The 205,675-nt window shown below is 41.9% G+C and overlaps 1 protein-coding gene and 2 long non-coding RNA genes across 8 annotated transcripts; 2 read left to right on the forward strand and 1 right to left on the reverse strand.

Annotated features, from left to right (window-relative positions):
• The first annotated feature begins 226 nt into the window (after positions 1 to 226).
• Positions 227 to 195,602, forward strand: PRKCA (protein kinase C alpha). 6 transcript variants are annotated; one of them, XR_014508008.1, is made up of 19 exons: positions 227 to 603; positions 10,201 to 10,232; positions 83,114 to 83,196; positions 121,811 to 121,922; positions 127,074 to 127,202; positions 143,403 to 143,559; positions 143,673 to 143,807; positions 144,281 to 144,377; positions 166,600 to 166,623; positions 170,314 to 170,457; positions 171,454 to 171,627; positions 173,514 to 173,605; positions 175,269 to 175,331; positions 176,184 to 176,322; positions 178,559 to 178,639; positions 180,998 to 181,105; positions 184,331 to 184,471; positions 188,313 to 193,062; positions 193,106 to 195,602. XR_014508008.1 is itself a non-coding variant. In XM_083427514.1 (18 exons), exons 1-18 carry the CDS (start codon positions 431 to 433, stop codon positions 188,475 to 188,477), a joined length of 2,049 nt encoding a protein of 682 aa, XP_083283640.1. In that variant the 5' UTR covers positions 227 to 430; the 3' UTR covers positions 188,478 to 195,602. The 6 variants fall into 6 exon arrangements, 2 of the variants coding, with proteins under 2 accessions (XP_083283640.1, XP_083283641.1); XR_014508007.1 differs by having other exon boundaries at positions 183,485 to 184,471; positions 188,313 to 195,602; XR_014508010.1 differs by lacking the exon at positions 166,600 to 166,623.
• LOC310671851 lies at positions 93,781 to 98,572 on the forward strand. Its single transcript, XR_014508259.1, has 2 exons — positions 93,781 to 95,109; positions 95,350 to 98,572. It is a non-coding gene; the product is annotated as an uncharacterized lncRNA (long non-coding RNA).
• On the reverse strand, positions 156,468 to 168,683 carry LOC310671777. Its single transcript, XR_014508179.1, has 3 exons — positions 168,316 to 168,683; positions 167,968 to 168,084; positions 156,468 to 157,166 (listed from the first exon to the last, which is right to left on the reverse strand). It is a non-coding gene; the product is annotated as an uncharacterized lncRNA (long non-coding RNA).
• Positions 195,603 to 205,675: the final 10,073 nt, after the last annotated feature.

Raw genomic sequence — 205,675 nt, forward strand, 5'->3', positions numbered from 1 at the left:
CCTCCTCTTCCCTCCCCCCCCCCCGGAGTTGGGGGAGTCGCCCACACGCCGCCTTGTTGCCCTAGAGACGGGCTTCCCCGGCTCTCGCTCTGTCTCTCCGGCGCTCGCTGGCCCTCCCCCTTCTGGTGGCCCCTCCCCCCGCCGCAGGGGGTCCAGTGAGCGCGCGGGCGGGCGGAGCCGTCGGGGGCTGGCCCGGGGAAAGGGATCCTCCCCCCCCCCGCCTGCCTGCTGCGCGTGGCTCAGACGTCAGGAGGAGCCCGAGCGGGCAGGAGGCAGCGCCCATCTCCGCCGCTGCCAGAGTGTCGGCGGCTGCCGGACGGGGCAGAGGGAGAGAAGTGGGAGGGAAGGAGGCGCTTCCTGGCTGAGGCGAAGTCAAAAGTCGACGCGGCGCGGCAAGCGAGGAGCGAGCGGGGGGGCGGGGGCGCGCGCCATGGCCGACGTCTTCCCCAACCCGGAGCCCGGCGCGGGTCCCGACGCGGCGCGGGGCTTCGCCCGCAAAGGGGCCCTCCGGCAGAAGAACGTGCACGAGGTCCGCGACCACAAATTCATCGCGCGCTTCTTCAAGCAGCCCACCTTCTGCAGCCACTGCACCGACTTCATCTGGTAAGGAGCGAGCGCGGCCTCAACCCCCCACCCCACCCCAACCCCCCGCCCGAGAACCGGGCGCTGCGCTGCGGTGGCTGCAGAGGGGGAACTCCAGCGGCGCTCCCTCGCCGCCTTGCCTTTCCTTCAGCCGGGAGCCTCGCAGTCTTCCACTCCCGGAGAGGCAGGCGAGGCGGGCGGGCGGGTAGGCAGGCAGGCTGGCTCTCTCCCCGCGCCGCCTCAGCGCTGTTAGTCATCTCCTTCCCTTCAGCCGCTCGGCAGACTTCACAGGTGAAGGACTTGGGGCAGAAAGAGAGACACACACTCTCTCTCCACCGGCAGGAGGAAGCGCTTGAGGTTCGCCGTCTCTCCGGGGGCTCCGTCGGTTCGATGAGACCCCAGCTCACTCCTTCCCCGCTGACAGGAGCTCGTTTCCCCGCCCCATGCAGTCGCATGTACGGGAGGCGTCTCTCCTTCTTACTTTCCTCCTACGGAGAGGAGGGGAGGGAGGCACCACCCCTGTGTGGGGTGGTTCATGTGGCGCTGCATTTTTCATCGGGGCACACAAACACTTCTGGGCCAGGCTGACCCAATGGACTCAGTTTTCCTGCACTCCAACTTGCCAGGAAGGATCTTTCTACTCTAAGGCTCTTGGGAGATGTAGTGCAGCACCTTTTTCACGTGGAAAGAGAGCTGACTCCCTCCCACCCCACAAATATGTCAACCCATTTATGCACATCTGGAAAAAACCCCAACACCAGTCCTTCTGTCCATTTCACCGCTCCGCTGACCACATCTGGGGGGGGGGACTAGTGCCTTTAGATAGACCTTCTGTACCACACATGCATGCACACCCCATAAAAGCCCATTTGATTTCATACAGTAAAAGACTTCCACCCCCACCCAGTACCGTGCTCTCAGAACCAAAAACTTCTCCTACGACGCAACCCGTTTTGCTGGGATCCTGAAGTGACACTCTTTTTTAAAGGGAAGGCTCTGTAGCCCCCTCCTTCTCAGCTGCCACACTCTTGCGCTGAAGAGAGAGCCACACCAGCTGTATCTTTCAGAGGAAGCTGGTTGTATCCAGAACTCCGTTCATCACTCCCACTGATATGAAAGCAACTCCAATATGAGTCTTCCTGTGCAGACCAGCACACACACACACTCTCTTCCATCTACAATCCTCTTCTTGGTCCTTGAGCTGGCTTCCTTCTGAAACAGTCTCACCCTGTCCCCCTCTGGACACTTAAAATCCATTTGCACTGATGCAGATGCAGACCAGGCTCTACACCAGCGGTGATGGGAAATGGTTGGCTGCCAGCTTTTGTTAGAGAGCAACTCCCAGAAATCTCTGGCCATTGGCCATGCTGTTTGGAGTGACCCATCTTTTCCAAGTTGTTTGGGATGTGCAGATTTTTTCAACTCTAGCATGACAAGCTGCCGATTTTCTCACTCTGCATCTCACAAAGTTCCCTCTTCTGTGCAACTATTAGAGACACAGAAACCTTGTCCTCCGCATCTCCTTGTTGTTTCCATGAGTTTTTGTTCCTGGCACCTTCAGGTAGCACTTGGAATGGTGCCTGGTTGAGCTCTTAGAGGGCTGCTGCCAGTTAGTGCGGACAGTATTGCGCTAGATGGATCGCGAGTCTAACTGCGTAAGGCTGCTCTTTTTCTATTTCACTATTTCGTGTGAGATTCTTTCCCACTGTTGCACCATGATAAGTACTCTTCTGTCCTTCACCTCCCACCCCAGATCAGGAAGTGTGGTGTTAACTGGGGAGCAACACTGTCATAGATTGGATTGCACACTGTATAACTCTCCCAACATCACAGCAGAAACATCTGGAGTGAGATTTGTCATCCCCACGCTGAAAGTGTTATATGCAAACAACACCAACAACATCTGCTTAAGGGATCGTTCTAAATACCATTCAGCCACAGGGGGCAACTTCCGTAAGCACCTGCATGGTGTAGTGGTTAGAGTGTCAGACTAAGACCTGGGAGTTCAGGGTTCAAATCCCCACTTGGCTGTTAAGCTAACTGGAGTGATTTTGGGTCAGTCGCTGCCTCTCAGTGGGGATTAGTTGAGGAGAAGGAGAATTGTGTGCTCTGCATTGAGCTGCTTGGACAAAAAGATGGGATATACCGTATTTTTCTGTGTATAAGACTAGGTTTCCCCCCTAATTAGGGGGATGTCTTATGCACGGATATATCTCCCCCCCCCTTTTTCTTAAATCTGAGTCCCCCAAAATAGGGGGCATTTTATACCTGGGGGTGTCTTATAGAAGGAAAAAATGGTAAATGCAACAACAACAACAACAATAATACAAAACAGATGCAAGACACCCTCTTCCTCCATCACCCTCAATTGTCCTTTTTCTATGTCTCATCTTTGCAAAACGGCTTTTTGGAGTTTCATCTTTCCATACACAAAGTTTCTTTGTTGCACAGACCATAGATACAAGTTTTGTATCTTACCATAGGACATTGTAGGATGCTGCCTTGTACCGAGTTAGACCAATGGTCCATCTAGCCCAGTATTGTCCATGCTGTCTGATAGCAGTTCTCCAGGGCTTCAGGCAGATTTCTCTCCCAATCCTACCTGGGGATGCTGGGGATTGAAAAAATCTTATACATTATTGTACTCTGTACTGCACCAGCTTTATCTAGTGAGACTTCCAACTGCATTTCACTTGAGATAAAGAGAACCCTTCTTCAAATTTCTTAAACTCATGGATGGAAATTCCCTGTAGTGATGCTGTGGGCTGTCAGTTGCCTTGTGTATTGTTCTATTTGGCTGCTTTACCAACTTACTTAGGTAGAGGCTTAACTAACCAAGTTTCTGCCTCCCTGTCGTCTGCTGAAGTACAACTTGCTACCACCCTACTGCACCCTAAAGTTTACTGTACGTGCTTATCTCTTGTCTATCGTGTGCAATCAGTTTATTGACTTTAAAGGCATGCTCCATGGAGGATTCAGCCCTTGCAATCTAATTATTTTCTGTAGCTGATCTCTTGCCTGCCCTTTTGGCCAGTCTGCACTCAAGATGTTCAGATGGATCTCTCAATGTTTTTATTTTTATTTACTTAAAAGCGGCTGAAGTGAGTAGGGTGGGGAGAGATTTTGAATTAGGTCAGAGCAGTAGTGCTGGAGGATTTCAGCTCTTTCCCCATGCTGTTTTCCCCATGCTATCCCATCCTGAAGTAAAATTGAGGGGAAAGCACAGTTCCTGTATTATTTCCCTGAAGGGTAAAACAGCAGCTTTCCATATGTGTTGACTGTAGATCAGGGAAATAGTGTGTGGAAATATGATTTCCCCATGCCATGCCATTGGTCCAATCAAATTCACAGTCCTCCAAAGCAAAAATTTAAAATATCTGCAGATCTACTCATGGAGCTCCTATTATATGTAGTTTGGCTTTTGCTTACCTAGCTAACAAGGAAATTGTTGTACATAAATTTCACCCAGGGGAGTTATTTTCTGCTACAACCCTACTCTCTAGAAGTTTTACTTATTGTATGTTATGTTATATTCATTTTTCTACTACCTGTTGCAATCCAACCTGTGTCAATGTACAAGTTAAAATGATTTTAAAAAGCAACAGCACAGTAACATTGCAACATTAGAGGTGGCATCCAGCAAAGTACTTCTCCTAGCAGAAGGACTTTGGGCTGTGCCACAGAACTTCCCCTCTCTCCTTATATGCACCCTCCAAATTGGTCGCTGGTTTTCCTAACATTAAACTCCAGAAAAGGCTGGAATGCACAAGTAGGCTTTTAAGAAGTGCTAAAATATATTTGCAGTTGTCAGAACTCTGAGGGGAGGCGATTCTGTAAGAAGGGGGCTACCACTGAGAAGCACCTTCACGCTAGTTGCCCAACCCAGACGAACTATGCAGCTGAGCAGAATATTCAGATGGCAGTAGGGAGAGAGAGCCGCTCTTGCAGGTATCCTGGTTGGCAGACATCGAAACCTCGAACTTAGCCCTGTAGTTTATGGGCAGCCCATGCAGCTCCTTTAGTAGTGGTGTAATATGTGTGTGGTAGGATACTCCACTGAGTAACCTTGTTACACGGTTGCAGCATTCTGCAGCAGCCCTGGCTTTGGGACCAATCTCAAGCAAAGTCCCAGATGATGGAGCAGATTCACGCTATCCAGTCTAGAGGATTGTTCACAGCGGCCAGGCTATCCCGATCTGGAAACAGACATTGTAGGTGTACCTGCCAAAGGTGGCATTCACTTATAGCTACCACTGCCACCTGAGCTTCTGCAGATAAATACGAATCAAAGACTACACCCAAACTGTGCTATTACCTGTTTCTGGATGCAGGAGCCACGCATCTCCCCACAGGACCTCCCAATGCCAGGACTGAATTACAGTGGTACCTCTGGTTATGTACTTAATTCGTTCCGGAGGTCCGTTCTTAACCTCAAACTGTTCTTAACCTGAAGCACCACTTTAGCTAATGCGGCCTCCCACTGTTGCCGCGTGATTTCTGTTCTCATCCTGAAGCAAAGTTCTTAACCCGAGGTGCTATTTATGGGTTAGCGGAGTCTGTAACCTGAAGTGTATGTAACCCGAAGCGTATGTAACCCGAGGTACCACTGTACAATTTTTGGCCCTCATCTTAGCCTCTTCCTGTACCCATACACTTGTTCAGGAGCTGCCATAAGATTCCAGTGAACTCATAACAGATTGCATTCTCTTTAACCGCAGCATAAGTTGTCCTACCCATTGAATTCATTTAGTTTTTCTTTCTCCTATGTATATTCCCCTTTAAAAGGTAAAGGTACCCCTGCCCGTAAGGGCCAGTCTTGACAGACTCTAGGGTTGTGCGCCAATCTCACTCAAGAGGCCGGGGGCCAGCGCTGTCCGGAGACACTTCCGGGTCACGTGGCCAGCGTGACATCGCTGCTCTGGCGAGCCAGAGCCGAACACGGAACGCCGTTTACCTTCCCGCTAGTAAGCGGTCCCTATTTATCTACTTGCACCCGGGGGTGCTTTCGAACTGCTAGGTGGCAGACGCTGGGACCGAGCAACGGGAGCACACCCCGCCGTGGGGATTCGAACCGCCGAGCTTTCGATCGGCAAGCCCTAGGTGCTGAGGCTTTTACCCACAGCGCCACCCGCATCCCTATATTCCCCTTTAGCACTTGGGTTATGTCATGTACACCGTGCTTCCATGCAGCTGTTCCACTTAACCTTGATTCTGTAAGCACTTCGTGCATATAAGCGTTTGTGTGCATGCTGCCCTTTTTCTTACACAGCCCTGCCACTTTACAAACTCTTATGATTCTGCAGTTGCTTAGGATGAGATTGCTTGGATCTCTTGCACTGAGTTTGGTATTTCCCTTTTTTGTGTTTCCTCTGGTGGGCAAGGGGATTTGAAAATACTTTTGCAGATTGCACCTCTTAGATGTGCATACTCATAAATAAGATTTATGCACATAGCCGATATGGAGGAAACTAATAAAAACCACTCAGGAGCCACAAGGGGATAAAGCAGAGCTTTCTTTCCTCGAGACAATGTCAGGCTGTTACAATACCAGCTAGCTGAAGTGGTGTTGTACGTCGTTTGCATGCACATATCTGGCTGTGGTTTAGATTGAATGGTTGTGCACTTTTCCTCCATGGGCTCATCTTGAATGAAGAAAAACGAGTTGTCTTATTGTTGTCTTATTGTGAATTGCTTGCATCCAAATACATCCATTTTATTTGCATGCTGCAACTTATTTGTCCGAGAGCCCTTGGTATGGACTGGATACTCAGCCATTCCCATAGTATCAGCTATGAGAGAACCGTAGGACTTCCAGGTGTCAGGTCTATCCTCACAGGCAACCCTACCTTTTACGCACATTCAACATGTGTGTGACTGTGTGTACGCGCATCATGCCGAGCCAGAAGTGAATTTAAAAATGGCTAAAATGGCCCCAGAAGAGGCACGAAGAAGCCAGAAAAGGTGCAGGAACAGCACCTAACAATCCCATGAGCCTTCACAATTGCAATCCCAAGAGTCCTTGCAACAACGATTGAGGCCTGTGGAGAGTTTGAGTTTGAGGAAGGAGGTTGGGAGAGAGGGGTTTTGTTGGAGTTTTTGGAGTTCTTTTTTTTTAGCCGTTCTTTGAGATGGCACCTAAATGCACAGCATAGTCATGTTCTTTGGGGGATGACAAACAAACCCAAGAGGCAGCGAGTGGTGCCCATGCTGGAGGAGGAATTGGAAGTTGTGGACTGTTTAGCAGGCAGCACAAGCAGGTGTTATGTGGCATGCAAGTTTGGCAGGAAAGAATCCAGCTTAAGTGCCGTTAAGGTACAGGAGAAGAAAATCCGGGCATCGGAGGCGGCGAGTGCATGTACAACTACAACTGCCAAGGTCCCCAGCCATGTGCAGGATGAGGCCCTGTTGAAGCCACATGAAGCACTGAATCTGTGGCTAAAGGCCATGAACCGCCAGCATATCCCCATTGATGGCAGTACCTTGCGCAAGAAGACTCTCAGACTGTATGTGCACTTCAGGCAGCCTGAGAAGGAGTTCTGAGCTAGTTCTGGCTTGCTGACCCACTTCAAACAATGCTTCGATTTGAAGAACATTGGCATCTGTGTTGAAACTGCATCCATGGACCATGAGGCTGCCCAAAAATGTCCTGACCAACGGAAGAGACAGAAGCGCCAGCTGCCCATCATCATGTTCCTCCGCAAGACACCATCAGCTCCACCAATTGAGTCTCACCCACAGCCAAGCACTTTGGGGGTACCGGTTCGCCCTGCTTGTCATTGTTTGCAAATCGTCCTTCAGCAATGAGGAAGACTGAATGTCTCCATTGCTACCATTCCTACCTGGTCTGGTAGGGCTGCTGGTTTGTAAAAGGGTTTTTCTAGGGTTCCCAGAGATTCAGAGGGTGTTTGCAGGATGCTTCAATTATACGCAAGGTGACATGGAATGTAACCCCCCTGTAAATGGGGGGGGGGGGGTTGCCTGTACTTTGGAGGAAGCATTCTGCTTGTCAGATGATACATCGAATCCAGTGTTTGTTACTAAATATTTTTGTATTGCCTTGGTTAGGAAGAGCACAAGGGTAGCTTCCAGTGTCTCCCTTTAAAATGCACACAAGCAAAAGCTGCGAACTTTGTGTTGCATGTGCATTAAAGGAAAATGTATGGATTGTGAATGCATGAACCCTTAATACTTTAGATATTTTGTGTTTGTTTTGTGCTGTAGTATCAGACTTTGAGTACTAAGTGTTGTCTAAGAAGTGCCGAAACAAAAGTTTACTTGGCCTTGACATCCTGTCACAGGGGAAAGCCTGTTTCTAAACCTATGCCCACTTACAGTGGGGCTTATTTCCAAGTAAACATATATGTTTGCATTTGCAGCCCTTCATGATATTTATCCCAAGGCGGTTTACAATATAATTGAAATAAAACAATAATATACAATAAACAAGTTAAATGATGTGATTACATAATTAATGCAGCACACAGTTAAAATATCAGTTGAAGCAGTCAAGTTAAGAAGCATTCAATTCCAGTGTTTTAAAAGCATCCCAATACTATTTTGGAAGACAAACCCAATTAAAATGGATAGGATTGTCTTATGGGTCTACTGCATATCATTCCACTTCTGTGTACTTGTTGAGTAGTCCATCATATGGGCATGCAGAACTTTGGAGAGAGAAATGAGGAGGTGATAAAAATGATATAGCTGTTTACATTTTAAAAATAATGCCCAATTTACTTAATGTAATTAGAAGAGGAAAATAATTTTGGGGGGAAATGAAACAAAAAGAAGAGTAGAGTTATATAGATATAAAATAACTATAAACATTATAAATGTTTATAATGATAGCAAATACATTTTAAAACTGCATTGATAAAAGGCACTTAATCACAGGGTGCATTTGAATGGGGAAACATATCCTGTGGCTGGCAGGTGACAAGAAAAGTTGTGTTCTACTGCCTTTTCCAGCTAGGAAGGATTTTTAATATTCCTCAGAGACAGCATGCAGTAACCTTTTTCTGCTTCAGAGATAAAATATAGGTGCCTTTTTAATGAGAGTCTGGGAAACTTCAGAAAACCTGTGAATTGTAAATACAAAATTTGGGTAGCTGTTTTCTAAAGGGGCAGCACTGTTAACACCACGTTTTGGTCCCCTTCAATGAAGGATCAGGAAAAAGTCTGTACCACTCAACTTCAGTTTATTATTAATATATATAGAGAGAGAGGGAGGGAGAAATTGCAGCCTTAACCCTTTCCTGCTTTGCTTCTATGTTTTCAATACAGTAAGCCCGCAACTTACACAGGGGTTACATTCCAAGAATAGCACCTAAAGCCAAAATTGTGTATAGTCAAAACACATTGGGTGCAATGGAGGGTGGGATTGCCAAAGTATTTTTTTCTGTACACCTGCCTGCTTTCCATTCCATTTTATTTATTTGCCAAGTTCGTAAAACTGAATTAGCACCAGCTAAATGTGTGTAGGTTGCAAGTGTACTGCACTTATCTTTAACTGTGTTAAAAATCAATAAATCACAGATAAAGTAATCTGTTATGTGGCATCGCTTGATTACTCATATTATTTTATTTTATTTTATTTTATTTAGAAGTTAGTTCTGTCAAGTATAGAAACTTTTAAGAACACAAAAAAGGGATGCTCTGATTACGTATTAGTAACTTTCAGTTGCGTCAATTTAGCTGTTAATTTAGCATTATTGCTTATATTGCATTTGACCTCAACAATCCAGCTATCTTGAGACAGTTGCAGCAGTGTTTTGTAAAGGTGGCATGTATATATTAAAAAAAGTGGTTAAAATAAGCAACCGTCAATATCAGGACAGTTTTCACAAACAACATTGTTAAGCTTTGTTTGAATTCCTCTGTGTGTTTAATTTTATTCCCACAGATTTGTGCCTATAAACAAAGTAAATGTGTGTGTGTTTGAAGTCTCCACTTCACTGTGGAAAAAACTTATGTATGTGCCATCCTACAGTGTTGCAGGCTGCTCCTAGCAAGTAGATTTGAGTAGTATAAACTAAGTATCTGTATATAAACACCTACGAGGAAAGTATTTGTATATGAGCTCCTTAATGTAGGTCCACCCCCCCCCCCCCGAAATGCATGTTAGCAAAATAAATAACAGAGGTTCATGTGTTTTGTCAACCGGTAGAAATTCCGTCTGTCTTGCATCCTTAGATATAAGGCCAAGCTTTCTTTTTGTGAGGGTGTATGTGTTAGTTTTTCATTTAGATCCTCTTAAAAGAAGAAAAAGGCAGTAACCACAACAAAGGGGATAGGGGGACTATCAAGGCTGCATCCATCAAGAGCCATAATAGTATTAATGATATGAACCCTTACATTGTGAATATAATGCATAAATTGTATCAGCAGATATTCTTTGCAAGTTAATTGTTCAGAATTTTTTTTTGTTGAATGTAAAGAGGCTGAGAGCAGAACTCTGTACAGGTCTACTCATAAGTAAGCGCTATTAAACTCAGTGGGACTTACTCCACAGAAGTTAAGAAAACTTATTCCTTTGACAGGAAATAATATTGCTGTTGCATATTACGACGACAACAAAAAAAGCTAACTTTGTCTTTCTCTCTCTTTTTCCTTGCCTAGGGGATTTGGCAAACAAGGATTTCAGTGTCAAGGTAAGTAAGTAATAATGGCTTCCATTTCTGCTTTAATCATGAAATCTAGGTGAAATATACCTCAAGAAGGAATTAATTATGCTAGAAAGAAAGAAAAGCATTAAATTATCTAAAAGGATGTGTATTATTTAATCATTTATTATCTCATGAACTGTGAATCATGCACAGAAGAGTTTCATTTCAGCAGAGTTTCCTAAAATTAAATGTCATGTAATCTGCATATAGAGCACTCTTTAATTTTTCATGAAAAGAATCTTTGTGGTTTATTTTTGTAGAGAACATTTTTCTTGTCGGGAGCTGCTGTCTCTGTGTGGGTGTTCTGAATAGTGGATTCGCTCTCCATTGGGCTTCTTTTAATGCTCTAATCCATCTTTTCTCTCCCTTAGTAATTTACATGGGTTTCATGAATACATTTAGGTGGACCTTTGGTCTTTATTTTAATCTGTTTATTCAACTGAATGGAGTAAAATACAGTAAACATTTTTATTGTGAATGAACTTCAATGTCAATTGTTCAGTGTTAAAATCTTGAGACAGGAAGTAACTTTATTTACATGAATTGCCTTATTGGCCATAATATGGCTGTATTTTTGTTCAGTGCTTGTTTTCGCTAAACTGCAGGATATGTACAGAACGCGAAACTCACAAAGCTGCCTTATGTGAAATTAAACTATTGGTCTCCCTAGCCCAGCATAGTCTATGTTGAGACAGCAGCTCTCCAGTTACTCAAAAGAGATGCACAGCTCCCAGATATTCTTTTGATTGGATATGCCCAGGATTAAACTGGGAACGTCTGCATGGAAAAACCTACAACTGAAATTTGCCCTTTCCTCATATTCTTAGGTCCATAGCCTGATTTTCTAAGGTCTGTAGGTTGATCACCATTTCAGGTTATCCCACATGAATCAATATATTTCTCACTTCAGCAACCTCCCTCGTCATAACTCATCAGTGTTCTTGTTTGCTAATTGTATATGTTACGTTTTCCTACCATGGAGACGTTTGATTAAGTGAAAATAGCATTTGGTTTGATGATTTCATAGATTTTAGGGCAGCTGACAGTGGCAGCTGGTGAATTTTGGAGTTGATGTGACACTTGCAGGTTAACCCCCCCCCCAAAAAAAAAACCCTGTTGTCTTTTGATCTGCTCATACACCGTATAGGAGTCAGTAAACTTTTTCAGCAGGGGGCCAGTCCACTGACCCTCAGACCTGCGGGGGGCGGATGGACTATATTTTGAAAAAAATATATGAATGAATTCCTATGCCCCACAAATAACCCAGAGATGCATTTTAAATCAAAGGACACATTCTACCCATGTAAAAACATGCTGATTCCTCAACTGTCCGCAGGCCAGTTTAGAAGGCGATTGGGCCGGATCCAGCCCCCGGGCCTTAGTTTGTCTACCCATGCTGTATAGGCATGTTTTGCTAGCATGGCTGGGAGATACACATGAGTTAAGTGTGTTGTGGTGACTAAGATTTTTGTACAGTGAGCCAGGAATTTTTATTTGAGGAAGATGCTAAAGGGGGAATTAGCACATTGGCTACAAAAGACAAAAAGCGCACTTCTCCCTATGTTAAAGTTTCAAAAGCAGGCATGGTGTGGTGGCTGAGAGTATGAGCTGGGACAACTCTAGTCCACATTGTACCTCAGCCATGTATCCACTGGGTGACCTAACCCAGCAAACTATTTTTCACTCTCACCTCCCCTGTACCTGTTTCCAGGAGAGGGATGAAGAATACTTTAGAGATAATATACAGTGGTACCTCAGGTTAAGTACTTAATTCGTTCCGGAGGTCTGTTCTTAACCTGAAACTGTTCTTAACTGGAAGCACCACTTTAGCTAATGGGGCCTCCCGCTGCCGCTGTGCCGCCGGAGCATGATTTCTGTTCTCATCCTGAAGCAAAGTTCTTAACCTGAAGCACTATTTCTGGGTTAGTGGAGTCTGTAACCTGAAGCATATGTAACCTGAAGCATATGTAACCTGAAGCGTATGTAACCCGAGGTACCACAGTATGTGAATTCCTTCAACAACTGTATCAGTGCTGTGTAGTATTTTCTATATACAGTGGTACCTCAGGTTACATACGCTTCAGGTTACAGACTCTGCTAACCCAGAAATATTACCTTGGGTGAAGAACTTTGCTACAGGATGAGAACACAAATCGTGCAGCGGCGGCGGCGCAGCAGCAGGAGGCCCCATTAGCTAAAGTGGTGCTTCAGGTTAAGAACAGTTTCAGGTTAAGAACAGACCTCCGGAATGAATTAAGTTCTTAACTCAAAGTACCACTGTACTAGCCCAAAATTTGCAAAGATTAAGCTTCTACCCCACGCAGTGCCCTGTAATGAGAGCATACTGAAAGCCACATCTTCTAACCTGGTGTTCTTTAGTTTTTCCAGGGATACTAAAATGTGAATACATGCAGAGGCATAGGAAGGTCAGGTGGTACCCAGTGTGGAAAATTTATTGTTCCCCCCCCCCCCAATTGATTTTTTTTTTTTTTTTTTGCCTGCAAACTTGGTTTTACGTTATTTCATATTTTCTTACAAAGGAATGTGGATTATGGGCCCCTGATAACAAGTAGGCGACTGTGGACAGATACTTAAATCTATAGGATGGATTGTGTTTTGGCTCCACTGAATTGAAATTTCAGCCTTCACGACATATGAACACGGCCAAGTAAACAGTTATTTTCGTGGAGGAGGATCAAGATATTAACTGATATGCATGAAATTTCAGATATAGCTATATAATCCCTAGTGTAGTAAGATAAGACCTTTGGAGCAGGCATTTTCAAAAAAAAGTTTTTTATGAACCGCTCTAGTAGGGCAGTAATTGTTCCTTGATAATTTGTCACCCCACTCCATGATGGCACCCGGGGCTACCTGCCCCCCCGCCCCCTCTTCCTATACCCCTGAATACATGGCCTCCAACCTCCCTTCAAAGCATGGCGACCACAAGACCAGAGTCTGTGTGCTTGAAGCTGTCTTACCTTTTACAGACATACCTATAGGAAACTCAAGGGATGCAAGAATCTAGAGTGAAAAGCAAGCAGGAGCTATGGTTTTAAAAATTACAGTGGTACCTCGGTTTAAATACTTAATTCATTTCAGAGGTCCATTCTTAACCTGAAACTGTTCTTGACCTGAAGCACCACTTTAGCTAATGGGGCCTCCCGCTGCCGCCATGCCGCCGGAGCACGATTTCTGTTCTCATCCTGAACCAAAGTTCTTAACCTGAAGCACTATTTCTAGGTTAGCGGAGTGTATAACCTGAAGCGTATGTAACCTGAGGTACCACTGTACATAGTTGAGAGCCAGTGTGGTGTAGTGGTTAAGAGCATAGACTTGTAATCTGGTGAACCGGGTTCGTGTCTTCGCCACCTCCACATGCAGCTGCTGGGTGACCTTGGGCTAGTCACACTTCAGTCTCTCAGCCCCACTCACCTCACAGAGTGCTTGTTGTGGGGGAGGAAGGGAAAGGAGAATGTTAGCCGCTTTGAGACTCCTTCAGGTAGTGATAAAGCGGGATATCAAATCCAAACTCTTCTTCTAAAAATAAAAATTAAAAAATTACATAGTTTCTTCCTGTCTTGATGCTGGTTTTGCTGGAGGGGATTTATGCTGCTATATGGACTCTTCTCAAAATGGGCTATGGTGGCCTTCCAGAACTTGGTACCCTCCAGGTATTTCAGGCTGCAACTCCTTGTCACCCCTGACCTTTGCCCATGCTGGCTGGAGCCCAACAATACCAGGAGATTAACGGGTTACAGAAGGCTAGCCTTTATATGGTTTTAAGGTTGAGTTGTGGTGTGCCCTGCCCAGAAATGACCAAGGATTCCACCTTTGTATTGGTCTTAAAAACAACAACACACCCATCTATTTTTCTTGAACATCCTCAATTAAAATTTTGAATTTGAGTCTGTAATGGAGGAAAACTCTTGCGTTAATTACAGGGTTGGCTTGTGCTGACAATCTGCTGAGTTGTGGTTGTATTATAAAACTGAAATATAAAACTGCTAGCCATTAAGTTCATTCTCATAGCTGTCAACTTTTCCCTTTTCTTGTGAGGAATCCTATTTGGAATAAGGGAATTTCCCTTAAAAAAAGGGAAATGTTGGCAGCTATGTTCATTCTTCAGGTGTTTAATTTCAGAAAGATAGGTTGCTTTTGTATGTGTTAACTTTGCTGTTAACATTGACATGTGCAAATGTGTGCAAATGACCATTTAAAGATGCATGTGCCTCGATTTCTGTCATTCTCCATGATTCATAGTAGCTTGGAATATTCATGAAGACTTTCTGACAGCCTTCATGCTGGTCAATGAAGTAGCTATTTTAGGTAGCTAGAATATTCAGTTATAAGCTGTCTAGGTGTGGGTCACCTGTATTTGTTGTACATGTGACTGGCTAGAATTTTGAACTGAGGGGATATGGATGGCTGTGTCTTCGTGTTACTGATTGAATAGTATAATAGTGTTATGAGTTTGTGGGTACTAGACTCCTCTAAATTCTTGGATCCAGTAAATGTTAAAATATAAGCCAGGCCAGTTTCCTGGCCAGGAAATTGCCTGGGGTGTAGGCTGTTAGGGGAATGGAGGGTGATGAGTCATTAAGAAAGTCATTAAGAAAGCAAAGGCTGTGTGCCAGACTGCAAGTGGGTGGGGCCCCTCCTCCAGATCTGCAAAGGCAGAGTTTGAGGTAGAGTGTTCCGGGCTGACTGGGATGGAGGGGAAAGGTTTCAGTCTGGTAAAGGTGGCTGGAGAGAAGTACAAGGGTTGATTTCTGTTTGAAATAAACCATATATCATAAAGACACCACACTTTCAACTGTGCCTCATTTCCAAAGGGAACACAGACCCTGGGCACTGGGTCCCCTGGAATCTCACACTGCTCAGAGATAGGAGTGGCGTGTGATAATATTTTAATAGGTTTTTGTTTATCAAAATATTGTACTTGGCTTATACTCAGAACAATAAAATATTTTTTTTAATAAGAAATTTTATTAAATTTCAGTGAGTGGAATTCTGCTGACAGGATGCTGCTAGCTGAAAGGGGGAAGCTTTTTTTTGCCCTGCATCCCCCTCATTCTCCCTGACAAGTTGTGTTGGGAGACCCTCTAGAACAGTGGCAGTGGAGGAAGGCTGCAAGGGAAGAGGGAACTGGCAGGAATTGTCTGCCTTCTTCTGCCAGGGGGAGCTTCTACTGGACCGGAGGCCCACCTGTGAAGGTCCAAGTCATTGAGCTCAATCCAGAAGGTGAACTGATAAAGAGGAAGATACTGCTATGATGCTTAATTAGTCTGTAAAAGGAAAACAAAAAGAGATGTAGCTTGGTGGTGGTGAGTGAGTGAGAAAGAATGCTTTAAACACAGTAGGTGGAAGAAAGCTAATGAACATCTTGTTCAAACTCTTAAAAAAGGAGAGAGGAAAAGGTGGTTGTACAGCTACTTCAATACTATCCTAAATCCAAGCGCCTTCCAACAGTGATCCCCCCCCCTTGGGTGTCTTAACTGTCCAGTTCTAAAAATGCTTCTTGGTTAAATATACTTTGGATTGCAGCTCTGGTAAGGTCACTGTGAGGTGATACATTCGAAATAGTGTTAGTAGCAGATAAGAACTGACTTGCAAAGTCATGCATAATACAACTTGAGACAGTTCAAAGCTTTGGGTGGTGTTCAGCTAAGCTTTACTCTGAGGAGACCGCTTAAAATTAATGGACCTAACCTGGTCATGGTCATTAATTTCAGTGGATCTACTCTGATTAATACGTAGTTGAATACCACACATTTTCTTGGGGTGCACATTCTCTCCAGCCACTAGGTAAAGCTGCCATATTCAGTTTCCACTGATATTTTCCCCCAACCTGGTACGCTACCTAAGATTGATCTCTGCTTTGTGCATATATGCTGATATATATGGTGCTGTTTACTGCCACCAATAACTTCTGTAGTTTGTATGAGACTGAAGAGAGAGCTAGTGAACTACTGTACTGGGTTTTATATTTTTAAAAAGGGGAATCAGGCACTTCTTCATCTCAGTGTCCCTAGGTGTAACTCGAAACCTAATCTATTATGCCTGGTCCCTCTTCCCACTCCCTATTTTAAGAGAGATACTAGTACAAACTTTATGCCTTCAACACTCTGCCCCCTGGCCCTCCCACTTCCTGCTTTGCGTAACAAACAGGCCTGATGAACATTTCTGGAGAACTCAAAGACACTTGCTCCCTGTTTTGTGACAGTTTGGTTTTTCTAACGAAAGCATTGTATGGATTCTAGAAGGCATTTTTTGGGTACATTATCTCTGTAATCCTTGCAGTAATCTGGTAAAAGAGGTCAGCGTTGTTATCATCGTATTGCGGAGGGGGATGGAGGAACTGGGACAGAAAGAGAAATTGAGGGAACCATGCTTAAAGCTATCTGCAGTTCATGGCTCTTTGAACAGGGAACTTTGCAGCTCACACTTGCCCGCTAAAACTACATGAGCCGTACACGACATGCTGCCAACAATCAGTACAGGTTGGACTGAACAAATTAATTGTTTTGCTCCTTTCCTTCCCCCGTTCCCATTCCAACGAACTTGGCTTTCTTCAATGGTTTACTTGTCTGCTGCTTTTCTGTGGTAGGCTCCCTTCTGCAAAGCACTTCGTAACGATAGACTTCAATTTCAAGATAATTCACTAAGAATTCACAAGAGAGCCCAGCAAATTTAAATAGCCATAAAAACAACATTTCCAATAAGCCCCAAACATCTCATATTAATAGTCACTGTTACACTAAGATTAAACGATCGGCTAATAATTCATACTGAATCCTAACAATAAAAAATAAGGGGGGGGGGGAATCTGTACACCCGCCAAAATAGTGGGCAAGCTATGCAAAACTTAATATTGTGTCCATCAGGAACTTCTAAACAAGTCTATTGCTGCCCTAGGCAGGGTGGATTGGACCAGGGAGAAAAACTGGCCAGTGAGCTTTCCTGTTTCTGCTTTTCCTCACACTGGCAGCCCCGTTTTACTACCCCTCCAGAGCTGTAGACCTTTGTTGGGCCAAAGATGGCATTCAGGAGCTGCCAGCAAATCACTTCTACTTTGGACATAGCTATGATTATTTCTGGCTGGCCGGTCATGTTAGACATGGCACCCCACAGAGTACGATCATGAAGGTACTTTTAATTTTAGCTGTGTCTGTTAACAGCATAATTTCCTTTAGGCAGATTTCAATTGTCAACCCATAACACTTCTCTAGGTTCCCGGATTATAAAGGCATTACAACATTCTTTAGGTTTGTCTTCCAACAAGTGCAGTTTCTTGTGGAATAATGTTAGAGCAAACCATAAATTGTTAAGCAAGCTTCTAACAGACTTCTTTGATTAGGCAAGCGGCGGCGGGGGGTGGGCAGGGGAGGGAAGCTACATTTTGTCTGCCTTGAAAAGGAACAATCTTCTTAAAAATAATTAACCTTGCTTAGGTGAATGTTTCAATACCTGAGGGACTGAGGTTGAGCCCTGAGGCTGCGTGCTCTGAGCCTTTGTAGCTGGCCAGAAATATCCTCCTTCCCCTTCTCTGCACACTTTCTGTTGCATTATTATAGGCATAGGCAAACTCAGCCCTCCGGATGTTTTTGGCCTGCAACTCCCATGATCCCTAGCTAACAGGACCAGTGGTCAGGGATGATGGGAATTGTAGTCCCAAAACATCTGGAGGGCCAAGTTTGCCTATGTCTGCATTATTACCAGCCAATCTGCCAATTAATTAAGGAGTTTCTACAATATGAATATCCTTGAACCGCTACAGCTAAAACTGCACAGACTCTAGGAGCACCTCACATTCATACTGCTCTTTAAAAAACGAAACTGTGAACAGAATTCGGTTATAAGGTCATACTTTCAAGATCTAAAATGCTCTTAACTTGCAATAACTTAGGTACTTGAGAGTGACCTATAAATGCATGTCAAGTTTTCATCAGGCAGTTTGTATCTTCTTTTTCTTTTTCTTTCTGTGGTTTATTTGTCACTTTTGGGCATTCGAAACTGTCGGCCTCCTTTGGTCATAGTCTCCATTTGTGACATTTGCTTCTACCATGCAGTAAATGCTCAGTTTAAGAGCAGGGTGCATTTAAGAGTCCTTTGAAATTCTCACTTTCTTTATGCAAGTGTTAGGAACTGTTATATTACAGTTTCCTTGCTGGATAGGGTATATTTTCATCGGCTGGTATCCAAAGGCTGTGGATTTTGTGCAAGCCTAGGAAGGCATTTCTGAGGATAGGTGAAGCCCTCTGAAATGGTATGTACTGAGATGCAGCAGGATGAAACTGGGGGATAACTTAGCCCCCATTCTCATGTGTAATGAAGTTCTTGTTGCTCATGCATGGGATCTGGGCTATTGTGCTGTGGGCACAAATGCTTGTGGCAGGTATTTCCCTGTTTAATGTAACTGTATTGGTGGTCTTTCAGCTGTTGTAAACTAGTATCATTTATGTATACCCAGACTATTTGTTATTAGGGGAAACTTTTTTTTCTTTGGAAAGCTGAAGTTTCTCATTTGTTACGGAAAAAGAAAGAAAGACTCCAACCCTGTTTTTTTTGCACTGAAAGCATAAGTTTAAAATTAACACGCATTCTGGCAGTTTATTTTGCAGAGCAAGCAGGAGAACACACTGACTATGAAATTAATGGCATTTATTCTAATACAAATTATGTGAAGGCATGACAAGGAAATTACTGGAAATTAGACAAATCTGTCTGTCTGTCTATATATTCTCGAATATGAATGCTCCCTGTGTAAAGGAAATTAAGGGAAGATAAGCACCGTGCTTTGCTCCTTTTCATTAACTGTACAAACTATTTCTGTATGAAGCATTGGGCCTTCTTTCTCCTGGCTCTTCCTTTTGAAGAAATTATTTTCTTGAGGAGCAGCTTATAATTACTTCAGGGAAGGAGAGTGGAGCTCGTTGGAGAATTGAGAGGCCAGGAGGCATTCATAGCACGCGCTTCTCTGCTTGTAACCTAAATAGATAGTGGTGTTAATGGAATAACTGTTAGGAGCCTTGGTTCCATTAGAGCAAGCATTTTTCACCCACATTAATTATTACATAAACAGTGCTTTATGATGTGTTCAAACTTTCCTCAACATTTCAGTGCTTAGAATTGGTGATAACCAAGTAGGGTCTCCAACTACATTACTTAAAGTTTGTTTAAATGTGGTTTTGGTTCTTCATCTTCCATTTGCCAGCTTTCTGGGGGAAGAGTTGAATGATGGGAGCAGCCCTGTTGTCTTGCTGTTGTACACACTATAAGTCTGTGTGCATGGTTGTGCGTGCATGCTTTGGGGGAGCCCTTGATTTTTGCTTCACTGCCACGGCCAAAAAAGCCTGAATTTGAGTAGACACCAGTCTCAAAGCGAAGTAGTCATTTTTGTCCTAGACTGGAAGATCTGCATGCACTCAGAACGTTCATCAATGACTCTTCATCAAATGTTGAGAAGCTAGATGTGCACAACACTAGCACACATCTGTGGCAGCGACTGGGAACAGCAGTAAGCAGAATGTGAAAACTACGCATTCCTTGAAGCTTTTTTTTTTAAAAAAAATCAATCTGTTTTGTTTTGTTTTAAAAAGTCATTTAAATTATTTTAAGGTGACTTTTATGGGCAACTGCCTGCCTAAACAAGGAAAACAAAAGATTAAAAACAGTACAGAATGCAAAACATGAGCATACTGCATAGCAGCATTTAAGGTACAAGACACAGAATACACAACCAGAGAGAATGTAATTGAGCAAGACCATCTCCTAGCTAACAAGCTTCATAGCTGGAAGTCCCATTGAAAAATAAGTCTTCAGAGCCTTTCAAAAAGTCTGCAGCATAAAGATTTGTCATGGGCTCAGTGGGAGGGACTTCTGTAGCTGTGGGTTCAATACAGAGAAGGAGCTCTCCATGGTCGGCACCCATCCTGAAAGTTGAGTGTCTCTCTGTCTAGTCCTGTTGCAGTTCTAGTAGCAAGCACTATATATTTTTGTTTTACTATATTTGGAACGTGAGATCTTTTGAGAACGTTATAGAGACCATTTCAAATTGCTCCATGTAGCATTTCAGTCAGGTGCAACCAGAGGCTGAACTTCATGCTCCAGCACCGGGGGGGGGGGGGGGGCGGTTGGAGAGCAGGCGGGGCGGGGCAGGGCTGGTGCACATCCTGGGGGCCTGGTGTGCCACCTGCGGGGCCATGGCGCCAAGTGCGGGCGGGTGGGGCAGCTGCGATGGCGCTCCCCCCGCATTCCTCTTCCTCCGCCACTGTGGGCAGCAGCTCCTCAGTGGACTAAGACAGTTTCTACTGTGCCACAAACATTTTATTTTTATTTCACTTAGTTGAATTTGTGTAGAGAAGGTCGCTGAATTTGTCTTCACACAATTTGATTGCCATGCAGAAAGTTTCTGCAGAGAACAGTTTTGAAGTGGCCTTCATGTGGCAACTTTGATTTAGGAACTGGAACTAACAGAAGCAGTTTGTAGCTCAGGGAACAGCATATCCAACAAGACCTAGCCAGGGACTGGTTTTCTGAGCTTTTCCTATTTCAGATTAGTCAGCAAGGCTACAGTCTACCAAAGGGTAACTCCATTTAAAGAGATTTGGGATCTCTTTGCTTCTTTGTGTCCAACGAAGGAACACAATTGCTAAGAATATTTTGGTGCCTTTTTTGTCAGATAACAGTGCATATTATGCACTTTAATAGTTTAGGGAATTCTTGCCTAACTCACTTAATGGGTACACAAAAGATATTGCTGCAGCCATAACTTAATGTTCCCTTCTCTGCTTCAGGCTTAATGAGAAATGATGTTACTTATTAATTTTGAATGTTTTATTCCTTGATTGTATCTGCCTTCCCTTTGCCCTCCTCAGCCAAGCAGGAATTGCATTGCCAATAAAAGGCCTAAATCCGCTCACTTCCTTAAGGTTCGCTTGAGAATGACGGACACATTGCTCAGTTATGAAAAACACTTTATCATAAATACATCTTTGTGTCAAGCAGAACGAAAACCATTTGCTATTAACAATACTTCGTTCTGTGGATTGCTGTGCAAACTGACCTGTGTACAGGGCTTTTCTTCCACCACCTCTGCTTAAATTCATTTCAACCTCTCACTTTCACCAAATGGAATAAGTTTCTCAACTTACGTTTTCTAATGTGTTTCTAATGTAGCTCACCACCCTGAGATCTTTTGATAAAGGGCAATATATAAACTGAATAATAATAACAATAATAACTTGGAAGTGGTGTATAGAACCACTTAGGGCTACATAACTTGCTATTTTAATTTCCCACAATGCTCTTCCCTGATATTACATCCAGTATGTTTTTGTGGGACTTTAAAAAGATGGCTAGACCTAACTTGGAGCACTAACCTGGATTCCCCCCCCTTTTTTATATATATAATAGACACCTCATTCATGGTCACTCTTCTTATTTAACATTAGTAACTCCCATTTTAAATGTCCGGTTTTAAAATAAAGGGGCATATGTAGAAATAGAACAAATTAGGTAGCCTCATCTTGAAGAAATTCAGCAAGGCACCAAAGTCAGTCTAATGTGCTTCTAATACACAGCTTTTCACAGGAAGTTCCAGATGCTGCCAACTGCATAACCCATAAATATTAGCCTCTCCCTTTTTCCTTCTATTTAATTAGGGAAGCTGGACTATGTAGAGGGAAGTTTCAAACCCTAGTTCTGTTTGGGAAAACTTGCTGGATTATGTCAGCCAGGAAGTTGGATTTATTCATGTTTGTTTTTCTAACATTCAAAGGGCGGTGGATACCCCTACAAGTATTCTGAAAAGAAAACCTGGAATTACAATAAGGCAGAGCTTCCTACCTACATTAAAGCTGTCAGAGAGCTAGGGAGAACTTGATAATAATCAGTGGTATTATTTTGGTACAAGTTGTTGAGAGGTTTAGCACTACCAGCAAGAGAGGTGCTGTATCCTAATCTTCAGGTGCAGCTCACCCATCAGAATGAAGTTCACTTAGATGTGTTTAACATAGACACATGGTAATAGTCACTATTTTCAGAAGCTGCAGAAACAGGAGCCCTTTTGTACGTATAGAAGTTAAGGCAATTACTATGCGTGTTGATTCAGAAACCAAAATTAAACGACACTGTGCTATTTGTACGAGCATGTGGGTGAATTTAAGACAAGGAAATAGCTGCATTTAGAAAGCAAACACCATATTGAGACACCTCGGTAAAATGCCACATTCCCTCCCCCCCAAAGTTTTTGGGGAAGAATATGATTTACCTAACGTTTTAATTGGGGCAAAGCTTTCATTTTTAACAGGGCTTTGAACAATCTCTTTTCCCCCCAAGTTCTAAATCAACTGTGCATGTTACAGGCAACTTTGTAAAACATTTTGGATCATCTTTATAAGTAACAGGTTGCAGCCCATGCTTCAAACCTCTGCATTAACTATGTTGTAAGTTATCCAAGATGTTATTATTATTAATAATAATAAAAATAAAAATTATTTATACTTTGGTTTCCCCAGCCACTCTGGGCAGCTTCCAACCGAATATTAAAAACAATACAGCACCAGACATTAAAAACTTCCCTAAACAGGGCCGCCTTCAGTTGTCTTTTAAAAGTAAAATAGTTGTTTATTGCCTTGACATCTGCTGGGAGGGCATCTAACAAAGTTGCCTTTTACATATCCTTTGCAACTTTATGGGTGGCTCAATAAACATTCTGGGTTGTATGCAGCTAAATCATTGTATGCATGGAATGACTTCTGCGGACTCAGTGGAACTGCCTCCAATCTCCTGAATCAGATTTTAGGGTTGTGCAGGGATAGAGAGTGTGCAGTTTTCATCACTGTTGTGGGAACTATTCTGCATTCACAGTTATTTAGTCGGAGACAATCTTGTAACTTCCTGATTCTGGTAGCCACTTACAATCTTCTTGAAGATATTTGAAGATTAATAACCATGCTACTTTAAAAATGTATTAGAGGGCTGAGTTTGGTGCTCTTAGTCTACAGGGTACAGTAGTTTATTCATTTGCCAAACTGGAAAACTCTCAATCAATTAATTTCTGAATATATGCATCCAGGTGCATTTTTTTCTATTTCAGCTGTGTTGAAAAGGCCATCAAAATTAGTCAACATTATTTCAGAAGCTGGTACAGAAAACTCCTAGTCCTGGCTAAACTCCTGTGTGTTTGAAGAAGCTGTTTACAGTTTTCTAGCTAATGGGAACGATTTTCTGAAGGGCAAAATTAATTTACTTCTAATTTTACTATGCACCTTTTTTGGTTCTTTTAACTCTGAGTGTATGTACACATACACACACTTGTGTGTGTTCTGCTTTCAAACATAGACAGTAGAAATCTAGAACTCGCCTACTAGTGTCTGTTCCTCAGTACATAATCACTTGGGGAAGATTTGCATTGTTTGTTTATTCATTTGGGAACTTCAGAGGTTTACATCCACAGGGCAACAGAATGTAGAAAAGTTGAATCCAGAAGTCTTTCGCCTCTCTGTACAATGTATGAAAAGCTTTTGTGACACTTTTGGGTACCTAGATTACACCATGGGCATGCAAGCAACACAGATTGACTGCCTTAGTTCTTCGGCTCTCTCAGTACCTCAGTTTCAGGCAAGATCAATGAGGGCGTTTCAGAAAGTGATGGCAATTTGGGGTACTAGAAGCCCTTTTGCCACGATGTTTTGAAATTAAATTGCATATGACTAGGGCCTTCTGCCCAGGACATTATATGCTCAAGCTTGGAGTCACCAGACTCCTTTGATATAAGCTTTCTGTGAATAGGTGTTGTTGTTTTTTAAGTCATAGGTACTACATTGTCACCAATGCAGTACAGCCAGTTTGTACTCAGTTGAACAAAGAACTTTACATCTCATTTCTGAACGAGAAAGATTTTGGATATGAATTCTTGCTAAACATTTTATTTGTGATTCACTCAAATATTGTACTTGCAGAAAAATAGCATCCACTAACTTTGTGTTAAGTAGTTATTTTTAGCTGAAAGGTTATGAGCAAAGGCTAAGGCAGTGAACATCTGTGGATTCATAGTTCGTTCTTCCAGATACCAGAAATGGAATTGTCTTTATTAAACATGCAAGCATACTGAAAATAGGATAGCTTAACTCAGTTACAAAATCGTGTAAGTACTTGGTTGGAATGTTAAAATGACCACTACAGCTGTATTTTTAAGACAGCATTTTTAGGTCAAAGAGGCAATATGGAAACTGTCTGGTGTCCCCCCCCCCCCCAATTTGATTGTTCTTCTTTTCAAGACAACCATGAAAAACTGTTCTGGTAAATAATTTGTGCAGACAGCAGAAGAATTTGAAAGAATTGCAAGTAATGTTTGAGATTTCCAGCACATTGCGATACATATTTGCTTGGTAGTAAGTGCAGCTGAATTCAGTGGATATTACTTCTGAGTAAGTGTATATTAGCTTGCAGCATGAACTAAATTAAATACAGTGGTACCTCAGGTTACAGATGCTTCAGGTTACCCTATTTTGGGTTGTGCACCGCGCCAAACCCAGAAGTGCCGGAATGGGTTACTTCCAGGTTTCGGCGCTCGCGCATTCGCAGAAGCGCTGAATCGCAACCTGCATGTGCGAGTTGTGAATGCTGCGGGTTGCGAATGTGCCTCCCGCACGGATCACGTTCGCAACCCGAGGTTCCACTGTACTGCAAAAAGGGAATAGGGCATCTATTATGTAGTTTCACTTCTACATTTTACCTGGATTTTAAAATCACCAGGACTTTAAAAACAGAGTAGATAGCACTTTTCTGAAAGTTTCAAGAAAGTTATTCCTTTTGGAGACATTTTTTGTATTTACATCATGGAAAAATCACATCTGATGTTGTTGCCGTTCAATTTGTGATGCAGTAGATGTTTATGATATGTTTTTCTGCATGATTTATAGTACTACTGTAAATGGAAACATATGGCACATTCTTTGGCCTTCAAGGAATAATGTTTAATGTGTACATGACCACTAAAAGTTATGGAGAATTCTACCCTGAAGGTGTTTCCATAATTCATTTTTTTTAAAAAATTAAAACCTGTATGCAATCTATTTGATTTTGCTTGTTGGATCTGTTATCATTTGTGGGGTGGGGAAGGTCTAGTTTATTAACTCCAGCTTAATTATTTCAAAGTTAATACAATGGCTAATACCAACAACTCTATGGCAATGCAAATAGCCACATGGATCTACATGTGGGCTGGAGATTTCACACACTCTTCAGTGTAGGAGGAATGTGCATAGTGTGAAAGGCATTTCACCTCATAGAAGAAAATTAGGGACCACCTCCTTGCACAGAGCATCTCATAGAATTGTAGAGTTGGAAGGGACCCACAAGGGTCATCTAGTCCAACTCCCTGCAATGCAGGAATCTCAGCTAAAGTATCCTTGGCATGTGGCTATCCAACCTCTGCTACAAACCTCCAAGGAAGGAGAGTCCACAACCTCCCCAGGGAGACCGTTCCACTGTCAGAAAAGCTCTTTCTGTCAAGAAGGTTTCTTCCTGATGTTTAGTCAGAATCTCCTTTCTTGTAACTTGAAGCCACTGATTCGAGTCCTACCTTCCAGAGCAGGAGAAAACAAGCTTGTTCCCTCTTCCGTGTGACAACCCTTGAGTTATTTGAAGATAGCTATCATCAGTCTCTTCTTTTCCAGACTACACACACCCAGCTCCTTCAACTTTTCCTCGTAAGGCTTGGTTTCCATTACCAGTACATTTCCAAGCACAATTCAAAGTGTTGGCGCTGACCTTTAAAGCCCTAAATGGCCTTGGCCCAGTATTCCTGAAGGAGTGTTCCCACCCCCATCGTTCTGCCCGGACACTGAGGTCCAGCTCCAAGGGCCTTCTGGCAGTTCGTTCACTGCGAGAAGTGAAGTTACAGGGAACCAGGCAGAGGGCCTTCTCTGTAGTGGCGCCCACCCTGTGGAACGCCATCCAGTCAGATGTCAAAGAAATAAACAACATCTGAATGCAGCCCTGTTTAGGGAAGTTTTTAATGACTGATGTTTTAATGTGTTTTTAATCTCCTGTTGGAAGCTGCCCAGAGTGGCTGGGGAAACCCAGCCAGATTGGCGGGGTATAAGTAATAAATTATTATTATTATTATTATCTTGGTTGCCCTCCTAGACAACCAGCTTGATCACTCAATCAGTCCTCCTTCAATGCACATTGACTCAGCATAGTCATGGGAGCGTCCCAAAATGTGCAATATTAGTATGATATCTGTGACTGAATATAGATAGATAGATAGATAGATAGATAGATAGATAGATGATAGATAATAATAAAAAAAATAGTTTGAGATCACTTGCTTAACTTCTTCCAAGCTAAGTGAAGTCTTTTCTATTTCTTGTGATGATCCATTGCACCGTGCCCAATTCTTGACTCTACTACTGTAGTAAACATGCCCATTGGAACTGAGGACCAGCTAAACAGATGGAAACCTCCGCTGGATCCAGAAACCTTCCGTCAGTGGAGTGACGCAGCTACATACAGCCCGTTGTTTTGCTATTACAGCAAGTGATGTCTCTTGCCCCAGCGTCAGATGCTGTCAGTGATATAGTGGGAGAGAAATCGGTATGTTCCAAGTCTCAGGGTTATTCACTGGGCCATCTGTTTCCCATATATAACCAGAACATCTCTCACATTCTTATCCTGATACAGTATATCTCATTTATTATGAATGAAAGCTAATTGTCTGGTTAATGCAGGATTCCAGCCAATGCTTAAGTATGTGTACTGCTTTCAATCAAGTATTTGTTTCAGTAATTAAGTTTGTGGGGTTCCCATTGAGCGAGAAATGTAATCTCATGTATTTTAGATGCAACAGGCAACACTCATGAATTTTTCATAGCTGTTTCGCTGGTGTGACACATGGAAGGATAAGCTGCATGTTTGTCTAGAGCTATCCTTTGCTGTGGAACAGGACCTTAGTTTTCTTCCTCCTCCTCTTCTTCCTCTGGTCCATTGTGCCTATTTTCCCTTTCCTCACGTTATAAAGTGGGTGGAATCATGTCACTTTTACAATGGAAATATTTCATACAGTGTGAATCACACTGCTGTTTCAATATGCATTGACATTTATCTGTTTAATATAACAGGAACCCTTTAAGGTAGAACCAGTGACAGTATATCACATCTGACTCTAAACCACAGAAGTCAGGAATTGATTAGTCATCTGAAAGGGTTTTTGGCGTTTTCTCCTTCACTCACAGAACTTTACTTTAAAGAGTTGCTACTTTCAGATATGGTAGAGAATGTGCCAGCATATATGAAACTCATAATTCTTACAACCTAGCTTGACAAGAAGAGCATACAGCTTGGTAAATGCAGGCTAACCAAATGGTGTACAGGCTTTGCATCTATTATCTTGATGACCCAAGGGGAGAGACAACAACTAGTTGTATGATATTTTCACTGTGACTTTATTAACCTTGATGTCTACTTTGGCTCCATGACCAGCCTGGGGTAATTAGGTCATGCCAGTGGTGGGTGAGACCAGAGAAAATGGTGGATGAAGCAGTGGTAAATTTTATATTTGTACAGTAGGCTCATTTCTGCACTCACACACCTTACTTATCTTCTATTCAGGTAAGGAAGAGTCATTATCCGAATTCAAGGACATATTCCAGTCAGAGAAAAACATTCATGGTAGTTCTGGAGCAAGGCCTGTTGTGTGTGTGTGTGTGTTCATGTGTTCATTCTGGGCCTGCAGAGAATTCCAAGGCCAGACAGAGAGGCCCAGAGGACTGCATTTGACTCCAAAGCCTGAGGTTCCCCATTCTTGTTCCAAAGCACAAAGGGGCAAAGGCTTATCTGCCTCCCGCTTTGTCAGTATCTGGGCCTGAGCAGTTTGCACTGTCCCTGTGGCATATAGAATAATCATATAATTTAATAATTTATTATTTATACCCCACCCATCTGGCTGGGTTTCCCCAGCCACTCTGGGCGGCTTCCAAAAAAGATTAAAAATACATTAACACATCAGTCATTAAAAACTTCCCTAAACAGGGCTGCCTTCAGATGTCTTCTAAACGCCAGATCTAGGAGTCTTGGTTGACCACAAACTTGACATGAGCCAACAGTGTGACGCGGCAGCTAAAAAAGCCAATGCAATGCTGGGCTGCATCAATAGGAGTATAGCATCTAGATCAAGGGAAGTAATAGTGCCACTGTATTCTGCTCTGGTCAGACCTCACCTGGAGTACTGTGTCCAGTTCTGGGCACCGCAGTTCAAGAAGGACACTGACAAACTAGAACGTGTCCAGAGGAGGGCAACCAAAATGGTCAAAGGCCTGGAAACAATGCCTTATGAGGAACGGTAAGGGAGCTGGGCATGTTTAGCCTGGAGAAGAGGAGGTTAAGGGGTGATATGATAGCCATGTTCAAATATATAAAAGGATGTCATATAGAGGAGGGAGAAAGGTTGTTTTCTGCTGCTCCAGAGAAGTGGACACGGAGCAATGGATCCAAACTACAAGAAAGAAGATTCCACCTAAACATTAGGAAGAACTTCCTGACAGTAAGAGCTGTCCGACAGTGGAATTTGCTGCCAAGGAGTGTGGTGGAGTCTCCTTCTTTGGAGGTCTTTAAGCAGAGGCTTGACAACCATATGTCAGGAATGCTCTGATGGTGGTTCCTGCTTGGCAGGGGGTTGGACTCGATGGCCCTTGTGGTCTCTTCCAACTCTATGATTCTATGATTCTAGTTGTTTATTTCTTTGACATCTGATGGGAGGGCTTTCCACTTCCATGGTATACTAGCCAAATCATTGTTCACGTTATTGCGGAGGTCAGTGGCCTGTGTATATTTGTAGGGCTTCCACCCACAACTAATAATAGTGATCACAACTAATAACGGTGCTTCTGCAGATGGATCACCCTATGATGCTAAGATTAGGTCTCCTCCGAGTTTGCATGCCTTGGTTGAATGTAGTTTAAGTGGCATAGTGTATACACTGTCAAAGCGAATTCACCTCAAGCAGATAAGAGGTTCTTAGGATTATAGGTTGTTTCTGTTCAGTTGTGTTAGCAACAAATTATTTGCTTAAAATGTATCATACACAGAGGAGTAGCTCCGTTATTCTGTGTTGTTGTTTTTTGGCTGGTATGCAAATTGCCTATTTTCCTAAGACATTTCCATTATTTCTTAAGGAGGCTTATAAATGATGTGATTTCTCCTTTGGTTCATATTTTATATTCTATAAAATATGTGGCAGGGGATTGTGAAAATGCATATTATTACTGCCATTCACAAGCAATTAACTGGAGACTGTTGATACTACCAGTTTCATCCTGGCTCAGAGCAATTGCGTCTTCATTTAGAAGTGTAGCTTATTACCTGTGTAACAATGTACGCATGCCTTGGCTTGATTAAAGAGCTGATTTGTCTTAATCTAAATTTGGTAATACTTCTTTTTTGTTCCTCCCGTTAATTTTTTTTTAAATTGAAAATTACATATTTCTGCATGTATGCTGTAATCTTATGACTGCCTAATACTGTTGTTCTTTATATTCCTAGTAACCTGTTAGCAGTAGAAGCTACAAGCACTCCATACATGTCTAATAAGTTCCTAGTTCTTAATCTGTTCTGCTAAATGTTCCCCTAAAGTTTCTGAAAGGTATTTTTCACATGTTGCAGTTTTCTTAGAACACTCTCCTATTCCTAACAGATGTTGCCAGGATGAAGCACAGGGACATTTGCTACAAGTTCATGGGAGTGTTTCTGGAGACATCTTGGCCTTATAGTGACCTTTTAAAATGTACTGCATCTACCCAATTGGCTGAAGTTAATGTTGATTTTTTTCCTGTTCTGCCCATTTGCAATACTTTGACGGCAAAGATCTGTTCTGGAAATGTTTGCTAGCTTTTCACCATTGTGTGGTTCGATAAGAGGATAGTAGGACCCTTGTTCACTTTTGTTCTTTTTGGTTGTTGAGGGAGAGATACTGAAGTAGCTCTTCATTCAACTTTTCTGTGTTGAACAAGCCACACATGTTTAAGGGGAACCTTGTTAGTCTATGTCTATTTTAAGTGCAAGATGATATGTGCAATATTTATAGTTGTGTAGCACATGGAGGAGGGCTTGTGAATTTACTTTGGCAAAATATTCTCCCAGTCTCAATAATAGGTTTAAGTTCTGCTTGTGTAATTGGCAGCTTAGACGTTTAATTTCACTAGAAAACACAGTGTCGCAGGCTCCCAAATTCATTTTAAGGTTCCTTCTACCTCAGGGAGGTATGGTGCCCAGACAGGAGGTAGTCGCTTATTGAGTTCCCCACCCACTCCCTATGGCATCCCATTAGATTTGACCTGCGTCCCTTCTCTGCTCCTGGTCATTGGCAGCTGCTGGTGGCAAAATGTGGGGAAATAGCACAGGGAGGTCTGATCAAACATCACTGAGAGACATCAATGCTCCTGTTTCTGGTGGCAGTGTTCCCATATTCATAATTGGGTGCAGAATTCCCTCACTTATGAGGAACCTTGACTGAACAAAATTAAGGAACCATATTTGTAAAAAGGTAAAGGTAAAGGGACCCCTGACCATTAGGTCCAGTCGTGGCTGACTCTGGGGTTGCGGCGCTCATCTCGCTTTATTGTCCGAGGGAGCCGGTGTACAGCTTCCGGGTCATGTGGCTAGCATGACTAAGCCGCTTCTGGTGAACCAGAGCAGCACACGGAAACGCCGTTTACCTTCCCGCTGGAGTGGTATCTATTGATCTACTTGCACTTTAACGTGCTTTCGAACTGCTAGGTTGGCAGGAACTGGGACCGAGCAACGGGAGCTTATTTGAACTGCTGACCTTCTGATTGGCAAGTCCTAGGCTCTGTGGTTTAACCCACAGCGCCACCCGTGTCTGTGACTGAACAAAATTAAGGAACTATATTTGTACTTGTGCTTTAATAAGGAAGCAATGAAAACTTCGTTTCTAGCTTGCATCCTTTAAGATATCCGGTATGACTCCCAGGTAACCCGACCACTTTAGCACACCCAGCACCCAACCCTAGTTAAGTTCAGCTGCCAAAAGATCTACAGCCTTGTCTTAACTGCATCAGGTCATCGTAACCTGATGTTTGCACTCAGTGTCATTTCCTCACTTTCTCTGACCTACATTGTCACAATCTTCTTAGCATAAAAAAGTTAGCTAATTATAATGAAGCAGTACTAATCCTTCTTTTCCCTAGTGCCTTTGGAGTGATTCGTTAAAAAACACACACACAGTTGTACAAACTACTAATCTGCCAGACAGACGAATGATGTTGAGAAGTTTTAGTCTCCAAAGGCACTTAGCAGCCGGAAGAACTTCCTAAGCAGTCGTGTTGCGTTGCTTGTGCTGACCTGCATGCAGTTCACAGAACAAGTCAAAAGTCTTTCCTCCCTTCCTGGGGGGGTGGGGGGAGGCCTACAGCATTTCTCTTGATTTTCTTTATTGTCTTCTTCTTGTTGTTGTTTAGTCGTGTCCGACTCTTCGTGACCCCATGGACCAGAGCACGCCAGGCACTCCTGTCTTCCACTGCCTCCCGCAGCTTGGTCAAACTCATGTTGGTAGCTTTGAGAACACTGTCCAACCATCTCGTCCTCTGTCGTTCCCTTCTCCCTGTGCCCTCCGTCTTTCCCAACATCAGGGTCTTTTCCAGGGAATCTTCTCTTCTCATGAGGTGGCCAAAGTATTGGTGCCTCAGCTTCAGGATCTGTCCTTCCAGTGAGCACTCAGGGCTGATTTCCTTAAGAATGGACAGGTTTGATCTTCTTGCAGTCCATGGGACTCTCAAGAGTCTCCTCCAGCACCATAATTCAAAAGCATCAATTCTTCGGCGATCAGCCTTCTTTATGGTCCAGCTCTCACTTCCATACATCTTGTAGCCATCCTGAAAGCACACTGGTCCATAGGTCACAGTGTAACACACACACACACACACACACACACACACACAGTGTTAACACTGGGACAGGAAAATGCTGCATTCTTTGTAATGGCTATACCGTAATTACAATGATGGGTAAGGATTGCTTTGCGAAATGTTTTCTGATATTGAAAGCTAAGCACACTTTTTAGAATAAGTATGATAAAAGATGAGGCTGCCATTCTCTTAAATGATAGTTGAATGCACTTGATCGTCAGGTGGACAGTACAGGTTTCCCTTGTTTGATTTTTGCAAGTTTTCCTTCTCTAACACAGCTACTGTATTGAAATCTGTTGGGGTATTTTTGTGTTTGCATGATGCATTTCAATAATCTCTTGTAATCTTACGATAAACTGCTTAGTTTGAAAGAGAATATCATGCATCACCGAAGGCATGCTATTGTGGCCGTAAAGTCAGACTTATTTTGTAACATGCTTTCAAAGGATATGCTACAGCAGCTGTGTAGCTATCATTGCATTAACCTAATCAACCCTCCTCTGACAGAGGGGCATGTCCCAGATTATCATTTCTAAAACCTTGCCATTATCAACAATTCCACTGGGTCTGCACATTTGGAAAGATTTTAATCATTTTACAGCTTTGTGTTCTGACAACGCTTTCTCATTTATGTAATTGCTTTTTGTTCGATTCCCGCCCCCCTTTAGAAAGCCTTTCTTTAGACCTTGCTTCCAGTGTTGAGGTGGTATGTTCTCCCACAGCAGCCATAGCCTAACCAGAGAGGGTGGGTTGACCCTTTTACTGTACAGTGGTACCTGGGGTTAAAAACACCTCGGGTTACAAACACTTGGGGTTACAGACTCTGCTGACCCGGAAGTAGTACCTCAGGTTAAGAACTTTACCTCAGGATAAGAACAGAAATCATGGAGGCAGCAGGAGGCCCCATTAGCTAAAGGGGTACCTCAGGTTAAGAATGGTTTCAGGTTAAGAATGGACCTCTGGAACAAATTAAGTTTATAACCAGAGGTATAATAATGATAATGATAATGATAATGATAATGATAATGATAATGATAATGATAATGATAATAATTTATTATTTATACCCCACCCATCTGGCTGATTTTCCCCAGCCACTCTGGGCTGCTCCCATCGAGTTAAAAACAATACAGCATTAAATATTAAAAACTTCCCTAAACAGGCCTGCCTTCAGATGTCTTTTAAAAATAGGATAGCTGTTTATTTCCTTGACATCTGTTGGGATGGTGTTCCACAGGGCGGGCACCACTACCGAGAAGGTCCTCTGTCTGGTTCCCTGTAACCTCACTTCTCGCAATGAGGGAACCGCCAGAAGGCCCTCGGTGCTGGACCTCAGTGTCCGGGCAGAACAATGGGGGTGGAGACGCTCCTTCAGGTATACAGGGCCGAGGCCGTTTAGGGCTTTAAAGGTCAGCACCAACACTTTGAATTGTGCTCGGAAACATACTGGGAGCCAATGCAGAGGTACCACTGTAGTTGGTAATTATTAGTGAAACAAGCCAAAGAACCACTGACCATTCCTCCATGTCAGACTTTGGACCCATTACAAAAGGGGAGGGGGAACACACTATTGCTGGTGTTTAAACTTTGACCTTAATATCTCGCTACCATATCTTGATAATATATCTCCCCCATATCCAGGGTAGGAAGAATTTAATGTGGAATAAAGCAGAGATGCACCTGCCTCCTCTGTTCATGACCTCTTCAAAACAAATATTTCCTCCCTTATTATGACAGTCAAAACTTTACTGTTAACGTTTATTATTTATATATTATAACTCTGCTACCTTCCAATTGCTCTTTTGAGTTCGTTGGTTCTGTCTAGCAATAGCATTACAGAAGATGTTCACTGAATTGTGTGTTTAATTTGTATTAGTGCAGCCATCCACAAACATTATAATGCATAAAGACAAATATGGTGTGTGCAATTTTGGGAATTAAATTTCAGGTCCCCTTTCTAATTTAAATAACTTGGAAAACTATTTTTTATGAGTAAGATAGTTCTGTCTTACACATATTAATTCCCTTTTTTAAAAAAACAACAACAACAACAACTAAGTTTTGTACTCTTGTATACTTCCGGTTGGAGAAGAGTAGAAAGTGCAAATACCCATTTGGCAGCTGCCTGAATATGGGATTCCTGTCACCATTATAATTGCACCCTTCTTCCCATATCAGCACCAACAGGTATAGTGTTTTCTCTGCATTAACGCTTATCATGGTTGTCTTTTAACTTAGAATTTGAATCCAGAGTTAGGAGTTTGTTTGCCAACCCTGGTGAAAGGTAGTATAGTGTAGTATAACTCTAGTGTTGGCATCGTGCTACTGTGTGGTTAAACGTGTTGTTAATTTAAACACGGAAAACAGGTAGAGAAAAACGGGGCTCCACAGCGCCTTCTGGTGGCACAATGTTATATTGCATATGCAACACATATAAATCGCTTTTCCTTTACCCATCTAGCTGAGCCCACAGTTTGGCAGTTTCCCCTTATGCTCATTTGTGTGCTCTCTCTCTCTCTCTCTCTCTCTCTCTCACACACACACACACACACACACACGAGGCTGGGAACCTCAATGGCACCCTCTGGAGGCTTCATCCAGCTAGCGCCCCCCTCCCTCTGCTATGGCTCTGGGTTAATGGTGACAAAGAGTGAAATAGAACAAAGAATACAGGTAAAAGGGAAGGGTGAATGTCTATTCTCTCAGCATGCTCTTGATCTGTTATCATGCTTGGTTGGTTCCTAGTACAGTGGTACCTCGGGTTAAGTACTTAATTCATTCCGGAGGTCCGTTCTTAACCTGAAACTGTTCTTAACCTGAAGCACCACTTTAGCTAACGGGGCCTCCTGCTGCTGCCGTGCCGCCAGAGCACGATTTCTGTTCTTATCCTGAAGCAACGTTCTTAACCTCAAGCACTATTTCTGGGTAAGCGGAGTGTGTAACCTGAAGCGTATGTAACCCGAGGTACCACTGTATTGTGTCTGCTTCAGGCTCAAGTACCCTTTTGCAATTATATTGGCCTACATTGCAAATGGGTTGTAAGAATGAACCGAGATCTATGTGAACCGCTTTGAAAACCCTCTGAGTGGTTTATAAATGCTAACATCATTCTTTGACACAGTGCATCAGACCATAGTATGAAGCAGGGCATTTTTTGAAAAAAAGAAAAATAGTTTAAATGTTTTAATTAATCCTAGTAGTCAGGCTTGTGTTAAAAGAGTTATATTTTCAAACCAATGTGTTGTTGTTTTTGAAGTTACGCAATGCTTTTGAAATCATATTGTGATTTCAACAGACTTCAGGTGCAACTGTGCGAGGGTGACTCGAGGCCGACCTGTTAAGCGGGAAAGCAGAAACGTATTGCTAGATAGTTCGTTATTGTTGGGATAAAAGGTGTGGTTCATGCTTAGTTACACAGTAAGACAACAGGTGAAGTAGCTTCCTATGTGTCAACCTCTGCTGACTTTTCAGGTGAAGAACCTGAAAATCCTGCCACGTTTCTTCAGTAAGAGTGCCAATGTGCTCACAGAATTTCATTGTTAGGTTTTGCTTGGAATTATGTTTGTCCCCAACCACGTTTTCCTTATTTACATGCTCAGTAGTTGCTGCACCCTCCGCTCCGAGGGTGAGGTTCTTAATGAGCAGAGGAATGTTTCAACCAGTGCAACTTCCATGAGCGGTGAAACAAGCACAGTTAATGAGAGTGCTTATTTAAACTGTTGGTTGAATGAATGTGTGCCTCTAAACCAGTGTGCTAAAAAGGTAAAGGGTAAAGGGACCCCTGACCATTAGGTCCAGTCGTGGATGACTCTGGGGTTGCGGCGCTCATCTCGCTTTATTGGCCGAGGGAGCCGGCGTACAGGTTCCGGGTCATGTGGCCAGCATGACTAAGCCGCTTCTGGCGAACCAGAGCAGCACACGGAAACGCAGTTTACCTTCCCACTGGAGCAGTACCTATTTATCTACTTGCACTTTGACGTGCTTTCGAACTACTAGGTGGGCAGGAGCAGGAACCGAGCAACGGGAGCTCACCCCGTTGCGGGGATTCGAACCGCTGACCTTCTGATCAGCAAGCCCTAGGCTCTGTGGTTTAACCCACAGCGCCACCCGCGTCCCATAAACCAGTGCTAGGCCAGAGCTTTTTGGTGCTTATCTGAAAAGTGTTCCTAGGGATACCTTGCAACCCTTACAGAAGATTGTAAATCACAGCTTTCCCTAGCAATTACTTTGAGCTACTGGCTAGTACTTGGATTGGAAGCTATTCCTACAGTTAGATGCCTCCTGTGCCCTCCCTTTGTTTTAACTTTATGTAATAGTTGCACAGGCTTCTAATTCAGAGGCAGCGCTGCAGTCTGCGTTAATGACTGAAGTGGGAAAGGAAGAGATGTATGGCTCCCCCCCCCCCATTTAAATCCAGCTGCAATTTGCACTGCAGCAGGAGAAAGGAAGTAGCACACATCCTTTAAAGAACTAAATAAAAGCATAAGATTGTTAAAATCACAGAGGATTGTTGCAGAGAAAAATGTCTTACACTGGTTGGCATTTCGTTTGGAAGGGTGAGGGACTGCTTCTTCCAAAGCTTTTCGTTTTTAAAGAAATTACTTAAGAATGCTGAAAATGTCACAGAACGGCATAGATGTTGGCTGCGCACATGTGTTTCCCTTTGAACAATTCATGCCACACAGTTAATATTCAGAAGTGCCTGAGACGCTCGTGAAACTGCAATCCACATAGCAGTTGCAACATAAGGAATGTGCAATTTTATTTCCTGAGTATTTGAAAATGAGGAAGCCTGGAGCAGAAACATACCCTTAAGGGTATTCTGAGTTTTCTGTTACACATGGGTGGTAAGTCAGCTTTTTTTTCTAAAAAAAAAAAAAAAAGCTAAACACTGATGAACTGGAAAGGCCCAAACAGGTTGCTGAAGTTTGTACAAATGACATCATTAAGTTTCTGGTTCGCATATCTTGCATGTCTAAGAGGAATAGACCAATCTCATGACACACAAAGTATTCGTTTGAGTTGACTCGAAATCTAGGGATGATCTGCAGTAGAAACTGACTGCAGAGAGTTAAAGGATTGATTGGATGATGTAATAATACTTTTGTTTCCAGGAGTAGCGGCCCCATTCTACCCTCCCAAACTAAACATTATCATGTTAGCCTTAGCTGAAAGGGGAGAATTCTTCAAGCACATACTGTTTCAATCACACACACAATCATAATCCCTGTTTAGGTAAGCTTTTAATGTTTGATGCATTACTGTATTTTAATATTTTGTTGGAAGCCGCCCAGAGTTGCTGGGGAAGCCCAGCCAGATGAGTGGGGTATAAATAAATAATAATAATAATAATAATAATAATAATAATAATAATTATTATTATTATTACTATTATTATTAGAAAGTGTGCAAGGTTGATTGAGGACCACTGACATCCCATCATTTCCACATTCCTGCAGTTGTTACTGATCCTAAGTTGTTACTGATCCTCAGCAACCCCCCATACTGTGTGTGTGTGTGTGTGTGTTGTTGTTGCAGGGTACCAATCTCTGAGTGTCGTGAGGTTCCAGGGGCTTGCCCAGGGTTCGTGGTTCCTTTTAGAAATGAGGCACAGCATAGACTGTGTTGTCTTTATGATATGTTGCTTATTTACACATATATACACAGCCTGAGCCTACGATGGATGGGTTCACAGCATTAATACCCCAGGAGGGACTTATTTCTCCCATAGCTGCAGTCTTTGGTTCAGTCAGAAATCAGCTTTTTCCTCTGCCTTTCCGGTCTGCAGATTCTTCCACAGCAAACTCTGCTCTCAAACTCCAGCTTTGTCCTAGTAACTTATCTTAGAGGAGGAGCCCCACCCCTTTATCCTCTGGCACAAAGCCCCCTCTCCTTTGCTCTCTTAATGGCCCATCACTGTGTTCTTCTTAATTACTCATCATCCAGGCTGGCCTGCCTGGCTATTCCAGCAATTGAATCCATGCTGGATCCAAGAATTAGAAGGGAGCACCAGACATTCAGTCTAACCCCTTCCCAAAAAATCCCTCATATAATATGTGTATACACACAGAGAGACACACACACTCAACAAGAAGTAGGAAGGCAGGAAATTGGTTAAATATCATAACCAAGGATTCTCTTCAGTCTGCCCCTGATTCGACAAAATAATAGGTCTCCTGTCAGCATAGTTTGAATGACCTTGGGGGGTGTGTGTCTTCGTATATATGTTTGGCATTCTAATTGAGCCACCTTAAGTTCACGTTTTCTTGGCATCATTGTCACTGTGAATAATTGTAATCAAGGTAGACCTCTTGACACCCACCCATGCAGCAGAATGAGTAAAACAGCCCTTGCTATGAGGAATGTATAATCTGTGAGATAATTATAAGCAACACAACAAGACCTTTTAGGCCTATGAAAATGTAGGCTGTTTTCTCATCCATCTTCTAGCTATCTTTCTGGCTGCAATCCATCCCACTTTGGTTACTCTACCCATTGCTATACAGCTTGCTTTTTATTCTCTTCCCCTGAGCTGATGGCATATTTTTGATGCAGTTCCAGTTCCCATTATTATAAATGCATTTAAATAAAGGACAGAAATAAGCTTTAATAATCTGGATATTTTTTTTGACTTGCATACAAGACCCACTGGCTAGATTCAGAAGTATATATTGCTTTGAGAAGTAACACTGGTATTTTCTAGAATTATGTGGGCTCTAGAGATGTATTTTTATTTTAAAGCAAGCGGAAGGTTCTCATTTTACAATTCATTCTACAATTCCATGGCTTACTTCATTATGCAAATGTTGCACCACAGAAGTACTGTGGGAGGGCACTCCAGAGTCCCGTGAAGCCCACGTACAGAGTTGTAGAGTGTGAGACAAACAGCAATATTTCCAAAGCTTTCTTGTATGTGGTTATCATTGTGTTATAAACAACAACATAAACTGCAAAGGTGCCGTCTATCTTTGAACTTAGCAAAGGTTGCAAGAGAGACGATCTGCCTTTGTGACTTGTTACATTCCTTTTCTCTTGTAATACTGTATTTAACCTCAAGAGCTATTAACTATAACACCCCTCTGAGAAATGGTATTTTAACGTATAGTTTGCCATCCTGTAGGTACCTGGAAAAGCTGCATAAAGTTGATTTTGGTATTCCAAATCGCTTCTAAGGATATCTACGTTTCTGATGTCCAAATATGATACTGCTGATTTTTCCTCTCACATTGGAGGATGTAAGCTTCTACTTCCTGTGTTTGCTTTTAAAGTGTAATTTGAAATGAAAGACTTGAGTATTTTTTCCTTCTGCATGTTTGCTTCCTATACTTGTTCCAGGGTTCTGGTTGGAAAGGACCTAAAGCTCATAAGATCATCTAGTACTATGGTTCTTTTGTTTCAAACTGCATCTTCCTAACCTTGGCTTGAACTGCCACTCAACATGACAATACAAAACAGGGACTCCCGAGTTTTTCAGGCCCAGGGGCACATTTTGAAATTAAAACAGCATCACGGGCATCACAAAATACCCATTTCACAAAAGAAAAACTGGTAATGGTCATAATCCAAACACCTCCAAACAAAACCAGTCAAAACATAGTCAAAACAAAAAAGCAGTCCCACCCCCCAAACCCAGACAATGGTCTTCCCAACCAAATACCCAAGAAACCCAATATATCTCATTTTAAAAAGAATAAAAATAAGGAAGGGTACTGGCCCTTGGTGGGGACCAAAATCTGAAGAGTTAAGTGCTCTTTGTTTCCCAATGGGATAGGAGTGCTTTTCAGAAGTGAGCTGAGCTTGCATCTAGGCTCAAAGCTCACTTGATCCATTGGCTCTTCACATGACTTTTAATGGGAGGAAGAGGTGGACTCAGTGCGAGCAGTACATCTTACCCAAGCTTCCACCAAGACCTGGAACCAACACTGTATGACACTCCAAGCTCATTCATTCATTCATTCATTCATAAATAAATAAATAAATACAGGGAGAGGACCATAACTTTCACATCCTTTGCCTACAAAAGTCTCAGGTTTAGTTTCCACCTAGAAAAGACACTGACTAGCTCAGTGGGAAATTTGGAGGTTCTCTTTTAGTTAACTCAACCAGCCCATCTGTATTCAGTGGTACCTTGGTTCCCGAACGGCTTAGTTGACGAAGAAATTGGTTCCTGAACGCCACAAACCCGGTTCCGGTTTGTGAACGTTTTTTGGAAGCCGAATGTCTGTTTCGGCTGTCGGCATTGTTTCCGGGGCCAATCAGCCAATCTGAAGCCATGCCTTGGTTTTTGAACATTTTGGAAGTTGAACGGACTTCTAGAACGAATTGAGTTCAAGAACCAAGGTACCACTGTATTGGCAAGGTCGTGTGTGGTTTAATGTCAGAGAATATGGGTGTAATGTGTCTGCTTACTGAGAGCTGTTGGAGTGTCATCTCTTCCTTGTATAAACACATTCAGCTGATCTGGCTCATGTCAGAGGTGTTAGGACTGGAAAGGCACCCTTAAAGCTGATATAATTTCCTCTGTCTTCCTTTCATCCATTTGGTTTAAAGCAATAGTTAAGGCGGTGTGACATGTGTCTTCCTATAGAGAAGTGCATTTTTGGTGGGGCTGGTACAAACAAATAGTTTCTCTTTCTGTGTTCATTCAGGCTGAACTATACTTATTTATAAACCTGCCCTTTATTTCAGAAAAATACTGTCCTGCTGCAGTTTAGTTATTCCTATTCCAGTGTTCTATTCCTAACACTGAAGGCTAAGAATGTGTCTGCATTTTCAGACATAAAGCCATTTTTTGCCTTTCAGGGCTAGCAAGTTGCAACCATCTTCTTCAGTGCTTTTGTAGCATATCAGGAACCCACTGATAAACTGTCACACTTTCTATAAGCACAAGTGCTTCTGTGATGAGTATTAGGGGCTGCCAGATAATAATTTATGGACTGGCCACATGATTATGTGTAAACTCTCTCCTGCACCATAGTTCAGTATTATTTATGACCATAGCCAAGCTCTAGTTAATGGTGCTGCTATTTTCTGGAGGGGAGCACAAGCACTGTTAAATTACAGGAGAGTGTGACATGGGAATTTCACACTTGCAAGTATAGAAGCCCAAGGGGAAACCTGGAAGACGAGTGTGCCCCTCATCACCTGGTTGATTTGTGCTCATTTCTGTTTGCATTGTTCTGCAAACTGTTATTATGACAACATTTTGATTGGTCTGTGTTTTGAGCTTACACCCTGTGATGTCTTGATGTGGATGTTTGTGGGCAAAATTTAATGTCATTCAGACCTGGTCTACGTAACAACAACAAAACCAGTCTTATTTCAAGTAATAGTTTTCCAAATACAGTTCAAGTTCCCATCTTTAGCATGATGCCCAAATTAAATGTGGAACCTGTCTTCCTCTCTGCTCCCTAAAAACCTGGTGTTACTTTACAGTATGTTTGAATTAAAGGAGAACTTAATTGGACTTAATAAGATTTGGCAGGGAATGATGTAGTTCTGCACAAGTGGTACTGTAACTGAAGCAGTCCGGCTGCTGCTTGCCCAGAGTGCTGTGACTTAGTAAGCAGACTCATATAGAGAATTTGTAAAAGAATGCCTAGGGAAAACCCCCAGCATTACTGTACTTGATTGGATTAACTGCAGTTCACCCAAATAAAATTGGAGCCTACCTTTGTATTTAAAAGGAAATAAGGAGTAAGGTTTCCTATATAAAACCTTTTAAAAGGCTCCCCTGTATTGAATTGACTAAATATTCAAAGGACTATGTAGTTAAGAAGCTAGCAGTGTAATCAACAGCCCTGCTTTTTTGTGGAATGTGGCAAGTTTTACAGAGGGTTTTCTGTAGAAGTGGAAAACCAGGATAAATTGTAAGAAGTTGCTGGTTTTGCAGTCCTCTGTGGAAGCAATATTACTGAAGTCTTAATTAGAATTTAGTGTCTGGTTTTGTTTTGTTTTAAAAGGGGGGATTTGCATTAACTGCTTGGGAGAATTTGACTTCTTATAGAGGCAAAATTTGGACAAGACTATTTAGAGTGAATCTAATAGATAAAATTTTCATGCTTAATTCTGTGCTCTGTGTATGTTCTGGAGAAACAAAATATTTTAAAGATGTGCTTGGAGTCAGAAAATGAGGCTTTCCAGTTTTGGTTTCTTGAAACCTGAATGTATTAAAGACCTAGGACTTGCAAGGATTTCTGAAGCATTCATGTTGTTTGCTTTCAGATTTGGACACCAGCTCATTACTCAGATCTCTTTAATGGCAAGGGCTACTTGGAAATAGCATAATTGGATTTCCTGCTTAATGGTATTAACCACTGCCTTGGCTTTGATGACCTCCTAATGCCTTTCTGATTAAGATACTGTTAACTGAAAAAGAGTGAGAGTCTTAAGTGAGATTTGGCATGGAAGCAAAAAACCCACTTGCCATGTAAACTAAACTGGATTCTAAAGTTAAGAAATTCTTCTCTTACATATATTTTATTTATTGTTTGTCCTTCAAGATCACTTTTCAGTAAATGGTCCCAGGGTCAATTACTCAAAACTGCTGATGCTGATTCAAGAGGTTATTGTGGTTGGTGGTGTTGAAAGCTGCTGAGAGGTGAAGGTGAACCATCAAGGTGGCTCTTTCCCTATCCCTCTTCTGACAAAGGTCATCAACTAGGCGCAGTGGTGGCCTAACTTGACCCTCCAGCTGTTTTTGGACTACAACTCCCATCATCCCTAGCTAACAGGACCAGTGGCCAGGGATGATGGGAACTGTAGTCCCAAAACAGCTGGAGGGCCAAGTTTGGCCACCGCCAAACTAGGATTACCAAGGCTGTTTCAGTGCCATATCTGGGTTTGCAGCCGGGTCCAGATCATTTGCTTCTTTCAAACAGGCCTGTAATTGCATCACCAATTAAGTATAGTACTTAAATATTTCTGTTGGCATATCTGCTTCACTGAATTTCAGTCCACACATTTCATTATAATTGCAAAGTTTATGCTCAACTTGGGAGGGGGGGGGGAGAAACAGCAGCATATTGACAGAAATATACATCGTTCTTGTAACTCATTCCAACTCCTTCAACTGCAAGCACTCTGCTTAAATCCACTTTGTTTGGGCCCCTGCTTTGTACTTAAGAAGCAAGAATAAGCAGAAATGAGCGTTAGGCTACAATACTAATGTTTGTGGTGGGTTCAGGGGATGTGGGCTAAAGTGTTTGGATGATGATTCAAGCCCTGATGCCTGAAGAATTTTGGCTGAACGGTAGAGGCTTACCCAACTACATGAGGTCACATGCGTGCTTTAGCATTCTCCTTCAAGTTGTCAACCTATGATAACTATTACTATTATTATTATTATTATTATTATTATTATTATTAACAAGGGTTCCTGATTAGACCTTCAGTTTGGTCATAATGCTTTGAATCCAGACAACCTCACATTGTTCTTACCAGGTTGCATTTGCTCTTAACTTCGACAGTCATTTATTTCAGTCAAGCTTATTCAGAAACTCTTCCTGATGGACAAATTAATGGGACTTCTAAGGAGGCACCAGGCAAAAACTTTCCTCTGTAACCAGACTTTTGGCCTTTAACTATCTGCACCCTTTTAGAAGCGGGTGGGATGTTTTTAAATGTATTTCTTTTTCCTCTTGGTTTTAATGTATCTATGTGGGTTTTTTTGTTTCGGTCTGTCTGTTTGTTTGGCTGCAAGTTGCTTTGAGTTGCCCTGGGCAAGATGAAGCGACTAACAAATTAAACATAAATACATAAATAAAGGTTGTATGTTTGTATTCAAACTGTATTGGCTCGAAATTTGAAGTGCTAAGGAGTTGTCATGGTGCTTTACTACTGAGTGTCATCGGCTCTTGCAACTCCTGATCGCTCGTGCTAAGTCACTGAAAGCAATAGCGATCATTACCTATTTTACTCTATAGGCATTTTGTTCACCCAGTTATTCATTCAGCAGAATTTAATTACGTGAAAGATAGGAAGGATTTATTATTTAATACGTTTCTTGCTTTTGCCTTATTGGCAAGTCTTTCCTGCTGCCGCCAAAATGTGCATATAAATGGATTGATTTTAGATAACAAAATTTCAAGAAACAAATGGCTGATTATTTAACGTAGAAGATTATTTTGCTGGTCATACATTTTAGCTCTAAATAAAGATGCAATATAGTTGTAGCATATTAATTTCAATTAAGGTCATGTAATTTGTTTTATAGTTCTATTTTGAGGATCATAAGTTGATCTTGTGCTGTCCTGGTATATTTTCTTTAAAAAATATATCAAAATTGCATTACTTTTAAGCAGTGCATTGATTTCTGTTGCAGTTGCTTTCCTGTTGCTTCTAGGCCATAGCTTATAAGAGCCAGTTAATATTTCAGAAGCTTTGTGTGGGTGGAATATATGCAGTATCTAATGATGATTTCCCCTTTCGGTTATTCCTAATAGTATAATGCTAGGCAGTATTAAGAATATATAGATGGTGCATTTTTGATATCAGAAATCATTAAGTTGATTTGTTTTCAAAATCACACTGTATTTTAAAATTCAGTCTTGTCTTCTTCTTCTTCTTCTTCTTCTTCTTCTTCTTCTTCTTCTTCTTCTTCTTCTTCCTGGCATTGGAGCCCAGCTGTATTCTTCTCAGAATGGCTCAGCCATGGCAAGTTCAACATCCACTAAAGGAAAGGTGAGATAGAGAGGCTTTCTAGGAGACTTAAATGTTTCCATACCAAAAAAAGGTTTTATACCTTTTATACCAGCCTCACAGAATTTACATTTGGCCTCTGTAGCTGGATGTGATCAGATAACCTGACAGTTAGGGTGTATGTTTTAAAAATAATTATTTTGAGGTAATGAACTCAAAGCTAATGCTTTTAATCTTATGTATGCAAAATCCTGGCCTTAATGTAGAAAGTGTGTGTATACTGTGTAGATGACAGAACATGACAGGTGGACTAATTTATTTATTTTCTTTCAGTGCAAAGTGACTGAGCAAGATCTAGCTTTTATTAGGGGGCTGTATGTAGCCTGTGTGCCAGCCCGGCACTACCAAAATATAGCGTAATCTCAAATATTTGCCAAGGGGGAAAGGCAGGAGCTGGCTGGAGTGGCATGAACTGGCAATCCTGAATTCTTGTGCAGGATTCAGAAAGGTTGACTTGGAGGCTCTGGGCAGCTGTAAAGTCTAGAGCTACTTACCATGTGGATTGCCACCATTGCAGTGCAAAGTCCTGTGCCCAGCATTGGTTGCTTCAAGTGCATGTGATATTTCCACTGGATGTAGTAGTCAGTGAAATGCTGACTTGCTAATTTTTACACAAACTGCTCTGTTGATGAAGCATCTGTACCCCAAGAATATCATCAGGATTAAGACAATATTGACTTTATCATTCTGGTCTCTCTCTCTCATTTTCTGTTGGCAATATCATCTGAATATCTCTACCTTGATGAAAATGTTTTGTACAAATAAGTCAGGGGAACGAGTGAAGATTCTTCAATAGCTATTAAGCTGTCTGGATTCTTCATTGCTGTAGCTTAGTTCTTCTGTGCTGCAAAGAGATGTCTATGCATGAAGCAATTAAACTATTGTATCCAACACGGCTATAATAGGAAACATGAAACATCAAAATTAGTACTGTGCAGGAGTTTCTAACTACAGACCATAGGTTTGCATGGAATCTTCTGAACTGCTCTTTAAATTTCTCTTTAAATTCCTCTAACTGCAAAAAAGTGTTTGTGATTGCCCAGAAATTCCTGTACGCTAGTAGCATGCCATATACCTGTTTGGAGTGGGGTGATTATAAATAGATCTGGGTCATGGTATTTAAGGAAGCAGGGCCGTCTTTACCCGGGGGTGCAAGGGGTTACTTGAACTTCATTTTAGGTGTGTTTTGGCCACTGTCATGAATATGTGTGATATTTGTTTGACCACAGTTTTAAACAGTGTTTGAAATTAGCCAGGCACATTTTGTACCTGGCTTTCAACCACTTGCAACCAAGTGACGATGTCTGGGTGCCAGGATGTCACCTGACAACTCCACCACTGGGGGATCATTGGGTCTGAACTGTTTTCACACACTAATAACCCACCTGTGGAATTCTGTCAGTTCCATTTTATCTGCACAGTCAGAATGAATTTCTGTAACCAAAATGCTTTTCTGTGCAGCCTGAGCAGGAGCAGTCACCATTAAGTAAAAGAGGTAGGAATAGGCCAATTTATATGGGGACAGTCCCTGGTTCAAGTGACTTCTCTTCTTTAAGTTCTCAAAGCTCTTAACGTAGTTCAAGGTTGTCATCTGAACTAGCCAAATATTTAACTGAGAAGCAATCACAGTCAGTCCATCCTTTGAAAAATTATACTTATCCCAAAATGGCAACTAGACATTCTGTTTGGGCCATTGCAACCTGGGTTTAAGGAGAGAATTTGGCTCCTAGCTTACGCATGCGTACATATGGGTTTCTAACACTGGTTTTAAATAGCAAGCTGTTACTGCTGGTTTTTCAACAGCTGCTTCCTTCTTTGAACCCACTGAAAATTTGTTGTAAGCCAAATCATTGTAGTATTTTCTGGGCATCCTGATCCTGCCCATGCTGCTGTGGTCAGTTGCTGTTCAAGTTCAAGTTGTGATCAAACTGCTGTGTTAATCCAGTCTCCAGCTCTTTGTTCTGTTGCTATTCTCAGGGAACACTTGAGAGAGTTGGACTTGGGGCTCTGGGTAGCGTTAACCTTAAATTTCCCTTTCATACAGTCCTCTTGCACAGCATCACTGCTGGCCACAAACTCTTGCTGCTGTGGGTTTTCCATGGATAGAACTAGAGTATGCTTCCAAAACACGTATCAAAGGAGTCATATGTGTTCCTTCGTTCTGGTACTAGGAGGCCTGCTTTGCTGATTCTGCAGCCGCATAATGGATAATTTCACCAGCCTCTTAGAAATGCACAGTTAATCACCTCTCTCTCTCTCTCTCTCTGATTCACATATTAGAAAGGTCATTAAAAGGTTTGTCTACATATTTTTAGGCCTTATATTTCAGGAAAGAAGCTGGGTGTGCGGGACACAATCCACCCAGTACCAGATGGAAGTCCTACAGCACTCTGTGCACTCTGCCAACCCATCCTGTGTTAATTTTGTGTAAGAGGAAAAAAAAATGAACAAAAGGGCAATAATAAATACTTGTTGGTTTGGTAGCTATAATATTGGATTTACTTATTTTTTACAAAGAATTTGGACCACTTGCCTAACACCTGCTGGTTTGTGGAAACTGTCTGGTTTGGCATTGTGCAAGCTTTTAACAGTATGTTCCTGAACCTCTTTGCCTATTTATTTATTTGGTTGGTTAGTTAGTTCAGGATCACTTCTTGGCTATTAACTCAGAAGACCTCCCCAAACCCTTTTGATTCTTGCTTTGTGTTAGAACTGTTAGATATTATTTGTTAGGACTCAGGAAGGAGGCTGGGCTTGGCGAGCTCTATATTTGCAAATGTGCTTAAGAAGTGCTGACTTTAGCTGACATCATAGCGAGGCAAGTGCCGTTGAAGGAATGTGGGAGGCAGCAATGCACACTTACTGCTTCAGTTACATTGGCACAACTTGCAAGGAACAGGCTGGAATACAACATAGTGCTCCATGTGGTCACCAGTGAAAACCTTTCTGTGAAGGCCAGGGGTAAGCTAAGCATGCCCCTTTAACTCTGTGGATGCGAGCCAGAGGTTTTGACATTTTTGCAAGGCAAAGAATCCTTGCATGTGGTCAGAACAACCAAAAGTACAAGCGGAAAAAACCTGAAAATAGAAGGCAAGCCAGAGGGGTGGTAAGGCCCAGCCCAAATTAGACCCTGGCCTTATTAGTAAGGCTGTCAAGATTTTAGCTGAACCCAAGGTGCTCACATTTAACATGCTGCTGGAAAACTGTTTTGCTTTCTATAGCAGGGAGATTGGTTAGATGCATCCTTTCATGGGTTTTAGGATTAAGAGACTAAGCAGCTTTTGGACACTGCATCAAATGTACACTACTTCATCGGTGGACATTAAAAGCCAAAACGTCTTAGTAGATTTAGCAGATTTAAATTTGGATGCATTTCACTGATGACTTTCTGGCTAATGATTTTTTTTTTTAAAAAAAAAAAATTTAATCACTTGAACATTTAGTAGTTTTACTTCTTGAGTTGTCTGCATGTCTTCAATTTATGAATATATTAAGAGCATATTTTAATGTGGATTCTATTTTTGTTGGTTCACTCTTGCCGTCCTAAATTCTGTTTTTAAGCAGAGAAGCTATGAAAATGAGTGGGAGTTCAATTGAAATGGTCATGGTATTTAACGTGAGATTATTTATTTTTAAAAAAATTGACTTCCTGACTATATTGTTTCTTTATAACCCAGTTCCAATTGGGTCCCCACCACCTTTTATTTCAGATTCAAAAAGAGATGTAGTTGGTGGTGGTTTGGCTGCTTCTGTTCTTCTGAGCACATACTGCTGCTTATTTCAGGAATTGCAACATATCCACAGATGAGAACACAGAGTGACTCCCTTTTGGTTAAGTTGTGCGTGAACATATCAGACGACAGAGCGATTCTTCAAACAACTCTTGTTTATTCACAGGCCAAAACAGAACTGAACTGAAGGGTTCAGCCAGCCTGCTTATATAGAGCTCCAGTACAACGCAACTGTAACAACCTTCTGTAACTATCCAATCACTGAACGTCACTTTCAATCCCTTATTTGCATATGTGGACCTGAGTGAAAACTATCTACAGTATCCCCCTGCTGGCCCAGGGTGAGAACTTCAGTACATAACACTTTTCACTGTGAAGAGTTAGAGGCCATGTTGCTGTGGCTGAATGCTTCTAAGGAGCATTGAGTGCCAACCCACAGAGTGGTCACATCATTTATTTATTTATTTACCGGTATTTATTTATTTATTTATTTATTTATTTAAAATGAGTTTATTTGAGAGCAAATAGACTGGGAAAATAGTACTGTATTGGTTTAACTGCTGCTGTTACCCCTGAGAGCTCTGTTTAGTGCACATAATTATTTCTCGCCTTCTTTTTTTCTCTGAGCAAGGATCACCTCTGGTCTCAAAGCCCCACTGCGGAAGGAGTGGAGTGGAACTGGATAATGGAAATGCATGGAGAGTGGGGGTGGGGTGGGGAGGGGGTCTGGAAACCTCCCTCCCATCTGCTGATGTCGAATTTTATGCCATTTCTCTCCTTCACACCCACCAGTTTTATTTGTTGCTTGTACTTATAATTGGCTCTGCACCAGATGGTCCCAGGGTGAGTTGCAAAAATGTCGTAACTAAAAGAATAACAGATTATGTTTAAAATTATACAATGAAACTACAGCAGCAGGACATAACTTGCATTATTGCACACATAGGCTCTGCTGCCATAATGCCTGAACCCTAAATGGCTGTTGTAGAAAGTGTGAGTTGAAAAGTCATAGAGCAGGGAGCACCCTACAGCAGGGGTGGTTAACCTATTGTCTTTTATACGTAGTTGGACTGCAGTCCCCATCGTTCATGATCATTAGCACTGGTGAGAGCCAGTGTGGTGTAGTGGTTAAAACCGGTGGACTCGTAATCTGGTGAACCGGGTTCGCATCTCCGCTCCTCCACATGCAGCTGCTGGGTGACCTTGGGCTAGTCATACTTCTTTGAAGTCTCTCAGCCCCACTCACCTCACAGAGTGTTTGTTGTGGGGGAGGAAGGGAAAGGAGAATGTTAGCCGCTTTGAGACTCCTTCGGGTAGTGATAAAGCGGGATATCAAATCCAGACTCCTCCTCCTCTTCTTCTTGGCTGGGGCTGATGGGAGTCCAACAATGCCTGAAGGGCCTCACGTTCCCTAGTCTATAGAATCAGGCAACATTATGGAACAGCCTGCTGGATCAGCATCTATCTCTTGAGAGGAGCCAGGATAACACAGAGTTAATTCACACGTTTACCATATAGAAGTATCATTAGCACAAACTAAAGTTGGGGCTATGCGTGGTTCCTTCAGCGCACAGGCTACATGTGTTGGTTGACTGCATGGTGCTGTCAGTTCAGATTCCTGTGATCCTACTTTGTCAGGAAAGGGAGAGATTGAAAGATCACCTGAACTGTAGCATTATTTCAGTTGTGCATATGCTGCATGCTCAAATTAGCCCCTACAACTCTGGCTGCTTCATATCAGAAAAGGGATATTTGTTGGTATTCCATCCCATTTCTTGAGTACAAACTGTGTCCCTTGTATATGAGGTCATAGCTGCCTTTAATCAGGTAGGTAGTCTTGGTCTACATCAGGGGTCAGCAACCTTTTTCAGCTGTGGGCCGGTCCACCATCCCTCAGACCATGTGGTGGGCCGGACTATATTTTTTGGGGGAAAATGAACGAATTCCTATTTCCCACAAATAACCCAGAGATGCATTTTAAATAAAAGCACATATTCTACTCATGTAAAAACACACAGATTCCTGGACCGTCCACGGGCCAAATTGAGAAGATGATTGGGCTGCATCCGGCCCCCGGGCTTTAGGTTGCCTACCCCTGGTCTCCATAATGGGGAGGGGAGGGACAAGGGAAGAAGGGATAAAACAAATAAGCTGTAAATTTGCAACAAAACTAATAAAACCATCAAACTTGTCTTGCACTAATGCTGACTTAGCTGGTTCTGACCATAGATCTCCTTTCTTTCATGTTTCGTTAGTCAGAGGCACTTCTGCCAGTTTCAACCAAAAAAGAGGTAGGGGAAAACCCTTGAGATTCTGACTCATAAACTCTGTCTAAACACTGTCAGCTATGTATGTGGTGCAAACAAGTGCATCTAGTCTTAAGTGCAAAACAGAATTACTAGAATTAACATGAAAACCATACAGTGGTTCCGCTCCTTCCTCCTGGGCTGTGTTCAGAAAGTGGTGGTGGGGGGGATGAGTGTTCAGACCCCTGGGCTCTCACTTGTGGGGTGCCTCAAGGTCCTGTCCTCTCCCCCATGCTTTTCAACATCTACATGCAGCCGCTGGGAGAGATCATCACGGGGGTTTGGGCTGGGTGTTCATCAGAATGCAGATGATACCCAGCTCTACCTCTCTTTCAAATCAGAACCAGTGAAGGTGGTGACGGTCCTGTGTGAGTGTCTGGAGGCGGTTGGAGGATGGATGGTGGCTAACAGATTGAGATTGAATCCTGACAAGACAGAAGTACTGTTTCTGGGGGACAGGAGGCGGGCAGGTGTGGAGGATTCCCTGGTCCTGAAAGGGGTTACTGTGGCCCTGAAGGACCAGGTGTGCAGCCTGGGAGTCATTTTGGACTCACAGCTGTCCATGGAGGCACAGGTCAAATCCGTGTCCAGGGCAGCTGTGTACCAGCTCCATCTGGTACGCAGGCTGAGACCCTATCTGCCTGCGGACTGCCTCGCCAGAGTGGTGCATGTTGCTCTGGTTATCTCCCGCTTGGACTACTGCAATGCGCTCTACGTGGGGCTACCTTTGAAGGTGACCCGGAAACTACAACTAATCCAGAATGCAGCAGCCAGACTGGTGACTGGGAGCGGCCTCCGAGACCATATAACACCGGTCTTGAAAGACCTACATTGGCTCCCAGTACATTTCCAAGCACAATTCAAAGTGTTGGTGCTGACCTTAAACGGCCTCGGTCCAGTATACCTGAAGGAGCGTCTCCACCCCCATCGTTCTACCCGGACACTGAGGTCCAGCACCGAAGGCCTTCTGGTGGTTCCCTCACTGCGAGAAGCCAAGTTACAGGGAACCAGGCAGAGGGCCTTCTCAGTAGTGGCGCCCTCCCTGTGGAACACCCTCCCATCAGATGTCAAAGAGAACAACAACTACCAGACTTTTAGAAGACATCTGAAGGCGGCCCTGTTTAGGGAAGCTTTTAATGTTTGATGTATCACAGTATTTTAATATTCTTTTGGAAGCCGCCCAGAGTGGCTGGGGAAGCCCAGCCAGATGGGCGGGGTATAAATTTATTATTATTATTATTATTATTATTATTATTATTATTTATTATTTAACACCTATTTTATGTTTTATCCCTAGCATCTGGTATCTGAAGGTACATAACTTCTAAAATATGGAGGCTCCCTTAGCTTTTATGACCAGTGGCTGTTGACAAACTTTAATCTTCCATCACCACACGTTAACAATTAATTTTAATTTTTATATTTAAATCCTTGTCATTGTCATATTGCCCCTTGTATTTCTGATATTTTTTATGATTTGTGATATTGTGTGTGTTGAAGCTGGTCTGTGACCGTATTAATAAATTCATTCATTCATTCATTCCATCACCACACCTTGCAGCAGTGATTTCCACAAGTTGACTGTGTGTTGTATGACTAAATGTGTACACAACTGTGAGGCTGCTTTTGTTTTCTTTTGTGTTCTCTTCAGCTTGTAGCCAATGTGTGGAGCTACAGCACAACCCGGCTTTCTTTGTTAATTTTTGGAGGCATTAGCAACTAGTGAGTCATAATAATTTTATCTGTTTCAGACGTAAATCCATAGTGGCTACTGCTCTAAACGTGTGGGATCAGAACTCCCCAAGAACCTCTTAGGCCACATTCATATGTCATGATAAGCCAGGGTTGTTGGTTTGATGTGCACTCCTCCCATGCTGTGAGTCAGAGAAACAAACCAGGAAGCCACAGTTAGGCTTGGGTTCCTGTTATGTCTGGACCCATGGTTGTCACTTTTTTCTACCTGTGAGTCCTGTCTTCTTAAGAAACAAGCCACACCCTTGGGATGGGTTGCAATGGGAAGCCAAGTTCAATTGTGGCTTCCTGGTTTGTTTCACCACCTCATGCCAGGGGACAAACTAAGCAGGAGCAATTACGCAGCATGCACAATAATTCTGCAGCTCTAGCTCATTGTCATGTGCAAATGTGGGCCATGCGTTGCATGTTTTGTAATCAGGGCCTTCTGTAGTTTTAAATCTCATTGTCTTGAATTAATAGTAGAACTACCGCTTCTTTGTGTTTTTCTAAAGGCACAATTTCATTCAGAGGCAAATGATTTCTTGGTCAAAAGGTTTATTCCATCCTGATGCCTGTGCCTTGCTAGCATTGATCCCAAGATGGACAGGTGCCATCAGTAGCTTAGGATGAAGTTAACATAGCGTGCTACAGTTATATTGTGTCAGCATTGCAATACCAATGTTTCAGGCCAGTCATAACACAGAACTAATGTCGCCTTCCTATCATGTTGATAAGCAATCTGTTTCCTAAACCCTGTTTTTTTCATGTATCAACTTCATTTGCTATTAAAGTGTCAGTTAGCAGTAACACCGCACAATCCTTCCCATTTGGCTTTTGTTTTCATTCAGACTCTCAGTATAAGAGTAATTAAGGATTGCAACCTTACTCTACAAAAATGGCTCTTCACACCCTTTAGCTTTGTGTCATGTGCATAATTGCAAGCTAATATTAAATGCTATATGGTTGAATCTGTGTGATTTTTGCACAGTATTTTGTTCCATACATGCTCACTTTATGTATTCAGCCTACTGACTAATATCTGGCTGTCTAAATAAGGTTTAAAATAATTTCTTTCTTTCTTTCTTTCTTTCTTTCTTTCTTAACTGTAATAGATCATAGTCTCATAATAGTACAGGAAAGGGGGGGGGGGGGGAGAACATAACTTGAAACATAGGCCTAGTTGTGTGTTTTAAAAGTACTGTTGAAATGTTCCAGCCACTGTTTTGGAATATAAACATCATTCATCTAAAGAGGCTAGATGAGCATTTCCTCCGAATTGGTATTAAAAACTTACTGCCATTCACAAAGCTTTAATATAGTGCTCATCGGACAGACATTATTCCTTTTCATTTGTTTTCATTCAACATTGTCACTAACTCCGGTGGGAAAATGAGCAGGGAATATTTGATAAACAAAAGTGTTTTGAGATGGTTTCTGTATAACACATAGTAAAATAAATCTGCCCTGCTACAAAGGATGCTGCCAAAGTGATTCACTTTGTTTTGAATTTAACTGCAGTGAGTCCTCTGATGATAGTTATATGACAAATGGACCTGCTAAGTGGCTGAATTTGCAAGGAAGTGGACATAAAATAAATACAGCAAATAATTAATTTTCAAAACTACACCCCCGAGTCTTCTGATCACTCTTTTCACTCATTCTTCTGCTTACCTTCCTTCCCCTTCTTCAAAATGGTCTGAGTTTCTTTCTGAACTATCCAGAAAGGAAAAAAACTCATTTGCAGAGGTCCCCATTTTTAAAGAGTTGCAGTCTTTAGGCTGCAGTCCTGTGCATAACAACTGAAAGTCATGTAACAGCTTGACGGTACTGTACTGTAGTTGTTGCTGCAAGGTGTAAAGGCAAAATAAAATAGGGCATTCAAAATTATCCAGGCGCATTTTGCATCTGACCATCGGCCACTTGCAACCAGGTGAGGGTGCCAGGATGGCGCCTGATGTCTCCACCACCTGGAGGTGCATGCTTGGGGATCTTTGGATCTTGACTGTTTTCACAAACTAGCAACACATCCTGTAGAATTCTACCTGTTATATTTTATCTGCACGATCAGATTTAAAGGAACCAAAATGTCGTATTGAAAAATGTGACTTTTGAGCTGACTGCCCCCAAAATAGCAATTTGGCATTCCGTTTTGTTGGCTATAACCCTGGTTTAAGGAACCATTAGGCACCTAGCTTATATATCTGAGTTTCTAACACTGTAATGGGAGGCATCCAGATCTGTGGTCTTCCAAACATGATCAATATCAAGCATTTCATTTAGCCTGATAGAATCACATCCCTGTGTGCTTTTCTGGGGTTCTCCAGACCCCTCAGAGCTGATTTGAGGGACATCCTGTTTTGCTAGTGGGACTTGTGCTGGTTCCTGCTAGCACATCTACTTAGTTGAATCTGGCTCTTTGCAGGTAAAGCATAGATATTCTGACTTGTTTTAAAGTCTCGTGATAACCTAACTGTGTCTCCTCAACTAAGTAGGGCTGGGGGGAGATCTTGTATGCTGCAAATGCCTTGTGTTGTTGTTTTTAAATGGAGAGACAGGATAGAAATATTATAATTGTGCCACACATTGCAATTTTGATGCCTGCTTTTGTATCTGTGCCTTGGACCCCGAGGCAGAGGGTGGTTGTGTTGACTCGAGGCAGACGAATTTCTTCCCCTTGCACTATATGCTGGGATCTATATGCTTGATCCAGTGAACTATCACCTTACACAACACCTTGTGGAGCCCAGTTGATGTCTCATGACAGTGTGGCGGGGATTACAGAACTCCACAACCATTTCTGGCCCCTCCTCATGCCTTTGTGTTCTACTGAAAGGCTGTTCGTGATGATCAGGGGATCTTCCAGGCCCCCAAGCTAGGTCTAGTGCTTGGGAATGGGCAAGAAGGGAGCAACGCTTCTGCTTGCACAGCTGGCTCTGTGGATCCCAGCTGCTGTGCTTTAGTGTGTTCCTGCATGTGTCAGACTCTGGATTTACATTATAAAATTAAATTATTCCAATATTTTGCTTGGCTTTCACTGCCTGCTCTCTTCGGCTCAAATGGCTCTCGGTGCCTTTGAGCTTAATGGCCTAATTAAAACACAGCAATCATAAATGTCTCTTGTTTACCTTTCATAAACACTGAAGCACAGCATGAATTTCATTTCCCTAGCCTAAGCCAGTTTATCGTGCAAAGATACACACACACACACACACACACACACACACACGGAACTACTACAACTAGTCATATTTGTATAGTGACAGTGTTAGGCACTGGAAATAATCAACTTGTGTATCTTTTTTGCAGTGTGTGCATGAGCGTGGAATGCAATTTTTTGAAAGTCTGTGATGTTGCTTAAAACTTTTGGGGGCAGGGAACCTATATTTTACCTTGATTTTGAGGATGTCAGAAATGGAACAGAACTTAGCTTGTTCTGCCCTGGATGCGACCCTTTATCGTTTTCTACTATGGAAATAGGACTGCTGTTCTGGGAGTGTCAAGAAATGGAGGGTGCCACATGTGGTGGACATGTAAATTTGCAAAGGATTTCTGGGAGATGATATATAATGAATGAAAAAAGAAGTTTAAAAAGACTTTTAATAAAAATACCAGAAACCTTCTCGTTAGGAATATTAGGAATGGAGGACCCCACAGACCCAAAGAATTTATTTCTCTATGCAACTACGGCAGCCCGAAAGGTATATGCTCAGAAATGGAAAGAGAGAACAATGCCAACAAAGGAGGAGTAGCAGATGAAATTAAAGGAATATGTAGAACTAGCAAATTTAACCAGTAGAATAAGAGATCAGGAAGGCAGAGTATTTAAGGAAGAATGAAGAGTGTTTGCGGAATATCTGAAAACTATGTTCACAGGTTAAAATGTTAGCAGGGTTAATGCAAGTTCAGCAGTTTAAAGTATTGAAGATATAGGGGTAAGGGAGAAATATGAATATATGGGGAAATTAGAACATTCAGTCTTAATGGATAAATAAATGGAACCATAGAGGGGGGGAGGGAAGTCAATTTTTGAATGTACGGCTATATTTAATGGAAAATTATAAATGAAATTGAAAAAAAGAAATATGTTATTCTGTCTCCAGGTTTGTTGTTTCCATAGAATAGTAAATACTTGACATGATTGGCCTTTATTAACTATACTTGAAAGTACGTAATAGGGCACCTGGAGTGCTTTTGAAGCAGAGCTGGTGAGATATAAACTCCAGAATAAATAATAAATATAATTTACAACTAATGAATACACTTAATCATTTCCATTTCTTGCATAGTTTTCAGCTATTCAAGGCAAGCAAGACAGCTGGTTTGAAGCTTCATAGTTAAATCATCATTAATCCTTTGGGTAGCTTTGCATTAAATGTTTAGAGCTATCTAATATCTGTAAAGTTTATTTGATTCTAGCAATACACAAGCCAGTTCTATTCTATTTCAGCCACTACTGCTCTTGTTAGCTCGGAAATTTCATCTCATCTTTTAAGGCCTTTGGCATGTGCCCTGGGGGGTGACAGCCATAATTAATTTTGCTTTCAGGGAAACTATTTTAAAATGCATTCCTTCTAGGAGTAACTTAATGCCTAATACCCTACAACTAGTTTATATTAGGGAAATAAATTAGTACAATCCCCAAACTTTCTCCAGGTTTTTCCCCTGATGAGACTCAAATGTGGCTTACGGATAAAAACAAGAATTGCTAAAAAGAACATAGAAAATTTCAGTCATTAAGAAACAACTAAACATTAATAGAATTAAAACTATATAAACTATATTAAACTATATAATATCATATATATTAAACTATATTAAAACAGATATAAAACCTGTTTAAAACATACACATATAGTGGTACCTCGGGCTAAGAAATTAATTTGTTCTGGAGGTCCGTTCTTGACCTGAAACTGTTCTTAACCTGAAGCAGCACTTTAGCTAATGGGGCCTCCCACTGCCGCCACACAATTTCTGTTCTCATCCTGAAGCAAAGTTCTTAACCTGAGGTACTATTTCTGGGTTAGCGGAGTCTGTAACCTGAAGCGCCTGTAACCCGAGGTACGACTGTAATTGCAATAAAAACAGTACGGAACTAGCCCTTTCATTAAAAGCACCCTTGACCTCAGGATTCCAGAATTTACAGCTGCCAGTTCTGAGGGAAGGCAGGCAGGACCCACAGCACAGGTGGGGCTCGCCAGCTTGGGGAGCAGGTGTGTGATTCCGCAGCTTGAGTAGGCTCAGGTGAGGTTCAGATGCCTTGTCAACCCCAGAAGCTATAACAGGAAAGTCGTCCTGGCCAGTCCATAGCTCTCCTGACAGATCATTTGGTTGGAGCGACAGTGTGGAAATAAAGGATGAGATTGCCCCAACTACTGTGCCCAGGGTCTGTAATGTGGCACGCCCAGCCCCTACTCACACTACTCCTATGCTGTGAAATTTGGGGGTTTTGTGAGGGGGAAGACAAACACCTCCCTTGTTGAAAAAAATCCCCGTGGTGATGTTTGGCTGGGTGCTGTTTCACTCCATGCTCCCTGCTTCCATTTTGTTTCCATTAGCCCAAAGGAAAGGCTGCCTTTTCCCACAAGATTTATGGACCTCTGCCCTTCCCACTTGACTATGCCCATGGGTAGAGGAGATGGGGAGGAAATGAAGTAACAGGCAGCCTTTCATGTGAACAACTTCAAATCTTTACGTAGTTTGGAGTGAGGCGTCGCTTATTTTTATTTTTGGATTGCTGTTTTGTGCAAACATGGTAGATTGCAAAAGCTGTGTGTGCACATGTGAACAAATACCCATGGATCTCTGGTTTCATGGCTTGGAGCAACCACCCACCCATACACATGGCTGCTGTTTTGTGCAAAGCTGGTAGATTGAGAAACTTTTATTTATTTATTTTAAAAAGATAAACTAAAGGCGTGTGCTTACAGGCAAACAGATGCCAGCATGCATGCCCATAATGATCTCAGGCAAGGCCAGCTCATACTTTGAGAAAAATAAGTGGCTCATGTAAATGTAAACTAAGCTTTTATGATAAAGAAAACTGTAACAAATAATACAATGAGAGAAACTAAATACAACTAAATACTAAATACAGTAACATGAGACAAGAAACAAGAAACAGTTGGTTCTTCTTAACTGACATTCTTAACTGAACAGAACTGAATGCACACTGAAGGGAGGGGCTGATTCCAGAGCAAAGCACACAAGCCCCTCCCACCAGATACCAAGCACTCTACTATTCAAATTAGGCCCCAGTGTTTTTCTTACAGCAGCACCCTCATGGGTGCCTCCTTTCATGCCCCCACATCTGCTAGAGAAGCAGTGCCAGTATAGGTGCTGATTTCCTGCAAGATCTTGCCGGATCTCATTAAAGTGTTGCAAGATGTCAAGGAGAGCAAAAGTTCTCCTGAGATTTGGGTTAGATCTTGCAAGCTCTTTCAGGGCATCGGCACCAAAACCAGCACTTCAGTGCTGGTACAACAGCCCCTCCAAGTGTCCCTATTTTCTAGGGACATCTGTGATTTAGAGAAGCTGCCCCGGTTTCTGATTTCATCCCGGAATGTCCTGCTTTTCCTTAGGATGTTCTTATTTTCATTGGATAAATTTTGGAGGGTATGGAATTATCCGACCCCCGAGCCATCTGAAGGCAATCTTGTATAGGGAAGGTTTTTTAAAAATGTTTAATGTTTTGTTATGTTTTTATATGTGTTGGAAGCTGCCCAGAGTGGCTGGGGTGATCCAGTAAGATGTGTGGGGTATAAATAGTAAAATATCATTATGGAATGGGACGTCCCTATTTTCATTGGAGAAATGTTGAAGGGTATGTGGATCTTCCTCTTTGGGGATGTTTACAGCTGGTCCCTCTGAGATCTTGAGTTTAATCAATTGCTTCCTGTTTGCTGTTCACCTTATTATGTCTTATGGATCCTGGTTTCGATTGCTATGTACTTTTTTATTGTGTCTTTATGAATACTGTTAGTCGTCTTCTCGTAGCTCTTTTTAAAAACCTTATGGGTGGTATACATGTGTTTTAATTAATGTAATGATTCATGAGTATTGGCTTTGGAGCTGTAGTCACGCATGGAGGTGTATGGAAATCTGCAGTGTGAATATGGTAGAGAATATACCTCCTACATTTTATGCTACTAGTGTGTCCAGTGTGTGACAGAAAAGAACAAGAGAGCGAGAGCATTCACTAATATAGCAGGATGCGATCTGTAAAAGTGTGTGTGTGTATGTCAGCTTAAATGAATAAATGTTTCCATAAGATGAGGTAAGATCCCTTTCATCTATCATAATGGGACATACAAATAAATAAAGGTTTATTTGCCAAAAGTCTCCCCATATAGAGATGCATTTTATTTCTCCTAGAAACTTGGTCTTTAATGCAGTGCTTTCATTTTTAATGAACGCTATAGTTGCTTTTTTGCTGCAAATAGGATGCTGTGCAACAGGCTTTTTAAATAGGCGGCATAGGGAAATTTAGAATTGGCTCCAGGTGACCAGGTAGAAAGATTTTCAGTGGACGGCTAATGGCAGAAAACCTGCCAGCCCGCAGGAACAGCCTTTTTGTTGTAATTAGGAAAACTGAACAGTGCTATATCTGCATTGGTCCTCAGTGCAGTTGACTTGCAAGGGACAGCATAATTTCAGTACTTAATTAAACACAGAAGCCATTGATTCAGTCCTTGAATGGTTTTGCTGGCAGAGTCAGAAAAGATGGCATTTTTCTTTACTGACATCACTTTGTAATCTTTTCTGTGCTACTGCAAATCACAAATAATGAAATTGATTGCACATGGCTAATCAGCACTCTCTATTTCCCCCCTCTCTCCTTTTTGGCAAATGGAGTTAGCACTAAAATTATCCCTTTTAGATTAATTAAATCACACCAGAAATCCTACTTTTCCAAGTTCAGAGCCATTTGTTTTGAATTTTAATATTTCCAATAATTTTTGCTGGGGGAGTGCTTGTAAATATGTGAGAAATAGGCAAGTCAGGCTTTAAAAAAACCTAATACAGTATACTACTTTTTAATATAAAGAGTATACTATAAAGCAATTTTTATTGTCTCATTTCTTGATTAAATTGGAATTTTTAATGGAAATCTGTATTAAAACCTTCCACTTTTATACACTCTAAGGATTCTCAAGCATTTCTTTGGTAAGCCTCCCATAATTTCAGCATCAAACACTTTCCCCAAACAACAGGGGAACAACTTTGAAATCAGGAGAAGTACATGCCTTCTCCGTTTTCTCATATTCAGCTTCTGAATCCAAAAAAAGAAAGCTCAAAGCAGATAATTTGGTTTAAGAATGGACTTAATCTCATTTTGTGTAATATTGCGAATGAGTGAACCAAAGGTTTAGAGCTCCCACTGTGCTTATTCACTCATAATTAATAATTTACTCTGGACAAAACATTTGCACAACATTCCATGCCTTCCAATTTCAACATTTTGTTCCCAGCCTCTGCATTTCTATTGACAGTCAATACTGTTATGTAAAATATTAACCAAATGCATCGAGAAGGATAATGATGAGTGTTGGTGTCCAACAACTTCTAGAGGACATTGCATTGACTACCTCTGTTACAAGCAAACCATGAGTATATGCTTTCATTTTCTATCTGCTTAGTAGTCCTGTCTCTACGGCTGAGGTGGTGCAATGGCCACAACTAAGGTACTTCAGATATCACACCAGACATAGTTTTTGTGTGTGTTTTTTTAAAAAAGGTAAAAACCTCTTAAACCATTAGATCAAAAAATCTGATTTGCTTCCTGATTGCTAACTTGGAATCATCAATTCAGACATGCCAAATCGTAGTAATGGTTTGGTGCGATGGTTCTGTCCTACAGACTTATTGCCATTCAGGACTCGGGTGTTTCCTGATACGTAGGTCACCCTACCAAGATTGCTGGAGGAAAAAGCTGAGGCAGAACTCCCTTACAGTCACCCCAGACTGGAGTTGATGAGAAGTAAGGGGAGGCCAACTTATATGTATTGAAAGGTGGAGAAAGTCTTGAGATAGAGCATCACCATCCATGATGCAGGAACTGGTGGCTAGGCTGGAGGTAAGCAGGGTCTGTAATAATTTTAGATGTCACAATTTATTCAACTTTTCGAGAAGCACAATACAACTTTTGATACGAAAATATTTGATAGGTCAGCCTTAAACATAGCTGTCAACTTACAGATTTGAAAATAAGGGGCCAGCAGCCTCAAAAATAAGGGATCAGCAGCCCAAATAAGGGATTTTAGTCAAACAGCTGAAATACCAAGTTAAAAGGAAGCAGATAATTTGGGAGAGCAGCGCCGGTTTTTAGCCCTTCGTTTCCAGAGGTTGCTGCTCAAGACATCAGCTGATGAAACACTGCAATTAAACAACTACAAGCAGCAACCACTTTTCGTGCAAAACGAAGTCCAAGCTACGAAGATGCTGCTGCAGTTCTGTATCTTTTCTCTCGTGCTCCATCTGCAGCTCTCAGTTCCATCAGGCGGGCAGGAGGAAGGGGGGGGGGGAAATAGCGTCCGAAGTAAACCCGCAGATCAGACAATCTATGCTAGTCTACCACTACAAATCTATGGGAGAAGCGCTTGCGGTCCTTCCTCCGCTTTCCCCCTCTATGGTTAGCCCTTGGAACACCTGTCCGCGCCTCTGCCTCTTCCTCCTCCTTTCTCTGAACTGCTTTCTCTATGGTTGCCCTCACTCTCCTCTCAAGGCTCCTCAGTCCTGGCGGGGAGGGGTTCCTGGGGGTCCATAAGGAACACAGTTGGAGCCTCCCTCCCCCCTGGCCGGCAGGGAGGGAGGTAGAGGAGCTGCTTCCTTTGAAACCTGGGAAATTTAAGGAACATCATCAATAAGGGACAGCAGTGAGACACGGTGCTGGGATAAGGGAGTTTCCCACCAAATAAGGGACGGTTGACAGCTTTGGCCTTAAAACTTTCTCTGTGGGCATCTTTTTGCAACTAGGCATCGGTGAAAAGTATTATTACAAATGCCATCATTAGTGATCTCTGCTTCTCAATTTGTATTGTATTATTTTATCTTGTAAACCGCCTTGAGTATTGTAAGATAGAAAGACAGTATACAAATAAAAAATGATGACGACTATCTCATTCAATTTGCTATGTCCCCCCTTTTAAATTAAACACATTTATGTAGGACCTTGATTTGTTTGTTTTCAGTCCAGTCCTGTGTGGGTCTGTTAAATCCTGCCACAACCTTCCTCCTCCCTGCCGGGAACTTTGAGGCTCTCCCTCTTCTTCTGCCACCCACTACATGGCCATGGAAGTATCAACATGTTGTTGTAGCAGCAATGATTTAAGCCCTAGAAGGCAGCAGGAACAGTAATTCAGGATCCAGGACTGCTAGACTTAGTGTTTTCTAACGTTTCTGGGTCTGTAGTCCTGAAAAATTGCAATTACCAGCACTTCTTGTGCTCAGGATTTTGGTGTAGAACATTAATGGTTGTCAAGATGACCAGGAATGGCTGTTTCCTTGGGCCCTTGAATCCTTACTAATTAGTTAGAAACTTTTGGAAGCTACCACACCCACCAGTAATATCAGTTACAGTTAAAGCTTTGGAAATGCTAATCTTGGCCTAGAGCTCTTTAAAACAGTGACAGCTATTTTATACAATTAATGATAATGAAGAATTAGGCCTTTCTTATCTCCCTCCCCCCCAAATCTGCTGACTTAATAAAGAAATGACTTAAAACGATGCTGATTATGGCTGACACATGTTACCGTTAAATGTGGCTGTCCCTTGCCAGTTTTAGCTTTACTGTTATAGCCTTAGTGATTTAATTTGTGTAGTTTAGAATAGATTTTCGTACTGAAATGTCTCCATGCATGCTGCTGTAGGAGTAAAAGTGTTCCCAATTAGAAATCTGGAGGTGGTATGCCTGGAGAGAGGAAAAACCCAGAATTTGAGATTGAAATAATTCAAGCCCAAACCCTTTCATTTAAACTGCTGTGTTTGTAATGATGATGGGGAGTCGATTGTTTTTCCGTTTATGTTCTTTTCACAGTGAACTGCTTACTAAGAGTTACAAAACTTTCATTTTGGGGGAGAAAGTTATAAATTTAAGATAAAGTCTTTAAGATACTTATTCATTTAACCATGGTAGTTGTTACTTCTTGCCCTTCTGGTTTCAGGCAGGGGAGCAATTTCTGAAATGTCATTCTCAGACTTTCCCAGTGTGATGGAGATGGAGTCTGTCTGCTAGCACTCTTTGCTGTTACACAAAACAAAAAGGGGGAAAGTATGGCATTCAGGCAAGGGTTTGAAGCAAAACCTCCTTCCTCACACAGCAATTTATTTATTTCCGATTGTTTTTAACCCCCTCATCACCCATCCCACCCAATAAAAATACCTGGGCAAATAAACAGATGTCAAAGGTGCCAGTGCTTGGTGTATTTCCAGGGGGAAGGCAGTGAGAAGGGAACCCCTTCCCCCAAGATCTAATGACGATCTGGAACGAATGGAGTGGGGAGTTAGAACACCCTGGATCTGGGATGAAATGAATCACCTTGAGAAGCTCTTCCCCCAAAGCCCCACTGTAGTTGCAGTCCTCCTTACTGCTCCGTAAACAGCACTTGAAACTTTCGGCTGCAGTTCAAGGAGATGTATTGGAGAAAATGGAATTTGGAGAAGCCCCATGACATGTGCAGAAGCTTCTCTGGAGTTTGATAAGACATCTCCTGTGAAGCTGAATGTGAAGTAAAGAGGGCAGTTTATGCTGAGGGTTGTAATTGGGTGAGAGACTGCTCTCTTTTCAGGAAGCTGTGTGTACCTCTGGTCACAGGAACTATCCCTTTATTTAGGGCTGCCATACATTTGGAACTTCCTGGACATATCTGGGATTCATCTGCTTGAAAATAGCGTCCAGGTGGAAAACCCAGGTGTATGGCAACCCATGTCTCGGAAGTGTTGGGTTTTTTTTTGAGAATTTCCTAAAAATAAAAAAACTCAATTTTTATTTTTATTTTTATTTTTTTGAGATATTGCAAAGGAAGTTCAACAACTTTGGCAAAAGAAGTGAAACAACTTTGCTCAACAACAGTTGTGTCCGGACTTTTTGAAATATAGCAAGCCATATTTAGTTAACCATACAAATGGGTTCAAGTTCCATAGAATTATATATCTCTCTGTAATACTTACTTTATTTTACTTATTTCAAAAAATTCTTATGCCTCTGAATGAAAAACAACAGCAACCCCAAACTGTTATGAGAATTATAAGGTCTAAGATATAAAATAAATGTACAGGAAAAAAGTCCTGAAACCATTTTGTCTCTCCCAAATTGACCTCAAATGTTTCTCTGCAAGGACAAAGGAAATGGGAAAACCTCCCCGTTGTCTCTTTGCTCACCAATCCTGTCTTAAGGGTCTAGCCTGTGACCTGGACTCAGGAATTAAGTATTTATCATCACAAAAGAATAGCCAGGCTCTCCAGGTAAACCCATCAACAGGTTTCCTGCCAGACAGGATTTCTGCTGTAGACCACCCCTTCTGTGATGTATGCATGATGTATTTGGGGGGGGGGTCTTGAGCTGGAGGGTGGGAATTTCAAAAGTCTATATAGGAGTTTGCACCCCATTGTTCTGGTTCCTCCTCCCTCATGCATGTGGTGAGGGCCCTCTTGCAGCAGTTAATAAACGTCAGACTTACTAGCCGCATTGCTTCTCAATATTCTCTGATTGGCCTGTTATTTTCTCCTACCTACAAGAAGGAGAACCTACAAAGGGACTCTATATGGGCTCTTGGGTACCCCATAGGGGAAAAGGAGCAGTCCCTCCCCCTTATAAAAGAACCAACCCTAAAGCACTGTCCTCTTTGATATTGTATCATCACATAGTTGGTACGACAAGTTTGTATTCTATCAGTGGTGTAGCAGCTCTTTAGTCACTTCCTTAGTTTGAGGGGCGGTCTTACTATGGGATTTAAACAAGTGCACTTAATCCGACTGCTTTTATTTTTGGAGAAAAAAACAGTTGCAAGCCCTGATAGCACAACATGTTCCTGATCTAGAAGGGGCCCTTCAAGGTTTTCTCCTAGCTCATTTTTAGGCTTGAAAGTTTTGCTTAATGTAGACATTACCTTTTTGGTGCGGGGTGGGGGTGGGGAGGGTTGCAAATATAAAAGCCAGGAATGGGGTGGTTTTTTAGTTCTGTATCAGAGTTCCACACCAGTTTTCCCCCCCACCAAAGTGAAAGCAGAGTGGTTAAGCGTTCTTTTTCTAAATGTGACAAATGTCACATGTATTTTTGACCCTTGTCCATGGAGTTTTCTTGGCAGCGACACTGGAGTGGCTTGCTGGTTCCTGCTGCAGGTGGAGTTTGACCACACTGTGGGAGGCAGTGGAAGACAGGAGTGCCTGGCGTGCTCTGGTCCATGGGGTCACGAAGAGTCGGAAACGACTAAACAACAACAGCAACAATTTTGATGCTTAGTTTAATGTTAAATTTTCCGTGTCCGTAGGCTTGTTACAAAAAGAATGAGCAACTCTCGCCCTCTAGAGTAGGCTTGGGGAGACGCTGTCCTCCAGGCTTAGTTAGGCCCAGCAGGCATCTTCATTTGGCCCGCAAGCCATAGCCTGCATCACTCCCGACATATGTCAAGTGAGTGCCATCACTTTGAAGTCCACCTGCAAGTCATTTGTTTTGAAACGACTGTCAATGGGGCTTCCAAGGTGATGTGTCTCAGCCACCACCAGCTGATTGGTGTCGAAAGGCATTACCCTTGAAGTCCATTTGTAGGTGGCTTCAATGCAAACGTTTTGCAAAGGGATTTCAAAGTCATTGTCTCCTGGTGCCCTTCAGCAGGTGGAGACACCACTGTTGAAGTTAGTTTCCAAGTGGTTTGTATTGAAGCTGCTTGCAAATGAACTTCAAACATGAGCTCCTTTCAAGTTGTCACCTGGCATTCTAATAGCATCAGGTGATTAACAGCCAGGTGACCGCTTTTCATATCCATTTTACACACCTGCTCTAGAGCCTGAATTAATTTGTGCTAGAAGAATTCTACCTCAGGGATTGATGTGACTTATTAAAGAAGCTTGTTTGGAGTCTGCTGTTTTATTTCATATTTATCTACTATACATTTGAATGAACATTTAATTCACATCATTCCTAGTGAGGTTGGCGGAAAGCCCTTTGCTTTCCAAGCCTCTCTATATTCCTTACTCTGTGAACAAACAACTAGAGCAAACATTGTGATTAGAGTGTTTGGAAAAGAAGAATAAGGAAACTTTTAGATCCCTGTAGTTAAGGTTTCTCAGCTGTAGAGATAAGGCATGAGGACCAATCCTAGCTGGTCAATATTGACTTCTTAGGATACAATCCACTATCACACACAGGTCTGGGAAATACAGTGGTACCTCGGGTTAAGTGCTTAATTCGTTCCGGAGGTCCATTCTTAACCTGAAACTGTTCTTAACCCGAATCACCACTTTAGCTAATGGGGCCTCCCGCTGCCGCTGCGCCACCAGAGCACGATTTCTGTTCTCATTCTGAAGCAAAGTTCTTAACCCGAGGTACTATTTCTGGGTTAGTGGAGTCTGCAACCTGAAGCGTATGTAACCTGAAGTGTATGTAACCCGAGGTACCACTGTATACCTTGGAGAATTACTTTGTGGTGTTTTTTGTTTTTTAAAATAAATGTTCCCTTGCCGTGTTTCAACTTTGCTGTTCCCCCATGGGTATGCATTTGTACATCTGAGTTGGGCAGCTGTTACTACATACATGCAAACTTGTGTGTGTGTGTGTGTATGCTGTTTTACAATTGTGAAGTTACTTATGAAGGAAATCAAACACAACCATCACATTCTTCCTCTGCAGCTGTTGTTTGGTGTAGATGCATGGCAATTTCATTTCTGGCAATTTCAGTGTGTCAGATAGTTCATACACTGTCGAAGAACAAGTTTGTCCTTCTGAGAACTGTGTAGTTCCCGTGATTCATGCATACTGTTTTCAAGCTGCTGCTACTGCTGAAACTTGAAGGCTTACGGAGTGTTGGAAGGGGTTAAGGAATAAGCTTTTGGAATGTACTGTTTTGGTTAGGAATGCTCTAGACATCTTGACCCTCATTACCTTTATGCGTTTGGGGGTGGTGGGGAACTTTACCTTCTTGTATGGCTTGCACAACCCTAAATTAATGCTTGACAAACACTCAAAGATTTAACCATGGCATATGTTATCCAGCAAGCTAATTATCTCTTTTTGGGAGCAAAGCCTTCTCTCCTTGCTGATTTGATTAACCAGCCGCAGCAGCAGCTGGCAGATCTGAATAGCCGAGTTGCAGTCAAGAAAGGTCAGAAGCGTAAACAATTCTCATGCTCAAAATGTTTTATTACTGAAAGGCTGTAGAACTGCTCGTGAAAGGGCAGAGTAGCAATTCACTGCTACAAAAATACTGGGAGTAGCCTGAAGTCTGAAAAGTTGTACCTGACGGGTGCTAAGAAATGCCCACTGTTTTTAGCTCAGAAGAAAGTTCAACACACGAAGCCTGCAGGATCATTCAGTTCAGTAAAACACCTACATTGCATCGGCACAGAAAATTAAAAAGGAGATCAACAAAAACGAAATAGTGATAAACCAAGAAGGCCTTGGTGTGACCTTCTGTCAAATCTGACCCTAAGGGGTTCCCCTATCCAACAGTAGCTGCTCCTCTTCCCCTAGTTGAAGTAGGAGTCAGGAATGAAGACTGTGTAGGGCTCAGATCTTTCGAAACCATTTTGGGAAGAAGATACAGTGGAACCTCAGGTTGCGGATGTAATCTGTGATGGAGGCATGTCCGCAACCTGCAGCGTTCTCATCCTGAAGCACCGCGTCTGTGCAGGCACCGGTGCGATTTGGCGCTTCTGTGCATGCGCGAGCGGCAAAACCCGGAAGTTACCCATTCCGGTACTTCCGGGTTTCCCGCAGTCCGCAACCCGAAAACACATAACCTGAAGCGTCCGTAACATGAGGTATGACTGTGTAAGGCATGGAAGGGAGAGGGAGACCTGGGGAGCAAAGAGAGTAATGGTGGGAAAAAGCTAATTTACTTCTCGCACTTTATCCCTTATTATAGTGGCCCATTGGCAAAGCCAGGGGCCAAAGGTGATGGTGGAGACTTATCCTGAAGTCAGATAAATTTTCATTCAGGGCTGTTATGAGTTTAACATCTAGTTCAAACTGTTGAGGTTGCGTATGGCTCCAGCGTTTCTGAAAGTGTGAAACCTCCACTAATAACAGTTAGGCTGGCCAAGAAGGCAATTACACTGTGCTTGGCCTGGCCTGAAGAAAAACGCTGCATTGTATTCCCTATTCCCATGCTTCCTTCTTCCTAGCAATAAGTCTGTCATTTTCATGTGGAAAATATTTTGAAAGTGGAGCTTCCAAACCGACTGGAACAATGATTCAGCTGTGTCCAAAGGCTGCCTACACAGGAAGCCCTTCTTTCATCACCCCTACACCGGGTGGCAATGGCAAAACGTTCCCCTTGCTGTGTGTGAATCTCATCTGCTATGTGAGGGCGCAAGTATTTAACTCAGGGTGAAATTTAAAGTCCATCTCAAAAAGTTTACTCTGGGTTACAGGTAAAGGTAAAGGGACCCCTGACCATTAGGTCCAGTCATGACCGACTCTGGGGTTGTGGCGCTCATCTCGTTTATTGGCCGAGGGAGCCGGTGTACAGCTTCCGGGTCATGTGGCCAGCATGACTAAGCCGCTTCTGGCAAACCAGACAGCGCACGGAAACACCTTTTACCTTCCCTCTGGAGCGGTACTCATTTATCTACTTGCAGTTTGATGTGCTTTCGAACTGCTAGGTTGGCAGGAGCAGGGACCGAGCAACCGGAACTCACCCCGTCACGGGGATTCGAACTGCCGACCTTCTGATCGGCAAGCCCTAGGCTCTGTGGTTTAACCCACAGTGCCACCCACTCTGGGTTACAAATGATATTTATCTGGTTTTCTTTTCTCATCTTAAGTATTCTGTAAAGCAAAAGGATGATGACTTTACCAAGAATTTCAACTGGAATTCAAAACGAATTCCATACAAAACATAGGAAAATGGAAAGCTAACCAACTCAGGCCATTGGTCTACCTAGCTAAGTATTGTCCATATTGATTGGCAGCAGCTCTTCTGAATTTGAGACAGGATTCTGTTCTATTCCCTACCTGGAGATGCCAGGGACTGAACTCATGCATGCAGTCCTTGTAAGCCACATAGATTTCAAAAGGAGTGCCTTGCCTGTCGCAAATCATAAAGACTCTGGTAGTTCTTCTGCATTAGCTTTTTGCTTTTTGCGTTGTTCCTATTATTCCTGAGGACATTGCCCCCAAACCATTGCATTACACCAGAAGGTATAGTGCTGTGGGATTTGCTTAAAAAGCAACAGCTTATTTGGAGATTCTATAGCAGTGGTAGTGCAGTTTTTTTAGGGTATGAAATGTCTCACCTGGTTTTGAAGTGTGGTTGTACATGGTTGGTGATCCATTAATCTTGTGTCTTTGTATTTTCTGGTTCATGACCCAACTTCTGTTTCTTACCTTCCTGTTCCTCTGACATTACATTTCCACATAGCTGTCATGAATTCTAGTTACCCTTCTTCCTTCTCTCAAATGAAAGTTTTTGCTGATATGCACATATGCCCATTATGAAAGAGAAAGAAACTCTTCACCCTCTCTGGAATATATCTATTCCTGAGTGTTATTTCTAAGGTACTAGATTGTGTATAAACAGCACTGAATGCGCTAGGTAAAGGTAAAGGTACCCCAACCATTAGGTCCAGTCGCGGATGACTCTGGGGTTGTGTGCTCATCTCACTCTGTAGGCTGAGGGAGCCGGCGTTTGTCTGCAGACAGCTTCCAGGTCATGTGGCCAGCATGACTAAACCACTTCTGGTGAACCAGAGCAGTGCACAGAAACACTGTTTACCTTCCTGCCGGAGCGGTACCTATTTATCTACTTGCACTTTGACGTGCTTTTGAACTGCTAGGTGGGCAGGAGCTGGGACCGAACAATGGGAACTCACCCCGCCGCGGGCATTTGAAACGCCGACCTTCTGATCAGCAAGCCCAAGAGGCTCAGTGGTTTACACCACAGCGCCGCCTGCTTAGCACTATTACGTCATTAATAGCAAAAAGAAAAAAACACTTCCCCCTGCGTTTAGGTTACCGAAAGCATGCTGAGCTGTTAATTTGCTGGATCCTCTTGTTTTCTCTACAAGTAGGGGCAAATTTGGGAGTGCATGCTAGCTTCACACAGCTGGAGGTAAGAATAAATTCTACTTTGTCCCATGAACAGGGCTGGCCCATACATGAGGCAAGGTGAGGCGACCTCCTCAGACAGCAGCACCCCCAAGGGCAGCAAATCTGGCCTGCAAGAAATCTATTGCTTGTTACAGTGATGGCTGTGGCATGCATACCCCTTGGGGGCTGGATCTTCCTCTTCCTCGGCAGCCTCCCCAGTGCTACCACTGTTGTAGCAACTCGGTGAATGGGAGGCATTGCTGGTCTCTTCCTATCTCCCTAGAGAAGGAAATGGTGGGGCTGCTCTCTGGGGTCTCATGCATGATTCAGAGTGAGCCCCTTTCTCCCCCCCACCCCCATGACAGCCTTTGATTTTCACTTCAACCATTGGGTAATGTTGATTTGATTTCCTGCCTTGTTCCTGATGTAGGTCTCCACTCACTCCTTCCCTGGAGAGAGGGGCATTTTGAGGATTGCCTCAGGTGCTGAAGTGTCTTAGGCAGGTCCTGCCCATGACACCACTTTCTGGAAGGGCAGCATCATTTTTGGTCATTGGAGTGTAGAACCTGGATATTCTGGGTGTGTGTTTTGCTATGTAGAACTTGAGAAGATGTTGCTGTGTGTGTGTGTGCGTGTGTGTGTGTTTGTGTGTGTGTGTGTGTGTGTGTGTGAAAGCACATCTCTATCTACATGGCTAGACTTCTTTTTGTTGTTATTTTATTTCAATATTTTGGCTCGTGTTAATGATTGGCTAGCAGGTTTTAATTGTGGGGCTCATCAAGGGCTAGCTCTTCAACTATAGGCCTGTGTGCTTTCAGAAAAAGAGTGGTGCCTTTCCAATATAATTAAAAAGTGGTGATTCCAAGATAGTAGTAGATTAGCCTACTGTAAAGTATCTAAAGACCTCTGCTTCAATCTGGTTAATGTAACGCAGAACATGGAAGATAGCTGTTAACAAATCAGATGCTGATTGCAAGTTGCTTAGCAATCTCATTCTCTTTGCAGATTGAGGAAATTGAATGACCAATTTTAAGTCACACATCTGAAAATGGCCTTATTTGTCAGCTGATTTTTGTGCTTCACATTGTTTGTGAAGCTAGCACAGGGCTTGGCCTGTTGTCTCAGTCTGTCGTGCAGGAAGTGGGACTGATTGAAGCGGCAACTATAGGAAATTATGCTTTTCCCCTACTACTTGAGAATAACATATGCAACTTGGCCAGTATACATTTCATAAAGATTAATAAGGTAATAATAATTGGACTCTGGAAATGCGAAGTGAAATTCTGCACAGTGCATTCTATTTTATTTGATGGGGTTTCCTTCACAAAAGTGTTGTAGTTTATTGAGGTAATAAGTTAAATGCATTTCAGGTGTCAAGAAGCCTTTCCGTTTTATTAATGCTCTGAATGAGCAAGTTAAACCCTATGTCATCTGCTTATGAGTATAACATTTTATATCTTTGTAAGAATAGAGATGTAAAAGGGGAGAGGCAGGGAGCTAGAAAGTCCCTCTGCCTTCTCCTCTTTTTAAAAAACTTTTGGTCCCACGCTGCTTCTTGTTTTTCTTCCCACATCCTTGCATCCTCACCCTTTTGACTCCCAACACCTAGCCAGCTTTCCTGAAGACATAATAACACCATTTGGCTTATCTCATAGGCATCCAATGTTGTTGAACTAAAACTCCCACCAGCCAATGGACAGGGATGATGGGAGTTGTAGTCTGGCAACATCTGGAGGGCACCCCGATGGCTACTCCTGGCTTACCAGACTGACTGTAGGATTGCAGTATAAATGGCTGGTAAAGGTTTTGGCATCATAACCATATGTATTATTGATTTTGTGAATTCACCAGGTAACAGATTTGATACCTTCATCTGATAGGGGGCTTATATTGGGGTGGGGAACCTCTGCCCTTGGCCAACCAGGCTGTTTCCTCCAAACCAAGCTCACTTGTCCCATTACTTCATGTCATTTGTGACATCAGCCAACAGTTGGGATGACGGTGTTTGGTTGTGCATTGGCTGCTGGTGGCTGTTCCCAGCAAGAAAAAGGCACCTGCAGCCAGAGCAGCAAAATATAACCCCAGTGCAGAAGCTGCTGATGGAAGTTAAATGCTTCTCAGTTTGTTTGAGTATGCCTCAAACATAACCAAGGAAACAAGCATCAGCAGTTCTTGAGAGTAGCCTCCCCTCTCGCAGCACATCTGCCAAAAGTAGATTTATTCTCTCTGATTTTTGGAGATCCACTGCTAGAGGGATTTTCTCTTTCTCTCAGCTAGACAGCGCAGCATAAATTTGTATATATATTAATGGGGACTCCATGAAATAGGTCCTGTATCATGATGTCCCCATGAACAGGAATAGAGATTGAACTGGGCAGATCTTGGTGGATTGCTCATTTTAATGAGAATAAACAAAACCAGGATCTGGAAATTGGTCCAGCAAATACTTTTGTGTTTTACTTAATCTGTTGATTAAATAGATTGCTTTGATATCAAACAGATTGTGTTTTGAACATCTCTGTTGGGGAGATCTGATCTTAAAACATACGTGTTCTGAATGACAAATAAATAGTGCAGTGCAAATCATTACTGTGTAATTGCAAAATACCTCTCTCTTGATTATCCCTCATCATGGTACTTCGGCTTCCTTTTTCGCTTTTTGTTTTGTTACTATGGTTTTTCAAGGGGAAAAAATGGGTTTCTTTCTTCAGAGAAATACTTCGTTCAAACTTTAGGTCTAGAAATGATTGGGAGGGACTATAACATTTCTAATCAGAATTTTGATGTGCTTATGTTTCCTCATTCAGTGGTTCCCAAAATTGCTGAGAGACTTGGCACACCTCTTAATGAGTTTTCTACTTGCCACAATTGTAATGCACTGTCCTAAATCTTATATGATTTTTAATTCACAGAATTGTAGGGTTAGGAAGGGTTCCCCAATGCCCATCTAGCCCAACACCTTGCAAGGCTGGAAACATAGCTAACAGTGGCGTAGCGTGGGTTGTCAGCACCCGGGGGCAAGTAATTTGCGCCCCCTAACCCGGGGCAAGGCAAGTAATTTGTGCCCCCCGCTGCACTGTCCCTCCCCCAGATAGTCCCTCGCTCTCTCTCTGCACCGTACCACACGTCTGGCACCCTCCCCTCCACAGTGGGCGGCGACCCGGCGGCTCGGATCGGATTCGCACAGCCAGCACTGCAGTGAGAGAGAGTGAGTGAGCCAGGTAGGGGCAGAGAGCTGCGAGTGCGAGTGCGCCCCCCCCCCAGATGTTGCGCCCGGTGCGGCTGGCCCCCCTGCACCCCCCACGCTACGCCACTGATAGCTAAAAAATCCACCCAACCTTTGTTTAAAAACCAACTGTTTAATCATCTGCTCTAGGACGTTTCCAGGTATTGATGCCAAACTGACAGGTTGGTAGTTGTCTGGATCTGCCCTCCCCCTTTTGAAGATGGGGACAGCATTTGCCCACCTCCAGTCTGCAGGGACGTCATCTGTTTTCCAAGAATTATTAACGATTATAGACGGATGCTCTGATGTTACACCTGCAAGTTCCTTTAGTACCCTTGGAAACAGTTCATCAGGCATGGAGATTTGAATTCATTTAAAGTAGCTAGATGTTCCCTTTGCCAACTCTTCTCCTATTTTGGGATGCACCTCCCTCTCTGCTCCATTTATTCCAGTATCACCAGGTTGGGTACTGTTTTCCTTTCCGGAGAACACAGAGACAACCTAGGTGTTGAGCAGTTCTTCTTTCTTTCTGTCACCCAATAGCATTTATTCACCTTCTCCACACAGAGGACTTGCTACTTCCTTGTTCTTCCTCTTGATTCAAACATCCTTTTATTATTTTCAACCTCTCTTGCAAGCCTGAGCTCATTCCGAATTTTAGCTTTCTTGTATATTGTATTCTACACATTCTGATTTGAATACTGTAGAAATAATAAATAAAAGAAGCAATAAACATTTAGTTAAAATTCAATATGAATATTTCATGCAGTGGATGTGGTATCTTCCATCTTCAACCACAAATCCACAGATGTTCTGCAGACTGCCTGAATGAAGCTTTCAAACCACAGTTTGGGATCCCCTGTCCTAGCCAATACTTGTATATTGCTTTAACTACCGTATTTTTCGCTCTATAAGATGCACCAGACCATAAGACGCAACTAGTTTTTGGAGGAGGAAAACAAGAAAAAAAATATTCTGAATCTCAGAAGCCAGAACAGCAAGAGGGATCACTGTACAGCGAAAGCAGCGATCCCTCTTGCTGTTCTGGTTTCTGGGACAGCTGCACAGCCTGCATTCGCTCTATAAGATGCACACACATTTCCCCATACTTTTTAGGAGAGAAAAAGTGAGTCTTATAGAGCAAAAAATACGGTACGTGGGTAGCCGAAGGTAACCAGAACATCTATGAAAATTTCTGTTTGATAACTCCTGGTGAGAAAAGGATAAGCCTGAAAGATAAATGCCTTCCTTTGTATTATAAATTGTACGATCTCTTGTCCTTTTGTCCCCTTTTTAATGCTCTTTTTATGCACTTCTGAAGCCTGGTCCTCATTATATTTCCTCAAAAGTGTGTTTCGCTTTGTCCAGTGGGACTTAACTCTCAGCTAAATCTGCATACAATCACAATCTTAAATTGTTTTCATTTTCTCCTAGCAAAATGTTAACTTTTCTCATCTTGGGTTAAAATGAAGATGTTTTGGGCATTTGAAATTCCCTTGTGCTTTTCCTTTCTGGCAATTCTCCTTTCCATGACTCAACTGCTGAACTATCATTTTCAAAAGATGGTTAGCCTGATGCAATCAAACTATTTTAGCAGCAACAGTTTGAGCAGTGACTTGTGATGCTCCATGGAGTCTTCCCCTGGCAAGCATAACTCCCCCTACAAGAGAACCACTTGCCCCTGGCATGTGTGCCAATGCCGTGGTTGGTGCTGATTCCCTTTTGTATAGGAGCCACACTTGTGAATGCAGATTCTTAGGCCTTGGCCTCAAATGTTCTGGAATATGACAGGTTACCTGGGCTTGAACTTTGATGTTGCTCTTAGCGCATATTCACATGTGTTGTCTATTTTTATGCTAACACTTACCTGCTGGGAGAGCCAGTGTGGTGTAGTGGTTAAGAGCGGTGGACTCGTAATATGGTGAAGTGGGTTCGCGTCTCCGCTCCTCTGCATTCAGCTGCTGGGTGACCTTGGGCTAGTCACACTTCTTTGAAGTTTCTCAGCCCCACTCACCTCACAGAGCGTTTGTTGTGGGGGAGGAAGGGAAAGGAGAATGTTAACTGCTTTGAGACGCCTTCGGGTAGTGATAAAGCCGGATATCAAAACTCCTCCTCCTCCTCCTCGTCTTCTTCTCATAACCAGGGCTCACCCCCCAGCTGGAACTCACCAGAACTCAGCACCTCTCAGGTTGATGCCATTGACATTATAAGTTCAGGGTGAGTTCCGGCACCTCTTTTTCTAGAAAAATAGCACTGCTCATAACTGCCATTGTGTTTGTGTGGCCCCTATCCCCAGTTGTATTCTGGAATAATAATAATAATAATAATTTATTATTTGTACCCCGCCCATCTGGCTGGGTTTCCCCAGCCACTCTGGGCGGCTTCCACAAATACCAAAAATACACTAATATGTCATACATTAAAAACATCCCTGGAAGTGTTAATTGGAAGAGGAGAAGGATAACTGGTGGTTTATAGCTGCTATTTCCTCATAATAGGACTCCAGGTGTCTGTAGCTTTGTGCAATATGTTCTTCTCTGTAACTCTTTGCCATTGTTCCCCAATCACTAGCTTTCCTTTTCCTTCTGTGGTCAAGTGGGGCGGGGCACACACGTTGAGCATTTTAATGGTGACTTGTGTTCCCTTCAGTCTAGACAGGCGTAGGGGTGTGTTTGTGTATGTGTGTGAAAGAGATACTGAGATTGTCTAGCTGCTCCAACCCTAACATGCTAACTTGACAATTTTTCTAAGTCTTGTACAGTATTAGAAACCCAGATAGATAAGAGAAGCACCAATTGGATCCTTAAACCAAGGTTACAGTTGCCAAAAAGGAATGCCTAGTTGCCATTTTTTGGGTCCGATGTCTCAAAAGTGGTATTTTTCAATATGACTTTTTGGTTCCTGAAATCATTCTGTCTGTGCCGATAAAATATAACAAGGCCGCTCTTACGACTGAATAACTGTTGATATATAATTTTTGTACTGTGTCTTTTGGGCCTATGGATCACAATAAAGTTCTCTGTGTGTGATAAAATATAACAGATAGAATTCTACAGGACATGTTCCCAACCAAAGAAGAATGGTAACTTAAGCTGACAGAATAGGCACAACTTGCAGCCTTAACATATAGAATAAGGGAACAAGAAGAACATACATTTAAAGAAGATTGGGAAACATTCATTGAATATATGGGAAATAATTGTGAACAGCTGAAAACATTGGCAGCATTAAGATAAATTCAACAGTGTAAACAAGTTTTGATGGATGCAGTAATGGAATACTGAATGGTATAGTTTTTGTAAAATATGCAGGGATTTATGATATGTAAAATGAACCATGGAAAAATAAGGGAAGTCATTGATATCTTAAAATGAGTATTTTAAATTGTAAAACAGGAGCATGTTGCTACTGTGTGAAAACAGTCAAGATCCAGGGATCCCTAGGCATGCACCTCCAGATGGTGGAGTTGTCAGGTGACATTCTGGTGCCCAGGAATCTTCACTTGATCACAAGTGGCCGATAGCCAGGTGTACCTGGTGCCTGGCAAATTTCAAATGCTGGTCTTGTGCTGTATAGACTCCTGGTATAAATGGCTTGTAGCGGTACAGTTCTTTAGATGTAATGTAGTGGCTAGATCTGTTGTGCCAGCATAAGGAGAGGAATGCGTGACCATATGCCAGTCATCCTCTTTCTAGCAGAGGATAGAACTGTGGCCAGAAAAGGGACTGAAGGTATCAGAAAGGTCAGATTCAAACTTGCCTCTTCCACCCTAGGTGAACTTTTGCTTTCATGTCAGGCTGAAACCTCTTAACTTCCCACTGTTCTGTGCAAGGTGAAATCTATTGGCTGCTAAATTAATCTGCGGGTTTCTGGTGTTAATGCTTTTTGTACATCAACACATCAAACATTTGAGATGGCAAAGATTTGAGAACAAATGGTATGTTTGATCTATTTCAGGTGAATCTGCAGCTGGGTATTCCTTGGTATTAAATTAAAATTTGTGTAATGTGCTTTCACAAATATTTATTCATCCCAGGAAAATGCTGGCTTCCTTGATGCAAAACCTAACCTAACCTTACATAAGAGGTAGATGTGATGTTTACTATATAGAACTTTTAAATAGTAATAATACTATTAATTACAATTAAGATTAATAAAGGATTACACCACTATTACCATTACTACTGCTACTGGTCTCTCCTGTGGCCCCTTGTGCACCCTCAAAAATCTGCAGCAGAGGTTTGATGGAACCTCTATAGCAGATTTTGTGGGAGCAGGAAAAATAGAGGAAGGATAAGACCCATCGTGCAAGCAGATCATCACCCGTGCAGCTTTGGATACAACCCTTAGTTATAATGCATGGATCCCTTTAAAGCAAGATAAATGAAACTGAATATATTAGGTAGTAGAAGCTTTCAAGATACTTGACGCTCTTTGACAATGTGCCATTTTAATTGGCGAAATAATGTACTAATGCTGTAAGCAGACTCCCTGTTTGGCTTCGGGGCAATTCATATAACCTTTTTTGAGTTCACACGACCTAGGATAGCTCAGCTGGTAGAGCATGGGACTCTTAATTTCAGGGTTGTGGGTTTGAGTCCCACGTCGGGCAAATGATGTCTGCCTTGCAGGGGGTTGGACTAGATGACCCTCGTGGTCCCTTCCAACTCCACAATTCTATGAGTTTCTAGACTTTCCTTCCAGTATCCTTTATTATTACTTATTATTTATTAAATTTCTATACAGCCCATCATCAGAGGATCTCAGGGTTGTTTACAACATAAGAAACACAAAAATACACACCATTGTAACCAATGAAAACAGAACCCCCCTACAGTTTAAAAAGCTATAGATTATTTAATTAGCTAAAGGCCTGAGAGAAGATGAATGTCGTTTTACAGGTTACTGGTTGGATACTGCATGGGGTGTATGGATAACTGTGGAGTCACACAGTGTGGTCAGGTGTTCTTGTTGCTGTGAGAGCATTTGTTATCCCTATCCATATCCCTACCAGTGTTTGCCTTGTGCTTGTGTTTTTCATCCCTGCTGTTTTCTCTGTAGAATACAATATTTCGACCTCCCTCGGGGTGGCTTTACATATGCTTTTGACAAGGACGGATGCCTTCTGAAGAGTGACACAATCCACTGGAGATCCATGGAAACAAAACATGAATTGCTGATACATGAATTTCATCTTGTTGAATAGGGTTTTTTTTGTTTTGTTTTTTGGTAGAGCAAGAATTTAAGAGTGGCTTTGGAATTCTTCTAGCTTCTTTCAAAGATACAGGTCTATTATATTTTAGAGTTCACTGGATATTGAAAGGCTGGCTGAAAACTGTCAACCAAGCGGGACACTAAATTCAAATCCTCACTCAGCTATAACGCTTTTAATTGTTCAGGCTTGCACTAACTAGTCAGTTTCAGCAATGCCTACCTCACAAGCTTATTGTGAACAGAAAATGGTATAACTACAGTGGTACCTCTGGTTACGTACTTAATTCATTCCGGAGGTCTGTTCTTAACCTGAAACTGTTCTTAACCTGAAGCACCACTTTAGCTAATGGGGCCTCCCGCTGCTGCCACGCCACTGCCGCACAATTTCTGTTCTCATCCTGAAGCAAAGTTCTTAACCCGAAGTACTATTTCTGGGTTAGCAGAGTATGTAACCTGAAGCGTATGTAAGCTGAAGTGTATGTAACCCGAGGTACCACTGTACATGTACGTAGCCCTTGGTTTTTTGGAGGAGTGGTGGGATGTAAATGAGATAATATAGACAGACGGATGTGCATATTCACATCAGTAAAGCTGATTTCATCAGTAAGGTTATATCTGCGCTGCCAAATTGACCATGCACCCTAGTTAATTGGTCTCTCTCCGTTGACTTAATCTCAAATCCTGCACTCAATTGATCATAAGAGGGTCATAGGAGAGCCATCGTTTTCATTAGCTATCTCACTTCGTAACGGAAGTGGCATTTTGAATTATGCATTTGAAAAGTGAGTTTAAGAAACAAAGCCGTTAATTCATTGATTTGACATTTATATAGGTTCCAATACTGATTCGGAAGGCAGGGAAAAGTAGTACAGTAGTGATCAGTAGTGATTTCAGCCTGCTTTAAAAGCCCCCCCCCCCCGCCGTCACCATTCACAACACTTTCCCACATGAAACATTGAGATAATCAAAGGTGTTTGAGACTGTGCATTTGCATTTTTTCTTTTGACTTCCTTAGGAAACAGTCTTTCAGTGCTGGCATCTTACCTTAGTTGTCTCATGTGTTCTTCCACTCGCTTTATACAGATGTGTTTGGAGCACCGTTCCTAAGTGTTGACTGAGAAAGAGGTTTATAAAAGAGTGTATTTCAGCAACCTGGAATGCGTGTGATTGTGTTGCAGTTTTCTGATTAAAGATGGTTGTCCCTATTTCTAGCAAAGTCTAAATCAGGCTTCCTCAGCCTCGGCCCTCTAGATGTTTTTGGCCTACAACTCCCATGATCCCTAGCTAGCAGGACCAGTGGTCAGGGATGATGGGAATTGTAGTATCAAAACATCCGGAGGGCTGAGGTTGAGGAAGCCTGGTCTAAATCCTTTCCACATCAGAATTCACAAAACAATGCCCAGACTCTTCGTTTTCCTCCTCTCAAATAAGGACACCCTTCCTCATAGACCAGAGCTGGCTTACCTGTCGCCCTCCATATGTTGAAGGACTCTAACTCCCAACAACCTCATCTGGTATAATCAGCTGTCAGGTTTGATAGGAGTTTGAAGACAGCAACCAATCTGGCTGGCAAAAGGTCCGCTGCATAGATTCTCACTTTATCTTTCAGGAAGTCATTATCATCAAAAGCATTTTTTTAAAAAAGAAAAATATGGAGAGAAATGAGAGGAGAGAGATTCATAAGCAATGACCCAGGAGCTGTTTTTGCTCTGACCTCCATCCACATTGTGCAGGGTGTTCCTTGTAGTACATTCCCCCCCCCCCCCCGGTACAATAAGTCACCATATATTTCAGTTTTAAGGTGACCTTGAATGTTAAAATGACATTAGGCCAGTTCTTAAATAGAAAAGTATTCTTTGCATTTCCAGGAAGGTGCTAACTTTGTATGGAATCTTAAGTTGCAATCCTGTGCAGTTAAAGCTGAGAGAAGGGATGTGTATCTTTCTTTCTGCGTGCCTGACTTGAGTCCTGATTCGAAAGCTCATAGAAATGACTCATGTAGAATGCAACATGTGGCCCTAGAAACTGTAATTTTGCTGCATTTTTTAAATTGGGAGTGATTGCACAACCAAAATCTGATGCAGCACACCTCCGATCGAATCCGATTGAAAAGGAAGTATAAGACCAGAGCAAAGAGTCTATCAGCATAATCTCAGAAGAAAACTTTTCCTATGTAGATGTTTCCTTTGGTCTCCCAAGAACCTTATTTAATTGTTTGTTGTGATCCACTAGCCATTTATTTTATGTCACAATTCAGGTTTAGAATTAATGTAGATATAACAGTCGTTGCAATAGGGCTCCATAGGCCAAGGCTGATCTTAAGCCTTTAGCTAGAGCAATAAACTTATGAACTGAATACGTACAGTTGTTTTACAATCCACCATCATGTTCTGACAGGTGTCTATGGGAAGCCTGTAAGCAGGACTGGAGTGCAACAGCACACTCTCCCCTCCTGTGGTTTCAGATAACTGATATTTAGAAGCTTACTACCCCTGACAGAAGGGACGCGGCTGGCGCTGTGGGTTAAACCACAGAGCGTAGGACTTGCTGATCAGAAGGTTGGCGGTTCGAATCCACGTGACAGGGTGAGCTCCTGTTGCTTGGTCCCTGCTCTTTCCAACCTAGCAGTTCGGAAGCACGTCAAAGTGCAAGTAGATAAATAGGGACTGCTCCGGCGGGAAGGTAAACAGTGTTTCTGTGCACTGCTCTGGTTCACCAGAAGTGGCTTAGTCATGCTGGCCACATGACCCGGAAACTGTACGCTGGCTCCCTCGGCCAATAAAGTGAGATGAGTGCCGCAACCCCAGAGTCGGCCACGACTGGACCTAATGGTTAGGGGTCCCTTTACCTTTACCCCTGACAGTGTGATAGAGAATGTAGCCATCAGGACTAGGAGCCATTGATGGCCTTTTGATGATGGTTTTCTACATGCTAAGCAACTAATACCCAGGGTTAACATTTGGCCATGTTGCCTTTCTATCATCATAACAGCAATGTTTTTCAGTAGTTAGATATGCACCGATAGTATGTTAACATGTTATTCAATTACTCTTAAGGATAGAGCCCACCCTAACTTAAGGTTTTGCGGAACGCATCCTGATGTCTGTATTTTGCAAATGTAATTGTATCAATTACACATCATTGCCCAAGAGCATTGGAGAATTGCAAGTAATTGATTTATGTCTATCCTGCCTTTCTACCAAGGTACACAAGATGCCTTCCAACTTGCACAGAGCAATGTATAAAGTCCTGCTAAAACAATAAAGCACGGCTAAAGTAACTAAGTAGTGTATACTTTTATAGATATAGCAAAATTGTATCCGAAATAAAAATTCTCCAAAAAACCCCTATCAAATAAATGCTTCTTTTTCATCCTCTGTTGAAGAATGTGGGATACTGTTGCCTGCATGAAAAGTGGTAACTGTAAAATCTAAGGCAAAATTACTATGGGGAATTACTCTGTCTTGTATCTTAATGGGCGAAGAGTTAAATGTTTTGGAGTCCTTTGATTGTTTGTTTTGACCACAGCTTGTGTTAAAAAAACAATGAGCAAAATTGGATATACTGTCATTTTACAATATGTGGACATCATGTGTTAGAAGCAATTGCCTGTGCTGAAAGAACGCTGTGTTTCTTGAAGACTTGAGAATTAATTTTTCCATGATTTGAATGTCTATCAACACTACTCACAAGGCAGCGTATTTCAATTCACTTCAGTAGATTGGCAGTAAACTTGTTAACAAATCTGCAATTGCTTGAATGTTTTTTTCTTCTTTTCCTAGTTTGCTGCTTTGTGGTTCACAAGAGGTGCCATGAATTCGTTACCTTTTCTTGTCCCGGGGCAGACAAGGGGCCGGACACGGATGTAAGTACATTGTACTTTGCTCTCTGATCTGTGTTGATTCATTGCTCTGTTGATGCGTTTTGTTGATGCATGGATGGTAGATATTGGCAGCTTAGAGGTCAGTTAATATGTTCTTTAATAGGTTGTGCTTATTAAGTTTATTCTGTCACATTCTGTCTTCTCCATGATAACAGGTAATTGCAACGATGAAGCCAATGAGAGACAAGTAAGAGAAAAGCAGAGTTTTGAAGCAAAAAATAAAAATAAAAGGGAAGGAGAGACTATATGAAAGACAACATATATTATAAAGTCACTTTTATTAATATTGAGAGCAAGTTATAGTCAGCTTTTAGCCATGTCAGACTTCCAACTACTGCACTATTGCATATTTCCAATAATGTGTAACACTATATTCTTCATTCATTCTGAGCCACTATTTTTATTATTATTATTTAGCCAGTCACTGACTTCAGGTAGACACTGTAGCATTCATTGATTTCACAATTTTGTTTTTCAGTGGGGAATAGAAGGTTGATTAACCTCTGTACATCTGACTCTGGAGCTTACACAACAATTTCGATAGCCTGTCTGTTAGAGTAAATGTCTTTGACCTCAGGCTTTTGGGCTTTTCAATCCAGATTTCAGTTCTGCATGCACTCCATCCTAAATCTGTTCCATACTGTTTTCTACAAAAAATTCAAACAATACACAATTATTATTATTATTATTATTATTATTATTATTAAAATTACACAAGTATTATACACACTTCTGTACATACTTTCTCAAAAACTTGCATTTTGTATGCATTTCCCCCGATCTGCATTCTTATGCCTTCCTATGCATTGCCCTATTTTTGTACATTTTTTGTTTGTGTGTAACATACATTTTTGGACACATTTTTGAACAAAACCCTCATTGCAAAATTTAGGAACGTGTGCAATCTGCTTGTGAACTGTGTTCTATTTTGTGTCTATGTCTGTATCTTATCTATCTTATCTTTTTGTCTAAGTCTTGGAACTTAGGTCAGTTTACTTTAAAAACTGGACTGAATTTTTCATCCCTAGCTTGTAGCATGGGTTGACACCTCCTTAGGGCCAGAATCAACTTTGCCTGATTCATGCTGCAGAATGGAGGGTTGCCTATGTAAATATCCCCCCCCCCCACCTAACAGGAGCCTCTGGAGAACAACCAATTAGCATGTCAGAGAGGGGAGCTATATATTCTTTTCCCGTTTGTATGGTGCATTTTTGTGCAATAGCATTCATATATACAATCTTACCTGTCCAATTGCTGGTAGAAGTGCCGGTGTCTCAAAAAATAATAATTCATGGCTTGATTCCTTTGCACATATAAACTGGCAGTGTGTTTCCTTACTGTGGAACCTTTGTGGTAGGGACCATTTTGTTTTGCCTGTCTGGATTGGATTGCATGGTTAGAGTGTCTTTGATAATCACATGCTCCTAAAGAACTGAGGTTCCTCTGTGTGTTTTGTAATTACTTTTTGTTTTTATTTTATGTAAACAAAGTGCAGACATATATTTGATTTCAAAATGAAGACAGGCTAAGGAAGGGACAACAATTTGCTGCTCATAATGATATCCATTGAAGATTATCTAATGCTGCGATCTTCTTTTTAAAATCCCCTAGTAGTGTTAAGTTTCATTACTTTCTGACTTTTATTTTATTTTATTTTCTGCTTTCATTCTAAGGTGTCCTGAGAATTTACTGGAAAGGCTTGCTGAAAATAATCTCTAATAATTGAATAGATGTGTGGCTTCTAAAGTTGTTTTCAAACTGCATCTCCTCACTCGGCAATACGCTTTTGAAACATTAGAGTTTCAAAAGCAGTTTAAAATAATGTGAGGACTGCTATATCGACACTCATATCTCAAGAGGCCCTCTGAATCATGGCTAAAGAGATTTTGGTATTCTGATATATTTTTCTGGGATGGCTTTATAAAGCTCCCTTGTGTGAATGAGTTCAAATGGTAACAAATAGACCTAAAATTAAGCACATTATTCTATATTTTCTGTTCAAAAGTGCCTTTTGGCAAGTAGTTTCATTATAGGACACTTTGTAGAAGTTACAAAGATAATCTTAGATACATTTGTTGAAATTAAAATGCCATGGAAAAGGAGGGTGGATGGATGTATATGACATATATAATTTTAGCTCAGCTGCAGTTAGTAGAATGACTCCAATTTCCTCAGCAATTCATTACTGTAGTCTTCAAGTTGTGAATTGGATCAACTGATTACCTCCCATTGTAAGGGATGCTGTGTTCTATATAATTCTGGCCTAAGAAATGGTATTTATAACTGAAAGACACATTTAAAACTGATCATTTCAATCCCCTTCAACAGACTTCTGATGAACAAAGACTAGAAAGAACCATTTGCCCTTTGGAAATTAGAGAGACTAGCTATTTCTCAAAAAATTGGAAATGACTCTTCATTTCAGAGTCATTTCAGAGGAGTATAGCTATGTATAACTAGAACTCTTCATACTCTTGGAGATAATGTTGGCTTGCCAGGTTTTCTCTCCAGTTATTGAACACCCTTACCTTTTGTTACCAGTTTTTCAGCTGAAAACTAGCAGGGACAGTTCTTTCATGCCAGTAGCTAAATGGTTGGCATGTGAAAAGCAACGTTGGAATGGATGCAACACCAGTACATTCATTCCAACATTTTTCCATCCTAAGGAAGTGTATATTTTATATGCATGGCATATCAAATATACATCACATATACATATGTTTACAGTTTTCACTGCTCTTGTTTTGGTTCTCAGAATTTAAGGAATGCATGGGAACTGTGTGCTACTGGCTTGTCATGCCTATTTACATGTAACAACAATAATTTTAACCTCAAGTAAACTACACTAAGTGTGCTTTATTAGATTTAGCTTCCTTGATCAAGTACTTCACTTCAAACACTTTTGAAATTTTGTAAAATTAGCACTGTATATTTTTTAAAAAGTTTCATTCTTTAAATATAATATAAAACCAGATCTCCATATAGGGCAGCAAAAATGTTTCTCGAAATTCCCTCCCAGAAAACTTAGGTTACAAGTGGTGTGGCAAGTCATTAGCTTCCCTCACGGCTGCAGCAGATTCAGTGATGTCACACATCTTGAGGTAGCTTCTATCACAGTTGCAAGAGATTCACTTATGTCACAAATCTTGTTTCTTAGAGGGTTGTGATGGCATGATGAAGATGACTACAACCACCAGGAAAGCTTTCACAAGTGACTTGCCTCCACATAGTTCCATTTCAAGTGCATATTTGCATATTCATATTTTCCATCAAGAATTGGCCCCGATGGGAATTCTGTCATGGACCAGTTCATGTCTCATAAGCATTGTTTTGAAATCATAGCCACATCTTTCCCCTTTGGCATTTTAAATTAGTAGTTCTGTATGCAAACTCTTTCTAGTTTTAAAGTTGGGGGTTTGCAAAGGGCCTCTAAAATTTGCCCCAGTTCCTTTTTAAGTAGCATTTAAAGAATTAGTTGTTGTTGTTTCATAAAGTTATAAAAGGCATCGTGCAGTTGATTAACTTTATAGCTGTTTAAAGAGGTGGGGGGAATCCTGAATGTACCTTCATGTGAGCCACACTACAATCAGCTGTAGTCCTAGATTGTAGAGAATTTTTTATTTCCTGTGCCAAAACATATTGTCAGGTCTGTAGGGGGGTTGCTTGCAAGTAAACAGCCAGGACTCCGACCTGTCTTTTCCAGGTTTTATTTAGTGCAACTATGTACAGTTCAGAGTTCCAAGGTTCATGACTGTCAGTCACTCACAGATTCCGTGAGTGGGTTCTTCCTGCCCCCCCCCAGCATAAGAACTTCGACAACCCCAGTCTCCTCCTCCTTTCCTTATGTTTGACTCCCTGGCAAAAACTAGGCGACGGAAGCTGCACGTCTGTTTCCCTATCAGCCTGCCTGGGAGCAGTGCTTGGGCTCGCAGTATCCTCTGTGAGCCTTTGCCTCCCTTCGCCCCTCCTTTCCCCTTCTGTTTCGCCAGAGTCTTCGCTCTCACCAGTCCCCGATGTGGTTTTACTGCTCAGCAAAGTCAGAGGCTCCCTATACGCTTCTGCCTTCCTCCCCCCTTTCGATGGCAGTACCCTGACACATATCAACAGATCATCTTGTATACTAATGTCATATGAGTATTTGTGCATATATTTAGCACTGTATACATAAGGACTACAGGACGCGGGTGGCGCTGTGGGTTAAACCACAGAGCCTAGGACTTGCCGATCAGAAAGTCGGCGGTTCGAATCCCTGCGACGGGGTGAGCTCCCATTGCTCGGTCCCTGCTCCTGCCAACCTAGCAGTTCGAAAGCACGTCAAAGTGCAAGTAGATAAATAGGTACCACTCCGGCGGGAAGGTAAACGGCGTTTCCGTGCGCTGCTCTGGTTCGCCAGAAGCAGCTTAGTCATGCTGGCCACATGACCCGGAAGCTGTACACCGGCTCCCTCGGCCAATAAAGCGAGATGAGCGCCGCAACCCCAGAGTCAGCCACGACTGGACCTAATAGTCAGGGGTCCCTTTACCTTTACCTTTACATAAGGACTATGACTAGATACAATTTATATGGAATTCCTAGAATATCAGTTTTTGGCTTTCTTGAATCCTGCTGAAGATCAAATGGAAATTTTGTAACTGTGGAATGAGTCCAGGGGTTGCATACCCCTTTCCCTGTCCTTCTCAGGCACAGCCATGAGGAAGAGACTGGAAGCTTCCACTTTTGATTTCAGTTAACCACAATTTAGTATTGCATATGCAATTAGTGTTAAAGTTTGTTGAAACAAGCCTCTTTCTTAACCCGTGGTTTGAAGTTGGCTTTTTCCAAAGAAAGCATTGTTAAGATAAGTCAGAGTTTACTTGGTTCATCAAATAGAGCAAATGTGATTAATCAAATGCTGTTTCACACTCTTTTTCAGGGGTGTGTGTGTGTACAAATTAACCCTAGACTTGCTTAGGCTTTTTTCTGTCATGATAAACAATGCATTGCTTCCAAAAGCAGCCCTTCAAGGTACTTGTACAAACGCAAGTTATATGATTTATACCGCCAAATATTTTAATGTCCCTTTATTTCTCTACCGTACAATAAGAATAAATGAAGGGGAAAGAGCTGGGAACGACTGCTTTTACTTCAGCAAAATTTGTGACTTTGTGGAAAATGCACTTATTTATGTATGCTAATTTATGCATGAATTTGTTTCTGGGTACCATCAACATTAAAGAGAATAGAATGTCTGTGCCTATTTCGCTGCACTAGCCTCAGCACTAGCTCATACTTTCTAATGGATCCCTTTGGAGAGTATATATTTTAAGGAACATGGGCTCAAATGTGAAATTCAAAATTACTGTTAGCTACCAGTAACACTTGGGGTTAAATATATATATGCATATATATTGATTGCAACATTGATATAACATGGTTTTAGGACTCTGAGGACACATGGCAACTTTGTGGAAAGATGCATTTGTTTAAAAACTGAATGTTTAATGTAATTAAACAGACATTTGGTGCTTACGTTGTGGTGGTGGGGGGATTGTTGAATGTTTGTTGCTCCTTGTATAAATAAGTGAAAACAATGAAATACTTTGAAGTGGGAAAGGAGTAGCCTAAACTGTGTGGGAGGGTCTACTTGTTATTTCAGTACTGTCTATCGATTTCTGGATTCTATACACTCCGAACCAATAAAATATATATCTACACACACACACAGAGAGAGAGAAGTTTCCAGAAAAGGAGAGGAATGAGGGACATTTTGTAAGATGCTCGTCCTTCATTTTTTTCTGTGAGAGAATGCACATACTGGTTTCTGGTGAATGGAAACTCACTTAAAATAACGCTGGACAAGTGAGATCTGCCCATTAAGAAAGCTATCTCCAATAAGTCATTTTTAGTGGGAAGTTTTCCAAACTCTGTTGAAATTCAGCTGTAACAGTAAGCCTGTGGGAATTGAACTGTAAAAGGTTACAAGGATCAACAGGCAATAAGAATTCATACACATCTTGCATTTACCTGGGCATTTTTACAAAAGAAATATTAGTTTCATCCTAGGCACCAGAAAAATATGCCATATTAAAGTCAGAAACCTTTGCTAAACTGTCCTTAATATTAATGGAATAGTCTAGTATCCATGCAGTAATCTTGCCTACCAGTCTTCAGAAACATGCTGAAATCCTATGGCATTGGGGTCTCCTTTTGGAAAGGAACAAATCTAAAAGTCCTTTAGCGCATAACTAGTTCCACAATTCTGTGGGTCTTGTCTCTTAATTCCATGGGAATGATAAATCCATGCAAGAATATGCACCATTATTTGTTTCCAGTATTGCCTCTTATCTTTGTCACAGGAAGTTGCCAGTTCAGCTTTTTGTTCTGAGCCCTTACAGAGAACCGTTTGGCAAAACAACAAATCAATACTATACCATACATTTGCATTTTGACCTGTATGAACATTATTGCCTGTTATTGTATCCAAAAATCTAAATCGGGGTGGTCAGCATGGTGCCCCTCCTGTTTCTACTGGACTGCAGCTCTCATCATCTTCAACCAGATTGGCCCATGGTTCAGGATAATGGGAGCTGTAATTCAACATGTGACGGGCGTTGTGATAGTTACCCCTATCTAAATGTGACCTGCTTTCATTGAGTGCAGATATTTTCAGTGCAGCACAGAAGCAAGAACATCTATCAAGTTACACACATGGTTGTCTTAGTAAAGGTATTGAGAGGAAGGACTTAGCAAAGGCATGCTTAAGCTTCACTGAAATGAAGAATGCTTAATTGTATGCTAGAAATACAGCCCAGTGTCAGGAGGGATATTTGTTCATAGTACACTGCTGTGAAAAAGAAAACTCATCCTGACATTGGAACACAGTCTAGCATACAATTAAGTATTCTTAAATCCCACTAATTTCTGAAATATTTCAGTACACCTAATTATGAGGTGGATTGGCCCTATAATCAGTTGGAGGTAAGGGCAATGTACAATGTGGAGCCCTTAATAGTGTAACTGAGTAAGTGTAATCCTCCTAGAGGAAATATAGCTAGTTTTTTTTTATTATTATTAGCAGTGCGAAATACTTTTAAGAACTCTTCAGGAGAGTTCTGGCCACTTCACTATAACTGCTAACATTATTTGTCATTTATAGTTTTCAATGTGTAAAAAAAACTACAGTGTTGGGAATACATCTTGATTTGCAGGGTGATATAGTGGTTAGGGTACTGGTTTAAAGGTGGGGCGATTGGGGCTCACATCTCGTCAGCCTTTAAGCTTACTGTAGATCAGAGTTTCCCAAACTTGGGTCTCCAACTGCTTTTGGACTACAGTTCCCATCATCCCTGAACACTGCTAGCTAGGGATGATGGGAGTTGTAGTACAAAAACAGCTGGAGACCCAGGTTTGGGAAACACTGTTACAGATGATGTTTAGCTAAGTCCTTTGGTCTGTCACAGGATTGTTGAGGGGATGAAAGTGGCAGAGAAGGGAAAGCATGATAATCTCATGAGGTCCTTGGTGGAAGGGCAGAGGGCTTCCTCAAAGCTGAGGAAATGTGAAGAGAGTTTTAACAGCACTTCTGCTACTTCAGTTGGGTGTCTAAATATTTGTGTAAGTAGTAGAACAAGAATGTGTTAAGGCATAAAACACAGCTGCATTAAAAACCAGCAATAAGAAATTTAAAACTGCAGAAATCAAGTATAAAATGTATACCTCTCCCTTCATCTGCAGATGCCTATACTGTATTGAATCAAAGTCCTTCCATGTTTTCAGTGTCCAGCCAATTTGGAACTTTATAGTGTTTGAGTTATAGCTTATTTTCATTGTTGAAAATATAAGAAGGCTATTGAGTTTCTTCCCAGCAGAACTTGGAGAGGACAAGTTTTCCCCCCTATGACTTGATATTGTGTAACCATTTTATACTTTCCCACAAAGAGTTCAATATACATTGGGCATTTGTGGAAATACAATATCAGTTTTTCGATAAATATTCAATAAATAAATAAATTTCCCCCTTTTATCATTTTTCTGCTATGTAGTACAGCCCCCGTGTCTGCAGTCTGTGGGTTTATGTGAAATTATATTGCTTCCCCAAACCACTGAGAACCGGGCTAAGCTTATGTAAACAAACTTGAAATAAACATATATCATAGAAGAGGGAAAGAGACACATAAAATTCCTTTCACATGAATCCTGTTCTTATACTGATGCCGTTAAACGTGTCAGATTTTAATGTAGTGGGCGTCTTGTGACACATGAACAAATCTTCCAGATTAAAACAAGCCCACTAAATCAAGATTTGGCGGTGATGGTATGTTGAAGTGAATGAAATATGTTCTAAATATTTTTGCAGGGGTCCAAATTTTAAAACTGTATTCTGCGTACCGACTCAATTTTGGCTCATTGATTCCTGTACCAACTGAAATGGGCTACGAAAAAAGGGGAGAAAGAAAAAGCTTTAAATATTGGAGGTTTCCATAAACCTATTTATAAAATAAAAGTTATGCCTTCTTCCTGTTGCGTGCCACGATTGCATGGCTCAAATATGTATAATTTAATTTCAACCCTCTCTTTATTTTCCCAGGAAGCAATAGTAATTTAGGATAATCCCAGATTTAAATGTGATTGAAATGTATGATCTGTTAAATTGGAGTGTAGGCGTTTTCTATTGGTCTTTAAAATTCATTATTTGTATTTGCACTTCTGAATGTATTTTCTACGCACCTCTTGCCCCCTGCCCCAAACACTCCATGCCCTATAGATTTATTTGTACACAAAAAATATTGGAATAAAATTGTGGTTCAGTTAGTGATAACTGGCAGTCATGTGAACAATGGTTGTGATGAAGATAGGAAACATCTTTTCGGCAAGAAACATATTCTCATGATTTAAGGGAAAGGTAAAGGGACCCCTGACCATTAGGTCCAGTCGTGGCCGACTCTGGGGTTGCGGTGCTCATCTCGCTTCCAGGTCATGTGGCCAGCATGACTAAGCCGCTTCTGGTGAACCAGAGCAGCGCACAGAAACGCCTTTTACCTTCCCGCCGGAGTGGTTCCTATTTATCTACTTGCACTTCGACGTGCTATCGAACTGCTAGGTTGGCAGGAGCAGGGACTGAGCAACGGGAGCTCACCCTGTTGCGGGGATTCGAACCGCCGACCTTCTGATCGGCAAGTCCTAGGCTCTGTGGTTTAACCCACAGCACCACCCGCATCCCATAAACTCATGATTTAGCCATAGGATAATTGAACCTATGGAAGGGTAATGGGATGAAGCTGGCTTGGCCTGATGCTTCCCCATCCCCAGTCTTTATTCTCAGTGTAAGGGCTCTGTATCCCTATTGTTGTACATGTGTTCACAAACCCAAATGTTCCTGAATGTGCATTCAAGTCTTGCATGCCTACCACCCTTTCTCACTTTACACTGACTTCACGGATGATGAATGTAGCACCGATGAACACATGCAGGTTGGAGGTCAATGCAGGCACAACAGTCCTGCTCTCTTTGACATGCTCATTGTGCATTTGACTGGATCATGAGAAGAGGACATCAGCTGTATCTGTCAGCTGGCCCGTGGGCCACCTATTTCTAAACAAGGTTATGCATAGAACTGAATTCAGTTTGGTAGTGCCCAGTATTTTTAGAAAATGACAAATACAATGGTACCTCAGGTTAAGTACTTAATTTGTTCTCGTGCTCCGTTCTTAACCTGAAACTGTTCTTAACCTGAAGCACCACTTTAGCTAATGGGGGCCTCCTGCTGCTGCTGCGCTGCTAGAGCACGATTTCTGTTCTCATCCTGAAGCAAAGTTCTTAACCCGAGGTACTAGTTTCTGGGTTAGCGGAGTCTGTAAGCTGAAGCGTATGTAATCTGAAGCGTATGTAACCCGAGGTACCACTGTATGTCAGAGAGAGGGCTGAGTGGACCTCTTGGGGTGAGGGAGTTCCATAGATTGGGCACAGCCACTAAGAAGGTCAGCAACACAGATTTCTCATGGGTTTCTGTCTAATCCTTGTCACCCTCCCTAGCCTGTGCCCTTCACTTTCCTGGCTTCACCCCGTCCTCAAACACTTTTGCCTGCCTGAATCGAGTTTTTCAACTGTGATTATGCTTCTTAGAATCATAGAGTTATAGAGTTGGAAGGGACCCCCCCCCAACCTCCTGCAATTGTCTGCCTGGATGGGGAGCTATGTAGGTATATGTAGAAACATGGCATGCACACAGCTGAAATGAAGTCTTCTACTGTACAAAGCTGAGAGTTGCAGCTTCCCTTCTGCCTTCATTTGCCTCTGGCCACCATCACCACTAGCATGCAGTTCCTGGAAGGCTGCCTATTATGGCGTATACTTTTGGGGTTGAAAAAAGGCTCCTCAGGTCCTGCTCCAGAGATTATGGAAACCCTTCATGATGCAGTAGCAGCAAGGGAATGAAATCAGTGCATCCTCCAAAATCCGACAGCAGTAATAAGAGTTCAGGCTTCAATGCAAGAATTAAATCTTCCACAAGGATCTCTTGAATTTCTCATGCTTTACATCTTCTAAAGTCAATAATTGTATTACACATTTCTGAAGGGAGTGAGTCAGAGGAAATATTTGTCATTCATTTACTTATTTAGATATTCAGATTAGAGAATAATCTTTGTACTAAACTAGGAATTATAAAAGCAGAATAACATGCTGATCCATGCTAAGCTTTATGTGTGGGTACAGTGAGCAATTTAAATTCCCCCCCTCCATTAATCCTTATTGAAGCATTAATTTGAATTAGTTATGTTTAATTTATTTCTACTTTGCTATAAATACCCTAAAACTAAACAATCTCACCCACCATCTTTAATATAGGCTTGCCCAAAGACCCTAATGAACCCGTTCATATGTCATGAATTTTAATACACCGCAGAGAGCTTTGCTACTGTGTTTGTTCAGGACACCTATCTAAAATGTCTGGCATGCCATGTTTAGGGAGTAAGCCCTCTCCAAATGCAAATGACTAAGAGGGAATTAACTATGGAGTTAGGGCAGCCTTTCCCCTCTCTGCTCCCTGGCTCTGTTCTGCTGGATGACACAATGCTGTCAGCACACTGAAGCTGTCCCGCCAGCAGATTTACCAAGATACACAGAAGCACGGTGTGCATAATTTAAGAAACTTTAATCTAGGTAGCAGATCGCCCTTGTAAGGTATTCAGGAGGGAGAAACAGATGGAAGTGAGTACTCTTCGAGAAAATGGGTTTTGTTGAGATAGAAAACTAGGTTAACTCTTGAAGATTATCTCATATAGAAAGAGGAGGCAGAGGAGTGAGTAGTGAGTTGGCAATGAGCGCAAGGCAGGTGCACAGTAATGCTTTAGCACTGGGGAGATAGTGAATGCTGGCAAGCGGAAAATAGGGAAAGGGTAAGTTCCTCTATGATCTGTCTGAAAATACACCAAAGACAGAGGGAGCAAAGGCCCTTAGGGTTGAATAATTTAAAAACAAGGCAGGAAGAGCCAGCATTCCTGGGCCAAGGCAAGGCGCTACTCTGTAAGGATATCTGGATGAAGGAATGCAGGGAATTAAGACTGAAGTTGCAAGAGTCAGCGTGCCCCAGCAAGACTGTTATGCTCATGGGGTATATCAGGGATCTTGAATGAAGGTGGTTGTGCTTCAATGCTAATGGGAAAGTCACACAAGAACTCAGGGCTCCAAGTATCCAGTTGGTGTGATATAAGCCCCCTTCATGCATTAAATGCATGGAGGAATCATGCAACTAACTGCAATGTTGAACTAGACGTTTCTGAAAGAGAAAATGCAAAACTCCAAGGAGAAAGATCTATCATTCTAACATACAGGCTATCCTAAATTCTGTCCAGCATGATTTTCAAAAGGATGTGCTTTGTTTATGCTTATGAGTGCAGACTGTTCCTTAGAGAGCCAGTGTGGTGTAGTGGTTAAGAGTGGTGGACTTGTAATCTGGTGAACCGGGTTCGATTCCCCGCTCCTCCACATGCAGCTGCTGGGTGACCTTGGGCTAGTCACACTTCTCTGAAGTCTCTCAGCCCCACTCACCTCACAGAGTGTTTGCTGTGGGGGAGGAAGGGAAAAGGAGATTGTTAGCCGCTTTGAGACTCCTTAGGGTAGTGATAAAGCGGGATATCAAATCCAAACTCTTCTTAGAATTCTGATATAGCTTCAAGGTCATTTCTCACTGAAATATAGCTCATTATAATAAGCTAAACATCGTGATCGGATATTCAGTTACTTCTTTGCCTTAGAAATTCAGAGTACGGCAACGGAAACCCGGGGTTATTAATCTCAGTGAACTAGGGAAAATCGTGTCCTGTACAGTATTTGGATTGGAATTCTTGTAACAAAGATGTGTTTTCTAAGAAAATAGAGGGAACAAAGGCATCAGCAGCTATGCAAAAATAGATTTTGGCTGAACGTGAACATCACCTTTCAAGAAAGATCCCTAAAAGTGCCAGAACTATAATTAACTCCAGATGTGACTATACAATTGTATGGGACCTTCAGTTGCTCTGAGATGCTACAGATGCTGCAGCTGTATTCAGTGAGTTTAAATCTGTTTGTGTGGGAAGGGAAATGCCCCTTTTGGTAAATTAAGGATGGTATTTTTAAAATGTAAGCTCTTTTTTGGCAGGGGGTGCTGGCGGTCTTCTGTCTGGTGTGAAGTTAAAGTTAACAGACTTTTTACACAAAAACAGAAATAAAATATCATCTATACTAGTAACTGAGTGTATACTCAGTTACTAGTATAGTTGAAAAGTTGGTTTTAATTAATTTTAAGCCCCTAGTAACTGTCTTGCTGGTTCAGATTGATGTTTACCTAATCCAGGAGTCACCAATCTTTTTGGGTTAGTGGGCACATTTTGAAATTTATTTGTGGTTACTGTTTTTTTTAAAATAGTTACTGTGCTTTTCCGTGTATAACATGCACCCATGAATAAGTCAACCCCTATTGAGCCAATCGCTCTACAGCCTGCCCACCACTGCAAATAACACACATCGCCGCAGCCACCAATCGTCTGCACACTCGGCACAAAAGGCTCGCCACAAGAACGCTCGCCCCAAGAACACTCGACGCAACCACACCAGATTGCACGTATGCCTCGTCACTGCTGTAATTGACTGCCCAATTGCTGCAGCCAGTCGTCAGCTGTCCTTGCCTCAGCAACCAATCACACACCCAATCGCCGCTGTCCATCTCCTACTGGATACTGCCACCAATCGCCTGTCTCTCTCTCCCACCCCCCACCCCGCTGTCCGTGTATAAGACGACCCACAATTTTTGCCTATTATTTCTAAGGGAAAAAATAGCAGCTTATACACAGAAAAATATGGTGTCTCTCGCTTTATAGCCCTAAGAGAAATGTAGAAAAAGTGTTGTGAGAATCAACTGCTAAATGGCTGCAGAACACTCAATGGCTGCTTTGGAGCTGTGGCTTAACACTTCTCAAAAAACAAAAAAAGAGACAGGACCACAAAATGGTGCTAGCGTTCCATTTGAGAGGGGGGAAAAGGATCTACTTCCCTACCACTCACTCACAGAGAGAGAAGTTATTTGCAGCTCTTCTCTGTTTAGAATGGACGGGAAAATAGTTGCCCACTCCTGGCAACCCGTGAAATGTGGCCATGTTTAAGGGGGGGTGTTCAGCTTCAGAGATGCCAAGCCAGGGCAGGTGGGAGTAGATAATGGTAGCATGTTCTGTAGATGCTTGTAGAGCATGCAGAAAAATATATTTGCAGCCAATGTTTTGCTCTCCATCTTGAAGTATGGGCTAATAGTTTGTAATTTCTGCTCTATAAGCTACCTGTTGACCTTCAGACTGTCTTACTATGTATACTTTAAAAAAAAATAACAACCAGCAGTATAACTTAAATGGAATACCTCTTCAACACTGTTGTCTTAATAAATGTTGAACCCTTACAATAATTTAAGAAAAATGTGCATTTAATTACATTTAAAATTATCATTGCACATCAAAATTAAGGTGAAAAAGAGCCCTTGAATGTTCAAGATAGGAAAGCATGCACACTCCTTTCTGCTAACCGTACAGTGTTTTATCTCTCCTGAATCTCTGCCTATGTCATGCTGTTGTTGCCAAGGAAACTGATCTGTGACAAGCTTTATTATGCAGTATAACAGACTTCCTGAGATGGAGAAATCTTTCAGATCTTAATACTGCTAGCAGAGCTTCCTATAGAGACCCCACACCCTCCAGATAAGCCCTCTAAAACTTTTGCCTAATGGTTCTTGTTAGGGCAATCTAGCACCCTTGTCGACATATAAGGTTGTAATAGTCCATTGATGCATTTAGTATCTACAGCATTAATAAGTATGACTTACATTCTCCTACTACCGACTGAGTAGTATGGAATTGGAGAAAAAAAACAGTTTGATATAGTTTGAATATTCCACACACTTTTTTCTTCTTCCAATTTTCCTGGAAATGGGGGGGAAATGGAAAAACCCCTGGGTTTCCCCCCAATTTTTCCAGTTTTTTCCCAGGTCTTCCCATCTCTAGTCCCTGTTGAAATTCATTTTGTTAGCTTGGGCCCAATTGTCCAATCTGTTAAAGTTACTCTGAATACCGATTCTGTGTCATCTGCTAATTTAATGAGCATCCCCTCAATTCCTTCATTCAAGTCATTTATAAAGACGTTGAACAACAACGGACCCAGGACAGAACCCTGCAACACCTCACTTGTCACTTTTCCCCAGGATGACAAGGAACCATTAATGACTACTCTTTTGGTACTCAAATCCACCTAACAGTTACCTCTTTCAACCCACATTGTACCAGCTTCGTCGTGAGAATATCATGGGGGACTTTGTCAAAAGCCTTAATGAAATCAAGATAAACTATGTCCACAGCATTCCCCTGATCCACCAAACTTGTAACTCCATTAAAAAAAGAAAAAAATTAGATTTCTCTGGCTTGATGAATTCTTCTATGTGAACTTTTAGCCCACTTTATTTTCAGCTATTGTGTGCCTTTTTCTCTTAGGAGGGTGCTGAATTGTCCTGACATTCTAAGATCCTGTATTTATCCAGTCGTCTGCATTTTTTGTTGTTTTCTCTTCTTGAGAAAGTGATTCTTAGAACTCAGTTTGTGATTCCTTGTCATTTGGATTCATTCATATTTATACTGTGTTCATTCCATATTATCCTTTGATGCCCTTGTATTCTTCTGCGTGTTCTCTACACTGCAATACATTCGCTTCCCTGTACAGATACCATTCTACAATAACGAATTGGCTAAAAACACAATGTGGATTGTCTCTTTTAATGTGTGGATACTAAATAACTGAACATAATCAATATTTGACTCTGTTGCCATCCTGACTTTTTAAAACAATACCAAGGAAAGAAAGAAAAGCAAGAATTAGCCATATTGTAACAGATACAGTGGAACCTTGGTTTTTGAACATAATCCATTCCAGAAGTCCATTCAACTTCCAAAACGTTCGAAAACCAAGGATCAAAGGGCTATCAGCAAGTTCAATGGTGGAAATGGAGAAACATGCCTTGGAAGCCGTTTGACTTCCGAGGTGCGTTCAAAAATGGAAGCATTCATTTCCAGGTTTTCTGCGTTAAGTTTACAAAACGTTTGGCAGCTGAGACATTTGGAAACCAAGGTTTGTGTGTATAGGAGGGAAATATCAATGTCAACGAAAATTAATTTATTTTTTAAACTTACTTTGTATCTGACCTTCTACCCAAAGGGGCCAGGGTGGCAAAAACTTCTGTGATTAAAAATAAAGCAATTAGAAATTAATAAATGAAAATGAAAACATTTTAAAACTGTTAAAAACATCCAAAAACAATTAAAGACAACAGAATATTCAAAACAAGTTAGGGAAAAAATAAGATTAAAGCTGCCAATAATAAGCAGGTATACAACTTCAGCTCAAGATGTTAGAGGGGAAAAGGGCTTGTTGGCACACTATTTATTGTTGCCTGGACTTTGCTCCTTGTAAAACCACTTCAACCTTCTTGTTCAAAGAAGGAGTTGGCATCATAAATCATGTACCAGGAAAAGTTTGTTGATCTGTTTATACACTCTTCTGTCTGGGTCATGAATATATTGAGAAAGAAATGGAGATAAAAGGAACAATTTGATTAGTTATGCTCCTCAACTTTATGTGAGAGGTCCTTTAGAAAGGATAAGGAAACTTTTATCATATCACTACATATCAAGCATCTACAATAAACTGAACTCTTACAGTTTCCTTGACTGTTGAGCAAGAAAGGGGAAGCAGCTGTAAAAACAGTTCTAGGTCACTTAGGGATTTCCTTAAGAATGAAGCTTGAACCACTGCCAACAATAATCTCTAAGATTAAAGACGAGTCAAGATAGCATCTATTTGCTTGAATTTTTTTTTTCATATTAAAAACCACTTCCTGTACTTGGCCAAACTAATTTTGGTTGGAAATTGCCTTTTGTGTTTTTATACTGTAAGCTGCTCTGTGATCCTCAGTTGAAGGGCGGTGTAGAAATTTGATAAATAAATAGTAAAACTTACGCTGTTTATTCAAATAGTGAAGTGACCTTGAAATAGAAGAATGAAACCCGGTGGATGATGAGAATGGAAGAACTATATGCACACAAGGCTTTGCCTTCCTTTGCTTTCTGATTCCCTGGAGCAGCAGCTGTTGGTGTCCAGATTTAACTTTTCACCAGTTGATAGAATATGAAAATGGAAGGGAGAAAAGATACCAGTATTTATGATACTCATTTATGATACTCATTTCCCGTGAAACACAAGGAAGGCTCCAATCCTCCTTTTCTTGCATGTATACTCCGTTTTCTTTCTTCATCATCACCATCATTTATATTTGTATGCCGCCTTTCCACAGTTAAAACAATGCCACATGATAAAATTCACTTTAGGGATGGTGCTGGTTTGAAAATAATTATTACAGTGGCAATCTTTTGGAACATTGAGGGTAGGAGATGACATTACCCTACAAGAACCTTTTCATCTGATGATATTAAGGCATATTTCATAAGTGATTTTGTGACCTGAAACAAAAGCTGTTGACTTTCTAAAACGTGTTGCTCACTAGTTTTCACCTTCACGGACATTCTTTACAGTAAAATGTCTTGTATTCTTACTAAGATCTGTGCCTAGTTACACTGGAATGCTTTTGATAGACTGATGGTTTAAATATTTTTCAGGTCGTGACACCACTCATAGTATAATGCTGTCTACAAATTAAGGTTGCTAAGAATGAGAATCTGTCTAGTTGCATTCTATTAGCTCCTGCCTGAAACATTTGGGGAAATATAGCACACGCAAACCTGATTTTTTAACGGTATATGATTACTGAAGTGAACTTTAGGTTACCACTTTCCATGTTGCATTCAGAGTGTTCATTTTTTTAAAAAATATTTAATTCATTCATATACCACATTTTATCTAAAAATAAGGTCAAAGCAGTTGATAAAACAAGAGATGGAAGATAGTGGCAGACCTGCACGAATTATGCAAATTGTGACTGTGTGCAAAATTCTTAATCCAGGAGAAACCCCTCCATGTTGCAAGGTAAAGCCACTTGCTAAGGCAGCATCAGGGAGGTCCCTGAATGTTTACCCATATCTCCAGTACAGTACTTCCTTGTCAGACACGGTGCCCCCATGCCAATAATTCTCAGTAGCCTGCTTCACATATAACACAAAACCATTGTTTGTTTGATTATCTAAACCCTTCCCCGCTTATCTATGGTTTGTTTACTGCCAACAAAGCAAGATCTGAAGCCGTGGTTTGTTGACTTACACATTTTGATTTGTTTTTAACTATGACTTGGTGTTATGTGTGAACTAGCCACCCTTCCTTAGCAATGATTTGTTTGGCCACCCTACCCCAGATGCTTATCAAACTGCAAAGGCATCGTGCAAGGTGGAAAACAAAACCAAGCTTTGAAAAAAAGAAGCCATGGTTGGTAGGTTTGTCTGTGAGACAACTTGTGTTTTGTTAAACATAAAAAGGTAAAGGGACCCCTGACCATTAGGTCATTGCTTTATTGGCCGAGGTAGCTTCCGGGTCATGTGCCCAGCATGACTAAGCTGCTTCTGGCGAACCAGAGCAGCACACAGAAATGCCGTTTACCTTCTCACCGCAGCGGTACCTATTTATCTACTTGCACTTTGAGGTGCTTTCGAACTGCTAGGTTGGCAGGAGCAGGGACCGAACAACAGGAGTTCACCCCGTCGCAGGGATTTGAACTGCCGACCTTCTGATCAGCAAGTCCTAGGCTCTGTGGTTTAACCCACAGTGCCACCCATGTACTGTAGACCTTTAAACAATCCACTGCTTAGGGTTGGGTGCAAACCTAAATCTGGAAATGAATAAAGAACTGGATGGGCATCCCACAAGAAACTTTGTGCTAAACCAAATCCTACATTCATGTCCTGGATGTAGTGTCTGCCAGCACTTGAGACCATGCTTGGTCTACTTGTCTACAGTTTCATAAAGAAGTACAAATTGCCAATGAAATGTCTGCTTGAAATGCATTGATACATGCAAACACCAACATGCTGAAAGTCAGGCATTGGTTTCAGAGAATGTTGACCATCTAACTAAGGATAAATAGTTTATTTTATTTTAATTTTATTAAATTTATATACTTCCCTTCATCCGAGGATCACAGGGCTGTTTGCAGTATATAAACCCAAAAATACATAACATAACAACAAAGAAAATGATACCCCTTCTCCTAGTATAAAAGGCTATAGATTGTTTAAATAACCAAAGGCCTGGGAGAAGAGAAATGTTTTCGCCAATGAAGGTGCCAAGCAAGCCTCCCTTGGGAGAACATTCCACAAATGGGGAATCACCACAGAAAAGGCCCTTTCTCACGTTGCCACCCTCTGGATGTTTATTGTTAACAACTAATTTGAAAGGGAACATATAAGACCAGATGTGCTCAGGACAAAGTAGATGACGAAGATGAATAAATAAATAAATAAATATGTATATCAACATATACATTGAACATTTCATTGATGTCTTAATTAATTAATGTTTGGCCTTTAGGAAATGATAACTACAGACAATTTTTAATTGCACAAACTAAATAAGGATCAAACACATATATTTTAACAAGTTCTCTTTTTTTTTGTTTGCAGAGCCAGATGTGCACTTCTGGTTACCTTTTGTCAAAAATGCATCTCCAAATCTTTCTAAAATATTTATTAACAAATGTTTCACATTAAATAAATCTTGACAAAACATAATGCATGGGGGGGGAGGGGATTGTTCACATTTAATTACATGTACAGAACTATATGTTTAGTGCAGCTGTGCACCTATTTTCCAACTCTTGAGACATAGATTTTTAGAAATCAAGTTTAGCATTATATATGGCAAGAATTCGTGAATTAATTCTCATCCTGGCTCTGAGATGAATTTTTTCTGAACAGTGGCCTCAAAGGTCTGTTTTCCTGCAGTGGTGGAGAAGGCTTGTTATACATTTGTAACTGACAGTTCCATTTTCAGCAGACAAGTTTAGTGATTTGAAGGCAGTCATGTGAAACAGGTAGAGAAAATGTGGATACGAAGAAGTAAAACGCATGTAAAGAGTGTGTTCAAGCGCTTGTTATGCAGCTGCTATCTTGTTTTCTGCATTTTATTGAAGCTTTGACTTACACAACTGCACAAGAAATGCAAAATCAGTGCAGTAGCAAGTTTTGTGGTCTGACGTTTTATGCCCTAGTTTGCATTTCATTTGCTAGTATGTAATATTCTTTGAGATAATAAATGCTAGGAGTATGCATGGATCACAGCTTTTAGTTCTGGGGCTGCCCAGTTTGCTCTGAGGCAGCGTCTGCAGAGGTGTCATTTCCTTCCAATTATCAACAGGAAAATTTAAAAAATATCAATATAACATCCCCCCTTGACATAAGTGGATGAAATTTGCAGGCATAGTAGTCCCTCCTGGAATGGATTTAGAAAAAAGTTTAAGCAAATAGGCCCAGCAGTTTTTGTGCTAGACATTTTTAACATGTGCTAATTTATCTTTGAATAAACCTCCTGATAAAAATGAATAAACCTTTTATATCCCCCACTTTTGGAAAAATTGTTTCTTCTCTCTTCCAGTATGTCTACTGAACCTCCTGTATCTTCCTAAGTGGTACTTGACTTCTTTTATTTCCAAAGTTCTACCATGTAGATTGTTGAAGAATGTTGTTTCGAGAGACTTTAAACTTTTTTTTTTAACACCTATATAAATGTAGAGCACCATGAAAATTAATCACGTTTTGCAGTCTGTGGGTGGAAGCCTTTGGAATTGATTCACCTTTCGGTTCGTTTCAGATGTAATCATTGCTAGAAGAAAAATGATTTATAGATGCTTAAGGAAATCAATGGTAGAGTTTATTTGGATTTTTTCCTCGTACAGAATCCTTCTTAGTCAGCTATTCATAAATTTACTCTTGCCACTTGTATTTAAATTAATCATTTTAATAGGCAATGTTTTCTTAAGGGTCTGGGGACCAAGTTTTATTGTTATATATCCAACTACTGGCTACAGTAAACTGTCTGGAGATAGATTAGTCAGCCACAAACAGCTCTTGACAACTTAGTCATACAGCCAATCTGCGTTTATGGAAAGAGAAGTTCTCGTCAATGTTCTTTTCTTTTCTCTGTTCAGAAATATGTTTTAATTGTCATATAATGCTTGTTTGAGAACTATAGGAATTTCAGAAGAGGAAGCTTGATTTAATTTCAGTCATCTGTTGAAACCATCAAACTTAGTTCATGTTTCCCCATTTTTAAATGCAAATATGTTCCTGAACAATCATGCCTACTACCTGGTTGCTATAACAAAACATCCTGGTTTGCAACTAAATACAACCTAGTAACTTAATTCAAATCCTTTGCTCATGTGGCTAATATGCATGGAAGAATTTTATCTCCTTTGCGACAAGAGGCAAATAAGGTGAGGGAGTTTCTGTATGCATGAAAGAATATTAAACAAGATCAATTCACACACTTGGAACCCAAGTTTGCTATCCTAAGCAATCTGATTTTGAAGTCAGCAGAAATGAATAATGTGGGAGTAAATAAATGTATGCACGTGAATGCAGAAAGATTGGGATAGTGTTTTGTCACAAGGTAGAAAGCTAGCTGGGTTATAATAAATATTCACAGCTTTAGAACTACTTATATTGCAGAGTTCATGCCACAACAAGCAAAGAGGAAGAGAGCAAAATCATCCATATATGCTCTGGTGAAAATCCTGGTGAAATACTGAATGGCATTTCCTGTCAGAAAGCTGAAACCTCTCTACTCTGTGCCACAGTTCTTATTTTACACCAAAAAGCAACCATTAACTCAATATGTTTGATGGTCACGACTCACTTTAAGTGATGATGTGTAGACTTGAAATGAGTTGTATTAGATTTCGGTTTCGTTTTAAACCAGGTTGTTTTTAAGAAGAACCTTTTCTTGAAATTTCAAAAATAAAAAGTTATTATAAAATCTTACTTGGTGGTTTGTTTTTAATTACATTTCCTCCAGTATTGCATTGGGAAAGCTCTGGTGTTCTATGGAGTACGCTGCTCAAATGGGCATGGGGAATGATTCAATATCTGTCTCACATAGTCTTGCCCCATAGAACCCACAGAAGAGGGATGAGGAGCCTGTGGCCCTCCAGATGTTGCTGGGGTCCAAATCTCATCTTCCCCAGCCAGTATGAACAATACGGTGGTACCTCGGGTTACATATGCTTCAGGTTACAGACTCCGCTAACCCAGAAATAGTACCTCGGGTTAAGTACTTTGCTTCAGGAAATCATGAAATCATGCTCCGGCGGCATGGCAGCAGCAGGAGGCCCCATTAGCTGAAGTGGTGCTTCAGGTTAAGAACAGTTTCAGGTTAAGAATGGATCTCCAGAACGAAGTAAGTACTTAACCTGAGGTACCAATGTAGTCAGGGATGATGGGAGCTGGACCATGAGTAGGACCACAGCTTCTCCATTCCTGCAATATATATCCCTTGAAATTCCCTTCTGTAGCTTCCTTAGTCAAAACTAATATTAAGCAAAGGAAGAATAGAAAGCCAACCACATCAACTTCCCAAACGAAAGCCTGTACTTTAGTTTCAGCAGCTTAAGTACATATAAATTGTGTCATGTTGTCCGAGGGCTACACACTTTCGGTCTTGAGCAGTGACTAGACTGGAGTGTCCAGTTTGTGCTCCTTTGTTTGTTTACTTTTACTGAAGCTGATAAGTTGCCTTGTGGGCCCAGAGGGCTTTATAGCAAAACTTGTTAATACTCTGTATTAACTCTTATCTCATATCAATACACAACAACACTATGTTTACAGGAAAAAGTGTGTGCTTTCACTTAACGTTCAATCAACATTTTTCTCCTTAACCATATGCTGTCACAAGACATGAGCTACTTATGGCTATCTTAGTAGGTGGCTTTCACTGGCTGTCTTTTTAGCTTCAGGGTTCCCAGTGTGTCCTTTTGCTGGCACTAGAAATTCAAAAGAGAAGCTTTGTATCAGCATGGGCTACCAAATCAGAAATGCTGTTGTGATGTGTCAGCAGAGTTGCAAAAATAGGAGATGTTTTTAATGATAAGACTGAAGTGTTTTCTTATTTTTCAGAAGTTAAATTTTCAGAAGCTTATTTTTCAGAAGCTAAAAAGTGTCCAATGATATAAGGGAATGCTCTGTAGATATGCCTTACTGTTTCATGTTTTTTATTTCTTTGGGATAAATAATAAAACGATTTCAAGAATTAAGGGTATGGGGTTTCTAACACACAAGTGTTTCCTCAATAATTGACAAGAGCTCTTAACTGAGGGTGTCCCCTAGATTTTTCAAAATGCAAAGATTCATGCTGTCAAAATATGCTGCAAATTATGGGCCTATAGAATTGCATCTGGGTGATCAGGTCGCTTCCATTGGTCATTGGGATGAGCCATTGAGCAAACTGAGGTGGCTGAAGCCCTAAGCAGCAGCCCTGCCTGTCTTGCTGCCTGCCCAGAAGTGCTGCTGAAATCACCCAAAATTGTGGAAGTGGCAGGACGGTTGGAGAAGCAGTGCCAGCAGCAACAGGCATTGTGACAGGGGCATAGCTGGCATGGCAAGGTAAGGCAACACTTCCCATTTTGCTTCAAGCGGAGAAATGGGACATGACACCTCTGCCATCAGGTAACATGCATGCTGAGGTGTTTGTTTTTAGGTCAGCGAATATATTTCTCCACCTGCTTCCACCACACTTCTGAATTCACCTGATATTCATTTTGGGTGCTTCTGAGCAATCAAAATCTTTAGAGCAGTAAGAAATGAATAAAAATATGGGCAGACTTGCAGGGACTGAGTTTGCAGAAAGCGTTCGGAGCAAATTCAAATTTTGACTGGGTTTTGACCAGACAGGTGGAGTCAACTAGGGGAAAGATCAAGAATGTACAGCAGTTGGGTTCAATAATAAGTTAATGTTTAAAAAAAATATCCACGCAGGGAGACTCACATGACTCCCTCATTACATATCTTTAGGCATCAGGTGAAGATGTTTCTCTATAACCAGGCCTTTGGCCGATTAACATTCTATCGCCTTTTAAATGTGTTTTGTAGGAAGGGGGGATCATTGGTTTGTTTTTGTCTTATTGTGTATTTTGTCTTCTCATTTTGCATTTTTATGTTGTGAACTTTGCTGTGACCTGCCCTGTTTGGTTTAAAAAACAACAATGGTGTGGTAAATTCATACTTCCATAAGAACTGGGTAGGTTGCCATCCATTACCATAAAGTGGCAGAAGGGATGATTTGCTCTTAGAGAGTGTGACAACACATTCCTGCTTTGTTTAGGATCAAACCCCAATGTAGGAACAGCCTTTTGGATGAACTTAAGCCACTTTGGGGTGCAGTGACTGAGCTGCAAAATGATTGACTCACATGGAAAGCAGCAATACAAGAAACATGTTGTTTCTTGTAACGTGAAATAAATGTTACTAGAAAAGCTGATGTTCTGGCTCAGTAAATGGCTTATTCGGTTTAAGCTACATTGTGATTTTTTCATGTACTGTGAGCAATATTTTTATGATACTATCTAAGTGTTCAGTTAAGTGAAGGAACTTCACTGTTTTCATATTTGCTTCTAGTGGCGAGAAAGAATAACCAGGAGGAAACTAATTTCTCCTGAGAGCACTGGAAACTATGTCGTTTTTGGCTGTTAATTTCATAAATATTTACTCTGTGTTTTAAGATCTGTGTCTCTCAGTTGTATGACCTGGATGAAATATTTTGTCCGTTATTTTCTTTACATCCTGAAACAGAACTTATGGTCAGAATATATGTTCTTTATATGCAACTATGTCACAGACTTATAAAAGATACCATGATGGAATAACCTATTAAATCATAGAAGAATGCTTGTTGTTTTCAGTTCAGAAAATGAATGGTTTCCATACAAACTCTCTCCCCCTTCCACCTCCCCTTAAAGAATGCTTAGTATATTGAAGACTTGAATGCTGCCCCATGCTGGCTTGCCAAAGAATTATTTTGTTTCTTAGTAAAGGTCAATCTGCATTTTTAAAATACCACAGACTCTTACAGTTGGTCAAGTACTGCAAATTCCACTTACGCTTATGGATTAGTTGTATTTGTTCCTTTTCATGGAGCCTTACGTAAGGTTCACCAGACGACAAAGTAATCTTTTGACCTGCATATTACGATTTTGGATTTTGTGCCTCCAGCAGGGCATTTGGGGATGCTTCTGGAAATGAAAATCTAATGTTTTGTATTCAGAACAATAATGAATTTTGCAGTTGCCCATTAAAATATCCAATTGCCCATTAAATACCCAATTGTTCATTAAAATACCAGCCCATTAGTTCATGTGGTTTATAAACCAAAAGTATTCTAGAGGGTGGTTTCCATGTGAGGGGGGAAAAATAATATGGGTCCACTATGAGGAAACAGCTGCCATGAAGAGCTTCCTGACAGTAAGAGCTGTTCGACAGTGGAATTTGCTGCCAAGGAGTGTGGTGGAGTCTCCTTCTTTGGAGGTCTTTAAGCAGAGGCTTGGCAACCATATGTCAGGAGTGCTCTGATGGTGTTTCCTGCTTGGCAGGGGGTTGGACTCAATGGCCCTTGTGGTCTCTTCCAACTCTATGATTCTATGATTCTATTCTACAATGCTCTGTGGGTAATATAAATGGGAACTATTCCAGAGGGTGTCACATGCATTGGAATGAAAAGCTCCACAAGACTAAATTGTCTACAGTAAGAATGTGTAGTCTTTGGATCCTAATTGAAAACTTATTTCACGATCACCATTCACAGTGATCTATCTCAGTGGAGATCAAAACGACTGAGAAACAGCTAGTTCCAGAGAATGCGAATTGCTACATAAAAATGCTGTTTGTTGCTGTTCTTCTTCTCTTTCTAAGTTCATGAGTTCTGCCTTGAGTACATGATAACTTAGTTACAGCTTTAAATTGCCTGTTAGAGCAGAAGTTGCACTGATTCTCTCTGTGCCTTAAGGTCACAAGTTTTCACATTGAAACTTGGCAGATGTAAAATTGGGTAGTACTTTTATATGTCCATGAGGAGAAATGAGTTTTTAAAATGTGTTTAGTAGAACTGGGTTTGGTTTGTAAAATTGCACCTCCCATTGGCTTACTTGGGTAAAAATTCTTGATCACTTATTGGATGAGAAAAGTGGTCTGATGAGGCGGAGGGTTTTGTGCCACTAAAAGCTGATTGGCTGAAGGATAGGCTGGCTGAAACATAAACAGGCCTATTCTACTGCTGTTCAGAGGAAAGAGGCTCAGAGCTGAAAATGAAGAGGCAACAACGAAAAAGACAGTGAGACTGGCTGAGGGAGAAGTCTGAAGTTTTAAGCTGAAGCAGAAGCAGGTGGATGACAGGCAAGGGACTATGTAGGCTACAGAAAACTAGAATCAGTCTGCTTCAAAATAGCTGAATCACTAGCTTAAGCCAAAGATTGACCATGAGGTCATATAAGTGATTTGCATAGTGAGGAGAATTCATCAAGGAGCTTCTGGAGCTGACCAGAGTGAGAACTGCCTGCAAACCTAGCTCAAAGTTCACCAGCTAAAATTCACAGTACCTAGTGGCAGGATTGACTGGAAAATAGAGATTAAGGGTATTGGCGTATAAGTTAAACAGGGTTAGGAACAGCACTTTACTTTAATTATAAAAGTGTGCTTGGCTGGTTTTGCTAAACTAGCACATCTAAACTAGCACAGCTACCGTGTTATAGATAAAGGCCTGTTTAATTGTAAATAAATGGTGGTAGCGGTTAGAAGGTTTTGAATATATGTACAGGGAATGAGATCAAAGCAGGAACCCCTGCACACACACTGGTGAAATAAGAGAATATAAATAGAAAGTGAACTCCTCATATATAAATTATCAAGAAAAGGTGGGACTCCCCATAGTCCAGCTTTTCAAACTGGAGAAAGTTGGGGTATGTTCAGCCACAGCAATCCCACCATGGCCAAAATAACCCACTTGGAAACAGAACAAGTTATACAAAGCAAGCAATTGTATAAGGCCATAGTATCTTGGCACATGATTTGTGTTTGTGTGTATGTATAAATGCAAAGTGTTTGTTTGTAAACTGGTGTGAGCAGCCCTAATCCACGACTATGTATACTAACAAAACTGATCCCAGTATTCAGATTCCAGAGAAATCAGGATTACATTGCATACACAACTAAAGATAGGCTCTTCTTGTTAGAGCATGCAATGTAAATCTTAACCAGAGGCCTTGATGATAATATGCTCCGTGGAGAGGGCAGAATTGTTTTTGCATTCTGGTTTCTTATTAAATGCTCTTCTGCCCTATCTATACATTAAAGGCAGTTGTAAACAGTCCAAATGGTAGTACGGCAAGAAAACAAAGAAGTCAGTAGTTGACAAACTGATGTGAAACAGAAGTGGAAAAATTAAGTAAGGAGGGGTCATTAGAGAAGTAATGAAGAAATGTCAAGCTATTGGAAAGGAACTGGACAGGGTTTCCCAAACTTGGGTCTCCTGCTGTTTCTGGGCTACAGTTCCCATCATCTCTGACCGCTGGTCCTGATAGCTAGGGGTGATGGGAGTTGTAGTCCAAAAACAGCTGGAGACCCAAGTTTGGGAAACTCTGGACCTGGACATAGGAAATAAGACGGCAAACCAAACAACAAAGGGAATGACAAGGAATAACTTGAATTAAAAAGTTGTTGATAATGCGTGGCAGACAAGAATGTAAAGATAGTCTACAAATATTTATTATGAGGAGCAAATGTGGCCTGTGATTCAGGGATTTAAGAGGTGCAGGGAAGCAAAATGGTGTGTAGGGAAAGAAAAGAGGTGTAGGGGAGTGCTATTTGAGGTTGAGATTTGATCTTCCCCAGGAGACAAAGCAAGCAAAAACATTTTAAAGAGAAGACGGTACATGAGAGAAGGTGGGTGGGGCGAAAGAGGAGAAGAAAAAGTTAGAATAGGCAGAAGAAGAAAATAATGAGTTAAATATGGTACGTGGACATTCAGTTAAGTCTTGTAAATATTCTTCTTGAATACTGCAAAATCTTATAGATGAGGAAAGGGGCAGGCATTGAGGAGAATTGATATGATAGCAATTTACTATATAGTATATAATGTTACTAAATGAATGTTAGTAATTACACCTGCAAAGAAAGAAAAATGCGTGTAGCTGTTACTGAATTCATCACTGTTGCCCCTGCATTTTCAGTTTTAAATGAGTAAGTGCTAAGAAACTGCTGACTCATAGGGCCTATCGCTGTTTCTCAAGCCAAGATAAAGCTTGTGTTTTGACCATAAGGATTTTCTTTCTTTCTCTCAAGATGACTAATGAATCCAGACTCCGAGTTTGGATGGCTTAACAGCTGGAAAGCTTCATAGGTTTAAGGGTGTTTAGAAATCATTTTAAAAGCACCATTGTATTGCATTTTTATTTGTAAAACAAAGTTATGAAAGGGAGAAAACCTGGATTAATATGCTTGCCACATCTCAATCTTCTTATGATATTTGATCTTAAAACATTTATGTTCCCCTCTTGGCCTGGATTTACCCAGAACAGAAAGTTGACTCCTCACAAGATTCCTTGTTTATGTGTTGCCTCTAATTAAGTTGCAGTTCCTTCATTAAAAACAGTGTACAAAATATAGTTAGTTTAGTAAATACTGAGTGCATTCCAAATTTAACAGCCCATATTGTAATTAGGAAATGAGAAACCCCTGTGGGTGCCGGCACATAGCTCTTTCTGTGCTTGCCAGCTAAATCAGTACTATTATAAACAACAAGAACATTAATAGCAGGCAGCAATCAAACCCAGGAGGCTCAGAGATTATCTTGCTTTTTATGTTACAAGCAATAGCATTCATTAATGTAAAATATGAACTTAAAATTACAGCATGAAGCAGATGTTCTCTCCTAACTAGTATGTGCATCTCAGAATGCGTTTTGTCAGTGAAAAATGATTTACCAAATGCTAGGTGAGCTGCTTTTCTTCGATAATACTGTTAATTTATTTCATTTATTAATCTGTTAAGCATCTCGGAGTGATTTCGCAATATAATAAAACATGTATAAAACAATTACTTTAAATTGCATGTATAATTTTTAATTGAATAGTTTACATAACAAAATCAGTAATGATGTTCTTCAAATGGGGGTGTCTTGCAGATACCATATGACTTTTCAGACTGGTCACAACCTCTAAAGGGCTTCGTACAGCAGGAATTAGCACCAACAGAGCTGTTTATTAATACTGTATAGGAAATTGCATAGCATAATGGTTATACTGTAGCTGTACTTTATAGGTTAAAGTTGTTTCTATTTTTTGCTAATAGTATTTATACAAAGGGATAGAACTAGCAACTTATTTCATAACATGAAAACTGACCTTATTTTAGGTCATGAGTATGTTCAGAGTTAGGCAGAGTAGCAATTAATTAAAAACTCTTTCAATAATTTATATATCACTTAATACTGTCGTTTCTGTGGTGTACTATAAGGATGCAAGAGGGATACATAAAATCAATTAAAATTAACAATGAAGTTAGAAAAAGTTACCTAAAATTGCTGCTGAAATCAAAGCCTTCCCCAAGCACTGGCTGTTCTCCTGATCTGTGTGATCTTGCCTGAAAAGGAGTTCTACAGACTTGGACCTGTAATACTGATCACCACTGCTTCTGAGGCACATGAGTCATTTGTCTGAGCTGTGGGCAGTGCTTTTATTCTGGGGGTACGCGGGGGGATGCATACCCCTAAACAGTTTGTGAATCTAAGTTTGGCCTCATTGAGGGGCAGTATTTCAATATGAGTAGGAAAATGAGAGCACCCCTAAACTTTTTTACAGGAAAAAAGCACTGGCCATGGGGAACTAGAAACAGTCACGTTCCAAAGATCTCTGTGATTGAGCAGAGATATAAGGTATCAGGCAGCCCTCAATGTATGCTGAGACCCACTAAGGCCCTTGTCAATTAATATAAAAGAAACTTTAACTTGGCTTGATAGTATATGGGCAGCCAGTGCAAGCTTTTAAGTCCTTGTGGTAGTTAGTCTAAGGTTACCAGATTTCTTTCAAAGAATCCGGGAAAACCTCCCCTTTTTTTTAAAGAAAAAAATTATTAAAAAAAGCTCAGCCACATGTCCTTGCCCTCGCCCTTCCGATGCTCTCCTACCTCTCCTCCTCAGCGGCAGCAGCATAGCAAGGTTGGGGCTCCCCTCTTTTTTCTCCTTTCTCTTTCTCTCTCTTCCTTTTCTTTCTCCTCTCCTCCTTCTCCCTGCATCGGCTCCAGGGTTTTCCTGGCCCCGGAGCGTCGCTTGGCAGTCGGCCAGGTGCTCTCGCTCCTGGCTCAATTTGGGTTGTGGTGTGTGTGTGTCAGCGGTTCCCCCAGTTGATGTGCCGGCATCCCCGTTTCCCCCTTGGCAGTGGCAGCAGCAGCGGCAGTCTCAGCAGCCCGGAGCCAGCCTGGTAGCGCTGTTGGCTCTGGCTGGCTTCAGGAGCTGCTTGCTGCCGTGGCGCCCGCCATTTTGCCTTGCCAGAAGTCCCCATATGATGTGTCTTGTGCCGTTGAACCAATCACACAACATTCATTCTCTACTAATAAATCTACAACACTTAAAATATAAATTTGGGGACATTAAATGAAATCCAGGGACATTCCGGGGACGGATTTTGTCCGGGGGCAGATTTGTAAATCTGGGGACTGTCCCTGGGAAACGGGGACGTCTGGTAACCATAAGTTAGTCACCACCAGCATTCTAGCTGCAGCATGAAAACCTCCCGGAATGAAACCATTTTAACCAGTTGTCTGAAACTTTGCAATGACTGATTTCTGCTGGGAGGAAGTTCCATAGGGTTGAGCCCACTACATGGAAGGCATGATTCCTCATTGATACAAATTGTGCATCTGGTCGGTGGGTGCCAATGCCTGTCCCATGTGATCTCAGTGATTGACTTGGGACATTTTGCTGGAGTGTCCAGACCAGGTGGTAATCCCACATTGCGTGCATTGCAGGAATCAAGAGTTGAGGGTACTAGTCCATGAATCAATATGGCCAAGCTATCTCCGTTCAAGTACAGCCATAGTTTACACGTGAGCTGTAGGTGGTAAAAAGCACTTCTAAACTGCTAAGGCCACCTGAGTTTCTAATACCAAAGATGGACCCAAGAGTCCTGTTCTTTTATAGGAAATAGAACCCCATGCAGAACAGGCAACTGCCCAGTCTTGTAGACATGAGAGTGTGTTTTTAGCTTTTTGGAATCATTTGTTTAAGTTATGGGCTGTTTTGAGGACCTCATGACTACTCATCCAGACAGATTGTAAGGCCATGCCCATAGATAATCATGGCTTAGAGATATGTGGATGAGCCGGAACAAGCCTGAGTGTTGAGCTTGCACATTCTGCCTCCCCTCTCCTACACCTGTGTGGCAGAGAGGAAGGCTTCATAAGAGTTTGTTTCATTTTAACTAAATACTGGTTTTAGTGTTATCTTTGAACAGGGTCCTCAGTTTAGAGCAGACTTTGGTTAGTTTCATAACAAGTAAGCTCTGGAATATTAAACTAATCATAGTTCCTTTTAAACTAGGATCTATTGCTTTATTAGAATCTATGACCAGGTTCTTCAAAACTTAGCCAAAATCCTCCTCCAGTTCATATGCTTCTCTCAGGGTTGCCCTTATAGTGCTAATCTTTGGTTTAGCATCATGTGCCATAGAATTGTGCAGCCGTAGAGTCAGAAGGCTGAAACCTGAACATTACTCAAGTGACAGGCTGTATCTCTGACAGTGTTCGAAATACTGAACACGATAAATTCAGACTACAATTTTAGATCTCAGACTAAACAAAAAAACCAATTGTTAAATAAAACACGATAATTAATCAGCTGTATTTAAATCATCTTCTAAGATCAAAACTTCAGTGCTGTCATTTTAGTTTTTGAAAGTATCCTTGGAATCAAAGCTATATTTTCAGGAACAACATCATGGGGAAGATGTTTCTAGGACAAGAGTTATTTTTGCTACTGTTGTTATTATTATTATTGCTATTGTCAGGAATTATAATGTTCTTAGTATGATCCCATTAAATTTCTAGTACTAAAATGCTGTTTTTTGTATGTTAAATTTGGTATTACGTTGTTGTTGCATAATTATGAAATTGTTTCTGCCATGGCTGATTTTGATTTTGTATTCCTTTTCTCTCAATTGAAAGCTGCTTTGAGCTTGATTGTTTTTGTAGAAAGGTGGCATATGAATAAAATTATGCTGATGCTGAGGTTTGTATGTAACAATCACTGTGCCCTAAACAATGCTTTTAAAAGCCTTGAAAACACTGAATGTATTATTTTTCTCAGAAATAGATTGTATGTTAGGTGTTCGTATTAGTTGTAGCTGCATTGTAGAGTTCCAGCTTTTGAGTTGCTTAATTTTGGATTTGTGCATTAAATTGCCATTATGTTGGTTGTTGTTGTTTTTTTAATGATAATTAGAAAGTGGCATGTTTCTGTTGTACCAACTGCTGGCAAGCTCTGTATAAATCAGAGATGGGTAGACTTCAGGGTTGTAAGAATTAGGTTTTGTGTTGTTTTATTAAACTGCCAGAATTTGGTTTCCGGTAGCAAAATGGAAACTGAGCTCATTGTCTTTTCACACGGAAGCTGGCCCTCGCTTAGGACTTGATTACCAACAGAGCGGAAGAGAAGTGTATGCACAGCTTTTACGAGGGGTGTAAAACATTATCCTCCTTGGGTTGTCTTCTCTCTGCTGGTTGTATTTCCATTTCACTGCTGGTTTCCTCACACCCTTGTCCCGGGTGTAGATCTTCACTCACCCCTTCTTCCCTAGTGGTGGTGGGACAGCCACCATTTTGTGGTTCACCTCAGGTGCCAAAATGTCTTGGGCGAACCCTTCTGTTGGTGTGAAGAATCTGTGGCAATAGAGGAAGGTTGTCCAGTGTGTTGCCCAAGGGCCACATGTGGCCCCCAGTGCCTTTATCTGTGTCCCACAGCAACATTTGATGCCTCCCAGCCCTTGCACTGCTACCCCAAAGCTGGTCTTTGGCAAGGAGGTGCAATACTCTGACAGGGTCCTATATTCCTCCCACCTCCTTCCCAAAGCCTAGTTAGTGTTCTCCAAGCTTTGGGGAGGAGGTGGGAGGGCCTTTGCTCCTCCTTCCAAATCCAAGTGCCTTGCTTACCTGGCTTTGGGAAGGTAGTGGTGTGTGTGTGTGTGTGTGTGTGTCGAATTTTGACACCCACCCTCCCACCCTGTGTGACAAGGCAGTGTGTGACCCATGGGTTCTGTGTTGAAGTACTCTTGCAGCACACTTGGTATGAAAAGTTGGGCTGCCCTGGAATAGAGTAAATACAATTTTGCAAGTTTCAAAGGTGGGTAAGCTAATACACTTAGTCCTCTGTATAATTTTCAGTAATGCAACCCTTGCCTCTCACTAAATGATAAACAAACAAAAAACCACTTAGTCTTGGTATTTTAAGTTTATTTCATATGGTCATTGTTTTCTCTCTCACTGGGAAAAAAATGTTGTTGTTTTTTACTTTTTCATTTAAATTATCTTGCCCTCAAGGAGCCCATTTTTTAGGGTTCCTAAAATACTTCCTGTTTTTGTTTTTTCTTCAACATGTTCATTAAAGTGTAAAGTGTTGCTTTCAACAAAACGTTACATCTAATACAAATATATATCTATATACAGTGGTATCTCGGGTTACATACGCTTCAGGTTACATACGCTTCAGGTTACAGACTCCGCTAACCCAGAAATATTACCTCGGGTTAAGAACTTTGCTTCAGGATGAGAACAGTGCAGCGGCGGTGCAGTGGCAGCAGGAGGCCCCATTAGCTAAAGTGGTGCTTCAGGTTAAGAACAGTTTCAGGTTAAGAAGAGACCTCCAGAACGAATTAAGTACTTAACCCGAGGTACCACTGTATAGATATTAATTTTTCTTCCTATAGTTTTTCAGTAAATAGTTGTGTGCTGTTTTTATATCCTTAATAAGGGTAAAGCTATGATTGTCTACATTACCTTTCTTCCATCTATGCTTTTGAGCAACTGTCATAGAAGCCATATGTCAAGCTTTAGAAGTTACTTTTTTTCAGTGGCAGCATCTGCCATCTTGGCACTGTCCACAGAACTTTCAGGCAATTCTGGAAATGTCTGGAGATCTGCTGTGATTCTGCTTCCTGATAGGAGGCTGCCCTGGCATTTTATCTGCTGCTCTTTCCTTGGCCAGAAAAGTATCAACACTGAGGGATTAAGTCAATAGAAAAAGAGAGAGGATACACCTAAGGTCTTAGTTCAAACTAACCTTTTAAATAGCAACTGTGTAGAGTTAATATGAAACAGGTTTCTTACTTTATTTTTGTAAGCTGTGCTTTAGGAAATAATAACTGGAGAGGAAGTTATTATAAGCTTTGACCCTGGCACCCAAATGCCGCAAGCAATCCTTTCAGTAATAGTAGTGTTGCAGAAGAGACTTGCTGTGTTAGCGTTCTGCTGCCCCAGTCTTTTTCACCTCTTCATATGGTAATGACACTCTTCTTTAAAAAATTAAATTAATTAAAAAATAAAACAACCGGTAGAAATGTGTTACCACATACCCTTTTGTGTGTTTCCATGAAGTTTCAACATCATTATTGCTAAATAGTTTCTCCTAATTAAGGAAGTATGCGCTGTGACTTCTTTGAAATTGAGAATATGGGCCAATCACTTCCTTTACCAATGCAGGTCACGCTCCCTTTTTTATAAGCTTTCCATCTTTAGAACGAAAAATAATATTCAATGTAAATCTGTTAAATGTCTAACGCTGTATCATACCGGATTTCTAAAACGACTGCAAATTGAAATGATAGCCAAGCATCCTTTGAGTGCACCGTCAAATCTGCGGTCATGTACATAATATCTGTGCTTCAAGAGGAAAGTCTGATAAGTGCCTAGGCCCCAGGCAGCCCTTGAAGACATGTTGATACCCGTTCTAAGATTGCTCTCACTTGCATATCAACAGTTTCCCACACCCCTGCATGGTGGTGATTTCCAGTGCATCAAGGAGGAGCCATAGGCGGCTAAACCCAATTCCTAGTTCAGGAATGAATAAGTAGCTGTGACACATAAACAAAAAGCAAACAAACCCATTGTATGAGGCCTTGGTGACTTCACCATTCACCTGATAGGGCATGGGAATTGCTTTAGACCCTGTGGAATTGCTAGCATCCACCAGGGCATTTCTGGAGAACGTTGCCAATTGTTAAGAAGCGAGTAGAAATACAAGACATTTTGTAATGCTTTTTGGAGACGCCTTCTTGTACCTTTTAAGCAATTGGCCAGATTCAGTGGTTGAACGGGGATTATTAAGGAAGGTCTAATGAAAGGATTCTGCATTAGAAATTTAGAAGCCTACCTTGGTTGGCTCTTTTCCAGATGTGAAGTTCTTGTCCTTCCCTGATGCCAGATGTTCAGAGGAGAGTGAAGGGGAGACCTTAGCAAGGAGACCACTGCTGGATGAGCTTCAGTGGCTTCCTTACATTTGTCAGTGCTATCTTTGTTCCCTCTGGGAGATTTTTTGGAGGGTTGCTTATGAAAATTTACATTATTACAGTTACAGAAAGTTCTGGACCAGAGAAAATAGTGAAGTGTAGCTTGCCCTCATTATAAGTGCAGAGATCTCAGCACTGACGTGCTGGTTGCCATATGCCTCAGACATCTGTTTGGAAATTTTTGTTCAAAGAAATATCATTTGTACCCACTTATTATTCACTTGTTTAGGTTAGGGTTGGAGAACCTGCTGCCCTCCAGATGGTGGTGGACTACAGCTCCCATCATCCCTGATCATTGGCAATTTTGACTAGGACTGATAGGAATTAGAGTCCATGTGGACCAAAGGTTCCACATGCATACCTCGTGTTTTATTGTTGTGAGTCAACTTGTGAATCCCTTGGGGTAAAGGTGAACTACATGAAAGTCACATGTTGAAAAATGATAGAAGATGCTACCTGTTGAGAACAAGTTGGACAGACACCAATGCAAAAAATAATTGTTTTTATTAGACTTCCCTATATGTTGTTCTGCCTCCCTCTAGAGGGGCATGTAGGTATTTTAGACACTTCTCAGTTTAGATATTCTTTAATGTTTTGAAGATGAAAAGGAATCATTCACTGAAAGATCTGTACCGTTAGTGGCATGAAAAAACATATACAACATATCCCCTCTCTAGGGACTATTGTTGCATGTGTATAGGGCAGCTTTGGGGTGTGGACTGTATGTGGTATGGGACTTAAAGGAATAAGTGGTCTTTTGTCCACAGAAATCTGAAGTATAGTTGTCTGGGGACAGGAGGTGAAGCATTTTTTATTGGGCAATTGAATTTGGCTTCAGGGAGCTAATTGACAAGGGTTTAAATATCACATCTAATTTATCTTGCATCTATCTTGATGTTGTTACAACAATGCAAAAACACAATATTAAAATCAGTTTTAAGGTGGATTCTAAAAGCATTCATCTCAGGTGTCAAATCCTAGTGTTAAAGAGATACAACCTTCAGCATATGATGAAAGCTGTATGATGGCAGTGTCATAAGCCTCTCTTCTTGCAGGGAGGGAATGCCACAGAGAATCCGTTCTCCTGGGCTGCCACCTCCCAAGTCTCTGATGTGGAGCCACCTGAGAGATTCTGTAGGGAAGGAGATGGTCTTTTAGGTATTTCAGGTAGTTATTTAGGCCATTAAGCAGTGATGTGAGCACCTTGAATTGGCCAGGCAACCAGTGCAGCTGTTGTAAAACAAGGGTTATGTGAGTTCTAAATAATCATCAGTTTCAAGTTGTCTTCAGGGGCAACTCATGGAGAGTGCATTGCAATAACCTGGTCTGGAAGTTACCAGAGCCTTGAGTACATTGACGAGTTTATCTCTATCCAAAAGGGGCTGTAGATGGCAGACCAGCTGTACCTGGAAATAGGCACTCCTAGCCATCAAGGCCACTTATTTATGTATGTATTTATTTCATGAAATTTAAGCACTGCTCGATTGTAAACCCTCAAAGTGGTTTACAAATTGATCCCGTGACAATGTTGGACCCAGGAGTGCCTCCAAGCAACGGAAGAAATTAAGTAGATTATTGAGCACCAGAGCTTTCGGCACAATAAATTAATGTCCAAGCCTCTAGAGACCTCTCTGTTCTTTTGCTGCCGCAAAGAAATTTGGGAGCTCTTCTGGAACTTCACTGGTCTGCAGCAGAAATGTTTCTGTCCCACGGTAGAGAAATGAGTTCTCTGTCCCTAATAATGCTCCAGATCTGATGCATGTGAGGTTGTATTTGCCTCCTTCTTTTTGCCTCCATATTATATTGTTATACTTAATTTGGACCTGCGTTGTATCACCGTGGGGCATTTTATTGTTTGTTCCTGCAAAATGACCTTCTGCTTTTGTAAATAGAGCTGAACAAAACCTGCTACTTTATGATCCTGTAATAGTACTTAAAATATAACTCAATATAAATATTTGCAAATGAATTCATGGTCCAACAGAGATGCATCTTGTTGCCTAGGAGCTACATTCCTGATTTCAAACTTTTCTTTCCAGCCTTGGCTGAGAGAGAGCTGCTAGATTTCACTTCCTTTCCCTCTCTGTTCTCTTCTATCCTTATATATTGCTAACAACAACAACAACAACAATAACAATAATAAAACAAGAAAATAAGGCAGATGAAATGGCTACTATAGTATCTTTAAGAAGCTGCCTTATCCCAGGTCAGAATATTTGTCTGTTTCATCCAGTGTTGTCCTCTTTGTCTGTGACTCTCTCCAGGGACTTGGGCGAAGTCTTTTCCATCTCCTGCTAGGTGACACTGCAGGAGATGCCAGAGATTTGAAGCTGGATCCTTCTATGCACAAAGTTACCACTGAGCTACAGATTCTGCTGTGTATAGATGCACTCCTGTAGGTCAGCTAATGGAAGGGAACATGATGTCTCTTATTCTGTGTCCGTCAGCTATATGTCAGCTTCCTAGACTGTTAGAAGGGGGGGGGGGTCTTGTCCCATGAGGGACCACACTAGCTTTCCCTCTCCTGCTGCCAACTATAGGGCAGTTGAGGGCTGATGGAGCCAAGCTGTGCTGCTTGTTCTGGAATGTGTTTCTCTTCCTGTGACTGGTTCAAATGCTGAACAAAAGAAAGGAGGCAATAACTATATACCTCTCTTTCTCCCTCTTGCACACACACAAAATCTAAAGCAGGATCTTAGCTTTCATCTTGAAAAAATGTAAAGCACAGTTCACACATGTAGGCAAACATACAGGTGGCTGGTTGAATGAAGCAGAACCATATGGGAGCCGTTCTGCATAGTTACGCTCACAAGTGGGGACTGGCTCCCCATGTGGTTCTGGCTATTTCCACCATGATACCAAAAGTTGTTAAAGGAGGGTTCCAAGGTCCACATTGCAGGACTCACATGCCACAGTGCCACAATGTCACAATGTTCAATTTCAGGTGGCCACCTAGGTACCAGATTTCGGTTATTGCTAAGTTGGGGGCAGCCGCCGAGACCACATAACACCAGTCTTGAAAGACCTACACTGGCTCCCAGTACATTTCCGAGCACAATTCAAAGTGTTGGTGTTGACCTTTAAAGCCCTAAATGGCCTCGGCCCAGTATACCTGAAGGAGCGTCTCCACCCCCATCGTTCTGCCCGGATGCTGACGTTCAGCGCCAAGGGCCTTCTGGTGGTTCCCTCATTGCAAGAAGCAAAGCTACAGGGAACCAGGCAGAGGGCCTTCTCGGTAGTGGCGCCCGCCCTGTGGAACGCCCTCCCATCAGAGGTCAAAGCGATAAACAACTACCTGACATTCAGAAGACATCTTAAGGCAGCCCTGTTCAGGGAAGTTTTTAATGTGTGATATTTTACTGTATTTTTGGTCTCTGTGGAAGCTGCCCAGAGTGGCTGGGGAAACCCAGCCAGATGGGCGGGGTACAAATTAATAATAATAATAATAATAATAATAATATGATGATGATGATGATGATGAGATTTAAATGAACTTTTCAGCACTGTGGGAAGAGTTATATGCTTTTATTTCTGAAATATTATTTGACACCTGATTTCTGCCTTCTTCCTTAGGATCCCAGAAGCAAGCACAAGTTCAAAATCCACACGTATGGAAGCCCAACATTTTGCGACCACTGCGGGTCATTGCTTTATGGACTTCTACACCAAGGGATGAAATGCGACAGTAAGCAAAAACACCATCCACCTCATGCTATTAAGAAAGATTTTTTTAAAAAATGAATGAAACCATTAGGCACTGACCAACTTCTTGGCAGGAAAATATCGCTTCAGTTACTGTTAATTGCAAGCATGACTGTCCATTTCAAATTAATATTTGAGCACATCTAGCAAAATACCGTATATGAAAGGAGCTTTCTCCAATGTGGATTTTGCTATTGCAACATTTTAATGGAAACTTACTGGAAGAAAGAGCTACTACTTTCAATCAGCGGTTGAGTTGGAACACTGTGGTCAAAAACCCAAGCATTAAAAAAAAATTAAATGCAATTTGTGGCTTCATAGTTCTTTTCTGTACTGTCTGCTCAACCATTCTGCTGTCTTCCTTACTTCTAACTTCAGTCTTCCTTAAACCACGATTGTGGAGACTAGGACAGTGTTTCATGCGGCATGTCCCTTCTTGGATGGGTGGTGGGAACTGGTTTGCGACGCCCTCTAATGGAGGAGCAGTACCCATTCCCAACACTTGGGCCTCGACCTCAGTTTCTTCTGGGGAGAGCAAACTCTTGCCAGAGCAGTCACCATTCTTGAGTCTATTTCACTCAATGGTTCCTAGCACCAGGCTTTGGCTGGATGCAGAAGATAAGTGTACAGTGGTACCTCGCAAGACGAATGCCTCGCAAGACGAAAAACTCGCAAGACGAAAGAGTTTTTTGTTTTTTGAGTTGCTTCGCAAGACGAATTTCCCTATGGGCTTGCTTCACAAGACGAAAACGTCTTGCGCCTTTTTCTTAAAACCGCCAATGCATTCCTATGGGAAACCGTCAATGCATTTCCTATGGGAAACCGTGCTTCGCAAGACGAAAAATTCACAAGACGAAAAAGCTCGCAGAACGAATTAATTTCGTCTTGTGAGGCACCACTGTATGATCCTAGGGCCAGAGGTAGTACCAACCATGGCTCAAAAGAAAACTGGAGTCGTGCCCAAGCATTTCAAAGGACCTGGCTTGTCAAGCGCTTGGGAAGTCATTCCTTTGAAAGAAGCTTTCAGTCAGTGTCCCAACACAACTATTGCAGAAGAAGAGTTACTCTGAAGAAGCAGCAGATGCAGGCACATACCTGTCAGTATGAAGACATAGAGAAAGGCATAAATGTAAGAGATGCTCCTCCTTCCAAAGCACCAGTGATTGGGGAACCCCTAAGAGAAATTCTGCAGTTCCAATGTACCTTTGTTGTCTCCACCACTGTGGTAGCTTGAAGCGGAGGGCAATGCTGACCTGCTCTCTGCAGCCCCAACACTGCAGATAACACTCATGGGCACACCATTTCCTCATAGCATTTAAATTCCCAGAAATAGGGCTCAAGGTGTTGGTCATTTTGTCTATGTTTCTTTTATCTAGTAGGGATCCAGTTCTCCTAGAGCCATCTCCACTGTTCAGAATCAGGCTAATACTATAGGAATAGGAATGTCACAACTGTACCCCAAATTGGTCTGGGGGGGGGGGTCTCAAAAGGAATTTCACCTTATTGGGACCAGGCATTGAAGGTCTGAATGGCATTAGCCATGGTAGTCTAGTTCTACCTCTTAGAATGCTTTGTACATTATCTAAAATGGTCTTTCCCCAACTCAGTGCCCTCCAGATGTTGTTGGACCACAACTAACATTAGTCCCAATCAGCATGGCTAATAGTTGGGGATCTCAAATATTATTGTAGCATGCCATGTTGTTGTTGTTTAGTCATTTAGTCGTGTCCGACTCTTCGTGACCCCATGGACCAGAGCACGCCAGGCACTCCTGTCTTCCACTGCTTCCCGCAGTTTGGTCAAACTCATGCTAGTAGCTTCGAGAACACTATCCAACCATCTCGTCCTCTGTCGTCCCCTTCTCCTTGTGTCTCCATCTTTCCCAACATCAGGGTCTTTTCCAGGGAGTCTTCTCTTCTCATGAGATGGCCAAAGTATTGGAGCCTCAGCTTCAGGATCTGTCCTTCCAGTGAGCACTCAGGGCTGATTTCCTTAAGAATGGAGAGGTTTGATCTTCTTGCAGTGCATGGGACTCTCAAGAGTCTCCTCCAGCACCATAATTCAAAAGCATCAATTCTTCGGCGATCAGCCTTCTTGATGGTCCAGCTTTCATTTCCATACATCACTACTAGGAAAACCATAGCTTTTACTATACGGACCTTTGTTGGCAAGGTGATGTCTCTACTTTTCAAGATGCTGTCTAGGTTTGTCATTGTTTTTCTCCCAAGAAATGTCAGGTTGTAGCACAAGCTAATCTGCTGTTCCTTTTGGAGATGCAAGACTAGTTATAACATTTTTTTAAACTAAAAGCAGCTGTTGCCAGGAAGTGCACAAACATTTGTTTTTGAGTTGCACTCCTCTTCAATAGCTTTAAAAATAGTAAGCTCTCACATATGACTAATGATGGCTTACGAGCTATTTGGGGATTCCTTCGAAGTCAGTATTTACTGAGACCAGTGATAAGATTAGCGTCTGAAGAGGAGTCAGAGGCTCTCATCCAATATATTCCTGTCTGGGAGCCTCTACTTTACTTCTGATATTTGACATTACTATTAATCCCATTTTCTGCATTAGATGTATACACATCACCAAAATCCCTGCACCTCCAGGTATTCTTCTTCATCGTTGTCTGGTGTACATCGTGGCAAACCAGGACACCAACTGTAATTTAAAGTCCTCAAGATCTTTCTTTCCTTCCTTCCTTCCTTCCTTCCTTCCTTCCTTCCTTCCTTCCTTCCTTCTTTCTTATTTACTTACTAGCCAGCTTTGAGAGAAGCTATTTAAGTCCATCTCACTCTTCTTCATATGGAAGTAAACCAGAGCAGGGACTGAAGAGTATTGGAATCCAGCAACATTCGGAGGGCCACAGATTCTGTACCACTGCATTAGAACTTCCTGTTTCAGATATGCCTGGGCTTATTTCCACACCATGCATGGCAATGGTGTCTGAAGAGTTGTCAGCGGTGGAGATGAATCTCTGGAGGTGCAGGGATCTTTGTGATGTGTATACCTCTAAGGTGGAAAATGGATGAATAGTAATGTCAAATATCAGAAGAAAAGGGGAGAGGGTCTTCACAGACAGGAATATATTAGATGAGAGCCTCTTACTCCTCTTCAGACACTGGTCTTATCACTGTTCTCAGTAAATACTGACTTCTAAAGGTAAAGGTAAAGGGACCCCTGACCATTAGGTCCAGTCGTGACCAACTCTGGGGTTGCGGCACTCATCTCGCTTTATTGGCCGAGGGAGCCGGCGTACAGCTTCCGGGTCATGTGGCCAGCATGACTAAGCCACTTCTGGCAAACCAGAGCAGCGCACGGAAACGCCGTTTACCTTCCCGCCGGAGCGGTACCTATTTATCTACTTGCACTATGATGTGCTTTCGAACTGCTAGGTTGGCAGGAGCAGGGACCGAGCAACGGGAGCTCACACCGTCGCGGGGATTCGAACTGCCGACCTTCTGATCGGCAAGTCCTAGGCTCTGTGGTTTAACCCACAGCGCCACCCGCGTCCCACACCAACTTCTAAGGAATCCCCAAATAGCTTGTAAGCTATAATTCATCATATGTGAGAGCTTACTATTTTAAAAGCTACTGAAGAGGAGTGCAACTCAAGAAAAATCAAGAAAAAGAAATCGCATGGAAATGGTTTCTGTGAATATTTGGCTGCTCCCTACTCCCCCCCCCCCCGCCCCGGTAATAGGAAAAGGGAGTGTTTTTCCCTCCGTGGATTCTACCAGAAACCTCTTCCTGCCCCAGCACCAAGTCAGAGAGACGAGCCATGTTGGATAAGAATGAAATCTTACTGTCTTGTTCTTTGCTAGGAAGCCATGGTTTTCTTTCCTATCTATCCTAGTTCCTATCTGATACAGGGTTTTTCCCCCCATACATGCAAGTTACTCTTATAAATTATCTTAATTATATTTCCATGTATCATGTAGTCATAGTTCTTCTTCCAGACACTTTCTTCATCTCTTTCCTTGTTCTTGACATTCTCAATTGCATTTCTCTTGATATTCTGCCCTTTCTAATCTTCTCTGTCCTTTTTAAGATCTCCTGGCAGATGTTTGATCAACTTATGTTTTGCCACATCTTAGGCAGAGTTTGTTGTCTTCAAATCCATTCCAGTTTTTGATGCCACTTCCAGTGGCGTAGCGTGGGTTGTCAGCACCCGGGGCAAGGCAAGTAATTTGTGCCCCCCCCCCGCTGCACTGTCCCTCTCCCAGATAGTCCCTCGCTCTCTCTCCGCACTGCACGCCTGGCACCCTCCCCTCCACAGTGGGCGGCGACCCGGCAGTTCGGATCGGATTCGCACAGCCAGCACTGCAGTGAGAGAGAGTGAGTGAGCCAGGTAGGGGCAGAGAGCTGCGAGTGCGAGCGCCCCCCCCCCAGATGTTGCGCCCGGTGCGGCCGGCCCCCCCTGCACCCCCCACGCTACGCCACTGGCCACTTCTGACACTAAAGTCTTTTCCAATCAGCTTGGTGAATTGGAATGTTGTCTTTGGTTCTGAGCCCATCTGCATCTTACACACTGTCTTGTAGTTCCAACACACAGACACACACAGACACACACACACACAGAAACACATCTCTAAGGCTACATGTTTCAACGGATGTGCGAAGTGGGAGAGAACAATGGCTCTATCCTTTCACTTCTGGATGTTCCTCCACTTAAAACTACCTTTCCACAAACTGCTTATTTTGCCTATACGGAAAGGATACAGTCACAGGATCTTGTCTTAATTTTAAAATCATTAACACCTTACCTTGTTTTTTTACCGGTTTAGTATAATTATTCTATATATTTTTCATTGTTTCCACATATTTTACATTGTTTTTAACTCTACATTTAATAGTATACTTAATGTATTTTATTGTGTTTTATGTGCTTTCTTTTCTTCTTTACTGGTCATTGACCAAATTTTTGCCATAATTCATATGGAACATATGGGTCCTGCCATAGGGGCTATGAACTCACAGATTTCCAGTACTCAGCTAAAGAAGTAGTTTGGATAGATCTGCTGTTTGCTGTGATTGGTTTTTGTAATGCAGTACAGTCACAATCCTTAGGATTCTACCCATCGCCAATGCTACATAATGTAAGATGTCGAATTGTCTCCTTTCTGATCTACAGCCTGTGATATGAATGTTCACAAGCAATGCGTAATAAATGTACCCAGTCTTTGCGGAATGGATCACACAGAAAAAAGAGGAAGGCTCTATCTGAAGGCTGAAGTGAATGGTGAAAAGCTTGAAGTCACAGGTAAGAAAGCTGCAAGCCTCATTATGGAACTCCTATTGGTTTGGTAGTATGTCTGCTCATTTGCATTTAATAGCTTACGTCAGCACAATAATAACATTTTCTAGCATTGCTTTAGTCTGGTCAATAAGCCCAATAGCTTGTGCATGGCTACACACAGTTGGCTGCACACAGTTAAAACTGGCTATTCACGCAATCCACATTACAGCCTAGTAGGTTTTTCATCACATAGATAAGTGACTTCAGATGCTGAACACACATTAAGAAACCACTGGAATTCTGCACCACCCACCAGCCCTGAAGACAGCCGTTTCCTGTTGCCGCTGTGCTGGTGATTTGGCTTGAGAAATTTCACCGAGGCAGCATATAAAGTACAATTGGTATAGTACAGTGGTACCTCGGGTTACATACGCTTCAGGTTACATACGCTTCAGGTTACAGACTCCGCTAACCCAGAAATAGTGCTTCAGATTAAGAACTTTGCTTCAGGATGAGAACAGAAATCGTGCTCTGGCAGCGCAGCAGCAGCAGGAGGCCCCATTAGCTAAAGTGGTGCTTCAGGTTAAGAACAGTTTCAGGTTAAGAATGGACCTCCGGAATGAATTAAGTACTTAACCCGAGGTACCACTGTATGTGTGTGTGTGTGCGCACGCGGTTTGCGATTCACCGCTTCTGCACATACGCATGATGTTATTTTGCGTGTCTGCGCATGCGCGAGCGGCGAAACCTGGAAGTAACGCTTTCTGGTACTTCCGGGTCACCGCAGGACGTAACCTGAAAGAATGTAACATGAAGCGGACGTAACATGAGGTATGACTGTACATAGTTTTGAAAACTCCCCATGTTTCCCAAAGATCTCAAAATCACAAATAATCAATAAATGTAAACTAATGGTGGCAGTCACCAGGCAAGCCTTCTCGGTGGAAGCTCTACTTGACGGCTTCCACTTGCGCAATGTGGCTTTCCCCCTCCCCTCCCCCGTTGGCCTCTTGCACCCCTCAAAATTGGTGAGGGGTGTGTGAGAGAACTCCAAAGTGGGGCGAAAAGGGATGAAGGTTCCATCTGACAAACTTATAGGACATAGCGCAGCAATAAATTCCACCCCAAATAATTATTTTTGGAAATCCTGGAATTATGTCTTGCCTTTCTGAATGTTTTGCTACATCTATCATTGAATTCTTACACAAACGTTAAACTTGAGATAATATATATATATTTAACTTCTTACTTACGCAACCACTTGCTTTCGCTGGGGCTTATATTTCTTCTCTTGCCTGTACCGTAGCTTCACCATCAAGAAGAACTGAGACTAGCTATTTGTTATTAAGGCTTGGATCTAAAACAAAGGCTCACAATTAAAAAAAACACTTAAAATATTTATAGTTTAGTAACTTTTTATTTTCGCACTCTTCTCCAAAACAAACGTGCTGGGTTATAAAATATTCTTAATACTTACAAATTTGGCAACTTGTCATAGAATCATAGAATCATAGAGTTGGAAGAGACCACAAGGGCCATCGAGTCCAACCCGCTGCCAAGCAGGAAACATCTCACCCACACTGACCTTTACTAGACTATATTTCAAATAGAGTTTAAAAAAATAAAATAAACACAATTCTTGTGACAGCAGTTGGTACACCCAGTTATTTAATGTGTTTACAGAGAAGAATTTCCAGCTTGAAATTAATTGCTCTCTGTACTTTGCAATGGCTGTTTGTTGTGCTTATACAGTGTATATAACTTTGTCTACTTTCGTGGCATGTTTTCGTTATGGATGTGCCAGCAGTCTGATTTTCGAAAGCGCAGGGTGGCACTCAGTGTAGCCATAAGTTGATATAAACCTGGGGGTCGAGGTCCACTTGTGCCATGAGACGTTTCCAGCCTTTCTACCCCCTAAACCCATTCCAGGTGTGGCCCCAATCCTCCAGAGAAGATTTAGGGGGCACAGAGATGGGGAGGAGTGACAGGTTTTCTTGTGCAACTGGACCTCATTCTGCACACACAACAACTTAGTTGAATCCTGCTCTTAGACAATAAATGCTAGTAAAAAAATAGCAACAGGGGGTAAAGGTAAAGGGACCCCTGACCATTAGGTCCAGTCGTGGCCGACTCTGGAGTTGCGGCACTCATCTCGCTTTATTGGCCAAGGGAGCCGGCGTACAGCTTCCGGGTCATGTGGCCAGCATGACTAAGCCGCTTCTGGCGAACCAGAGCAGCACACGGAAACGCCGTTTACCTTCCCGCCGGAGCGGTACCTATTTATCTACTTGCACTTTGATGTGCTTTCAAGCTGCTAGGTTGGCAAGAGCAGGGACCGAGCAACAGGAGCTCACCCCGTCGTGGGGATTCGAACTGCCGACCTTCTGATTGGCAAGTCCTAGGCTCTGTGGTTTAACCCACAGCGCCACCCGCGTTCCACACCAACTTCTAAGGAATCCCCAAATAGCTTGTAAGCTATAATTCATCATATGTGAGAGCTTACTATTTTAAAAGCTACTGAAGAGGAGTGCAACTCAAGAAAAATCAAGAAAAAGAAATCGCATGGAAATGGTTTCTGTGAATATTTGGCTGCTCCCTGCCCCCCCCCCCAGTAACAGGAAAAGGGAGTGTTTTTCCCTCCGTGGATTCTACCAGAAACTTCTTCCTGCCCCAGCACCAAGTCAGAGAGACGAGCCATGTTGGATAAGAATGAAATCTTACTGTCTTGTTCTTTGCTAGGAAGCCATGGTCCTAGGCTCTTGTGGTTTAACCCACAGCGCCACCCATGTCCCATGCAACAGAGGGTAGTTTGGAGCAAATGAGATTAGATGCTTTTTCTGTGGAGACCTAAGGAGCTGCCAGAGCTGGTGACTTGGGTGCAGAGTTCCACTCTACTTATGGAATGCTCTCCCTGGAGGAAGTGGGGAAAGGTGGTTTCTCCAGTTTATCTGTGCTCCTTATAGTTCCCTGCAAATCTGCTTGGGACTATTGGAGGCCATCTAGAATTATGTGCGATGTTCTGTTAGGGGCTGCAGGGGTAAGGAGAAATTCCCTTGCCTCACACTTGCCTTCAGCTGAAGGCATAGCTGTCAACTTTCCCCTTTTCCTGCGAGGAATCCTATTTGGAATAAGAGAATTTCCCTTTAAAAAAGGGAAACAGCTATGGCTGAAGGGATCTACTGGATCTTCCATGACTGGAAGCAATCCATCCGTTTGTGGAATGACCATCAGAGGGCCTAAGTAGATGTGCGACCACATTTAACGTGTGCAAGTTCTTTCCTTCCAAATCTTTACCACAAAATACATAATTCTACTCTCTGATCTAAGTCTGGTATTAAATCTAATACATCACACCAGCTCTCAGCTTTGTAGAAAGCTACAGCCTTGGACCCCACTATAGGAAAGCTTATTATTTTGACTTGCCTCTCTCTTTAATTAGGGTATTGGATTCTCTCATTTCCACCTCACATGTATACCTCTAGAATTAAAGACCAGCTCTGGCCAGATATGTGAATTCCTTTTTCTCACCCTTTCTCGCCCCTTTACGTTCGTTTGTTTTCTTGAAGCTGTTTCTTTGCTTTTGTAATTATTCTTAATACCAGGAAATGTTTTTAAAAAGTGAACAGATACAATTTTTATGCCCATTTTGTGCTAAAAATGCATGCTGTTAAATATTACTGCTGGGTGGTACTCAGGCTAATAAAAATGCTTTCTCTTCGGCTGTATTGGCATATCTGAAGCAATAGCCCATGAAAATGCAAAGCATGTTTTCTGCATTCTCTGTGAAATAGCATCATTTATCAGCTTAGTGAGTGCAAAGCGTTATTAGGGTCTGTTTCTGTTAATGCACCAGTCGGAAGTTGAATTTGCGCTGAGCTAGCAGGCTGTTTTCTATGGTCCATCTATTGCTTTCAGTTCCAAGGTTATTATTTCCAAGGCAATAGTAAAATAATAAAAATGTGTCATATATATACACAATTTGTGTGATGTGTGTATGTATATAAAATAAAACATTTATTTCTGATTTATTGTGTGTTTGTATATATACACATGCACACCCCTTGAGTCTGGCAGGGCTATCTGTGGCATGCTTTTGTTCAATTATAATTATGATGTTTCAGCAGTTATTTTGAGAAGGAGTTGCACCCATACTGGAAAATTGCACTAGATCCCTAAATTTAATTTGTCCTGTGCTCTAGATAGGGAAGTATACAGTCATACCTCGGGTTACAGACTCTTCAGCTTGCATTTTTTCAGGTTACGGACCACTGAAACCTGTTTGTGCATATATATATGAGAGACCTTAGAATTCCTATGACATATGATAATAATGAAAGTTCTCTTAACCTACCCCACAGTGTATGCACTAAGAGAAAATTAAGAGAGGGTTTTTGAATGTCAATTAGTAGAGTTTGCAACATTCTCACTTCTCTGCTTGAGAAGAAGCAATAAAGAATCCAGAACCTGCAAGCAGGAACGTTTTAATTAAAATTTGAAGGAGCCTTTATTAATGAAACCTCTTGAAATGAGTTTATCTCAGAGAAACGGCAAGTAGTTGGGGATAATGAAGTGAGAGGTAGACCATTCACTTCTGTGAAATGGGGCTTGCTTCTGAGTAAACATTACAGAAGGATGATGACCATGAGGCAGGGTAACACTGGTAAATATTGCATTACATTGTGCTGTTTAGAACCTCCATTTTAATTCTGTTTGCGGCTTATGAACTATTGAAATTGGTTCTAGTGTTCTTTGGCCACCACACATATTCTGCTGCCACTGCGCCGCTTGCGCGCAGTTTTCGTTCTTTTCCTGGGGCAAAGTTCTTAACCTGGAGCAACCATTTCCTGGTTAGCGGAGTTTGTAACCCGAAGCGTTTGTAACTCGAAGCATCTGTAACCCGAGGTACCGCTGTAGTCATTAGGATTTGTAAAGTGATGCACTTGCCTTAATATATATATATGCTTACAACTACATCAAAACCTCTAGTTGTTACTCAAGGCACTTTATACAATGCAGTGAAACTCAATCCAAAGCAAAGCACTTTTTGTAAGACAAATTGGGGACAGAAGAGTGAATTTCACTTTTATAGGCATATGGCAAAAATTGTCCATATATTTCAGTGCAAATGTGTGGACAGAATGGCAAGTTTACATCACAGGGTGAAGGATCCTGCCTTAAATAAATTGGTGCCATATCCTTTTTGTGACTTGATTCGTATCTAGCATGGCTATTGGGAAGTTTTTTTCCTATTCCGAAAAAGAATTGGACGTTAATAATACATCTGCTTTGGCCTCTGTGAATTCTATTAAAACATGTTCCCCCTTATGGCACAGATGAAGCAAGATCTGGTGGTTGACTGCTCCTTAGCAAGTTCCTCCAATAGTTGCCTTTATTTCTATTGGTTCGCATCTTAAATTCAGTTTAATCTTGGGCTAGGTCTTTAAACTTTAGAACACCACTTCCATTACTTCCAAATTTGTATTGACTTCCACTTGAGGCCAAGAGCTTCAGTTGATGAATGTGAAAGTAATGCTGTTTTTTTTTCCACGCACAGACACCCCTTTCATTTTCCTTTTTGCTGACCTAGGATTTTAATTTAGTGTTATGCGGTGCAAAAATTCTGTAGGAGGCTGAATCAGAGTTCCATTTGCTCTTAAAATGCTCCGCGCAAAAGGTCTTACCTTGCCTGATGCCCTGAAGCAAGAAGAGCTAGTTATTTCGAAATTTTAATGTTTTAGGATAAAATGAGTTGAATACAAAATCGACACTGTTGCGCCATCTCTCGTTACTGAGGAGGTGGCTGCTGTTTTTGCCTCAGCTGCTCATACTTCATCTCCCCCTTGGAGGTACACTTTGTCTTCCGTGTGTGTGTGTGTTTGTGTGTGTGTGTTTTAAAAAACCATAGTTATTTCAGGCTGAAAGAAAGGAAGTATAGGATATACAGCTACCATAGTAAATATAGGCCTGGACCCAAATGGGCTACTTTGAAAAGCAGCTCAGCAGCTTCAACTGGTACAAAATGCAGCCACTCAACTGCTAGGACCATACAGTCAAGCGCTTGTAAAAGGTAAAGGGACCCCTGACCATTAGGTCCAGTCGTGACCGACTCTGGGCTGCGGCTCTCATCTCGCTTTATTGGCCGAGGGAGCTGGCATACAGCTTCCGGGTCATGTGGCCAGCATGACTAAGCCACTTCTGGCGAACCAGAGCAGCGCACGGAAACACCGTTTACCTTCCTGCCAGAGCGGTACTTATTTATCTACTTTCACTTTGACGTGCTTTCAAACTGCTAGGTTGGCAGGATCTGGGACCGAGCAATGGGCGCTCACTCCGTCACGGGGATTTGAACTGCCGACCTTCTGATAGGCAAGTCCTAGGCTCTGTGGTTTAACCCACGGTGCCACCCGCGTCCCTTTAACCCACAGTGCCACCCGCATCCCAAGCGCTTGAGTATATTGCAAATATTGTACTGGTTACCAGTAGGTTTCTGAGGCCAGTTGAAAGCACAGGTGATTACCTTGAAAGTCATGAATGGTTTTGGACTGGGTCACATAAGGGGCCACCTACATCTGTATCAACCTGCTTAGATGCCCAACTGCAAAGATAATTTGGTCAGCAGGAAAACACAATAGGGTCCTCTTGGTGGCAGCTACCCTCCACCTTGATCAGGGTCAGCTGCAGGTGTCAGACCAGGGACTCCGCTAACCCAGAAATAGTACCTCGGGTTAAGAACTTTGCTTGAGGATGAGAACAGAAATCGTGCTCCGGTGGCGCGGCGGCAGCAGGAGGCCCCATTAGCTAAAGTGGTGCTTCAGGTTAAGAACAGTTTCAGGTTAAGAAAAGACCTCAGAAATGAATTAAGTACTTAACCTGAGGTACCACTGTAGTAGTAGTAGTAGTAGTAGTAGTAGTAGTAGTAGTTTTATTATTTATACTCCAGTGTTAGAGGGTGCTTGGAGGTCACCGTGACTAGAGTGTAGGATCTTAAAGACTAGACTCGAGCTGTTTACACTGTGCTAACATTTCAAAGGCATATTGTATAAGCCACTGTTCTATTTTCATGTACACGCTTTCCTCCACTATGGAATATATATGGAGGTGTTTTCTTCCTTAGTTTAAGGAGGGTTCTGCAAAAGCTCTTTTGACTTCCAATGAGAATGGCACTCTGTAAAACTAAGAATTAATGGGATTTGAACTCAGGAGCAAGAATAATGGCTAGTCATCACATTCTTTATTTAGGCAGCTTGTGAAAGAAGGAAATTTTCATATTTAAAAAGGCACTCATTTTTGCTGATTGAACATGCTGCGGAATGACTTCAGCTGTGACTTCTGTGTGATAATGAACATCCGAGTTTTAGATAGGATTGGACTGAAGCAACCTACCCACCCCGAGTTTGTTATTGTGATTCCAAAGCTTCACTGAAGCACTTTCCCCTCCCTACTGTTAACACATATTTATTAATTTAGAAGATTTCTAAGTCACTTTACGTTCAGAAGACTTGTCAAATCAATGAACAGGAGATAGAAATCAAATACAATTTAACCAAGTTTCGGAGCGTTAAATAAAGTAGAGATCTAATGATGTACAAAAGAGTAACAGAACCATGTATAAAATAGAGATAAAATAAAATAGAGATCAAACATAAACTCAGATCTTACAACAATGTAACAATCAAGTACACTGTGAAGAAATCTCAAAACAATGATACAACGCGTAGGTCAAATACAATTCAAAGAAATCAAGCAATATACCAAACAGAACTTGAAGACAAAAAAAAAAAAAAGTCTCAAAATGGTATACAGTATAAAAATCAAATGCAGTATAAAGTATTAATAATCAAATAAAACTTTTAAAAATAACCTTATACTATTAAATCGGTAACACCTACAAAGACAGGTGACAGATAACGTCAGATATAATAAAGCATCACAATATTTTTTATGTTATATATTAACATTATTTTCTCCCCAGTCCCCACACTCAAATAGAGACTTTTTAATGCTCTGTGATTATTATAGACTTACTTTTCAGAAGTCAGACCTGTGAATGTAATGAAGAGTCATTGCCCTCATGAGGCATATTAAAATAGTATTGCTGAACTGAGAATAGTAGTGTGTTACAGAGCCTCATAATGCAGAGGGCATAATGAAGATGATAACTGGAATGAAATTTGATGCCATAAGGAAAACACAGTCCTCATAATTTATTTTGGTGCTTAGACCAACAGCTCCACTGCAAAAATAAAAATGCAAAAGTCTAATGTTTCATTTATTGTGTCATTTGACAACTCAGTAGAATAATGTTTGATGTGTGTGTGTGTTTCATGTGGGCAATGTGTTTCGTACTCTCTAAGAGCATATTATTGCCATCAAAAGTAATATAATTTGTGAAAGGTTGGCTTCTGGTATCTGTAATATTGATTGCATTGGAGATTAGATTCACTCTCTAATATTTATTGCATTGGAGATTAGATTCAGTCTCAACCTATCAAGCAGATGTGATTGAGGCGCAGACTAATTTCCATTTGGCACATAGGGGAGTGAAGTTCTCAACAGCATAGGAGAAAGGGAGAGGTCTAAGCATTTGCAGTGCCGAAAATATGCAATAAATCATTAAACATACCCTCTTGTAGATTTTACTGTCAGCAAGTCCCTGCCTCCATTGTTGTTTAAAACTAAACCCAAATCCTAAAAAAAAACCACCACATTATTTCAGTGCAACGTTTCAAAAGTACAAAATGCTTGAAGCTCTTGGTCATAATTGAGAAATAATGTCTCTTCTGGTTCGGTGTATTTATTATTTGTATTTTGTCTGAGGTTTAATCTCTTGCCCACCTTATTCCAGAGATTGGGGTACGCAGCATTAAATTAACAAGCAGGTTAGCATAGAATAAAACTGACAACATTTAGAAGAAGAAGAAGAGGAGTTTGGATTTGATATCCCGCCTTTCACTCCCCTTAAGGAGTCTCAAAGCGGCTAACATTCTCCTTTCCCTTCCTCCCCCACAACAAACACTCTGTGAGGTGAGTGGGGCTGAGAGACTTCAGAGAAGTGTGACTAGGCCAAGGTCACCCAGCAGCTGCATGTGGAGGAGCGGAGACGCGAACCCAGTTCCCCAGATTACAAGACTACCACTCTCAACCACTACACCACACTGGCTCTTTTAAACGGCAATCCCCACCTCCCAGATTTAAAGTAATATGAAAGGGGAAGGGATTTGTGTGAAAAGACACTGGATTTTTAGGGGGAAAGCATTCTCCTGAAACAGCTACTGGGTTCTTTCTGTTATCCTCAGTGATGTCAGACCCTCCAAATGTTCCCATTTTCCAGGAACAGCCCCAGATTTACAGAAGCTGTCCCAGTTCTGATTAGATCCCAGAATGCCCCTCTTTTCCTTAGGACATCCCTATTTTCACTGGAGAAACATTGGAGGGTATGGAGTTCTGCGACCCCCCCAAGCCAATGAGATTAGCAACTTTTAGAAGACAACCGAATGCAGCCCTCTATAAGGAAGTTTTTTTACAAAAACATTTAATGTTTTATTGTGTTTTTAAATATGTTGAAAGCCAGTTAGATGGGTGTCGTATTAATAACAACAACAATAATAATTGAAAAAGATGTACGGTGGTACCTCGGGATGCAAACAGGATCTGTTCCAGAGCCCTGTTCACATCCCAAACAGAATGTAAGACACGACAGTGCAACTGCGCATGCGCGGGTCGCATTTTGGCGCTTCCGCGCATGTGCGTGACGTCATTTTGACCATCTGCGCATGCACAAGTGGTGAAACCCGGAAGTAACACGCTCCGTTACTTCCGGGTCGCCGTGGAGCGCAACCTCAAAATACTAATCCTGAAGCGTAATTATCCCGAGGTATGACTGTACCTATTTTCATCAGATAAATATTGGAGGGTATGTGGAGTGGGTTTTATGGGAACTTTAAAACTGGAAATATTTTCCTATGCAAATTAGAGTAATAGAGGTCTTCAGCAGACTGAGTCATATATAGAAGCAGTTGGAATATACATGATGTTTTCTCCCCGTGGGGCTCTCACAAGAAACTGTAACTTTTGGTTGCCTTATTCTCCCTAGAAGCTATTGGTATCTCTAAGTAGGGTTTCTATTTAGGAACTTAGCAATAACTTGCAAATTGAACTCTTGTGATTCTTTTTCTTCAAGGTTTTAAAAGCCTTTATATTCTTCAATATTATAAAAGCCTCATAAAAGGCAGAGAAACAGTTCTACATGGACTAAGCATGGGGGAGCGAGAGCTTTCTGGAGAAGGGGAGGGCTTCTAATTTACTTTCCAAGGCTATTTTTTTTTTTTTATTTAGTGTGTCTGTGTTAACATCAAACCTCTCATTTGGGGAGTAAAGAGCTGCTCCTTTCAGCTATGCCTGACCCTGTCTCATTAAAAATAGGCTGCCATCAAAGAGGTGGACTACAGAGACAGTATTTCTCTCCGAATACCATCATCATCCTGCTCTTTTGAAACAGAAGCACTCGTTCAACGGAGGGAGGAGGCAAAATCAGAGTGCTAATTATGCAGACAAAAATACAAATAGGCCAGAAAACAAAAAAGCCAGCAAAATAATGACCTTTTTCTTTAGCAACCTGTGTTTAATGTGAACTTTACTAACAATTCTCCTTTGAGCATTCTCCCTTTGTTTTGTGCCATTCAGTAGACTCATTCGCACAACGTGCTAATGCAATATTTGCACATAATACGATGCCAAGGTACATGGCCTGCATTAGTCGTAATATACGTGTGTTTCACCCTCACACCTTCTGTAATTGGCAGTGAAACAAACCCCGGAGTGCCAGGCTTAGCATTACACCTGAACCAGTGCTTGTACCGTGTTTCTCCCAAAGAAACCATTATTGGGAAGCCAGTAACAAACCTTGGCTTCACGTTGTGGGTTGTTTAGAGAGGGTTATGCTCTCCCATGAAGCTTATATAGCTTAGCCCCTGGGTAGTATGTAGTGGCAGGACCATGGCAGAAGCTCAACAGCTGTGATCACTCTGGAGACCTGCACCTGTTTAGACTAAGCCATGGTTTGCACTACATCCAAGCCAATTAGAGTAAACCATGGTGGCACACTACATCAGGTCATTGTGCCACCCTAGCTTTCTAATTAGGGATTTGTTTCCCAGGATTTTTATTCAGTTTAAGCTAAGTGCTGCTTTTCTGCAAATTTATATGATCATTTGTATTCTGGAAAGGAGTATAGATTTACCCATATCTAATACTACACTTTTAATGAGGGTGAAAGAGGAGAGCGCAAATATGGTCTAAAGCTCAACATAAAAAACAAAATAAAAAACCCCAAGATCATGGCCACTGGGCCCATCACCTCCTAGCAAATAGAAGGGGAAGAAATGGAGGCAGTGAGAGATTTTACTTTCTTGGGCTCCATGATCACTACAGATGGTGACAGCAGTCACGAAATTAAAAGACGCCTGCTTCTTGGGAGAAAAGCAATGACAAACCTAGACAGCATCTTAAAAAGCAGAGACATCACCTTGCCAACAAAGGTCCGTATAGTTAAAGCCATGGTTTTCCCAGTAGTGATGTATGGAAGTGAGAGCTGGAACATAAAGAAGGCTGATCGCCGAAGAATTGATGCTTTTGAATTATGGTGCTGGAGGAGACTCTTAAGAGTCCCATGGACTGCAAGAAGATCAAACCTATCCATTCTGAAGGAAATCAGCCCTGAGTGCTCACTGGTAGGACAGATCCTGAAGCTGAGGCTCCAATACTTTGGCCACCTCATGACAAGAGAAGACTCCCTGGAAAAGACCCTGATGTTGGGAAAGATGGAGGGCACAAGGAGAAGGGGACGACAGAGGATGAGATGGTTGGATAGTGTTCTCGAAGCTACCAGCATGAGTTTGACCAAACTGCGGGAGGCAGTGGAAGACAGGAGTGCCTGGCGTGCTCTGGTCCATGGGGTCACGAAGAGTCGGACACGACTAAACAACAACAACAACAACAACAACAACAACAACACTACTACACTGAGCTGTTTTCCTCTCCCTGCAATGCATATAGTATGTAATGGTGCAGCAAGCAGTTCATCTGATTTCGTTTTGAAGCTTACAAAACATTTCACGTAAAATGATGCAACCTGTACATGTTGCTTTCCTTACTTGGCATTATATTTTTAATGCTGGGTTTCATAGTGTAGAACAATAATTTAAGAAATGTTTCTTCTGGCCTTTTATTGAACAAATATACCCTTTGCTGTGTGCTTTTGTGACATGGCTAGAGATTCTCGGCCCTTTGCTTTTCATTGTTTATTGTTTCCTGTTAGACAAAAGCTCTAGTGTGCCGCTGTAACTCCCACCACAGTCATGCTTTTATTTTCAGAAAGGAAAATGGGTCATTTTCTCAAAAGCTGGTTGGGGAGAGATGTTCCAAGTTGTGATTTTTCCATGGAGCTGTTTCTGCAAACAGTTAAAGTTTACAGAATATTAGACTCTGGTTTATCCAACACCTAAGTTAATTATTCAGATACTTTCTACCTTCAGAAATCAAGTGAAAGCCGCCGCAGTGACCCACATCACCTGCCTCAAATGTCTGCAAGTTGTTGTTTTATTGTGGTAATAGAAATTAAGCTGGGAGACAGTTTAAAAACAAATCGCGTTGCTTGAATCCAGGGTTCCAACACTTGCAGGACGTTCCTGCTGGAAAAGTGGTGGAGAAGTCATCTTCCACTGATATTTCTTTCCCTCCTGTAGCCCTTTTACTCATTGAAAATCTCTTCTGGTGGACTGGATGCCCCTCTAGGACTGTGTGGGTGAGAGAGTAGGGGGCTGCAGCGGGGAGAGAAAATGGGCAAAAATCGCCTGCCTACTTTCTCTCATGGGAGCCTACACTGGATTGCAGTCCCCTTCCTCAAATGAAAGGGCAGCCCCCCCCCCAATTCTTTAAATGCTTTTGTCTCTTTTTAGCAACTGTTAATTTCAAACATCTTTTGAAAGTTTTTAATACCTGTTTTTAACTGTTATTTAATGAGAATTTTAATGTTTCGTTTTATATTTTTGTGGACGTTTTAGAGGGGTTTTTTTGCACTCAAGCAGTATATAAATTTTGTTAAATAAATATAAATTAAAAATAAAGGATTTGGTTTTCTGCAGATGCATTTATGTATGAAGCCAGACAGTGAACTGGTAGGACTAGAAAGTACAAAACATAATGGTATGGAATTTAACTATGGCTTTCTGCTTTCTACACTTCTCAGTGCAGAATTGATACCTGCTTTCAGTTTCACTGTGAATTGTCCACCATCTCTTCTTCTTTTCTATGAAGACTGTGGAAAACAAAAGTGTTTTATCTGCTAGGTTGTGTGTGTGTGTGTGTGTATGTATGAGAGAGAGATTATCACAAGAATAAGGTGATTATTATAATATTACTTTCCATATGTATGAAGACATGTACTTAAACCATAACTTACCAGTAATTCTTTTGGGCAACTTGTGGATACAGTTTCATCTTAAAGCCACCCCAGCAGTTCTGAAAGGTAGGTAATGTTTTGAGCCCAGAATTATTAGATGCAGTCATTCTTAATACATAATGATGCCTCTGGCTGCTTCTAAAACTTCACCAAATGTTTGACTTCATTGGAAATTTTGGTGAAATTTGCTGTTTGTTTGTTTATTGCAAATGAATGTGAACCAAATGTTCTAAGCTGAAAGCAGGTGGGTTTAAGGTCAGCAATACAAAACCCAGACGTTGATAGTTAATATTTCCAAAGCAGAACTTTCCGTGACATATTCCCTTTATTGCCCATCGCACAAATGACCACATGGGCATCTTACAGTCTTCAGTTCAGCATGGGAGAAATCATTGTATATTGCCACTAAATATATCTATTGACATCTCTGTCTCTTGTCTTTGGGCAGTAAAATCACAGAGGGCCGTCTAACTTCGTTAATTTTACCTGTGATACCTAGCATGAGAAATACTGGCATGGTTTTTATTATGTCATTAGCAATAAGTTGCTAAATGCCACAGGTAGAGCAGAATAAGTATGAACAAGAGTTCATTAATAGGATACAGTTCATTAATAGTTCATTAATAGGATACAGTATTCCTCCTATTATTCTCCCAGCCATGCTCTGAGCAGAGTTGTTATGGAATCCAGAAATGCTCCACACTTACTTCTCTAGGTGTTATTTGCACTAGCCTGAATCTAGTGCTTGCATCATGGTCCTCCATTCCAGTGAAAAGGAGTGAAGTGAGGTGGTCATTCTGGAAGAGGTGTGGGCAACCTTTGGCCCTCCAGATGTTGCTGAACTGCAACTCACATCATCCCTGGCCAGTGGCCACACTAGCTGGGGCTGATGGGAGATGTAGTTAGAATCATAGAATTGTAGAGTTGGAAGGGACCCCAAGGTCCAGCCCCGTGAGATGCAGGAATCTCAGCTAAAGCATCCATAACAGATGACCATCCAACCTCTGCTTAAAAACCTCCCAAGGATAGAGAGTCCACAACTTCCTGAGAGAGACTGTTCCATCTATAGTGGGGCTGCAGATTGCTCACCCATGCTCTATTAGATCAGCACCAGGTTCAGTTGTTGTTGTTGTTCTGCAAGGGAACACAAAGTCAGTTCAGAGAAAATTCATTGTTGGATAGAGTAGTGTGAGGCTTCCTCTTCATAACTGAATGGGAATTTCAGGGCTGAGTAAAGAAAACACACAAGGATGCAGACAGCGCTGTGGGGCTATTGTATCATATGGGCAATATAACTTGTGCTAAAAACTTGCAACGCAGAAAAGTCTCTCAACATTGCCTAGGAATGGTTTTTAAAATGGTTTTGCTCATCTCACAATAGAGTATAGACAGATAAACTAAAATGTGAGCAGGCATGCCAGTTAATTGTTATATAATTTTTAAAAACCAACTTACAATCACATTGTTTTTTGACATGGGCTCTGCGGGTTTGTGTGATTACCATTGTTCAAAAGGAATTTTAATCCATAGGGAGCATACTCCCTTATACTGAGTCAGGCCATTGATCCATTCAATATTGTCTGCACTGACTGGTAGCCGCTCTCTAGGGATTCAGACTTTCTCAGTACTTTCTCAGATTAGCATTCTGGGATTGAACCAATGCCTTCTACATTCAGAACAGATGGTCTATTGATGAGCAACAGGCATTCCCCTAACTCTGTTTCTGTGTGGTTGAGAAAAATACAAGTGCGTTAGACAATTTACACAATAAGACACTGGCGACGATCCTGCTTTATCAGATCAGTTTAAGTTTCTTTTCTTTTTGCTCTGGGGGATTGATTTTTTTTAATAAGCACACCCCACTAAGATTTGTGGGCTAGGAGTATTGCGTTGGATGTGATGAATGAGAAACTGAGTGCAGGTGTTATTGACTTCCTAAAAAATATGCATGAGGGTTTGAGGACACAACAGTACTGTTGTTGTCCTTACTAATAATCAAATAATCTCCCCCAGTCAACCCACACCTGCATACCTAATGCAGAATTTAGCATTCCAAGCAGTCGGTTCTTTTGCTTGCCCTTCTACTGTTGTTTTTATCCAGATCTAGCTCCAAATCGCATGCATTTAAATTGTTCTTGGCCCAGTGGGACTGAAAACTATGTCTGATTTGACCTTATCTTTTAAAAGGGTATCTGTATTGACACTTCATTATCCAACACATTGATAATTGCTAGAAATCCAATCCTGTTTCCTCCTGCTGCGGGAAAAGTCATGGGTGCTCTTTTCCTACCTCTGGTACAAAGGGATCCCTAATCTCCTTGCTCCTAAACTGGGGAGACATCAAAGAACTGTATCAGGGATCCTCCTCATCTGTATTTATCAACACATCGGATGGAACTATCCAGTGCTGTCCAACTTGAATCATATAGGATACTACTTTAGATCTTGTTACAGATAACTTTAGCTGTTGTCACCAAGGATAGGAATGGGCGGTCCACTTCTTGGGTGTTCGTACTGGGGGTAAAAAGAACTGGGCTATTCCAATGAATAGAGGTGGCAAAGAGGTGTGTTGTTTTTTTACTTTCATCAGATTAGCATCAGTTTTCATAGGCTTCTGCAGGGGTTTCCATTACCCCACACAAACCTATAGAAAGCTTATCAGTGCTGGCAATATCACTTACATAAGGGTTTTTGGGTTGCAGGAAAACCTTTTCTTTCCCTTTGAATCTTTGTCTAATCCTTATTGTTCGTCTATATATTTTCAGTACGAGATGCAAGAAATCTGATTCCTATGGATCCAAATGGACTTTCAGATCCTTACGTGAAGCTGAAACTTATTCCAGACCCTAAGAATGAAAGTAAACAAAAAACAAAAACCATCCGTTCCACACTTAATCCACAATGGGGTGAGACATTCACATTGTAAGTTGAAATTTGATACTTTTCCTAGTGATATTTCTGTTTGCATACGTCATCGTGTGTTTTAATAAATTAACAGAATGGCACCTATTTTTTCCTCTTCATTCTTTTCGTAGTAAGTTAAAGCCTACAGACAAAGACAGAAGATTATCCGTGGAAGTCTGGGATTGGGATCGGACAACTCGGAATGATTTCATGGGCTCTCTTTCTTTTGGAGTGTCGGAACTCATGAAATCACCTGCATGTGGATGGTAAAAAGCTCTTTGTTATGAATATGTTACTAATGCATTGCTATAATTATGGGTAATAAATCCTATTGACATATTTAAATATTTCCTAAACGTATCACCTGTGTCTTCACAGAATGCAGTGTTGAAAACCTCAGTCAATAGATATTGAGGACAAAAATCACACAGAAACTAACTATTCTTTTTCGTTGGTTTTTAAAATATCAAAGCAATTATGTAACATCTCCCACTGTTTCCCTGGAAGGGCAGAAACAGTCAGACACTCACTGCATGTTGTGTTACGTTTCTTATCTCAGGCTATTGCTGCAAACTTAAGCACACTTGCTAAGGAGAGAGTCTCTTTAACCTGAAAGTAGTTACATTGGTCCATAAGAAAAAACCCTGAGATCTGTAGTTGGCCAATACCATTTTTTAAGGCCAGTTGAAATAAGAAAAAGATTCAAAATCAGTCTCTCCTTTTAATACACTGAATGCAGGTACAAACTACTTAACCAGGAAGAAGGCGAGTATTACAATGTTCCGATACCAGAAGCAGATGACGATGGGAACGTAGAACTGAGACAGAAGTTTGAGGTGAGAATATTAGCATACATTGTATGGCAAATCCCATGTTGAGCCTGCTTCTGTGCTTCTGCTGCTGCAGTGCTTACTATAACAGACAGGAGCGACTTCCTGTCTCTTGCTTGCTGTACAATTCTTTCTCTTGCCAGTTTACGGATCGTCAATAATCACTAACTCTGAACTTGGTTTGCATAATTTTTGGCCATAATTAATGGTATGAATCTACTTTCACAATGGAATTTGGGACTGTAATTCGTTGCTATCGAACCAACATAGCAAGCGGACTGTGAGTTTCTGTGACTTTGAGGGCTCCATCCTTTCCTCACATGAAAGTTTTACAGTAGACTGTGTTACCATTAAGTAAATGAAAATGAAGGAGGACCCAGTTACTATCTTCTTGCCACTTTCCACAGGCAAGTTTATGATTGTCCCATTGGCAGCTGGGGTCTCCCTTTGCCTCTGCTCCAATGTAGCTCTATCTGTATGATTAAGTTTCATCATTTGACTAGTAGCCTCATCTACTTTGTTTAGATTTTACGTGTGCTGACTCCAAGGGTGGCACAGTGTTTCTTTGTCTGTTTCTGCTTGAAAGAGAGGAACTGAGAGAAGTATTTGACAGAGTGGTGAGAGAGAGGAAGAAAGGCGAATTTTGAGGAGGAGGGTGGAGTAAGAAAGTGGAATCAGGAGGCCTGAGAAAAGTGGTTTGGGGAGATTAGGGAGTAAATGGTGAAAATGGCAGGGGAAGGTAACTGGGGACAGAAGGAAGTTAGGTACAGAGAAGGGATGAAAGTGGTTGAATTTAGGAAACGCTTCTAGTGAATATTAACATCATCTTGATGCTGACAACACCATGAAGCTGACAGTATTGTGAAAATCATTAATTCCACTGTAGGGAGTTGCTTCCATAGAAAATCAAGAGCTTCCAGACTTGGCTCTAATACATTTCTAGCACATCTTTCCTTTTACAATTATTCTCACACCATAATTGGCCTCTAAGCTTCTTTTCCTGCTTCATCAAATGTTTGGGGGTCTTTTGGACAGTTTAGTAACATGATGTAAAATAAAATATCCCATTTGATCATCTTAATCTGATAGGTTTTCGGGTACAGGGTATATAAAGTAATGCAACTAATTACGCAAATGTTGTAAAATCCTTAATTATTTTGCTTTTGCTTTGGTGTGAATATGGCACTTGCTGAAAAGATTTTAGGTTGTATCCAATGCTGTGTTCATATAGATCATATTGATCATATCTCTGGAACAAATTTTGATTGTCCGTGGTAGTTAGGAGTGTAGGGGAATTCTGTTGTGCTAGCAGAATGACATCATTGGAGACAACGCTTTCTGAACATTCTGAACTGCCTCTGGCAGGCACAAAAAGTGAACTGCGCTTCAGTAATGTTAACAATATACAATTCCAGAAGTGGAAGTGTCAATATACTTTTGAAGTTCTGGACACTTTAAAAAATGCCAATAGTACCAATGTAATAGGGACGCAGGTGGCACTGTGGTCTAAACCACTGAGCCTTGGGCTTGCTGATCAGAAGGTTAGCGGTTCAAATCCCCATGACGGGGTGAGCTCCCGTTGCTCTGTCCCTGCTCCTGCCGACCTAGCAGTTTGAAAGCACGTCAAAGTGCAAGTAGATAAATAGGTACCGCTCTGGCAGGAAGGTAAATGGCGTTTGCCAGAAGCAGCTTAGTCATGCTGGCCACATGACCCGGAAGCTGTACGCTGGCTCCATCGGCCAGTAAAGCGAGATGATCGCCACGACCCCAGAGTCGTCCGCGACTGTACCTAAAGGTCAGGGGTCCCTTTACCTTTACCAATGTAATATTAAGGCATATTTTTTACATTTTCTGCAGATGCAATACTTTGCAACTGTATATAAAGCCGTTGTATCTATTGAAATAATAGATGTGTTTTTGGACATTGACATATTGTTCCTTGTTTATGATCTGTAGACCAAATGAGCTGAATATTGCAACTCTTCCTACAGTTAATGGAGTGCACAGCGGAAAATTTAAGTAGCTTAAACCATGGGTAGGCAAACTAAGGCCCGGAGGCTGGATCCAGTCAAATCGCCTTCTAAATCTGGTCCGGGAATCAGCGTGTTTTTACATGAGTAGAACGTGCCCTTTTATTTCAAATGCATCTCTGGGTTATTTGTGGGGCATAGGAATTCATCCCCCCCCCCCCAAAAAAAATATATAGTCTGGCCCCCCACAAGGTCTGAAGAACAGTGGACCGGCCCCCTGCTGAAAAAGTTTGCTGACCCCTGTAAACCAAGTTCCTTTTTCTTCTTTTTTTTAGTTTTCAGACATCTCAGAGTACATATCATGCAAGTGGTATTAAACCGCAACGTCTCTCCATGTTTTTATTGGCTCACATTAGTCTTAGTCATATTTTTTCAGTTAATTACACAGAGTAATAAAAACCACGCTACTGCTAGTAGTCCTCCTGAAGTCACTGTTCTGCTGTTTGTGTTCCCATTTTATGCCTGAGAGCCTTTCAGTGCTTCTGATCTGAGGAGCCATTTTCCTGGACATAATTTCCTGAATAAGCTCATTCCTTATCGCTAGCAATCAGCACCGTCAGATCTGTTTCAGGCAGGGCTCCGCAACAGCAACAGCAAGGGCACACCCTTTTGCCATGTCGCTAGATCTCACATGCACTAGCCCAGGGGTCAGCAAACTTTTTCAGCAGGGGGCCAGTCCACTGTCCCTCAGACCTTGTGGGGGGGGCAGACTATATTTTGAAAAGAAGGAAAAAAAAGAACAAATTCCTATGCCCCACAAATAATCCAGAGATGCATTTTAAATAAAAGGACAAATTCTACTCATGTAAAAACACACTGATTCCTGGACCATCGGCAGGCCAGATTTAGAAGGCGATTGGGCAGGATGCGGCCCCCAGGCCTTAGTTTGCCTACCCTGTATATGGAATCTTGCTCCCCACAACAACCCTCTTGTTTGCTGTGCAGTGTGTGGGTGCTGCCCTGTTCTCTGTGAGGCTTACAATAAATGAGAAAACAATTTGAATATAAAATAAGAGATTAAAATATAATGTAAAAAACCCCATTGCACCCCCAGAGCTAAAACATGGGCCTCCAGGGGATATTGGGGTGGGTGGAAATCAGCCAGTAATATATATTTCTGCATACTGGCTGCAGGCTTCAAGGCCTGGCCTAAACGGCCTTTTCAAAATTACCTGATGCAGGCACAAATGTTCCAGGTGAGAGAACAGAACCCAGCAGAGAAGTCACAGCTGATATTGCAGCTGGTATTGAACATGTTGAAATCATTATTCCTTTATGGCCCCTAGCCTATTTCCAATGCACACGCAATTTAGTTTATTTTGGCAGGTTCTGTGCATAACTATTAGTAATTTAGGATCCATGAGAGATTTAAAAATAAGTCTGAAAGCTTCGTTGCTCTCCTGCAGGACCAAGAAACAGCTCAGAAGAGCAGGTTATCTGGACCCTGAGACCATCCTCTGAGGCCCTTCTTCGTGTGCCTCCTCCACGAAAGGTCCGGAGGGTGGCAACACGAGAACAGGCCTTTTCTGCAGTGGCTCCCTGTTTGTGGAATGCTCTCCCCAGGGTGATTTGCCTGGCGCCTTCATTATATACCTTTAGGTGCCAAGCAGAAACGTTCCTCTCAAACCAGGCCTTTGGCTGATGACATCTGATACCTTTTTAATTATGTTGTGAGGGTGGGCTTATTGGCTTGCTAATCTTCTTATTTTTACTATTTATCTTGTGTCTTTTATATTGTAATTTTGTGTTGTGAACTGCCCTGAGTTCTATGGATGAAGGGCAGTGTTAAGTTGTGGATGAACATATCAGACGACACAGCGATTCTTCAAACAGCTCTTGTTTACTCACAGGCCAGAACAGAACTGAACTGAAGGGTTCAGCCAGCCTGCTTATATAGAGCTCCACTAGAATGCAACAGTAACCACTTTCTGTAACTATCCAATCACTGAACGTCACTTTCAACCCCTTATTTGCATATGTGGACCTGAGTGAAAACTATCTACAGTATCCCCCTGCTGGCCCAGGGTGAGAACTTCAGTACATAACAGGCAGTATACAAATTTAATGAATGAATCAATGAATGAATTATAATAATGGTCAGGCAGCATGGATGGAAGTGGCCTCAGCTCAGTGATTCCAATACACTGAATAGGATACAGTTCGTCAACTTTTTTGCATTGATGCTTCCATTTCCCAAGAAATGACATCATGAAAGGGAACTTCAGTAGTGTGGAGGATCACTTTTTAAAAAAACTTTCCCCATAGCATTGAATGTTGAGTGTTTGTTGGTACTGGGGCGGGGAAACCTGGGCAGGTAAAAAAAAAAATGGAATGACTAGCTGGCTCCCTGATTCCACACTTAGTTGTTGTTGTTTTTAATCAACTGTTATTTGCAGGATTGCAAGAACGTTCTGGGCAGTATCTAACTGTCTTCCTCCACTTATTGAAGGCTCTTTACACCAGCCAAGACTTTTGTGAAAGAAAAGTAGGAAGGGTGATCTTAGCAAAGAACCCTCTTTATCCTGCAACCTTCCATGATGAGTGGTTTTCAAATAAGTTTTACTCAGAGTAGACCAAATGAATTTAACTAACTTAGACTAGAGCTACACTGACCTGTTTAGCATTGTTTCCCCCATTAGAACGATATTAGATATGTCATTCTAAAATGTCACAGGGCATACTTGTTAATTAAAACTTTTTTTTTACCTTTCTCTTCGACAAATGTAAGTAATATCCGGCCACACCATTTTCCAAAACACTGTTTTTTCCCCTGCTGCTGGTCGCTGGTTCCTCTGCTCTGTCTCTGTGGTGTCACATTTTAATTCTTCCTCCCACCTTCTGTGTCCTTTTGTTATCTGCCACTCGAATACCACTGGAGGGGAGTCAGGGTTTGAATGCAGTCAAAAAGGTAAGACACTGCATTAGGGACATATGAGCAGTGTTCTACCGATATAGCAGCATAAAATAATTTTTAAAATTAAGCGATAAAAGGGACAAGGTAATAACACATTATGAACGTAAAAAGTAGGACGTCCATCCACATTATCAAACTATTCCTTAACCCTTCCTTAAGATTAAACACCATGAATGTAGAGTAAAACCTCTTTGAATACCACCCCGTGTCTAAACCCTCTGGAGCAGATTGAAGGGGGGTGGCAGGGAGCTGAAGAGAGATGCTGGAATTCTGACTCAAGCATTGAACTGCTATCAGAAGATTCTAAGTCGCTGATGGTCTGGTGTCAAGGACCATTGGCTTAGATAGCTTTTAACAGGGATTAGACAAGTTTGTAGAGGATAGATAAGTTGAATGTGCCATGTTCAGAAGCAAAGTACCCTTGAATATCTGATGTCCCTGTAGGAATCGGAACGCTGGATTAAATTGGACCTTTGGTCACATCCAGCAGGGCTCGTCTTGTGTTAAGTCCCTTCCACGGCATCTTTTTTGAATCTAGCTTTTAGGAGTGTGTGTGAGAATCTAAGTATGTATAATACACACGCGCATTCATGCAGGCTCTCTCTCCCACCCTGCTACAGTTGCTAACTGAGCTCTGCAGCCTGTCACACATTTTTTAATGTACACAAATTAATAGAAGATTAGCACCTTGCACAGCAAAAAAATAATAATCACACATTTGCATTAACTGAGTTTATCCTTACCTATTTTCAGATAATCCAATAAAGCTGTGACTTAATAATAATAATAATAATAATAATAATAATTTATTATTTGTACCCCGCCCATCTGGCTGGGTTTCCCCAGCCACTCTGGGCGGCTTCCATAGAAACAAAGAATACAGTAAAATATCACAGATTAAAAACTTCCCTGAACAGGGCTGCCTTAAGATGTCTTCTAAATGTCAGGTAGTTATTTATCGCTTTGACATCTGCTGGGAGGGCGTTCCACAGGGCGGGCGCCACTACCGAGAAGGCCCTCTGCCTGGTTCCCTGTAGCTTTGCTTCTCGCAATGAGGGAACCGCCAGGAGGCCCTCGGAGCTGGACCTCAGTGTCCGGGCAGAACGATGGGGGTGGAGACGCTCCTTCAGGTATACTGGGCCGAGGCCGTTTAGGGCTTTAAAGGTCAACACCAACACTTTGAATTGTGCTCGGAAACGTACTGGGAGCCAATGTAGGTCTTTCAAGACCGGTGTTATGTGGTCTCGGCGGCCGCCCCCAGTCACCAGTCTAGCTGCCGCATTCTGGATTAGTTGTAGTTTCCGAGTCACCTTCAAAGGTAGCCCCACGTAGAGCGCATTGCAGTAGTCCAAGCGGGAGATAACAAGAGCATGCACCACTCTGGCGAGACAGTCCGCGGGCAGGTAGGGTCTCAGCCTGCGTACCAGGTGGAGTTGGTAGACAGCTGCCCTGGATACAGAATTGACCTGTGCCTCCATGGACAGCTGTGAGTCCAAAATGACTCCCAGGCTGCGCACCTGGTCCTTCAGGGGCACAGTTACCCTATTCAGGACCAGGGAGTCCTCCACACCAGCCCGCCTCCTGTCCCCCAAAAACAGTACTTCTGTCTTGTCAGGATTCAACCTCAATCCATTAACCGCCATCCATCCTCCAACCGCCTCCAGGCACTCACACAGGACCTTCACCGCCTTCACTGGTTCTGATTTAAAAGAGAGGTAGAGCTGGGTATCGTCTGCATATTGATGGACACCCAGTCCAAACCTCCTGATGATCTCTCCCAGCGGCTTCATATAGATGTTAAAAAGCATGGGGGAGAGGACGGAACCCTGAGGCACCCCACAAGTGAGGGCCCAGGGGTCTGAACACTCATCCCCCACCACCACTTTCTGTACACGGCCCAGGAGGAAGGAGCGAAACCACTGTATAACAGTGCCCCCAGCTCCCAGCCCCTCTAGACGGTCCAGAAGGATGTTATGGTCGATTGTATCAAAGGCCGCCGAGAGATCCAGCAGAACCAGGAAACAACTCTCACCTTTGTCCCTAGCTCGCCGGAGATCATCAACCAGCGCGACCAAGGCAGTTTCAGTCCCATGGTGAGGCCTGAATCCCGATTGGAAGGGATCCAAATGGTCCGCATCCTCCAGGCGTGCCTGGAGTTGTTCAGCAACCACGCGCTCAATCACCTTGCCCAAGAATGGAAGATTTGAGACTGGGCGATAGTTGGCCATACTGGCCGGGTCTAAAGATGGTTTTTTAAGAAGCGGTTTAATGACCGCCTCTTTCAGCGGATCTGGGAATGTTCCCTCACGGAGGGAAGCATTCACCACCCCGCAGAGCCCATCGCCCAGTCCTTCCCAGCTAGCTTTTATTAGCCAGGATGGGCAAGGATCAAGGAGACAGGTGGTTGGTTTCACGCGTCCAAGCAGCCTGTCCACATCCTCGGGGGTAATGGATTGAAATTGATTCCATGCAACTTGACCAGACAGAGCTCTAGCACTCTCCCGCACCGGCCCTGCTCCCACGGTGGTGTCTAGCTCCTTCCGAATATGAGTGATTTTATCTGCAAAAAACTTTGCAAAATCGTTGCAGGAGATCTTGGGGTCTTTACAAGGCCCCGGTGGTAAAGGTGGTTCCGTTAAGTTGCGAACCACCTGAAAGAGTCTCCTGCTACTCTTTTCTGCAGATGCAATAGAGGCGGTGAAGAAGGTCTTCTTCGCCGTCGCTATCGCCACTTGGTAGGCTCGACGTTGAGCTCTAACCTGTGTCCGGTCAGATTCGGAGTGAGTTTTCCGCCACCGACGCTCTAACCGTCTCAACGATTGTTTCATCGCCCTCAGCTCCGAGGAAAACCACGGGGCTGTCCGGGCTCCATGCAATCGGAGAGGGCGCTTCGGAGCCAGACAGTCGATAGCCCTGGTTAACTCCACATTCCAGCGGGCCACCAGGGAATCAGCTGAAAGGCCATCAACATGGGTTAGAGCATCCCCTACCACTCTCTGGAAACCATTTGGATCCATTAAGTGGCGGGGGCGGACCATCCGAATTGGTCCCACCTCCCTGCAGAGGGGAAGGGTCGCGGAGAAGTCCAGTTGCACCAGGAAGTGATCTGACCATGGCACTTCTTTTGTTTCACTTTTACTTAGTGTCAGATCACCCACGTCACTAGAGGTGAACACCAGGTCTAAGGCATGTCCATGACTATGAGTTGGGCCAAACTTATTCAGGGACAGCCCCATGGAGGCCATGCTTTCCACGAAGTCCCGAGCAGCCCCTTGTAAGGTCGTGTCGGCATGGATGTTAAAATCCCCTAGGACAACCAAACTAGGTGTCTCCAGGAGAAAATCCGCCACGACCTGAAGCAGCTCGGACAGGGAATCCTTGGTGCAGCGGGGAGGTCGGTACACCAAAAGGAATCCTGTACTGCCCCTATTGCCCAACTTCCAGAACATGCACTCAGAGAGCTGGATCTTCCCAGTAGGACGCCTGGTGCAAGCTAGTGACTTCCTAAAAATCACTGCAACCCCCCCTCCCCGCCCACATGACCTGGGTTGCTGTGCGTAAGAGAAACCTGGTGGGCAAGCAGCGGCAAGGACAGGCCCATCTGCTTCCTCCAACCAGGTCTCTGTCACACATGCCAGGTCAAATCCTCCATCCACAATCAAGTCGTGGATGGCAGTGGTTTTATTCATCATTGACCTGGCATTGCACAGCAACACTTTCAGGTCATGTGGGTTTCCCCTGTTGATTCCAGTATCCATCCGGTCAAGGCCAGACCCGGAGGCAGGGATAGTCTTCAAACAACGACTAAACCTGCCTCCTCGGTAATGACATGGTCTGGTCTTAGCGTAACTCCGCCTCCTGCCCATGATCACCGAGATCGGATGTCCCAGTGCTTTCCCCCCTGTGAAACTTGTCCCAGCCATTGTGTTGGCTGGGGAGCCACTCCCAGGCAGCCCTGATCCCACCCCTTAAAAACAAAACACAAACTATACAGAACCAATAAAACAACAACAAAAAGGAACAGAACAATTGTACTAAAATTAATCCCCAACCAACTATCCGTCCCACCCACCCACCCCCAACAAAGGAAAAAAGAAAAAAAGGAATAAAAATTTAAATTGCCACCGACTGCTTGAGGACATTTTAAAGCACATTAATCAGCTGGAACAGGGAAGCAATGGCAGAACACTTCCCACACTTCCCAAAAGTTTGTTCCAGATAAGGGCCTGGGCCACACCCCCTGGGCCAGTTGGAAAAAGCCCTGGAAGGGAGCAGGCCCTGCAGTCCTCACCCAGCCGATGGTCCAAGGCTTTCCTGCAGCAGGAGTCCCTTTATAGCCGGGAAAGAGGGCCTGGGCCACGCCCCCTGGGCCAGTTGGAAAAGGCCCTGGAAGGGAGCAGGCCCTGCAGTCCTCACCCAGCCGATGGTCCGAGGCTTTCCTGCAGCAGGAGTCCCTTTATAGCCGGGAGAGAGGGCCTGGGCCACGCCCCCTGGGCCAGTTGGAAAAGGCCCTGGAAGGGAGCAGGCCCTGCAGTCCTCACCCAGCCGATGGTCCAAGGCTTTCCTGCAGCAGGAGTCCCTTTATAGCCGGGAAAGAGGGCCTGGGCCACGCCCCCTGGGCCAGTTGGAAAAGGCCCTGGAAGGGAGCAGGCCCTGCAGTCCTCACCCAGCCGATGGTCCGAGGCTTTCCTGCAGCAGGAGTCCCTTTATAGCCGGGAGAGAGGGCCTGGGCCACGCCCCCTGGGCCAGTTGGAAAAGGCCCTGGAAGGGAGCAGGCCCTGCAGTCCTCACCCAGCCGATGGTCCGAGGCTTTCCTGCAGCAGGAGTCCCTTTATAGCCGGGAAAGAGGGCCTGGGCCACGCCCCCTGGGCCAGTTGGAAAAGGCCCTGGAAGGGAGCAGGCCCTGCAGTCCTCACCCAGCCGATGGTCCGAGGCTTTCCTGCAGCAGGAGTCCCTTTATAGCCGGGAAAGAGGGCCTGGGCCACGCCCCCTGGGCCAGTTGGAGAAGGCCCTGGAAGGGAGCAGGCCCTGCAGTCCTCACCCAGCCGATAATAATAGTCAGTTCTTGACAATATTATCCTCTTATTTTTCTTTTATGTAATTTCTTGACGGATAAACACAAGCAAATAAACCCACCCACTTTGTATGGTGTTTTGCAGCTTAAGAGCTTTCACGGAAACTATGTTGCTGCAAAGAGTGGATTTCATAGAATCATAGAATTGTAGAGCTGGAAGGGACCCTGAGGACCATCTAGTCCAACCCCCTGCAATGCAGGAATATTCAGCTGTCTCATATCCTGCAGCCTTTGCATTCTTAGCACCATGCTCTAACTGACTGAGCTGTCCAGGTTGTTTCTGAGAATTAAGCATTTTTCGTAGTGTCTGTGAAATTCAGTGTTTGAAAAAGAAAAAGTTCTGACCTCCATTTTACTCCTTTGCCTAGTCCTTAGTTGGCACAAAAGAGTCTTTGAGAAAGAGTATTCTTGCAGAGTATTGCTGCTTTTATTCTTAAAAAGTCTTCTTCTCCAACCACGACTGACAGCTTTTACACACACCAAACGCAACCAGCTTTCTACCATCCAACCAACCCGCACCCAACACTAACATTGACCACACTATATATGCAGGTACCATTTGGTGAAAGGTTGCAGGGAGTCCTTGTAGGCCGCTGACTCATGCTGATTTAGTTCTTTTAGCATTAAAGAAACAGCGGTCAATTTTTAGCCGTGACAATTCTGAATGACTTTGTTTCTCTGACTTTATTGCAAACCTACAGTTTGCTACAACCCCCCCCCCCCCGAACTCTCTGACCTGTAAAAATTATAGGGTCTGCGTAAATTTGTATATATCCAAATATAGTCATAAGAAGAGGCAAAGAGCTATCTAGAACATGGAAAACAGTGCCACCAACTCTGAGTGCTGCAGATAACATTCATCCTTTTCTTGTGGGTTCTGTGAGTTTGTAATTACAATGCCAAGCCTATATTCCCCTCCAGATTTAAGAGCTAGAGGCTGGCTTTCCCCCCTAATGAAAACTGGAGTTCTCCAGAAAATGACATTAATTTCAGAACCTGCCCGGTGCAATCACAGCATACGCACAACCCTGATTAAATGCCTTCTCAATTTATCGATCAAATCATGTATCTGAACACAGTCACACTAGAATGCCTAACCACCACAGAAGATGCCAACTGGCTTGTGCAGTGAAAAGAATAACGAACCCAAATCACTGCTCAAATCTTAAGCAGAACTGATAGAAAAGTCTTTTCCAGGCTTCAAGCTGTTGTCTTAGGGGTGCTCAGATGGCTAGACAGGAGGAGGCAAAATTGTATCCAGGGAATTTATTTCTCTTATGATAGTAATGATCTGTCCTAGGCAGTAAGTGCCAGCAAAGAATTGTTTTTTCAAGTGCCTTCACCTTGATGACTTGTTTTCTATTTACCTTAAACATACCAAGCAAAGAATGCAGAAGATGCTTCTTAAATGCTCCATTAGAAAATATTTTACTTCAAATCCTACTTGCGGGATGTTCCTGATTACTTCTAGGAAACAATTAATCCATTGTTTGTGTTCGTATAGCAAGCATCCAATTGGATAGACCTTTCCAACTCTACAATATCTTTTTTGAGCCAAGGCAACCAGAACTGTACACTGTATTCTGAGTCTGGTTGCACCATAGATTCCCAACTCTTTAAGTCATTTATGAACAAGTTAAAAAGCACAGGTCCCAAGACCAGTCCTTGGGGAGTCCATTTTTTTACCTCCCTCCATCAGACAAAAATGTTTGTTTATAACCATGCTTTTGGCTGCTTAAACATTCTATGGCCTTTTAAATGTTTTTTTGGGGGGAGGGAGGCTATTTGTTTGTGTTTGTTTGTATTTTGTGTTCTCGTTTTGAATTTTTATGTTGTAAACCACCCTGTGATCTTCAGATGAAGGGCAATATACAAATTTAATAAATGGTAAGAAGAAGAAGAACTGTCCATTTATTCTTACTCTGTGCTTCTTTAGAAAAATCTGTGTGCTAATGAACTAAACTGAAAATACAAGAAGTCAAATATCTCAACAATGATGGTCTCTTAGCTCATGGGCTACAAAGAGGATGTTTCATTCATCGTGGCATGATGATCTCCTTAAGAAGCAGGTGGTTACCTCTTCCAGTGGAGCATCTCTTCAGAAACAATTGGCTTTTATTGCATAATACACAATTGTGTCATCTTGCTTGCACAATAACTTTCCACTTGTGCAAATGAGACTCCTTGTCCTCTCCCCCAGAGACCCCAGCATACCCTCAAAAATAATTTGAGAAGGTTGGGGGACCTTCTCAAGAGCAGGCCTAGGAGAGGAAAGAGGGGAGTCCCATCGTGTCTACTTGCGCAACATTGGATCTTGCCCATTTAGTGAATAGCCAGTGCTTAGTACAGTGTTCTCACATCTCATTATGATGTGATGAACATCATAATGAGACGGATACACAATCACGAATGTGGCAAAACCGGGGCGTGAGTGTACACACAGTAATGTGAATCTAGCTGCATACATTATTATGGCCCTCCTGAATCATGAAATGGATGGAGCAGCTCATAGTGGGCAAAATAACAAACGGTTTGCATTTGTTGCACTGAGGCAATGCATTAAATCCCCTAAATAAAGAACTATGGTGATACGGTCATACAATTGGTAGTAGTGATATATAAGTAATTTTACTGCAGCCCGCAAGGAAAGCAAAGACCACGGAGGAGCATTTGCATACATCACTCTCTCCCTGTCGCCGAGGTTCTGCACTGAAGTTCTTTCAGAATCTGGTGCTGCTCTTGCCCTTGCCAATGCTTCCCTAGGGTTATTCAGGAACCTTGGAACAGAACAAGATTGGCTTCAGGCCGAAGCACCGGAAAAGGTGGTGGTTTGTGGGGGAAGGGTTAGCCGTTACGGTCTTGTTCATCACGGGTGATGTGCTTCTGTGTTGTCTAATTTTAAACTATCTTTACCACAGTTTCATGTTAAAGGCCAGCAGAATGTATCAGTACAAGTCTTGGCTATAAATAAGTAAGACTCCTCAGTTTTCACCTCGCAAGAGGTAGGTGACTCAGAGCTGCCATAAATAACTCTTTATGATGATTCCCTCGCCCTTTAGCAAGCAAGCAGTGTAGTACACGGCTGTGCCACATATAAGATGATGGATCACATAGTGTGTGCTAACTAGCAGGAATGAGTCTGTGAACAAGAAGCACAAATATTAAAAAAGGCACAAAAAGTCAATGTATAACATGGCCTTTTATGAAATTGGCATGGCTGTCGCTGAGTCAGTTCTGGCATTGTCCTGCTCAGAACTTACAAAGTTCAAGTTTCAGAAGGGATCTCGCCCATCTACTCTCTGCCCTGCTGTGCTTTGTCATTCACAAACAACTGCTGTTTCTAAATTAGGTAAATATATATATACAGATTTCAAAAAAATGTAATGCTGCATGGCAGTGTGAGAGGGGCATTCAGGCAAAAGTGCCAGAGGGCATGAATGAGTGGGAGATACTTTTTGAGGGGAGAACCCACCATGATTCAAACTGGAAGCACCCTATGTTAATAGGGATGAATATATATGTTTGTAGGTGGAGATTTACACAATTCTACCTCACTGCATGAGAAACATGGTGCTCCCTCTTAAGGTTTCTCTCATTGCCACACCTCCATAAAATTACAGTATATAGAATTGCACTATATCACTATTTTATTCATATTTTCTCCCTCCCCCAGAGATCAGCAAGTTATCCTTGCATGCAAGCCTCATTAAACCTATTGCTGTTCTCAAATGGATACCTTTAACAGGCAGATGGTAGGCTGGGAACGCTGTCTTGGTCAATGATTCCATCTGTCAAATGGTGCTGTGTATTGAGGTAAATGACAATTTATGCAGATAGGAGTATGTTTTGCTTCCTTCATTAATGATGTACTTTCCCCTTTTTGCTTAAGGGCAATGCCATGCATTGTGTCTGCTATTTGGAGGTGAAGTTACTGATTTTTGCTGGGCTCTCAGCTATCCCTTCAAAAATAAGTGGTGTTTCCTACATTGCTGCTGCCATAAATCTGTTGCAACTCATTATTCTTGTTTTGGTTCGCTCTCCCATTTGTAGCAAGGCAGGCTCCCTCCATCCTTTTCTGTCATTTTCAGTATTCCAAGTACATATTGCCTTCTTCAAGGTAATTTTCTCCTTTTAAATTGTTTCATTTGCATCCACAACATTTCTTTCCAGGGTTATTTTTTGCTTTCCAAAATTCAGATCCCAGTTCATATGTGTCACCTCTTTAGGATGCATTGAATCTTCTAATATTAGTTATTGCTGCTCATCCACTTAAAGCAGGCATAGGCAAACTCCAGCCCTCCAGGTGTTTGGGACTACAATTCCCACCATCCCTGACCACTGGTCTTGTTAGCTAGGGATGATGGGAATCGTAGTCCCAAACATCTGGAGGACCGGAGTTTGCCGGAGGAGAGCCAGTGTGGTGTAGTGGTTAAGAGAGGTAGTCACGTAATCTGGGTAACCGGGTTCGTGTCTCCGCTCCTCCACATGCAGCTGCTGGGTGACCTTGGGCCAGTCACAGTCTCTCAGCCCCACTCACCTCACAGAGTGTTTGTTGTGGGGGAGGAAGGGAAAGGAGAATGTTAGCCGCTTTGAGACTCCTTAAAGGGAGTGAAAGGCGGGATATCAAATCCAAACTCTTCTTCTCTTCTTCTTCTTCTGCCTGTACCTGACTTAAAAGCTTTAGAAAGTTGCTTGTTCACTATGCATTTCAACACCTCTTAAGATATCATAACCAAATTTTGCACAGTGGTCCCTGAGATCAAGTTGCAGGTTTTTGTCTGAGTAGAACTTCACTCACACAACATTGGATTCAGTTTTACTTTTTAAAGAGTCTGTGTGTGCAGTGCCTGATTTACAAGCTATAACCATAACAAGCTATAGTTTAGGGCCCCACTCTCTTGGGGGCCCCCAAAAAAATTTAAAGGAAAAAACCCCTGAATGTACATTTCCAAAATATAACATAAAAAAACAAATCAAATGGCTTTAGATACCTATTAGGTCCATAAATTACCATATAGCATATATTCAACACAAAAAACAGCGACAAAGGACAACTGGACATATAAAGGGCCCCATTAACTTCAGTAGCTTAGGGCCTCATCAAAACTAAATCTGGCCCTGTGTGTTTGTGTATTAAAAAGCAGGTCTTTGCTATAGAAAAGTATCTTCAGAAGAGGACTTCATTTTTTATATATATAATAGGATCATTTCCTCCCCCCCCCCCATTACAATGTTAAAACCCCAAAGCCTATCTATAAATATATGATGAAGCATCACACATAAGTGACTTGAAATTGCTAACAAGCTGACCGTTACAACATATTTATTTATCCCCCCCCTTGCATTTATAGATATTTCTCGCCTATGCTGTACTTGATGTGGAATATAATTTATTCATTTATTTTATTTTACTTTAAACGGTGCTAAGGGTCACATCGAGAAGAAGTTTGCAAAATTCACCTTCCTTCACTTTACGCTGATGTCAGCGGAGGGAAATCAATGGGCACAACCTGAAGCAACTTAGCCTCAGAGTAAAATGAATATCCAGGCTAAAATAAGTCTAAATATAAACACTAAAAGAACAGGGGAAATAAAAGGGGCTTAATCTGGTGCTGGAAGATAGGAAGTCATTTCCAGTGAGATTACAGCTATTGTGAGTACTTCTGTGTGTGTGTGCATGCTTTAAAATATACTGGAAAAATCTGTTCCCTGCAGAACTGCATTTCTGAAAGAAGGTTTGCCTGTGCTTTAAAACTGTAGTCCTACAAACAGGCAGCTAAATTTAAAATATGTTAGCTGCTTCCCTTAGATCCTGAATATTAGCTTGTAATTTCATACTCGTTTTGTTATTTGCATAATATAACAAAGAATTTCTGTGTCTAAACCATGCCAAACATTCTGTATTGTTCAAATTAACAGTATTCTTAATCAGAAGGATTTTGTGTTGCTTTTAAAACTTATAGCTGTGGTAAAAAGCTTTAAAAAAACACAAAAAAGTCCCTGGCATTCGTCTTCCCATGACATTTTCTTCCGTTACATTTTTGCTTTCAGTAACCTCCACTTTTACAAGAGCAAATAAAGACTAAATACAAGAAGCTTCAATTGGTTGCAAGTTTATGAAAAAGGTTGAAATACATCAGAGGGATTTCTGATAATTAACTTGAGGAAATTAAAACCCTTTACTCTGCATTCAAGGCTTCTGCCTTCACAGTTTAATTAAAAATCCTAAGGTCTTTTGATGCAATCCTGCTGACCAGCATTCCTGCTTATCAGAATAAATTGATGAAACACAAAGATTATATATATGAATCTTGCTTAGATCAATCTCAAAATAATGCAGATCTGAGTAAAAAATAAATACAGAAAAACAGTGCAGCTTTGAATCTATATCACTTGTGGGACTCAGGTTTTGGCCCTGAGTCTTGAAATAGTTCAGACAAGAGATGAAAATAGAACTTATCAAAAGCCCTGTTAGTCAAGGAAGGTAGACTAGACACCCTACCTTTTGGGGGTGGATGATGATGATGATGATTTTATTCTTTATATGCCACTCCATCTGACTGAGTTGCCCCAGGTACTATGGGCAGCTTCCAGCAAAATATTAAAACACAATAAAACTTCAAACATTAAAAACTTCCCTGTACAGGACTGCCTTCAGATGTCTTCTAAAAGTCATATAATTGTTTATCTGTTTGACGTTTGATGGGAGGGCGTTCCACAGGGTGGGCACCACTACTGAGAAGGCCCTCTGCCTGGTTCCCTGTAACCTCACTTGTCACAGTGAGGTGACCAGAAAGTGAACCGCCAGAAAGCCCTCAGAGCTGGACCTCAGTGTCTGGGTTGTGAATGGTGGGTGTGGAGATGCTCCTTATGGGAGTTAGAAAGAAATAGTTCATGATCGTTTTGATAAGACTTTTGTTCTGCCTTTTCATGTTTAATCTCCCTTGAGGTTTTATTTTTCATGGAGAATGTACATTGGCTGAATTTTTCTCTCTTGCTGAAAGTTAGGCAGAAGGACCAATGCAGATCTGGGAAAATCTAAGCGTTAGGGGGAGAATGGGAATGTTATACATTCCTTGCAAAAGTGAGGTGTAAACAGTGGGGTCCCACAAAGAACTGTATTGAGATCAATGCTTTTTAACTAGTTCATAAATGATTTGGAGTTAGGGTTTTGAACAGTGAGGTGGCCAGGTTTGCAGGTGGCACTAAATCTTTTAGTTTGGTGACAACATAGACCTAGTCCACATGGTAAAGGTAAAGGAACCCCTGACCATTAGGTCGAGTTATGGCCAACTCTGGGGTTGTGGCGCTCATCTCGCTTTATTGGCCAAGGGAGCCGGCATACAGCATCCGGGTCATGTGGCCAGCATGACTAAGCCGCTTCTGGCGAACCAGAGCAGCGCATGAAAATGCCGTTTACCTTCCCGCCAGAGCGGTACCTATTTATCCTCTTGCACTTTGACGTGCTTTCGAACTGCTAGGTTGGCAGGAGCAGGGACTGAGCAACGGGAGCTCACCCCGTCGTGGGGATTTGAACTGCTGACCTTCTGATCAGCAAGTCCTAGGCTCTGTGGTTTAACCCACAGTGCCACCCGCGTCCACATGTTAAGCTAAATCATGGCTTGGGAAAAGAGGGCGGTGCCCAGTTAGCGGTGAGGTGGCTGCCCAAGGGAGGGCAGGAGGCAGGAGGGGAGGGGGTGTCAACTTGCAGAAAATATTGGGGGGGGGCAACATCCCTACATATTTTATTGAGGGAGGGCCAAAGGGGCCAGGGCCCCAAGAGTTGGCACCTTTGCCCACAAGGGAGACCAATTACCTTATACAATTGCTGGGCAATCAGTAGATGACTTTTCCATGGCAATCTCCCTGGATAAGGGGTCAAAAGACATTTGAACTATCCTATCCATGCTAGTTTTATGAGATACATGGTAGGACATGCTCCTTTCAAAAGAAGGTCTGTTTAAATGCCTTTCACAGATTGCTGCTTCTTTATTTCTTCTCCTCCACCTCCAATCAACCTTCAATCACCCATGAATGTGGGTGACCCATTATATTGTAAGTAGCCAGGTAAGTAGACACAGGTGGCGCTGTGGTCTAAAACACTGAGCCTCTTGGGCTTGCCGACCGGAAGGTTGGAGGTTCGAATCCATGTGATAGGGTGAGCGCCTGTTGCTCTGTCCCAGCTTCTGCCAACCTAGCAGTTCGAAAGCACACCAGTGCAAGTAGATAAATAGGTACCGCTGTGGCAGGAAGGTAAACGACATTTCCATGCACTCTGGCACTCATCACAGTGTCCCGTTGCGCCAGTAGCAGTTTAGTCATGCTGTCCACATGACCCGGAAAGCTCCCTTGGCCTGAAAAGTGGGATGAGTGCAGCACCTCATAGTTGCCTTTGACTGGACCTAACCGTTCAGGGGTCCTTTACCTTTATCTTTTTTTACCTAAGTAGTCAGTGAATTGCTTCTGAAGACTGACTTTTGCAAATACTGTTGCAGGAAGTAATATGAAACAACTTTGTCTACAGGTTTCCTTGGCATGATGGATTCTACCGCTATGATACTTCAGATATACAATACACAAAAGTGTGTTTGTTTGTGTGTGCACACATGTCTGTAATTTTAAACTGAGTATAATAAGTTTCCTTTAAATTTGCAAACCACAGGAGGGCAGTAGTGCATTACTATAACAAAGCAAATACGCAGCAAGTCCTTTTAAACATCTCTTAAGAATTAAATCAGGTTGTTGGGATCCTAATGTAAGAAATTAGAACTGCATACATTTATTTATGTGTTTGTTTGTTTATTACTGCAGACCACATAATTGTGATTTCATGCCATTATTTTTATATGTAGCATATAATGCTGCAGGTAGTCTCTGTTCTGCTTTAAGCTATAATTTGTCTTCTTACTCTGTGGTAGAAGCAGCAATACAGTGAGTGAAGCATTCCGAGAGACTCATTAATCTGATTCAGGAACATTTCTCTTCCTAATGCTTAAAGGCACAGTATGCAATCCGGGCAAAAGGAATTGATTTTTTTAAAGTTCCACTTTTAATGTCAATGGGGAAATGTTTAACACACATTCTATCTCTCCCTCCATATACATTAAAGCATAGCAGGAAAATAACATAGACTGCTGCTTTAATACTTAAACTGGTATTATCCTGGGTGTCCAGGGAGATACACGGGCTTGAAAAGAGGCTTCTGGGTAGGGAAGATCTGTGAACTTAAAACAAAACAAAACAAAAAAAAACCTTGCCTAATGTCCAATGATTACCTAGGATGGCAGTTCCTAGTTGCAGTGCTCAATCCCTATGGACTCCTCCCTGTCATGTGAACAACTCCACTCTCTCCCAGTAGAGCAGGGTTGGGCAACCTGCTCACTCCCTCAGCATATTTGGCCTAATTTTATGGGAGTGGCAAAAAAGGGCAGCAGGAAGAGAAAAAAGGGGTGGCAGAAAGAAAGACAGGGACACACCTGTGGTTCCAGCCCTGCTCTGCTCCCTACTGGTGTGCAGCCCCTGAACCAATGACTTTCAACAGGGACTGAAGTCCTCAAGATGATAATGCCTATCCCTGCCATTCATCATTCTAGACCAGGGATAGCAAACGTGGATCGCGGGCATTGAAATTCCCAACTCCCCTCAGCCCCAGCCATCACAGCTCGGTGGTCAGAGGTCATGGGAGTTGTAGTCCAGCAACATCTGGAGGGCACCATGTTGGCCACCCCTGTTTTGCATCCTTTTATCCCCTCCTGGTGCCGAAGATAGAGCACAGTTGTATTCCTAGACTGCTGTGGGGAACAGCTGGAATTCTGAGAGTGCTACACCTGATGATCTCCTTCCTCACTTGGTGGTTTCAACCAGAAACTTGTTATTTTACTCCTTTCCTATGGCATTCCTCCTGTTACTTCATCTAGCCCAGTCTTTCTCCCTTCAGCTCATCTTTACCAAGTAGCAGCCATTTCCTTCTTTTTGTTGTCTTGGCTCCTAGGCTGAACACATGTGCGCGCGCGCACACACACACACAGAGAGAGAGGCTGGTTATTAGTAAGAGAATAGCTAAGGCACCCATCCCGGGACTACCTTTGAAGGTGACCCGGAAACTACAATTAATCCAGAATGCAGCAGCTAGACTGGTGACTGGGAGTGGCTGCCGGGACTGCATAACACCGGTCCTGAGAGATCTGCATTGGCTCCCAGTACGTTTCCGAGCACTATTCAAAGTGTTGGTGCTGACCTTTAAAGCCATAAACGGCCTCGGTCCTGTATACCTGAAGGAGCGTCTCCACCTCCATCGTTCTGCCTGGACACTGAGGTCCAGCACCGAGGGCCTTCTGGCGGTTCCCTCATTGCGAGAAGTGAGGTTACAGGGAACCAGACAGAGGGCCTTCTCGGTAGTGGCGCCCGCCCTGTGGAACGCCCTCCCTTCAGATGTGAAGGAAATAAGTAGCTATCTTATCTTTAAAAGACATCTGAAGGCAGCCCTGTTTAGGGAAGTTTTTAATATTTAATGCTGTATTGTTTTTAACATTCAATTGGAAGCCACCCAGAGTGGCTGGGGAAACTCAGCCAGATGGGCGGGGTATAAATAATAATAATAATAATAATAATAATAATAATAATAATAATATCCCTCGCTCTGTTTTTAAATCAACAGCAGGGACATAAACAAATTCTGATTTCTCTTCCTCAAAGCTCAATAACATTTTGGGGAATCTGCATGGGCTCTGCTGCATTGGTCACATACTGTTTATATCTCCTAAGCCTTCCTGAGCTGAGAGTAGTAATTTGTAGTGAGCCGCAGAGATGTATGTCACATAAGTCTAGAATCATTGTACTGTAGAGTTGGAAGGGACCCCGAGGGTCATCTAGTCCAACCCCCTGCAATGCAGGGATCAACTGCAGGATGACGTTGAAGTGATTGTTCGCCAAAAAGAAACTACAGAAAACATAGGTTCATATTCCAGTGCATTAGATGAAAACACACACATAAACCATTTTTCATGTTTTCTGTGTACTGAAGAGAAGGCAGGCAAGAGAGCTCCTTCGAGATTGTCTTAAACATGTTGCTATGACAACAGGCATACTGTGCCTTCTCAAATGGACCAGATAGTAGTCCTGCTACTATTTGCAGTTAGTTGTAGTGTGACTCATAGGTTTAATTAAAATGTAGCACAAAAGCAAAGTGCTTTCCCATTCTTGTCCATGGGTTCCTTCTTCCACTTACTGGGTTTTTTATTATTATTTGTTTGCTTTTTGTTTTTTGCTAAGCATTGTTTGCTGAGGTAAAATTTGCTGAGGCAAATTTGTGGTTCGAGCCAACCTCTAAACCATGGTTTGCAAACCCACATCAAACTGCAGGTTCAAATCATGGTTTGGAGACAAGATGCAATACCAGACTATAGTTACTTTAAACTGAACCCAGAAGATTTTGTGTAGAAATAAACAAGGGTGTGTGAGAGACGTTTCGGAGCAATGGATGAAGTGTGATTGCCACTGAAGTTAATAGCTCAATTTTGAACTGTTTGCAACTGTTAACAGTCATGGCTCTTCCTCCCCAAAAAAGTCCTGGGTTCTGCAGTATGTCTCCAAGCTATTATTCCCAACCCCTTTAACAAACTACAGTTCCCAGGATTCTTTGGGTGAAGCCATAACTTGGAAAAGTGCTTTAAATGTATGGTATGGATGCAACCATGGTTACTTCTCTGCTTGAGTATAACAGATTTTGCTTTTGAATTCAGGAAAGCACCCTGCTCAGCCTCCCTCTAGTCTGTAATGAATCTGCAGACACAATTCTTGAAATTGTGAAATCCACAAATTAGGAAAAAAACATATCAGTTTCTGAAGATATACTTCTGAAGATACCCATTCCTGTTTTTTTCATGAAGACAAGCTAACATGTTTTGTGGCAGTGCTATTGGTACATAACCTTCTAAGGATTGAATTGCTGGCAGAGAAAGCATGAGGACTGGGCTATGATCACTTTTCTCCTCCTGTTGAGTTGGGAGGGTATGTTCTTGATAGTTCTCTGTGAAGGAATGCTCTCCATAAAGTACTTGCAGGTAAAACCCAAAGAGAGTTGTGGAGTAGATAGTGAATGGAACCCCCTATAATTGTACCAGGTGGGACTGGGGTTTGTTTGTTTTTTGCTTATAGAATTATAGTGGTTTCGTTCAATGTCCAAAAGTAATAACTTGCCTGTGGTTACAGGGTAAAAGAAAGGTCCAAGATAAGGTGCGTCCAAACCAAAGAAAGTAAGACTACGTGCATGTCTTGGGATTTTTCTACCCTCTTCGTGGTGCAACTAATTTCCATTTGAAATCTGCATTTGAAGTTTGTCTGTGGGTTTTTCGTTTAGTCTTACTAAAAGATATTAACATGTGTAGTGTCAATATGCAAGATGAGTTTCTAATAAAGACAAATCATCAAAAAAGAGATTCCGATAATTATCTCCTGGGCAGCTTTATGTATAGTTTTAACCTGCTTTGGCTTGCACTTAAAGTAGGATCCTATGTGCAATGAAAAGCTCCCCAGCCAATTTGCACAGGTCTTGCATGCCTGAAAGGAGACCAGAACAGTCTTTGCTCCTTCTGTTCTCTTGGCTTAAAATTTGAAAGCCCAGTTGTGTTATGCAGAGGAATGAGGAAATCAGCGATCCTAATAAGTGCTGCTGAACCAGGGGAGGACTATGAGTGTACCCCACCATTAGCAGAAATGGTATCAGACTGCAAAGTGTATATTTTCCAGTGGTATTTTGCTTCTTCAGAAAGCACTGGTTTCTGAAACATTAACATGAAAATCCAAAGGGCAAAAGCAGTGTTCTGAGTTTTATACTGAACACAACTTTTTTCTCCTTGTTTAAATGTCTACCTATAGCACCTTCTCTGGCTAAGGCAGAGTAAGTCCATTGCATGGTATTCTGCCTGAAGTCTATTCAGCATGCATTGCATATTGCATGGTGAGATTTGGCTTGTGATACAGCGTGACAGAATATTGTGATTCAGAGGCTTAAAAGCTCTCTGAGTTCTTCATAACCAATACCACAAAAAGATATATAAAATAAATCTGAAAATTTGACCTTTATTGATTTTTGTGTTGGGCTAAAAATCTGTTTCATATATTGATTTCTTATTAAAAAAGGAGGACGGCTATGAAAAATATTCAAGTGAAGGTCCTTGTCCTAATAAATTATGTTGAAACTCAATTAAAACCCCTTGGGATTATTTCCCATCTTATGGATGTACTGTGTCAGGTTTGATAGACTGATAGGATGCTTGCTTCTTTTCAACCTCAGTTCAAAGCTCAGGAGCCAGCCTTGGGATACACACTATAAATAATATTTTCTGCCTGGAGTAATATGAGGCATATGCTATAATGCAGTAATTATCATACTCTGTGTCCTAGGCATATAATTAATTTTAGGTATTGTGATATTTCATATTCTGCAATTTGGCTCCAATATGTAAAAAAAAAAAAATAGCTAGCGCTTCAGGCAAGAACCTTGTGTTTGGAGAATGATGATTGGCCGTCCCCAATAATTGGGAGTGGGTTGTCTAGATGGAAATTAAAGCTTCCTACCTCCTTTTGTAGATCTTCTAGCAATGTAAGACATGTCCCCCAGTATTACCTGTTGTCTTGTCAGTTACCTTTACAAATTCCTCCAGATTTTGTATCCAGTCCTGGTTCCACTGAACTCTGTAGCAAAAATAAGTGGGAGAGGATTACACTCTTTATTATCGTTGTGTTCTTACCGATATCTTGGATCCATTTTGATCTGGTTTCAGGCCAGGGTTTAGCGCTGAAACAGACTTGATCACCCTGGTTGATTCCTTAAATCAGGGGAATGATAACTGTTTATTCGTCTTGACCTCTGAATGGCTTTTGATACTATGATATTCTCCTGGAACGGCTCTGTTATACTCCTACCTGCAGGATCATTGCCAGAGCATAGCACTGGGACACAGCTGCTCAACCTTGTGATGATTATGCTGTGGGGGTTTGCAGGGTTCAGTATTGTCCCTTATGCCTTTTAACATCTGTACAAAGCCTCTGTAAGAGGTCAACCAGAGATTTGGATGATGGTATATGGATAACACCATAATTGCCATTATGACATGGTGTGAGGATTCACTGACTTTTAGTGTAGTGGTTGTGGCTTTAAACACAACCTTTTATTCAAGTCATAGGGGCTACTCTTTACTTACTGTTGTTGTTGTTTTTATTATTATTTTAAGCCCCTGTATAAATCTATCTATCATCTTAATTTGACTTGGGCATAAAACACTCAAATCTGAGTTTACAGTTCTAAGAATTTTCTGTTCTGGTAAAAGTCTTGATTTTCAGTTGATTTTCTGTATGCCACTTATGAGGAGTATACTACATTTAACCAATTGATGTTGCCAGTGAAGTTATTACTGAAATGATACAGTGGAAATTTGTTGAAGCATTTCTGACTCTACACATCACCTTTGGCTGTAATTTTTTTGCGGGGGGTGGGGCGGGGCGGGACTTTTTGAAGCAGCTAGAAAACCCCAGTATTCATGCTTCTTTATTAAAATGATTGGATGTTAATTTTAGGCACAAAAATGACAAGGAAGATCTGGGGAAATTTCCTAGGGTTTTTGTAGAGGTTTCTCTAACCCTTTGGAGCAGGTTTGTGGGGTACAGGGGGCACAGACTGAGAGAAGAGACTGTTCTATTGTGCAGGTGCAAATTTTGGTGCTAACAAAATGAATTCATTAACTGTAGCCCAAGCTAGTTATATTTTAGGGAGAGATTTTCCTTAAGAGATAAGTCTTTGAATTCTCCTTGTCTTAACATTCTGTGGTTTGGAAAGCAGCTTATACAAAGAACTGTTCATTGCTGCTTTTAAATTTTATTTACCCTAAAGGATGCATTTGCAAATCATAAACATCTCATGACAAATGCTTTGAGTGCAACAATATTTTTCCCACTGAGAACAATGTTTTGATTGAAAATCAAATTTGTTGGTGGTAATTGGTCAGAATGTAAGTCTCGTAATGTGGGATGCTATAATATGCTGTCCGTTGAGAGTAAAGACTTTCTTTCCAAAAAAGCATGTCACATGTTGTGAAAAACATCACTATGAAGAGCATATTTCAACTGAAACATTTCAAAATGTTTTGTATACCCTGCAACATATTAAATGCATGAATTTTATTAAGGACACTCTTCATGTTTTGAAAGGGAAGCTCTCAAATCAATTGATTTGAGGGATTTTGGCTTGAAGGTAATAATTTATTTTGATGTTGTTCTCTTGGGTGTTCTTAACCAGGTGAGAGAAGTCGCTTCTATCTAGTCCCACAGATTATTGCCACCTATAACAATACCCACAATATTGTTGGAATGGGTCATTTGAATTTGTGCTTATGGAATATTTTGTGCAGTTCCTTCTCTGAGAACAAACCTTCAGATTAATCCCATGCAGGCATTTGCCTGGTTCAGGCTCTGTCCCAGCTGCTCTGTTCCAGCTCTTGCCAACCTAGCAGTTCAAAAGCACGCCAGTGCAAGTAGATAAATAGGTACCATTGCAGCGGAAAGGTAAACAACATTTCTGTGCGCTCTGGTTTCCATCACAGTGTTCCGTTGTGCCAGAAGCAGTTTAGTCATGCTGGACACATGACATGGAAAGCTATCTGTGAACAAACCTCAACTCCCTCAACCAGAAAGTGAGATGAGTGCTGCAACCCCATAGTCACCTTTGACTGGACTTAACCATCCAGGGGTCCTTTACCTTTGAGTAGAAAAGGCTCCCACTTCAGAAGTTAGCCCTCCAACTCATGGAGTGTGATGAGGATGCAGCTAGTACTCTCATTCCTACTCCCTCTCTCATTGCACAAGGGTCAGAATCATAGCTTTGAAAGCAAAGTGCAAACCTTACAGCTATATTCTTTATTTATTTAGAAAGCCAGACTTGGACCTTCAGCTAACAAAGTCATATCTCCAATTGAAGACCGGAGCTGTAGTTTACCATCCAATAACCTTGATCAGGTTAAGCTGACAGATTTCAACTTTCTCATGGTGCTTGGAAAGGGGAGTTTTGGGAAGGTAGGAAGCCTTGATGATTTCTTCTCATGTGCCTTATTTTAATGGGGTTTTGTGTTTTACTCAAATTAATAATACACAGGGGCGGGGGGGGGGGAGCAACAACTATTAAAGGAAACGGAGGAATACTGAATGTATGAAGGAAGAGAGTCAGTGTCCCCAATCTTTGATAAAGGGAAGAACTGTGCTAAACAGAATTAGTAACTGGGCATGTGTCTCCAGAAAAGCAGACTTAATATCCTCGTAGGTGTGCTGTTGTGCTCAGAGTGAGTATAAAATAGGGAATGCGAGTTCTCAATCCATTATTGTATTGGATGGTGAAGAATTCAATAACTGCTCTTAACTGCACCGAGTGCCCTCACATGTCATAATTCCTTGCCTGGTGCCTGATTCCAAATAGCATCTGTATTCAAGACCTCACCTAAGAAAAGTAACATTAGTGAACAGCTCAACATCATGCATATGGGAGTCCACACTGCCAACATTTGAGAAAGGAGGATAATAGCTCAACCCCTTTTTTTTTTTCATTTCTGAATGAGATGCATCTTTAATTGCTTAATGGCTGAAAATGCTGCAGACCATTCCTTAAAGTCATAAGAGCCATTCTAGAGATGGCCATGCGACTTTATGATTAAAATTTGAATTTACAAGAGTAGGAGGGTCTTCTAGTTCAGCTATTAGCCACTAAGCAACCTGCTATTGTTCTGTTATTTAATGGTGTTTAATAAAAGAAGATGTAATCTCTACATCAAAAAATATGTACATATTCCTGGGAGATGTAATTGGCTGTTGAGATCTGATGCAGTTCCTTATATATATATATTTACAAAACTGATTGTGTAGCATAGCTTCATTGTAGAACAGTAAGATTTTAATAAGAATTTGACTGCACTTCCTTAGAGCAGGAGACAAATCACCAGGGCTGCTTGTCTATAGATTTTTATAAGAAATAACCTGTCTCTTGTGGCCATCAAATTTTTCACCCTCTCCTTTGTGCAGGTGATGCTGGCAGAACGAAAAGGGACAGAAGAACTGTATGCAGTCAAAATATTGAAAAAAGATGTGGTGATTCAGGATGATGATGTAGAGTGTACCATGGTTGAAAAGAGAGTTCTAGCCTTGCAGGACAAGCCTCCCTTCCTAACCCAGCTTCATTCTTGCTTCCAGACTGTGGTACGTCACATGTTCACGGGTGACCCTGATTTCTTCTGACTCCTGCGGCTATTCAGTTGTCTGCCAAGGTCACCACTCTTGGCACTGTCTTTCAGTAACATTCACAACAAACTTCTGAGCTCTTTGAGATTTATATGGTAATGATAATTTAGTTAACATAAGGACAGAGTTTTGAATATACAGGCTCTAGGTGGAATTGAGCATACCGCAAGGTGCTGTATGCATGCATGGAACAGGGGCCACTCACACAACAAGACTTTCCCGCCCCCCCTCCACACACCCTAGACCTGTTCTGTCGTTCCCCAACCAGCCAGAGCAGATTTAGGGGTGTGGGGTACACAGGGGGAGTAGAGAGACGGAAGCCTCATTGTGTGAGAAGACTCTGGTCCATGCATGGAACAATTTGGTTGAATCCCATCCTCTTCATTTTGTCATTGAACTAGGCTTGCCATATGACAAGTGTTTTCCTGACATAAGCCTTAAGCAACAACTAACAACTTTGCTTAGAAATGACTGCCTCTAGAACCTTTGCAGTAGATATTTCAGACTTATAAAACTCATCGTTGGCTTTCTCATGCATGTTCAGTTTAACTTGAACTGATGATGCGCAAGAAAACTAGTCAGTTCATCCATGCACACACTCATTACATGATGGGTGTCAATGGGTGATCAGCATGTGCGAAATGGCTGTTCCAGAACTAATAGCACAGGCAGAGTTTTTATAATGTTTTTCAGTGAAGACAGTTCACAGGCTGAGCTTACAAGTGACCATGCACCAGACTTCAGGGAACTCTGTCACTTTATTCTCTGACCAATTTCTCAGATGCCATTCTGAGCTACAACCTTGAACGAATTACGGTTTCATTCTGACATTCTGTATTTCACTCCATATTCTCCCGGATGGAATTGGATTTGTAATAAAGGAAATAAGCATTATAGAATTAAGAATGGGAAGGGAACCCTATTTCTGCACAAAAGATTGGAACGTGTCATTGAGTAAGCACATGCAGTAAAGCGGTGTAATGCTTATTTAAAATTTTAATTTAATAGCGAGATTTGTAAGAGATATATCTCTATCACGCAACCCCAAAATAAATCTTGAAAGTTGTGATTTGCCCACATTAATTAAAATAATGAAATTTGCTGGGGGCATCCACTTCAAAACAATGAAAAGAAATTTCTTTTTCTAAAAAAAGAAAAAAGAAAAATAATAAGCTACTGGACAGTAAATTAATGATGCTGTGGCAAAGGAATAAAAACGAATGTATAAAACCTAGAATAGGAATGCTAAATTAATGAGTTTCTGGTACAGTGTGTTCTAAATATACTTCAAACTGTTTGACTGTTGATGAAGCAATTAATAGACATAAGGAAAAGATGTCATAAGGGTAGCTCTGTAATTGGGAAGTAAATTTAACCATTTCTATGTGACACTAAATTGGATTTTCTCTCCCTCCCCCAGCTGGGCACCTTGTGTGGGTGAACAGCCCACCCTGCCCTATATCTGGCACTGGTTCCATTTATTTTTCTGTAAAAAACAGAAATTTAGGGAAATTAAAGTCAACACTGCAATATCAATTTATTCGTTCCTTATTTTGTCTCAGAAATAATGATTGGGGGGGGGAAAGGCTCCCACCCACCCCCTCAGTGACAGGCTCAATAATCAAATATCATTATGAAAAGCCAATATGAGTTTGTCTACTGAACAGAAGAGCATTGGCGTTATTATAGCTATACGATATTGTTACATGACTTGTCTGTGCTGCTGTGTTATAATAATACAGATTTGTGTTCAGTGTAGATCTGCTTAAGATTTCTCTTAACAATTTCATAGTGACAGGTCTCTGCTGCCTGATATATATTTTTGCTTTCACGTTGTGTGCTAGGATCGCCTATATTTTGTCATGGAGTACGTGAATGGCGGTGACCTCATGTATCATATCCAGCAAGTAGGAAAATTCAAGGAGCCTCAAGCCGTGTGAGTGTCTCTTTCTCTGTTCATTTTCAAATCAGAGTTGTCATTTAATATTTTGTTCTAGGGCTATATTTGTCCTCTCTCCTTCCCATCCCCACCCTGCCCCCTTTACTAGGGTGTGTCATTGGCAACCCTGCGCAGTAACTCTGGCTTCCAAAAGCTCGTCAGTATTACGCAGATTTGTGAACTGCTCAGAACAATTAACATTCTAGGCGCCAGTCATTTCCGTTATCTTCGTGTAATTAAGTCACTGAGCATTTGGCAAGGAAATGTATTTCTTGGATCTCTGTATCCTGTGCGACTCTTAAACAAGCTAAGCAACAGTGGCAGTCACAAAAATTAGATATCGTCTGATATGACATATGCTATCTCCTGTTCACACAGCTTTTGTCAGGTTGTTTTATATTTCTTTTAAGCTTTGTGTAACATTCTGGGCTGATACCGATAACTCTCCTTCAGGAGAGAAAGGGGCATAGGCCCCTCCAGGATGAGGCCCCCGGTAACCAGCCAGAGAGACCTGAGGGATTGAAAAGAGCAAGGAAGGACATAAAATGGGGGTCTGGAACCTTAAGCCCAGGCCCAAATGCAGACCTCTCTATCTGGCCCATAGGACACTCTCCAGGCCACATTCCTTTCTTGACACATTCCTTGAGTTATTTTGCTGGTTGTAATAAAGCCCAACAACAACAACCACAACAACAACAAGAAGCAGTCTTCCATACACGCACACAAATAGCCAAAAAATGGGTAGAGGCAGCGGTTCCTTGGCAAGTGCCACAATGGAAGCTCCAAAACATATTCCTGTCCCAGATGTCATGTGAGGGAAAGCGACCCCATGATTCTTAAATCAATTCAGTTAGGGTGGTAAGCAGGTTCAAGCTTTCCGAAAGGAAATTTTTAATTGGCTCAAGTTCTTTGCTTATCTGTGTGAAATGAGTTTTGAGTAACTCTTCGAACATCCCTGACAAGTAGAAGATAAGGTTGTCCGGGTACTGTAACCTTAAGCTGTTTGGCCATTTTTCTGTCTCATTCAGGGAAGGGCACCTTAAATTTTCTCCTGTTAGACAAAGATCAGAAGAAGACCTGGATGGTCGCCAGATTCTGTGTACAAATCAGTAGGCACAGACCATCGCCCAACTCAAAATAGTCCGGCATGAAAATCCCCAAACTCAGTTCCATGGGTGGCTCTGAGTCAACTCCCTGGGATAGTTTACTGTTGCACATTGTTTCTAAATTTATTGTTGTACACTGTTTTAATTGTCTATTTTAACCATATTTGCACATCAGTTTCTAATGCTGTGAGCGTCATCTATTTCAGAGGCTTCTACTCTGCAGCCTCTTATAGTTGTTTTAACTGTGAGTCTTTTAGTTCTTACACTCTTACAGTTGTTTTAACTGCATGTTTTTATTTGCTTTTAGTTCTTATCTGTCTTAATTATCAGTTTTTATCCATCCATTATCCGTGTTTAATCTTGTATTTTAGTCAGATGTTTTATCCTATGCTTGTTTCTTTGCCCTTATTTGCTCCAACATTTATCAGTTTAAAAAAATCCTAACTGCTATTTTATTTATATGTTGTTGTTGTTTTTATCCTGGTCTGTGACCCTAATAAAGTTCATTCATTCATTCATATTCCTGTATCTAATGTGGTGTCCTTTTCTTGCAGGTTCTATGCTTCAGAGATCTCAGTGGGGCTGTTCTTCCTGCATAAAAAAGGAATCATTTATCGGTGAGTATTCAAGTTGCACCCAGAAACACTTTTGTTTGCTCTGCAGAAAAACAAAGTTTGTCACCACCGGCGAAAAAATAGTCATGAGGGCGGGAGGAAGTTGGCTGCATGCATTCTCAGGAAGGAATAGGTTAGGCTGATAAATGGTAACTGGCCCAAGGCCCAGCTAGTGAGTTTCATGGCTAAGTGGGAATTTGAACCCTGAATTGCTTGATTATGTGGTCTATTCTGGCCACCTTAGAGCATAAAACTGAGTATCTGGAAACTGATCAATAACCATAGCAGTTGCCACAATTCAGACTGAAGAAACAAATGTATTCCAATTTCCAAAATGAGAGTATACATACTGCATAAGTGGAAATTTCTGAACTCCCTTTGAGGGCAGAATACTTTCGGCAGAGTACAATACATGTTACAGTAGTTAGTTCTTGGAGTTTCACGGTAGTGGTACCTCGGGTTACATACGCTTCAGGTTACATACGCTTCAGGTTACATATGCTTCAGGTTACAGACTCTGCTAACCCAGAAATAGTACCTCAGGTTAAGAACTTTGCTTCAGGATGAGAACAGAAATCGTGCTCCAGTGGAGTGGCAACAGCAGGAGGCCCCATTAGCTAAAGTGGTGCTTCAGGTTAAGAACAGTTTCAGGTTAAGAACCGACCTCCGGAACGAATTAAGTACTTAACCTGAGGTACCACTGTATCTGAGCACCTGAGATTCTCACTCCTAACCCATGAGCACTCACAGACTATGAACCTGTGTCACTGGAATAGAAATTTCCATTGGAGCCCATGGAGCATTGTCGCCTCTTGTTTGGATTCAGATTTTTAATTGCTGTGTGATTTCTCATAGGGATCTGAAGTTAGATAACGTAATGTTGGATCATGAAGGGCACATTAAGATTGCAGATTTTGGGATGTGCAAGGAGAATATGGCTGATGGAGTGTCAACGAGGACCTTCTGTGGGACTCCTGATTACATTGCACCTGAGGTACTTGCTATCTGAGATGTGAAACACCAGACACCCATTTCCCCAAGGCAACTGTGAATGCATGTTGAAGCAACCTGTCCAGTACCAGATTCCTTTCACTGATAATCACATGATGATAAAAATGGTGCATGTTAGGTTGTGGGTGAACATATCAGACAGCGCAGCGATTCTCCAAACAGCTCTTGTTTATTCACAGGCCAGGACAGAACTGAACTGAAGGGTTCAGTCAGCCTGCTTATATCGAGCTCCAGTACAACGTTACTGTAACAACTTTCTAAAACTATCCAATCACTGAACGTCACTTTCGATCCCTTATTTGCATAACTATCTACAGTATCCCCCTGCTGGCCCAGGGTGAGTACATAACACTGCATAGTGACAAACTGGGGAAAACCACACCCTCCTGGGCCTTCCTGAAGCACTGCAAGCCCAAATAGGATGGGCAGTTACAAATGAAGTACAGTGAAGGAAAACTTTGCCAAGCTGCTAATATGTCTCTTAGGCCAGAGCTACCCAACTGCATTTATCCCAAAAAAAAGTCATTGACACAGCCAGCTTCTTTGAGTTTTATAGGTTATACAGCCATAAGAGTAAAGTCTGAATTTACCACACAGTTATATCTTGAATTAGTGTCAGTTAGGACTGGCTTGTTATTTACAGGCAGGTAAATCCTTACTTGAATTAATATATATTCATATTTTGTGTATCTAGACATCTCCTCTGTCAGTGAAGCAAGTGAGCTGAATGCTTTTTTTTTTATTTGGCTCTCACCTTTCTGCTCACTTTCTTTTTATATCATGAAAGGGAATAATTCAGCTTCCCAATTACTTATGTCTTTGAAGTACACATTCTCCCAATTAGTGCCTCAGACAGCACCTGTTTGTTAAGTGTGAACACAGTTTCCACTCTCATTTTATGTGGCATGCATTAGCACAGTAAGGCTGCTTTTCTGCATTTTATTTATACTGTAGAAGTGAAATGGAATAGAATTCCATTGATGATTCAACTAGTATGTCTTTAACTAGGGTTTGCAGATTTTAAAAACGCATTTAAAGCCCCAGAATAAAGCAATAATTGCTTCAGTGTTAGTGTTGACTTCCTATGAAGTTCTGTTACTACAGCAGAGCAAAAGAATCTTGGCCCCTTCCATTCAAACCAGTGTTTACTAACATTTATTTTTGAAGTAGCATGTAATAGATCTGGTCTGCAATGTGAATTTCCACTGAAACACCTTGTTTAACATACTCAACTACTTCACCAAACAAATAACTGATGTTCAGTAGTCCTTGTGCAGATACACCACTTAGGGTAGGTTTACACATAATACTTAAACAGGTGTTATATGCACAAGCCTCAGCAAACCCAAGTGAAGTGTCAGACTTGCACACTCCCTCTTTCTCCCCTGTGGCCAGGATACTGACTTCTGCATAGCTTGTGTACAAAAATGTAATCTTGGTTTTAAACAAGCAATGGTTAAACAAGCTCCTAACTCCTGATTCGAAGTTGGCTTATTGAGAATCATCCATGTGCTGCTAAACCATGGTTTAGCATTAAGTGCAAACATACCCTTAATTCTGGTTAGCATTCACTATGATTTGTTTCCTTAGCCCCTGCTAAAATCAGAATGTTTTACCTTGCCTTCCCTCTGGAGTTGATTCATAGGAAGATACTGCCAACATCAGTTTCTCCCCTTAACAAACAGAGAAACTGGAGAGTTGAGAATATTGTCTTAACCATGGTTTCCTTGTTGCAGCTTTAAAACTTCATGCAAACCATGGTTGTCAACCCATGATTGCACATTGTGGCCATTTCTTGCCCTTTTCAGTTTGCCACCATTACAGATGCCTGTAGCCAGGCCCATGCAGAGGTTGTCTGAGGCCTGGGGTGGGAGTCTTGCTCTTGGCATGCCAACATAAATCTGGCGGGTCTCCCCACCACCACCACCGGCTGGCTCAGCCCTCTGAGGCCTGTGGCAAGTGTACCTGGCTACTCCCTGTTCTGCATGGGCCTGCCTGTAGCTGTTCCTGTGAAATGCATGGAGATACAAATGTTAATTACATGAAGCTGAATCAACCAATTGTTCCAACTGCGTCCCTCCGTAGATGACTTCCGTATTTTTCCATTATCTTGATTTTGTTTATAAAAATTATTTCTACAGAATATTTCAGTTAGATGTTTGATTAAAAAATAATAAAATCAACCTTAAAACATATGTTTCTTCATTTACAATTCACAGATTATTGCCTATCAGCCATATGGAAGGTCAGTCGACTGGTGGGCCTATGGCGTGCTGTTATACGAGATGCTAGCTGGTCAGGTAAGGATGTTTGTGCTTCTACATTTAATACTTCAATGAGTGAGCATTGATGCCAGGTGAATGACTAATGTGAAAGATGCCTTATTAGTAGAGAAATTAACAGCAGGGTTGTTAGATTCAGTCGGTTCAATCCATATTTCCCCCCAACGCTCTATGAAAGTTAAAACAAGTCACGAGATTATAATATGCACATTGTCTGCATAGCTAACAGCTCATCAGCCTTAATAACCAACCTGTTCCTGTGTGCACACAAACTGATAGCGTTTAAGTATGTAATGAGAAATGCAAACACAGAGTGGCCAAGTTCAGTTGAAGGCAACATATCAGTTAGGTTTAATTTCGTTCTGCTGGCTCATGGAAGAGGTGATCCAGTAACCCATTAAGAGCTAGCCTTCCCATTGAAAGCTGTGCAGTTTTCCATCGCTGGGAGTGGAGGAGCAAAACTGCACAAAAAGTGTGGTTTGTAGTTATATAGTTCTGCTTCTTTTGTCTCCAATACTTAGGGATTTCTGGGGAATCATCAGCCACTTTCAGACTGAAAATAGTTTGTCACCTTCCCTTATGTAAAGGTAAAGGTAAAGGGACCACTGACCATTAGGTCCAGCCGTAACCGACTCTGGGGTTGCAGCGCTCATCTCGCTTTATTGGCCGAGGGAGCCGGCATACAGCTTCCGGGTCATGTGGCCAGCATGACTAAGCCACTTCTGGCGTACCAGAGCAGCACACGGAAACGCTGTTTACCTTCCCGCTGGAGCGGTACCTATTTATCTACTTGCACTTTGACGTGCTTTCAAACTGCTTGGTTGGCAGGAGCAGGGACCGAGCAATGGGAGCTCACCCCGTCCTGGGGATTCGAACCGCCGACCTTCTGATCGGCAAGTCCTAGGTTCTGTGGTTTAACCCACAGCGCCACCGCGTCCCTTCCCTTATGTAATGCAGCACAAACTAAAGCCTCATTCGGATGATCAAATCTTGGTTTAGTAAGCTGAAGTGTGAATGAGTTTTATGTACCTGGACAGAGTCCTTTTGCTCCTCCCTTCATGTGAGCATGGAAGCAAGCCAGGAAGCTATGGCTAACCATGCCTTCATGTTATGTCCAAACCAGGAAACTATGGTTAATACCATCCGAACCATCCACAACATAAACCCATGGAACTTTTCTTCCTAATCTGGTTTGTGTGGAAGCCATTAACTGTGGTTTTCAGTCTGGATATAAAAGAAAGCTGTATCTAACTGGGTCCTCCTGATTTGTTTCCCAGCTTGTGCAGAGGAAGGAGCAAAATAAGCGTGTGTGCAGTAAGCTCACTCATATCTTGATTTATTAAGCCAAGATTTGAACATCTAAACTTGAGGTGTGCACACAAACAAAAATCTTCAGATCCTGATTGGGTGCTTCATATAGAAGGCCTACGGACCTTGGAGTGCTTCAGACAACACCTTTGCTCTGTAAACACTGTTACTTTGTTTCTCTCCCTTGATTATAATGTCTCTCCATTGATTATAATGGGGAAATCAACAAACTGCTGTAACGTTTTGTTTGTCAGAATTGGATTACATATGTAGGCATAGCAGACACATCTGAGGGGACAAAGCCTTCCAAATTCAGGTAGATTGGGCACAGGCAGTTAGGTGTCTTTAAAGCTGATTTGGGGATGAGAACAGATCTTGCTGCTTCTGCCTCTCTTCCAAAAAACTGCTGGGGGTGGGGAAGAAACTCAAGCTTTTACATGCTCTTGTTCCATCCCTGATACTTTAAATTGGAAAGTGTATGCAAATATAATACTATGAAATGGATGCCAGGAGCAGCATAAATGGCAGGGTTTTGTGGCACTCAGGGAGAGGAATTGGAAGGCATATGTGCTGAACTATGGCACTGAGGCTGGTCTGCTGCCCTGTTTGCCTCTCTAGGACAACGGCGCTGACTGCTCCTTCGAGTAGAAGCAAAGTCTTAGCAATGTATAGCTGTCACACAGTAGTGTGCACAGGATAGCACACTATCTCATACTTCAGGGTTGACCTTGGCCACATTTTTGTTATTAAATGTATCTCACCTTTCCATAAAATTGTGATCAAGGCACCTAACAGCATAGATATTCATCTGAAGGTAATTAAAACTGCCTTCCTCCATCTGGTGCCTCCCAGATGTTTTAGACTCCATCTCCCATCATCCCTGACCATTGGCAATGCTGGCTGGGGAAGATGGGAATTGGAGTCCAGAACATATGGAGAGCAACAAGTTGGGGAAGGCTGACCTATGCCCAATAGATTAATCTGCGTTTGAGTAAATATTCTGTGTTGACATTAATTCTGAATTACCCATTTAACATTTAATTTAACAATTACCCCACATTTTAACAGCCTCCATTTGATGGTGAAGATGAAGACGAGCTCTTTCAGTCAATAATGGAACATAATGTTTCGTACCCCAAAGCAATGTCCAAAGAAGCTGTGTCCATTTGCAAGGGGGTAAGAAAGTTTGCTGCAATTATCTGTTTTGCTGTTCAGGTTATATACTGTATTTTACTGTTGAGATTATTGATTTTACTATTTTCTATGCTTTATTTATATAAACAAGCTATGGTGGTTTGGGATGCATCATCAGCCACATGTAACGGTTTTATACTTGGAGCTACTCCATGGTTCAGGTGGCTTTGCCTGTTCATACTAATGAATATATTGGAACTTCTGCCTTCCCCATAAGTTTCTGCTTTAATGTTTCCCATCTCATCGGATTCAACTGCAACCTGGTTATTCCTGGAGGTCCCTTTCATAGCCACACAGTTTCGTAGAACCTAGGAGGCACAAATTCAATTTCATAGGTATTAGAAACTGAAGAGGGAGCTCCCAGATCTTGCACTGGTTCTAAAGATAGAAGCTGGTGGCAATATAAAGTAATTTTTCTGTCCTTAAGGTGCTTGAATGTAAAGGAGATGCTCAATATCTCAGGGAGGATTCTAAAATTTGATTTTGTGCTCCTTGGGTCTGCATTCTTCCTGTTCTTTGTTTAGTTTGGTTTTTGTTTCATGCCTTCAGAGTACAAATGGCTGCTATACTTTAGGGCACCCTGCCGCAACCTGCTTGCCCTCTAAATGTTCTGACCTACACATGTGGAAGTCCTTTGTGGGGCACCAGGTTTGGGAAAGTTGCTTTAGAGGGAGGGAGTTGCTTGTTGTATTTCTCTCTGTTTTCAGGATGATGATGATACCACTAATATTATTACTAAACATTTTATTAAGCTCTATTAATAATAAAAATAATCATTAGGTCCTTTGGTTGTTCACTAGACACTTCTGAACCAAAACTTCCTTGTTCTATTAATACAGAAAGAATTTTGTGTTTGAATTGTTTACTTGCATTCCTGAGTATTCTGAACGTTGCTTCGCTCATAGAAGGCTGCCTTCCTCCGTAGAAGAAAATGGTCACATCTTTCTTTGTATTTAAGTTTATCTTCTGTCCACCCTTGAAATTAATTTCCAGTTGTGCAGCCACAAAAGGTCACTGCCCTGGGACCTTATGGTAAAGGGTGTGCAAGAAATCTAACAAAAGAGCTTCATTTATTGCTCACCTGCACCGCTAGGTGGCATATGCATCGTGTCTTGCAAATTGAGCAGACACCTCCCATGGCAATATCTGCTTTTAGGAGTGCATACTGTCCATAAATTAAGGGGGGCAGAAACAGCTTATTTACTCCCTGATGCAAAAATCTTTTCTGAAATACAGATGGATTTTCCTTCTTCTTCCTAGCAATTCAACCTGATCCGTCAGCAGGAGAGCAGTTATGCACCTGTTCCTAACAGAGAAGTTTATTTCACCGTAGCTTAGGGGGAACACATACCGTACTTATGATAAGAAACCATTTCTGGAGCCAGCTGCTCCTCAAACAAATGCTTTAGATGTGCTCTGGTTATTTTATATCCAGAAACAAGCCTGCCATTTCTTTAGATCTCTGGTGCTCAACCCGCACAGTCCTTCTTTTCATTTTGTAATTGTGACAAAGTGATAATCTGCATTTGGCTTGTGTCCGAAGATTCAGAAACTCTGCAATTAACAGTGCAGTCCTAAGCATGCATATTAAGAAGTCCTATGTAGCTTTGGTAAGTGGGCTTAAAGGTAAAGGTACCCCTGACAGTTAGGTCCAGTCGCGAATGACTCTGGGGTTATGCCGCTCATCTCGCTTTACTGGCCAAGGGAACCGACGTTTGTCCGCAGACAGTTTTTCTGGGTCATGTGACCATCATGAGTAAGCCGCTTCTGGCAAAACCAGAGCAACGCACGGAAACGGCATTTACCTTCCCGCTGGAGCGGTACCTATTGATCTACTTGCACTTTGACGTGCTTTCAAATTGCTAGGTTGGCAGGAGCAGGGACTGAGCAACAGGGGCTCACCCTGTCATGGGGATTCAAACTGCCGACCTTCCAATCAGCAAGCCCTAGGCTCAGTGGTTTAGACCACAGTGCTACCCGCGTCCCAGTGGGCTTAGGATTCCCCTATAAGACACTTTAAGTGTTACAGAAAAACAGGTCTGCTTTATTGACTATAGGGGTCATAATAAGGAGATGCTGCAGAAGTGAATGGAGACATTAATCTACCCTGCCCTCTTCCTCTCTTAAGTACCCAGGGTGGCATACAGATAAGCAAAGAATACAAAGGAAGCATTTAAAAATCACACAAAATTAGACCTAATTCACACATTCCTATACTGTATATAAGTTGCTATCCTGTCAAAAATGGTGCATCCTTGAAAGTGACTTGTAGGGGTTTTTTGCTGTCTGTTTCAAAGTTTGAATTGTTTTGATTTCTGCTTATTCTAACTCTGCATTTATTCATGTTGAACACATAACTAGAGATGAACATTAAAGAAATCGCTGAGGTGTTGAAGCCGGTAGACAGACCACAGAATTCATTGAAACCGTACTCCCTGCAACTATCCATTTGCCCTCCTTTTTAAGAGAGCCATTCAAGTTACAAATATAAAGGCTTTCTCCTTTTCCAAGATCATGCTTCCTCCACGCAGATGGTATTGATCAGATAAGTAGTAAATATACAAACGAAAAAGAGGCATACTTGTTGCCACTGGGTTAAATCGCATAGTGGCCTGGTTTGCATGTCATGCTAAGCCAAACTCTGGCTTAATGCAAGCTTGTGGGCTCCCAGGAAAGAGATTGTGGCTGCTTTGTGTCGCCCTGCTCCTTTTCCTGCCATGCCAATGGTTTGGGCTTAGCATGTTATCAAATCATGGCTCTAACAACAACGTATAACCAAGACTTGCTCTTGGTTTTACATCTCTTGGGTTGTCCAGGAGCTGAGGTTCAGGTGACATGCTAAGCCACGGCGTGACCTAGCTTGCTTTGGTGCAGCAGCAAAATGTCCAAGGAGGAGTAAAGAACCCACAATCTTCTCCCAACGAGCCAGTATTTGGCTTAACATGATGCATGAGCCGGGCCAATGGGGTGGCTAGAGTGTGCCCAAAAGATAAAGGGTAAATTACATTTCTTACAGTTTCAGCATAATGGAATTTATCGGCTTGTTTAAAAAAGACAACAAAGTAAAGGCTGTTTCCAGAGATAGAAACATGACCAGGTTTGCAACAATTAAAGGACATTTTCAAATATCCTATTCCCAGGCACAGCTCTACTTTGTTGCTCCCATTCTGGAAACCTCTTTTCATGAGTTTTGTGCTTGATTTCCAGCTAATGACTAAACATCCTGGAAAGCGTCTTGGCTGTGGGCCTGAGGGGGAGAGAGACATCCGAGAGCATGCCTTCTTCAGGAGAATTGACTGGGAGAGACTGGAAAACCGAGAGATTCAGCCTCCCTTCAAACCTAAAGTGGTAAGTGACACAAACAAACACTTCCTCTCCCCAATGAACTGTTTCTGGAGTTGTTGTTTTTTAAAAAAGTAATATTTAAAACTCGTTTTGTTTTTCATAATTTAAGTACACAGACTACAAAAAAAAAACCACCATTGAGCTTCCTGAAATACACATTTTCAATCCAAATTATCTCAGTGATCATAACAAGTTTTATACGTATGCTGAAATATGCTCAGGTTTGAAACAGCAAAGAGAACAATAGAATAACTCAAGTAGCCTTTGCAGCATTCAATAAAGCGGCAGCCGGAAATGGCACCACGTCATGCTAAGATTAAACATCAAGCACATTAGCCTTTACACTTTTAAGCATGGAGTGAGAATATACTTACATCAGTCCATGGAGTAGGCAGGTACCCTGTAATCTGTTTTTGTATCAGCCACCTGTTTTTAGCACTTAAAACTAAAGTAGCAGCTGATAGATACAATTGGATCCAGTCACTGTAAAGTGTGTGAAGCATGTCAGTTTCAATGGTAGTTCAGTGGAGTGACAGTCTTATACAGTCTGCATTTTTCTCTTTTTCCCTTTCCCATGCTCTTATACTTTTGCCCTTCCGGCTTATCGCTTCTTCACTTCTCTGAGTGAGAATCCCAATCTGGAATACCTGTGGTTTTTTAATTCCATGTGTGCTGGAAGTTTGATATTAATAATCATAATAAGCAGCAGCATATCACAGAGTAGGGTAGTGCTGGTTTTTTACCTCATGGGAATTCATCAGAGTTTCATATTTCTTGAATTTTGTATTTCATTTCCTTTTTCACACACACACACAAAAAAAAAACACCCAAAACTTTGGCTCTCCATGCCATGTCAGTTGAAATAACAGTAATACTTTTTAATGTGTTTGGTAATGCTTGCTATGCATACTTAGATAATGGAAAGCTGTTTTTCAGCTTTGGTGTGGGCAGCTGAAGGCTTTGAAATGCTTCATAGTTTATGAACATTACATTTGATGGAACAATTAATTGCAGTCACATGCTGCTTAGTACAGAATAAACTGGGGACCTGGAAAGAGTATTCTCTAAAACGTCTATTTTTGGTTTGTGGGCTGGAATGCCACCAAAAGACCCACCAAGCTAAAGGCCTTTGTGATTGTCACAGCGTTGCTTGGTTTAAAAACAAAAAAAACCCACAGCAAAAGGGTAAGAGTGTATCATTTGAAACACTTTCCCATTTATAGCAAACCAGACATCAAGGTGGTGCATGTTGGCAGAATAGTGACAGACTAATGACAAATCCCACTGTAGGGCAATTATGAGTCATAGCCATGGCCACATAATGTTGAGATTTTAAAGAATGTAATATAGAACTTGTGCCTCTCTAATAGCAGTGTAAGCATTTGAGCTTCAGGATGCTGAAGCAAAAACCGAGGTTAAATACATGGGAGGGGGCTGAGCAGCTAGCGGGACATTATTACTCGTGCTATTCTACAGTTTAGCTGCTGCAGATGAAATGGGAGTTCCTTGACTAATTATTGCTCCCAATCCTGTTAGGCATACATCTACAGAAGCAGGCTCCTGCACACATACTACTAACTGAATTATGAGCCTCGTAGATATTATCTACGCATTTCCTCCCCAAATCTTCCCTTTCACTGGTCAGGCAGTATCACGTGAGCAAAAGGCTGGAGGAGGAGTCATCTCATGCTCTCCAGTTCAGAAGGTCAAGCAAGAAAGAGGATAGCTCAGTTGGTTAGAGCAGGGTTTTGATAAGACCAAGGTTGCAGGTTTGATCCCCGTATGGGACAGCTGCATATTTCTGCATTGGACTAGATCATTCTCAGAGTCACTTCCAATTCTATGATTCTATGTATATTTCTATATATACTTCTGGTTCACAGGACTGGAGTCACATTACACCAGCCAACAGTTGGTTATGAGATGGTGTGGGAGATGAATTCATTCCTCCACCTGAGTCCTTGATAAATGCTATTGTCAATTATCTGACCAAGGAGTTACATGTGCACAATTCCAGACTATGTTTCTCTGGCTCAAGAGCTATGATTGTGATGAATTTTTTAAACACTTCATGACCATCAGATATCTATGTCTGTATGTGTGAGATTTTTCCTGGCCATCTGTACCATATACCTGAGGCATGTTCCTCAAGCCTTCTTAGTTATTTCATTGCATAAATGATCACCCATGATATTCTGTGGTGGGACTATTTTATATGTAGCTCAGATAATCTGAAATAAGGAAGAATCTGGGTAGCTAATATATTAGTCCTTAATTAAATTGCAGCATGTATTAAAACTTCTGCCTTTCACTCGAGAACAGTCATTTAGGAGCTCGTGTGAAGTACATATATTGGACATTTGTGGTAATTGCAATAGCATTTCATGATTTTTAAGAGGAGAAATCCAAATCAAATGTTTCTGGAGTACAATACATTTAATTCAATATTAAGTAACGAGAATACCATAGTTGAGTTTGCCCACACAGTTCTCTTCTAGAGAGCCAGTGTGGTGTAGTGGTTAAGAGCGGTAGTCTCGCAATCTGGGGAACCGGGTTCGCGTCTCCGCTCCTCCACATGCAGCTGCTTGGTGACCTTGGGCAAGTCACACTTCTTTGAAGTCTCTCAGCCCCACTCACCTCACAGAGTGTTTGTTGTGGGGGAGGAAGGGAAAGGAGAATGTTAGACGCTATGAGACTCCTGAAGGGGAGTGAAAGGCAGGATATCAAATCCAAACTCTTCTTCATCTTCTAATGTTGTGGACTACAGCTCCGATCATTCTTGACAAGTGGCCGTGCTAGCTGGGGCTGATAGGAGTTGTAGTCCAAAACATCTTAGGAGCACCTTGTTGGCTACTCCTGATCCAGCAATTCAATCTTTTTTTTTTAGTGCATCTGTTGGAAGTGTTTTCCTATGGCTGTTGTCTGATGGAATATGCCAGCGACAAAATTGCCTGCCACGTCCCTTTCAAAAGCTGCTTGTGGCATTTGGACCCCCCCACCCCATTTCCCTTGGTTTTTCATCTTTATTTTACAGCTGTCTAGAGTCTGAGTACATACATCCTTCAAGAAAGAAAGAAAAGAATACTTAACATTAAAACTCGTGCAGCTCTTCTTTTCAGTTATAGCAACAATAGACTGGGTTGTAAACTAGCTTGCAGGGGGGAATCAGTACAAAAACTAAAAATTCATAAGCTGCCCTGACCACTCCTAGATTCTCATGAACAAATGCTCATGTAAGATCTGAATTATTATAGATTATTTAACTGTAATGAGCACTAAAGTGCTGCTGATGCAAAGTGCCACCACAACAACTGGAATCCTTGCTTTGTTTCATTTCATGCATTATATTTCTACGCTAATTTTCGCTCACACGAATCACAAAGCACTACGGCACTCATAACCCACAAAGCAGTATTAACGACATTAACAAACTAACAGTCAAAAACAAACTAAGCACCACTGAATTAATACTGTTGAATAGCTTTATTATTACTTACTTCACTTGAATGCATGCCCTAAGATAGTTGGAACTGTTTGTATGGAACAAAACAATGTGCGGACTTCTCTTCATTCATCGCTTGTGTCGAAAAGAAATGGTACAAATTTGCGAGGTCCAGTGCAATTAGCACACTTTCAGAACACCTTTGGCCCTTCAGATGTTGCTGAACTTCAACTCTCATCAGCCCCAGCCAGTGTGGCCCTAGGCATGGCGGGACTTGGAGTCTAGCAACAACTGGAGGCCACAGGTCCACCATACCCGGTGCAATGTTTTAAATTACTTCAGAACTTACAGCAAGATTCTCTTTTTCTGATTGATTTTTTTTTCCTTCTTCCCACCTTACAGTGCGGCAAGGGCGCTGAAAATTTCGACAAGTTCTTTACCAGAGGACAGCCAGTGTTAACGCCGCCTGATCAGCTGGTCATTTCTAACATAGACCAAGCAGATTTCGAAGGGTTCTCCTATGTCAACCCACAGTTTGTACATCCCCTGTTGCAGAGCTCAGTATGAAAACGATAGACGCGAAGAAGCCACACAGTGGAAAATTGTCCTTAGCCCTGGGGTTTTTAGACCTTTGCCTTGTTGATTCCATTTGGGTCTGAAAATTGTAGGGGTAAGAGGCGGGGGAAGATGCCAAGGTTTACAGCAAAGATCGTGTGGTCTCAGGAGATCACCACATACTACCCATTGTATTCATCTAGGAATCACTGCTGCTTTTAGGTTACTCTTACGAAGCTAGCCTTTGTCATTTCTTTTTTTATATAACTTCTGTTGTTTCCCATTGTACCCTGCACCTCTGGGATTATTTCCTTTCAGGGGGTTAATTAAGAGTATCATGTAGACTTGGGGGGGGGGGTAATCATAATAAGCAAATCTGAATTATTGCATGTAGAACCCTGTGGGACCAGGTCTTTCTTTGGTCTGCTTGGTGTCACATGACAGGATGAATGGCTGGGTAATAGGCCCGGAAATGTAAAATAACTGAAACAGAGAGAAAACAAGAGCAGAGAGTGGGGGGAAATGCTTCAATGTTAAAAATTGAGCATGTATACCTATTACAGCAAACAAATGAACAAATCAGATCCATGAGATCTTTGTAAAATCAGTTGATCAAAGTAGCGGCAAACGTATGAAAATATGAAATGGAAAAGATAAGATACGTAAGATTACTATTAACTGAACCTATGGTGAACTATCTCAAAGGTAAAACTGCATCATGCTGATAATGTGTATTAACTTTAATCTCCATGAGATTACACTGTGATCCAGGGTGCCATTTGTACTGCTTAATTTTCGCCACTACTCAACGTTTATCATTAAGCCAAGTTCGAATACTGTGTTCTAAAAATTGTTTCTTAGCTTGGCTCTGAGACAAACCTGCAAAGCCCCAAGTCCCCAGTTTATACTTATTTATTTAGCAAAGTGCATGATAGGAAAGTGTTTGTACAGCGAATAATAGAAATGTAGAATTCAGAGTCAGTCCCTGCTTTTCCCAATAAAAGTAAGGTTTTTAAAAATTAAAAGCTTAGGGTGGAATTCAACATTGTGTTAGGATTAAAGTTCCGTCCGTAAAAGCATTTCAGCTTGCCAGACAGAACGATCACCCTCTCTTCTCCCCACAGGCTGTTCTGGGGGGATCTCTAGGCACAAGGAGAAGTCCTTGCACAGGACTTCTGTGGATGGGGCTCATTAGATGAATCCCTTCCCTCAGTATTTTACATGGTTTAAGAGCCCTGGAGCTACAGAAAAACAAAACGAGAATTGAAAAGCAGCTGAAGATATTGTCTTCGGCTGCAGTTGTCCTGGCTGAAGACGTTGAATACATTTTTGCATATGCATCATGCAATGAATTTTGCATGTTTCATAATAAGCATTAAGTGAAGCTATATTACAGATGATTGTTATCAAGAATGAAGAAGATATATACATTTTTTATAAGACACAGCTGTGCTATCTTTGTGAAGGTTATTGTTCTGGATGACTCTTTATTTAGATTTAGCTTAATGTTTTATTATTACTAGTTTTGGAGGTGTGGTTTTTTTTTTTTTTTTAGTTCTGCATAACGTGGATAGTTTAGGGAAATCTATGCCTTGTTCTTACGTAGGCCTAATGCTAAATTATAACAGCCACCTGCAGCTTTTCTGCAAGGCTCTGACCTCCATCAAAAAAACTTTTAACCACTGCCCTCTGAGCCCCCAGGCTGCTGAAGAAAAATTCTATTGGTGCATGTAGATAATTTCTCTACCCACCTCACCCAAGGTTTCCTTTTGCACCAAATCCCCAAAACATGTTTTGATCATTGGCAGTTTATAGAGCAGCTTGATGGTTTCATATGTACAGGAAGAGAGGACTGGAACAGGAAAATTTGAAAAGAACTGACTGCATGCTCAGAACATGTTCATATCCTCTTTGAAGTTGAGTGGCTATTACACATCAATTAGTTTTTCAAAACAGGAAAATAATAATAGGCCATTGCTATAATTGATAGATGCTTCCTCTAGAGTTCCAACCCCCATGTTTTAAATTGCTTAAGCTCTCCCCCACCTTATTTTATTATTAGAATATGTTGATTTTAAAAATCAGTTTGTATTTGATTTGCACTTTCGGCATGCGGTACGGTACACTTCCCCCCATTTGTTAACATTCCCCCTTTTAATATTTGCAAACCTAGATGCTGAATATGCGCTCCAGTGCCAGAATCTTGTCATGCCTTTTCCTGCACGGAGGGCAATGCGCCTGCTGTTTTGGCCGCACGAATGTGCTTCCTAGAAATGGGATGAGTTCCACAAGATTACCGTGAAGGAAAGAGAGGTCTCCACTTTTATGAAACTGTTACATAGTACACTATAGCTCCGAACAGTGCCAAAATATTTCATCTCTCCTCTTCTTGAAAGCACTTGCTGAACGGCCCCACTGTTCTCTGAAGGTACCTTAACACAGAGTGTTTTACCTTCATGTGTGCTCACTGGTGTAGAGGCCCCTACGCCAACTCACGAAGCACACTAGTGGCCCCAGGGTCGCATGTGTGCATGTGGAACATCACATAAGCATGCCACTTGTAATTTGCGGCAAAGAACCGATACTGTGAATAAGAAGCATATGAACTTTATACTATAAAAATAGTATAACAATGAAAAATGTGGTCAGGTGGACTATAGTTACGCGTAAAAGTATCAAAGCTATCAGAAATTGGTACCTTTACTTTACAAGAAAGGCGTTCTAAGCTGAATTTTGGCACCATATCTCCTTCACTTTTGCCTCTTTTTCTAAACAGTTGTCACAGTTTGAGAGAAAATTAAGCATATTTTATCATAATTGGGCAGATAATTTTTAATTCCCAGACTTGACGCTTAGTGGTTTATCTATAATTGGCACAGCCTAGCTAGCAAAATTAAACTTTCATTTGATAAAGAAACAAACGCTAGCGTTCCACTTACTTGATATATTTTTGCCACTGGGGCGAGGGAAACACAATATACTCAGTGATGACACTTTTGGGACTATATTGAGGCTCAAAATCTGCCCATCAGCATGCTGAGAAGGGAACGTTATTTTAGGACATGTTCTTTCCCCATGAAATCCCCACTTTCTGCAACCACGGACACAGACAGGGGATTGCAATATATACGTTGAGGGTGCATGGATTGCAATAACGTGGAGGTGGTGGTGCAATTTATAGAGCAACAAACAAGAAGACTTGTATCTGCCTTGAGGAGCTTACAGTCTAAAAAGCAAGATGCAAGAGTGCTTTGCCTCCATTGGGAAAGGAGGCCTAGCTCCATGGTAAAGCACATGTTTTTCTTGTGCAAGGCACCAGTTCAATTCCTAACATCTCCCGTTTAAAAAGATAAGGGAGGGGTGTTGTGAAAGGCCTCTTCCTGCCCTTAGACTACGAAGAACTGCTGCTATTCATGGTTGATAGCACTGGGGTAAATAGACCAATAGTCTAACCAGGTATATGACGCTACCCTATGTTCCTTTGGCTTTGAGTGCTAGATAATGTGGAGTTGTAGAACTGAGCAAAGGACTGCTTCTAAAATTATCACCCAACAAAAGCTAGTGAAATAATGGCAAATAGATGGTAATGACAGGAACTTGTATTTATAGCACATATATGGAAAAGTGTGATACTGAGCAGTAACCGGCCCTGACTAGGTTTTGTTTCAGGGCCCTGTGTCTCAGCTGTTCAGTTTGCATACAGCTGCTTAAAACGCAGGTGGAGCATTGCACTACAAAATACCATAATTTGCTTTCCCTTCCTTTTCCAGCAGACAAACATACCGGCACTTTCATAAGCTGTTTCAATTGCTCTGGAATTTGCCTGTTCAGTAGCAGACAGTAGTCTCTGTTCTTGCTCTTTTGAAATCCCAGCATTGGTCTAATGCGGTGTATGCTCAATGCTTTGAAGCCATTAGTTACCTTTTACATAACTGGGAAAATCACCAGTTACAGAAACACAGAGACTCCCCCCCCCTTTTTTTTATAGCAAAATGGCAGGCGTTAAGAGGGTGCCGCAAGGGGTTTAACAGCGAAGTATTGGGCGACTGTTGGTTTTTTTTAGCACAAAGCAAGCTAGTTTCCCCTAGAATCCCCGAGAGCATGTATTCTTAACCAGGACCAGCTGTAGACACTTGTGCATCTGATACAGAATATTAAAATGGCACAAGCCTCTACACACCAGCTCCTACAACAGTTCATCCGTAATAGCTGGACTCCTATTTCTAATAGTGGAAATAAATGCATGCTCAAGAAGCCACGGTCCCCTGAAAGTCAACATTTCATTTTACGCAGACTTAATGAACACTGGAGACATAGCTTATTTAATTGTCTGTGGAATTAAAAGCAATTCTTATTGGCCTTGAGGGGGTGGGGTTAAGGTTGCATATGAAAATTTTTAGCAAGTCTAGTATCCGCAGAACAGAGTTATTTCCCGACTTTTAGAATTATTTTTGCAATAGGAGACAAATGGAGGACAAAACGGATCTTCTAGGAATATGAAGCTAAAGGTTGCATTATTTTATTTTTATTTTTGTATATTCAGGACACAACCCCACTTTTTTTGCTTCCTTCCCATCACATTAGCAGCATCCTGTAAGTTGAAAGCTGTGCTCACAGGACCAACTGAATTGGGCCCTCAGTGCATATTGGTTCACGGTTATCAAAATACAAGCGATTCCCTCGCGGCCAAATTCAACACAAACTCAACGTAGTGTGGGAAATGTATTTATAGTGTTCAGTTTATAATGTTTATGCCCATTAAGGAATTTGGTAGGGTTTTTTTAAAAAGAAATAATCATGTGATTTGTTACCTTTGTTGTCTAGGCCATTAGAATGTAATAGTTATCGCTTTTATTTCATTTTTTAATCTGTTTGCATCTGTAAAAATGTGTCAAATATTAAGAATTTGGTTGTAGCAAGGTTTGGTTCAAAGGAAAAAAAATGTTTACTTGCAAGACAACAAAATGGTTAAACCTCACATCTTTGCCAACAAAACGTATCTGAAATACTTAAAGTAAATTGGGAATGATTTAGCACTGATAATTACATATCACTTCATATCATCAGCTGATAACACTGCCAGTGAAAGCTGGCATCTATACAGCCTTATAGTAAATCTGTAAGCATGCAGCAAAGTCCTCCCTGTTCATAAGAAAATCTTGGGGGGGGGGGTATTGCTATAATGTTGTCATAGTTGTACCACAGGTCTGGGATCTAGGAACAGTGGGCTTCTTTCTCAGCTCTACCGATGACTCCCTTGGTGGCCTTTGGCATGGTACTCAACCTCTCTGCCTCAGTTTCCCCATCTGTAAAATGGGGACAATAATACTACTTACGTCTCTCGCAGGCTGCTGTGAGAGAGCTGTTTAGTTCTTGTTCCTGGTACACGTCTAATATGAAATATATATATTAAAAGTATTATACTTTTTAATAAGGAATCCATTTGTTCAATTTACATGGTTTGCTGAAAAAACCAATGCTATTTATACTTTTTATACAACTGTAATAGTACTGCGGGGGGGGGGGGAGTACTGAACTTATCCTAATCAATGTCTTATGGGGGTATGGAATACAACTTAGTACTATATAGGACTTTGCCTGGCAAGAGCTATCAAGTGCTGCTTTTGCAAAAAACAAAAACAAAAACCCATGTAGACAGTTTTCCTATTGAAGAGATTCAAATCCTGTATAAATAAAGCATCACTGATTACTGTAGAATGAAACGTTAAGGAAATTCGACACCATATTTTCAGTGTACCCCAAAGCACCAGAAAACATAATAAGTTATCCTTATGAAGGAAACCAATCCCATCAGCAAAAAATCTATTTCCGTTGTTAATTCGGTTTGCCTGAGGCTTGCTGGCCTTGACTACAACTATTTGTAGAAGAGAGATTTGATTTTTATCGGTGGGTGCCATGAAGAAATGGATGCCATGTTTCAGATCATGTAGCAGGCCACAGTCCGATTCCATCGGATACATCTTTTGTACCACATCGGACATTCAAAGCTCACAAATTCCGCTGGGAATTTCTCCTATGCAAACCCCATTGAAACCTATGTGTGGGATTTTCACACAAGCTCATTGGGCAAGATTGTGCAAAGCACTTGAGTCCACCACCCATTTCCCAGCAGAAATTCACCTCTCCAATGTCCTTGAGTGCTCTCTAGATTTTCAGTGCAATGCTCAACTTGCCCCTGAGATTTCCCATTCATTTGCCAGGCATCCCCATAGCTCTCTGTTCTATTAAAGTGAATTGGGAGGCCCTTGAAGGAGAGGAGCCTATCTCTGTGCCATGCAAGTACCTTACAGGTACATCTGTACCAAGCAGAAATGGCTGGGCCAGGATGGATGGATTTTTAACCAACCCATAATTAATTTCGTCAGAGTCATTGATTGTGTGTGCTTATCTGCGTGCTATGCAGGGTTTCAGGCCTAGGGTTTAAATGGTTCTTTTCTTTGGTATGATACTATAGCTGATCTCCAAGTAAGTAATTCCCATAGTGAACCCATTTAAATCAGTGGGGAAGTCCATTTATTTCAGAGGGTCTGCTGTCTTACTTAGCTGGGAGATCACTGCCTAAACTGTTTCACGGAAATAACTTAAGAGATGTTCCTTTCTTTTTGTTATTTATATGAATGCAAGCCAGTCTTAACATAAAATGTGATTTTATTGTTATTTTATTCTGTTTGCTTAATGTAAAGCCTACAGATTTGCAGGTCACACACTATGGTCAGGTTGCAGCCCTGGAATGTGTCAACACGGGACCTTATAACATCACGATATTTGCTATGTTAACCCTTATCTTTTCTTTTGACAAAGGATAGAATCAATAAAAGTTACCTTGTATGTATGATACCACTTTTAAGGCTCAACGTTTATATTGCGGTGAGAAGGGAACCTTTTCTAATTATTTAATGACGATAAGGTACTGTAGGGATAATGGGAGAAGCCATTCGTTTGCAGGGGGAAATCTAAAAAAAAAAATAGCAGGCAAGATTAATGTACAAATTGTTGCATTTCTTCCCCACACCCCTTAATATTAATATTTAATCTTTGTTTGCATGACATTTTCTTTTGTTAAATATTAATGGTAGTTTGGAAGCAAGTGAATATGAATAAAGATACTGATAATTATTTTGTGGAGGCGTGTCTTCCTTACACTGCCAGTTTTTGACTTGTCAAGAGTTTGAATGTATTGCTTTGCTTTTTATCCCTGATGGTACTCCAGTTGAAGTACAGTTCTTACAGTTCACGGTGTGAACTGCCCTTCCTTTCTTTAAGCTCAACTCAAGGAAATTTTGCATTTGATTCTGAATTGTCCCCATCCAAGAGTGTTCTAGTCCATGCACATATCAGCTATAGTGGGGCTGAAAATAAGTTGTTGGAAAGGGGGGGTCCTTAGCTGTCTTTCTTTTGGTCATACTTCATTCTTGGTTTTTTCCTTTTTTTCTCAGTCATCTGCTAACTACAGGTTGCATTGCCACAGCTGCTTCCAAGTTTAAAGCCTTCAACGTTCATTAGAGACTTGATGTGAGGGACCTCTGGGGGAAATTATTTATTAGGTGCTGGGCAAGGCCCAAGCAGGGGGAAGAAAGAGGGTCTCTGAACATGTCCATTGTCCCCTTTTCCCCTTCACTGGGTGGCTACCATTGAGAGGGATTTCACTAAGCACTATCACCATTACCACACACCCTTTTTTTTACGGTGGGCATGTTAAGTATGGTAATTTAATTCACCGAAATTGTCAAGCTTCTATGCATTACCACATGCTTAAATTTGATTGGTTGGTAACTGAATTCTAGAGAGTTCTCTAGTAGTTCTCATGGGATTGGCTAACATTGGTCACAAGGGAGGTATCTAGTGAAGGAGAGATTCTATTTTATGTGATTTTAGATGACTGTTTTAGAATCCACTGTGAACACTGCTAAGTTGAATAGAGTGGTGGGGTGCTTCTTCTCTACTTGAAAGGAAAAGAGCAAAGCAGGAGGAGAAGGTAAAAGTGGAAATCTCTCCTAAGAGCTGCAAGGGATGGCCTAACTCAGATACAGAAGACTGACTGCTTAGAGGAAAATACAGTTGTTTGGAAGTTAGAAGAAGAGACTGCGGGCCCTTGCTTGGAGAAGCACCTGACTGTAAAAATAATGTTTCAATTCATCTATCAGTTTCCGCAGGTAAAGTTTTTGAATGTTGAAGTCTTGACGTTGGTTTAATTTCCAAGGAAGGGTGTCTATCATATATAGGATTTGAGCGGCTTAGCTGCATTTTTGCTGCCATTACTTCAAAAGAGCAGTCATCATTTGATTGTGCCTGGTTTATTTTATTATTATTTGATTGTGCCTTTGAAGGACGTTAACCTTAAGAACCAGGGGTGAAGAACCTGTAGCTCTCCAGATGTTGCTGGAGACCAGCTCACATCATCCCAGACCAATAGCTACGTCAGCTGAGGCTGGTGGGAGTTGTAGTCCAACACCGTCTCAAAGGCCACAGCTTCCCCCATAAGAATGCATCCTTGAACTTTGATGACTACTCTTGCTTGCCTGCGTGGGTGATGGACTGGGGTGTGGGTGGGAATGTAGAGATTTCTGGCTTTTGCATGGCTGGGATGTTGTCTACTGGATCAATGCTTGCTGGGGAGCCAACTTACTGCCTCTGGCCCTGCCTTCCATAGGTATGCAGTCCACCCTCGGGCTGAAAACAGTCCCCCACCCCTTATCTAAAGCAGCATTTGGGCTTTGTGTAAGGGCTAACAACTAGCGTTTTTTCACTTCACACATTACTTAGCATTTCCGGGTTGTGGAGGCATTGAAATGACATTTTGAAATACTTCTAAGGCCCAGCTCATTGTTGAAACAAACCAGAGAGGAATTTATGTCTGCTGTTTTTCTTTTGTTTTCATTTCATTCTTGTCTGCCGCTGCCACCCCCCACCCCACCCCACCCGGTTCTTCAGCTGCCTAATTACTTCCATTGCGGACGAATTCTTTACCTGTGATTGTTAACAGTCATTTGCAAAATTGCCACCAAAGCGAAAAGGGGGCTTCTCTTAAGTTATTGCTAAAACCTGAGAAGCACATGACTGCGTTTTAAGAAAGAAAAGAAAGCCGTTTTTAGCACCATCTCTGCATATTTAAATTGTTCTGCCTGACAAAACCCGCAAAGAGTTGTGTGCGCTTCAGAGAGCAGATTGATTTTGTGCTTTAAATGTGGGCAAGGCTTGGCAGGAATGAACTCTGTGAACCGCTGGACTGGCAAAGCTGTACTCTCGCAACACATGAAAGATGTTTCCCACTATATGCAGTATTTCTAGAGATATATAGACACACCCACCCACCCACCCTGCATTGCTAATGTGGTCCATTTTTATGTACAGCTTCTAGTACAGGGTCTGGGCACCTCTTGTGACAGTTACATAAAAGGGAGATGTAGAAGAAGCCATGCTTGGAAAAACTACCTCCTTACCCTGGTGGGAGTGGCTGTAGGTTACCTTCTGAATACACAGGAACCACTGCATACACAAGAACCCTGCCAGGTCTCTAATCCAACAGTTGCCTCCCGTGCTCTTTTATCGAAGGCCAGAGTTTTTCTTCTCTTGCACACACATTTCTATTTATCTACATGCATACACACACACATACACACAATAAACAATAACATAAACTATTATAAGAAGAAGCTGTCTGCTCCCACCTCCCCTTTATTAGGCAACCAAAGTACTTCGCATTTGTGCTTTCAAAACTTAAGGTGGCCAGTGCATATATGTTGCCTTGTTTTCACTCTATGCTGCAGGATTGTGCTGAGAATTGGGTCAAAGCTATCCAGTAAACTTCACAGCTGACAATTTGAATCAGGTGTCCTGTGCTGGCTGTCACGTAGGAGATTCTATAAGAACAAAGAGAATGTACAATCAAAGCTTCATCTTAACATGGTTGGTTGGTTGTTTTTAAATCTACTTTCCTTGTCTAAAAGCCCTCTCCCCCTTTGCACCTTTGTGAAAAGTATCATATAACTTTGACATTCAATTTTCACATCTACTCCATTCCAAACCACTGCTGCTTAAATTTTGTTTCCATTCTCACTGAGAAAACCTAGGGTACATTTTCACTCAACTTCCTCCATGGCACCTGCTTGGGTTGAAAATTTGCTTTTGTTTCACATTGGAAATGACTATGGTCGCAATTTATCTCCTCCTGCGCTTTAGCTGTGATTCAGCATCCAAAGGTGTAATAATACATCAAGCCCTCTGCACCTCTGACTAGTTGCACCACTAGTTATTTGTAACAGAGCTGGACCATAAAGAAGGCTGATCGCCGAAGAATTTATGCTTTTGAATTATGGTGCTGGAGGAGACTCTTGAGAGTCCCATGGACTGCAAGAAGATCAAACCTCTCCATTCTTCAGGAGATCAGCCCGAGTGCTCACTGGAAGGACAGATCCTGAAGCTGAGGCTCCAATACTTTGGTCACCTCATGAGAAGAGAAGACTCCCTGGAAAAGACCCTGATGTTGGGAAAGACTGAGGGCACAAGGAGAAGGGGACGGCAGAGGACGAGATGGTTGGACAGTGTTCTTGAAGCTACCAGCATGAGTTTGACCAAACTGCGGGAGGCAGTGGAAGACAGGAGTGCCTGGCATGCTCTGGTCCATGAGGTCACGAAGAGTCGGACACGACTAAACGACTAAACAACAACAGAGGTTCACAGGAGAACTAAAATTTCTGCAAGGCACCCAGGCAAAATAACATTGCTCTAATCCACACTATGAGTTCCTCTAACCATGACAATTCTTTTCAAATGTTGCTCCGTTCCTCTCTGTAACCATGTCAGCAGAATGCAGAAAAGGAAATAAGCTGATAGAACATAAATATCTCATACTCTCAAAGCAGGCACCTGCTCTAGCAGAAGGGGAGAGTCACAGCGCTGCTGGAATTTCAGGTCAGATGGAGCTCATTAGAAATCGGTTGCTGAAATACCCTGGTGGATTAAATCCTCCTCGAGGGAACTGTTAGTGCTTTTAGACTGAGATGCATGCAGAGGGATTGTTATTTTGGACCTTGGCTTATGTAGAAGATAAACTGTCAGATCCATAAACAGATATATGAAAACTCTTAATAGTCATGTTGACCTGACACGCTCAGCAAGCAAATATCAGCTGCATTTATTTTAAAAAAATTGTAAATGGCCAATACAAAATATATCCTTCAGAACCCCCAGAACAGTAGCCTGGGGGCAATTCCTTGTCCATGGAAGGACCACACACTTGTGACACAAATCTCACAAGGAATATAAATAAACGCAACTAAGGGCACCTAATCATATTTACCATGTGGCAGTGGTTAAGAAGGGATATTATTTCTCTGCCACCTTTGCATTCTCGGTGTTGAACCAGCATCCCAGTGACTGAGAGGAAGTTTTTCATTACTGTGTTGATAACTATATTAGACATGATCCCTCTATTCAACCAACTAAAATAAATTAACTTCAGCAAATACTTTTATAGGACCTCAACAGTGTACAAATAAAACCATATCATCATTCTAATCTAGTCATTACAGTGGTACCTCAGGTTACATACGCTTCAGGTTACATACGCTTCAAGTTACAGACTCCGCTAACCCAGAAATAGTGCTTCAGGTTAAGAACTTCGCTTCAGGATGAGAACAGAAATTGTGCTCCGGCGGCGCGGCAGCAGCAGGAGGCCCCATTAGCTAAAGTGGTGCTTCAGGTTAAGAACAGTTTCAGGACCTCCAGAACGGACCTCCAGAACGAATTAAGTACTTAACCCGAGGTACCACCGTACATACATATACACATACTGACTTCCTTCCTTTGTTCTAAGGCCTCAAAATTTTTACTCTTACTAAGTTGTGTCTAATGTAGATTACTTCTATCGTTGTACTTTTTAATATAAAATATAAATATAAAAAAGAAGAAAAAGTACAGTTAGGTTGTTTAAATCCCACTGAAGTCAGTGCAATGTAAGCAACCTAACTGAGTTCAGGCTTTACAGTCTATGACTCTAATCTGAAGTTAATTTGTGAGCAATTTATTTTTAGGATTGGGCAGCTTTCCTGAGACACGCTCCTCTGCTGTTCACCATTCCTCACATTTTTGCAATCTTTGAAATAATACCATATTGCCGGCAATATTCTAGGAAAAGCCATGTGTGCCAGAGGATTTTGTGCTTCCACACACCTGTGACACCAACCTGATTTCAGAAAGCAAAACTCTGGCGGCTTAGAGGTGTTTTCAGCCCACTTCTCTTGCTTCTCACAGCCAGCAAAAATGAAGAAGAAAAGAACTTCTCGCTACTGTGAGGGAATGTCGTGAAGCGAGCCAACCAACCCCAATATGTTTTGATTCCAGCCTGCCACCTGTGGGCAACATTTCACAGAGTCTGATAATATTTATTTGTTAAAACTATTTATATACTGCCTACAATACAATATAAAGGTGGTTTAAACGAAACAAAAACGTAAAATCTCTTAAAATACAACAGCAATAAAATAAAATGTGTACTGACAATGCTCCTTGGTTTAGCAAAAAGGTTATGACAAATGGCTGGCAATCAACAGCCAGCAAAAGCCTCAGCATAAACAGGTAAGTTCTCCTATTTTTCCTAACACTTGTACCCCAATATCCTGGAATGTTTTTGCAATTTCAGATCTTTTAATTGGGAGTGGGTGGGTTGGGTATCCTTCCAATCCTCGCTGAGAGAAATGAAGTTACAGGGAACCAGGTAGAGGGCCTTCTCGGTAGTGGCACCCACCCTGAGGGACACCCTCCCCTCAGATTTCATGGAGATTAGTAACTTTGTTGTTGTTTAGTCATTTAGTCATGTCCGACTCTTTGTGGACCATGGACCAGAGCACGCCAGGCACTCCTGTCTTCCACTGCCCCCCACAGTTTGGTCAGACTCATGTTTGTAGCTTCGAGAACATGTCCAACCATCTCGTCCTCTGCCGTCCCCTTCTCCTTGTGCCCTCAATCTTTCCCAACATCAGGGTCTTTTCCAGGGAGTCTTCTCATGAGGTGGCCAAAGTACTGGAGCCTCAGCTTCAGGATCTGCCCTTCCAGTGAGCACTCAGGGCTAATTTCCTTAAGAATGGATGTGTTTGATCTTCTTGCAGTCCATGGGACTCTCAAGAGTCTCCTCCAGCACCATAATTCAAAAGCATCAATTCTTCGGCGATCAGCCTTCTTTATGGTCCAGCTCTCACTTCCATACATCACTACTGGGAAAACCATGGCTTTAACTATACGGACCTTTGTTGGCAGGGTGATGTCTCTGCTTTTTAAGATGCTGTCTAAGTTTGCCATCGCCTTTCTCCCAAGGAGCAGGTGTCTTTTACCATCTGCTGTGAGCCCAAGAAAGTAAAATCTCTCACTGCCTCCATTTCTTCCCCTTCTATTTGCCAGGAGGTGAAGGGGCCAGTGGCCATGATCTTCGTTTTTTTGATGTTGAGCTTCAGACCATATTTTGCGCTCTCCTCTTTCACCTTCATTAAAAGGTTCTTTAATTCCTCCTCACTTTCTGCCATCAAGGTTGTGTCATCTGCATATCTGAGGTTGTTGATTTTTCTTCCGGCGATCTTAATTCCGGCTTGGGATTCATCCAGCCCAGCCTTTCGCATGATGAATTCTGCATATAAGTTAAATAAGCAGGGTAACTATACAACCTTTAGAAGACATCTGAAGGCATCCCTGCATAGGGACGTTTTTAATCTTTATAATGTTTCATTATGTTTTTATATGTGCTGGAAGCCACCCAGAGTGGCTGGGGCAACCCAGTCAGATAGGCAGGGTACAAATTATTATTATTATTATTATTATTATTATTATTATTATTACCAACAGAACCACTATCCTGTCCATTTCACCCAGATCTCTTGTACTTCTGATCACACTTCGAATTTTGTTAGGTACATTCTACAATGAGCAATGTTTGTACCCTTCATCATCTGCATCTGTGAAATCTGGCCTTTCCTGTTTCTGCCAGCAGCTATGAATAATGTTCCATTTATCTTTTGGATCCTGATATTGGAATAATTTCAATCAGTAATTGGTGTGTGTGTGTGAATGTGTGTCCCACAATGGCCATGTCCAATATCTCCCTCTTTCCCTCTCTCTCCCTTTTTGATAGAGCCATGTCTGGAAGCATTCTTCCTCTAATCACTGATGTAGCAACCCTGCTTTCTCCTTGTGAGGGAGGGGGTGAATTATCATTACTATTTTTAAAAAACGGTCCTCCAGTTTCTTGCCATAATTGGCTGCAAAGTACAGTACTTCAAAACCCCACCTTGTTTGCCTAACTAAATTGGTGCAGGTGCCACCAGCCCGGAGAGCTTTTCAGCCACCGATTGCTATGGCAACCCTTCGTTTCAGCTGTTGCCTTTGCCAGGAGCACAGCTATTTATCTCCCCCTAAAGAAAAAGAGGCATGGAGTGTATTGAACTCTCCGTTTACCGTGGGATGTAGCTCAAGTCTAAATTGGGAACAGCCTGCATCTCAGGAAGGCTGTCTCGCTGCCCATGTTCAAAGGACGATGAGCTCCATAGTGCTTCATCAACTGAACAGTGCCACCTTAACTGCTGTGGGAATAATACTGTAAATACCTAGGGATCCATGTTGTGTGTGTGTGTGTGTGTGTGTGTGTGTGTGCTTTCTTGTTGTCCCTGCTTCTTTAAACATCAGCCTGAAGCTCAAATAAAACGTGGCGTGCAACCATGGGTGATAGTTTCCTTGCAGAGCAAGGGAAGTCACCTCTGATGGGGGCAGTTGGAAGCAGAGGAGACAACACTCAGGTCTTATGCTGCTCCACAATGTACTCTCTTGCCCACACCCCTTGGGATTTCAAATAAGCACGTGCTGTGGGGAATTTCAGCTGGAAGATTTGGAATGGAGAAATGGCACAAAGGGAAAGCCTGCAATTGCACGCACTTTTTGACATGCAGAAGTGACTTTGTTTAATTTCTATACCAGCCTTCATCCGAGGATCACAGGGCTGTTTACAACATGGGTAGGCAAACTAAGGCCCGGGGGCCGGATCCGGCCCAATCGCCTTCTCAATCCGGCCCGCGGACGGTCCAGAATTCAGCGTGTTTTTACATGAGTAGAATGTGCCCTTTTATTTAAAATGCATCTCTGGGTTATTTGTGGGGCCTGCCTGGTGTTTTTACATGAGTAGAATGTGTGCTTTTATTTAAAATGCATCTCTGCTTTATTTGTGGGGCATAGGAATTCATTCATTCCCCCCCCCCCCATATAGTCCGGCCCAATTCTATAGGGATGCCATTAACAGATATGGTGGGCAGGATTTTTCTCAACCTGTAGCAGGAGACTTCGGAGAGCATAGCCCAAGGGGCCTTGAGCCCCACCTTAAAAAACCACCTGGACCTCCTTTTTTTGAACAACTTGTTTTCCTTTGCTTATAGGGCGGCTTTCCCTTTAAAAGTTGGCCTAAATTTGCATCTACGCCCATATACAGTGCTACCTCTGGTTACATACGCTTCAGGTTACATACACTTCAGGTTACAGACTCTGCTAACCCAGAAATAGTGCTTCAGGTTAAGAACTTTGCTTCAGGATGAGAACAGAAATCGTGTGGCGGTGGTGCGGCAGCAGCGGGAGGCCCCATTAGCTAAAGTGGTGCTTCAGGTTAAGAACAGACCTCCGGTACGAATTAAGCACTTAACCCGAGGTACCACTGTATTAGCAAATGCACATTTATGTCACGGTCCTGTGCCCTGAGTGTTTTAGGGTCTAGCAAAGCTCCTGGGCTGCCAGCAAGCTTCACCACACCAACTTAGAAGAAGGAAAAGCTTCCCCCCCTCTCTATCTTGTGGCTTCCTTCTCAATAGAAGATAAAGCTTGAGGTATTATGGAAAGGACCCCTCAAGACGATGAGGGTCAAGGTATTATGGATGCTTCAGATTTGCACCAGCACAGGATACATATGTAGTGCTAGGAAACTCTGAGTGGCCTTGGTAAGTTCCAGTATTTCACCTCCATTAAAGCAAAATTGCAACTTGGTTCCAAATAGATGCTAGCTGCCAGGTACTTATAGATGCCACCTCCTCACACAGCTGTCTAAAATTAGGCAATTTCCGGAAATGCTGAGGCACCAACCCTTAATTTAGCATTCTGGTGCCTTTGTTATGAGAGTGAAGCACAGGAGAGTGAAAAGTGTTCTATTTTAACAGGGCATAGTATGACTTCCTGTCACACGTTGGCCTTTGTTATCTTTGTGACTCAGGCCCAAACCAGATGTGATGGCTGCAGGCCCATCTCTGTAAATGCAGGTTTGTCCCCGTTACGTATAAAGCAAAGGGCATGAGCTCAATTTATATGTGTAAAAGGCTGTGCATGGTTATGAAGTGCAAGGCCGCCCCACAATTCACCTCCCTGTAGTCTCTCCATCCAAGCACTTCCCTCACAACCAGGACACCTTTGTGAGAAGGTACCGTGTGGGCTGTGGGTTAAACCACAGAGCCTAGGACTTGCCGATCAGAAGGTTGGCGGTTCGAATCCCCGTGATGGGGTGAGCTCCCGTTGCTTGGTCCCTGCTCCTGCCAACCTAGCAGTTTGAAAGCACCTCAAAGTGCAAGTAGATAAAGAGGTACTGCTCCGGCGGGAAGGTAAACAGCATTTCCGTGCGCTGCTCTGGTTCACCAGAAGCGGCTTAGTCATGCTGGCCACATGACCTGGAAGTTGTACGCCGGCTCCCTCGGCCAGTAAAACAAGATGAGCGCCGCAACCCCAGAGTCGGCCACGACTGGACCTAATGGTCAGGGGTCCCTTTACCTTTACCGTGTGGGCAAACAGAAGGTTCAGAACCTCTGAGGCCCAAGTCCCTTTTGTCCTTGAAACAGGAGCTTCCACCTTTTCATCTGATGTGAATGAGCCTTGCTTTTTCCTTGGCCAATTAAATAAATGCTTATTTATTGACTATATAAGTTCTAGTTGGTTAACCCATTAACCTGCCCATTAAATTTGCATCTGAGTAACAACAATGGGTGGCGTCCAAAAAAATACAAAAAAAATCCATTAGCCCAAGGACTGCTGTCTGCACAACAGAACTCCCCCTCCTTCTCCTCTGACCTGAGGGTTCCCACAACCTCCTGGCGCAGATTTGGGGAGGGTGCAGAGCCACAAAGAGAAAAGATAAGAGCATAGCTGTCAACCTTCCCCTTTTTTAAAGGGAAATTCCCTTA

The sequence above is a fragment of the Podarcis tiliguerta genome, assembly GCF_965153285.1.
Source record: "Podarcis tiliguerta genome assembly, chromosome: 2".
Taxonomy (NCBI): Eukaryota; Metazoa; Chordata; class Lepidosauria; order Squamata; family Lacertidae; genus Podarcis; species Podarcis tiliguerta.

Excerpts from the sequence above, each read along its gene's own strand:
- PRKCA (XM_083427514.1), top strand. The coding sequence starts at position 431 with ATGGCCGACGTCTTCCCCAACCCGGAGCCCGGCGCGGGTCCCGACGCG. Across the intron at positions 10,233-83,113 it reads ACAAGGATTTCAGTGTCAAG|TTTGCTGCTTTGTGGTTCAC; the intron begins GTAAGTAAGTAA and ends TTCTTTTCCTAG. Across the intron at positions 127,203-143,402 it reads TGAAAAGCTTGAAGTCACAG|TACGAGATGCAAGAAATCTG; the intron begins GTAAGAAAGCTG and ends ATATATTTTCAG.